Source organism: Phyllostomus hastatus, unplaced genomic scaffold, assembly GCF_019186645.2.
Source record: "Phyllostomus hastatus isolate PE091 unplaced genomic scaffold, TTU_PhHast_1.1 phas_contig_329, whole genome shotgun sequence".
NCBI classification, from domain to species: domain Eukaryota; kingdom Metazoa; phylum Chordata; class Mammalia; order Chiroptera; family Phyllostomidae; genus Phyllostomus; species Phyllostomus hastatus.
This window is the reverse complement of record NW_025333854.1, coordinates 4,136,597-4,417,817: the sequence shown is the minus strand read 5'-3', so window position 1 is coordinate 4,417,817 and position 281,221 is coordinate 4,136,597. Positions and strand designations below refer to the sequence as shown.

At 47.0% G+C, this 281,221-nt stretch overlaps 1 protein-coding gene and 1 pseudogene across 3 annotated transcripts; one reads left to right on the top strand and one right to left on the bottom strand.

Annotated features, from left to right (window-relative positions):
• Window positions 1-118,220: 118,220 nt before the first annotated feature.
• Window positions 118,221-118,738, bottom strand: LOC123819511 (annotated as a pseudogene).
• A 4,876-nt stretch (window positions 118,739-123,614) lies between these two features.
• Window positions 123,615-271,314, top strand: PARP8 (poly(ADP-ribose) polymerase family member 8). 3 transcript variants are annotated; one of them, XM_045839879.1, is made up of 27 exons: window positions 123,615-124,362; window positions 125,238-125,339; window positions 126,256-126,310; window positions 198,137-198,174; window positions 205,374-205,463; window positions 206,007-206,077; window positions 207,566-207,643; window positions 208,519-208,613; window positions 218,291-218,351; window positions 218,820-218,910; window positions 224,679-224,745; window positions 226,972-227,097; window positions 227,512-228,103; window positions 229,679-229,729; window positions 229,991-230,086; window positions 238,414-238,506; window positions 243,300-243,425; window positions 244,707-244,772; window positions 247,645-247,712; window positions 249,418-249,466; window positions 251,153-251,265; window positions 251,510-251,582; window positions 252,660-252,729; window positions 255,046-255,119; window positions 256,711-256,780; window positions 257,740-257,824; window positions 266,780-271,314. In XM_045839879.1, the coding sequence occupies exons 2-27, from the start codon at window positions 125,249-125,251 to the stop codon at window positions 266,880-266,882; spliced, it is 2,592 nt and encodes an 863-aa protein (XP_045695835.1). In that variant the 5' UTR covers window positions 123,615-124,362; window positions 125,238-125,248; the 3' UTR covers window positions 266,883-271,314. The 3 variants fall into 3 exon arrangements, with proteins under 3 accessions (XP_045695835.1, XP_045695836.1, XP_045695837.1); XM_045839880.1 differs by lacking the exon at window positions 123,615-124,362 and adding an exon at window positions 124,586-125,152; XM_045839881.1 differs by lacking the exons at window positions 123,615-124,362; window positions 125,238-125,339; window positions 208,519-208,613 and having other exon boundaries at window positions 125,349-126,310.
• Window positions 271,315-281,221: the final 9,907 nt, after the last annotated feature.

Genomic DNA, 281,221 nt, shown 5'->3' with positions numbered 1-281,221 from the left:
TCAGATAGCCAACGAAGCTATACGGGCACAAACTTTCAGGTGCCAATTAGTAACTAGGCGTCTATTAAGATTCTAGGGATTGGTCTAAGTTAAAAGGGTGCAAGGGGTGATTTATAGGTTATATAGAAATTAGCTAACCTCCGTTGAGGTTATGTTTGTCTTGGTTAGGTGACTGGTTTTTTGCCTAGGTTTTTTGACTTATACATCTTGGTGGGGGGGCATGTTTTGTATTCGTTTCCATGTATTGAGATTATTATTTCCAACTAGAACTCCTTGCTTCTTTACACTCCTGTCCAGGGTGTGGGAGGGGTAGTGGCTCTAATAAATCTTAAGCTTTTGAGTGGTGACTCCCTAAGAAACATTCCTAGCAACAGCTTCCTCCAGCGTTCTGGCAGTTGGTCTGCCCATAGTTTAATTTTGTCCTCAACTTCCCAGGTGGGGAAGCAGGCAGCATTAGGGTTGCTAGGGGTCTCTATTCTGTGGTCAGCAAGTCATTTCACGCAGAGTCAGAGGCATCGTGCAGATTTTTTGCTATAACACACAGGTGTCTAAAGATCCCACCACCTGTTGCTAGTAGGGGCAGGCACGCAGGAGGAGACAGACAGGAGACCCGGCCACAGTCGCCTCTGCTGTGCAGATGCGTCTCATCCATCCCGACTGTGCCAAGGATCAGCTGTTGGTCGGCTCCCAACAGTTACCAATGAAAATATACGCTATTTTAAAAATATCAGAGAAAAACATCAGTCTGTAGTATATAAAGTGCTACAAATAAAGGGGAGAATTTCCCACGGGTCATTCGTAGAAAAGGAGCAATGAACAGCCCAAAGCTGCCCATACAAGTCACAGGGACATGGTGGGCACATCTCTGCAGCGGCCCCAGGGTTCCCACCACCACAGGTCACACGCCCTGGCTGCCCTTGAATGCGGGCAGGCCTGTGAATGGCGGGGCGGTCACTACGTTCATTAGAGCCCATGTGATAAGACTCCACTGCGCAGGCGGCGGGGAACCATTCCCAGGCGCCCTCATGCCTGTCTGGGAGAAACGAGCAGCCCCACTGTGAACTGACGACCTGTGGGGAGGACCGACCTTTGGGAGCGACCCTGTGGAACGGAACTCGGCCAACAACCTGTGAGCTTGGGAGGAGCCCCACAGCCTCAGGTGCAGCTGTGCTCACACCCTGGCCACACGCAGCCCGGGACCCCGGAGGGTTCCCGACCCAGGCCTGACCCGGAGCTTCGGGCCCGGGGAAGCTGCGCAGTCACACATGGGTGTTGAGCAACTAAGCTTGTTGGAACTTATTGTGCGTCAGTAGAAAACTAATAATGCAGGGGACCCATCCGATGGGCCTCCAGCCCCATTATAAGAAAATAATTCTGTTCTTGAACAAGGTCAGGAATGAACAGGAAAGAAAAATACTTAGTCATCTCTGAATATTAGAAAGAATGGATGAAAAGTTCCAGGGCTACTCAGAAGGCTGTATCATTTCTAAATTGGGACCGAAGACCAACTCATAGTCATTTGCTCTCTTTCTGGGGAAGGAAGAAGGATACACACACACACACACACACACACACACGTGAATGTATCTACAGATGCAGTCACATGTATGTACATGTATATAGGTACATGTATGTACATGCATATAGTACATATACAGTGTGTATTTATGCACTCATATTTTTAAAATATATTTTATTGATTATGCTATTACAGTGGTCCCATTCCCCCATTCACTCCCCTTCATATTTTTAATTAAGTAAAAAATTTAAGCAATGCATGCCGGTCCCTCGACCTCAGAATTGGAAGTCCTCTGCCACACCCCAGGTAATACTAATTGGTCTAAGCCAATGAGTATAGTATCATGGTCCTTAGCCATGCTGTGCAGAAGGGGCCACAGAGCTAATGAGGTAAAAGAGCAAATGGGCTATGAGGGGCCGCTCTCGCCAACGAGGTGCAAAGCCTTCAGGGGAGAAAGGCTGGCCACCCCTTGGACCCTGAGCGCAGCCTGGATGCGGGATTGGCGGCGGGCGTGAGCGATTGGGTGGCGAGCAGCTCACTTTCCCAACCGCAGCAGAGGAGAACAAAAAAGCAACCTGGGTTCGAGGCTTGGGCTCTGAGAGGCTCCTTGCAGACCCGTGTCAGACGGCGATGGCTTTAGGGACAGCAGCCTCCTGGGGACGTCTAGTTCATGGCAGCTCCGGGACACCCCGTGCCCTGCCTCGGTTTAATAAAAGCCTTCCGCTGTGCCCGGGAACTCCCATCCGTCTCCCCACGGGACTCTCCTTCTGTGTCCTAGTTTAATGACTCATCTTTGCTCGGAGGATTAAAAGCACTATCTGTGGCCTTTCGTAATCTGGGGCTTAAACTACTCTAACTTACCTTTCCACAGCTTCCCCCGCCCAAACTCTGTCATCATGAATTCTCGGGGTTCCCCCCAAATCAGTTGTCTTAGGAGCCTCGTTACCTATACCTGTGATTATTTTTTCTTTTTCTTTTTTCTTCCCCTTCCCTTTCCTATTTTCTTATTTTTTTCTTTTAACACTTAGAATAGCATTGCCTGTATCCTCCGCTGCCTGGTCCTCGCCTGAGTTTCTGTGTGCCCTTTTCTCCAGAAAATTCTCTTCGACTGTCCCCTTCCAAGAGCTTCTTCGCCAGCTCCCCTTCTAAGAGCTCCTTCACCAGCTCCCAAGGCATCCTGTGTGCGCCCGTATACCCACTCCCCAGGGACTGTGCTGTGATTGTCTGTTTTATCTCCACCCTCGGCTCCCTAAGTGCTGGGCGACGCCTGGTTCGCATTCGCATCCCATGGGCCTCAGCGCCCAGCTCACACTTGTTGCAGAAACCAATGAGAGAATGACACTCAGAAGTGACAAAGGCTGTTCTTTGAAAGGGAACCATCTCCTGGAGTGTCCCCACCAACTCCCCCCACCCCCCCAGAGATGACGTGATGTTGTTATTGGTTGCAGTTCTTTTTCAGGGATATTTCCCAACCTATGCAAATTGTTCCTAGACCCCGATGGTGGCGTTCTGTGCCCACTGTCCTGCACCAAGCTGTTCTACTTCGACCACGCACCTACTTACTCCCCGGAGAGCTTTCGCCTTCAAACAGCTAAATGTCGTTCCATTCTGTGGCTGTTCAACCATGCGCTGACCAGGTCTCCATTGACCGCATTGATATTGTTTTGATCCTTTCCATTTACAAACAGTTCAAAAATTCATATTATTGTACAAGTGTACAATAGCCATAATATCCAACAATTCATATTATTGTACAAGTGTTGATAATGACCATTATCAACAAGACAAGTAACAGCAAGGGTTGGAGAGGTTGTGGAGAAAAGGGAACCTCATTCACAGCGGGTGGGAATGGAGACTGGTGCGGCCACTACGGAAAACAGTGTGGATGTTTCTCAAAAAAGATTCAGAATAAAGTTACCATATGACCCAGCAACCCCTCTTCTGGGTAGGTACCTGGATAAACGGAAAACATTTATTTGTAAAGATACATGCACCCCTACGTGCACTGCAGCATTGTCCACGCTGGCCAAGACATGGAGACACCCTCAGTGCCCTGCGACAGGTTACATAACGACGATGCGGTGCGTCTACAGCAGGCAACACTACTGAACCATAAGAAAAGATGAAACACCGCCATTTGCGATGACATGGATGGACCGTGAGAATGTCATTCTAAGGGAAATAAGTCAAAGTCAAGAACCGTATGAGTTCACTCACATGCGGGATATAAAACTGAAACTCATAGACACAGACAGCAGTGTGGTGGTGACCGGAGGGAAGGGGGGTGGAGTAGTAAAGGGTAAAGCAACCAAATATGTGATGATGGGCAGAGATTTGACTTTGGGTGGTGAACACACAATACAATGTACAGATGGTGTATTACAGAATTGTACACCTGGAACTTGTATAATTTTGTTAATATCACCTCAATAAATTCATTTTTTTTCTTTTTTTTAAAGATTTTATTTATTTATTTTTAGAGAGGGAAGGGAGGGAGAAAGAGAGAGAGAGAGAAACATCCATGTGCGGTTGCTGGGTGCCGTGGCCTGCAACCCAGGCATGTGCCCTGACTGGGAATCGAACCTGCGATGCTTTGGTTCGCAGCCCGTGCTCAATCCACTGAGCTACGCCGGCCAGGGCTTCAATAAATTCATTTTTAAGAAGATAGTTGTGTTGTAAACTTTGATAGGCATTGCCCCGTTGTACTTCCTTAAGGCTGTCTTTGTTTACATTCTCCCCAATGACGACGAGACGACCTGTATCCCCTATGTGGACACCAGCTAGTCAGTGTCAAAGTCAGGGTCTTTGTTGGTCAGTTGCAGAACAGCAGACATTCACAGTCTCGTTGTATTTCTTTTATTATAAGTCAGGACAAGCAATGTTTCCATGTTAAAGGTGATGCACAAATGTCACAAACAACACCATCTGAGTTGGCTAGTTCAACCAGAAAAAACCAATCTCTTGAAGGTTATCAGGATTGTTGAAGAAGCAGACCCGAGGATGAACTTGGGACGCCAAAACCCAGGCAGTCCCCTGGCCTGACACGGGCCCCGCCGATGCCTCCTCTCTCCAGCCTGCAGTGCCAGGGGCACGACACCCCACGCGCACCACGCCTCCCTCCCCGACGCTGCCTCTGCCTCAAGGACTTGCTCTTGTCAGCCGTACCAGCCAAACAGGTGCCTGCTCTGCTCAGCCCTGAATCATTCACCGCCCAGCGTGTCCAAGGCTGGGGCGTGGGCCTGGGTCCTGGCTGGGTGTTGAGCTCTGACCTCGATGGGGGGAGGAGGGTTCATAAAGTGAAAATTTCCCCAATATAGAAATGTCTTCTAAACATGGTAAGAAGTCCTGAATGTCACATACACTCTTCCATCCTCCCCACCTTCGACAGGCAACCTTTCTTCACATCTATTCTTTGAAACAAGAGCAGATACCTGCCCCCCACTTCACTTAATGCACCATCTACTCATTTTGACTGCAGACACCCCGCTCCAACCCCAGAAAGACTGTTGTCTCATCAGAAGGGAAAGTTGGGTTCCCAACCTGTTTGCATGCATTCTAAGGCCCTGGGACAGGAGCTGGTCATTTGCTTATTTTTTCATGGTTTTCGGTAAAACTTGCTAAATTAAGTTATTGTCACTGGAGCTACTTAATCTGACCATTCCTTTCCACTCCAGCTTCTCTTGCATCCCACTCTCCCGCGTGTCAGGCAGCATGCTGTGAATGGGTTGCGGACCCTCCTCTGCAGAGGCTAAGCATACATTGAGTTGAGATTTGTGACGACAGAGTTGTGTGTCTTGCAGTCCCTTTGGTGCAGAGACAGGTTGTTGCGAGCTGCCCAGCTTAGACGTGGCTTACAGGTATTCAGTCCTTCTGCTGTGGGACCTGGCACTGTGAGGGAGTCCCCTCCTGGGCATCTCGACAAAAAGGTGAAGAGCAAAAACCAAATCTTAATGCCCTATTGGGACTTGGCACCTGAGGAAGTGGATAGGGAGGGAAAAAGATGCTTTTGCCAGCCCAGAGGTGTTGTGGAGTGACTTGTGTTCCCCTAAACCCGTGTGTGGGGAAGCTCTAACTCCCAGCACTTTCAAACGTGACTGTATTTGGAGGCAGCATCTTTAAAGCGATGACTGAAGTTACACGAGGTTACATGAGGTCACGTGGGTGGGCCCAGGATCTAAGGTGAGACTAGTCTCGGACCCAGTCCAGTAGAAGAGGAGGAGACGCCCAAGAGGTGAGCGCACCGAGTCCTCCTCGTCCGCACTCGGGGACTCCGAGAAGGCAGCACCCGAAGACAGAGAGGCCTAGAGAGAAACCGACCTGCTGACACCACGTGCCACTGCCGATGTCCCTTTAGGTCACGACTGATCCCAGGGCGCCTCTGCCTTGTGACATCACCACCCAGGATTACTTGTTACGGAGTCAGATTAACCGTGCACTTAAAACAACGGCTCCTGTAGCGGAGCACGAAATCTTTCTGTGAACTCGAGAATAACCACGGACCGCTCCACCCTTCCATTTCCTTTCCCATGAAACAGGGAAATAATACATACCTGCCAGCGTCGTAAAGACGAAAATGAAAGTTCTGGCAGCATGGCAAACTATAAAACAGAACATGGGAATGTTTGGTATAGTGATTTTTGTTGTTACTCCTTTCATTTTCGTTAGAGAGTTCATAAAAGTAACGTTTTTTGAGGTAGCTCTGTGCGTCGTGTTCCCAGGAGGAGCTGTGCCTTGTGCACTGCAGCTTGGAGAGGACACCGCGGCGTCACTGTCATGGGCTAGGGGACAGGTTTCACTGGGGACACTCATAAGGCATGCGGTCACCAGAAGGAAAGGCACAGGCCCCCCGGCACATCCCTTAGGACACAGAGACCCTGGGGACAGGGCGCTCCAACGAAGCCATCCTTAAAGTGGCGCTTACAGTCCTGGGTGCACAGCGCAGGCTGGCCCTCCAGGGGGAGGTCCTACCCCCTCGCTGATACAGAACAGCCTCTTCGGCTGAGCAGTGGAAGATTGCTTATCAGCAGGAAGCCGGGATTTGGGGGGCCGGCCCGCCATCTGCAGGAGCGGTAGGGGAGAGGCAGGGCCCGGCGCGCAAGGACCTTGGCGCCCAGGGAAGGCTAGATTTGGGCACAGCCCCTCTCTGAGGGAGAGGGGAGGGGAGCGAGAGGCGGTGTAGAGAGCTGGGCGAAGCGTAGTCTGGAAAGGGTTGGATCCCTGTGCTGTAAGTCGATGGCAGGGCCCCTGGCCCCCTCTCAGAGAAGGCGGGAGAGGCGGGGTGGAGGGGCGTGGTCTTGGGTCGGCAGACCTGAGGGTGTGGACACCCAGGGTAGATACATGACTTACGGGGGGCGGGGGGGCCCACCCCAAGCAAAATTAAAACTGACATGCAGGGCCACCGTTCAAGAATTACTAATGTCAAGGTGACTATAGTAGACAATGAAGCCAATTGTGAGACCTTTCTCCGGGCTCGGTGTGGCTGTCCTAGCTGGTCCTGCCCCCGCACGGAGCCCGCGCGCGGGTCTGCACCAAAAACAGGACGACCAGCGTCCACGCACGCACAGAACGCCGATACCGAGAACCTCTTGCTAATGGCCCATTACCTTTGCTCTCCAGGTCGGAGATTGAAGAAATGTTTTCAGGTGTATATGACCCGACCAAGGGGCCCCAAACACACACCATTTAAAGTTCATGTTCAAGCGAAGCGCAAAATCAAAAAAGTCCCATGCATGTGCTCAGAATGATCAAACTTTTTGTTTTGTTATATTATTTTCTTTTGCCCTCACTTGGGGACATTTTTTCATAGCTTTTAGAGAGAGACGATGAGGGTGGGGAGAGAGAGAGAAACATCAAGCGAGAGAGAAGCATCCATTGGCTGCCCTCTTGTACCCGCCCCCACCGGGGATGGAACCTGCAACCTGGGCGTGTGCCCTGACCTGGAATCGAACCTGCAGCCCTTAGGTCTGTAGGATCACCCTCCAACCAACTGAGCCCCACTGGCCAGGGCTAAAACAAACTTTCAGTCCCCACCATCTTAAACAGGAATAAACAACTAAAGATGTCCAAACACCTGGGGAAAAGACTTAATATGGAAAGAGAAACCCAAACAGAAGAAATGTAATTTATACGTAAAAAATTATACAGAGAGAAGACATTTCAATAGAAATGTATCATAAAAATCCTCAAGAGATGATAGTGCATCCATGAAAAAAAAAGATGTGCTATTATGAAAAGAAACATTTAGGAAAGAAAAAGGAGACCAGATTTTAAAATGTGATAGGAGAAATTAAAGAAGTTTTGGCAAATAAAGCTGAGAAAGATGTCAGAGAGGGCAGAGCAGCGGGCCGGAGGGGTGGCTGCAAGAGAGAAAAGACAGCATAAGTGATTGTTCCAGGAGACCCAACATCCAAGCCACAGGAAGACAGGACAGAGGATGCAGAGGAGGGAAATCAGCAATGGAATCATTCAAAGATTGACTGAAATGGAAGGAGATGCAGGTCGAAGAATAAGACAAAGAGTGTCCTAAAGAAAATAGAGAAACAAAAAGAAGATACATATGTCCCTGAGAGTTTGGCCTACCCCAAATCCGGTATTTTAAAATAGTGGGGAAGAGAAAGGTAATCCCATGTATTCGAGGCCAAAGTGGGATTCATTTTTATAGATAAACTTAGATCCCTATCCTACCCACCATATTAAACTATAAATTCCAAACTGATTAGAGTTCTAAAGATTACACAATTTAAAATTTTTTTAAAGCTTTATGAAAAAAAAATTATTGTGGCCCTGGCTGGCATAGCTCAGTGGATTGAGCGCGGGCTGTGAACCAATGTCGCAGGTTCGATTCCCAGTCAGGGTACATGCCTGGGTTGCAGGCCATGACCCCCAGCAACCTCACATTGATGTTTCTCTCTCTTTCTCTCTCTTTCTCCCTCCCTTCCCTCTCTAAAAATAAATAAATAAAATATTTTTAAAAAATTATTGTGGTTCTAGAAAAGGCCTTGGTGGGCATAAAATTTAATAATACAGAAAAAGACTGAAATTTTGACTACATAAAATGTATAAGAAAATGTATACATAGTGAAAGTCACTGCAAAACAAAAACGAAAGACAGACTGGGAGAAACTATGTGCAGGGCATCTCCTACAAAAGTTTGACACCCTTCCTGTGAAAAGGGCACCCATAAATCAGCATAAAGACGGACCCTCCACTTGAAAAAAATGCGGGGCGAGATGCATTTGGAACAACATGGAGATGGATGGGGCTCAGCCTTAAAGATTTGGGTGACAGAGTGGAGTCTGTTGCAGCTTCTGAGTTTCCTCTGCTAAGCTGTAAACACCATAGATCTCGGCGGGCGGCTCCCGTAATAAGCTGCCACGCGCACCTGAAATAAAAAGGACGGATGGAGCCATCGGCCAAGTTCCTGGCACAGGGGCAGCCTGAGAAGCGAGCGGCGAGGCCCCGCGGATCAGGATCCCGGAGGAGCTTGGCTGCAGGGCCCCAGGAGCCTCCAGAGCTTGGAGCGGGTGAAGTACCTTGTCCGTCTCTGCGGCTGGGCACGGCTCCACAGCCAAGGAGAAAGAGCTCTTGTTTTCTTGGCAACGCTTTGAAACAGACATTTTAGAAATGCTTGCCCTTCTGTTGGCAGAGCGAGTCGACCGGGCAGGCCAGGGCCGTGGTGTGAGGCTGAGCCTGTCGCCCACAACGAGCTGGCACGGGGAGTACGCAGGGCTGTCGCCACTGCGGCGGCGGCGGCGGAGTCAGGAGGGGCCGTCCAAGAACCTGCTGCGGCGCCTGGAAGACGGTCGCCGCACCTCGCCGCCGCCGCCAGGGCGGCCTCTCCAGGCCCGCAGTGAACTTGGCAGACAGGGCCCCCAAATGGGCAGGACCTGGTGCAGAATGCATTCGCGGGACCCCTGGTTCCAAGAGGAGGAAGGCATTCCGTTCCAAGTGCTGACCTTTCTTCTCTGCTCGCTCTCGACCAGTCGCATCTTTTCTATTTGCTACGTGGTGGTCTAAGTGCAGAAAAAGGAGTTTAATTATTAGAAAGTATGCTACCATTCACCTCCGCAATGTGCAATACCAGATGAAACGCAAATAAGTACGAGACCATTGACCTCCTATGCAGGACGTGACTTAGACACACGCAGGCCTCCGGTCTTACAGAGTAAGTGGAGCGCTCTCCTCCCGCCTTCCCCTCTAAAAGCAATTGAAAAAATTCGTGGAAATGCTGCACAGAAGTCACTCAGCTGTTTGTGTTTTGCCTCCTGACATGTGTCCATTCTCCCAGCATTCTCTGCCTTCAGCCTGCCCACGAGCAGGAGGGGCTGAAAGCCAAGGAAAGAAAAGGTCGCCCCCTCTTTCCTGTCATCCTCAGGGTCGGGGACGCATGAGGATTCACAGTTTACATGTACTGATTTCACAAGGGAGGCATTTTCTCACACAGCGTTTATGAACGAAGGGTACTTGGTAGATTAATCTTTAAGGGTTTATAATGTATGCACAATAAATTAACGTTGTATTTCAATATCTTTTCCTGAATAGATATGAGTCATAAAATCTTAAATAAAAACATGTGAATGTACCCTCGAAAGTTACTCGTGGGTAGAGTTAAATATACCGATGCATGTTTTATGTAATGTGTACGAGCGTGAGTAGAGTTCTAAAAGTAACACAGACATCTAGGTACACACACGTGTGGACACACACACATTCATGCACTTTTCTCCCAAGCTGAAAAGGAATGCATCTTGAAAGATTAAATTCCTCATAGGTTGGTGGGGCTAAAATGTATCTTCTGCTTATGATCATTGCATGTATTATCTATACAGTACTGTCATTTCTTTACAGAATATTTTATTTTGGGTAAAATCTATGTAATATAACAAAACTAGAAACTATAAAGAACATGCTTTAAAATTAAGTAAGTGTTTTTAGCCCTGGCTGGCGTAGCTCAGTGGATTGAGCACGGGCTGCCAACCAAAGTGTCGCAGGTTCGATTCCCAGTCAGGGTACATGCCTGGGTTGCAGGCCATGACCCCCAGCAACTGCACATTGATGTTTCTCTCTCTTTCTCTTTCTCCCTCCCTTCCCTCTCTAAAAATAAATAAATAAATCTTTTTAAATAAAGTAAGTGTTTTTACCTTAAAATATTATCAGAAATAGCTCTTTAAATATATAGCAAAGATTTTTTAAAATTAGCCCCTATCTCATTATAAAAGCTCCAGGATTTTGCCATTTCAGGAGTATTTTCGAATAACTGATGTGTCCCTCGGTAGCCTTAGACTACGTGGGTTTCCTGTTTCAGCAAGGCCTTTCGGGGCGGAGGGGTGTGAGCTCAGGTATCAGCTCGGGGGAACTGAAACCCCAGGCGACCGTCTGCCAGTCAGTTTCACTTCCCTAAGCAGCTCGCGCCTGCAGAGGGGGGAAGGGCAGCCCCCTCTGTGCACGAAGAAAGAGAAAGGCCAGAGAGGACACAGGTTCTCGCTGATCTGTCCTTGTCTGAATTGCCTTCTTCCACCGTTTCAGCTGTTCCACTAACTTGACACACCTTTCCATTGGACTCCCTGCTTGGCTGGGTGAGCTCCTGTGCACTGGGAGTTCCTGTTTATTTGACAGAAATAGACACCATTTTTTTCTCTAAAATCTGACTCTCCCGCAGTCCCAAATAGAGTCTGGTCCTGAATATGTACAGTTGTGTGTGTGTGTGATGCATGTATGTGCATTTACTAAAAATGTGTATACACATTTGTAATATGAGCAGTTACTGATTACTATCCATAAAGTAGAAGCTGTGCCTTTATCTACTATCAGTTTTAAGGAAAGTAAATGCAAAATTATGTTATCAAAATTATAATATTCAACTTCCAATATCACATATAGTCCCCACATAGCTATATGGCTATATTCTGCATTTGTATATGCATGTGCTTGAAATATAAACTGGTATTTTCCTCTATATTCCCATCTAGTGGGGAATTTCATCAACTTTATAGTATATTATAATAATTTCACACCACTAGACATCAGCTTTTAGTATTATTTCCAGTTATCTGTTTAACACCCTTTATTGATCTGAATTCTAATTAACCATCTAAAACACTTCAGAAATATTTCGACGAGAGTATATTCCTCAATTCTAACTTGTATGCAGAAAAGAACATTAACAAACTTTCCCCGGGAACAAAACCGCAGTGCCCTGGGCGGTGGAGGCGCATGACGCAGTGTTGAAATGAGTAGATGCAATTTAATCCTCCCCCCTCCACACACACGCGCGGGCATCTGCCGCCCTGTCTCTCTCTATACACGGTATATATCATTTCACATCCATATGTGCAACCAAAATTGTCAGTTTAATAAATCTGTACCTCTAAAAAATGTGATTAGAAAAGTCAGAAATATGTGTCTCCAGACCAAATTCTTCATGAAAAAGCAAAATTCAACGTGCATTACTCTTTACAATAAGAAATTATGTGGATGGCTTATAAATCACCAGAACGTTTTTGTGTACAAACTGGTTCGTGCCCCTAAACTAGCAGCATCGTCCTGTCAAAACGGCACTGGCTCTTCCATCTGAACTCGAACTCTCTCAGTCTGGGATCCAATCTGAGCTTATTTCAGGCCCTGTCTTTCTAAAACATAAATAAATAAATAAAGACAAAACAAAAATGCTCTTTAGTTTGAAAACTCCCTCTGAATAAAGCGCTGATGCTAGTTAATTTTTTAAAAAATATTTTACTGGGAAATAATGGTAAACCCACGAGAACAAAGGTGTCTCAAAATATAACCATGGCAGCCGCGTACAAGTCTAACATTGTGATCAATTGTAGTTCATTGGACTGGAGGACAGGACTCTGAGCATGTGATGCTCTGCTTTAATGACTCTGTGCCGTGTTCAAGTCGGCACGGACTTGGACATGTTTCATGGCTTCTGACTCTGTAGAGTTCTTTTCCCTGGGCTTCTCCTACCTCCGCTACTTAAGGACTAATTTGGAATAGTGTTCCAAGTGCCTCTCAATATGAAAATGACTTCAAAGGAGATGATCTCTTAATTGTGAGTTATCTCCGGTCCCTTTGGAGAGACCCTTCCTGCCCCATGGCCACCCCATCTCCACAGTTTGCTTTTTCTTACAGACAACCCTGTTGCCATATTCCTCTCATGCGTGCTATTGAAGTTATAAGCCTGTAATCGAATTAATACAGAAGAGAAATGGATCGATAGAAATATAATGGAAAAACTCGATGCCTCAAAATTGTTCTAATTGCAGATGAAACTGCATTGAGAAATGCTGAAGGTAAGATAGCCACATCTTTTCAAGGACACGGTCAGTTTGTTCCACGTGGACCGAATCAGACAATGTGTGAGTGTGATTTACTGGGGATGCGGGAAGACTGCAGTGAAAGGGATTAGAACCAGGACAGGTGTTTGTGGACGCAATTCTGCCTGTAGGTGTCGCTAATCTTCTAACAGTGGATCAGTCGCTTTCAGTAGACTCAAGGTATACCTGCTCTTCAGCCTTGTGTGTTCATTTGTCTAGCAGCTCATTATCATATCCCTTAGACCGTGGCTCTGAAACCCAGATGCACATTACCACCGATTCAGGAAATGTTGAAAAATACAGCTTTTCGGTACAGTCCAGTTCAGACCTACTGAATCAGAATCTTTGGAAAGAAAACCGATAAACCTTTTCCCTCCTCCTCCCCCCCAGCCACCTGCCTATTCCTGCCTCTCTCTCCCCACCTTCCACTCTAATACAGCAAAGACAAAAACCAGTGGTGTAAGGTGAAATAAAGAAGCAAAGAAATATGAAGAAAAATAAATCAATATCAAAAATTCTGGCTTAATAGAACAAAGTAGCCCTGGCTGGTGTGGTTCAGCGGTTGAGTGCTGGCCTGCGAATCAAAGGGTCGCCAGTTCAATTCCCATTTGAGGGCACATGGCTGGGTTGTGGGCCAGGTCCCCAGTGGGAGCCATGTGACAGGCAGCCACACATTGATCTTCCTCTCCCTCTCTTTCTCTCTCCCTTCCCCTCTCAAAAAAATATAAATAAATATTTTTAAAAATGCAGAACATTACAAATAAAAGGGTAGAAAATACACTACAGAAGAAAAAAGCAAATATTCGAACATCTTAGGTCTGATTTGTTTTTCAAATGAAAAATCTGCTGGTCTGTGCAGCTCATTTGAAGTTGCACAAAACCGTTCAAACCAGACGTCAGAGCAGTAAAGACGGCCCCCATTTGATGTATTTTGGAAGTGTTTTTTTCAAGAGTCCGTGGTCCTCCCTATAAATTTCCTGGAGTATGTTCCTGAAACTTCTAGACATGCTTCTGGGAGAGCTGGTTCCTGTGACATGAACTCCTTAAAGGAGATTAAGCAGTACGCAGCTCGTCCCTAATTTTGCCCAGTTCACCCTGACCCTTCGCTGGGCAGCTTTCTCTGGATGGAAACAGTTGATGATTCATTTTTGCCCAATTTTTTTTTACTGAACTTTTTGTCTTTTTCATATTGACTTTCAGAAATTCCTTGCATATTCTAGATGACAGACCCTTTTTTATTTTGCACATTAAAAATACATCTTCCCAGTTCATCAACTATTTATTAAAACATCTTTTGAGCGTAACCCATCTTCCCCCTCTCCTCCCTCTCCTCGTCTCCCTCATGGTTTGTACTCTGATTCTCGACCGCCCTCAGTGGAACACACGCAGGGTGGAGCAAACGTAGGCCTGCAGTTGTGGGCATGCAAAACAGAGTTTATTCTGGCACTCGTATCTATTAAGTATTGCATCATTTTCCATATGTGCCATGGTAAACCCACTCGTGCCTTACCCTGTGTATTCTCCTAATATTTCTTCTCTTCTTATCATTCTACTTTTTATCACCATGTTGAATACATCTGGGGTACCTTTTTATGGTATGAGGCATGTCTCCAACTTAATTTTTTTATTTATATCAGTTTCCCGACACCACCTTACAAGCTATGTTTTTCACGCTAATGTAGAGTTCAGCTTCACCATATAACTAATTCATACATGTGCTTGTAATTGTGGATGGATATATATATTCCTGAGTTCTCCATTACATAATCTGTCTTTCTACCTGTGATGAATACCACACTACTTTCATCCTTATTATTATGCAGGCTTCGTAGCATGCCTTATATCCAGCAGAAAGTGTTCCTGTTCTTTGCCTTCCTTTCAATAAAAATAACCAAAGTATTCATGGACCTTTATTCTTCCATATATATATATTTTTTAATACAACTCCTAAATTTCTCCAAAAATGTCTAATTAAATTTAGACCGGAAATAACATAGCATCTCCCTGCAAGTGTGGGCCACCCATATTTTAAACCCTGACTCAGTCAGGCAGGCCCATCCACCCTGCTGACTCCGGGTTTCAGTTTGTTGCCTTTCTCCTCCAGCGCCAACTTGACCGTCTGCTATTGTCCCCCGGCGCGCCAGGGCAGGGGTTCCAATGCAGCCCCGGCCTGTGCTCAGCTGGTGAGTTTAGAAACGGGGTGGCGTGCAGAGAGTGGGTGTGAGAAGCAAGGCCCAGACAATCTCCGCGCCCTTGGGCCACCCCGCCCCCCACCCCCCACAGCAGCAGTGCGGCGGAGGGACGTGCTGGAGCCTGGGGTCCCCCTACGCCTGGCGTCGTAAATGTTAACTATGATTCTTATGACAGTTGTGTTCAAAGGTTTCGAAAGCTTGGCAAGCGTGGTTCCAGAAAGCCACTGTTACTGTTTATCCTTTCCCCCTCTCTGGTTTCCTGCCCTCTAGTGGTGGTTTTGATTATGACTTCATGTTTGATTTTCTGTAAAATCCTTGTTAGTGCATAGTATAGATGCACTTTGTCTCCCCGACCTTATTAAGTCTAAATTACTTTAAATTCAATCTCATTGTGTATGAATGCATGTAGTTTACAACCATTTTTATGGATTTGGTGAGAAATCGTTTGGGGGTTGTTTTTGTACAATAGAAGGAATTGTCTCTTCAATGCCCGTCCGGATTCATTTCTCTAGGAGAGCTCCGCCCCCCAGAAGCAATCCCTTGTCTAGAAGTGAGAACTCTTCCTTTACCTAACCCTACCTATGAGGTTCCATCTTACGCCTTCTAAAAGTAACAAAACAAGTTTGCATTGAAGTCATTACATCCCTGCTTCCTGAAAAGGATTTACCTTCAAAGACAACAACATCCCAAAGATAGAACGGTACCATCTGAAAGTCATTAAAAGCTGTAGTCAGAGAACAACGGAAAAGAGTTACGTGAAGCCATCCGTTGCTTTGAAAAATCTGTCCCTCTGTTCACTTTCTTATAATGCAACTGCCTTGCCAGGATACTTACTGTCACTCTGAATTTTGAGATGACACAGACTATGTTTTCTAGCTTTACTGAGATATAACCGAGATACAGCTTCAAGAAAGTGCAAGGTGACACATGATTTGATATGTACATTGAAGTGATTGCCACATGACTGAGGGAGTGGATCAAATAATCAAAAACTGATTTTGAACAACTCGGTACGTCTTTACATTGTTTTGTCCCTCATCAGCAGAGGCCTGTACATACGAGAGAAGGAAGGGACCGCCTGGCTTTAACGAGTCTGTTCTGTCGGAGTGATAACACGCATTTTAGGCTTCCTGAAACTTTGAGCTTGGGATGGAGAGTTCTATCGCCTTCCCTTCCCGAGTTAGCGCAATAACGAGGACAGGGCCTTCCGACGTGAGCCCTGTACGACGTACAACGGTGGTCACTGCCGTGGAGGGTGAAGGGTGAAGGGTAAGAGCAGAGCAAAGGGGGAGCCTTGGCTGGCTGCAGAAAGGAGAGAGTTGCTCGCAGACTGGCCAAGGGCGGCTTTTCGAGAATACCCGTAACCCTGGCGCCTCAGCAGCCGTCACAGGAACCAGTGTGAGAAATCGATATCTTGGTACCAGTTCATACCGACCTCCTCTCATTTCCAAATTCTACAAGCAGAACAGCTAATCGAGCTGCATTAAATTTATATTTATATTAAGCATTTGTAACACTCGGTGTACATTGATTTATTGGATGAAAGAGGTAGCAAAGGCAAAATAAAAATAAAAAGAGAAGATTAGGAGTATTCAAACAAGGGACCAGCGTCCTCTCCTTGACCACAAACTCTGGCCGCTGGGCCGTCTTCTCCAGCCAGGCCTCAAGTGGCTGTTTACATCAGCCAAGTGCTGGGGACAGCCCGAGTGCCCCTCAGCAGATGAGTGGGTTAAAAACTGTGGCGCCTTTACACAACAGAATACTACACAGCACAAAGAAAGAAGGAACTTCTGCCCTTCGCCACAGCGTGGATGGACCTGGAGACTACTGTGCTAAGTGAAATAAGCCAGGCAGTGAAAGACAAATACCACGTGATCTCACCTATAAGAGGTGAAAATAAACTAATGAACAAAAACGAACCACAAAATAGTAAAAAAAAAAAAAAATGCATACTGCGAAACCAGCGCATTTATACCAAAGATGGGGAACGAAGAGCTACTGAAGTTTGCTGTTTCTTCCTCCCCCGCAATCACACAATTTCACAGCCATTGTGTTTTTTGCTTGTTTTGCTTTGTTTTACCACAAAAGTTCATACGTTCTCTAAAAATCAGTGGGCACTGTCATTGCTGAAAAGCCTCCTAAATTATTGGTGTTAACTATAACATGTCTTATATTTAAAAGTTAACAGAAGTTGAACTGTTGTTAATGAGATTCTTTATTACCAAAAAAAAAATAATGTTAAGTAAGTACCTGGTACCATTAATTGCTTCTGATAAAGAATATATGTATAATAGATATTACATATGGATTGCTTTAGGTATATTTAGAAACCTTTTAACCCTTGTCTTATTCTTAATATCACCTGTAAAGTTTAGGCTGTGTAGCAAAGTTTCACAAAGTAACATTTCACTCAAATTCTCTCTTCTAATGCAAACCTGCCTGGAGAGGCCCTGATGAATGTCCCCTTTTGCGTGCTGTTTTGCCAATATGTTCATCAGTGTTTTCCTGACCTTTGACTGTGGGCTGGACACCGTGTTCAGTGCTGAAGACAGAAGACCAAATGGGCCGTGAACCGATGGAATCTGCTTTCAGGGCGACGCCCCCAGGCGACAGAGGAAGGACAGTGCAAAGGACAGCAGAGTCATGTAAATGCAGGGCTCCGCGCCGCAGAAAAATGCGACCAAACTATAGTCACAACAGCAGCAACAATAGTGTTGCGATCTATTTTCCTCACAAAATGCACCCCTGCTGCAAAGGTGATGAAAAATCAAAGCACAAAAATGCACTAGAAAGACAACCCTTGAGCTCAAGTTGGGAATGCATATTGAAGTGTACAAGGTAGCAGGATGGAAAGGACCCTATTTTAAAATTTCCAGTGAGTGATATTTCATTTGGAAAAACCCCTTAGTTTAAATGTATGCATCATGCACATACCCCCAAGGCATCTCCCGAGGGAGCTGAATTCAGTGCAGTACACACTCGCACCGCAATCCACTCACCGTAACTAAATGCTCATTCCTGGGGCTTTGGGGATGCGTGTCCTAAATAGCTCCTTCTCTCAAGTTCAAATGGATAGAATATTGTGATTTATGCTGACATCTAATCTTCCAGAAAGTTTTTTATAAGTTCTCCTATATATCCTCCTTAGATTAAAGCTTCAATGTAGGGTTTTTAACCATTACATTTTTCTTTCAGACTTTTCTCTGTTGAGCTGGTTGTTTGGTTGCTTGTTTTCTTACGCGGAGATTTACGAGTAGGCTGTCTTTGGAAAAGACCCTGACCAGGAGCACCCTAAGGGGACTCGCTGTAGCAAGCGTGACTGCATCAGTGAGGGTCCTCCAGAGAAACAGAGGCAGCGGCATGTGTACACGAGGATAAACTCCTTGGGAATATATAGACAGATAGATATAGATATACAGATATGTATATGGATTTACAGGAGGAACTGGCTTATGCAAGAGGGGAGATGGGAAGTCCTGTGATCTGCAGGGTGAGTGAGCAAGCCGGAGACCCAGGAGAGATGACGGCATAGCTCCCCCACTGCGCGCACCCCCCCCCCCACCCTTAGGCCAGTAGACCCAGCAGGTGTCAATGTTTCAGATTCAGTCTGAGGCGGGACCAAGCTGGTGTCTCAGTTCAAAGGCAGGCAGGGCCACTGGGTGACTCAGCATTTTGTTTTGTTCTTTCTACTTAGACTTTCTCCTGAGTGGATTTGCCCTATCCTCGCGTAGGGAGGGCCACCCGCTACCATGGTTATCTCTAATACGACATTCCCAGAGCTCTTTTTTTTCTTTCTAGTCTCTCTTTGCTCATCAGAAAGGCCCTTCCTGTAACACTGCTCCATGTATCTCACAAGTACCTTTGGACAATGTTTAGATACAAAGTGTTTTTTTTTTCTTTTACTGGATACAGAGAAAATTTGAAATTACGTACTTAGCTAGAAAGGACTGAAAGAAGGCTAGTCTGAGAATTTAAAAATTAAAACCAAGTAAATCTTCAAAGCTAGATTTAAGGCTCACATTGAAGGCCACCTTTGCATGGTGCTCATCCGACCCCCTCTGTTTGTTCCTGGTTTGATACGCAAGCTGTCCGTGTTCTCTCGGGAGAAGAAACTGCCTCGTGAATAACATGCACTTTGTCCTTGCAGCCTCCGAACCCCTCCAGCTACTTAAAACTCTCAGGCTTCACGTCCGGAATGAGAGTCACAGAAAGATCGGCCTGTTTGGGGAAGCATTTATACCAGCTCTCTGTTTGGTTTGGTGTTTGGAACTTACTCTCTTCACCAGAATCTAGAGGAGAAATAAAAGACTCATTCTTTATCTTAAATAAGGATTCGTGGAGTCAAAAAGAAAAGCAACGAAATAGGATGGGGTTTCTACTCCTTGAGAGTGTAAAGTGTACTTACAAGGCAAACGTAAGAAGACTTTAGCTCGTGTTGTTCTGGCCAAACAAACTACAGCGTATGAGGGGCACGTCATTACGAGCGAATGGTTTATCTGACTGAAGGCTGCAAGTTCTGGGGTGACTCAGTCGCAGCCGGCACAGGTCGGGGCTGAGGAGGGAATGGAGCCAGGAAAGCTTAATCCAGAGCTGCGCTGGGGCAGGGCACGCCCGAAACCGCCCTGGGAAGGCACAGCCACCGGCGGGGGCCCGCTGGGGTGTTGGGGAGTGTGGGTTCTAGGACCCCGTACGATGAGCGAAGATTCTCAAACTCAGTGGAGGCCCCCCAGAAAAGAAGATTGTGGAAATATATTATGAGGCTTCTAGAACATCAAGAGACTTCAAAGTGAAACTGATCAATCAAAACAGCAAACCTTACATATTTTCCACCAGAGCAGAGAAAGGTAGATCCTAAAAGTATGATGTTAGATTTCTTCTAGAAAGAGGAAGGGAGGAAGGGAGGAAGGGAGGAAGAGAGGAAGGGAGGAAGGAAGGAAGGAACGTTTTGTCAGGTTAAGTCAAATATTTTGTTACAAAAGTTTAGTGCAGCCTCAGAATATCTTTCTTGTGTTCTATTCACAGAAAAAATAAACCGTGCAGCCACAAACACACCGAGGGGTCATTTATTTACCTGCAGAGCTGTGGGGAATTTTTCTTGACCTTTTTTCAATACATTTTAGAAATAATACCCTATTTAGACTTTGTGCTTGATCCGCTGTATTTAAGTTCATTTTCTTTACAATAACATACTGAAATGGGAAAAGCTCCCCTCTTTCCACTGAGGTCAGAGCGGCCCAGGCGGTGCTTTCCGAAGCATTTTACCCGTTCTTCACGTGTATCTGAAAAATCATCATTTTAATTGTTCCTAAAATACTGTTTTCCTCCTGAGATGCTTTACATGTACCTACACCATATCTTTCCCCCTTTTTAGAAAGGATCTAACTCAGACCTAAGTCATTAGGAGCGATGCCTGTACATAGTAGGAGCAATGCCTGTACATAGTAGGAGCTCCATCACTGAAGAAGGAAGGAAGGAGGCACTGAGAGAGTGATGGACACATGAGTGTTAAATGCAGCAGGCAAGGACGGGGAAAGGACTGATGAGAACTGTGACAGATCTGGAAAAAAGCTCAAAAGATAAGTATCTATGGTAGATAAAACTTGTATCTCAGCCAGCACTGAGCTGAAACTGCCAAGGAGAGAGTTGGGATGATTTTTTTTTTATTATTATTGTTGGCACCATTACAGATGTCCCCATTTCTACCCCTTGTCCCCCCTCCCCCCAGCCAGCACCCCCCCCTTCCCTCAGGCACTGCTGTTTATGGGTTATGTATCTGTTCTCCGGCTAATCCCCTTACCTTTTTCATCCAATTGGGACAATTTTAAATTTGTAACACCTGTAACAAACACATAAATGTATTCTCCATATAAAACATGTTAACTACTGTCAATAACACTGAGGTCCCTTTAAACACAGTGTTACAGACGATACATATACATTTCATGGATAGGTGGATTTTTGTTTCCCAAATGAACTCTGAACAGATGTTTTGTAGCAGGAACGCGAGACAAAACCAGGGCAGGCTATCCCCAGAGCAGTAATAGAAAAAGCTACTATCTACTAAATTCCGTGGACACTTGTAAGTGCTGCACACACGGACGCACCCTCAGCCTTACGGGGACCTGAGGTAGTCGCTCTTCTTATTCCCGTCGTGCAGATGTGTAAACGAAGGCATCTCGAGGTGTTAGTAATTGCTCCAAAGTCACGGTCCGTGCAGGCGGAGGACCTGCGCTTTGAACCTGCGTGGTGTGGCTCCCGCTCCTGCGCCAAAGCACCAGCCACCTCCGACAGGAGTGGAGGGACAGAGCGACGATTGCGTGCGGACCGTCCGGCCGTCCTCGGCTCGTGCTCGCACCCGCAAGGGGACTGAGCCGGCGCCCGCCTAGGCTCACCACGTCTGTTACCGGACTGCGGCGCGCCCGGCGACCCCTGGCGTCTGCAGTCGGCTCTCCAGTCTGCTGACCTCCGACCTGGGACACCTGCTGCCGTTCTCAAACGGGTTTCCCCTGACCAGTAACTCAATCACCCGGGCGACCCAGGGCTCAGCTCTTCCAAGAGCCTCTGGCTCGCACTCTGTGCACCAATAGATCCATATGAATAACTCTCCTTCCGGAGAGGTGACCCCAGCCAGGGCCAGGGCCTCCTACTAAGCGTCACATCCATCGGTGCGCTCGGTGCCAGCACGGGCCTGAACCGCCTCCCTTCCCGGACGGTTTATACAGCCCAGTCCTCTGTGTCTTCCAAGCTGTTCCCACGGCTCAGTCCCGCGGTGAAGTCTCCTTCCCTGGGTCACTTCTGTCCCTTGTGCATGCTGCTGGCGCTCGGCCATCGCGCTGAGATTCAACCTTTTCACATGCTGTTCTCACGCGAGACGCACGAGTAGGGCGTCCGGGTAACCCACGTCTGGGCACCACACCTGGCACAAAATCGCTGCCCCGCGAATGTTTGTGGGACAAAACGGGAATGTGACCGTCACATCGGCATGGGAGCAGTCCGGCGGCGCTTCGCCCACCTCTCCGTGCGGCTGGGTTTTCAGCTGGGGCAGGGGTTCGCCCCCGGCTGCTGACAAAAACGGGTGCCATATCCCCCCCACCCCAATATTCCACAAAGCTATCCTCTTCCAATACATGTGATTTCCCTCTTTTCTTGAGATGACATTCTTCTTGCTGTTCTGCATGTGGAGGAGACTTCTTACGTATTTCTTGATTAAGTTTAGGAAGAATCTACCAATTAGAAGCCCTCACATATACATGTGTAGTGTTACATTGTATGTAGGGCCCATTTTTAAAATACTGTACTTTAGCAGTATTGAAAAAGCATTTAATTCTACCAAAATGATCTTAACGACAATTGCTATTCTCATTAAAAGGATAAATTCTCTTTTTGAATGAGTTTTGATTTTTTGTAACTGTAAAGTTATGTGAAATGCCACCTCTGTTTTCAGCAGGAAAGCTGACTAAGACAACCAGAAACCCCACCACCATACATACCTAGATATGACAGGTGCAATGGAACAAAACTTCTTCTAATGACGTAGCTCTGTTTCCAACAAAGAGGGGGAAATTTGTAGGCACCAGAACGAAAACGGAAACTGGAAACCAAGGGGAAGCATGTGAGAGGAACCTGGGACTGCCCTGTGATGTCAGAGCCTGAGGGACTCACACGGTACTTTTCCACGTCAGACAGGTGACGCACCTCGGGGCCCACGCGGGACAGAGGGTTGGAAAGAGATCCGAGCGGAGCTGGGGCCCTCCAATGTCCGCCCATTGGGTGGATAATTTAATTTTTAAAGTTGGCCAATGTCATGGGGAGATAGCGAGGAACTTTGTCCCTCCCTCTGCCTAAGAAGTATGTGGGGGGGAAACTATGTCCCCAAGCAAAGTGAAATTCCAGTCCTATGGCCACTGTGGGCTCAAGGGTTACATGGACACACTGTTGTTGTGTTTATGCCACCCCTGACTCAAGACTTACCACGAGGCCGCCAGCGAGCACAGAGCTGTCCTCTCCGGCCATGCCACCGACATGATCTCGGAAAGAAGGGAAGAGAAAAGCCTCAGTAAAATGAATCGACAATGAGCTGATGATGCACATGGACGTGACAGAAGCCAACCACCGTGAATGAGACTGAGCAGACATGATAGGAAGGGTAGAGGAACTCAAGACCTTGAACTACAGAAAAGCGATCTAGAAGAGAGCACAAAATAATGCATATTATTATAGCCTAGCTCAGTGGATTGAGTGTGGGCTGTGAACCAAAGCATCGCAGGTTCGATTCCCAGCCAGGGCACATGCCTGGGTTGCAGGCCACGGCCCCCAGCAACCGCACATTGATGTTTCTCTCTCTCTCTCTATCTCTCTCCCTTCCCTCTCTAAAAATAAATAAATAAAATCTTTAGCAAGCACATAATTTCTTCTCCCCAACTCCCCAAAAAGTATTTCCTAATTTGGTTTTTAAACACTCATATTCCATGTCTTTTCTTTCTATAAATTAAATACAAGGTAGTACCTATACACAATAATCTAATTTTGAAAATATAAATACTGGAAGAAAATAAATCTGCTTAAACACAAAATAGATGACAAATCATGGTAAAAACATCTTTTAAAACATTAAAAAAATTATAAAACTACAAGCCAGCTAAATTTTGGCAAGTCATAGGATCAATAATCTGCCTATTATAGTAGGTAACTGATAACAGAACCTTTTATAATATAAAATATTTAAAATGTCCATCAACTGGAAAATAGACAGTTTGTGATAGGTCCATACACTAAAATGCTACACAGAGGAGAAGATAAATAAATACAAGCCACACATACTCATATGTGTGAATCGCACAAATTTGCTGTTGAAAATGTATATAATATGATGCCTTTAAACTAAAAATTATAAAACCTTTACACATGCATATGTGTTTGATATGTATATGATGGTTTACAATATAGTATATATTACATAGAATGTATGTGTTATATACATGAGTTTTTAAATACAATCTGATATTCATGGTAGTAATAAACACCAATTTCAGAGGAGCAGTGACCTCAGAAGTTGAAGAAGTGTGATGCTATTAAACAGAGATTCATAGTCAACTTTCACTGTATTCAGAATGTTTGTATTTCCAGGCGGGGTGATTAGTATATGGATTTTTGTTAATTTTTTTTTGTTCTTTTGGAATGTATGACACGTTCTATATTTTAATAATTAACAATTTAAAATCTATTGACCAAATGTTTGCAGCCTCACAAACATCTGTGTGATTTGAGCATTAGTAAACAAAGCATTACCTTGAGCATAAAAAAATCCTCATTTGTTTTTCCTACTTTCAATTTTGTTTTTCCTACCTCAACTTTCGGCTATAAATACTAATGTTATTTAGAATATTCTACCCAGTTTCAAATCATAATTTTCAGAGTCATACACGAGCAAAAAAGTCAGAGGGGGGTGTTAGGGGAAGAAATGGTCATGGAAAGGAAAATACAATAAAAAAACGGGACTGGGAGGCAGGCGCCAGGTCACCTGGAGTAGATGGGGTGGTGGCACCCCCGGTCGAGCCCCTCCGTGTTCATCATCATCCACGTATCGTCCCATGGAAACCGACCAGGCTGCTCACTGTCAGGGAGATTCGTGGTATCATGTGTGTGTCAAGCCTCGTGTGTGTGTGCATAAGCATGTGTGTGCACATGTATGTGTCACCCGTGAGAAGTGTCTGCGATATCATTCTGATTATGGAAGTTGGTCCAAAGCGTGCACCAGGATTGTCATCAAGCAGAAATATTTAGTTTGTCTGAAACTAGTTTAATTTGATTAAAGAGAATCAACGGGTTGAGTCTCTGACCTAGAGATCCCCACTTTGCCAACTTCAGGATGGAGATGATGTATTGGATCTAAACACCCCCGAGATAGCTCTGAAGGAGGCTATGGAGAATATCCCTTCTTTTTCCGTTACATTTTAAGGTCAGATCCAGCAAAAGTTGCCTTGCAGTACGATGGGCATTGAGAGAACAAAAACGTAGTTGGTCACAGATTTTCAAAGTCTGAAATGTCCACTGGTCCCTGACCAGTTTTATGACCTTATTTCTCTGAAGTAAGAACTTATTCTTGTTCCTGTTCTGTGTCTCATTGCATAAAACATCTGGTATCATATGTATCATGCTGTAATCCATACTCATTGTATTTATTTGCTTCAAAACAGGCTCTCGATATTTAGTAGGACTTCGTTATGTTTTCCCAAGGCAACCCGTGACTCACATGGGCCCCAGAATTTCCCCCTGAGATAACAGAAGTTTCCTAGCCCTACAAGAAATGAAACAAGACATTTCCCCTGGTTTATTCTTGGTGGAAAAAAAAAACCCCAAGCTTAGATGACTTGGGACCAGAAAGAATATGCAGGTGTACTTTCTCCAGCATGCAACACATTTTGAGAAATGGGATGGAGGAGAAGCACGTTCGGGCTTGACGCATCCCTGAGCCTTTCTCTGCTCAGCGGGGCCGGCGGAGTTATAGCAGCTGAATGGGCTCGATCAAGCTCTAGCACAACTGTATCGTAAGGATGCAAAACATTCACGAGACTCCACATGGAAAGTATCTGATATGCCAAAAATCACGAACTAAGTAGGAGTTGCTTACTTTCCTAAAATGGATTCAGTCTACTATTGAACATGCTATTTAGTTTCTAAAAATATAATCCCCTCTTCAACTTTAAGGTGAATGTGTATTGTTTGAGGTGGCCTTCAGCTTTATTTGAATAAACATTTATATGAACTCACATTTTGCATACACAAAAATGATGTCTTCTTGTTTTGCTTTGTTTTTAATTAAAGGTTGAGTTGCAAATGAACTCAGCTGGACTCAACTGAACAAAGCCGGAACCTCAATATGGTATACCTGGCAGATGAATGTTCTGAATGCACGCACAACTCTCTTGTTTAATAAAGCAGTGCAGATGGGCTTATGGTGGGAATAAAATGTAGTAATACCATCAAAAAAAATTTAATGTGTCTTTATAAGAAATGCTTGTGGAGTTGTTTAGGATAAATGCACCAAATAACATTTACAGTTTGAAGCAGTAATCTTGCTTCCCAAATTAGTGAAGGAGGGGAAATGTCACCGCCACCAAATTTCCCAAAAATTTGGAAGGACAAGGTACCCTACAATGACAAAGGCTCACTTGTCTTCTAGAGTCTTCTAATGCAGCGTATAGAACCCACTTCATGCACCTCACACTTCGCATTTGTTCCAACGCGCCGACAGGCTGCTCATGAGAATGCCCCTGCCGTCACCTGGTCCCTCATCTGCTGCACAGCTGCTGTCTCGGCCTCCCAGGTGTCAGCTGGCCAGCCGCAGCCTTCTGTCCTGGCTGCGAGAAGCCGCAGCTGCCCACGCCCCGGGCCCACGGTGGCTCCGGGTTATCCCATCGGGTCCAGACTCAGATACACTGTCGTCCCCTGGGATCTGGGCCAGGGCCTCCCCAGCCCCAAATAACACAGCTCAGGAGGTGTGGGCGTTTAATGCCCCATGGAGAAACTCAGACTAGCAGCCTAACTTAGAAGCAGGTGGGCGAATGGAAAGAGGCCAGCACAGACGAATTCTCTCCTTTTCTTCTCTCTCAAACTTTTCTGGAGATCGGAGCTTCCTCGGGACCTTTTTCAGAGCCCCTCTTGCTGATGGGGAGGAACGTGTTGTGCTTCCGTCCGAATCTGTGGCCTGCTGGGTCCTCTTCTCCTCCTCCCCAGACTCGCTTCTCCTCCCCGGACTCGCTTCTCCTGCCCAGACTCACTCTTCCCTCACTCTTGCTCCCCCGGCATGGACCCCCTGCCCCAACTGAGTCTTAGGATGTATGCTTTGACTCGGGCTCTGTTTCTTAGGGAGGGTTAAGACATCCACTTTGGGACACGTTTCATCTTAAGTCTATGAGAAATCTAAAATAATAATTAAACATCTTCCTGTAAAATTTCCTTTGAATATCTACAGTTATTACTCTTTAATAACAATGCCCCAAATTTTAAACAAAAAAACCCCATAATACAAAGGTCTCCTTAGTACCTGATAAACTAATCTCATTCAGAGGATTCTATTTTTCTATGGAAAATAGCACTTATGAGCAATAATGCGGAACATGAACAAAAACAAGTTCATTTACTGTCTTTTTTTTCTTTCCGATGAACTTGATGGTGGTACAATTTTCATACAGTAAAATATACCCATTTTAAGTGTGGAGTTCAATGAGTTCTGACGAACCCACATACCCCTGTTACCATCATCACAATCAAGATTTAGAACATTTGCATCGCCCCAAATAGTTCCCTCCTGGCCTTCAGCAGCCGTCCCTCCCCAGCCTTGGCCCCCGACAACCACTGGGCTCATCAGCTTCCGCTTTCTTTCTCCCGACGTGCAGATATTTGTGCATTCTAGCTGGTCGTGTGCACGTGTGTGTAAGCGTCTCCCTTCTTCTCAGCCTCACGTTTCTGAGTCCCATCCGCACAGGTGAACAGATTGGCAGCGTGGTCCTTCCTCTTGCTGAGAGCTGTGGCGTTGCGTTGACACCCCACATGCAGGCGGGCCCTTCCTCGCCCTGCTCTCACTTCTGGCAGGTACCCACGCAGCTGCTGGGAACATTCGTGGGCAAGCTCTTCTGTAGATCCTTTTTTTTCCCCATTTATCTGGGATAAACTCTAGTAGTTGGTTTGCTGCATCATCGCATAGTAAGGGTAAGTTGAACTTTATAAGGAGCTTCCAAAATTATCTTCTGAACTAGTTGTACCCACATCCTTCCCAGCACTTGACATTATCATTCCTTAGCACTGGAGCCATTCCCATCCCCCTTGCTACTTTCCATTTTCCTGCTCAGTTGCAACATTGAGCGTCTTTCCCTGTGCTTGTTAACCATGTTCTGGGTGTTATTTTTGGCAAAGTGTGTGTTCAAATATTTTCTTTACTTTCATTGGTATTCGTCTCCTTCACTTATAACAATAAAAAGCCTTTAGAATCTACTAAGGGGTCTTGTGGCGTGCAGCTAAGCCAGAACGCTTTAACTGAATTCAATTCACAATATATTACTTTGCTTTCTGCTTGGACCCCTTTCCCTGGCGGCTCCAGCGGCTGGGCCTCCTGTCTGCTGCGGAACCATCACCCTCGGCCCTCATTGCTCTGCGAGTTCGTTTTGCTTGGAACTCCACTTCCCTCCCCTCGTCCGGTTGGCTCCTCCTCCCCTTTCTGGTCTCAGCTTGAAGGCCTCACCCTCCGAGACACCTTCCCTGGCCGCCCAGTAGAGTACAAGGTCTCTGATGCCGTCCCTCCACTTCTCCTGCACTGACGCTGTACACTCTTACTTATTCGCTCACTTGTTCATTGTTTTCTCTGGGAGAGCAGAGACCACACCCACCCTTTTCCCAGGGACCCCCCAGCTCATGGCACGATGCCAAGCGCGCTTACACTGGGGGTGAATGAATATTCGCTGCCACGTGGATGAATACCTCAGCTCTCTGCAAGTTACTAAGTTGAGGGTCAGTGCATTTAGAGACGTCCTCCCCTCCAGGTCCTTCTGAAGTTTTATGCAGCTGTCAGTAACTCTCAAATGGAACATCCTTGGAATTTCTTCCTCCTCACCTTTCCGTCAGGAAATCCCGAGGGTAGAAGAGGCTTCGAGGGTCTTCCCAGATGACCGTGCAGCTCTGGGAGCACCGAGGGGCCACAGCACAGTCCGTGGGTTTGGGGGATGGAGAGTCATTCAACATCAGTGTCGACATTTTTCAGTTCACAGCCCTGGGAACTCACCTTGAGGGATTCTCCAAAGGAACAGGATTGGCCATGGTCTGTCTGCCGGGCCACCCTCGGGGCACACGGAGAAACTGGCCAGAAAAGCGTGCCCGGGAGAGGTGTGGTGGGAAGACAGGTGAGCGCCGGCGCGCACTGGCACGCGGCCGCTCAGGACCAGGTCTCCGGTCTCCGGCCTTAGGAACGAGTGCGTGACGGAAGACCCGGTTCGCCGCGGGTTCTGTTACTCAGTGATCCTATCAACACTGGCCGGTTACTTGGTCTCTACGTATCTTAGTTTTGTCATCTTTAAAGTGGGGATGGCGGTACCACGATCGTGAACTGTTTTCTGAATTAAGCAGAGTGCTAACAGAGAGTTTGGCCCATGAAATGTACACCACCAAGAGTGGACCTGAAGGTAGGCTGTGGACTCTGGCAGGTGTCAATCTGTGTACATTCATTCTCGGTTAAAAAAAAATATACCGCTCTGGGGAGCGCTGTTGGTAATGGAGATGTCATGCATGTGTGGGGACCGGGAGTTCATTGGAAACCTTTGTACCTCCCTCTTAATTTTACTATAAACCTAACACTGCTCTAAAAAATAAAGTCTATCTTAAAAGAGAGAGAAGAGAAAAAAGGAAGGAAGGGAGAGATAAAGGAAGGAAGGAAGGAAGGAAAGAAAAATCCTTTCATAATAAATGCAGTAGAGATTCAGACGGACCTGAAAAATAATTTCAAGATATCCTTATTAAACATTTTCCAAAGACTAATTTGCGCTTGACTAAAACAAGATTGTATATTATGTACCTAGCAAAATCATGGAATTAGATATTATATCTACATATGTTTTCCAGACATTCAAATCTTACTCCGTGAAGTTTCCTTTAAAAGTAACTTTGTCTAATTGTAAAATCATAAATGGGGTTACAGGCATCATCATGTAGCAAGCAACTGGGTTTCGGAGAGTAGTCAAACTGTCCAAAGTTAAATAGACAGGAAGCTCCTGTGCGATCCTAGGTCTTGCAGGACAGGGACGCGGAGAAATGTGATGAAACGAATAACTGCAGAAAGCATCTACGCGATCAAAGGGTGTGTGACTGAAGTCAGCGCCTCTATCAGGGACCCTCGGGCCCTCCTGGTCATGTATGTGCCCACCTTCGTGGTGACCACCTGTGCTTAGGTAGCCTGCTGTCATCTCTGCTGCAGCAATTTCATCTTCTCGGTCCAAATATGTTTTCTTGCCCTGGCTGGCGTAGCTCAGTGGATTGAGCGCAGGCTGCGAACCAAAGCATCGCAGGTTCAATCCCCAGTCAGGGCACATGCCTGGGTTGCAGGCCACGGCCCCCAGCAACCGCACACTAATGTCTCTCTCTCTCTCTCTCTATCTCCCTCCCTTCCCTCTCTAAAAATAAATAAATAAAATCTTTTAAAAAATATGTTTTCTTTTCTCAGCTGTTAGCTGTGGATGTAAACATGTGTCTTCCAGCCCTCATTTGATTTCAAACCTCAGGTCTAACCAGCTATCAAGTTCTAAAACGCTTCCTGATTACATAAGAAGATTGACAGTCCTTTCTTACTTCCTTTCTTAAGCCTCAAACCAGAAAGGGGAAAGGAAATTCTAAATGTAACCACCAGAGTTCAATCATTTGCTTATCATGGGAAGAAGGAGCCTCTGAATTTAAAAATAGCCCTGGTCTAGCGGCCAGGGAGCGAAATCTATTCCCGGCCCGGCGGCTACCTGGCCCCGTGACGTCAGATGAGACACTTCCCCTCTCAGCTTCAGTCACCTCATGGTCACGCTGGTGGGGGAGTGGGCGGCGTGCTTTCAGTTCTGAAATGCTGTGCGGGGCTCTTCTCAGCTGGGTTCCTTTCTCTCCGGCCCGACTGTGACCCCTCGGGCAACGTGCACGCAGAATCACGGCCGCTCTGGGCCCTGACAGCCGCCTCGGACCTTACTGATAAACGGATCTTCCTGCAGCACTATTTGCTTTGTTATTTTCCTATCTAAAGTGGCTAGCGGTGTCAATCAGATCAAGTCGTATCCCAGATCTCTCCGAATCGCCTGCCGCTAACAGGCCTTGCTGTCCAGGCCAGCTTCGGCATCCACCCCTCTGCCCCGGGCAGCCTGGGTCCCTCATTAGCATACACACAAGCTCTGCGCTTTCTCTTTTCTCTTCGTTTGCCTGCTTTATGAATGCTGGTCTTCCCTAACCGGAATGTCCTCTTCGTTCCTGGATGCCCACACACGTCTCACATCCTCCGAAGAGTCTATTCTTAAGATCCCAAACCGACGCGATCTGGCTGGCATCTGAGCTGCCCCGCCCGATCAGAAGGCCCGAGGGCGCAGAGGTGGGGCACTCAGGCCCTCGGCCAGAGAGGGGCCATCACGCCGGTGCCCTGGGACAGGGCTCCCCCACCCCTGTCCTCCCTCCGTCACCTGGCTGAAATTTCTTCTCCGAGACCGTAGGTGGGTGCTCCAGCCCAGGCGTTGGGCCTGCCCGCAACTCACGGGCATCGTGCGCGCCAGCAGCGCCAGCTGCCTGCACCCGCAGTTCTCTGAGGTGCATGCAGGCTCTCTCCGGCTCCTGAGCAGAGCAGGCCAAGGCTCCAGGGAGCTGACCCCCGCGGGAGAAACCCTCAGCAAGGGAAAGACGCGAGTTTGCAGTGAACACCCCGGTTCCCTTGCCCCGCGAGCAGCACAGTTCTGAGGGGCGGTCCCCACAGCCCCCGGCCGCCCCTCCCCGGGAATGCCCCCTGCTCGCCTTCTCTGTCCTCCCCGCCTGGCTTGTCTGGTTCCCCATCGGAGACTGGGGAGGTCGCGTCCTCTCTGCTACACCACTTGTGCCGGAAGACTGGGACTGGGGCCCACGTCTGAGGAAAATTGATAGGTTTTCCATGCATTCTGTTTGTTTTTGTCTTGGTTTAACTTATATACTTTAATCTTTTGAGAAAATTGAGATTTCACTTATCCTTTCAAATGTGTTGATATATATTTATGCATTATGTTTTCTTATAAGCTAAAAAGGTTTTCGTGTAGGCGCTTTATTTCCTTCCGAAATACTGTACCATTTTTCTCTGTGTTCTCCAGGTTTTATTTATGATGCTTTCAGAATATCCATTCAGGGAATTATCTTTTAGTCTTTTAGGTGAATTATCTTTTAGATCTGTGGATCTTCATTTCTGATTTTTGGGTAGTGTTGCTCCAATTACTCTTGTGGCTTTCTCCTTTATTAATTTCTGCTTTTATCTTTGATATTTCTTCCACTACATTCTCTCAGTTTACTATAGCTCTAACTTTTTGAGACAATCACCAAAGTTATTTAGTCTTAACTCATCTTTTCTTTTAGTTAATGGATATGAAATGATACATTTCCATCCAAATGTGGATTTAGGACCACCAGTTGGGACATAATGTGCCTTTTTGGTTTACTAGTTTTAAGTGTTATTAAATCTCCATTGTTACTTAGCAATCAATGTGTGTTATTTAGCAGAGTGATATTTCATTTCCAAAATTACTGTGTTTTCGTAGATATCTTTGGTTGCTGATTTCTAATTTTATTTATTTTTCATTGAAGAGTTGAAACTGTTTTAATGCTATTGTTTTAAATTTTTAAAACTTATATCCAAGGTAATGGTTCATTTTTACAAAGTTGCAAAATGTGTATTTAAAATATATATCCTATGTTGGATGAATAGTCCTCTAAAATATCTTTCAGCTAGAAAATATTAATCAAGTTCAGGTATTTCAAGGCCTACATTTTGTCTGCATAATCTATCACTTTCTTAATTAGTTGGTTAAAGTATTCCAACCAGAATTGTAGATTTGGGATTTTTCCTCTGTAACTCTGTCGGCCTTGCTTTGTCTATTGCACGGTTCTGGTTCGGTGCACAGCTTTAATTACAGTTTGGCTGATGTGTTACCCCGGAGAGATCTGAGTCAGGAGGCCCCCGCCCCCACCTCAAGCTTCTTTCTCAGTTCCTGTCCTGCTCGCAAGAGAAGGATTCAAGTGAGAGATAAACATGTACAGTGGAAATGAGATAGCAAGTTTGTTTATGAAACACACACAGGCGCGGAACCACAGGCAGGCAGCGGCCCGTCTGAATGCTCCTCGTGTGGAGGAAATGAAGTTGTTAGGGACTTCGTTAGCAAGTTCAAGTTCGTCCTCTACACTCGCACTGAGGCCACAGGTGGGCACTCAGCTCATCTAAGTATGCCGATTATTGGGGTTCGGGGGTCATATATCTTAGTTAGCTTCTAAGCTCCCCCTTACCTTCCCCCTTCCAAAACTTGGGAATAGTGTCCAGCTACGAAGACTTTCTTTCTCAGTTAGTAAAGACTCTTCGTCTTAGTGCAATTGCTACAGGGGCTCCTTTCCCCAGCACAGTCTCAAGGATCCCCCTTTCTCCTGTGCTATTTTTGCTTGTGATGTTCCGGACACCTGGCAGTCTTAGCAAGCCAGGCGCAGGAGCGCTGAGTGAGTGGGTGAGACAGGTCTGCCTTTTGCTGCTAGCCTCCGCCATCAAGTTCTTTGTCAGACTGTGATGGCAGGGGCTGGGAGGCTGCTTTATTTCCCCTCCAGCCGCGCATTCCTCGCTGCCACCTAACAGATTGCTCATTTTCTCAACATGAAATATTTTCTTTGTCGTTTTTAACATCCCATCTTCCAGCGTCACAGATGGTTCCAAGTTCAGATTCCCCACTGTGTGTAGGGCTTGGGGACTTGGCTTCTCTGTCTAGGCAGGGGCTGAGGCCTCAGCCACCATGACTTCCTGGGTGACAGTCACTGCAGGGTCTAATGGCCTCAAGTCAGGCTCATTGCTTGATGTTCCTTCTCTGTTTCTGGCAGCCGGACACCTGGACGCTGCTCTCTTGTTCTGACACTGGAGAGTCTATATCTAGGCCTCTATCCATATATCACTCTTGCTGTTTTATAGATATGTAAATACACATAGGAGGAAGAGGTGCATGAGTGTATGTGATAATATATACAGAAAGAGAAAGAGAATGCACACAGGAAGGGGTGTTTTAATGGGTGTTCCTTTCCACTGCTGGGAATACACCCTAAGAATCCCGAATCACCAATTCAAAAGAACTTATGCACCCCAATGTTCACAGCAGCATTACTTATAATAGCCAAGGGTTGGAAACAGTTCAAGTGCCCATCAGTAGATGAGTGGATTAAAACACGGTGGTACATTTACACAGTGCAATCCTATTCAGTAGAAAGAAAGAAGGAACTCCTATTTTTTTTGCAACAGCATAGATGGAACTGGAGTATTATGCTAAGTGAAATAGGCTAGTCAGTGAAAGACCAATACCATAAGATCTCACCTATAAGAGGAAACTAATGAAGAAAATGAACTGATGAAGAAAATAGAACCACAAACATGGAAACATGGAACAGACAGACAGTGTCCAGAAGGGTGGTGGGAGGGGGATAATAGTGGAAAGGAGGAGAAGGGACCAGGCAAAGACTGTGTATGAATGGCCCATGGGCATGGACAACAGGGTGGGAACTAACTGTGGGAGCGGGGGCTGGGATGGGCAGAGGATGGCAAAGGGGGGAAATTGGGACAACAGTGATCGAAGTTTAGATCTGTGGATCTAAGGTGTCCAGGCATGGATCAAGGTGTCCAGGTCACTAACGATAAAAATAATAAAAAAAGAAAGAAATTAAGGGTCAGCTCAAAATAAAAAAAAATAGGTGTTCCTTCTGCCATCTTGATTTTTGAAGTCTATCTAATCATTTCTTAAATAGAAAACTTGATTAATTGGCATTTCCATTAAATTTCTTGAATTGCAAATGTAATTCTTTCATTTGGAATTAATTTCTTAAGAAGTTTAGTGAATAACCTCATTGGTCCCATGTGAAAGTTGCCCAAAAGGTTTCTATAAAAGTTGCTAATGAATACTTAGTCAGTTATGCATACTTAGCAATGCATAACTCCCCTAGAGCAATTCTGCTGATGTATTTCTAAAGGATGCCTTGCTAAATGCTTAGTGTTTTTAGAAATGGTACCTGGGCTGACATCCAAGCTTACATTAAGAAGGGATTGGTATTAATGTGCTCTAAAAAAAGCATCTTTTATAGCCAAGCAAGAAGAAAAATCACTTTACTCTCATAATTTGCTTTGTGTATTACTGTTATCATTGCTAATTATAGTATCCAAATTAAAGCACTATTGATGAGGTTTGCACAGTATAAATCTTCTCAGTTAACTTATATGAAACAAAATAGACTCCAAAACAAAGGCCATAACAAGAGACAAAAAAGGTCTCTACATAGTATTAAAGGGAGTGGTCAACAAGAGAATATAACCCTTATAAACATATATGCACCCAATATAGGAGCACCTAAATATATAAAGAAAATCTTGGAGGACTTTAAGAAAGAGATTGACAGCAATGCAGTCATCATAGAGAATTTTAACACTCCACCATCAACAATGCATAGATCTCCCAAACAAAAATCAACAACAATATTGCAGCATTGAACAACACTCTAGAGCAAATGAACTTGATATTTATAAAATATTTTACTCCGAAGCAACAAAATATACATTCTTCTCAAAATGCACGTGGGTTATTCTCAAAGATAGACAACATGGTAGGACACAAAACAAGCCTCAACAAATTCAAGAAAATTGGAATCAGATCAAGTATCTTCTTGGATCATAATGGCTTGAAACTAAAAACCAGCCTCAAGAAAAAAACTTGAAAACATTCAAATACATGGAGGCTGAATAACATGCTATTAAATAATGAATGGGTTAAGGAAGATCAATGAGATCAAGGAAGAAATCAAAAAGTACCTGGAAACAAACAAAAATGAACACACAACAGCCCCAAAGGTATGGGACACAGTGAAGGCAGTCCTGAGAGGGAAGCTCATAGCAATACAGGCCTACCTAAGGAAGATAAAAAAGTCTCAGATAAGAAACCTACCCCTTCATCTGTAAGAACCAGAGAAACAACAACAAACAAAGTCCAGAGCAAGTAGAAGGAAGGAAATGATCAAGATCCAAGCAGAATTAAATGGCATAGAGACTTAAAAAACAACTCAATGATCAATAAATATAGGAGCTGGTTCTTTGAAAAGATTAATAATATTAACAAGCCTTTAACTGGTCTCATCAAGAAAAACACAACACCCAAACAAATAAAGTCAGAAACTAAAGAGAAGTTACAACTGATACCACAGAAATACAAAGGATTGTAAAAAATTACTACAACCAATTATATGCCTGGACGTTGGACCACCTGGGTGAAATGGACAAATTTCTAGAAATATACAATCTTCCAAAATTGAATCAGAAAAAAAGCAGAAAACCTAAATAGACCAATAACTAGTGAAGTTGAAGCAATAATCATAAAACTACAGTCACACAAAAGCCCTGGACCAGATGGCTTCACAGGTGAATTTTACCAAACATTCAAAGAGGAATTAATACCTCTTCTCAAAATATTCCCCAAAATTCAAGAAGGGGGAAGACTCCCAAACTCCTTTTATGAGGACAGTATTATCCTAATCCCAAAACCAGATAAAGGCACAAGAAAGAAAGAAAATTAGAGGCCAATATCTCTATCTCTGATTAACATAGATGCTAAAATCCTCAACAAAGTACTGGCAGGCTGGATTCTGCAACATATTAAAAAGATCATATACCATGATCAAGTGGGTTCATCCCAGGGATGCAAGGATTGTACAACATTCTCAAATCAATAAACATGTTACATCATATAAACAAAATGAAAGATAAAAATCACATGATCATATAAAAAATGCAGAAAAAGCATTTGATAAAATCCAGCAACCACTCATGATAAGAACACTCTGCAAACTGGGAATAAAGGTAGCATACCTCAACATAATAAAAGCCATATGCAAGAAACCTACAGCCAACATCATACTCCGTGGGCAAAAACTAAAAGCTTTTCCACTAAGATCAGGAGCAAGACAAGGCTGTCCACTCTCACCACTCTTCTTCAACATAGTACTGGAGGTCCTAGCCACAGTGATCAGACGAGAAGAAGAAAAAAAAGCCTCCAAATTGGAAAGGAGGAAGTAAAATTGTCATTATTTGCAGATGACATGAGAGTGTACACAGAAAACCTTGTAGGCTCTGCCAAAAAATACTCAACCTGATAAGTGAATTCAGCAAAATACCAGGATACAAAGTCAATGTTTAGAAATTGATGGCGTTTTTGCACACCAATAGTGAACTATCAGAAAGAGAAACTGTTGGGAACTGCCCTGCCTGGTTTCAGAAGCTCTAATCCCCCGTGGCTAAGGCTGAGTATAGGATCTTGGGACCATAAGCCACTTAGGAGACAAAGCTTATCTTCCTTGTAGGGGCACCACCTCTGCCCCCTTTCTCTTCACCCTGCTTGGCCCAAGACGGATGACTGGTGAGCCAATGATGGGTAAGATTCCTCAAAAAAGGGATGACCTAAGACAGGCATGGTCTCAAAGGGGCTCTCAGGGAAGGACTTTGGGGGGCTATAGAAAAAGGAGGTGATGGACCCTCACCCCTCAGCTTTGACATAGCCTGAGTCCTCATTCTGGCTGCAAGAAGTCTCCTAATCTCTTGGCTGCCTTACTTCCCCTGCATGACTTAAGCCTGAAGCAATGCTGGAGGTGGGTGCCGCCCTGTGCTGGAAAGGACGGGTTCCTTAGGCAATCAGGCCTAAGAAAATGCATAAAATCCTATGAAACCTACTTTGCTAATACCCTCAATTTAAATGATAAGGGTCCAAGCAGGAAGTGAGTTTTTTCCCCAAAGTTTTATGGCCCTTTAACTATCTGACCCTGATTCAGAGTAAGCCCTCAGAGTTCTTCGAATGTTATCTATTGTTTAATCATTTCTGCTGGACAATGATTGATTAGCTTTACATATACACTCTGTATCCCTGTGCAAATTGAACCCAATAAAAGCTTGTCAAGGCAAGGGTCAAGACACTCTCCCCCTGTATCCCTGTGCAAATTGAACCCAATAAAAGCTTGTCAAGGCAAGGGTCAAGACACTCTGCCCCTGAGAGAGTGGCCACGCCATCCCTTTTCCTCCACAGGATTCATTAGTCCATATGAATTTGTCTCATATCTCATCCACAACACTGTGGACCCCAGGAGCCGGGGTCTGCATCAAGAAACTAAAGAAAAAAAATCCCAGTTATTATAGCATCAAGAAAAATAAAGTACCTAGGAATAAATTTAACCAGAGAGGTAAAAGACCTGTACTCAAAAAACTACACAACACTGAAGAAAGAAATTGGAACTAAAGAAATAAAATGGAAACATATCCCCTGTTCATGTATCAGAAGAATTAAAATCATTAAGATGTCCACACTACCCAAAGTAATCTATAAATTCAACGTAATTCCTATTAAAATACCAATGGCATAATTCACAGATCTAGAACAAATACTTCAAAAATTTATATAGAAACAAACAAAAAAAGACCCTGAATAGCCACAGCATTCTTGAGAAAGAACAAAGTTGGAAGGATCAGAATACCTCATATCAAACTATACTTCAAGGCCACTGTAATCAAAACCATCTGGTACCGGCATAAGAACAGACACACAGATCAATGGAATAGAATAGAGAGCTCAGAAATAAAGCCATATCTATATAGTCAATTAATATTTGACAAAGAGGACAGAAGCATAAAATGGAGTAAAAATAGCCTCTTCAGCAAATGGTTTTGGGAGGTCTGGACAGCTTACATGCAAAAAAAAAAAAAAAAAAAGAAACTTGACCACCAACCCACACCATACACCAGAATAAAGTCAAAATGGATGAAAGTCAAATGTAAGTCATGACACCATAAATGTCCTACCAGAAAACGTAGACAGTAAAATTTCAGATAGCCTACATAGCAATATCTTTGCCAATATATCTCCTAGGACAAGAGAAATAAAGGCAAAAAAAAAAAAAACAGGACTACATAAAGTCAAAAAGCTTCTGCATGGCTAAAGAAACCATCATCAAAATGAAAGAGGAATAGACTATGGGAGAATATACTTGCCAATGATACACTGGACCAAGGTTTGATGTACAAAATACATAAAGAACTCATAAAACTCAACACCAAGAGGATAAAAAATCCAGTTAGAAAATGGGCAAAGGACCTGAATAGACACTTCTCCAAGAAGACATGCAGATGGCTCATAGACATGAAAAAATGTTCAGCCATTACTAGCCATCAGAGACATGCAAATTAAAACCACAATGTGATGTTACCTCACACCTGTCAGAATGGCTATTGTTAATCAACAAACAAGTTCTGGTGAGCATATGGAGAAAAAGTAGCCCTAGTGCACTGTTGGTAGGAATGCAGACTGGTACTGTAACAGGGTGCAGCCAAGAGCGGGGGGCAGGGGGGGGGCAAAATAGGGATTTGGAATGGGGTCCAGAACTCAAGGTGTCCAGGAGATATTAGGATATCCTCACCCCTTCCCCCACAGGTGTGAGCTGCGGAAGGGACAAATGGAGCAGGGTCATTGAGAGCTGTTTTGCATAGCAACAGCTTTGCAGCTAACCTCTGGCATGGTCATTTAACATATCTATAACCTTTAACTGGTTGCATAGATATGTTAAATAGCTGTGGCCATGCTCTGAGCCAGGGGAATGGAAGTAACTCCCCCCCCCCCGCAAGATATAACTGGGAGGCAACTTCACCTAGTTATAGGACCTATGAGAGAGCTTGGAGATGATTGGCTCTCTGCCATGGGGCCATGCCTGCTCAGACCCATTATGGCAGCCCGGTAAAGCTGGAAAGATATGGGAGTGCTGGCAAGTGTAGCCGATTGTGGGAGGAGTTGGAAATGGGGCTGCAGAGGAAGATTGGCGTGGGGATTTAAAACCGAGATGCAGCAGCCATTGAGAGGAGAGACTCAGCAGCCATTGGAGAGAGGACCACAGCCAGTACAGAGGGAGAGAACCATGTGGCTTTGCCAGAGTGGGGACTCTCCAGGCCATTATGCAGAGAGGACCACTCAGCAGTGGCAATAGAAAGGAGAGCCATGTGGCTGTGGACGTGTAAGAGAGCCACTCAGCTTTGCCAGAGTGGGGACCCCCACAGCATTAGTAGGGGTAACCACTTTGTGACTTTAGCAGAGATCCCGGTGACACAGCTGATGGTGCCGGGAACCGAGGGAGGCTACCAGCCGAGACAGGTTACTGGGAAGAACTGGGGGCTGCCTGAGCCACGGACTCCTATTTATTTTCTTGAGATATGGTACCCCAGACTGGGCAAAGGGGGGAAGGAAGGACTGTGTGTGTTTGTGGGTGTTTTAAGGGACTTTGGAATTTTGATGAAGACATTAGGTCACTACTTTAAGTCTATATAGCATTAAATAAACATTTCCTTTCCTTTTCACGAATCTCTGGCATTGAGAGACGTCTTTCTTATAAGGCGGCAGACATAACAGACCTGGGGGGTTCCTTTCGGTAATAGTATATTGCCCTTGGCCCCTCCCCGCCATGTTCTGTAACAGTAAAGCCACTGTGGAAAACAGTATGGAATTTCCTCAAAAAATTAAAAATGGAACTACCTTTTGACCGAGCAATCCCATTGCCGGGAACATATCCCAAGAATCCCAAATTGCCAATTCGAAAAAACTTATGCACCCTAATGTTCATAGCAGCGCTATTTACAATAGCCAAGTGTTGGAAACAGCCTAAGTGCCCATCCATAGATGAATGGATTAAAAGACTGTGGTACATTTACACGATGGAATACGACACAGCAGACACAAAGAAGGAGCTCCTACCCTTTGTGACAGCGAGGATGGAACTGGAGACCATTATGCCAAGTGAAATAAGCCAGGCAGCGAAAGACAAATACCTTAGGATCTCACTTCTAAGAGAAATCTAATGAACAAAATAAACTAATGAGCAAAACAGAACAAGAGACATGGAAACAGGGAACAGACTGACGGCTGCCAGAGGGAAGCAGGGCGGGAGGGAGTGCCGGACAGCAGGAGGAAGGACTAGTCAAAGGGCATGTATGAGTGACCCACGGACGTGGACGGTGGTGTGGGGACTGACTGTGGGAGCGGGGGTTGGGCTGGGCGGAGGGGACGAAGGAGGAAAAATTGGGACAAGTGTCACAGAATAAACAAGAATAAAAAAGAATTGAAAAGGAAAAAAGTCTTCTCAATTCCTAAAATTTATTTTCCTCTCTCAGTAAAACTCATTTCTTCCTATTAAAATTTTATGTAACTTGATGGATAAAGGGTATGGATGGATGATCCGGATAATGGCAGCGAGGCTGGGGAAGTTAATGCCTTGTTTTCTTTTGTCCTTCCATTGAGACTTTAAAATTCAAGCTCTTTTTTCTTTCTAAAATTAAAAGGCTTAAGGAGTTCTAAATCTCATTCAGCCAGACACATCTACTTATTTCTTTAACAATTTTGAATGTGTTTTGACAGATTTTCTGTCTTTGCCATCTAGGTTATAATTTATGGTTTCGTTTCACAGCAGTTAAAGATTATAGTCATTTTCAGGAAGAAAAAAAAGTTACCATAATCTGGCTACCTTTATACCACCATACATGAATCATTTAGGAAATTTTAGGAATCTCTCCAACTGCACTTCTCATTAAAAGAAACTCCCATGTCTGTATACTGCACCAAGAATTAATCTGTGTGGTTTAAAAAATTGAGATAACTAAGTCAAACAAAAGAAAAGAAATTAAATAAAGCATGCTTTACTGTACCATTGTACTGGTGCTACTTTAACAAAGTCTCCTAAAGAAAACTTGATTCAAATGCATTTTCTTACATGACATTTTCCCACATTTTACATAATATAGTATGAATTAGATAAATTAGATCTTCACATGTAAGCCAAAAAAAATTTATATTGTTCTATTAATTGTCAATGGCTAGAAATTATATGTTTCAATTTTGTACCAAGATTAAAATAGTTATCCAAAATATAACTGAAGTTAAGACTTTAAAGAGGTAAAAAAATAGTTTATTTGTACTTACATTATACAGTTATTGAACTAGCATAGCTTGTATTTACCATATTTTCAAGTCAGATCTATACATAGTTTAAAAACACATTTTGTGATTCAATGCACTAGATAATTTAGTTGATAGATCAGAAAAATCTTTTCTTTAGCATTTGTTCTGACACTTGAAGTCAATTTAATCTTTTCTACAGCTAAACAATGTTCTTAATTGATATTACCATTAAGTTACCTGATGAAGTAGCTATTAGTCTATGTATGTTTTCTAATATTTTTTGTTTTTATTTTCAATATTTTGCCTTAGCTTGATTATATTAATTTAGTCTCTTGAGAAAATCGTTACTTCTTTTAGGCTTTCAAATTTACTGGCATGTATTTATTCATTATGTTTTCTTATTTTTTTAATTTATAATACAGTGTTAGTTTATGTCTCTGTTTTAATTTGCATTGAAAATAGTTATCATTTGCAATGTGCAATAAAAATAATTATTTTGATTATATATTAGAATATAGTCTCTTCCAATTGTATCATTATCTCTTCGATCTTAACATTTTAACAGTTTCCATCTTTTTAAATTATAAAATTTATTTATGGAAATTACCGTCCTCTTCATTAAACATTTTAAGAACATCAGACTGAGAAGATTTGATGGCAGAGCAGTTTCACTGTTGGTACATCAAGTGTGGATTTCCTCCCAGATGACTAAAATTTCTGAAAGTGTTACTTGTTTTTGTCAATAATCATTTTTACAACAGTGTATTCATAACTGCCTGAAAATTATGATGGCCCTATTTTCTTTATTCGATTTCCCAATTTCCAAATGGTTTTCTCTTGACATCCGCGAGGACAATGACACACGAGGGACCCTCCGTCACAGGGCACAATTGTCCGCTGGGTAACGAGACCAAACATGAGACAGTGGGTCAGGGCTGAAGAGGAAATCCGACCGCGTAGGCGGGTGTGTGGGGACAGAGCTGCACCGTAAAGTCCTCAAAATCGAACGGTAGCCACATTTTTTGGCTCAGTGGAAAAATTACACAAGGCACAGGCTCAGAGGATGAAAAAGGAGGGAAAGAGAAGAGGAAGAAGGGAGAACAGAAAGGTAATTGGTAATTCCCCACATCCATTTGTAAAAGTGTATGACAGAGTTTCTTTCAGTTTTGCAGACTCTGTCTTAGAATGAAGGTGGTCATAGTTTCAACAAAATGACAGCTTTGTAACCCACAAGTAAAGGGAAAGAATCATACTTCACCTATTCCAAATTGTTTTCAATGCTAAGAACAAAGACCGTGGCAAATGTGGCAGCCCTTATGTACTCAACACAGCTCTGCCTTTGACCTGTCCTTTGCTCTACTCTTTGCTAATAGAGAAGCTGCTAGCTAGCATTTTAAATGCATGCGTACACATATATGCTTGAATGCAAATGAGGATGCCTTCGAATTTGAAACGAGGAATAATCCTGACACTGTGACAGACTCCTCATTTTCTGCTTTTATAACTGCTCTCAGATAAGCATGTGAACCCCCTTGCAATCTCGGCGTCTTATTAAATATTCACAATATTTTAAAATAGTGTGACATTTCCAACAAGTCAAACCTGAGCTGCAGGCTTTAGCACAGATCACGGGGACTCTGAAGTCAGCTACGCCATCTTCCAAAACAGTGCCTAGAGTGACTGTTTACAAATACAAATGTTCTAGCCCCACCAGCGTGACTCAGTGAGTTGGGCATCAGCCTGTGAACTGAGGGTCACCGGTTCAATTCCCAGTCAGGGTGCAAGCCTGGTTGGGGGCGTGCAAGAGGCAACTGATCAGTGTTTCTTTCATATACCAGTGTTTCTGTCCCTCTCTTCCCCTCTCTCTAAAAAGTAACTAAATAAAAATCTTTGAAAAAATTTATAAATAAATGTTCTTTTCTTTCCGAACTTAAGTCCGCTGATGGTTTCCCAAGGCTAAATTCCTTTACAAAACCTTACTGGAGCTTGGAGGAAAGGTCCAGGCACATGGCTCTCCTGGTCCCCGTGTGCCAGCCACAGTGACCACCTTCCAGTTCCCCGGAAGCTCCCCAGTGCCGCGTCCTCAGCCTCTCTGCATGGCCCGCTTTTTGCTGAACTGTGTCCCCCCACCCTCCCAGCTCAGTCCCGCTTTCTGTGTGAGCTGGAACTTGACTCCCTGGACCCCCAGAGTAGCTCAGTGCTCATCCAGGTCCCGGCAGTTTCTTTCCTGCCACTGGTCACCACTTGACGTTGAGAGGGGATAAATGAATAATCACTGTTATATATTGTGGGGGAGCTTTGTCTGCAGAGCCCCCCGGCTGCCACAGATGAGAATAAGTTTACCAAGACATGATCTGCTTGGGGAGAAAAGGTGGCCAATCTCTCACAGGAGAAAGACCAAGAGCCTTTTCCTCAACGGCTTTTATTGGGTTCGTTTACACAGGAATTCAGGTGAAGCTCATTACTCATTGCCGGGAAGTAAGGATCAAATAACAAGGAACTCTGAGGGCCTATTTTGAGGCAGGGTCAGATAGCTAAAAACTTTAAGGAACAAACTTACTTCTTGTTTGGACCTTTATCATTCAATTGAGAGCATTCTAAACAAAGCAGGTTTCACAGGATTTTACAAAGTCTTCCTTAGGCCTGATCACCCGGGGAACCCGCCCTTTCCAGCACAGGGCTGCACCACCCTCTGTCATTGTTTCAGGCTTAGGTGGAGCAAGGGAACTAAGGCAGCCAAGAGATTAGATTTTCTTGCAGACAATGAGGACTCAGGCTATGTCAAAGCTGAGGGGCGAGGGTCCATCACCCCCTTTTGCTATAGCCCCCAAAGTCCTTCCTTGGGGGCCTCCCACATGATCATGCCTGTCTTAGATTGTTCCCCCCTTGGGGAATCTTACCCATCATTGGCTAATCGACCAAGCTTTGGGAGCCAGGCAGGGTGAAGTAAAAGAAGCAGAAGCGGTGCTCCTGCCAGGGAGATAAGCTTTTGTCTCCCTGCTGGTTTACGGTTCCACGGTCGCTCCCTCAGCCTTAGCTTTGGCAGGGGCTACAGCTTCTGATACCAGGCAGGGTGGTTCCCAACAATATATTACAGATAAGGACCATGAGAGAAAATGGACTGTATTGATGGTACTCACCATTTTATTCTCACAAGCAAGCACTGTACTTAGGATCAAGTAAGTGCTCAAGAAATATTTTTTGACTGACTGAATGATACATGGTATGGCAGCTATAGCTTTTTCCGTGTATGAAAAATATATTGCAATCACAAATAAATAGAACTTTCATGGTTTTGTAATTTACACAAGTGAATCCAAGAGTTCTATCACATTCACAATGGAGGTAAGATTCATTTTCCTGAAAACGGTGGCAATATGTGCTCTTTTCTCTTCACCATACCTGGCACTTTTAAGTTATATTCGAAAACATATATGAGAAACTGTGATAACGTCTTAATTTGAGTTCCCCAAAGTAAACCCGGGCAAAGGGATTCAAGCGTAAATAGATCGAATGGGAGATGACCTCAGGAAATGCTGGGAGCCTCCGGGGCGAGGAAGTGAAACAGGGAAAGGAGAGAAATTTAATAGCACATAACATCAAAGCTGAACACGGTAACAAGGTGGGCTTTGGGAGTCACCGCAGAGCACGCAGCTTCACCTTGTTCCCGCTCAGGGACCAGGGAGCTGGCCTACGGGACCACCATCTCCCACAGCGGGGGCTGAAAGCTGCTCCCGACAGGTGTAAACGTTCTAGAACTTCCAGCGGCCGCCAGACACCAGTAGAGCAGCCTCAGGCCGCCGGAGAAAACCCACAGACAAAGACATGTCCCCGCTGATCCTGGAAGTCTACTGGCGTGCACCTCAGCGCCGAGAACCCAGGGCGTGGGGCGGCTCACGGAGTCTGCTCGCAGTCGACTCCACAGATACGTCTTGGTACTCTACACTGTACTTTGATGATCCCAAAGGCCAAGGTGGTCTGTTATCTTGTTTGAATCATGATATCCCTGAATAAAGTGTTAAAATTCTTGGCTGTGCATTTTTACATATAACAGTAAAGAATGGGCAGCTACAGATTACAGCAATCGGCAGCATTGCTAACACTATACAGAAGCAGGCAGACCTTAAAAATGTTTTGGGGGGAAAGAATTAGCACAGGATTTTAAGGGTTCATCTAAACCATGAGTTATAAAAATGTTTCCAGACATGTATAAATACAATTTGAAAAAGAGTTTGGCAAACGCTGCACCATTTTCCTTTTTACCTCTCCCGCTGGAACGGACCAACGGGCCCTCCAAGTGCAGGCAAACGCATCCACTCACCTGCCTCTCCCTCATCCTCCGCACCAATCCCTTCCCCGGCCCTGTCAGCCACGCCTCCTGAATGTACTTCGGACCCGCCTCCTTCTCTCCCTTTCCAAAGCCATCCCCCCAGTCAAAGCTTCTCTCTGTCTTCTCTGTGACCACTCACCTCACGTGACCTTGTCCCCACTGTGCTGCACACAGAAACCAAAACGCATCTGGTTGACATACCATCATGCCCCACCCTGCTTAGCACCCTGTACTGTTCCCCCGCTCGTCTAAGGAGAAAGTCAACACCCCCACGCTCTTCTCCTTGCCTTGTTCATCAGCCCCCTGCTGTCGCACCGTCTCCTTTGCCCTGAACTGCAGCCGCCCTAGCCTTCAGGTCCTTGAATACTCAGTGTTCTGCTGCCCCAGGCCCTCTGCACTCGCACCCATCTCCTCTTAGAGCGCCTCTCCTTGCCTAGGTCGTCCTCCTCACCTCCAGGCCTCGGCTCCAGTGATTAGTTCCCAGAAAGCCATGGCCTGACCATTTACGCCTCTCCTGCATGCTTAGAATAATATTCAGCTTTCTTTCAAGGCCCTTAGCAAGATTATTAACCAGGTCTTGTTTTTATAATTATTTCATTAATGTGTTTCTTTCCCCCATAGACTAAAATAAAAGCAGAAAAACATACTAATTTTGCTCACCATGGCCCACGGGGTGTAGTTAAATTCCAAGAGCTATTATTTATGGAGTACATGAACAGTCTTACCTGGGTCTTGGCTTTAGTGTGAAACTCCGTCCACTACTTCGTATAGAAGAACTTTGTCACTGCAGGTAAACTCATCGTGTTTAAACGATTCTTCTGCTTTCCATAAACTACATGCTGCGTATTAATAGTCACACATAGCAAATAAAAATAAGGACCCCGCCCACATTGAAAACTTAATTTTAACACTTCAGTTCTTTAGGAAGTTCTGCCATACCAAGAAAGAAAATTCTCTATACTTGACTGCATCCACTTTATTTTCAACCAGTTTGTTTTTCTTTTACTTTCCAAGTAAATAGATGCACAGAAAACATCTATTTTGTTGAAGCCACAGGCAATCGTGCCCAGGAAACGCGTGGCTAAGGGTCAGTGTCACAGTAGTTCGGGCAACAGTGCTTCCTCAGCTGCCAAGACACTAATCACGGGCCACTGAGAGCACTTGCCAGGGGCCTGAGTTCTGTGGACAGCACATTAGAAGCAATAGGAAAACTGGCCACCATCTGGTTTTCTAAACTGTGAACTATTCAGATACATCAATGTCTACATGTAGAAAGCAACCCTAGACTTAAGAAAGCTCTAGTTTGTGGGAGGAAATATTGCCTTTCTCTCTCTCCCTGGAAGTGGCCCTATGCGGTCTGACCTCTTACATCTGACCACCCTTCACTTTGAATGCGGCAGTGCCCCGACCCAGCTGCACCCTTCCCCACCCATGAAGGGAGGATCGTGAGCCTCATTCGACTTGATTGTTGGCTACTCTGAAAATCTCCCCCAGTAGCTTAAATCCTGGTTATTTTTTATCCCCTGCCCTTGAGGCCAAAATGTAAATCACATTCTTGTCTATTCCTGTGTCACCTCAGGCTGCTTTGTGAGCACCGCGAGGCGTCCTTGTCCAGCACAGGTTACAGGTACAAATGTAACTGAAATCAGCATCAATTCTGTTTCCGAAGATACTAATGACACTGGACAGGCGAGTTGCCTCTGAGTGTTTTCCCACGCTAAAAGTGCGCAGATACTACTGGTGTCTTTCTAATTGTTTTATTTTACACCAAACAGGCCTAGAATGCGGGTTAGTATATTTAATTTATATTTTTATATGAAGAACAGGTTTTATAACAATATGGTAATAATTTCTAGGAAACCTAACCTGACGTGTATTTTCTAAATCTAAAAATGTTTTGTTTTGGAATTTCTAACCTAGAAATAGTCTGTAACTGAGACGTGAATTTATTGCAAGTTGTAGGACGTTGGTTCATGCTTAGTAAAGTTTTATTATAATCTTAGATATTTATAGAACATGGGGAGTGATGATATATGGACATTTTTTCACAAATATTGGCTGGTGCACCCCGGCTAGTGTGGCTCAGTGGATTGGGTGTCATCCCACAAACCGAAAGGTTGCTGGTTCGATTCCTTGGTCAGGGCACATGCCTGGGTTGCAGGTTTGGTCCCCAGTGGGGGTGCATATGGTAGGCAATCGATTGATGCTTTTCTCTATCTCTGTGTTCTCGCCCTCTCCTTTCTCCTCCCTTCCTCTCTCTTGAAAATCATAATTTAAAAAAAAAAATACAAATATTGGCTGGTGCTACACTTGAAAATGAACTGATATATTGATAAAATCCATCATATTATTTATACAAAAAATAATGCACAGAGATACGAACTTTATGCTACTTGCTTTACTTAGTAATATAATAGAGTAGGAAATTATTTAGCAAACATTAATATTTACAATAAGCTTAGAAATGATAAAAATTTACATAGCATGCCAAATTTCCACAAAAGCTTTTATTACTCTCACTGAGAGGAAATGATGATAAACTCCCACACATGTAACCACACTGGCTAGATACACTTGATCTACTTCACTCCCTGAGTTTTGCTGGCAGAATAATTTTTATTATTATGGTTATTGTGTTTGCACATTATCAGTAACGTGTACTCAGCTAAAAACAACTATGACTTTTTTCAAGATTATAAATCTTCGGTTTATGAGGCCCATCCATCTCAATGACAGCAATCCATAAAATTCCAGTTTTTTCATCTAAGATGCCTAGTTACATTTTTCTGTTTATATCCTAAACATGTGTCATGCTGCTACACGGTCTTAATCATCTGCAATTTTAACCGCCCCGCGTGACTCCACTCTTCGGTGGCGCCGAGGCGCCGGAGTCGCGCCGCACCGCTGCCCGAGTGCGGGCCGTTCAGTCGGTTTCAATTTCTTTGTTTGTTGCATTAGGGAACATTCAAATGGATGTTTTCCAGCAAATAACTCTCTAGAAAGTTTACGTAAGCCTGTAAGTACATTTTTCTTTTTTGAAATCAACTTTACTGAGACATAATTCATATATAAAAATGCACGAACCTTAAGTACACGGATCAATGAGCGCTCCTTGTCCATCAATCCCGCCGTGTCCCCCTCCCCCTTCTGCCCGTCCCCAGGCCGCCGGCCAGCTTCTTGTCACCAGACATTAGTCGGGTTTGTTCCAGCACGAGAGAGAATTAATCATACAGTATTCGTTCTTGTGTCCGGCTTTTTGGGCTCAGCATAATAGTTGTGATGTTTAACCAATACTCCATATCTGTAGTTCGCTCCTCTCTATCACCGAGTAGTGAGTGTATTTCATGGTGTGAATTCGTTTATCTGTTCCAGTGTTGAGAGGCATGTCAGGTATTTCCAGCTCGGTGAGGTCATGAATTCAGTTGCTGTCTACATTCTTAGGTAAGTCTGTGTGTGGACACAGGTTTTCATTTCACTTAGACGTGGAATCGCTGGGCCATAGGTAGACACATGATTAATCTTATAGGGAGCTTCTCAACCTTTTCCTTTCTTTTCTTTTTTCTTGTTTACGCTATTACGGTGGTCCTGATTTTTCTGGCTTTGGCCTCCTCTGTCCAGCCCTTCCCCCGTCTCTCGGTCCATCCCCATTTGCAGCCCATGTCCATGGGTTGTGCGTAAACGTTCTGTGGCTAATCTCTCACCTTCTTTCCCTCCGTCCCCCCACCCTGACGTCCTACCATTGTCCGTCTGTTCCAACCACCTTCTAGAGTGCCTGCATCATTTTGTATCTCAACCTGCAGGGATGCTCTGCATCCCTGTCCACACAATCACTCTTTCCAGTCACGGCAGGACCGTAAGACCGTGAGACCACGCAACTTCATGCCTAGGAGACGGCGGGACTTCTGAGATCAGGAGACAATGAAAATAAGGGGCCTCTAAACTGTGAGGTTGCAAGGTCATGCAAGCTCTTTGCATTTCCAGGCACAACCCAGACTTGATGACAGTCAAGTACGTGACTGGAGAAAAGCACTTTTTGCAAGGAGGCCTCCTCAGACTCAGAGCCCTCAGCTCAGCCTACAGGCTGAAAAAAGTGCGGCCGACTTCTCATGGTGAAAGCCAGGCTGTCCTTTTTCCAGGGGCCTGCTGCTCCGCTGACCTTGCCTCCAGCCCCAGCCACCGCACCAGGTGAAAGCGCTCCTCACCTCCATGAAGGACTCACCTCTCCGGGCAGTTCGTTCTTTTGGATTTATTTCTACCTGTGAAACAGGCTGGTCACAAAATGGTGGTTTTAAACAAAAGTGTGAATTTCTGGTTTATTGGGTAACTGATTGTTCGGGGAAGAGGGGGAAGATCTGCCATGTTCTTTCTCATCCTAACCTTCAGCAGGACTCTTCCAAAAAATGTTTATTTTGCTAGTTTGAATGATTTCCTAGGGATATAGTCTTAGAAGAATAGTATTAAATCAAGAATAATGAATGTTTTGTGATGACTGCCAAAAAGAACAACATGAAAATGGTGTTATTTGGCAAGAGGAATAGCACGTCACCTTTTCACAGAGATTATCTTACTCTACAGATTTGAAACAGGGTTCCCCAAGTTTTATCGCATTATGGCATTAACATTTTGTGTGTCATTTTCTAATGTATTGCTGTTACGTACTCTCCTCTTATCCACTGCTCATTTATTCAACACTGACCTATTCCGAGAGCAGTTTTCATAAGACAACGGCCTTCCACTCACTTTCACAGACAAAATGAAATAAAGGAGAGTCGCGGCTCATGGGCACCGATTTCTCTGTGGAGTGATTAAAATGGTGTAAAATTCACCGTGGTGTTGGTGGTCCGGTCTGAATACAAGTCAAGTCACTGAAATGTAGACTATCACAATACAGCTGTTATTTTAAACATGAAATAAGGGGAGGGGATGAGCACATCAGGGAAGCATCTCTCTGTCTCCGCAATCGAGTTCTCACCCAGCTGAAAACCAAAAACGGTTTCATAGGGCAACTCCCATGGGGCAACACTGAAAGAAGAAAGAGAACAACCTGATATACCAGCACATGAACATAACAAATATGACAAGAGAGCATGGAATTTTAGTTTCTCAGGCCCTAAGCTAAGCATTTTAAGTGAATTATCTCATTTAATCTTTATGTCAACTCTAGAGAGTTGCTATTATTCACTATATTCTTGTAGGTGAGAAAACTGGTATTCAGGTCAAAGCAAGAGTCAGGGCTCCAGTCCCAAGTTTTTCCAATGTAAGTTTTTAAAAGTCGATTGCTTTGCAAGCTTAGAGTATACCATCCAAGTAGAATCCTTTGCTGTTGATTGTAGCCAAAAAAATCCACACATACAGATACACACTCAGTGTCACATGAAGTATAACAAACGTTTTTCTAGGCCAAAAAGTAGCATGTGCACTTCAAGTCTGCCTGCTCTAGTAAAAAACTAGATCCAGAAATCCTAAAAGAAAAAAAAACCTAAATTAAAAAATCCTAACTTTGGAGGTGAACTGGAAAAGGGGAATGTACTAAAATAATATTATAGGTTCTTCAATACTTTCAAATCAACAAAGAGATTTTGTAATGGTTAAGACAACCTATAGCCAGCCTTGTGAGAATTACCAAATGTTAGTTTTGCAAAGATGTTTAGAATTTTGTTTTATGCGTAGGGCCCCTTACCCTGAGACACTAAGGCAAGTTCCCAAGGTGAGGCAACTATTTAGAGTGAAAGTCCAGGAAGTATCTCTAGCATCCCGAGGGTGCACAGCTCCTTTGACCACATTGTATTGGTCCTTACCGATCAATAAGGATCTCGTCTCTCCTCTTGAGTTCCTGGCCAACACCCAACACCCACCTCGTGATGACTCACGGTGCTCCCTTCATGGTTTCTAGCACGGTCTGCCCTCCGATCGAAAACTCTGGAAATAAACTTGGCACTAGCCCAGACTCGGCCCCTGCCAAGTCCAGCTTCATCGGGAAGGGATAAAGAAAAGCAACATACATTTTTGCGTTAATGTTCAAAGAACACTTCTGGATCATTGCACTTTAGACAGCATTTCATCGGTGGGATGCAAATCGTTGTAATTGCAAGTTTACTTTACGATAAAGAGCACCTGCTTTCTTTAGGGCAACATCCCTAAAGCCACTGAAATGAATAAAATGAAATTTCCCTCACATTTAACAGTAGTCAGGAAAGGATGAGAAAGGAGCCAGGGATTGTGTCTGCGGCTAGGGAAGGCACTGCCTGTGCAGGTAACCTTGGGAAAGGAATGCTACCCAGCAGCACGTGGGGCCCGCTGCCCGCCACCGCCCTCCAGGCAAAAATTCCAGAGGCAAAGGTTTGGTGATAAAGGAAAAGAGTCTTTATTCAAAAGCAATTACTTAAGCCTATCAAGTCACAGCTTTAATCACTTAAGCCTAGCAATTAAGGCCAAATTCTACCACCTGAGTTCTATCTTTTCCCTGTTAGTTATCGTGTTTCTATACAGTTAGTTAGTTTACAAACTAAAACAACATAAGATACAAAACTACACAATTTTGGAAGAATGGCAGGCTCCTGCCTCACAGCCTGTCCCCTCCAGAACACCCAAAGAGCGACCTTGCCACCCTCTGCCAGGCCGGCCTGACCCTGGGCTGTGCCCGGAGTTCCTTCCCACCCGAAGTGCCCTCCGTCGGGAGAGGCAGGCGGCTGCAGCAGCATCACCGAGGCATCCCGGAGGGGGAAGGGCCCAAGAGCCAGAGCCTGAGAGGGAGCCAGCTCCGGAGCCAGGCAACCAGCCCTTTTTGAATTTCCATGGGCTCCGGAGGCGCCCGCTTCTCAGCCAACCCCGTCCCAGACAGCCCTCCTTTGCCTGGCCGACACCTACACCCGCCCCTCCCGACTTCTCCCCAGGGATCTGAGTTATCTTAATCGGATCTCTCCGTGTCAGGAACACTTGCGAATTGCATACTGTGTGCATTTGTTCTAGGTGCACTCCATAAAGAAAATACAAGAAATGATAGCGGGTAAACCGTGGTAACCTAGTGCCCAGTGTTGGCCTTCCACAAATGCACAGCTCCTTTCAGAAATACAACTAAACAGTCAACAACTGAGTTATCTGCATGTCGTACACGTAAATTTTCTGGGTAACTAAGGCCTGCAGCTCCGAGGGGCATCCCGGTGGTCATTTCATTATCCGTTCTGGCAGCGTAAATTCTCTAGAAGCCCACCGCCTGGGCCGAGCCCTGGGCGAACCCTGCGCCCCGGAGGATGTGGTCCCCACCCCCCTGCAGCGTGGTGAGGTTAGAGGGGGTCGTTGCCGAGGACACCTCATCGTTGCCTCTTTGAGCCGGGGGGACGTGGGTCCCTTCCCACTGACCCGCAGACTTTCGAGGCACGCCCGCTGTTAAAGGGAAGCACAGGGACTGTGTTTAGACTTTCTGGCTCGTCCTCCTGAACAGAAGCCTGCGGACATCCGCGGCACCGCGTGTGTCCAGACTTACGGGACTTCCAGCATTTTTCATTCTTTCCGTTTTTAATCTTCTGCGAGAAGTGAAATCGATAAGCAAACTCGTTAAAAATTGTCTGCTCTGTGAGTGAGACTCCTGCAAGGTGCCCAGCCAGTGGCAGGGAGGGACTCTGGAGCCCCCGGCGACTCGGAGAGAACTTTGGGTTCACATAGGTGCCGTGTCCTCGTGTGACCAAGAGGCTGGCTAAGCTCTCCGGTGGCTTCTGTCCTAAGGACACCAGCCCGATTAGATCAGGGCCCCACTGCCGCGAGTTAGAGCTCACAGTCTCCCTCGTCATACAGCCACCCTGGGCGGGAGGGCTTCCATGTATGAGTTTGCCGGATGGGGAGGGGCACAGCTATTCAGCCCATAACAGGTCGATAAACTAAATAATAGTAAGTATTATTATTAGCATATGAGATTAGTGGTGCATGTGGAAACGTTTCTGAGACACTCGTGTTAGTGGTGTTTCGCCGAGTGCCTCTTTGTAGTCAAACTGCTCCATGGCCCCTATTCTTCAGATATCTTTTTTTTAAAGATTTTATTTATTTATTTTTAGAGAGGGAAGGGAGGGAGAGAGAGAGACATCAATGTGCGGTTGCTGGGGGCCATGGCCTGCAACCCAGGCATGTGCCCTGACTGGGAATCGAACCTGCGACACTTTGGTTCGCAGCCCGCGCTCAATCCACTGAGCTACGCCAGCCAGGGCTTCTTCGGATATCTTAAAAGAAGACATCAAAGCACTACAGCCTGGAGTCAAGTTTTAGAATCAAGGATCTGGGTTTTCATGATCTATTTCTAAATGCTATAGGCATCTGTACATGCAGAAAGAATCTTACTGTTATCAAGCACGTGTTTCTCAAGGTCAAATTAAAAGCTGTGTGAAGCATGCTGGTTGTGACACTGACATTTCTGCTTGAGGGGATGAAGGCGAGAGCAAAATTCCCTGGTGACATCTGTCCTTCAGTGCCGCCTCCAAGCAATGAGAGCAAGGCTTGGGTGTTTTGGAGCTCTCCCTGTGGGCTTCCTTTCAAAGGTTATCATGTGAGTCTTCAACGACTGTCCTTAGTACGCTAGTTGCGAACCTAATCACGTGTGGTGATCTTTCATCTGGAAATTCTTCAGACTGCATCTAACGGGTCCTTCAGCTGCTCGCACCGGCCACGGATCAGGGAATTCAGCCAGTGGTGGGATTGTTGTTGTTGATGGGGTGACAGGAAAACAGAAAACACTGTGTCTTTTCTTCATAGGAAAAGTAAACACACAGTATAAAGATTTCTCATTTATATACCACAGTGGTACCACTAGTCCCTTCCACTTGTCTTCGGTTAACAGGCAACTTGAGTGGATGGTGTTTGCTAATCTGGCTAAGCACTTGAACTTGCAGTACTTCTCCAACCATGCAAATACTACCCTGGGATATTGTTAAACTGCCTTTTGTGAGTTTCAGATCCGGGATGTGTGGGGTGGAGCCTGAGCTCCTGCAATTCTAGCGGGGTGTGGTGGGGGGGGGGTCCTGCAATTCTAGCGGGGGCGGGGGGGGAGGGGTGCTGATGTAGCTGGTCAGGACCACACACGGAGGTGACCCAAGGCACAGGCATTTGCTTTAGAAACTTACGAAACATAAATCGATAAGAATAACATTCTGTCTATTCCCTGTGCTGGCTTAGAGGATCGAAGAGGTGATGTGCAACTCGGCTGGCGCGAGACAGTTCAAAAACGTTAAAACCTGTGAATGGAGTCCAAGAGAGATTGTCGGTTATGCTCAATGTATGCAGCTGGATTTGGGCAAGGCGGAGAATGTAAGGACTCGTCACGGTAGCACCCAAGTGTCCCTGTGAGCTGGTTGGACTCGTCACGGTAGCACCCAAGTGTCCCTGTGAGCTGGTTGGACTCGTCACGGTAGCACCCAAGTGTCCCTGTGAGCTGGTTGGACTCGTCATGGTAGCACCCAAGTGTCCCTGTGAGCTGGTTGGAAACACTACACTCTAGAGAGGTGAGTCGTTGTTTCAAAAGTGGCAGTAAATTCATCAGCGGCTTTCCGTCAGAGTCACGACAGAGGAAAACTAATCATTTCACCCGGCAAAGTTAAAGCTTTGGACACGGGGGCCCAGGGGCCTGCAATTCTATAGATTTGCCTCGGAGAGTCATTTCTGGATGGCTGCAGAACCTCCCAGGGAAGGTCCGAGCAAATCTTTTCAGGAACTCTTCAAAGCCTCCCTCTGCCTTGTCGCAGGTGCAGCTCTGTGCCCTCCTGAGATTTCCTCCCCGCCCCCCCCAAACTCCTCCAGCACGCCCCCCTGCCCCTCCCCACTTCTCATCCAGCCCAGTCCCCTTCACATGATGGTCCCCCAGGAAGGGACAGAGGGGTGTGGCCGATCTCCTGCTGTCTGCTCCCCCCAGAGCCTGCTCTTTTTATTCTAAACATTCTAGAAAGTTAAAACGTATCTTTCAATGAGTCGCTTTTCTCTCCACCTCTCTGCTCTGCCTGATGCTTCCAAGTCAGCACAGCTGCCTCCCCTCGTGGAGGGACTGCTCAGCAGGGGCAGAGAGGGGACAGGTGCGCACAGGGCCCGCTATGCCACGGTCCTTTCTCACCGCAACAAATGGCCTGAGTCAGGGAGTGACCCCCGGTCCGACCGACTCCCAGATACCGTGCATGTGTTTCCCACGAGACCCTGCTGCCAAGTGTCGCAAGCTATCCAGGGGGAAAAAAACAACTAAATTAATAGTGAGTGGCTTTTCAGGTGTATGACCCGATGATTAGACAGAACATAATTTAAGAAGTGATGGATCAAAAAACTGTGGTACATTTACACAATGGAATTCTATGCAGCAGAAAGAAAGGAGGAGCTCTTACCCTCTGCAACAGTGTGGATGGAGCTGGAGAGCATTATGCTAAGTGAAATAAGCCAGGCGGTGAATGACAAATACCATATGATCTCACCTTTAACAAGAACCTAAACAACAAAACAAATAAGCAAAATATAACCAAAGACACTGAAATAGAGGACAGACTGACAGAGTTCAGAGGGGAGAGGGGAGGGAATTTCAGGGGAAAAGGGGAAGGGTTTACAGGAACAAGGATAAAGGACACATGGACAAAAACTAGGGGCGGGTGGAAATGGGAGGGAGGAGGGAAGGGCTGGGTGGGTGGGTTGGGATGGGAGTAAAAGACAAAAAAGTGTACTGGAACAACAGTTTAAATAAAATTGAAAAAAAAAAGAAGTGATCCCTTTAATGAGTCCAGTCCTCACCTGGCACCACACACAGTTATCACAATATTATTGACTATACTCCCTGTGCTGTGCCTGACATCCCCATGACTATTCTGTCACTGCCCATTTGTACTTAATCCCTTCACCTTTTCCACCCAGCAAACCCTCAAACTTCTTCCCATCTGGCAGCTGTCAACACGTTCTTTCTTTGTATCTATGGGTCTGTTTCTGTTTTGTTTGCTTGTTTATTTATTAGATTTCACATATAAGTCAAATCACATGGTATTTATCTTTCTCTGTCTGACTGATTTCCCTCGGCACAACACCCTCCAGGTCCTTCCACGTTGTTGCAGATGGCAAGGTGTCTTCCTCTTTTATGGCTGAGTCGTATTTGCTTGTGTAGACGCACCACTTCTCTGTCAGTCCCCTACTGATGGGCCCCCAGGTTGCTTCCATACACTGGCTACCGGCAGCACCGCCGCAGTGGAGAGAGGCGTCCATGTTTCTTTTCAATTTAGTGTTCAGTGTTTCTTCAGATAAATATCCAGGAGCGGAATTGCTGGGTCCTTCTTGTTTCTTGCTATATAGCCTTTGTGTTCAAGTCCACTTCTGTCTATTTTGTCTGGTGTAAGCATCGCTACCCCAGGTTCTTTTGCTTGTTTCCATTGTCATTAAATATAACTTTTCCATCTCTTTCCGTCTGTGTCTTTCGATCTGAGGCAAGTCTTTTGTGGACAGCATATGTGAAAATCTTATTTGGTATCCACTCAGCCACTGTATGTCTTTCGTTTGGACCATTAAATCCATTGGCACTTAAAGTAATTGTGGATGAATATATATGTATTGCCATTTTACTATTCACATTTTAATCTATTTTCTTCTCCTTAAAGAAGACTGCTTGTATTACTGGTCTGGTGGGGATGAACTCCTGTAGCTTTTTCTTGTCTAAGAAGCTCTTTATGTCCTTCAATTCTAAACGATAGCTTTGCTGAGTAATCTTGGTTGTAGGTCCTTGCTTTTCATCACTTAGAATATTGTGTGCCAATCTCTTCTGGCCTGGAATGTTTCTGTTGCACTGGAAGCATCTTGTGTGTGTGGTGGGGGGAGTCTGGGAGTCCCCAGAGCAGGGGCACAGCGTGAGCCAGGGTGATGGAGACCCGGCTGTGGCTCTCACACCGGTGCCTGCAGGCGCAGGTGTGTTGCAGCCCGTCAAGGCCAAGCAGGTCTGCTCTGGATTTAGGCAGATGGGAGAAAATGCACAGAGCTGTGGGGATGCTCAGCACGCCTTTATTCAAGGGTGTGCAACCCACACGTGCTGCAGGCTGCACGTCCCCAGTGGAAAACCTCTACCCACTGATATACTACATCTAGGCAAAGCCAGCAGGGAGCCAGAATACATTATGTAACACAGCAAGATTCTGTGCATGCGAACCCACTTAATGTTATCGGTACCTTCCACCCAGTCTCTAGGCTATGAGAATACTACGTATCTGGCCCATTCTCAAGGTTATGGGAAACTGCTTCCCTTAGTTGTCCAGACATCTGGGTGAGGGTGCCAGATTGCCTCCATGGACCCTGCAGGAGGGCTCAGAAAAGCAACAGTGGCCTTTGCCAGCACTTCTGTCTGGGAGAAAGCTGCCCTCCCAGACAATGCAGTTCCTTTCTGTATGTCCCTGGCTCCTGTCAAGCTGCTTCCCCCACACTGGAGCTCAGAGGGAGTGAGTCCAAGCAAGTACCTGTGCAGGCCCGTTAAGAGGGCCGCCTGGGACTGCAGCAGCCTCCGCCTCCCTCAGCCACAGCCCCTGATAGTTTTTGCAGCCAGAAGTTATGGGGACTTCTCTTCTGGGCACTGGAGCCCCGGACTGGGGGGACTGCTGTAGGGCTGAGACCCCTTGCTCCTCGGCGGGGGTGGGGGGGAACCTCTGCAACCAAGATATCCCTCCCGATTTTTACCCACTACATGTGGGTGTGGCCCCGGCCTATCCAGGTCTCCCCTTCCTCCCAGTCTCAATGTGGCTTCTTCCATAAATCCTTAGCTGTAGATCTTTGTTCAGCTGGATTGCAGGTGTTTCTAAATGATGGTGGCTGTTCTGCAGTTTGATTGTAACTTTGATGGGGTCGTGGGAGGTTCCAAGAACCGAGGACCGCATTTACCATGCCACCATCTTGGCCATAAGCATCAAAGGTTCTCTTGGGCCTCCTACCCACGTTGACTGGGTTGAATCTTCTCCCTCTGTCACAGCGCAATTTCAAGCATGTGCCTCTTTTTAGCTTCCCCGAGCAGAAGAGTGGAATCCACCCAGTTACAAACTTGTATGCATTAATAATCCCATCACAACTCTGAATCCCTTTTCAAAATTGGCATGTCCTCGGTATGCATGTCTTCTTAATTGGTGTTTTAATGTTTTGAGTATGTATAGTGTTGCAGTGAGCTTTGATGTTCTCTTTGGAGCTTCTCTACAAATACATCTATTATATTTCCTGGGAATAAAGACTCGCAGCACTAGCTGCACGTTAGACTCTCCGAGGGCTTTAAACCATGCTGTTGCTTGGGTCCAATTAAACCAGAATCTCTGGGGCAGGGCCCAGTTGTGAGTTTATTTTTAAATGTCAGGACTGAGAATTGCTACTCTAGGTCATACGTTATTTCAAAAATGTGCCTTCTCTTTTCCCTAAAACAAAACAAAAAGCCAACTAGACAAAAAAGCAACCTACAGCAAAGGGTTAGCCCAAGCGGGCCCTAGAGAGGTCTGGAGGCCGGAAAGCTGGAGTTCTCCCAAGAGACAAATTTAGAAGTCACCGACGTGGAGGATGAAACTCAACCAACAGTATTTACTTGGCCCGTAGACACTGTGTTCGCGGTCCTCATTTCAGCTAAATCTCCTAAGTCTGTGAGGAGTACCTCTTGCTCAAAATTGATCTTTTTAGTTGGTTGAAGATCAGTGACTTGTGTTTCTCTGGGCTTCCCAGAAAGCTTTGCGGAGAAGAGCAGACATAGGCAAGCCTTAGTTTTAGCTGTTTCTCACTCCGTCACCCACATGGCTCCCCAATTTTCCAGGCTGAGGATGTTCTTTCAGATTTATTAACCAGGGGTCCAGAGTTGCTGGCTCATCCCCGGTCTCAGGAGCATCCTGGGGTAGTGTGACTCAGAACTGCACAGCAGGCCCCGGAAGACTACTCGTTAGAACATCACTCTCCGTTGTGAGTGCATCACTCACCGACCTGTGCCTCAGTTCGCTCACAAGTCAAAAACACGTAGGATCCACTGCCGTATATACCTCAAAGGATTCTGTAAGATGAGGCCATCATACAGCTAAGTCCTTGAAAAACTACAATGCGATTCAAACAAAAAAGAATTGTTTTGCCACTGTGGCTATTTTTGAGCCATGAACTTGGGCCAGCTTTTTCTGCATGTTCACCGCCTTTCGGGCAGCATGGAGCTGGAAAAGTTAAAGTGAAAAGAAAAAACAACTAATGAAAAAAAGGAAAAGATTTTAAAAAATAGCCTGGATATTTTTTTAAAGATTTTATTTATTTATTTTTAGAGAGGGAAGGGAGGGAGATAGAGATAGAGAGAGAAACATCAATGTGCGGTTGCTGGGGGTCATGGCCTGCAAGCCAGGCATGTACCCTGGCTGGGGATGGAACCTGGGACACTTTGGTTCTCAGCCCGAGCTCAATCCACTGAGCTACGCCAGCCAGGGTGATAAAATGGCCTGGATATTTGTGGGGATGATGGAAATTGGGGGAGAAGAGGGAGAAACTGGCTTCTCTTGTGCTTTATCTCCACGTCCTCTTGCCGAAGAAACACGCTTGCTCTCTCTGTGGCAGCCCCGACATCGTCCAGGACAGAAGCAGCTGACTTTCAAGTTGACTCCTCAGAACTCCAGCAGGACCTCTGTCACTTCTTAAGCCAAATAGAAATTCAGCCTTGATCCCTATGACATTCTCTGGAGAAATTTCAGCTCCTTGTTCCGTGTGGCCCCTGGGACACGCTGCAGAGAGGTTGTTCGCCTGTCCCCTTAGAAGAAGATCTGAAAGCTCCTCAGAGACGTCACTACAGCTTCTGTCTTTAGAGATGTGTCTACACAGAACGTCTTCATTCTCAAATTAATTTTTCAGAGACATGCTTTCCGATGAGATTTGGTATTAAAATTCTGTATCAGAAATTACTTACTGGTAAAGAGGTTAACCTCATAAAAAAAAACAGGAAGGTTGTTAAACATTTGATGAATACTGAAGGTTTTGGTCGCAAACCAGAAAATGAAAACACACAAGGGAAATCGTCTTCCAAAGCTATCGGGAAGAATTGTGTCCCATTTAATTCCTGCCACAGTTACTCCTAGATGCTGTCTTTTTTTTTCTTCAACATTTATGACATTTTTTCAATGTTATATTACTTTACTTTCATGATTAATTTTGGATGAGTGAGGATAAAGCATTTCTTCTTGAAGACAAAATTGCACACTATTCTGTATGCAGTTAGCACTCAATAAATACTTATAAAGTACCGACTAATTGGAATCCCATGAAATTGCTGTTTTCCGGAATCAAATGCATTCACTATTCGCATTCTCATGCATCTAATCTCATACACCCTAACACTTGTCATTTTCTCTTCCACATGTCAGGTTGTCTGCACGCAATTTGTGCACATCTTTAAAAAAAGGTTTTTCCATATATTTCAAAAAAGTTCAGCCAATTTCCCCACTTTTTAATAGTGTAGACATTTGCACTTTATGGCAATTAAATAATATTATGTTTGAATGTCGTTTTAAAATTGTGTTTATCCAGCCCTGGCTGGCATAGCTCAGTGGATTGAGCGCGGGCTGTGAACCAAAGTGTCGCAGGTTCCATTCCCAGCCAGGGCACATGCCTGGGTTGCAGGCCATGACCCCCAGCAACCGCACATTGATGTTTCTCTCTCTCTCTCTCTATCTCCTTCCCTTCCCTCTCTAAAAATAAATAATAAATAAAATATTTTATAAAATTGTGTTTATCCAGACTTAAAAAGGTATTTCCCCATGCCCCCACTGCACCAGGTACTGAGGCAACCCTTTTCACCATTTTAGTTCATTGGTTTTACTCTTTTCCTTGCTCTCACCCCAGTGGAAAATCAATGTTTCAACATGTTTCTTTCACAATAAGAAATGTGGATTTCCCTTTCAGTTACTACTAGAAATCTCAAATATTCATAATGTCTAACAACATGATTATACACCTTCCACCACTGATTTAATTCAACCTTCATTCTTTTATTCTGATCACCAAACCAATATAACCTCCACAAATATTAAATAATAAAACATTATAAGGACTATCCAATATTCCTGTATTATCTATAGGGTATACATTCCAAGACCTCCCCAGGGGACACCTGAAACCATAGATAGTACTGAACTCTCTATATACAGTATTTTGTCCTATACAGACATACCCATGATCATCAATTTAACTTATAAATTAGGTACAGTAAGAAATCAACAGCAAACCTAACAACGAAACAGAACACGTATAACAATGTCCTGAAATAAAAGTTGTGTGAATGTGGTCGCTCTCTCAGATATCTCACTGTCCTTCACTCAGCCCTCTTCTTGTGACACTGTGAGTTGACAGTGATGTCCACGTGATGAGAGGAGGGGACATAGCCTTAGGCTCCTGGGCCACAGTCCATCCGGTAACCCGTGGCTACTAAGGGACAGACCGGCAGGTAGCATGTGCAGTGTGGATGCACCCAACGAGGAAATCATTTCATCACGGTACACAGAATGCTGTGCAGTTTAAAACCTGTGGATTGTTCATGTCTGACATTTGCCATTTAATATTTTGGGGGCCACAGGTTGACCACAGGTCACCGAAACTCTGGAGAGTGCAACAGATGAGGGGGACTACTGTAAACTCAAATTGTTATTTTTTTCCCTCTGCTGCCTTTTCCATTTTATTATCAGTGTCATTTGTAGGTACCAAACCTACATGCAGCTGTACTTTCAAAGTGGCGGCAGCCCCGAGGGCCCAGATTTCCCAGAGGAACATGTTTTTTTCCCCCTTACATGTAATTAGATTATTTGTCAATATAATGAGCCCACTCTTCCTCGCCCCACTTTTCTGCCCGTTGGATGGAGTTTATTCACTCTTAGAGGTCCTTTTGGGGACTCTCTGTGGCCTTCTCTTTGGGCGCACGCTTTCCCCCTACCGAGGAGTTTTAAATCAACTCCCTGGCCCAACAGTTCTGCGAACACCGGCCCTGCCAAACCGCATTGCCCTGGTCCTCACCGGTGCTCCTCAACAACTCCGAGCGCCCTTCCTCCCCAGCAGAATCCCCCTTGCTACTTCTTGATGCGTATTTATTCCTCCATCCGTCTTTCCCCCGTAGGCGGGGTTGAGGGAGAACGTTAAGCAGGAATGTAGCTCAGCCAGGGAAGGCGGGGTGGAGGGTTGGGGGAGCAGGGAGAGCAGGACAAAGGAAGGCCTCATTGCCTCCTCGGAGCCTGGTACCCACCAGGAGCGCCCCCTTTCCAAAGGGCTGTCAGACTGAGGGAAGGAGACACCCTGCAGGTGGCATCTGGAAAACGGTGACTGAAGCGCCCGTGCTGGTCTAGGTAATGAGGGAAGGGGCCCGTCATCCTCCGCAGCCCCCACCCCGCCCCCACCCCACCCCTCCCCACCCCTCCGCGGCTCCGACCCTCGGCCCAGCTCCCGCTCAGGCCCACAGCCTGGCTGCGTGGCTCAACTGTCAGAATTGGTTGTCAATTTCTCTCTCCTTTACAGCAAAACTCAAACCCAAACTCTTTTTTTTTTTAAAGATTTTATTCATTTATTTCTAGAGAGGAAGGGAGGGAGATAGAGAGAGAGAGAAACATCAATGTGTGGTTGCTGGGAATCGAACCTGCAACACTTTGGTTCGCAGCCCGCGCTCAATCCACTGAGCTACGCCAGCCAGGCCAAACTCTTCTTACAAGAGCCTTACACCGACTTTTCGTGGTTGTTAATCCTTGTCCCTGTGGCGCAGTTTGGAACCACCACCACGGACATTCGCCATGCTTCTCTGTTGGATTGTTACAATTAAATCGGTTATCAACAGACACAGCCGTTTTCCGAAGCTATGACACAACGGGAAACTCAGCCGGAGTTGGTTCTGTCGATGTGAACTCCAGTCCTGAAAACCCGCGTGGGCCGCGCACGGAGCAGCTGTTCCCGGGCCGGGAGGGCGGACGCAGAGAAGACCCACCGCAGACCTGACGGGAAACGTCATTTCTTCCAAGGTCCTACGGGGCAACTACACACGGTCGCCATGACCCCTTCTTTCTTTGTGTGACCGCTGCTCTGTTATCAAGGACACTTTTAGACGTCTCTGCTGTCCCCACTCACCTATTCCTGGGGACACCCAGTGGCTAGACGGCCCCCGCGCCCCACAGCACCCACCCTAGTTAGTCCCCGCCTCTCGTACTCCGGGGGCAGGGAGGGCGCCCCGCCCAGAACCGGTCTCCCTTCCCCACAGCTGCCGCAGCACCCTTCCGCAGCACCCTTCTGCGGGAGCCCAGACCTGCCCCCACCCCCACCCCCGACTCCAGCTCCTCTGTGGTGGCCCCTGGCTTATAGGTCAGTCAGGGTGACTTTGTCCAGCTGCAGGGTTGAGTCTGGTTGGCTTCTGCTGGTTGAGCTTTAACAGGGGTCACGTCGAAGCTGGAGAGTCTGAACGATTTTCTTGGATATTGGGAGTTTTTAAATAAGATTTCCCAAATGCTAGAAGTTTGTCTGTTTTGGTGGTAAATCAATTATAAGAAAAATTATAAGAAAGGTTGAGTTAACGCTGGGGCCTCTGTCCTCCCCCAAGCCCGGGCCTCCTTGGCAAGCACCTAATGGGAACACCTGTCTGTCTCCACCCTTCAAACGCCCCGTGTTCCATGTGCGTGCCAGTGTCCCCTTACTCAGAGGGACGCCCCAGGCGCCGTCCAGTTCTGGCACGTCTGTGCGGTTTCATAGTTCGTTTGTATACACTTCTACTCCAGCTGCATGCGTTGTAGCTTCAAAATACACTTTACGTCTGGTGGGAAGCTGCCTCCCCATCATCCTCTTCTTGTTTTCAAAATGGTCTGACTGCTCACACTGTTTATTTTGCCAAATACATTTTATGAAAACTTGGTTCAATTACCAAGTAAATAAAATTACATTAAAGTGTTCCCCAGTGTAACTTTATCAAAAATGACATTAAACTTCTGTATTAATTCTGAAATAATTGAATTTACTATCTCAGAACTTAGTATGCTTCTTTTCTTTTTCAAATATTATTTTGTTTTTCAGTAAATTTCCTTTTAAAAATATGTACCTAATACTTGTATTATTTTAAAATCAAGTTGAATTATTCTTCTTTAATAAAAATAATACTCATGAAAGAAAACTTTGAAAAGTGCCAAAACACATACACACCATCATACTCCTAATAGGTCATAATATCAATAATTTCCTGTTTTATAAATTCACATATAGTTTCACATTTTTATTGTTAGTTTTGGCTACTTTATTCAGTTATGCATTCATTAGTATTTATATATTTCCTTAGGTTTCTGAGTGATCATCTTATTATTTAAAAATATTAACAAGTATATTCCTGCTTCTTAAAAAGACCTTCCTGCCCTGGCTGGCGTAGCTCAGTGGATTGAGCGCGGGCTGCGAACCAAAGCATCGCAGGTTCAATTCCCAGTCAGGGCACATGCCTGGGTTGCAGGCCACAGCCCCCAGCAACCGCACATTGATGTTTCTTTCTCTCTCTCTCTCTCTCTCTCTCTCTCCCACTCTCTAAAAATAAATAAATAAAATCTTTAAAAAAAAAAAAGACCTTCCTTCTACTGCATGTTGTGATGGGCAGAGTGATGACCCCAAAGGTGCACACGTCCCACCCGCTGGAAACCATCACGTGTTGTATCACATGAAAGGGATTAAGGTTGCAGACGGACTTCAGGCTGCTCCTCCGCAGACTGAAATAAAGTTACCCCGACTGCCCCAACCTAATCACGAGTCCTTACAAGCAGAGAAGCTTCCTGAGCTTCATTCTGAGAAAGACGTGATGACGACGGAAGGTCAGATCAGAGGCGCGTCTAGGCGCTACAGGACTGTAACCTAGATCTGTGTTTCATGCTGTTGAGTTTGCGATAATGGGTCGCTGCAGCCATGGAAAACTAACACGTGTCTCCCTACATTTCCTGGAACAATGTCAAATAACAATGCCAAATTTGGGGCCGGAGAAATATTTAGGTTGAAAAACCAAAGGAGGCTGCCGTCATCGCTCAGCAACGAACGATAGGAATCCTCCTTCGCTTCATTACATGTAATTAAATGTCTAGTTTTATTGATTGGATGTCTAACGTTACCATTTTAATGTTGCTGGTTTGCTCCATTTATTTTTAGGTACTAACTCCTTGAAGTACCGTTTTTAAACGACTATACGAGATTTCCCTTCCTTCAGTTTCCAGGAACTTTCCGTTGGTGTCTTTCCCCCTTGGCCCTTCCGCCACTTCCGCTCTCACGTCTCTGGGTCTGCTCTGAAAAGACCCAGGTTTTATGCACACCTTCCCGGTCTTATCTTTTCTCTCTTCTCCCAGTTAAGCTCTCTGTGTAAAGATGGAATCCACAAGCAGAATGGCCTTGACCCTTCCTCTCCCGTCCCTTCTCTGCAAATGCACCAGTTGTGAGTGGGGTGCCCGACTGCCTTCCCAGGGGCCCTTGCCTGTCCTTTTCCTCACTACACGCTGCTCTGAGCCTGTCACAGTGGCCTGTCCCCTCCAGACCGACGGGTCGTCAACAAAGAGGCTTCCTCTCCTGGGAATCTGAGTCTCGAACAAAATGCTGTGCTGCTCTTGAGGTTGAGCTAAGCAATATCTTTATTCACTTCATTTTGCCAATTTTGAGTGTTTTCAGCCAATGGCCTTGGATGCAGGGGATAATGGTCAAGATGATATATAATATCCTTGCCTATTTCTGGGGGTTGCTGCAAAAAAAAAATGTTTCCTAGTATACTATCTCAGTGAATAATCTTTTGGTTCTAGCGTAAGACTGGAGAGAGCAAGAGAGAAAATACGTGAGCTGCAAATAGGAAGAGGCATTAATCAGGACAAGAGCAAATGCTGGGAGGGCCACACGGTCACTCCAGGGCTGCCCAGGGTCCCTTCCAATTATTTCCCTAGTTTCTCCCAGAGGAGGAGGCTGCTCGCTGGGGAGGAGATTAGGGAAGCGGTACAGCTTTCAGTTCCAAGTTCCAGGAAGGGAGTCAGCAAACCTCTCTCGCCAGTGGATCCCGTGTGGCTCTCAGATGAAGCACAAGGTCCTAGCGCCCGCATGTCTGGGTTGATTCGCTCTACTTCTCGGCCGCTAGGGTGACTTAGAAATGAGGATGACTTCCGTGCAACGTGGCCTCATTGTCTATAATAATGGCGAGCAAGGGCAAGATGTCCGAGGGCAAGGAAGTGAGTGACCGTGAGGGCGGACCTGGGGGGGAGAGCTGGGATGACGTATTGGCATCAGACGTGGTACGTGTTAGACATTAGGAAACACATAAGGTTTCATAGTGGATCTGTCCTTTGAACTCTTTTCTTCACCGTTCTCTTAACCATGAGCACACGCACTGTCCTGCCCCCGCTCCAGAATGAACACGGATGCATAGGAGTTTCCATGATCCCTTTTACTGAAGTTAGTCTGTAGGGATCAAGTCTCAGAGCCAAGACACCAGTGCACATACAAGTCCGTTTCCCCTGAGGGAAGAATGTAAGGACTCTTTGGAAAGTTCCTGAGGCTCCTAGGAGCAGCTGAAGGGGAATCAGGGTTCCTAGCCACAGCCCCGTCTGAACCCGGGACGGCTCAGAGGAGCTGCGCACCGGAAGGTCAGGGACCTTGTTTCCGGAGTTCCACCAGGAATGGAACTTAACTCACAAAACTAGAGAGGTGCATAGGCGTCTTTTTTTCCCCAATGTAACATTTCTTAGAGAATCAGGGACATTATATCAAGGAATGATTATTAGTTTTTATGTGTGATCATGGTATCGTGGTTATATTTTTTGAAAGTCTATCTGTGAGTGATGCAGAGTGAAGTATTTCGTGGAAAAAATGTAGTGGTGAGTGGAGCTGGATTTAGAATATTGCAGTTTCCACTAATCACAACTGTGTGTGCTGGGGTGGGCGGGACAATAGATGACAAGATTGACAGAATGTTGACAATTGCTGAACACAGGTGTTGGGTCCCAGGGGACTGGTTCTGCTCTCACTCTGTGTTCGTAAATGTTTAAAACTTTCCCTAGTAAGGGTGGTGATTTCATGAGTGATTCATCTTTGCTTTTCAATAGTTCCTCAAGTTTTACTATAGTGAATAAGCACAAGAAATTTTTTTTGAAGATTTTATTTTATTTATTTTTAGAGAGGGAAGGGAGGGAGAAAGAGAGAGAGAGAGAAGCATCAATGTGCGGTTGTTGGGGGTCATGGCCTGCAACCCAGGCATGTACCCTGATTGGGAATGGAACCTGCGACACTTTGGTTCGCAGCCCGCGCCCAATCCACTGAGCTATGCCAGCCAGGGTAAGCACAAGAAATTAAAACAAATATTTTTAAGGTATGTCCTGTATTTTAAATGCATTCCCATTTCTCACAGGATTTGTTCATCCTTTTATGTGCCACGGCTGGTTTCCCGAGTTTTGAGAAATGGATTTTGACGTTACCAGGAGAGGGGCCATCGTCCATCCCAAGGCCATCTGGAAGTTCAACTGAGACCATGCTTCTGAAAATACAGACAGCCGTCACAAGTGTATCCAAATGCACTGCTATTTGCTATTGACTTGCCCCTTCCTCTCCTTTTTTTCCCTCTCTTTTTCACCTTGTTGTTAATAGCAATCCAGATGTTAGCACGTACAGACCAATGTGTGGACTTTGACCTTATGTCCTTTCATACTGATCATTATTGTTGGGCTTCAGGAGTCTTTTATCTTAGTTTTAGTGCTGTTCCCTTTTCCCTGGGAAGCAGCTGAAATCTCCTCTGTGTAACTGCTGTAGGTAGAGACGTTATCCTCAAATAACTCTATTTCTCTTAAGAGTAAGCCCGTTAGAAAATTTCCTATTCTCCTCTCAAAAGAAAAGCACCACGTTCTCAAGGGGTAAATGTAAAATGTCTCAGTGCGTGGAAAATACTGAGGTAATTATAATAATAGTGATGGTTTCCTTTTCCCCTCTACTCCCGCTTCTTCCGTTCGTCTCGGGGCCTGTTGTTACCGCCGTGCTTCTATAACGCAAGGCCGGTGTTCAGGGCCATGCACGGTCTACTCCACCGGGCCTGCTGGCCTGAGTCCTGATCCTTCTCTTCTATCGACGTGTCCATGCACTCTTTCCCTCCTCTGCCTTCCCGCTGCTGGAGTCGGATGAGACTTCTTGGCTGACCAGGAGCGGTCTCCCAGTTCTTCCTGCATATTAATTAGTTCACCCGCAGCCATCTCTGTCTCCCTTCACACCACTCCCCCCCGCCCCCAGCCACCAGAAATCCATGTGTTCAGTTTCATTTGCTCTCTGATTTCTGGAGCCTCTTCTCATTGCACCATACAGTTTCATGTGGCTTCCTTCCTTCCTTCCTTCCTTCCTTCCTTTCTCTCTCTTTCTTTTTTTTCTAAAGATTTTATTTATTTATTTTTAGAGAGGGAAGGAGAAAGAGAGAGAGAGAGAGAGAAACATCAATGTGCAGTTGCTGGGGGCCATGGCCTGCAACCTAGGCATGTGCCCTGACTGGGAATCGAAACTGCGATGCCTGGTTCACAGCCCGTGCTCAATCCACTGAGCTACGCCAGCCAGGGCTCTTTCTTCTTTTTTTCTTCCTCTTTCTTTTTTCCTTCAAACAGTCATTTGGGCAGAAGTAGTCCATTTATTTCATTAATTTCCCACTTTATTTATTGGTTCCAAACGGGCCTGGTCCTGTCCCTCTCAATTCTGTGGTGGCCAGTTACTGAGCACCTATAGATCCCGCAAGGGGCCCCTGGGAGACCGTAAACACAATTCCTTCATCTTCTCGATGAGGAACCAGAAGCCCGTGTTCCCTGATTTCTGGGTCAGTACTGGAACTCTTCCCCTGACACCCCAGTTCATCATATATTTAATAGTCACATTTTATTTTTGGACAATACTATGTATTGCCTTGCGGTGGGCTCTCACCCCTGTCTTCCCATTTGCATGGAGTTTCAAAGCCATTCCTGACCAGTAACTGCTAATCATGTCAACAGCAACCCCGGGGGAGTCCGGCCCAGCACTGCCCTTCCTTGGTCGGAGCTGCTGGGGTGGCAGCACAGAGCCCTACACGGCGTCTTGTCCAGTGCTTCTCACTTGCTGGAGAACACATTCCGTTATACGTTCCATTATCACGGTAGTGTTTTCCTTCAGTCCTACAGAGAAGCATTAAAAATGTGCCTAATACACATCCTTTTAAAATACGATCTTAATACACATCACTTGGCTTGAGGGGACATAGGTGAACAAAGGCAACGGATACTTCTTCCCAAACAAACACACAAAAACCATCCTGGAAAGAACAACAACAATAATCTGGATGAAGGAGGTTCACTTCAAAAACAAATACAAAATAATGAAGATAGATACTCTTAGGTAAAAACCTCACATTACCATTTTGTAGCTCTTTAGTGTTTTTTTGAACCTTTGCATACACTGGTATCTCTTTTTCTCTGGGGTGCTGTGTTCCAGACTGTGTCATTTTTCCCTACACATTAGGCCCTTTTCTTCCAAACATGCAGCACTTTTTCCTTTTGCTGTTGGTTGGTTGGTTGGTGGGTGGGCTGTTTTTTTCTGACCGCATGCGTCAAAAGGGACAGGAGGCAAGCAAACCTCTTCCGTCTGCTTCTCCAGCGTGCAGGGCCGGCCCGGGCAGACACCGCGTCTTTCAGCTGAGGTCCCCCGCCCCTCGCACACTTCCTGCCACAGCCGCTCAGGGCGTGCCGAGCGGTGCAGAAGTGAGTAGTCCGGTGGGAGTCCGTGGCGTGGCCCCGCATGCAGTGCAGCTTAACCTATGCTGCCCTGCCTGGTGGGGTAATCACCCATTGCTTCAGACTGGCTCCCCACTCAGACCACGCTGCCTTCCTCTCACCCAGCTGCGCCCTCCACAGAGCCCCTGAAGGCTGCCAGTGGTCAATAAAAGGAGAAAGTCAGCCCATTTGTGCAAAACACAGAACGGGTCAGCGCCCAGTCCTGAACGAGACAGCTCAAGTCTCTGGCTGAGGGACCAGTGTTCCCTCCATTGCTCTTAATCCACACCACCTCGTGCAAGCAGATCAGCAGGAACAAATGTCATTTCCATGGTGCATTGTGACCGATAAGGTGCATTCGCTGTGTCGTTCTGGTCCCCCTCGAGTGTTTTGTTTACAGACCAGTTTGCTTGGGCAGCAAGCTGGTGTCACAACATCACCAAGAACGGAGGCCACAGGTTTCAGTCGCTGAATGAATTAAGTCGTTCCTCCCAGTTCGCACTTCTCCTCTTATCTCCTGAGTTATTATCGTGGCTTAATCTCTCCTTTATTTTGACAGTGGGGATTTTTATCAGCCATTACCCAAATGAAGTATTGATTCTCGCTTACGAGCCTCTAATCCTCCCCCAGTGGAATCGCCTGTTCACTTGATACAAAAGCTAAACCAGCAGGGTTAAAAATGATTTTCAAAACACATTAAAATGTTGTTTACGAAACGGCAGCTAATGTGCAGAAAAACAGAAGTGAAACTTCTGTTGGCCATCGGCTTTCTCTAAAATGCGCTCCTCTCTTTCCCCTGGCATGGAAATTGGAAACCTTTTCATTCAAGAGCATGGCAGCTCAGGTGAGAAATGCAGCCCAGCTGTTGAATCCATTGCTAGGCTTATGAGTCCTGGCCTCTGACTATTTTTATATCCTTTCCTCATACAGTGGTATTTCTTCAGGCCTCTATAATATCGTACTTAACTAATCCCCAGGTAAGGACACTGTGTCATTGCTCTGTTATCATCATTCCCTGAGTTTAGCCTTTTGTTTGATAGAAACTTGCCTTCGTTTATATGTTAGTATTGCTAGTGGTGTCAAAATGTCGTCTCTCAATGACACATCAGGTACTCCGCAGCAGGGACTCAGCAGATAGAAGAGGCCCCCCTCGGCCCAAAGAAGGGCAGGTGGGGCTGCAGCCAGGCCTTGCTCAAGAAGCTTGTTGGAGCCCTGGCTGGCGTAGCTCAGTGGATTGAGTGTGGGCTGCGAACCAAAGTGTCACAGGTTCGATTCCCAGCCAGGGTACATTCCTGGGTTGCAGGCCATAACCCCCAGCAACCGCACATTGATGTTTCTCTCTCTCTCTCTCTAATCCCTCTCTAAAATAAATAAATAAATAAAATCTTTTAAAAAAGATTTAAAAAAAAAGAAGCTTGTTGGAAGGCAAGGCCAAACACCATTTGTCTGTACACTTGTGAAATATTTTGCTTCTGGTCTCTGCTTGAACGCCCTCTGTCATCTACTGTGACTGGATTTACTGTCCCCCTCGGGTCGTGCCTCGGCGAAAGACATAGGGATTCACGCACAGATGTCCTGCATCGCCCCCTCTCGTGTCCCCTGCTGTCCACCCATCTAGCCGGCGCTCTCTGAAGGTCATCGGAGGTCAACAGAGTACCAGGGCAGTTTAATGATGAAGGACGGCCTTACAGGTTCAGTGGCCTGTGGGCACGCCTGTGGCTGAGAAGCCACTCCCCTGCTGCCCTGAGTCGCCCGGTCTGCCACGTCCCCCAGTGGTGCTCAGGTTCGGATACATCAACCACTGATCCTCACAGGCCAGCTGCCCCCACGCCGGCGACCCAGACGATCTGGATTACCCACCTGCCTTCGTCGCCGCCGGCCCACCCCCTGTCTTTCTGAGCTTGCAGACCCTGTTTCTCCCTGGACGGCCCCCAGGCACCCGCTTCCCTTCCTGCTGCATCAGGTCACCCCCCGCGTGCCCCCCGCACTCTCTGTCCCCAGAGCTGCTCTCGGCGGACGCCCCATCGAGAAGCGTTCCCGAGCTCCCGTTGAGGTGACACTCTCCTCTGCTGCATCACCGTCATTACCGTTTGCCAGGGGTTAGCGCGCGGCCCTTCCGACTGTCATGAGATGGGATAGACGGGGAGACGGAACTTTAAAACACCCTGCTTTGTAAAGGCAGGCCCCGGGGGGACTGGCCGGCTGGAGATGACGTACAATCTGGATAATGTTCTCAGAATTTGAACATCGTAAGAACCCAAAACCAGCCCAGGCAAGCTGTCAGGGCAGGGGCTAAAATTAGGTCTTTCAATGCATGGGTGACTCCACTTGGGGAACGGTGTTAGGAAATAAGAGGGAAGACGGTCTGGGTGCAGGGCACGGATATGTAAGGAGGAGCAACGGTCAAGGGTAGCAAGACTAGCCCACGCCGGATACCCAGACACTGGACCGAGTGTCGGCATGTAAGAGCAGCAGGAACATAGATGAGGTCAGGATGAGAAGCCAGGGCGAAATAGCATTCAGTCCTGAAATAATGAGCTAGAAATATAAATCCCTCTTGCCAGAAGTGAATATAAAGGACATGTATTGGTTCAGGGTGAGTTTCGGGTCCTTTGTTAAGAAGGCTATGACAAAAATATTCCTTTCCACTGAAAGTGAACAGTGAAGCATAAAACCCCTGGTACAGCTGCAGGTTCTATTACCTGCTGGTGTGTGTGGGGGCACGAAAGGAAAGCTCAGGCGCACCAGCAGACAGAAAAAGCAAAAGGGCATTTCCTGGCAAAGAAACGTAAGGAAGTCGGACTTCAGAGGTGGCCTGAGGAATTAAAAAAAACAAACAGGACGAGGTGTTTTTAAAACAACAACAAAACAGTATATGGAGACTACCGACTTCCCATGTGTCTGTTCCTGATGGAAACGGCAGTTTGACCGTGGTTACCATAGTCACCAAGTTCAAGATGTGTCTCCAGACAAGGGCCTTGTGAACGTCGAGGATCACGTCGTTTCTGAGAAGGAGTCAGCAGCTCGGAGGGGCATGCCCCCATCCCCCGGGGGTCTCCTTCGGAGGACTAGAATGGCACGAGGAGTCTTCCATTTCTGCCTTTTCTCGGAAGGGACTGCGAAGCTGTTGTTCTTCTCTGCCCTTCTGCGGTGGGATGTGGTGTGTGTGCTCACAGCGGCGGCCGTGCCAGGTGCCACTTCTGTTTTTACAGTTCCTGCGGTCGTGTTTCCTCCCCCGTCGACTGACACTTGCTTTTTCTCAGTGTTATTGATTTTATATTTTACGTTGACTCCTTTTGTTTGCATGCATGTAACCAGAAACATTGATTAATGTATAATTACTTCCTTGTGTGTTTTTTAATGCTTTTACATTTTATTTGTTGATGTATCCTCATCCAAGGTCATACTTACTGATTTTAGAAAGTGGGGGAGGGAGGGAGAACACGAAGGGGAGAAACATCGATGTGAGAGAGAAACATCCAAGGGCTGCCTTTCGTACGTGGCCAGCTGAGGACATACCTGCGACCCAGGCACATGCCCTGCCTGGGAATCTAACCCGCAACCTTCCGTGTTACAGGACGACGCCCAACCAACTCAGCCACACTGGCCAGTGTTTGTTTTGTTTTTTTTTTTAATGGAACAATATGGTACTAAGACTCAGTAATTTTCTGCTGTCTATAGGTGTGTAAAGCCCATACGGTTTTAATTAGTCCTATGTGCTTCCTAGTTAGTAGAGAGCAGATTGAACCATCCACTTCACCTGTGCCTGATTTTGTCTGCAGCACTTACAATTTTTTATTTATTTATTATTTTTTTATTTCCCTCTCTATTTATTTTTAGAGAGGGAAAGGAGGGAGATAGAGAGAGAGAGAGAAACATCTATGTGAGGTTGCTGGGGGCCATGGCCTGCAACCCAGGCACGTGCCCTGACTGGGAATCGAACCTGCGACGCTTTGGTTCACAGCCCACGATCAATCCACTGAGCTACCCCAGCCGGGGCAGCACTTACAATTTTAAGGTTGTCCTTTTTCCAGAAGGTACCCACATTTCTCAGTGTCTCTGCTCTGCCAAGAGGTGACATGGAGGTATTTTCCTGCCTTCAGGGCTGAGCTTCTGTAAGTCACAGCACGAGTACCAGGTTGGACTCTTGAAGGGCGCTCCGGGCACCATTTCTGCACGCCAAACACAGCACTTGTTTTTATCTCTGGATTTGTGTTATCTAGCTAAATGAAATTTGTAGCATGGTAATGCTGCTACTTGGATTCTTTCAATCATATTCAGGGAGGAAAGAGGACAGATTCTTACCGAACCAATACCAATAACTACTTCGTCATGAAAAGTTAATGGTCTTTATTAAGAGTCACTTTGTATAATGTTTAGCCATTATAATTAATTTTATGAGTCTTTTACTAGACAAACCCAAATAATACACATCTTAATTTTTTACAAAATCATTATCTGTATGTTTTTCTTGGCAACTGATTAGTTTTGATTCTCTACTAAGAAGTGTCACAAGGTGTTTTTTCTCAACACTGAGGACTTGTTCAGGCTTCTCCATTTAGTTCTTATACCTTCAGTCTCTTAAACGGAAGGCTAGAGATAGATTCAGGAGAAAGAAAAGGGTTCCTCTCATGTTCATTCAATAGAAAATTAAATCAATCCCAATTAAATTACTTAATTAAGTCCCTTTAGTCCTACGCAGTAATTCTTGTTTTGCTGGCCTGGAGCTGTGCGGTCTACCTTCCTGAATTCACCTGCTTCTACGAAACGCAAGTCCTGGAAGCCCTGACTCATGCCCTTGGTGTAGTCAGAAGGTTGCCCGTGGGCGCGGAGTTGGCCGCTCCGTGGGGGCCGCCTCCGGGGGCCGACTTCCTGTGCGACCCACGGCATCAGCAGCGCCTGCCGCGTTCCTTTCTGAAGCTCTTTGTGTTTTGGGTGGGTTTTTTGGTTTTTTTTTAGATTTTAAGTATTTTTTTATTGATGATGCTATTACAGTTTCTGAAGCTCTTTTGATATTTCTTCCAGATGACTCAACTTCTGGCTGGTCCTTTGCAGAAAGGATTTTCGATATATGTAAAGAGAAAAAGATGTGGATAAGCAGAGCGAAAAATTGGGTGTATTTTTTGTCATAGCAAACACAATCACAATGGAGGAGAATGCGGTTCTCTGAGGTATAACACATACTCATTCGGTAAAGCTCTTAAGGGTCAATAGCATTAAAAAAAAAGATCATATGAAGGGTAGTAGGGAGTTCCAGGGCCTTAAATTTACCCAACAATATTATTATTGTCATCAATTGACAAGCTTATTTTTCAAAATCAGTTGGTTGGCAGTTATTACACCAGTCTTCATACATAAACATAAACATGTCTCAGCCCCCCCTAAAATGTACATAACTGTTGCAATGTAACCATACACAATTACTACATTTAATTAACCTAAGGCTCTTTTAACTCGTTAGCTTTCCTTTCTACTTGCAGGCATAAAACATAGTGAACAAATTTTAATCCCCTTACATATTCTACGATTATCACATACCTTGCAATTTGTATTTTAAAGCTTCATTTTATATTCTGGCACACCCATAACCCTTCTACTGTTAGAAAGTCACTCCCTTTTTTCCCCGATAAACAAAAACACAGCGGTCATCTTACCTGCACTGTGCCCACGTGCACACTGACTTAAAAGTCTCGAAGCCGGCCCTGGCTGGCGTAGCTCAGTGGATTGAGCGCAGGCTGCAAACCAAACTGTCGCAGGTTCAATTCCCAGTCAGGGCACATGCCTGGGTTGCAGGCCACAGGCCCCAGCAACTGCACATTGATGTTTCTCTCTCTCTCTTTCTCCCTTCCTTCCCTCTCTAAAAATAAACAAATAAAATCTTTAAAAAAAGTCTTGAAGCCGTGAAAATGAGCCTGTGCTGACGGGCGCTGGAGGCAGGTGTGCGTTCTGCCCACTCTCTTACCTCACGGCCTCTATCGTGGGAAAAAATAAGGGGTGTGGATATGCTAAAACTTTTGCTTGAACATTCAGAGATTATTTATTAAAATTTCAATGTATTAGTGTCCCAGTTATCTTAAATTTCACTAGCATATTGAATGCAGGTTAAGAGGATGCATTATAGAGACATAAAAATTTATATTAAAATTCTGTCAGCTGTGAAGTTTTAAGAGCTTCCTCCAAATAGAGTGAGCATGATTTTACCCAGACAGGGTAATGATTTGTGGCCCTAGCTCAAGTTCCAGGAACAACCCTTTTTTAAAAAACAGTAGTTATTGTAAATCCATTTAGTTGAACCATAAAACCAGCGTGGCACATTTAGAGAGCCCTGATTAATTAAGGTATTTTATAAATTAGAAAAATGTACTAACTTGGTGATACAATCAGAAAGAAAACACATACTTTATTCAAACCAATCTAGCAAACCATACACATTTATCCACAGATTCCCCGTGATTATACATATTAGAGAACTTCATTTTCATTAAATACAAACCCCTGCAAGTTGTGTTTTAAAGTTGCAACGTCTTCACCGTTACCTGTTTGCTGGTACTCACCTGCCTTCCCGGATTCTTATCTGCCATAGATCCAAGTCTGTTCACTCAACTCAGCAGTAAACCCGTGTGTTGTTTTCTCTGAGCTGCAGTTCAGCGAGTCGCCTGTCTGTTTATACGGATAAGCCAATGAAAACAGGAGTGCCATCCAGTTTAAGAGATTGTTGAACCTAATTCATAAATTTTCCCCAGCGATAGTGAAATATGTAAGAACTCGTTCAAATGACAGGAGGTCATCCTCGGATTCCGGGCCCGCGAGGCCTGGCTCCGCGTTTAACTCTGCGCTCGGAGGTGCCGTGAGTTTGCAGCGCTCACCAGGTCAGGTCGCGGGCCACGCTAAGGGCGTCATTGTCGATGTTCAGTGCCACCTCATGGTGGGCATCCAGAACGTGCCTCACGCGTTATTTTTCATCATTTTTGTGTTTTGTACTAATCATTTTCTGTTTTCTTTGGAGAGAACGGGGGAATGTATACCTTTGAAACTCTTCCGAGCTTTCAGAAGGGCATGCAACTCCGGCCACCTGAGCACTAGCAACCGAACACACTACCGGACGCGTTCCGGCGCGCGGAGGCTGGGTTCAGGCACACGGAGCGAAACGCTCTCGTGGCAGGCTCTCCCTTCTGTCTCCGTCACCGCGGCAGCAGCGATGCCCCCGGCCTGTGCCCAAGCGTCACCTGGGAGGCTTCTGAAGGCCCAGACTCCTCCGCCCTCACTGGGCAGGCTGTGATTTAGTAGGTGAGGTCTGCGAGGTTGCATTTCTACCAAGTTCCCAGGTGATCCCGAGAACCACTATCCTAGAACGTTCCCCAAATGGCCAGTTTTTGTCCTCAATGAGTCTGCCAGTTTTCTGAGAGAGGAAAAGAACGAAAAGATAGTAACACTTAAAGACAGACCACCGCAAATGCTAACTGACCTTTATGGGTAAGACTGGGAAAAACTTGGGTTGCATTGCTCACCCACGTGATGCTTTACAATTTCATTTCTGACCCAGATCTCAGAGGGGTGTCTCTCCAGCCAACGAGCACAGAAATTGTGAGCTTACTTGCACTGTTGTGCAAAAAAGAAGAAGAAGAAGAAGAAGAAGCCAGAAGGTATCAAAATCTTCGATACAAATAGACCCCCCAAATGTATAAAAGACTGTCTGCTGGATTCTCCAACCCTTTCACCAGAGAGAGAATGGCTCCCTGAGGTTACATAAGGAAATTAAAGAGCTGTGGCGGACAAGGTTTCTCCAACAAGTCTTGGACTCTGGGGCTCATCGTCAGAACATCTGACTCCTCAGGTTAAGGGACGCCCCAGGGGTGGGGCCCAGGCCACGAGCTCCAGACCGGGCCAGTATGGTTGGTGTTTTATTCTGTTTTCTCTCTCTCTCTGCTATTCAAGAATGCTACAAATCTGGAATTTCTTTTATTTCTCCTAGGAAGACATAAATACATAAATGCGATAAAATGTTAATTCCTTCCTTAAAATGTTATGAAGAGTTTTAGAGTAAAAGAATTCATTGCTTTCCAACCTTCTTTTCCCCAGTGGAGCAAAATAATAAAAATAAAAATAAGACTAATAAGGGCCATGAGTTTTCATTGCCTCAGCGCAGGCTGACCCTGTTAGTGATAAAACGGAGGCAAAACGAGAACCGATGTGCCCAGGGTCATAAAAAATAGGCAGCGCGAAGCAGCTCACATGCTTTGTTAATAATTTTTAAGGAATTTATGTTTAAATGGTCACCCTTTATAAAATCTGTGTAAACTTTATAAACATAATTTGACTTTGCCACTTCGACTCAAATTGATTTTCTTGCTTACACAGTATAAACACTCCCTAAGGTCAATAGGCAACAATGAAAACTGTTACCCTACATAACAGTGTAGTTCTGTGTATAGACATAAATAATAAATGTGTGTGGGTGTATCTGTGTGTGTGCATATATATATATATGTATGTATGTATGTATATATATATACATATATATACGTAACTAAATTGTATAGGTCAGCAACTTTCAAAATGTTCACCTCATGACACACATAAACTAATGACTAAAATTCTGCAGCACACCAAATATAGACTTACTGCCGATCTGACAAAAAAAATAGGTATCATTTTGATTCATTCACAGTGGACAGCTACTGTTGTGTGGGCTGTTGTTGTCTTTTTGCTGGACAGTGTAAGGGAGGAGAGGTGTGTACCCTGACTCACCAGTCAGGCGCTGCCTGTTTGGAGCATTCTTGCAGCGCACCTGCTGAAAACGCTGCTGCCCGTCATTTCACCGTTGTCCTACCGACGGAGGTGTGCCCGGCCCCGTTCTGAGTGTCTGCAACCCGTGTCCTTCATACCTGTGCTTTCATCCCTAGAGGCTCCAGCCCCAAAAGTGGAACAGCAGGTCAAAAGGTTATTCGTTTTTTAAAAAGACTATTTACAGATTACTTTACAAAAGGTTCAAATCCACATTTCTACCAACAATGTATACCATTGATATCCCTGATTCCTCATTGTACTGATGATGCACATTTCCTATTACTCCTGGTCATCGCTGCTTTCTGCCTATGTATTCATCTCTTTGTATGTCATTGTATAGGATTTTTGTCTTTTTTTTTCATTTTGCTTCAGAGATTAGCAAAGATTAAAGCGATTGGCTGTAGCAAAACTGGAGAAAAAGAACTCAAATCCTCTACAGTTCCATGTTTTGAAGGACAACTAGACCCACTGTCCTGAGGTATAAATTGTTGTGTATCTTCAATCCAGAAAGTCTCGCTAGTAATTTTCCTGCACAAAGAATACAGACAATATCTTTATAAAATTATTTTTATAATGTTTGTAAGAGAAAAATCACAAGCAACCTAACTTCCCATGCAGAGGCCTCAGTAAAAGTTTTATGCAACAATGTCACATGTGTTATACTACAAAATGTATTGGGTTGGCCAAAAAGCTCTTTTTTTCCCCCTGTGATGACTCTAGTAGCACTTAGTTGTCTTTAACTTCATTTGAAACAATTTTGTTACATTATATTGTGACAGCCGTGGTATCAGCATGCATTTAAAAAAGGAACTCATCAAAACTGGTGAATTTTTGTGCAGCCATTTAAGTAGTGAAGATGGAAGAAAAACAGAAACTTTTGGGCATACCATGCTTTATTATCTCAAGAAAGGTAAAAACGTAACTGAAGTGCAGGAAAAGATTTGTAAAGTGTATGGAGGAGGTGCATGTTATTTTTGAATAACTTGTTTTTCTAATTGTGTCTATATAAAAAACATCTGCACTTACAGACTCATGCATAGACAGCAGGGTGGCGACTATGGGGGAAGTTGGGGGGCGGAGGGATCCAAAGAAGGGAAAAGGGCTCATGGGCATGGACAGCAGTGCGGTGATTGCGGGCAGGAGGCAGGCATAAGGGGATAAATGGTAATGGAAAAAACACAATAAAAATAAAAATATAGCACGCTTGGTATGTTCCTTTTTGGTGAAAACTAATTTTACCTATAGAAAAAATGTTTAGATAGTCTACGCCTACGTATTAACAGTGATTATTTCTGGGACGCGGGACTGCTGGTAATTCTTTTCCCTTTTGGTTTTACATATTTTGTACTTTAAAAAAAAGATTTTATTTATTTATTTTTAGAGAGGGAAGGGAGGGAGAAAGAGAGAGAGAGAAACATCAATGTGTGGTTGCTGGGGGTCATGGCCTGCAATCCAGGCATGTACCCTGACTGGGAATCGAACCTGCGACGCTTTGGTTTGCAGCCCGCCCTCAATCCACTGAGCTATGCCAGCCAGGGCTAGACATTTTTGTACTTTTTAAAATAAGCCCACGTTACTTTCATGATTGAGAATAAAGACGTTATTTCCATGTTGTCACATGAATTCCCGTGGGAACCGTATCACTGAGCCTGACACAAGGGCGCGCTCTCACTCTCGGGGCTGGTGCTGGGCAGGCGCCCTGCAAAGCACAGCCGGCCGGGCGTGTGGGTTCTGCCCCACGCGTGACCAGGGGCGGGGCTCAGAGGTCCCTGCGCCCAGCTCGCGGGCTTTGTGTCTGCACCTGGCGCCCGAGAAGCACCACGTCAGCTTTAAGGAGGATACTCCGGCCTCCTTGGACTGTGTGTTCTGCTTTTTATCATATTTTTTTTTTCTTAGCACCAGGACACATGGACTTTTCCCCAAAGACAAAGAAAGAGAAAGATCAAGGAACGGGGAAAGCCATGAAACCAGATTCCGTTAATACTCTGGCGTGTCGGCAGCTTTCATGAAAGATTTGTTTGTTGAAGAAGTTGAACCCATTGGCTTAAACCAGGATTAGCTTGGCAAGCGCTAACAGAGCACGGACAATTAGGAGTTGATTGGGAACTAATTGAAAATAATGCAGTGTTGTGGATGGGGCGAAGTCGGTTTAAAGGAAATGATACCACGTGCTCTGAAACGGCCGAGGATAGACAACTGTGAACTGCCGCTTCCTAAGGGAAGGTGATTGTAAACTGATAAAATGGTTCAAACTGTAAGAGCAGAACATTGGGCGGGGGGGAGGAATTAGTGAATTTGAGGGACAAATGGCAACGATATTAAACTGCGGAAAAGAGGAGCAGTGAGCGAGGGGGTGAGCTGACGGCAGGGAGTCACAGGGGATACCTGCTCGTGGGTGATGAAACGTCAACCCTCGCCCACCACGGACGCTCCTGCGAGAGCTTCCTGCGCCCACTGTTGAGGCTTCTGTGTGGTGTGCGCCTGTGCGTTCTGCTTTCTTTGTTTTGTTGTGATTCGGTTTCCGCGCGGATGTCCTCGCTTTACAACACTGTTTGCCCATGGAGGCTACAGAAAGGGTCTCTCCCGATGAACAGAGTAGGCGTCTTGTTTCGCTGGCAACCTGTTTTAAGATGTTTCGAACGTGAACAACCGAGCTCATCCGGCTGACACGTTCTGCTCTTGTTCTGCACACGCACGTGATGACAAGCATCCTCATACCGCTCATGGTTACTAGTGCTCTCCGTGTGCCCGGGAGCGTGCTGACCACTTGCACAGATGTCACTCCTTACATTATTATGACATCCGAAGAAGTGGGTGTAACGATTGAGTCCAGGTTGGATATTACAGAAACTGAAATTTAGGGAAAGGGAAGCCGATGGCTCACATCTGCAAAGCGAGGAGCTGCAAAGGCTAGGATTTCTGTGGGAACTTCCCAGCTCCGCAGCCGGTCGGTACTGTGCTCTCTCGGGAATCCTGATCCTCAGTTTACCAGGACTCGTGGCTTATACACTCTTGACACTTATTATAGTTACACGTCTGTTCAGTATTTGCATTTTAAAAAATAATGTTGATGCTTAATTTCATTAATGATCAGGGAATTTCAAACTGAAGAAGCAGAAACTGGTTTTTTTTTCTTTCATCAGATTATATTTTAAGATTCAGTGTTTAGTGAAACTTTAAGAAATGCAATAATATTTCACATTGACAAGGGTGTGGGTACTGGACATTCCTGTATGATGCTGGTGAGACTGTGAACTGGGGCTGTGTTTTAGAGCACATCCGGTCACAGCATCAGAAATGGTTAAATTCGTGTATCCTGCAGCGACTTCACTGATAGGAATGTATCACGCGGATAATCTTGCAGAAGTATATAAATCAAAGCATGTTATTAATGTCATTGGACAGCAGATCATTTTTTAAAAAGCATGACATAGGCATACACTGCAGTCACAGTGTATGCCTTGGAGATAAATTATTGAACAAAAACACAAAGCCTAAGCAATCACTTCATGATATATATATGTCAATCAAATAATCACTCTGCACACCCTAGACTCACATGATGTTGTTTATCTGTTATATCTCAGTAAAACCGGGGAAAAGCACAACTCTTAGGTCCTGAGCATCCTTTTGTTAATTCTAAAAGATAAGTTCTATTTTCTAGAACTTGTTCAAGATGGGGAGAAGGAAATAACGTGGGGAAGAAGGGGAGAGGTCATAAATGAACACGTGGAAAGGACACTTGGACCAAGGCAAAGGGGGGTAGGATTGAGGGTGGGAGGTGGGGGTGGGTAGTATGGGGGAGAGGGTGGTGGGAACATGGAGACAACTGTGTTCGAACATCAGTAAAAATATACACATATAAAGAAAAAGATATATATTCTATGCAGGGGGATATACAGTAAATCATTTTTAGAAAGACACTCAGGAAACCATGAACAATGATGACCTTCAGCAGAAGTTCTAGATGTCTGGTGGTGCCAGACTAGAGGAGAATTTCACATTTTACTTTTGCCTTTATTTAATCATGTTTTTGTCAGCATGAATAATCAGGTAAATGATTAGGAGCCATTTCTGTTTCCTCCCATGCAGTTTGGTCTGTAAATTAAGAAAAATAAGCCTTGTCACTGTACAGTTTGATAATTCCAAGTCCATGGTTTTCAGGAAAGTCCCCTGTCTTCCCATTTCCTCCCGCGGAGACTGTGTTGTGCAGTCATGGTTTCCTGAAGACGAATGTCTTTCCGCGGCAGACACAAAACATGCCATGCATCTCTCGGGTCAAACTGATTTCACGTGGTGAACGACATTGTGTAATGTCGTTTTGGGACCGTACCCTGGTCTATCAATCTACCCGGTTACACAGCTAAAACCCCTTCCAAAACAAATCCTTCTGCAGTCAGCAAAATGAAGTAATTACATGAATAATTTTTTCCACTCGGCCTATTTTTTTTTTGCCCGTGGTTATTAATCAGTCTTCACTGACTACATTTTCCATTTTACATCCACTTTCAGGCACTCCTCCAGGTGGCTAAACATACCCCATTACGTAAATAAAATGGAACAAAGCCTGTGTCTGTGGAGCAAATGGACGGACTTCGTATCCAACCCTCTTAGCGTCTCTGCAGACACTCGAAGAGCACCCTGTGGCTCCTTGAAGGACACTCCGTGTGCTCATTCTCTTTGCCTTGGTGACATCTCTGGAAGTAAAATTATATTCCGGCTCATCTTCACACAATAACTGAATTAATTTATTTTGACACCCCGTTGTCTACCGGCTCTTTGAGACCTTCAGCTCGAAGGTCTGTTTTATTTTGTTCTCTGCCTAGCCTCTTCTGAGTTCAAAGTCTGGCGAGCCTGCCTCCTGAAACATCTGTTTTCACACAATAGCCTTTCGCCTGCCGGCTCTGAGCCCTGGCTTCATGTGGGAATCACTGTTTCTTTTCACTCATATTCCTGACACAGTCAAATGGAGATTTGGGTTTAACCGGGATAAAGTGGGATCAGCGCGTTTCTGCACGTCTTTCAAAGCCTGATTCTGTCATGCCCATAGAGCTGGCCCTCGAGCAGGACCGAGCAGCACTCTATGGCAATGATGCATCTCTTCAATTTGATCCAAGTGCTGACTGTAGGAGACGGTTCTGCGTGGCGTGGGCCCAGCTCCCACTCGGAGATGCACAGGACCCAGGCCCACGGATAAGTTCCCCCGTGGGGAATCAGGTCTGCAATGCGCCTAGACTGCTTTGGGACTTGCTTTTTGCTAAAACTCCCTCACCCTGAACTGAGGACATTTACTGCAAAATAACTTCCTAAAATCCATGCTAAACCTTCCAAGGCTGAGTGTAACCGGTTCAACCACTTTTGCCTTTTCATTTGCAAATATCCCTCTGCTGTGATGTGATTAGCAGCATTGGCTCCTTTGTTTTCTGTACAAGGTAACCACCTAAAGCAAACCTGTGCACAGTAAATGAGGACCATCATGCAATGGGGGAGAAACCCAATAAAGGCCAGTCACAGTGGAGCTATTGGCTTTTGCTCCCCTTGAGAGAAGAGCCATGCTGTCCCTTTTCCTCCACCAGACTCGGTGGTCCCTGTGAATGTCTCATTTCATCCATAATGACGCGGACACTGCAGGCCAGTGTCTGCATCAGCTGACAACATAGGGGTTTCTGCAGGCTGAGCTGTGCTGGGGGACAGCGTGGCAGTAACAACTCTTCTCACAACATCTATGTTCCTCTAGAAACTCCAGTGTAATAAGGTGAATGACTCCTAGGTCTGAGAGCTTTAAAGAAACGGTGATGCTTGCCCTACTCCCCAAGTTAGTAGTGTGACCCGGGCATTGGGACAGTCTATTCCATTTTATTTTAAAAATGTTTTGAGGTTTTTTCATTTACAGTTGACATACAATATTATATTAGTTTCACATGTACAACATAGTGATTAGACATTTAAATAACATATGAAGTGGTCACCCCAATAAATCCGGTCCTCATCTGATACCATGCCTAGTTACTACACTATTGTTGACTGTATTCCCTACACTGCACTTCACATCAGCACTGGAATATTTAAAAACTTCCCCAAGTGATACTAATGAGCGGCCAAGGTTGAGAACGACCTCAGAGGGCCAAGATGCTCAGGAAAATCCAAGTCCTGTCTTGTTCAATACAATGCCCCTCTTTCCCAAGGAGATCCCAAGGGACACCCACACACAAGATAATGACAAAGAGAAATAAAGCACAACCGTTACATGCACACGCGTTCTTCTGCACTTTTTCTTTTCACTCTGGTTTGAGAAGACCCGCGTTGGGGTTCGTCCCGAGAGCTCCGTCTGTGGAACAGACGTTTTCACTCTGCTGCGCAGGCCCGCCCTCGGGGAACGACGAGATTGCAGAATTTTTCCCAGGGCCTGCTCTCAGCTGCTTTTATCGGCTCCCCTTTCTTCTCCACCCAGGAGCCCGTCTTCTGTCCCAGGCCCCAGAGGCCCTGCTCTCAGCTAATTAGCCAAGACACTGGTTTCAAAAGTGGAAGGTGTTTTCTCACAAGGAAGCGGAGGACCTGTGTATTTAATTGGGCAGGCTATAGAGATTCAGTTCTCTTTGTAGGCGTACTCTGTCTTCTCGCCCTGTGCGTCGGAACAGGCGGGTCTGTAGACCAAGGTAGAAATTCGCAGTGAAATACTGAACTCCTGCCTGACTTTTCTGCAGTCATGGTGTGCCCAGCGCTGTCTCGAGTTTAGCCACAAAAGCCCCACACCCAGGCAAGCCCTCCTCCTGGGCAGACTGAGAGGTGGACCAGCCGCTTTCTATCTGTGTCTCACCCTGTCGGAATGCCTGCATCCCCCCCAAAGTCACGTGTTGCAATCCAGATGCCCACGATGATGCGGCATCAGGAGGTGATCCAGTTGTGAGGGCAGATCCCTCAGAAATGGGGTGAGTGCCAATAGGAAAGAGACCCCACGGAACTTTGGGGCCCTTTCTGCCATGTGAGCACCCAGCGAAAAGACGGCAATGACGGAACCAGGGAGACGTTTCCCAGCGCCCCCACCCCCCCAGCCGTGAGAAATGAACGCCTGCTGTTCACGAGCCCCCCCTGTCCCCCGTCTTTGGCAACCTGTTCACAGCAGCCCAAACAGACTAAGGCAATGGAGAAGGTCACGGTTTAGTGCATTACTCATTGCTGTTTTCACATTTTCAAAATACTACCTACTAAAGACACATTGAAAAGACATAGAAAATAGTAAAGAATGAAGCAAAAATCATTGTTAGAAACAGTCACCATTAAAATCAACCTACTCTCAATATTTTTTCTCTGGCTTATATCGATACCTATTCACGTCAAAAGAAAAAAAAAAAATCGGAGTTTCAGTCCAGCGAACCGGCTGTCCTCTGGCTCCAGGCGAACTCACGGCTCAAGTGCGTCTAAGCTTCCTCTCCCAGACTCCGTGCAGATTAACCTTCCTCTGGCCAGACACCCTTTCTCCCAGCAGAAGGAATGCGGCCACTGACGTTTAAGCTTCCGAGCCAAACTGCAGTCCGATGACGCGCCCCTAAGGGTGCCGCAGGGGGACTTCCAACCATCACGGAACATTTCACGGACCATTTCCGAAGATGAGCGGTCTTTTCTTTTGCCATTTGCTTCAGCCTTCATAAATTCAGTTCTTGTAACGTAACTGTAATTTGAGGGGTCTCCGTTCATATTCTCTTTCCCCCAGAGTTCACGTGCATTTCCACACGTGTGTACTTGAATGTTGTATGCAAATGTGTATGAAACAATAATGGGATTGTAGTGCACATGCATGTTTGCATGACGCTCTTTTGGAAAGTACTTAAATACTGAGATATGTATGAAATATACACTGAAGTGTCTGTGAAGCCCACGTGCTCCAGCCGGCCCTTCTCTTCCCTGCTCCGCTCTGTCCTCCACCGGGGCCCAGACTGGTTGGTTCTCAGACCCCTTCCTGTTCACCCTCTTGTCCCGTTGGGTGTTTCAGGAAAACGCCTTTCCAGGCGTCTTCGGCCTGCAGTTTCTCCCGGGGCCAGCTGCCGGGGGGCACTGGGAGAGGCTGTGGCATCGTCTCCCTCCCTCCTGCGGTGTCTGCAGCAGAACTGGCTCTTTTCCGAGGGTCCAGCTCCTGACAGATGGCCCCTCCTTCCGTGAAGCCAGCTGCACTAGATGATGCTGATCGCAGCTCTAGCACCTGCCTGCAGTCTTGGCCTCTGGATCCTGAGGACAACACCTCCTACCACTAACCTCTATCCCAGGGGGGCATTACTGGTCTCCTGCTCTCGAGTAGCGGGCCCTCCATTCCTGGTCTGGTTTCCAACACTGTAATCAATCAATCACCTGCATTGAACCTCCTCTCCTTGAAAGATCAAGAGTAGTGTCTGATTTATAAGTGGACACTAAAATCTCTCCTACTTCTAGTTTGCTAAAAAGATTTACCAAGCTTAGTTATTTAATTTTATTGAACTCACTTTCTGTATCTCCTGAGATGATTTGCTTTTCCTCCTTTAAATCGTTACTGTCATGAATTACTCCTATAGATTTTTTTTTCTATTGTTAAAATCTTTGCATTCACAGGCTAAACCCAGTTTTTATATGATGTTTTTTCCTAGATTGCTAGACTTGATTTGCTAATTTTTAGTTTAGAATTTTTGCCATTAGGTTCATGAGGGAGATGGTTATAATTTTTCTTTACACTTCTTTTTTACGGTAGATGAAGAATTTATTTTTCAATTACAGTTTACATTCAATATTATTTTGTATTATTGAGTAGTTTTGGGTGTGTAGCATAGTGGTTAGACAATAATATACTTTACAAAGTGTTTCACATGATATTTTCGGTACCCACCTGGCACCACACAGTTATGAAAATGTTATGGACTCTATCTGTTATGCTGTGCTTTACATCCTCATGACTATTCTGTAACTACCTTCTCAATCTGTCCTTCCCAACCCCTTCACCTTTTATACCCAGCCCCACAACCCCCTCCCACCTGGCAACCGCCGGTTTGTTCTGTGCATCTATGAGTCTCCTTCTGTTTTGTCTGTCCGTCCACTTTGTTCTTCAGATTCTGTGTGTAAGTAAAAAGCATATGCTACTTGTCTTTATCTGACTTACTAGCATAATACCCTAAGGTAAAATGTCATTATTTTTGTGGCCAAGTAATATTCCATTTTATAAAAGCACCACAGCTTTTTTATCCACTCATCTATTGATTGGCACCTGGGTTGCTTTCTTAGATGTTCATATCTTGGCAACTGTAAATAATGCTTCAATGAACGTGGAATTATATATATATATATCTTTTCAAATTAGTGTTGTGATTTTCCTCGGCTACGTACCCAGAAGTGGAATCAATGAATCATAAAGCAGGTCCATGTTGAATGTTTTGAGGAAACTCCACACTGTTTTTTACAGTGGCTGCACCAGCCTGCAGTCCCACCAATAGAGCACGAGGGTCTTCTTTTCTCCACATCCTCGCCGACACTTGGTGTTTGTTGATTTATTGATGACAGCCATTCTGACAGGTGTGAGGTGACATCTCATTGCGGTTTTAATTTGCATTTCTCTGATGACGAGTGATGTTGAGCATCTTTTCATAGGTCTGTTGGCCCTCTGTATGTCCTCTTTGGGGATGTGCCCATTTAGGTCCTCTGACCATTTGTAATTGGATTGTTTGTTTCTTAGATGTTCAGTTGTACGAGTACTTTATACATTTTGCATATTAACTCCTTATCATATGTATCATTGGTGAATGTAGTCTCACATTCAATAGCTCATCTTTTTGTTTTGACGATGGTTTCCTTTTCTGTGCAAAAATGTTTTAGTTTGATGAAGTCCCTTTTTTCCCTCTTCGCCTGAGGAGATGTATCAGCAAAAATATGGCTGAGTTTACTGCCATATTTTTTTTTCCTAGGAGTTTTATGGTTCAAGTCTTACATGATAAGTCTTTAATCCATTTGGAGTTCATTTACATGCATGGTGTAAATTGTTGGTCTGGTTTTGTTCGTATGCATGTATCTGTCCATTGTCCCAGAATCATTTATTGAATAGACTGTCTTTACCACATTGCATGTTCTTGCTTCCTTTATCGAATATCAATTGGCCATATAGGCATGGCTTTCCAGGCTTTTTGTTCCATTGATCTATGTGTCTGTTTTTATGCCAATACCATGCTGTTTTGTTTTCTATGACCTTGCCTACAGTTGGATATCAGGTACCGTGATACCTCCAACTTTGTTCTTCTCAAGATTGCTATTGCTATTCAAGGTTTTCTATGGTTCCATGTAAGTTTTTGGACTAGTTATTCTAATTCTGTGAACAATCACATTAGTATTTTGATAGCGATGGCATCAAATCTATAGTTCACTTTGGGGAGTGTGGACATTTTAATGATATTAATCCTTTCTATTTACAAGTACTGTATATGCTTTCATTTATTTGTGTTTTCTTCAGTTTCTTCAGTGTCACAATATTCCAAGCACAGGTCTTTTACCTCCTTGGTTAAATTTATCCGTAGGTATTTTAGAGGATAATTTTGGTTTTGATTCAGTTTTAAATTAGATTGTTTTCTTAGTTTCTCTTTCTGATAGTTCATTGTTGGCATATAAAATGCAACCGATTTCTAAATATTTATTTTGTATCCTACTCCTTGATTGAATTCATTTATCAGTTCTAGCAGTTTTGGAGAAAATCTTTAGAGCTCTCTCTGTATAGAATCATGTCATCCACAAATAATGATGATTTTACTTCTTTCTTATTTGGATGCCTTTTATATATTTTTTCTTCACTCATTGTCATGGCTAGGACTTCCAAAACTACATCAAATAAAAGTAGTAAAGGTCGACGTCCCTGTCTTGTTCCTGATCTTAAGGAAAACACTTTGAGCTTTTCCCCGCTGAGTGTGACGTGGGCTGTGGGTTCGTTGTACACGGCCTTTATTACGTTGAGTCATGTTCTCTGTAGTCCCACTTTCCTGAGAGCTGTCATCATAAATGAGTGCTAGATTTTGGCAAATGTTTTTTCGGTATTTATTAATAACATCACATGATTTTTATCCTTCCCTTTGTTTACATGTTATATCATGTTTTGATTTGCATGTATTGAACCAATCTTGCATCCCCAGAATAAATCCCACTTAATCATGGTGTCTGATCATTTTAATGTATTGCTGGATCCAGTTTGCTAATATTTTGCTGAGGGTGTTAGCATCTATGTTCATCAGGGATGTTGGCCTGTAATTTTCTTTCTTTGTAGAGCCTTTATTTGGTTTTGGAATTAGGATAATGCTGGCCTCGTAAAATTAGCTTGGGAGTCTTTTCTTCTCTTGAATTTTTGGGATAGTTTGAGAAAGGTTTTATTTCTCCTATGACTGTTGTAAAATTCACCTGTGAAATCATCGGTGCAGAAATTTTATTCACTGGGAGTTTTTTGATTACTGCTTCAATTTCATTAGTTGTAATCAGTCTGTTCCACTTTTCTGATTCTTTCTGATTCAGTTTCGGAAGACTGTATGTTTCTAGAAATTTATTAATTTCAGGTTGTCCAATTTGTTGGTGTACAGTTGTTTGTAATATTTTCTTACAATCCTTTGTATTTCTGTTGTATCAATAGTTACTTCTCCTCTTTCTTTTCTGGCTTTATTTATTTGGGTGTTTCTCTTTTCTTCATGACAAGTCCAGTTAAAGGTTTATCAATCTTGTTTACCTTTTTCAAAGAACCAGCTGTTGTTAATTTTTAGACTCTATTTTGCGTACTGCTCCTCTGATCTTTATTATTTTCTTCCTTTTACTCGTTTTGTGCTTTATTTGTTGTTCTTTTTCTAATTTCTTTAAGTGTGAGGTCAGATTGTTTATTTGAGATTTTTTTTGCTTCTTGAAGTAAGCCTGTAACACTATGAATTTGCTTCTCAGGACTGCTTTCACTGTGTCCCACGCATTTTGTTTTTGGGCTTTCATTTCCATTTGTCTGAAGGAATCTTTTGATTCCCTCCTTGACCTCACTGTTAACCCATTCACTGTCTAGTAACATGTTAATAGCCTCCCTGTGTTTGTGGTTTTCCTTTTTCTTATCATCGATTTCCAGTTTCATGCCATTGTGGTCAGACAAGATGCTTCATGTGATTTTAATCTTCTTAAATTTACTGAGACTTGTTTTGTGTCCTAACATGTGGTCGAACCTAGAAAATGTTCCAGGTGCACTTGAAAAAAGCTATATATTCTGTGGCTTTTGGTGACATGCTCTGAAAGTCCTAATTAAATCCTTCTGGTCTAGTGTGTCATGTAAGGTCACTCTTTTCTTATTAATTGTATGTCTCTCAGATCTATTGATTTCTATGGTGTGTTAAAATCCCTTCACTATTACTGTATTACTGTCATTCCCTCCTTTAATGTGCTGCAAGATTAGCTTTATACATTTAAGTACTCCTATGTCGGGTGCATAAAAGTTTACAAGGCTTATGTCTTCTTGTTGAAATGATCCCTTTATCATTACATAGTGTCCTTCTTTGTCTCTCATTATAGCCTTTGTTCTGAAGTCTATTTTGTCTGATTAGAAGTATTGTTATCCCAATTTTTTGTTGTTGATTTTATTTGCATAAAATAACTTTTTTCCCTCCCTTTACTTTCAGTTTGTGTGAATCTTTTGTTCTGAGATGGGTTTCTTAGAGATAGCATAGATATGGGTGTTTTTTTGTTTGTTTTTATGGGGTTTTTTTAATCCATTCAGCTACCCTGTGTATTTTGACTAGAGCATTTAATAAGTTTACATTTAGAGTAATTATTAATGAGCACATATTTATTGCCATTTTTATTCTTTATAATTATTTTCCTTTTTTTTTCTTTCTTCTTAAAGAAGTTCCTCTAACATTTCTTATACTATTGGTTTGGTGGTAATAAGTCCTTTAGCTTTTTATTGTCTGGGGAACTCTTTATATATCTTTTGATTGTCAATGATAGTTTTGCTGAGTAGAGTAATCTTGGTTGTAGGTCCTTGCTTTTCATCACTTTGGATATCTCTTGCCAATCCCGTCTGGCCTGTTAAGTTTCTGTTGAGAAATCAGCCGATAGCCTTATGGGAGCTCCCTTGCAGGTAACTAACTGTCTTTCTCTTGCTGCTTTTAAGATTCCCTCTTGGTCTTTAAACTGTGCCATTTTAATTATGATGTGTCTTATTATGGGCCTCTTTGAGTTCGTCTTGTTTGGAACTCTGCACTTCTTGCCCTTGTGTGTCTTTTTTCTTCCCCAGGTTAGGGGAATGTCCAGTCACTTTCTTCGGCAAATAGGTTCATGTATTCTCATGGCAGCCTATGGTGTTTACCTTCATTCCTTTGCAGGTTAGCAATACATTTTGAAAAGTGACATGTACATCTTATCTAGTATTTGTAGATGTTCTATACTAGGGTGGAGGTTCAGCAGGTCTAGTCTACCATAAAGCTGGTAAGAAAGAAAAAATCCCCTGCTGTTGAAAACATTATGCCAAATGATTTCTAAAGATTTTATTTATTGATTTTCAGAGAGGGGGAAGGGAGGGTGAAAGAAAGGGAGACAAACTGATTGGTTGTCTCTTGCACACCCCTCATCAGGGACTTGGCTTGCAACCCAGGCCTGTGCCCTGACTGGGAATGGAACTGGTGATTTTTTGGGTTGTGAGATGGTGCCCAACCCACTGAGCCACATCAGTCAGGGCTAAATGTGCTTTTAAATAATCACACAGCATCTCATTATATTTCTTCGTTATCACACATTGAACTGATCTGCCCCTCTCTGTGTTTCGGAAGTGCAGTTTATATCAACACCATTTTAAGTCATGTCACAATAAACATCAATCTACATACATGATGTAATGACTTTCCCACAGGAACTGTTAGTGAATCATGGTTGGTGAGTGTTTCTGAAGCCTGAGACACACATCTCCAAACTGCTTTCCGGAAGTCCCGGCACAAGCGGAGGCTGGGATGGGCTGGCCCCGAAAGTGCCTGTGTCAGCACACTCCCCACCCCCCCACAGCCAGCTCTCCCTGCTGCCCCCTCTACACATCCGGCCGAGAGCTGGGAGGCATCTCATTGTCTCAATGGATATTCACTCGATTACTGGAGCGCTAAGTCACACAGTGCTTTATCCTCTAGTTTCCAACACAACAGAATCCCTTTTTGTGTTTTTTTATTAACGTAACCCTAAAATCACTACTTTCTTCATCCAAAATTGCTCACGGAGACAAATTACATGTTGTTCTATTTTTATATTTTATATTAGATTATTCTCCCTTATATTTATATCCTATAAAATCTCTCTGCTTTATGTATTAATTATGAACCGTTAATCATACATAATGTCTTTCTTAAGATATATTTTCTGTAAGTCTAAATTTCATAAAACATCCTTTAAACAGATCTATTTACAGGGTTTTTTTTGTTTTAATCATTGCGGATACACCTCTTTCTTCCATTTCCTGTTGATTCTAGTCTACTGCTCTCTCTCATTTTCTGTAAGGTGAATAAAAATTTTAGTGCCAGATTCTATGATATTTTATTTCTTGCTCCCAGGCTCCCACCACATCTTAAATATTCCAGCTGACCTTTCCTGCCACTCTGATTTCATGTTACCTGGGAAATCTCAGCAAGGGTCTAACAGTTCCTACCTGACTACACAGTCTTCATTCCGCGTTGATCTTCCTTATTCTCATTCAATTCTATTTCTTTCTTAGTAATAGAACTTCTTCAGGCTTTTTCTTCTCAAATACATTTCTCCAGATAGCGGCTGTAACCCTTACTTGCCTTCATTCAGCAAAATAAATAAGGAAATAAAATGCACCGAGCCTCTTGAAAGCCAATGATGATACCAGTCTGAGGATGAGCAAATTGCTGTACTGACGAGCACAGGAGGGACTGAAGGCCGTGTTTCTCACGCGCAGAGCACGGTTGTGAGTTCCTGGAACCCTCCTGAGTTTCATTCCGAAGAGGCTAAACACATCGCTTTTTTAAAAATGAAGTTTTTCTCAGGTCTAGAATGTTTGTTTACATTTGTCCACGCCTATACTTGTCCAGCATTTAACTCTCTAGAGCACAGGCGGCAAACCCAAGGCCCGCGGGCCGAACCCGACCCTCCACCTTGTTTTATCCAGCCCAGCACCTTGTTTCTACCCAAGGGTAGTGATGAGCTCTCGCTTAACTGTTAAGGAGTAGTTACATGTACACAGTCCTAAAGTGACATTCGGCCCTTTGAAGGCAACCGCAGGCTGATGTGGCCCCCGGTGACAATGAGTTTGGCAGCCCTGCTCTAGACCTTGCTGCCCAGAGAGAGGTCCTGGGACCAGTAACCAGGTGAGCTTCACCTGGGGGGTCTGTTAAGGGGACGAAATCGCAGGCCCTTCCCAGAGCTGGGGAAGAAGAATCTGCAGTTTCTCCGACTCCCCGGGTAATCTCTACAAGCAGTGCAGCGTGCGAGCCCAGCCCGGGCAGGCGGACAGACTCTCCTCTCCGCCTCATATAAGTTGCAGCTGACATAATTAGTTAATCAAGCAAAAATGATCACATTTCTTAATGAGAAGGAGCAAATGCTGGCTCTATTTTCAGTGGCAAAACAGGTTATTCCGTTCCAGTTGAAACCAGAGAGGGCAGAGCTCGAGAGCAAGATTTTTAATTTAAGACAGGCATGTGATACGATTATGTTCGCTGAATGAACGAGGCTGCTTAAACAATTGGATGCAGGTTTCTTCTTCCTTCTCATTAAGGTGAAGGGGAGAAACAATAAGCTTACAGAGCTCAAGGGTCTAGAAACCAGCTAGTAAAAACAGGCTCTTCAGTATCATCCCGTCCACCATTTTGCTTTCTTGAAAACATTGTACCCAGCCAGGTAGCATTTGAAACTCAACTCTCCTTGTCCTAAAAAATGAATTTACAGTGTCTACACTGTAATTCCGCATCAGAAGCTTTATAGTACACTATTTACAATTCTTTTCTTCCTCATTAAAACCTGATTACCAATATCTAAAAAAATTCACTTTATGACCAATCAGTAATCTCTCTTCTGATCAGCATTATTTTTTTCTATTAACGTTAGAAAATATTATGCAAGATATACTTAAACTTTGTGATCCTAAGATTTTGAATTTTCAAATGGATGATACTGTCCTCTTGCACCAAAAAAGCACTTGAGATGGTTGAGGTTATATTTAAGTGTTCTTGGCTGCAGCGTGCTTAGTGAATGGAGCCAATTATTATTCCAACCGTGGGTTTTCCACATACCAAGTTAAATGAACGGGGAAAGGATGATAGTTCTATCTTACATTCCTGTTTCAATATTGCACAAATTTGGAACAGACACATTTTATTCTATTTACAAGTTCCAGGGCTTCCCTTTCCACTTAGAAATAACATAATTGACAAGTAAATAAATTGTGTACATGCAATAACCAAAGAATAGATAGATCTAGAAATGCAAATTGCCTGAACAGCTAGTTGAGTACTTCAGGCAATGAGAATATGTATGTCACCCATTGTCTGTTAAACTTCAGTGATAAATAAGCAGAGCAGACAGAGCATAATGAATACTTAATGAGTCGGCTTGTCACTACACAGTAACAATATGCTATATTTTAGAATTAGAAAGTGACTCTTCTTGGGGCCTTGGGGGTGTTTGGGGATGTAAGGAGCATACGAAGAGAACAACACACCAGTAGAATTTAGTCTGCTACCTGCATGGACATGACCTAAATGGAAAGGATTCCCTGTGCTTTTGAAGCACTCCCACCTGTATGGAGATGGACCCGTCATCACGGGCTGGGCAGGTGCCCCCCTTCTGTTCCGGTCCACAGTGCTCAGTAAAAGTCTGTACGTGGGTCTGATGTTTCCTAAACTGGCCCATTCTAATTTCTTCAACTCGAATCTTATTTATTACTTGTTATGTGTTTTTTTTTAATTTTACAGTTAACATACAAGACACATATCTCAATAAGTAGACTAGAGGATGGAAAAATGTCAAAGAACTGTGTTTAACTTTGTTCTTTTCACAAACTGGACACCATGACACAGAAAATAAAAAAAGGAATGTAGGCATGTTCTGTAACCTTCAATGCAACTGCAATGGTTATTCCAGAGTTTGCAAGAATCAATATGTTTTGAAGAGTGACCAGGTCTATGATGGTTAATTTTATGTGTCAACTTGACTGAACCACAGAGTGCCCAAATATTTGTCAAACACTGCTCTAGGTATTCCCATCAGGGTGTCTGGGGTGAGACTGATATTTAAATCAGTGGAGTACATGAAGCAGGTTGCTCTCCCTCATGTGCGTGGGCCTCGCCCAATCAGTTGAAGGCCCGTAAGGACCAAAAAGCTGACCCCCCCCCCCCCCGAGTAAGAGAGGAGGCTCGCTGCCTGACTGCTTGTGAACTGGGCCATCAGCATCCCTCTGACTGCAGTCTTGAATGAAACATCAGTTCTTCCCAGTTCTCGAGCCTGCAAGGCCTTCACACTAAAACGATACCTGGTGCCCCTGGGTCTCCAGCTTGTGGGTGCACCCTGCAGACCTCGGGACTGGCCGGCCTCGGTCCATAATCCCCTGTTGGCTTTGTTTCTCTGAAAAACCTTGGCCCAGACACGGCCCTCACATAATTTCAGAATTTTGGCTGGGAAATATATTTCTTCCATGTTCCTTCCTCTCCCAGTAGTCTCTCTGCACGTGGTGTTCTCATGGGAGGGAGAAAGAGAAAGAGAAAGAGAAACATCAATGTGCGGTTGCTGAGGGCCATGGCCCGCAACCCAGCATGTACCCTGACTGGGAATCGAACCTGAGATGCTTTGGTTCACAGCCTGCGCTCAATCCACTGAGCTACGCCAGCCAGGGCTCATTGTGGCTATTTTATACATGAATTTACCTTCCATCAGTCCAATGTGTAGAAAATACACTAGTGAAATCATTGCACATTATACCGTCAAAATCATCCAATGTATCACAGAGCTAGAGAACAGGGTACATTTCAAACTGCAGATGGTTGTAAAGGATACTACATCCACAAAAATAACATTGACGCAGAAAGTCTGGCTGTTTATCCCACAGCTCCTTCCCCTTCTTCCTGGAAAACAGACGTCTGGTCATTTAAGGCCTTGGGCTCCACGGATGAATCATGAAAAGTCTGAGTCAGGGACGCACCGCCATTTCCCCTCTCCCCTCTGCCAGGGATCCTGTGAGAGGCAGGTCTCCGGCCCGTTTCTGGCTCTGAGATAAGAGGAAGTCTGTCGAACGCTTCTAGGAAAGACTTCACCCCTCACAAGGAAAGGAGAAGGCCTTTTTGCTCTTTATCTACCTTCTTGCTTTGGGAGCTTTCAAATAAGGGTGAGTTATCTAGAGCTGAAGCAGCTATTTATTTACAACTGGGAAGTGAAACTGATGAGCCTGATGATGAAATTCAATGCCCTAAGGAAGGCCAAGTTAAAGGGTGGGGAAAAAAAAACTAGATTTTTAAGAAATCTCTGAGCCACCAAACCAACCCTGGAAGCAACTACCTTAAGACTCCTTATTAGGTAGAAATCCAGTGTTGCTGTGTTAATAAGGTGTTGCATTGCTTTTCACCAAGCACAAACACCTGGGACAATCGGACGTAAATATTTATGTGTTAGAATGTATAAATGTGTCTTTATTTTTAATCATGCATTCCTGTCATGTTAAATTCACACTGAATAACCTATGTTTTCTTGCCTTATGATTGCACTATGTTCATTGCCATTATAAATTTTATTGGCATTCCCATTGATTTAATACCCTATGGTTGCCTTTGCTTGCATCATGTAATCTTCTAACCTACTTTACTATAAATGTAAATACAGCATTTTCTTTACACTAGTGATCTGGGGTGCCTCTCCGAAGTTCCCAGAATTTGGAGCAAGTGTTTCTTTTTTGGTAAAATAACTCTTTTTTTTTAAAGAAACGCCTCGTGATTTGATCCTGGGCCATCGTAGAGAGTGAAGTCCCCTCAACAGAACCAACATGACACCATGCAATGCTTATGATGAAGTAAGTGCCGCTCCGTTCACTGGTCTGCTCCATCAGCAGGTGGAAATAATGTATACGTGGACTTGAGACGGAGCAGAACCTGAAGGCACAGTGAGCTGCTGCGTGAGCTGTCTCTGCACTGCGGCTCCTCCTCGGTCCTCACCGACGTCTTCACGGCCAGCTCCCCAGGCGGCTGCCCAACGGCGGAGGGACAGAACCCGCCGCGCAGACGCGCGCAGAGATCAGCATCCGCCAGAAGCAGACGGCGCAGGCATTGCGGCCCGCGGGAGTGCAACCTTAAAGAACTTCAAGCTGTACATGTGGCTGTGCACGATTCCTGCGCAGAGAGCTATTGTCGACGTGCGGGTTGTGACTCATGATCCGGCTAGAGGATCAGGGGCTTGGAAAGAACAAGACTGGAGGATCGGTGACCATGAGCCTGGGGGAAGAACCGCACGGATGAGGCCCTGAGGATGGGCCTGAGTATGTGGACATTTGTGCTTCACGCGAATGCTCACCAAGCCAGGGGCAGGAAGACTATCAACCACACACGTCGGTGTGAGACAACCGAATGAACAGGCAACCTTGGTGGCGGCCGGGCGGGGCTCCGCCACGTGCCCCATCCCTCCCCAAGGCCAGTTTGTCCGCCAGGACTATTAGCTGCCCAACACGCAAGCTACAGGGACCAAGGCTGCGCACCCAATCATGTATTTTGAGTGACAAAGCCACTCAGCTTTTGGCAGCCTTGTTAATAATACTGGGACTTCTCCCTCCCGGTGGCAGCAGGGAGTTTTATAAGCGGAGAGATATTCGTTCCGGAGCTGCTCTGTCTTTATCTGCACACCGAGCTGCCCTGAGCGCGCCTCTCCCTGGGATTCTCGAACGCCGCGTCTGCCACCGCGATATCTGATTCCATATTGTGTGTATGCAAGGAATTCACTGTATAAGAAAAGGGTAAATATTACTGGACTTGCCTGCCTTATCATTTACTCTATTACCCCCAAAACAACGGTGATTACAGAATGGTGACTCTCCTATGAACGTCTCCACTCAGTGCCAGCTTTAGAGACACTGGTTTGCAACTTTGGGCTGATGCCGGGGGTGTGGTACGCAGGCTGAACCGGTGACCAAGGCTGAGCTTGCATGGCGTCCCCACAGAGCGAAAATACACGAATCTTTGACCTGGGTCATGGGCATCACCTTGACAACTACTGATCTTTCCAAATTTCTGTCTCCCATCTCTGAGATCCCAGATTTTGCTGAATTAGTAGCCAAGGGGAGAGACACTGTAATATTCCACTGACGGGGCCTTTCAGGGCTTCTCATGGCTCTGGAGAAACCGTCATTTAGGAAGTGGCTACATTGTTGGCTGGGGCGATAAGCCCTGACTCTGGAGGGGAATTTAAGTTGCAATTTCTGAGAAACAAGGAGAAGAACTTAGGGGATTCCCTTGGATGGCTACTAATTCTGGCAAGTCCTATGGTAAAAACTAATGAAGACTACTTGGAAAAAAATGTGGAAGCAACCAAGCTCTCTTTCAACAAGGGGATGGGTAAATAAACAGTGGTACGTCCACATGATGGGACGCTATTCAGTGTTTTGTTTTGTTTTTTAAAGGAGCTATGAGGCCACAGGAGATGTGGAGGACACGAGAGCGATCACTGAGTGGAAGGTCCAGCGTGAAAAAGCTACATCTCGCCATGTCCCAGCTCTGCCATGTCCTGGGGACTGTAGAGACAGGGCAGCCTCAGGGGCTGCCAGGGCTTGAAGGGAGGGGAATGAGTAGGCGGGGTCCAGGGCATTTTGGGGGCGCCGGAACCGCCTGGACGACTCTGCACTGGCAGATGCAGGATGTCGGGCTGTCGGCGAAACCCATAGAGCTGCACAGCACAAAGAGGGAGCCCTGGTGTCACCTGCAGGGTGTCACTTGTTAATCACACTGTGCCGGGACCGGGTCATCCGTTTTAACACGTGCGCCGCACCAACGCGAGAGGCTTAAAATAGGGCAACCTCGGGTGGGGGTGGCGGACAAAAAGGGAAAGTGTGGGAACTCTGTACTTTCTACAGCATTCTCCTGTAAACTAAAACTGCTCTAAAAATACAGTCTATTGGTTTCTTAAAAACAATGTGAGAATGGCCCCAGAAAGCATATGCCGGGAGGTGCTGCAGGACAGGTCCATCAGAAATGAAGAGCTGCCCACCTTACCCTGTGGATGGAATGCTGATGAGCAGAGATGCAGGCTGAGGGCCCCGGGCCCAGGACCGGCCTGGGCACCGTTCAGAGAAACCAGGACCTTTGCTTCCACCCACGTTTCCTTTCCTGCGCTGTCTTATACAGGTGCGGCAGAAATAACGCCCCCGTTTATTACATAAGAATGTTCTATTACGAAATCATAAGCGTGTAGTTCTGTAGCGTAACAATACCACACTCAAGCCCACCCTGTGACATTTTAGGTGAAATGTTCCAATTGCTGTCCATCTTGTGCGAGTCGCTCCCGTGCCCTACTGACCACACACTATGATGTTACTTCTGCCGACCTTGGATACTTATTGAATATGTAACATCTTAAGGGTTTTTCCTGCTTCTCTCCTCTCCCATGCTCCCTCTTTTTTTGTACAGGATATGTTTGGGGTAGTTAACTTAATTTTGAAGCCACAGGTGATGTAATAATGTCAAGATAATACAGCGAGGGACTCAGAAGAGAAACGGGCATTACCCCGCATTCTCAGACTCGGAGTGGGCGCCGTTGGCCCATGAGGCTGTTAGAAGTTCACGGGACTGGAGAGAGTGTAGGCAGGAGTTCCCTTGGCGGAGAAATACTGACAGTCGCACTCTGTTAGGAGGAAGCCTAGGGCCTTAGGGTTTCATTGAAAAAATCAGCCCTGGCTGGCGTAGCTCAGTGGATTGAGCCAGGGCTGCGAACCAAAGTGTCGCAGGTTCATTTCCCAGTCAGGGTACATGCCTGGGTTGCAGGCCACGGCCCCCAGCAACTACACATTGATGTTTCTCTCTCTTTCTCCCTCCCTTCCTTCTCTAAAAATAAATAAAATCTTAGAAAAAAAAGAAGAAAAAATCAAAGTCTATGCTGACACTAAGCCCATCAGAACATGGCTACTTGTTACTGTGTGAACTGTATTCCTGTGTGTGAGGGCGTCCCCAGGCCTGTCAGTGACTCTGGGGCAAGACACCACCTCTTGCTTGAGACGCTGCAATGCCCGATGCTCGCTTGCTCGCTCCGCCCCCTCTGAAGCCGGGGTCCAAGCCTGTGAGCGCGATGCGGCCGAGCTGTTTGCCCGTGCTGAACTCTGACTTCTCGGACTTCTTGGAAAAGCTCGCAGACTCAGCGAAGTGTTCTCTGCTTCTCGAGGAGGCGGTGCAGCAGCTGCTGGGGTGGCTGCTGGGAGGTGCGCAGCGCTGCGGCGGGCGCCGGTGGTTAGCAGTCGGCCTGGGACTGAGCTACAGGTGCCGGGCTGCCGGCTGCCCGCCGGGGGGGCAGCTCCAGCGGCGGTGACGGTGGTTTCCTCTCTGATCGGTTCGTTCTACAGCCTTGTTCGGGGCATGCTTCTTGGCAGGGAGACTTGACTCTGCATTCCCAGCCTTTTCAACAATTCCACGAGCTCCCCAGCATTTCTGTGATACATACATGTCTTTACTGTTAAAGCCAGGCATGTTAGGTTTCCGGGTGTATAGGCTTTAGAATCAAAGATACATGAGTGTCACTTGCTCAGCAAACATTTGTCTTTTCAAGATATAATCTGTGTTACATCCGCTAGAACGAATAAAACTCAACAAGTACACTCGAGGTAAAGATCAAAGATATCTTAAGTCTGGCTGTTGTTAAAAATGGAACTACATAGACCTCATGTTTCTGGCTCGGAGGGAAACACGTTATGTAAAACAACGCAACAAAACAAGTGATAAACTGACAGTCTAAATGGTCTCGGGTGTTTGGGTCCAAATGTCCTGACGAAATTTGTTGATTCTAATCTTGGGGGAAAAGTGGAACATAAAACCCGACCCCCAATCCAGAACAGTGTTTTCAATACCAGAAAACAGTTTCGTTACAGGCCTTCAGTAGATATTACCTGAAAAAAGGAATAGCTACTTAATAAATATAAAAACTTGTGGGCATGATCATAATTTGATTTTTTTTTTACTTCTTGAAGTGTTTAATTTTTTTTGTGCTTCACAAATCTCTAAAAGTATAAAATATAATGCTTGGTATTTTGTAAATGGATTTAAGCATGGACTGTTTTACTAACTGAGATGTTAGCATACAAGTATTCTCCTAAACTTGTTGGCAAATACTAGTATAACACGAATACATTCAGATCATTTTAGGTGCCAGTAGCAAAAGGTGTAACTCAAACTGGCTCACATGGTAAAGAGGATTTAGACGGCAGTGAAGACTCGGGGGTAATCCAAGGCGGAGGTTTTTTAGCAATGACACAATGCAGAGGCTTCTTACCCTCCGTGCGTCTCTGCTGCCACCTCATTAGGCCTCAGTTCCGTTCCGGGGCCCGAAGTGCCGTGTCATCACGAGACTCTTCCTGCTCCTCACGCCTCCGCTGCTTCTGGCCCTGGCAGAGAGGAGATTCAGCTCTCACTCACCGAGTGTAACAGCCGTGCCCCTGCCGTGTTTAATCAGCTGAAGGCACCGCCGACCAGAACCAGCAGCCAGGCGCGTGGCCCTGCCACTCCAACACTGTCGTGGCAGAGGAGGTCACTGTCCAGGCAGCAGTGTGTGTGGCCACAGCACGCATTCCCGCTGTGGCAAACGTGGCCACTGAGATGGTGTTAGAACAGAAATCCGAGGGGCGAGCTGGGAGCCCCACTTTTGTTGACCTGACGAAATGAGCCTGCTTTCCACTGGATGGTTTGGAAGCTCACATGAGCCCATATGTCCCAGGGAGCAACTCTGTGACCCATATGTCTAGGACATTCCATTAGTTTGCATATTTATGTATGCACTGTTTATTATACATGACATATACGAGTATATTACAGATGCGAATACTTTAACATATGCCCCCCACACACATACACAAACGCACACACCACCATCTGTAGTTTGGAGGCCTTCACGCTAAACTCTTTCCCTTAGAGAGGAAAGAAGAAAGATGGGCACAGCAAATGAAAAGAGAATCTTCCGACTTTATTCACATTGGCAGTGTGCACATCTAACTATTTTACACGATGGAGGTGTCATGTTTTCATCATTTAAACACTACTTTAAAACAAGGAGACGGTCTCCCTTTCACAAATTCGGCTCTCGGCCCAAAGATAGGAAAGTGTATTCCAGGTAGGGTTTGTCCCCCAGGCTCCTGTGTGGCTGCTTGGAAAGCCTCTCCATTTCGGAGGGGCCTAGCGCGTGGACTCACACACGGGCACAGTGGCCCGCGCTGTCACCTGGACACTGACGGAGAGATGCAGGCCGCTCCGGACCGATGGCACCTCCGGCGTCCGCGTCAGCTTCCCCTTCTTTCCTCGGTGTCTGACATCGTTCCTGTTACCGCTATTCAGCTCCTGAGCAAATGTGCGAGTCCCTGTGCGGGGTCTCGTGTGAACCTGTAAATAATTAAAGAGGCACTAGCTCCCCGAGGGCCAGCACAGTTCCGGGAGACAGGTCCCCAAGATATCTAGGGCCCTGATCGTGCAATTCCCCTAAACAGCCGAGCTGAGGAAGAAGGCGCATCTCTCAGCAATGACTATTATCATTGCTCACAGCAGTGTGTCTGCTGCTAGGTAACATTCAATTCACAGAGTTAAAGGTGGTTAAAGCAATTCAAAGGAAAACTTGCTGGTTGGGAGGAATGAAGGGCCACATCGACTGTTGGAAGTGTCTTTGGGTTAAAGCCTCTATGTTAGGGGTTTTTGCAAGGTTTACATTTTTAATGAATATGCTATTCAGCTTTCCATGAGTTTCTCTCTAGGACAAATCAGAAATTGATTTTTGATTATAAGCCAAAAAGCCAACAGCTAAGCTGAGGAGAGGTGAGAAGTATTTTGAAGAAAGAGGTCTATCAGGACCTACCAGTCTAAGAGGATAAGGACTAATCAGACAAAAGGAACCAGATACAGGTAGTACAAAAAGCCTATGAAATGCACCAAGAAAAAGGAATTTATTATTTTTTTAAGAGGAAGTGTTTAACTTGCCAGAAAGAAGATTGAGCAATTTGAGGTCTGGGACTGCTAAGTTTGGGCAGGAAAAGAACCAAATAAAATACCAGAGAATTACTTGAAGTCTAGAATAGAAAGCTTTAAATGTTCTCGGAAAGACCTGGGATTCTAAAAGGTATAGTTCAGTTAAAAGTTGTGACCTACAAGGTTCCTATGGTCTAGTCTCTACCCAATGATTCCTAACCTTTTAGACTTCTAGTCTACTGATATTTAATTCACATCCCAAGTGCTTAAAATGTGTTTCCATTGTTTATTTCTTTATTTCATTCTAAACATAATAAACTCCATGGCATTAGATCTAAGTAACCCGTTGGCTGGAAAATGGAAAATAGAAAATAAATCTCTTCCTTTTCCCTACCTATGGTTTTATTCCCCAGAGGGAGGTGCCGTAGATAATTTCGGTGTACCACACCCGTGTGTGTCCTATTCATTCACGAACTTTGATTTTATCATTTAATAATGTGCCGCAGAACTCTTTCGTCACAGCCTGTATCTCCACCTCATGCTTTTAGTCACCGCTCGGAGCATCGTGCAGAAGGTACGCCATTGTTTATTGACCTGCTCTGCCGGGACGGTCATCTGGATCGTTTCCAACGCGTCCTCGCCAACAGCACTGCGGCGAGCGCCCCTGCCCCCGTGTTATTACAAAGACATCACCGGGTGTGCTCCGTCAAAGGGAATATACACTGCTGAGTTCTACAGATGCCCCTGCATTGTACACAGAAAAGGTTTAGTCACTACACACGTTCTATGAGAGTGTCCGCAGAGCCCCTGTTCTCAAGCTAGCAACCAGGCTAGATGGTACCAAATGTAAGTTTTGCCACCCTATTAGTTGAAAAGTGGTAGTCCATTGCTATTTGGATTCAAATGCCTTGAACTATCAGTGAGATTGAGTCACTTTTCACATATGCATTGTTAGTTTGCTTCTGTTTCTCTGTTGTTTCTCTTTTTCTATGTACTATGTGTCCATATCATCGATCCTCTTGTGCATTGGGTTCCTCCCTGTTTTCAGGATAATTTGTAAATTTAAAAAAATGATCTCTTGCCTTGGCTGGTGTGGCTCAGTGGATTGAATGCCAGCCTGCAAAGTAAAGCATTGCTGGTTCGCTTCCCAGTCAGGGCACATGCCTGGGTTGCAGGCCAGGTCCCCAGGAGGGGGGCATTCAAGAAGCAACCACACACTGATGTTTCTCTCCCTCTCTTTCTCTCTCCCTTCCCCTCTCTCTAAAAATAAATAAAATCTTTTAAAAAACAATCTCTTTATCTGCTGTGTATGATTCTAATAATTTTTCTCAATGTGTTTATCTTTTAACAATGATTGTGAAATTTCTCAGCCCTGGCTGGTGTGGCTCAGTAGACTGAGCACTGGCCAGTGAATCAAAGGGTCACCAGTTCAATTCCCAGTCAGGGCACATGCCTGGGTTGTGGGTCAGGTTCCCAGTAGGGGGCACACTAGAGGCAAGCACATATTGATGCTTCTCTCCCTCTCTTTCTCCTTCCCTTCCCCTCTGTCTAAAAATAAAATCTTTAACATATATATTTCATGTAAACAAATGTTTATTCTTCACCTTCAATATGTCTAGGCTTGGGATTTTCCAGACCTCCCTGTAGACCACCTATGGGAAATTTGCTTCAGAGACAAACTGCTTTTTTCCCATTTGATTGTTGAGCAAAGACTAACATTGGCAACGTAAAGCACTGGGGAAGTTTAATCGATGCATAATTCCTGTTGACTCTCAGACCAATCCCACGAGATAAGAACTATTTACCATGTCTATTTAAGGGCGAGGAAACTGTGATCTAAAGAGCGGAAGTCATTTTCCCAAAGTCCCGAAAGAAGTAAGTGGTGTTGCCGGAATTTAACTCCAGGCCCCTGGACTCGGAGCCTGAGAATGCCGCCTCTGCAAACCAGCCGTTCTCCCTGCAGTCTATGTTACGGCGTCTGCAACATTTTACAGAGCATGTTTTCATGTCTCCGGGACAGCTGCTGAAGGCTAGGGGGTGTCATCATCTCTGCCTTCCCTGCCGCATAGCAGGGGCCTGGGAGGTGGAAAATGATGGAAAGTATTTACGAAAAGATGGGTTTTTCTGTGATAGTTGTTATAAGCATTCATTTCATTGCGCGTGCTTACCAATACTATAAGGGAGTCAAATGAAATAAGAATTATGGGCCTTTCCTCTGAGAACTTAGAGTTATCTGGGGAAGGTAAACCATATGTGTGTGTGCATGTGTATGTATATACACACGTGTGTCTATATGTATATATGCATACATATACACATATATACACATACAAACATATACATGTATAACATATATACATATATACACTGATGAAAGCCTGAGAGATGTTTCCAGAAGAATGTGTACTTAACCCCTAAGAGCCTATATTAGTAATGAGGCAAATCAGGTTTGTTCATAAACAACTCACTGAATGAGTGAAAGAATGAATGAATGAATGGATGGTTTTCCTTGCCTAGCCTGTTCATTTTTTTCAGCCTTTATACTCAGCCTTACGATTTCTTTTGAACATCCCCGTTTGACATCGTAACGAGCCACGATTAAAGACATTGCAGGTGAACCTGGGGAGACTTAACTCACACAGGTCCCCGAATACGCGACTGCGCAGGTGTGGTAAAGGGACGTCTTAGGTGTTCCTCGGGAATTAGTTCCAAGCCCTTCCAAGCCGGGGTCACGCATCCTCGTCGAACACACGCGTCTCTGCGCTGGACGTGGAAGGGCGTTGGCGGAGGAGAAGTTGCTGCGGCCTCGCCCCCACCCCGGTCCCCCGCCCCCCCCACCCCCCACCCCCCCACCCCCCCACCCCCCACTGGGGCCTGTCTCTCAGTCTGGTCTCCGCCTCCAGGCCCCGCCTCTGGAGCAGCACACGTGCAGCCTACAAGCGCTTCTCTTTTAGTCATTTGATTCCAAAGGCCCTCTCTTTCCCAATTCGTGATATCCACACCAAGCACGCGGGCGGAGTCGGCAGGGAGGCGGGGTGAACCGGCTCGACTGCAGGGCTGGTGTTGGGTTGGCACGGTTCTTTAGGAAAGGTGTGCTTGCATGGAGAACTCTGGGTACGCTCAGGGAAGGCTAAGCTCAGGGAAGGCTTTCCTCGGCCGTCCTGACGCATAGTGACATCTCTGTGAGCGTCTCCTTCAGCAAATGCACAAGCCAAAAAAAATATATTTATCAGTAGCATTATTTTGATCACACTTTCAGAAGGTATGTGAAGTAGCCCAGGACAGGCAAATAATACCCAGGTTTTAAAAAATGATTATTGGCCCTGGCTGGCGTAGCTCAGTGGATTGAGCGTGGGCTGAGAACCAAAGTGTCGCAGGTTCGATTCCCAGTCAGGGTACATGCCTGGGTTGCAGGCCACGGCCCCCAGCAACTGCACATTGATGTTTCTCTCTTTCTCCCTCGCTTCCCTCTCTAAAAATAAATAAAATCTTATAAAAAACTATAAAAGCTTTAAAAAGTGATTATTAGAAACCGGTGCTGAGATAGAAAGGTGTGCAGCGTGCAGCGGTCCGCGAGGACAGCGGGAGCGCAGACACATCCGACTGAAAACGGGGCCAAGCACTCGCGGCTGGACGATGGGGCCACATCAGAGGATGCTCTTTTCCTCAAAGCGTCTGAAGCGATGGCAATCCTTTGCTAACCGAAAGTGAAAGTGATCTTTTCTAAGAAGAGAGAACAGGTGAAAACAACGGGACTTTGGAGACCAGCCGTGGAGCAACGCGCGTCCGAAAGCAGCGGGGCACGGGGAGGACCGGAGCTCGGAGGCGCAGAAGTTTGGGTGCTGCGCGCAGCCTCGTGCCCAGGCAGTTGCTTTGTGGTTAAGACGAGGAAGAAGGGACTTTCAGACAGAAACTGAAACACAGCGGGTTTCTTCACCATGACACGGGGGGACAAAGAGGCCACTGTGCCAGCGTTTCCGAGCGAGGAGGCCTGGGCCGGAAGCGGTGAGTCAGGGAGGAGCGGTGGGCCACGCGGGGCGCGGGCAGTGCTTTGATCCGTGGAGGCCGCGCTAAAAAGCACGGGTGAGGCTGAACGGAATCTGCTGGCTGCACATTTTCCTCTGAAACAGTCAATTCCAGCAGCTCGTCGGCCCTTTCCAGCAGAGGAAATAGCAGACCGGTGGGTGGAAAGTTAGACCTTTCTGGCAGAAGGCGGCTACATGTTGTCCTTCAAAACCTAGTGCAGAGAAAACTAACTCTGAGGGCATACATACCATTCATTAAATGTGTACCTCGAGCTACCTTCCCATCTATGGCATCATTAATTTACTTTACGTCTCTCTGTCTCCCTCTCGCCCCATCGTTTCAAGAATTTTTCAGTTTACTTTTTAAATTTATATTTTATTGATTATGCGATTACAGTGTTTCCCTCTTTGCTCCCCTCCATCCTGCACCCCCACTCCCTCAGGCAATCCCCACACCAGTCACGTCAATGGGTCATACTACAAGTTCTCGGGCTGCTCCATTGCCTATACTGTACTTTATTTACATCCGCATGGCTGTTCTGTAACGACCTGTTTGTACTTCTTAATCCCCTGAGCTCTTCGCCGATTCCCCGACACCCCCATCCCCTCTGACAACCATCAAAACATTCTCCCTATCCATGATTCTGTCTCTGTTCTTCTTGTTTCCTTAGTTTGTATTTTAGATGCTATTTGTGATAGATATGTCTTTATCGCCATTTTATTGTTCACAGTTTTGATCTTTTTCTTAAACAAGTCCCTTGAATAGTTCACATAGTAATGGTTTGGTGATGATGAATTCCTTTAGTTTTTTCTTGTCTGGGAAGCTCTTTATCTGCCCTTTGATTCTAAAGGATAGCTTTGCCGGGTAGAACAATTTTGGCTGTAAGTCCCTGCTTTTCATGACTTTGGATGTTTCTTGCCAATCCCTTCTAGCCTGCAGTTTCTTTTGAGAAATCGCCAAACAATCTTATGAGAACTCCCCTGTAGGTAACTAACTGCTTTTCTCTTGCTGCTTTTAAGACTCTCTCTTTATCTTTAACCTTTGGCATTTTAACTATGATGTGTATGGAGTTTTTATCTTTAACCTTTGGCATTTTAACTATGATGTGTATTGGAGTCTTTATCTTTAACCTTTGGCATTTTAACTATGATGTGTCTTAGAGTGGGCCTCTCTGTGTCCATCTTGTTTGGGACTCTGTGCTTCCTGGACTTGCATGTCTATTTCCTTCACCAAATTAGGGAAGTTTTCTTACACCATTTTTTCAAATGGATTTCTAATTTCTTGCTCTTTCTCTTCTCTCTCTACCACCCCTATGATACTTGAAGCTGTCCCGGAAGCTGCTTACACTATACTTGTTTATTGGATTCTCTTTTCTTCTTGTTGTTCTGATTGGTTGTTTTTTGCTTCCTTATGTTCCAAATCATTGATCTGATTCTCAGCTTCATCCACTCCGCTGTTGTTTCCCTGTAAATTGTCCTTTATTTCAATTAGTGTTATCCTTCATTCCTTCATCTCTGACTGGATCTTTTTTATGCTGTTGAGGTCCTCACTAAGTTCCTTGAGCATCCTTATAATCAGTGTTTGAACTCTGCATCTGATAGATTGCTTATCTCTATTTAATTTAGTGTTCTTTGAGGGGTGGGGAGCTGATCTGTTCTTTCATTTGGGCCGTGTTTCTTCATTTCTTTGTCTGCTCATTTGGGCAGCCTAGATGTGTTGGTTTCTATATATATTAGGTAGAGCTACTATGACTCTCCATCTTAGTAACATGGCCTAATATATTAGGTGTCCTGTAAGGCCCAGTGGTACAACTTCCCCTATCCCCCAAGCTAAATACTGGAGGTGTGCCTTTTGTGTGGGCTCAGTACACTCTCCACTTGTAGTTGAGCCTTGATTGCTGTTGGCAGGTCAGTGGGAGGGATTCACCCAGACCAGTCAGCCACAAGGACTGGCTGTGACCACTGACCACCAACCTCCACCTTCCATGGGGACTCAGCTGTGTGGGTGGCATTGTGGTGGTAGTTGGACATGGTCTATAGCTGTCCACTGTGTGTGCAGGCTCTGGCCTTTCCAGGGTGGTACAGGCCAAGGTCAGCTCTGACCTGTGTTCTTGGTGCCACCCTGCCTGAGCTATAAAGTGGTCTAGAAGGCTGCTACTTATGCTGGGCTTGGAGATTCCCAGGCAAGGTCAAGCTGTGTATCTAGGCTAGCTGCTGCTAGTGCCAGGAGTTGGGCTACTTAGGAAGAGGTACAGGGTGGGGGTGGGGGGAGGACTGGGGCCTAGGGGCTTACTGAGAGCAGCTGCTGCTTGTTCAATAGGATTTAGGAAGTTGTGAAGCGTGAGCCAAGACCAGCAATTCATATCTTGGGTGGGCCTGTAAGTTGGGTGGGACAGAGTCTCAGGGGATCTACAGAGTAGGGCAAACAGTGTTAGCCAGGTTGATGGAGTCTCAGACATGGCATCTGCCTACCAGCTCTGTGGCTCTGTGGTGGGAGGGTTTAGAAAAGTAACAACAACCTCTGACCGCCTTTCTGCCTGGGGGAAAGCTGGTCCCTAGCTCCTGCCTTGATGCCAGACACTTCAGTTCCTCCCTTCCTGCCACTGTTATCTTTCAAGCTGCTTCTCCAGTGCTGGAGCTCAGAGGGAGTGAGTCCGAGTAGATACATGTACGTGTGGGTTCTTGAAGAGGATCTGCGTGGGGCTGCAGAAATGTCTTCTACCAACCCAATCCACACTGGTTTTTGCAGCCAGAAGTTGTGGGGACTTATCTTCCTGGCACTGGGGTCCCAGGCAGGGAGGCTGGTGTGCAGCTGGAACGCCTCACTCCTGAGATATACCGCGCCCCCCCAATTTGTATTCACCACAGGTGGCTATGGGACCAGCCCTCTCCCTATCTCTGCCCCTCCTATCAGTCTAGATGGATATGGTTTCTTTAATTCTGCAGCCATCAGACTTCCATTCACCTGGATTTCGGATGGTCCTGAGTGATGGTTGTTCTGTATTTTAGTTGTAATTTTGATCTGGTTGTGTGAGGAGGTGAGCTGTGTTTGCTTCTTCTGCTGCCATCTTAAAGCTCTCAAGAACTTTTAAGGATGGGAAAATATAAAGTAGATAAAAATATCCTTCTGACCTTGGTTCTGAAGTTCTAAGCCTGCAGGATACATAGAGGGTTCTAGACTTCGGAAGGTATTTTGAAGCTGAGCAGAACCTACCCCCACTGTCTTATTTAAACAAAAACAACCCGAAATCCAAAATACTTGCGTGGACACGGACAGGAGGGAAGGGAAGACACCGAAAGAGGAAAGAAGGGTAAGCCCTGGAGGGAGAGCTCCAACCCCAGAGTCACACTGGCAGGAGCAAAGAAGGCTGCAGTGAGGACGTGCAGCCAGGCGCGTGGCTGGGGGACGTGATGCGGAGCCCGGAGGAGCTAACCCAGCCACCACTTGCACAAGCAGGCTGTTGCCCAACCACGTGGGTGAAGCTGGCCGAACTTCCCCTCTGTGACCCACGCAGAGCCCCCTCCATGGCGCTGAGGTCGTTAGTGACCGTCAGTGCCCGTCGGGGTGGTTACTGACGCCCCTAAAGTGCCCCCAGGTGAAAGGGCACGAGGAGGTTTCTAGGGAAGAGCAGTGCCCTGCTCCTGAGCGAGCCCGGGAGAGACACAGCCCTGGTACAGAGCCTTCCACTAGCACCATGTAAACACCACTGAAATGCAGCCCTAGAAACACGGTTTTGCCGGCGTTCATGCAGAGAATCTTTTGGAGCTGTGAAAGACAGAGTAAAAGCAAAATGAATGCCTTACTTACTGAAATGTAGCAATGTCAGCTTTATTTATTGTTGTTCTGAAATTCCCACAGGGAGACACGTGAAAGAAAATCTATAATTTGAAAATCAGGCTAAAGTTGCTCTTCTTAAAATAAACTAATATATTTCATAACTATCCCAATAATCCATATTATTATTGGAAATTTAAAGTAAGGAAAAATGAATTAAAATATCCATAAGACTGCCATTCAGAGATGAATACCCTTACCATGTTATTATAGTACGGTTTCCAGGCATATGATGAGACATAACCACTCAGAGGTAAAGAATTTGACTTTGCAACAAGTTTGGTTTCAGAACGTCCATTCCGCGTAGAAGGCACGCACCTGACAAACGGGGAGCCGCCGTGAAGGTGCGAACCCCTCTTTGTAGGTATAAAGTTGCTAGACTAGGTTTTCTTTTCAAAAAAAGAAAAAGTTTTCTAGTTTGAACCCACGATGGTCTGGTGGAGTGTGCACATCATTTTTATTGATCTCTTCTGTCTTTACTGTTCGCACCAGTCAACACCGACCACGATGGCGCTGAGGAACGAATTCGCCGCAGACTCTGTGACTTAACACAGTGCTCACTTGTTCTTGCTCCTGTGTCTGTGCCTGGTCCAGGCTGCGCTGGACCGGGCGTGGCGCCCAGGTGCAAGTTGGATCCACGTCTGCCCTACGTGCCTCTCACCCCCCTGGAACCCCCGGATCACCTCGGTTACGTCCTTCTCGTAGTGATGCTAGAAGGGCACAGACCAAGTGTAGCCACACTGGCCCATGGCAAGCTCCTGCTTGTTCATACCTGAGAACAACCAATTGGCCAAAATAAGTCCGTGGACAAGTCTAAAGGCAGGGGCAGCGATGTACACTCCACTCAGCAGGAGGCCAAACGACGTGGACCCCGGCTCGTGGGGTCCGCCACACTGTGGATGGGATGTGAGAAGTGTGCACGGACCACCGAGTCCTGTGGAGGAAAAGGGATGGCATGGCTTCTCTCTCTAGAGGAGAAAAAGCATCAAAGCACCTCGGTCACTCTCTCAAGGGGAGAGTGCCCTGACCCTTGCCTTGACAAGCTTTTACTGGGTTCAATTTGCACAGGAATAAAGCTCATCAGTCACTGTCAGGCAGAAATGACTAAACCATAGATAACATTCAAAGAACTCTGAGGGCTTATTCTGAGTCAGGGTCAGATAGCTAAAGGGCCATAAAACTTTGGGGAACAAACTCACTTCCTGCTTGGTCCCTTATTTAAATTGAGGGTATTAGCAAAGTAGGTTTCATAGGATTTTATGCATTCTTTCTTAGGCCTGATTTTCCTAGGGAACCCGCCCTTTCCAGCACAGGGCGGCACCCACCTCCAGCATTGCTTCAGGGTTAAGTCAGGCAGGGGAAGTAAGGCAGCCAAGAGATTAGGAGACTAGAGATTAGAGTCCTCATTCTTGCAGCCAGAATGAAGATTCAGGCTATGTCAAAGCTGAGGGGTAAGGGCCTATCACCCCCTTTTGCTGCAGCCCCCCAAGTCCTTCCCTGAGACCCCCGTGATTATGTCTGTCTTAGATCGTCCCTCCCTTGAGGAATCTTACCCATCATTGGCTAACCAATCAAGCACTGGGGGCCAGGCAGGGTGAAGTAAAAGGAGCAGAGGCGGTGCCTCTGCCAGGGAGATAAACTTTGTCTCCTTAGTGTCTTACGGTCCCAAGGTCCCTCACTCGGCCTTGGCCACGAGAAGGTTACAGCTCCTGAAACCAGGCAGGGCAGTTCCCGACAGCCAGAGTCACCCCAAGCAGGGTGGAGGGCAGAAGGATTTTTCAGTACAAACACTGAATATCAGCAGTTTGCTTTGTTAATTCTTTTTTTTTTAACTTTAAAAAAAAAATAAATCATTTTAAAACTTTTTTCAATTACAGTTGACATACAATATTAGTTTCAGGTGTGATTAGACACTATGTAACTTACTAAGTAATCATCCCAATAAATCTTGTACCCATGTGATACCATACGTAGTTATTAGAATATTAATGACTATATTCCCTATGCTGTATTTTATATCCCTGTCACTTTTCTGTAATTACCAATTTGTACTTCTTAATCCCTTCAACTTTCTCATCCTGCCCCCAACCCCCTTCCCATCTAGCAAACACCAAAATGTTCCCTATATCTATGAGCCTATTTCTGTTCTGCTTGTTTATTTTGTGTTTTAGATTCTATCATTGTTAGATGTGTATTTATTGCCACCAAACCAGTATTACATGAAATGTTAAAGGGTCTTCTTTAAGAAGAAGGGGAAAAAAAGAGATAAAAACATAAACAAAATGGTAATAAATGCTTTGTTAATTATCGAAGTAAATGCATATTGTCAATGTCAATGGCACTTACATTTTGATTTACTAAAATTTGCCCTATGACACCTTTTTATTGTGGATGGCTCACTTTTATAGGATGGGTGAAGAATAATACATTTGTATTGAATTTATGCTCACCAAGTTGTTCTGCAACCATGTTTCCGTGGCAGTAACAAGTGATAATATTAATTCTCATTTCTGTTTCAATGATAAATTTTGCTTGTAAACTATACCAAGTTTACACGGGTAGGGCAATTATTTTCTGCACAAGGGGTTCCTGCACAGGGCAGTAGGAAGGCCGAAGACCCCAAGAGAAGGGAGAATCAGATGCAGGGGACAAAGTCTTCAGACTCCTTCTGGGGGTCAGGAACCAGGGGGAAGGAACATGGGTGTTTGCCTGCTGCGACAGCGTGCCAGAAGTTTTCCAGAGCCAGCCCACTGATAACAGATCATGCTTCCTAAGAGCAAAATCCTCAATGACAAAAGTGGCTCTGAAACAGCACTCTGACGCAGTTCCTCATTTCACCCAGCATGCGTGTGGTGCTGCTGCTGCCACTGCTCTGTTCCCGTCTGAGCCACTCTGGAAGGGATGCTCTCTCCTCCCTTCCTTCTTCCCTTTCTTTTCCCCTTCTTTTCCCCTTCCCTTCCCTTCCCTTCCCTTCCCTTCCCTTCCCTTCCCTTCCCTTCCCTTCCTTTCCCTTCCCTTCTCCCTTTCCTTTCTTCCTTCCTCCCTCCCTCTTTATTCCCCTCTCCTCCTTCTTCTTCTTCTTCCTCCTCCTGCATCTCTCTCTCTCTCTTTCTCTTAAATAAACTTTTCCATATATACATATATGTGTGTGTGTGTATATATATATATATTCACAGATTCCAAAGGAAGGTGAAAAAACCCACTTAGTTCACACCTCTGCTATTAAGGCCACACCTTAAACAACCTAGATAGAAAAGAAAAAACATGGTTAGAGTTGGCAACCTTTTTGTTGGAAGCCTGCTAGTGTCAACGCCTCAGTGGACGGGCGTGCCCGGTGGCAGGGGAAGAGGACCGCAATGCTGGGGTATGTGGGCCATGGCACTGGTTCAAAGCGGCGCTGCCCCTGTGGCCGCGGGGGAATCAGCTCCCGTGGAACGGGCATAGCTCTAGGCTAGGCTGCTGGCTAAGACGGATCTGCCCAGACAGGCAGTAACTTCCCTAGAGCTGCGAGCATTTCGTATAGGTGACTGTTTTCCTCACCTCCTGCCAAGTCCGTCGTGCAGACTTGTTGAAGACCTCCCCGGCAGGTAAAGAGCAAGCCACGCCCTGTGCTTTCCCTTCGGACTGTTTCCATGGGTATGCAATTCAGAGGCCTGTGCTCAGCCCATCGCTGCCTGCACGATTTGAATTTTTGCACCTCCCTGGCTTCAAGTATAGCAACATTCCTGTCTCCTGCCCCGGCGCCCACGCCCTGGCTGGCATGGTGAATGTGGGCCAGTGGTCAGCCCTCTGGTGGAAAACCAAACAGCTGAAGGCCTGCTTCGTGCTGATTCCGATGCCCGTGGTAAACAGAGCTCTCCCACTGCCGCGGATCTCACACCACCGCAGGAAGTCCCGGGTATGGAGGGGGAGGACGTTGGTCTGGCAAGCCTGTGCCACTCGCTCCCCACGGCCCGGCCTCCAGGCCTCCTGCTGCCCCGACGTCCGCCTGCACATCCTTGACTTTGCGGTTCTGCTCCTTTGACGCCCATCATGGGCACCCCCAAACCATCGGCCCCCAGCTCGGCCTCCGCTATCTGCCCCGGGTCTGGGCCGCTACTTGGCACTCCAGGAGGGCATTGTCTCTCTTTCGAGTATTTATTGAGTGTTTTCAGTGTTTCACACAGTAGCTTAAGTATAAGAGAAATACTGTTGGACAGAGCAAATTGCTCAGGCCCTGAACACTGTTGCTCAGCCTCCTAAGAAAGAAAAAAAAGCCCTGGCCAGTGTGGCTCAGTTGGTTGGAGCACCCTCCCATAACCAAAAGGTTGTGTGTTCGGTTCCCGGTCAGGCACATACCTAGGGTGCAGGTTCAGGCCCTGGTCTGGATGCGTACTGGATGCAATCGATCGATGTTTCTCTCATTCCCTTCCTCCGTCTCTAAATGTCCTTGGCTGAGGATAAGAGGAAGAAAGAAAGGGAGAAGGAAGGAGTGTTAAGGGATGTAACAGCGGTAAGCCTAGAGGAGGGGCACTGCCAGGCAACCTGGCCTGTGACTGCAGCTGTTACCCTGTGAAAGTGAGAAGGAATCCGAGAGTGAGGAATAAAATAATCCATCTCTTGATAGAATTCACCCCCTCAAAGATGAGTGAACATCCAAGATCCAGCATACAGAAACATGGGAACTGGTGTTGTAAATGATTTTTTCTTTAAATCAGACTAGTAGGGAACCAGCAAGAGATGTTTCTTCATTCTTTCCCACACATTGCCCTGGACGTGGGACAGGGACGTGAGCAGGGCCTCGCAAGTCACAGCACCACCTCCTCTTGGCAATGGTGCTTGTCCAGAGGGCAGGCCCTTGTCCCAGGGTGGGCTGCTGCTTCTGTTAGGTTTATCCTGGGATTACTGTACAGGCGTCGGGAAAAGGCAGTTACCCTCCTGCCAGCGGGTTTACTAAGCTGGAAAGTTATAACTTTGTGGTTACCAGGGGGACAATTTTCCCTGCTATTTGAAAGAAAAATGCCAAGCGGAAATGGAAATGGGAGGAGAGAAAATTCGGGTTGAGTCCCCAGTTCAAGTCCCCCAAGCCCCAGGTTCCTCCAGCTCTTCCTCCGTCTGCTAAGCCACCGAGCATCCTCCCCAGGTGTGAACCGACCCATCGCATCTCGCCTTCGCTGGTTTGCGTCACGGTCTGTGATACAGCCCAGTGTTGCCTGACGTACACAGCAGCCCTGGGTGTGACCTCAGGAGCAAGACTGGATGGATGGTGAGACTCGCACCTGCAGGGAGGCACCTGTTGTGAGGTCCCTCCCACGCCCTCCTCCAGCTCGAACACGTCCGGCTTCCCACGGAGCGCCACACACGGGGAGCTGCCGAACCCAAGACCACGTCCCTGCACAGAGACTTAAAAACTTGTGACAAGTGCACCCAGACAGCCTGATAGAGAACTCGTGGCTAATTGGGGAAATAAAGGCAGAATCAGTCCAATGTACATAGCGTTGAGGGAGAGAATTTTTTTCAACGGCCCTTTAATAATAATAAATCCTTACTAAGCAATTTTTTGTTTACTGCTGCAGCCAATGAAAGGAAAACCTTATTGCTGCCCCAGGGTCCCAGGGAGTAGGCGGAAGACCACCCTATAGGCCAGAGGAGGTGATGGAAGGGCATTATTTAACTTTCTTGGGGTGCAGGCTGTTGGCGTGGCCACACTTCTTCTTGCGGCAGTTGACGGGGGTGGGGGGGTGGGGGAGGTGCAGGTGGCCATAACACTTGTGGCAGATCATCTTGTCACGCTTGTACTGCTTGTCACGCTTGTACTCCGGGGCGAACTGGCGGAGGGAGGGCCCAATGATGCCACCACGCAGGCGGAGCCCGAGCCCAGGGGGTGGGGCGCTGTCTGACTGTTGTAGTCTGGGAGGGCGTGGCCAACCTCCGGCTGTTTGCCTGCAAACATCAGTTGCCGCAGCTCAGGCGGGATGCCCTCCTTGTCTTGGGTTTTAGCCTTGACGTTCTCCGTGGTGTCACTGGGCTCACGGTCAAGGGTGATGGTGTTGCTCAGCAGGGTCTTCCCCGAGATCTGCGTCTCTGCGTCGGCTGGGGAGGCCGCAAGACGCCCCAACCCACGCACTCCGCCCGCCCCGTGGAGAAGAGAGTAAGCAATTTCTGTAGTTCTCTTCTCGGGTGTTTATCTCATTTAATCCCCTTTTTCAGCCATTAGGGGGGAAGAGCCATTATGCTCTCCATTTTTCAGGTAAGGAAACAGACTGGATGTCGTAACAATGTGGTTTTGCACCTCGTGCAGGTAGATCTCCGCTGAGTTGGAGAGTCGGAATCTGATCCCGTGTCACGTGAGAGCGCGTCATCACAAGCCTCCTGGAGATGAGTGTTGAAGGAAGGTGTTTCACAACTGATGTGACAAAGGAGAAATATATATTGTGAGTTTTTACATGAATTAAGTGTATGTACACACACACACACACATAAAATAGAAATTACATGGAACACAACTTACAGACAAAAACCCAAAACTCCAAGTGTTCAGTCATCTAGAAATTTTTTGGAAAGACCACACGTCCCTCACAGTTAGGCATATTACAGACTCAAATTAATGGGAGAGAAAACTATTTAACTTCAGTTAATCCACTTTTCCTCAAACGGACTTAAATCTGGAACCCTTTTGGGGGGAAGTCTCCTAAGATAATTGTATCCCATGGAACTCTCTTAAGGACGCGCTTCCCTTTTGAGAACAAAGCCTGAAATGTACAAGGTCATAGCAAAAGAACAGACTCCAGTCGATGGATCAGTGCGTGGTTACTGAGCACCTCCAACAGGCTTGTGGCTGTGCAGAGGGCCATTCAGGGCTGGTGGGAACAGAGAGTAAGTCACGGGCGATCTAGATGTCAAGGGATTTAAACCAGCAGCAAAAGACGATAATTAGGCCCTGGCTGGCGTAGCTCAGCGGATTGAGCGTGGGCTGCGAACCAAAGCATCGCAGGTTCGATTCCCAGTCAGGGCACATGCCTCGGTTGCAGGCCATGACCTCCAGCAACCGCACATTGATGTTTCTCTCTCTCTTTCTCCCTCCCTTTCCTCTCTAAAAAATAAAATAAAATAAAATCTTTAAAAAAAAGACTTTAAGTCAATCTGATAATTAGCCATTTTACTACTGTGCAGTACATTAAAATAGTCTCTACTGCCAGCTCCGTGGTGGGTGCTACAAGGAGTAAAACCAGCTCCTGCCTTCAAGGAACTTACCGTCTAGAAACGAGGAGTTCAGGGAAGAGGGAATGACAGTGAGTTGAAAGTAAGGAAAGATTTTTCGAAGAGGGCAGGCAGTATTTGGTCCGAAGAAGTTACCTTAAATTTTTTTTTCATTGTTGTTAATAGATAAAAATGTTAAATTTCCATGTGACTAAAAAGCATAATAGAAAAGGGATCGCTGTCCAGAATATGTAAAGATCTCCTATGAATAAATAATAAAAAGCCAGAAAAAAACCCCAGCAGGAAAATATAGGGCGGGTAGGGCATGCAGGCAGTCATACTCAAGTATACTTGAATACTCAAAAGACTATACAAATGTCCAATAAACATTTAAAAATGTGCCCAACCCCGCCAATTATCAGGGAAAGAAATAAAAACAAGATGAATGTTCTGTATCCAACTGATTAGAAAAGATTTAAAAACTCATGGTTGTTGTTAGGAAAGGCTCCAAGAATTGGGTCCTCTCAGAAACAGCTGGTGTAGTGTAACGTGATGAGGTAATTTTGAGAGCGATTTGCTGGTACCTATCAAATTTTTCCATCGCCAGTCCCTGGTGATCCAGTTTTTCCACTTCCAACAATCTATCCCAAAGAAACTGCTAAAACTGTGCATAAAGATGTGCATTTGCAGGAAATTGTTTGCATCACAAAACGCTTCAAAAGCCCATCATGACTGTAGAGGCACAGTTAAAACGTATTGCGGTGCATTCCTTCAATGAAATTCTCCGCAGTGGCTGCACGGTAGGAGCTGGCTGTTGCTGCTCAGAAAGTTCTCCGAGACGGTGGGAAGCTCAAGTTGCACAACAACATGTTTTATGTGTTTCCTGTTGCACTAATATGTGTGTGTGTGTGTGTATGTCCCTCTCTGGACACACGAGCATTTGCGTGGATATAAGAATGCAAGAATGAAAGGGGTTTCTTGTAACTATACTCGCCAGTTACCTTTGGGGTGCGGAGGGGAATTGAAGATTAGGATGGGTGGGGATTTTACTCTCTGCACTCAAACGTCTGTTTTAATCAGTTTTCCCAGAGAGTATCTATTCTTGCAGTATTTATGCACTTTTAAAAATAAAGGAAATGACCTGGCTGGCGTAGCTCAGTGGATTGAGCGTGGGCTGTGAACCAAAGTGTCACAGGTTCGATTCCCAGTCAGGGTACATGCCTGGGTTGCAGGCCACGGCCCCCAGCAACCGCACATTGATGTTTCTCTCCCTTTCTCCCTCCCATTCCCTCTCTAAAAATAAATAAATAAAATCTTTAAAAATAAATGAAAATAAAGGAAATGAGAGGTATTCAGAACAGAGTAGAGAGAACAGGAGTCCAAACCGAGACGGAGGAGCTCGTTTGCCTGGGAAGGCGAGGCATCCCACCGGGGCTGGTGAGAGGCGGGGATTGAAGTTCAGAGAGAAACAAGGGGGACCAAATGGAAGCGACCCTTGGAACGAGAGAGCCAATGGCCAGGTTTCTCTCTCCGGCTTCCTCGCGGGTGAAGCTCAGTAAGGCCATGGACCTCTTAAGGCCAGAAAAGGCCGTAAGACCACAAAACGGCCACGGGTTAGGGCCAAACTGGGACACATTTCCCAGCGAACCGCCTAAAATTCTCCCTCAATGTGTCGAGTTCATTGGAGGTTGAGTCTGTGTTGCTCGTGCTGTGATTGCGGGACCTCTCCGAGGAGGTCAGGATTCCAGGATTCCAGGATTCCAGGATCCGTCTCTCTCGCCCGCAGCAGAGGTCTAGCAGCTGAGCACAGAAAGGGCTGCCCGAGTGCCCTGGGCTCGCGCGAAGCCAGGTGGGCCTCGCAGGTGTTCTGAGTTTCACGGATTTCTCTCCATTGCAGAACCGTTTGCAGGAGGAGCTTACATAGATCTAATAATCGACAAGAACTTTGGGAGCTCCGCCCTCGGAGTGGCGGCCCATTACTCTCCATAAAATCCCACTTCCTCCCCCAGGCCAAACGGCCCCTGGCGATCTCCTCCCAGCGAAACCCCTGGGGCCCACCCTGTCCCTGTTTGGCCCCGTCACCAAGGCAAGCTGTCAGGGGATGTTCCCGCAGTCCACAGAGGCTGCTGTGGGCAGTCCTGTGGGCCTTTGCTCCTGACAGCACCTCTTGCATTTGGGAAAGGGGGCGGTTTATTTGCTAACCCCTACTTCCCACCCGCTTCTCTCAGTCCCCAGGGCATCGCAGAGGGCAGACTTTTTTTTAGCGTCACCAAGGGCTGGGATTCCTTTGGGAAGGGAATTTCGGGGCAGGGGAGGGAAACTGTGGCCAGTTCACATTGCTAGGGTGTGTGCTCCAGGACACTGGGGGCACAAGGGTCACAGGGACTCTGACTGGCCTCCTCCGGCTCCTACTCCGGTTGGCCCTGCCACTTGCTCCCCAGCGAGACCTCTGAACGTTTATTGTTCCTAAAGCTCAGTTCGACTGCTGAAAGGTTTGGTGAGAAAAACCGGAGACGAGTCAATGAACTCCTTTGTGCCTCAGTTTCCTCTTCTGTACACTGTGAAGCGTGAGAGAACAGCTACCACCGTGAGGGCTACTGTACATGTGAAGTGAGTGACCACATGTAAAGTGTGTAGGTCCACCTCACACCGCTCTGGGTGCGTGAGAGTTAGTGCATCTCCGTTACCCTGACACCGCAGTGGGGGCCTCTCGGCACGGTGAGGAATTGACATTTTTTCTCTAATAACTTCTATCTGTTGGCTTGGGATCCTTTTTTCTAAACTGGTGAGCCTTTGTACTAGACTCAGTCATCCCCCATACAGATTGTCTCCAGCTTACCACGGCATAGGGCCGGAGTTCTCCCATTGTGAGTGGTGGGGTCCAACACTCTTATTCAGGGCCTCCTGCATGCTCTGTTCCTGAATGCGTGTGTGCAGGCACACAGGAGTATTTAGAGCGAGGATAGAAACCCCTTCTCTCAAAGGTGCATACAGTTTTTAATAAGAGCACACACAATGGACATGTTTGATGAAGAGTCTGAGACGAGAGCCCCGGCTCATAACCCCCAGCAACTGCACATGGATGTTTCTCTCTCTCTCTCTCTCTCTATCTCTCTCCCTTCCCTCTCTAAAAATAAAATCTTAAAAAAAAAGAGTCTGAGACGAGACAGGGTCAGCGGAATGCGGGCTGTGGGCAGAGTTGGGAAGAATCCGGCCACGAAGATCCAGCGTGGCTCAACGATGCCGTGGGTGGCATGCGCAGTATTGACTGAGAAACTTATCTTGCAGAAATGCATACGGGCGAGAAAGGCGAGGTTCCATTTTTTTTAATCGTATCCCTTCATATTTAAAAATACTGAAACGTACCACACCTTGCAGGCACAGAGTGAGGCTAGCTGTGTTGAGCAAAGACAGGGCAGCCTGTGAAGCTTTGGGGGGAAGAAAAATAAAATATCACACACCTCGCGAGGAGGCCAGTTTTACGGGGCGGTCTAGCCGAAGCGTGATCCAGGCAACAGCACACTCGGTAGCTTTAAAGTGACTTCAACTTTACTCGTAGTCAAAGTTCTGCTTTGGGAGCGCAAGCTCTGTGGGTAGACAGCTGTAACACACACTTGCGACGTGATGGAGTTAAAGCTTTTTGGAGAAGTTAGAGCACCCCGTGGAAGAAGGAAGTGCACACGACCCTCCGGAGACGTGGGAGAGGAGGAGGTGCTGTCGTCAGCCACGCAGAAAACCAGGAAGGACCCGAACCTGCCCTGCCCTGGGCCGGAAGCCTTTCATTCACCATCAGTGTGATGTATTCCCGGGGCCGTAGAAGTGTCCTGTTTGCTTTTCTGCACAAGGAAAGAATCGGAGCACATAATCTCCCATGGCCTTTGTGTCCCAGGATCTTAAGAATCTGCCTGCGATGACAGTCATTCTTAATTCTCCTAAACATCTCATTGTCACCGTCCGAGTCTGAACAGGGCTGATAAAGGGGTCTGAGCTGGTTTGACCACTCTGGGGTCCTTAGGCTGATGAGGAAGCTGATTGAAACTGGGGTACCTACCAAGAGGCTGCAAGGCACGGCTGTTCACGCACGCAACCAACATAGCCACTTCCCTCCCATATTCCAGGCACTGCACCAGGCCGGGGGAATGCAGATGAGCCGCAGTCCGCCCGGAGAAGCCTTCTCAGCGGAGAAGGGAGCAGTCAGAAATCTACCACTGGAAGCCCGTCCCACAGCACAGGGCAGTACCTAGGCCGGGCAGCTACACCAGCCCCGGGCGCCTTGAGGCGGAGCAGTAGGTGGGGCTCAGAGTAGTATCTCATTTCTAAGCGAGGCAAGAGGATTGTAAGCGCTTCCCTTGACTGACGGGCACAGGGGTGGCCTTTTCAAACAAGCCAGACAGATGTTTCTATTTTAGGGAGTCCCTGACCCGTGCCGGTTGAGTCTGACCCTTTTTTTTTTTTATGGACAGAAATGCCCATGAGGGAAGAACTTGTGAGATTTCGGATGTGGGAGAAGCCCCTCAAAAGGGGCTGCGTCCCCTAAAGGGCACCCCAAAGGGGCTGAACCGCTTTCCGTTTTGGGGAGGAAGACTCTGGCTGTAAGGGTACCGGAGGGTGCGCGTCTGGGGTAATTCCAGAGCTTTTTCGCCTTGCCTGATGTGGCAACAAGGAGAGATTTGTTCGCTTTATTTATTTATTTTTCAATTTAAAAGATTTTTCTTTATTCCTCCCCCGCCCTCCTTGGCCACTCCGGTTAGGGTTTTCCATCTGACTCATAATTCCTTCCGAAAGTGGAGTGGCATTCATAAAAGTGGTGGTTGGGGGGCGGGGGCGGGGAGCCCCGGGGCGCCTTCACTACCTGCATTCCCACCGAGGCCGGCGCGCGCGGCGGCCCGGGTGGGGAACCCGGCCTGCGCCCGGGACCGCGGCGACGAGCGCAGCACCAGCGGCCGGGGCCGGGTGACCGCGCGCGGCGGGGCAGCGGGTGCGGAGGGTCTGCGGCGGGCAGCGCTGCAGCAGCAGCCTCGGCACCGCCCGCGGGCGCGAGTGTGCGCGGGAGTGGAGGCCGGCGTGGGGGCCACGGGGGGCGTGCGCGCGGGAGGCGGAGCGGGGCTCGCCCCTCGCCGGCGCCTGCCGCCCCGCCGCTGCTCGCTCTCCGGCCGCCGCCAGCACCCCGGGCCCCCACGGCCCTCGCTCCGGGCAGGGAAGGGAGAAAGTGAGACTCGGTGTCATCAGCATCCTTTGTCAGGAGGCAGGAAACTGGAATCCAGCGGCGGCGAGCGGCAGCTGGGCGGTCACATCTGGGAATGCAAAGCTGACCCCCTCCCCCTCCCCCCGCCGCCTCCTCCCTCCCCCAGGAGCACTTCCGAAGCAGCTTCGCCTTCAGCCCCTGCCTCGGCCAGAGGTTTCATTTTTAACTGAGTATTTAAGAAAGCTGGAAGCGTGCGAGGGGGTGGGGTGGGTGGAAATAGCGGCTGCCTCTCTTCCAGGGGTGGATTTCATGGGGATGTGTTCAAGGCAAGAGCGAATTCAGAAGGATATCGACGTCGTGATCCAGAAGTCCAGAGCCGAGAAGGACTGCCTGTTTGCAGGTGAGTTCTCGCCTCTCCGAGCCTCGGACCCTGCGCCTGCCGCCCAGTCGCCCGCCGCCCCCTTCCCAGGTTGCAGACCGCGACGTGTGTGGCCGGGGGTGGGGGTGGGTCGCACGTCCCCATTCCGGGGCTCGTTTGGCAACAGCTGCGGCGGCGAGAGCCGGAGCCCACAGGGGGAGGGGGCGCCAGCCGGTCCCGTTTCCCCCCTCCCCCCAGTCTGGGGCAGCCGGCAGCCTCGCGGGCAGAACCGGGATGGCCCGGCCGGCCGGGGGCCTCGGTTGTATTTTGAGCCCCCCCTCCCCCCGCAGCCCCTGCACTCCCGGAGCGCCCGAGTCCGCCGCCGGGCTTTCAGCGGCAGCGACCGAGCGGGGCGGCGGGACCCGGCGGCTTTGCGCAACGGGCTGAGCGGCGGCGGTGGCCGGGGACCGAGCCCGCTGCGCTGCGCCGCGCTGGCCGGCTGCGCCGAGGCCCCGCGGGCAGCGTCGGGCCGACCTCCGGCTCCCGCGGGTCCGCCCGGCCCCCTCCGCCCGGCAGCGCGTGGTCCCGGGCGCGCGCGACGCCCGGCCTGCCCGCGTCCCCTCCCCGCGGCCGGCCGCCGCGCGTCCATCTTGCTCCCCCGGGAGAGGGACCGCGCGCGCGGCTTTCGCCGCCTCCAGCGCGGCGGGGGCCGCTTCCGGCCGCCCCGGCCGGGCTGTTCCCGCCGTTGCCATGGCGCCCGGCACTTGTTGCGGGGGGCGGCCTCCCGCGGCGTCCGCGCGGGGCATCCCTTCCCACGCGCGAGGGGTCCCCGCGGCTCCCCAGCCCTCGCCTCCCGCCGGAGGCGCGGGCGCCCGGCTCCGCCAGCCCGGGGCCCCAGCCCTGACCCGGGGAGAAGACCCACCCGGGGGCCGCTCGTAACGCGACTTCTCTGTCTCAGATTTCAGGTTCTCCGACTCCACCTTTACCTTCACCTACGTCGGCGGCCCCAAAAGGTATTTGTTGAGAGTTGCTTCATTTCCTGTTCACACGCTGGCGTTTCCTTTGTTCTTAGTCTGCTCCGTGTTTGGGTTGTTTTTTTTTTTTTCTTTTCTTTTCCTCTTGTTTCTGCCCTTCAACCACATCGCAAGCCTGAGGTCCTCGGTTTTAAAAAGCAGAGGAGACATGCATATATTCGATCCAAGCATTTCTAAGATCAGGCCCCAGGCAGGGAGCAGAGCTGCACTCTTCACGTTGACGCTGTAGTTGGCTCTTCGGGCCTTCGGGGGTGGACACAGCCGAGCGGGTGCAGAACCTGAGCACGGGGGGTGTGCAGGGTGAGATGCATCAGATGCCCCACAGTCCACAGTTGGGTCACAGGGAACGCTTTTTCCGGTGAGCTGCTGCTCCATCTTTTCTAAGGTTAACATAAACACACAGCCTGCCAGTTCTCCATACTTTTTTTTTTCTTTTTTTTTGAAGGAGTGGTGTTTTTCGTTTTCCCTTTTAGTTGCAGGAGAGCGTTGGGAAGTTACTTCCAGCTGGAGCGGAGGGCTCCTTTCTTGAGAGGGGAAGAAGGACGTGCACACATTAATACTACATTGTTGGCAGTGTGAAAGGAGTCCCAATGCAGCTTTGTATTGAGGAGGTAGCCTTAAAGGGAAAGGGGGCCGCTGGAACATGCCTTGCTGTCTTCCTTGTTAAGTTAGGATGCTCTCCCCGTTGGCCCCCCTTTCCGGACACCGGGGCTTAAAACTGAATGAGCGGTGGCCCCACGCGTGAGAGCACTGTCTCTGAGGCCTCTCCTTGCTGCGAGGACTTCGTGTTCAGTATCGTTGACTGCATTCCAAAATACCTCTTAGCTGATGGAAACGAGTACAAACCTACAGATTGCAGAAGACGCTTTCTTCTGTGAATACATTTTTTAAAAACCTTGGAATTAATGTGAATCTTTAAAGCGCTTAGGGTCTGTGTTGCAATCTGAAAACCAGAAGGAGCTTTAATTAAAATAGCCCTTGGGTTTCCCATATGTACAGCATGTCTAAGCTTCAGGATTCGGGGTGTGTGTGTGTGTGTTTTGGCTTTTTATCGTGTAGTTTTTTAGTTTTTACTTTTTATTGGATTTATTGGGGGTGACATTGGTTAATGAAATTATATAGGCTTCAGGTGTACAATTCTATAGTCTATCATCAGTATATTGTATTGTGTGTTCACTACCCCAAGCAGGGTTCGGATATTGATTTGATTTACTCGTTGAAAATATAACCTATTGTATGTACTTATTGGGAGAGAATAAAATGACAGTACTTCTTAATTTACCATCAGCTTTGTAATTATGGATAAAAAGAGTAATTAAATTAGAGAAGATTCAACTAAATTAACACCGCTCCTCCACTTATTATCCAGAGGATGTTGGTGTATGACTAATGTCTTCTTAGGTTATGTTACCAGTTAAAATACAAGCATGCCTCCGATACGCTGTGGGTTTGGTTCCCAGTCACCGAAATAAAGCGAATATCGCAATAAAACTAATCACAGGGATATTTTGGTTTCCTGGTGCAAATAAAAGTTACGTTCACACTATACCATAGCCTAGTAAGTGTGCAACAGCATTATGTCTAAAAAACAGAATGTATCTGCCTTATTTTAAAAATTACCTGGCTGCTACAAAGATGTTAACCGTTATCTGAACCTTCAGCAAAGTCCTTATCTCTTTGTTGGCGGAGGGTCTTACTTTCAATCTGCAAAAATTGCAAGATCTGGGAGTGCAGGGAGCCAAGGTACGCCTGCACACTTTGGGTGAGTGAGCCGGTCTGTAGTCTTCCAGCCGTTCATCGGGGAGAGGTGTGGGCTGGGACGACTCGGGGTGCGCTTTTGCTTTTCAACTCCCTAGCTTTATCGTTTTCGGGAAGATGCCTGAGCTCTTGTGGCCTCGGTTTACTGGTCTGTACAGCGAGAGAAGCGCTGCTTGTAAAGAGGGAGATGTTCGCCTTTCTGTGCGGTCCCGGCAAGGGCCGGGTGTCCTTCTGCCCCGACCGAAACCCCTGGGGCGTGGGCTCCGCGGGTGGAAGGGCCTGCGAAAGAGGAGAAATAATCGGTGGCGCCGCCGTGGACCCGACGGCTTTGTCTTCTCAGGAGCTGGTTGCGCAGGGCCGTTGGGGGTTCAAAGGTGGTTCAGGTGCAGCAGCATCAGTCCTTCTAACGGTGACCCATTTCGGGCTTCGTAGCAGAGAAGGCGCTTTTCCCCCTGAAAATAAAAATATAAAAAAATATACTGTTTAACTCCATGTGAGTCCACACTGACAATGCAGTCCTCATTGCGCTGTGCCAGTAGAGCCCTTAAAACACTCTTGCTCTCTTTTTATTTCATGTGCTCGTCGACTTAAAATATTCAGTTCCCAGTGCCGTGTCAGGTAACTTAGACTTCACCATGGAAGGAATTTTAGGGTGAGCTTGTCCATGTTTGTCTTGCATTATCTTTAACTTTCATGTCATCTAAACCATTGAGAACGCACGTCAAGAATAATTTTCAACTCCGGTTGTATGTTGATAAAACTGAATATACTATTATTGCCTTTCGGACCCTCTCCAAGAATGAGTTGCACTTTGTTCTAAAGGCAGGGATTGATCTTAACATATTCCTACAAAAAAAAAAAAAAAGAAGAAATCTTGAGTTGCTTTTTTTTTACGTGTCGCCTTTTGTGTTTCCCGTGGGTTCAGAGGGAATGCCAGGAGGGGACAGCGCCGGGCCTGGCCGGTGGCCTGGTTCACCACGGGCCTTTGGAGTGGCGGTTGTCGGTCTGTTCCGACGTCAGGGGGATTGCGAGGGAGCAGAGAGTCAGCTGGAGGACCGAGTTCGTCGAGTTCCCCCTCGGGGGAAGGCTCATGGAATTATTTTATTCTCACCTCGGGACGTGCAAAGCCAGGCTCCGCGTTTAAGGAGCGTGCCCAGGCTGGCTCAGTGGGAGGGGGGAGCTGCCTGGCGGGGCCTGCCCCGGCCGGCTGGAGACCCGAGCTCATTTCTCTGCCCGCGCGTCCCCCGCCTCTGAGCACGGACGCCCCTTCCCATCAGAAAGCGAGGCAGGTGCTTTCTTGAGAGTGGCGTTGCAGTGTCGTCTGACTGAGAAACAGTGGGATGACAAAGGGAGTGTTAAGTGTTATGGGTCTGATGGTTAACACCATCCACATGTGCTTGAGAACGTGTATGCGTGTCTGGTGAGACTGGTTCATCTCAGCAGTGGTCTTTGTAACACCTCTGATTCCTGGGCTCCTTGGAGCTGCCAGGGGCTGGGGCCTGCCGTGGGCTCCCCCTGGGGCTGCCTCCCGGTTTCAGGGGTGTGCCAGGGCCCTCAGCTGTCCGCGGTCTGTGAGTTTAGGCAAACGTTGTTCCTTCCCTGTGCTGTCCTGCTGGTGGTCTCCGGCCTCGTCCTCTGTCCCTTGTTGTTGGCCTTCAGGTCCTTGAGGCCGCAAAGGTTAGGGCTTCTGGTCCTTCGTCTCCCCTCCAGGGAGACCTGCAGTTACTGAGGGAAGACACTAAAGGGGTCGAGTGGGTGGGGACAGCTACTGGGAGATGGGAAACCGGCTGAGTCTCTGGGGACCTCCTGCCCCCGCACCCCCACTTTCCTGGCCCAGCCCCTGTGGAGTTCATACACAAACAGTGATTGATTGTTTATTGTAAAAAGAAATAGAGAAAGAGGTGAACCAAATAGACGATTTCTCTATCTTTCATTAATGTTTAGAATTTGTTCTTTCAGAATTTTTATCTGTCTCCCTCCATATAAGATGTATGTGTCCAGATACTATGTGATGCCGCTCATACGTGGACTCTCATGGACAAACTGAACTAACAAGGAAATTGGGGACAGACTCATAGGTGGAGGCAGGCTGACAGCTAGTGGGGGCGGGGAGGTTGGGGGGTGGGGGTTTGAGCAAAAAGGGAAAAGGACTCATGGACACGGACACAACAGTGTGGTGCTTGCTGCGGGGAGGGAGGTATAAGGGGGCTAAATGCTACTGGGAAAAATACAATAAAGATTAAATTTTAAAAAAGATATGTGTGTCTGAAGACCATATTATAGTCTTCTGAGCTCTCACAACTCGTCACCCAAGAATATAACAACGTCTTTCTTTTGGACCGGCTAGGAGAATAAAGAAATGTTTATTAAATTGGGAGTTTTTCCAGGCCAGGGATGTGACTCCGTGTAAGGAATCTGATAGTTGTATTAGACATGGTTCATACGTTAGGAATCTAATACTGGGCAGGTGCCCTGAGTTGCCAGCACAGGTGCCCCGTTGACCGCACGAAAAGACCTCTCCCGTGGTCGGGGGAGAAGGGCATGGTTTGGAGTTCACCCAGCTGTTCGGGAGCATTGACTGGGTCACTACAGTGCTGTGACTCTATGGTCCCTCGCATTTCAGACGCACACACTGAGGTCTGCCACCTCCTTCCGCCCCTGGGCCTTTGCACGTGCTGCCGGGAGCACCACCTGCACCCTGCATGCCCCCTCCCCCTCTCACTCCTAGTCTGCCTGCCCCGCCCAGACCTCCCTGAGCCCAGTTCCCCTCTGAGAAGCCTTGCCCAGCTCCGCCAGGTGTTTGTAAAGCCGTGTTGTCACACTGTACCGTTAGCACCCGTTCACTTAGTATCTGCCCGAAGGTGGAGGCAGGGCCCTCCTGCGCAGTGCAGCGTGCCCAGCGGTGGCTCTGGGCCTCCCGCACTGTGTTTGCTCAGTGAGTAGATGTTGAGCGAATTGCTAGATCAGCGGATTACAGAAGTTGCCTCTGTTGGAGCTGTGAGCCCTGTTCTCTGGGTCACACGCGCACATGATTTCTGGGGGCAGACAGACAGAGCCGTTGTGTAGGATCGTAGTTATGGGAACTGCGGCAGACTGGAGAGTGGGGACTCGAAAAATTTTTAGTTCAGTTTTAAAAAGTGAACAGCGCTCTGGTGATCGAGTAGATTTTTTTTGGGGGGGTGAGGGATAATCCCTGGCGTGTAATTTCTTTCTCCTGGGAGGGAGGCCATGAGAACCCGTCTGCCTGATTGCCAAGTGCACTTGTTTTCCTCGACTCTCGGAAAGGAGAAGTGGCCTCGCCTGCAGGAGCGGGGGTGGGGGTGAGAGGTCGTCCCCCCAATCCCTCAGAGTCATCGGCTGACATTAGGAAAGAAGTACCTGCTCGTTCTAGAAGTCTGGATCTAGACAGTTACTTTGAAACCATGAAGTGTTTCCTCTTCAAGGTTTCAGAATGAAAAGAAGGCTCAGTTTTATAAATGAAAATTTAGGCCCTGGCTGGCGTAGCTCAGTGGATTGAGCGTGGGCTGCGAACCAAAGTGTCACAGGTTCGATTCCCAGTCAGGGCGCATGCCTGGGTTGCAGGCCATGATCCCCAACAACTGCACATTGATGTTTCTCTCTCTCTCTCTCTCTCTTTCTCCCTCCCTTCCCTCTCTAAAAATAAATAAAATCTTAAAAAAAAAGAAAATTTAGTTGGTTTCTCTTGCCATTGTACTTTTGTCATATCAATTATTATCCAAAATGATGACTTAAAAAAATATGCCCGCTAGAGCCCTGGGGACCTCCCCGGAAAGCTGGGTGCCTGGGCGGGCGGGGCGGGGGGTGCATGTCGAGGAAGCCGAGTGAGTGAGATCGGCGCTTGCATGGCCCTTTCTCTGTGGCAGCTGCTCTGGCTCTGTTCTGGGTTAAAAATTTTCTTCGAAAAAGGTTTGTGCTGTTCAATGATGTTTAAAACCACTGAGCTAACATAACCACCATGTTTAACACAAGTATACCTTTATGGCAGGGTCTCTATTAAGGAAATGTGCAAACTCCATTTATTTCATGGGTTAAGATAGTACTTGCAGTCGTGTTTATTGGGCGTACCGTACTCTCTGGTGTCCTTTTTGCCTGCCCGACAACCAGCGTCTGCAACCAAGACGGGTAGGTGTTTTGTTTTACGTTTCACGTTTCACGGTGACGGATACTGAGGCCTGGGTGATTTAAATGACTCCCTGTGACTGGGAAGCAGCAGACTGCAGTGTGAGTGCCTGTTCCTGGGCCGGGTTGGGAGCACCGGTCGACTGGAGAACTTGGGAGTGTTTCAGGACCGGGCGTGTCTGCCGGGCCGGCATCGAAAGCCTGCTGGTCGGCGGGGTGGGGGTGGGGGGGCGGCCTGAGCCCAGGGCTGAGCAGGAATAGTCAGAAAATTATGTGCCTTGGCTGTGCAATCCTTATGCAATATTGGGCCAGTCCGTTGAAATTTCCTGCCATTGCTCTCTGCAGCATTAACACAAGGAAAACACGATGAAATTTCATCAGGCCTAAACGTATTTTGTAATTCCCTGCACAGATTTGCTTTGGGATAGACTGAGCCGTAGTAGATAAATCTTGGCTTTTTAAGGGAGCTGCCACCGACTTACTATGACATTTTAGTCCAGTTATTGACATCTAAGCTTTCTCTTTTTTAGTCTCTAAATGTCTGAAGTTCCATCTGCCCTATGGCCCAGGAAAGACTAATAAGAAGTTAACGCTCGTATTGGCAGTGCGTGGCATCCCATCTCATTGTAACACATTGTCAGCGTTTGGTTCCGACATCCCACAGCTCAGCCCAACACATTAAACCAGCCCGTCCTCGGCTCGAGGAGCGTCTCTCCCTGGCCTTCCCCAGGTCAGCGCCCCATCACCCGAGCCAGGCCCGGGGCTCAGGTCTCAGGTTTCCTGTCCCACCTTCTCCACCTCTTACGAGGCCCCGCGGACTCCCACTGAAGTCGTCGTCATCCCTCCACCTGCCCACGCGGGATTCCAGTCAAGGACGTTAACCCAGGATCTTCCCATTTTTGATTGACAGCTCCTCACTCAGCCGTTTATTCGCATCTGAACTCTCTAAGTCAGAGCATTTACCTGCTCAGAAGGTTGCGAATGCGACCCTGGTTTCCTCCCTGTCACATTCACACCCTTATTCTGGCCTCTCAGGAGCCAGCCGCCTCCCCCAGCCTTCCGTTCACACCTCCCGGGCTTCCCACCACCACTCACTCCTTCCTCTCTGCGTGTTGGCCGCCTCCGCTCTCCACGCAGCAGCGGCACTTTGTGTAATTCAGCGCGTTAGGCATGCACGGCCATTCAGGGTTCGTTGATTGATACCATCTGTGGCGCATAATGCACTTGGTTTTGGATATTAAGATCATGGCTTCATGATGACAAAGACCAGTTCATTGACACTTGCCTTTGACCGCAAGTGACATGTCTGTGGAATTCTGTGACGGATTGGTGCTCACGAAGAGGGTAGAGTGAGACGGTGCGTGGAACAAGGTGAGGACGAGAGAAATCTGAGGGGGACAGGATGAGCCTGTCACCGGATGACAGGCGATCCATTGTAGAATCACAGCAGCGACTCCCGAGTGGAGTTTATTTACACATCAGTGGCATCCTCGTTTGTGGCTGACACCTTCTCGGTGTATTAAATGGAGGGTGGCGAATCAATCAGTGTTACATTTGAAAGGGAGACTCAGTCAAACCGCTGTGCGGTCCGATCGCTTTTCCCTGGAAGAAATTAGTAGACAGAAAGACGTGAGCTAGCTGCCCACTGACTTCCCCCAAGATGATTTCTTTCTGAACATTTCGGAATGTAAATTGCATTTGCTAATGGCCTGACAGTGTTCTGAGGGTTTGCCAGCCGTCTCTGCAGGGCTGTAGTTAGTTGGATTTTCATCATTGTTTTGCTTGAAAAACAAGTAGAGGTTATTATCCAAGAATCACTTAGAGAATATTTTTGAATTCAAAGTATAGACTTGAACCAGAGACTGATAGCGACTGTACATTGGTTAGGCTTTCACATTTATGGAGGAAAAAAAAATTAAGACAAAAGCAGGAAAAAAATATTATTTTACTAGCACCGGCTGGGTAGCTCAGTTTGGTTAGAGCATTGTCCTGACAACGCCAAGGTTGTGGGTTCGATCCCTGGTCATGGCACACACAAGAATCAACCAATGAATGCGTGGATAAGTGGAGCAACAAATTGATTTTTCTCTCTCTCCCTGTCTCTTCCCCCCTCCCCCCTCCTTTCCACTGTCTCAAATCAATCAATAAAAAAAAGTGCTGTTGCTGACAGAGCTGTGTAAAAGAATAAGGCAAGTACAAAATAAATTTTCTGTTTAAAGACCAGAGCTCTCATTGCTAGCAGAGTGCCTAGAATAGAATGAATATTTCTTAGTATTTCTTAAATGCTGTTTAATTAGATGTTAGGTACGTGGCCAAACATGTCTGGGAAATGCTTAGTTAAACCATCTTAAACAATGTGAAGGTTCAGCTTTTAGAGCCTTTTATATATCAGTGTGCATCGTGCATATCCAAGAGGCGGGTGAAGTATGCGGGGTTTTTGCAGACTTATTTGATTACAGAGCTGGAACATCTTGAGAGAGTTGCTTTGTGGAACACGCTTTGGCACACTCCGCGTCTTATTCATTAAAAATAGTTTCTGGATAAACAGTACACTGTAACAGAAGTGGAAATTGCCGATTCACATTGAGCCCTGAGAAATGTATTTTCGGTGATTTTTATAGAACTTGCTTTATGACAGGGAAAGCTTCCGTGAAAGGCATGCGGCATTGCAATCCCCTCACTTCTCTGTACGTGAGGGCGCATGTGCCTGGGTCTCTCTTCTGTTGTGTTGAGCCCGTTTCTGATGAGGGCTCTCAACGATGCTCACTTACTTATTCCTCAGCGCTGTGAGGTCAGCAGGTGCTCTGGGTGCAGGATTCGAAACCGGCCCCCGAGGAAGCGTTAGAGACGGATGATGATTCGGAGTCGTGGGAGCGTGCACTGCGTCCTCTGCGGATCTGTCGCTTGGCCGGGCGGCGGGGGCGGGGGGAGCTTGCCGGGGGAGTGTCTTGGATGGAGTGTCCTTTTTGAGATGTTCGTGGTGAGGGAGATCTGGACTTTATCTAAATGTTTCACTTCTTGGATAAAATAGTTTTAGAACATCGATGACGGTGTCTCTTTTGCAAAACTGTCCTCCCAGTGACTGAATGAGAAATGCACTCATTTGGAGTTTTAGAACATTCCCAGAACTTACCCTGGCTGGCGTAGCTCAGTGGATTGAGCACGGGCTGCGAACCACAGTGTCGCAGGTTCGATTCCCAGTCAGGGCACATGCCTGGGTTGCAGGCCACGGCCCCCAGCAACTGCACACTGATGTTTCTCTCTCTCTATCTCCCTCCCTTCCCTCTCTAAAAATAAATAAATACAATCTTAAAAAAAAACCTAAAACATTCCCAGAGCTTTTTCAGCATTAGCCAGTAAGCACACGCCCCCCCCAGGCACCGTGAGCCTCTACGCCCGAGGAAGCCACACGTGTTCACCTCGGGCGCACACGGCTGGAGAAGGAAGCTGCCGCCCGCGAGTGCAGCCCTGTGCACGCAGGGCCGGGTGCGCACTTAGAATCATTCACGGCCACGGCAGGCGCATTCCGGGTGCGAGTGTGCTCCGTGGCTTTGGGGGCCCGGTGGAGGCAGGAGAACCTCACGCTTGCCGAGGATCTGGTCGGTTCTAGGGATCTCGTTCGGACGGAGGTCCGTGTGCAAAATCTCCGCGGAGCGAATTTGCGATTGCGATAATGCCCGTGTCGGTCAGTGCGTGTGCATGTCACTGATCTTCAGAACAAAGGCCTAGACGCCGGCGTGCGTGTGGGAGACCCGAGCCGACGCCAGACTCCGCGTCCTATGGATGAAAGCGGAGGCGGCCCTCAGGTCTCATCAAAACGCACCCCAGCCAGAAGGGCAGCGAAAGCGAGAGGTAGGCCTCCAGCTAAGAAGTGGCCGTTGCTTTGGGATTCCTGCAGGGTTTGATAGGATTTCTCAGTGAATGGTCAGGTTCATTTTTAGTGAACTGAGACGGGCAGATAATTCACTGTGAATCAAATGCTTTCTTGACTCTCTTTGCAGCAGCCCCTCTTTGTGGGAAAACCAGCCTGGAAGGGTGATTTCCGTGAGTTTCAATTAGGTGATTCCAAGAAGGGGTGCGTGTTCTTGGCTGAATTTGGCCCCGGAATGATGAGACTTGTGCCAAGAAAGACTTCAACCTTGATTTTTTTTATTTGAAGTCATACCAGTTTGATTTAATAGGAGCTTTCTGTGCTGACTCCCTAATGTGGACCCCGGCTCCTGGGGTCCACGGCGTTATGGATGAGACGAGACAAATTGGCACAGACCCCCGAGTCCCGTGGAGGAAAAGGGACGGCGCGGCTTCTCTCTCAAGGGGAGGAAAAGCCTCATAGCACCTTAGCCACTCTCTCAAGGGGACAGCACCCGGACCCTTGCCTTGAAAAACTTTTATTGGGTTCGATTTGCACAGGATACAGGGTGTATGCATAAAGCTCATCAGTCACTGTCAGGCAGAAATGACTAAACCATAGATAACATTCAGAGAACCCTGAGGGCTTACTCTGAGTCAGGTTCAGATAGTTAAAGGGCCAGAAAACTTTGGGGAACAAACTCACTTCCTGCTTGGACCCTTATCATTTAAATTGAGGGTATTCGCAAAGCAGGTTTCACAGGATTTTATGCATTCTTTCTTAGACCTGATCACCCTAGGGAACCCGCCCTTTCCAGCACAGGGCGGCACCCACCTCCAGCATTGTTTCAGGCTTAAGTCAGGCAGGGGAAGTAAGGCAGCCAAGAGATCAGGAGACTTCTTGCAGACAGAATGAGGACTCAGGCTATGTCAAAGCAGAGGGGCGAGGGTCCATCACCCCCTTTTTCTATAGCCCCCCCCCAAAGTCCTTCCCTGAGGGCCCCTTTGAGACCATGCCTATCTTAGGTCATCCCTCCCTTGAGGAATCTTACCCGTCATTGGCTAACCAGTCATCTGCCTTGGGCCAAGCAGGGTGAGGTGAAAGGGGGCAGAGGTGGTGCCCCTGCCAGGGAGATAAGCTTTGTCTCCTTAGTGGCTCATGGTCCCAAGATCCTTTACTCAGCCTTAGCCACGGGGGCTTACAGCTCCTGAAACCAGGCAGGGCGGTTCCCAGCAACTTCCTGTGTCACTTACTTGAAATTTGCAGTATCCTTAATTCTAGAGGTCTAGTACACACAAAATTCTTTCCTGCGGTGGGTGATTAGCAGGGAAAAATCTACTGAGGGAGGTATTTTCACAAAACATTTTTTTAAAACAGAAATGCTGACATTTCTAGCTTTGAGGGTACATTCTGGGAAAGGTTGCATTTCACATGTACTTTGATATCAGAATGCAGGTGCTTAACACCACATACCTGCTGGTTAGAAAGGTCCAAACCCAGAACACCAACAATACCAGATGCTGGTGAGGAGGAGGAGCCAGAGGAACTGTCCTTCGTTGCTGATAGGAATGCAAAGTGTGGACAGTTTGGGCAGTTTCTTACGAAACCACCCATGCTCTTACCACGCGATCCAGCATTCATGCTTCTTGGTACTTACCCAGAGGAACTGAAAACTTACGCCCATACAAACCCCGCACAAGATGTTTGTAGCCATTTCATTCGAAATTGCGAAAACCTGGAAGCAGCCAAGATATCCTTCAGGAGGCGAATAGGTGAATGAACTGTGGTCCATCCAGACAGTGGAATGTTACTCAGCACTAAAAAGGAGTGAACTGTCAAGCCATAAAAAGACATGGAGGAACCTTACGTGCTTATTTACTCAGTGAGAAGGCCACCCACCGTATGAGTGCAGCTACGTGGCATTCTGGAAAACACAAAACTAGAGAAAGCAAAGTCATCAGTAGTTGCCTGGGGTTAGGAGGGGGGAGGGACGAACAGGCAGAGCACAGGGAATCTTGGGGGCATTGGAACTATTCCGTAGGGTACCGTGGTGGGTGGGTGCGTGTCATTATGCATTTGTCCAAATCCGCACAGTGCCCAGCACTAGGGAAGGTACAGTGTCCAGCACTAGGGAAGGTACACTGTGGAGTCACCGTGGTGATGCTGGCGTGTCACTGTAGGTCCGTCATTAGTAACAGAGGCACGGCTCTGGTGGGCGGCGGGGGGGAAGGCAGTGCATGTTGGGGGCGGGGCAGAGGGTGTATGGGAAGCTCTGTATATTCTGTTCAGTTTTGCCGTGAACCTAAAACTGCTGGAAAGCGTAAGTCCTGTTCAAAAAAATAGCCAGGAAAAGAGGCAGGTGTTTACCAAGACTTTTTCTGCTTCTCGATGAAGATTCCTCTGTACAGGAAGTTGAAGGACTTCTTAGACACAAGCAAGCGCCTTGGAAGAAACCGACGGCTGCCAGATGGGAAGCAGGTTGAGGGCGGGGTGGCAAAGGAGGAGCGACTGGAAAGTGCAGATTGCCAGGGGCTGAAACAGTCTCGGGGATGGGAAATACAGCACGAGGCGGGGGGGGGGGGGGCGCGGGGGGTAGTCAGTACACAGGGCTGGCGGCCGTGATGCGCACACGAGCGTGGTTGGTCGGGAACGCGACTGCCTCACACGCGAGGGACGGCAGTTTTAACGTTTCACCTAAAACGTCACGTGGTGTGCTTGAGTAGGACACTGTTAGGTTACAGAGTGGCATGCTTATGGTTTTGTAATAAAAGATTTCATGATTTAAAAAAAGGGGTGTTATTTGTGCCAGACCCTGTAATGACTGGTGTCAGGTGGGTACCAGACTTTCTGGGGCAGTCACTTCGTAAGGGACATAAATCTCTAATGACTGTGTCATGTGCCCGAGACTAACATAATGTCGTGTGTCAACTGGAAATGAGAAATTTTGAAAAGGTGCCTTAAACGGCATAACCTAGATGACGGGTTTAGCATGTAGCTACTTACAGAGAAGAGAAATCGCAATTCTAAATGAGAAATCTAATTTTATTGAAGTATAGATTGTAAAACTATACTAAAAGTAATTGTTTAGCATTTCAAGAAATACTAATAAGTCTCACATGAATTCCATGCCTGTTAATTTCCTAGTCGCTGCAGAAACACAACGTTTAACACCAGTGCGCCTGTCCAGGAAACCAATGGGAGCTGGCGCCACCAGATATTTCTGAGGCTGAATACTGAGCTTAAACATAAAATATATTGGAGACATTTTTCTCTTGCACGCATATGTACACAAACCTGCAAAACATGGACATTACTATGAATTTTAGATTTTCCTCCCAAACATACAAAGAGTGCATGATACCCTACACATGAAGACATTAAGGAACTCATTCCTCTTTCTCTCTAACGCACACACACACACATGCTTGTACCCACTGTTCTCGGACATGGGAAGCCCTGAGAATTGTTACTCTGGAAATGGGTTTCTGTAGGATGGGCAGGAGTCAGTAGGCAGGGAACAATGTATAATCTTAGGAACTTCTGGCTGCAGTACTGCATTCAGAACCACACAGAGGTATTCTGAATTCTGATACATCACATTCTGAATGCGTCGAAGTTGGACTGTATTTGCAGGTTAATTACAGTCTGAACATTTTTCAAGGTTTATGAAATGGCGTTTTAATATCTTCCAAAGGACATAGGGCGAATGTTGGTTAGGTTCTAAAATTATTTGAAAAATTCTTCACAGCCCCATAACATTACCGCATGGTATAGCAGAGTGGACGGATTGACGCGATTCCTTTTGAAACCCAGCCCCTCAGACGGTTTATGCTGCTCCATTCCTGCTGGTCCCGTCCGGGAAGCGGCAGTCGTGACACGGCAGGGTGTGCGGGACGGGATTAGGTGACCGGCGTGGAAGGGCTGCAGAGACCGGCTGCTCTGGAAGGCAGCACAGCCCTCGGAAAACTGTTACGTTCACCGTTATAGTTTATTCCCTCAACATCTGCAAAGGGCAGAGACCCACCGGGCACAGTCCAGGACAAGCCAGGCACAGGTGTCCTGGTGGCTGGTCCGGAGAACCACGGGGATGCTCTTCATTGCCCGGCAGTGACACGTGATGACGACATGTGAGAGGCCCACTGGAGATGCTCCCACGAACCGTGGTCTGCAGGATTTTTATTGGGGGCCAGTCAGTCTCACACCCACGCTGCACCGCGGGGACTGAAGTCAGCCGCTCCGGCTCCGGCCTCGCGGAGCCAAAACAGATGTTCAGCGTGAATCACGCTTGTTAGCGTTACCTGTCTTAGCGGCCCGGTGCCGTGTGGCCCGGGACGCGGGGCATGGGCGTCAGGCGGGATGTTCCGAGGGTCGGCGATCTTTTCCTGGGAACTGGCCACGGGCCAGGCGGGACGACGGGCCCTTCTCGGGAACGTGCGGGGTGGGGGCCGCCGGGGCCGGGGTACCCCCTCCCGCGCCTGCTGACAGTGTCCAGCGCAGCCTGGCCCAGCAGGCTGAACGTGACGTCAGTGTTCACAGCGGCTTCTGGTTCCCGGGGTCCGGACCCCAGGAGCAGGCGGAATACGGATGCAAAAACGATGTCCTTTGCCCGGTAGGAAGATGGCCCTACTTGGTTTGGGAATGCAGATTTTTCTGACATTGAAAAGATATTTGCCCTGGCTGGCGTAGCTCAGTGGATTGAGCATGGGCTGCGAACCAAAGTGTCGCAGGTTCGATTCTCAGTCAGGGCACAAGCCTGGGTTGTAGGCCACGGCCCCCAGCAACTGCACATTGATGTTTCTATCTCTCTCTCTCTTTCTCTCTCCCTCCCTTTCCCTCTCTAAAAATAAATAAATAAAATCTTAAAAAAAAAGAAGGTATTTGTGTACAGGGTGCACTTTCATCAAATAACAGCTTCTGAAAAACACATACTAAATGGACGCAGAAGTGAAGAAAAGCGAGAGCACGTGTTTGCTAATAGCGTCTGCTCTTTCGAGCCTCGCCCCCCCCCCCTCGCACCCCCCAGCCTCCCTCTGGGCCGCTGTCGGGTCCCCACAGCATCCGGGGACCACGTTGCCTTCCCTCCGCCACGTGCTGGGTGCCTGCACGTCACCCAGCCCTTTAGCACAGTGGGGACTTTTTTTTTTTTATTTTGAAAAATGATAGGTTTAGGTCTGTATTCATTTGCTTATTACCCTTGTGTTTTTCCCCTTCCGTAAGTTGAACTGTGGCCTAGCGAGAGCTCAGCTGCTCTGGACTCAGTGACACGTGTCTCCGGGCCACCAGAGCCCGGGGCGGGTCCCTCGGCGGGTCCCTCACGTCCCGCCAGCCTCCCCCACCCTTAGAAGGTCTTCGGGATTCGGATGCATCTGGCAGTTCCTGCTGACTTCTCTCGCACCGTCTGACATACAATAACCTTCTCCATAGGAAAACAAATCTCTCTGGTTCATGGCTGTGTCCTCACTTGACCCAGCAGGCAAGGGGCAGTTCCAGTGCAAGTGACGCAGGGGTGACACTCCAATGAAGTAAATGTTCTTTTGAGAGCAGAATATTCCCTTTCGCTGACGCTGGCAGATGCATTTATAGCCCCCCCGCCCCCTCCCCATGTGGTGGCTGATGTGATGGGCAGGAGTCACTCCCCCTTGGCGGTGGGGCGGTGGGGGGTGTTCTGAGACCGTGGGTGGACGTCAGAACCGTGGGTGGGACCACGCCCTTTTGCCCTGTGATTTTCCCACACGTGCATTTTGAGGCGCAACAACCGGACCAGCACGGATTTCTTCTCCCTTCACCAGTCCGCAGGCAGAGGGTTTGTTCTTCCCGTAGATCTTACCACCCTCAGCACTCGGTTTTCCTTCTGTGTTAGGTCGAGCACTTGAACCTGCCACTTCCAGGGGGCACTTGATGGACCCTCTTCAGTGTCTTTGAATTGCCCGAGTCAGTACGCTTGCTCTGTGGGGCCGATACTCAGTAACGTAAGGGTGCCTTGAATACACACGAGATGCCGTGACGGTTGATCTGATGGCTGGTTTGGCTGCTAAGGGACAGGTGGGTGGGGAGTGTGTGTGCCCTGGAGACTCTGGAGAAAGGGATGAGTCGGGTCCCTGGCGGGACGGAGCAGGGCCACGCCAGATTTCATCCCTCTTCTCAGAACAGCGCGCAATTTGAATCTTGTGAATTGTTTATTTCTAGAATTTTCCATGTAATATTCTTGGACCACGGTGGACCACTGGTAACTAAAACTGTGGCTCAGGAGGGACCAGGGTGTATTTTGGAGACGTAAATAAAACACACGGGTTTTGATATTAAGGAGATTCCGTAGCGGAACAAAGGCTTACTGAACAGCGAACAAGGGACACCAGGTAAATGGAGCGACTCACAAGGGACAGACAGAGAGTTCCTCTGCCCTCCCTCTGCGCTGCCCCTCCGTCAGCCTCGGCCTCGGTTCCTGCTGAGCCGGTGCCTCATTTCCCCCACGTCAGGGGTGTCCAGAGAAGCTGCTGGAAGGAAAAGGCTCCTGGAACAACTTGGTGCATACTGATGGCCTGGGCGCCTCAACATTGACATTTTTAATTAAAGTGTCTGTTTGATCATGTAAATTAGCTTTAGATTCTGCGGGAAAGGGTACGTATGTTGGGACTGGATGTTCATCGTTAGGCCTGCCACTCAGCTGCCCTCATCACCCCGGGCCAGGGCCCCGAATTAGGAGTTTCCCCAGCTCCCTGCCATGCCCCCGTGTTCTCAGGAGGATTCTCCTGGCGTTGGAGCTGCTGCAACAGATGAGGAAAGCGGGATGGACAGCGCGTCTGGAGGTCACTCGAAAACCGTCTTGTGTTCCCACTGTCCGTCCATGGTCCCCGTGTCTGCCTGTCTGTTCACAACATGCATTTCGTACACACGCATCTGCAGCTTTTACGGGGCGGCCGTGATCACTGTTACCTTGGGCATTGATTACGTTGGAGGAAATACTGACAAGTAAATCAACTGACTTTTTTCCTGTAGGTTTTCCCTTATAAGTTTTCACTGTCTCAGAAACCGTGTTTCGCTGTTACCTGCCTTCCTGCTGCATACGCCGGTAACTCGGGCTCCTGCTTTGTGAGGGGCAGGCTCCGCACTACGCTGGAAGCTGTGGGGCGAGAGGACAGGGTTACAAAGTCAGATTTAAATAAAAAAGTAAAATGTGGATGCATTTGGCACAGTTCCGTTAGCCTTGTCCCCTTTGTTGGGGCCTGGGGACATGGCTGATTCTCAGAAAAGCCATACGTTGCTATTCAAACAAAGAACCAAGAATTACTTTTGGTTTTCTCCTTGAAAGAAGCACATGCATACATTAAGTGCATTAGAAAGTTTGCAAATGGTTAAAATTTTATAAAATGCTGAATGTTATCTTTTTTTCCTGAATTCAAAAGATGGACCTTGGTTTCCTTAATTAACTTACATAGATAACTTCCCGAATGATAGAGCAGAAGTGAGTTTCAGTTCCAGCTAAAAAGTATACGTATTACCTCAGACATAAGAATAGGAGAATCATAAGTATATGTGATCCCATTAGAAAACAATTACTTTTGCTTAAAATTTTAAGTAAGACTTGAACTATCGTGTGGCACTTAAAAAAATTGTTTCCGTAAAATACTGTTGAGCAGTGGAGGTTTGTTTCATTTTTTGGTCTTAAAATTAAGTGAGTTTGGCTTTTAATGCAGTTCACTCATTCTGGAAGGTCGTGGGGGTCACTGTCTATGGAGGCGGAAGTCATTTCGTCATCCCGGAGGCGGATGGTCACTTCTGAGCACCTTTTAGATCCTGTTTTCTTTTTTTTTTTTTTTTAAGATTTTATTTATTTATTTTTTTTTAGAGAGGGAAGAATGGGAGGTAGAGAGAGAGAGAGAAACATCAATGTGCGGTTGCTGGGGGTCATAGCCTGCAACCCAGGCATGTGCCCTGACTGGGAATCGAACCTGCGACGCTTTGGTTCGCAGCCCGTGCTCAATCCACTGAGCTACGCCAGCCAGGGCTTAGATCCTGTTTTCTTAAAGTGAGAGGTGATTTGCTTGGGAAGCTGGAAAGATGGGGAACGCTCCTCTTTCATATCTATAGCAGCAAATTCACGGGTTTCTTTATTCTGACAGCCCTAAACTGTGTTTAAGAGCTTCATGTAAAATTTAGGTTCCGTTTCTATTAGTTGTGAGGCAGTTCATCCGAAATAGAGTCCTTGCTTGGAAGTCGTAGAGGAGACGCAAGAGCCAGAACTGAGCTGCCTTCCGTGGCGAGTTCTCCAAACACTTAGTGGAGGGTCGGAGCGCAGAAGCCAGCTCTTCAGGGTGATCGTCGTCAAGGGGGACCGTTCCCGTGTTTCCTGTGGCCCGGAGGAGGGGCGCCCCAACCCTAGCCTCTGCCTCCCGCACCCGGTTCTTCTTTCCCAAGCGGATGTCATTGGAAACCAGGTCACCGGGCTTGTTTGAATCCTGTTTAACAGGGCACAGGCTTTGTTCTGGAACCACACGTGGCCTTGTGACATTTCTTGATGGCCTAAAAGTTATTTTGTATGTTTTGTTTTCTTCTGTGCTTAATGTTATGGTTGTTACTCCGTGTCCTCTGACTTAGAGCTTTGGCATACACTGTATCAGTGTTGCGGGCGGTACCTGTTTGTCATGCGGGCAGACGGGAGTGTCCAGGGGGCTGGAGTTTTGCTGTTTGATCGAGGCGGTGCCGTGGGAAACTTGTTTGCCCAAGGGTCAGCACGTGGTCTGCGTCGCCAACGTGGGAGCTGAGCATGACTGAATAATGTATTGAGGGGGTCTTGGGGGTGGGTGTAGCTAACATTTGAGACCACTTCCTCTGCTTGTGACTTGTTTGTTGGATTGGAATATGAATAAAAAGATTTTCTACCAAGAATATGAAAGTTAACATTTTGCTAAACTAAATTTTAATGAAATCACTTGGGTTTGTTTATAGTCACTTAACACGTTCGTTTCACGTGCTAATATTAATGCGACTCACTGGAGGGAGATCGCAGAATGGTGCTCAGTGTGATTGCTGCCATGTTCCCGCAGGGACGTGGAAGTGTGGCCTTTTAAATGCCAGATGTTTCCCGTTAAAAACAGCAATCTCCAGTGTCCCCCAGCACAGAGATCACCGGTGCTTGCCTGCGTCCCTTTAATCGTCCCCGTATGAAATCAAACCTGGAGGCCTTGTACTATTTTCAACTTTTAAAATTAGGTCCCACCAATGTTGTGTCAGACCTCCAGTTCATAAAGAGTGTCCTCATGAATAGTGAAGATAGGATATCGTTACATAATTGCTGAGTTGTGCATCAGCCGAGGTGACGTAGGGTGATAATGCTATTTCCACACGTTACTAACCTGTTTTTCCGTGATTTCTTTTCTTTTAAAAAATTTAAAAGATTTTATTTATTTATTTTTAGAGAGAGGGGAAGGCAGGTAGAAAGGGAGAGAAACATCAGTGTGTGAGAGATACATCCACCAGTTGCCTCTTACACACACACCCCCAACCAGGGACCTGGCCCGCAACCCAGGCATGTGCCTTGACTGGGAATCGAACTGGTGACCTCTGGGTTCTCAGGCCGGGACTCAACCCACGGAGCCACACCAGCCAGGGCTTTCTGTGATCTCTTCTATGTGTATGCAAGTGTGATAACTTTTTTTTCCTCCTTCCTGAACTAATATTGGAGCCTGTGGTCAGAGAAGTGTGAGGATTTTGGGGGAAGGCACGTGGAATGCCTCAGATCAGGGCTGGTCTAGGAAAAAGACTCGGTCCCAGCATTTGTGGACTAGGAAGGGGGAAGGGACCGACAAGGAACTTTAAAAGCCGTGGGATGGTGGAGAGCACCGGTTAGCAGCCAGACACCATCCCTGGAACGGGTTCCGACAGGATCCAGGAGAGTTCCTGCAGGGAATGCCTGTCAGTCTCCCCCGGAAAGCCATCCACCTAGGAAATGCGTGGCATCCTTGGTTCTCGCTGGAGCGCCAGTGCCGCCTTTACTTGAGGAAAATGTTTGGTCCTGCTCACCGACTCTGTCAATTTCAGATGCAATGTAAATACATTTTCCCTTTGGCTATTTTACAAGGACGTTGAGGATTAATTACATTTAAAAGAAAGTAGTGCATTGAATTCCCAGGAGACAGAGGAGCTGTTTATCATTTTTTTTTTCCATCGTTCATTCCTTAATTTATTTTAGAAATATTTGTGGAGCACCAAGTAGGATGAAGAAACTGTACCAGGTGTTCTGATTGGGAATACGAAGATGATTAGGGTGACTTCTGTTCTCATTACATTATTCAAATCGTATTTTTAAAATTTCCATCGTAGTGTGAGTTACTGGACAGTCACATCATATTGCCAGTCTCAGCAACAGTTGATTTTTTTTGTGGGTGGAAATCAGGCTCTTCCGTGGGATTGCAAGGAAAGCATGCCGAGGACCCACGCGCAGGAGCTTGTGACGTGGCAAAAGGGGTTATTCGGGTAGAAACCTGCCCCTGGGTTTCCACATGGAAGAAGTCCAGCTGTGTCCTCGGCAAGGCCCAGAGGGAAGCCAGTGCCCTAGTGCCTGCCGCACATTAAAGCTCAGTCCTTCAGAGCCCGCACAGTCTGCCGTGGGCCCCCGAGCTGCTCGGCCCACATGGCTGTGTGCTCACAGGCAAGAGAGAACATGCAAATGTGGGGCACCAGCACATCACTGGGTTGGGGGTGGTGAGAGCGCGAGAGAGCAAGAGAGCAAGAGAGAGCCAGAGAGAGTGCGCGCACCTGCCTCTTTGTTCCCCTGGGGTTATGTTTGTTAGCTTGGGCTGGGGACAGACCGGCTGCTCTTTCAAAGTAACCCACGACGTTCCCGAGCGTCCACTGGCTCTGATGAGTCCACACCCCCTAGTGAGACTCCCAGGCCACAATGACCCGGCATAGCGCTCTGTGCCCCCCAATAACCCAGTACCGGCAGGGGAAGGGAGGCTTGTGCATCCCCTCCGCGGAGCGATGCTGTGGTCCCCGGGGGTGTGAAGCTGCAGCCTCCTGGCGAAGCTGACAGGCCCCGCCCCCAGTTTGTGAAGCTCAGTGTCCAGTTCCCTTTGCCCCCTTTGCTCTGGTCATGTCTAGCTCACTGCCTACAGCACCGCTCTGGCTCACGTCGCCGACGTGTGTTTTTACTCAGTGGATTCGTTTTTCCTTTCTAAATTTAGAAGTACTCTTTACCTTCTACTGTGAGACAGACACAACGTTATTTTTTTATATTGTAATCAGTGCTGTATGAACTTTTTTCTTATTAACAAATCCCTCCAGCTTTAATAGCAACCACCATAAACTCATGACGCATGACTTTTTTTCATGAAAATACCTCAGCCTTACCTTAGATGGCACATGGAGAGTCACTTTAACCTTATAGTTGTTGTTTGTGAAATATAACGAAGTAGACATTCTAACAAAGTCTCTCATAGCCACATCCTTTCATTGGCATTAAAAAAGCATTTATCACTCCACCGTTGAAGTCAAATACAGGGGCTGGCACAAATAACGCCCCGTTTTTATGACAACATCTTTTATTACAAAATCATAAACACATCATTCTGTAGCATCATCGTATACTCGAGGACACCGTATGACATTTTAGGTGAAATGTTCGAATTGAAACTATGCATTATTTCACACCCGTGTTATCACCGTACCAGCCACGCTCAAGTAGGCCCGACCTCTGCTGGACCCTGCGTGTTCATTGTCAAGGATGTACATTCGGACATTTCCAGGGGGCGTTTACAGGGTGTCCTCGCAGGAGAACGCACCCTGTTTCCCGGAGAGGCTGGGGACCGTGTTCTGGTCCAGGGGGCTGCTTAGCTGGTCGGTTCTTGAACTTCAGTGCGCGAGGGAACAGCTTGGACTAAAAATGCTAACCTTCTCTTTAAAGGTTAATCTTGTATTACTCTTTCATTTTAGTCTGAGCAGGTGAACGTAAGTAAATTCATAACGTGTGCCTGAGTCTGTCTTTGGGGTATGAAAAGAAATAAAGTCTCTACTTCCTAAAGGAGCATAGAAAGGAGAATTTCTCTCCGTGATTATTTCTCAGCTTGGGTTTGGGTTTTTGGGGAAAGGAATATGATGGTGCTGGAATCCGCAGCCTTGGTCACCGCCGGGTAACGTAGAGGTGGCGGTGGCGTACAGGTGGCGATGACTCGGGCTGGCTGGGTAAAGCGAGGTTTTAGGCATGTCGTCTCGGTTAAAAATCTGTGGAGACGAAAAGATGCTGAGTCGTCACGGAAGTTATGGGCTGAAAAAAATGCTGGGTTGAGAATAACAATAAGTGACCACCAAAGTTTTATGTGTATTTGTAGATTCTGGTTTTTTTTTCAACTTAGGTAATGCTGTAAAATTACTAAGATGCCTAAATGTAGTTTTGAGAGAGTGACAGCATCCAACTTGTGCTTAAATCCCACAAGCCTACGAGAAACCTTATGATTGTTTTTTAGGGCTAAGCTGGTATTATTTGAACCAGTGTCAGGAGTGAGTTCCCGGATTCCCTTAAGTTTCCTATTTATAGCGTGGACTTTTATAAGTGATTTCATCATCAGGGAACTTTGCAAGTCCAGAGCTCAGTAAGTGTCTCCTGTGGCGGGTGTTTCTAGTCCTTCCTCCTGTTCCCAGACTGGAGGGGGGTGGGGTCAGGTCTCTCCGTAGGTGGTGTGCTCAGCAGCACACGGTGGGCATTGGGGGTGGGGGGAACCTGTGTTCCAGCTGCATGTCCATCCACCGCAGATGAAATTGTTTGCTCCTCCGGTCCTGCTTACGACAGTTGCTGTAGACTACTGATACCTTCCTTTTTCAGAAATTCAGACCTCCTGACATTCCTAATCATGGCCCTCGCGTTGGAAGTTGGAGATGTCCTTTGTAGTTGATTAGAGCATGGGGTAGGCAAGCCAGGATTTCTGGAATGCTCAGATCTCTGTCCCCGGGCGTGGAGCGCGGACCCCACGCGAGCAAGGGCCTTGACGTCCCTGTGTCTGGGTGCCTTCCTCTGCTAGTGACAGAACCCTCAACTCCGCTGGCTTCAATCCAGGGACGTTCCAGTTTCCCCGACTCTGGATGCGGCGGTACATTGGGTTTCTGGCTCGACTGGCTCAGGGCTTGACAGTGTCTTAAAGGACTTGGTTCCCTTCCAAAAGCTGTCTCTTGCCTTCCACATCAGCTCGCAGGGCTTTCTCATGGATTGTGAGACAGCTGCAGACAAAAACCCAGTGGCCTTTCCCCTTCCATATCCGGGCAGGGAGAGAGGTTTCCAGAAGTGGATTATTTTAGGCCTAATTCCATATCCCATCCCGCTAGGGTCAGGAGTAAAATTAGCTGTCCCCAGATTAACTGCCCTAAAGAAGATGGAATGACCGCTACTAAGAAATAGCGAGTACGTGTTGGCGTGGCCGCCACCAGGTCCCCAGAGAGAGATTTTCCATCTTCGTTGCATCGTTTACTGTAACGTTGGGCCTTGGAAAGCTAAGGGCACCGCTGGACTTCCCTTAGGCAAAGAAAGGGCCTGTGCTCCGTGGGGACACTCCACTCTGGCACGCAGCCTCTGTAGCACACACAGAACACACTCCTTGCTCTGAGTGTGCCCGGCAGCCTCGGTAGCTGCTCTCCGGGGTTTTGCCTTGAACCTCGAAGACCCCTGGTGGGCAGGCATGTGCGTAAGAGGCCTCACAGCAGACAGAGACTCATCGGGAGTAGATGGGGACATGTCATGAAGAAGCGCCCGAGCCAGTGCAGGTGGTGGGGAGGATGACATATAAATATGTTACTTTCTTGGACAATATGCTACAGTTCATCTTAACTTTATCGATGCGGGTTCCAGACCCACATGTGACGAAGTATGTATTAATGCTGTAAACTGATAATGACAGGAATCAAGAATCACGTACTTTTCATGTCTGTGTCAAATCTAATTAGGAGACTTTTCCCTATTTCTATATTGCCGAGAAGCTAGGTCTAGCTTGATTTCTTCAGGTATTCTTCAAGTAGTATTTAAACTCTTTTTTTTTAAAGGGTTTATTTATTTATTTTTAGAGAGGGGAAGGGAGGGAGAAAGAGAAGGAGAGAAACATCAGTGTGGGGTTGCCTCTTAGGTGGCCCACACTGGGACCGGGCCTGCAACCCAGGCGTGTGCCCTGACTGGGAATCGAACCAGTGACCCTTTGGTTCACAGCCCACGCTGAATCCACTGAGCTACACCAGCCAGGGGTATTTAAACTCTTTACTGAAGGAAAGCCATTTACATACGATACGTCGTTACCTGTACTGTGTTCTTTTTATTGCATCGCCTTGTGGGTTGAGACGGTGAAGACCATCATGACATATTATTGGTTGCGCGGTGGCCCAGGGCACCCAGACAGGAAAAGGAATGCTTGGGTGCACCTGATCTTGCACAGATAACATCATTCAGAACTGCTTCCTCGTTAGTGCCAGAGGCACGGGGTGGGGTGTGGGAAGATGTTTAAATATGAATGATTTTTCTCGTGGAGGTCTTCCGGGGGTACTGCCTTGTTGCTGGGCGGCTCTCCAGCCGCTGTTCGGCCCTCTGGCCTGTTGGGGAAGCTGTTCTTCAGTCCGCGGTTACCTGAGGTGTGATTTTGCCAGGAGGCTGGCCTGCCTGAAACTTGAACCTGGCTTCTGTGTCCCTTTTATACCCCATCCTTCCTTGTCAGTGAGGACAGCTTGGATTGTCTTTAGCGAGCATTGCCTAGTTCCACCGCGGTGACCAAGTGACTCTGAAGACCCAGCCGCCTCATATTGCCAAAGCTGATTTCTCTCTTTATATTTATCATCAGTTGGGGGTCAGATGTAAGAGTCCTTGCCATGGACATGCATTGCCGCCAGATCGGTCTCTCTCTGTCTCCTTGGGGAAGGAGAGGACCTGGGGTGTTCTGTGTGGGCCTCTCATGACCTCACCGAGGGGCAGTGCCATGCCCACTTCCCCAGACCTTCCGTGGGCACCCCCCCGCCCCCCCCACCCACACAGCCGCGCTGCGGTGAGGGTCACAGTGAAGGGCGGCGGAGGCGGTGCTGCTCGGCATTGCTACAGCCGCTCTGTGCTCGTGCGACCCAGTAAACGCCACGGTTCCGAACACCTGGTGAGGTTCTGGGGCCGGGCGCACCCCTCACCCACCACCTCCTGCGGTCGAGGGGCCTCCTGGGATCCGCAGATCGAGAGCTCTTTTGTGATGCAGGCCCCTTGCACTGGCCTTCTTCTCATTAGTGCCTTTCCGTTTAAAACAAAAAAGGAAGAGGGGGGGAAAAAGCAAGCTATCCTGCAAAAGCTAACTCCCTCGTGTCCTCCTCCTCCTGTCCCTGCTTCCCCCCCCTCCAGAGCCAGGTGCTCTGACGGAAGCGTTGTTCTTGTCTCCACAGCCCCGGCTTCTCTCCTCCTCCGACCACCACCCTCGGCTGGCCGTACTCCGGCGCTCCAGCCGCCCTGCCTCCCCGGCACGTGGCCGAGTTTGGCCTCGGATGGGTCCACAGGGCCTCCCCGGGCCTGCGGGGTGGACGGGCTCCTGGTTGGGCCCGGATGGTCCAAACTCTGCAGCCCCTGTGCTTTTCAGCCCGCACCTGTGTTCTCTGTGTCCGCCTGTGTGCTACACACCGCAACTTGGACCCTTTCGGAATCTTCGAGCTAAACATAGCAGACGTGAAACTTGCCTCCTACCCGCTCCCAAGGTCCCGGGCCAGTGCACGGCTCCACCATCCACCCGCAGCTACTCCTGGGACACGCGTGGGTGGCACCCAAGATGCCTCGTCTCCCACACGCCCTGCTTAGAAGTAACCACCGTGTTCTCCGGGGCATGTGCCTCCTTCTGCCAGTCAGACGGCTGCTTTCCGTCCCAGCTCCCTCCGAGGTCCGATCGCCACCGTCCGTCTCTTCCGTGGTGGTTCTAAAGCCTTTCCCGATGCTTCTCTGTTCTCCCAGCCTTGCGCCATGCCATGCCATGCCATTCCATGCCATGCCATTCCACCCCATTCCACCCACGGCAGCGTGATCTTTCTGAAGTGTAAATCTAGTCGGGTGACCTCCCCCTCCTCAAGCCCTCCCTCCTGTCTCCCTGACCGCAGAGTGAATCTGCTCTCTTCTGGTCCACGGCGGCCGTGTGGTGGGTGCGGTCTGTCTCCATGGTCCTGGCCGTAACTCACCGCCCACCGCTGGAGTTACGTTTGACGTGTGTTTTTATTTTGCCTGGCTCACTCCTGTTTGTTTTGATTTCAGTTCAGACGTCGTTTCCTGAGAGGTTTTCCCCGCGACCCTCAAGATCGGGTTGCACGTCTCTCCCAGGTGCTACCGTAGCCCCTGACACTTAGCCGGGTGTGCAGTGGTCACGTGCCTCGGATCCCCCATTTGCAACTCTGTCTTTTGTGCTTCTTCAGAGCAAGAAGAGTTTCTTTCTTTTCACTTTAACACTGTCCGAGTTAAAGGGGAGAATCAAGACTTTTGAAAGGAGGAGAATGCTAGTAGAACCAAATTAGGGTTAGTAACAGGAAAGCCCCTTTGTCTCCAATATTGTTTTTTTTCCTCCATAAGTTGGTGCAATAAAAACTAATGCCCTTTACCTCTCTGATCCCTTCGACTAAACCTTACCGTCTGGTAAGCGGCAGCCTCCGTGGTCACACCTGGTCAGTCATCACCTTGTTTTAGAGATGCTTGCCCCGCTCCCTGGCCCCTGCGCTTGTGTGGCTGGCGGCACACCGAAAACCGTGGCTTGTAAGGATTGGTTTTCCCGCCTGTAGTCACCCCTCGCCTTTAAGTCCTTCGAAGCGGGACTCTAATATTGTTCTTATCTGCGTCTCCAAATCACGGGCCCAGGAAGAGGGGAGCTTTCAGCGTTGCCGCTGTGCGCCTGCGGGCACCGCCCCTAGCGGTTCTTCCCGAGAGGGGAACGTGGGCGTGTTCGCGACGGTCACCAAACGGAAACGCCCTCGGGAGAGGTGAAGCCAAATTCTCAGGTGATGATAAATGAAAGGAGTATCTTAAGTGGCTCCTTTTCCCTTGCTCTTAATTATTTGTTACAATCGATCCTGAATCCCCCTGCTGATTTTTAAATGGCCCCTCACAAATAGAACTTGGGGAAGCATGGGAAGTAGCTATTATTCTCACCCTTCATTTATTCTGTTAACACTGCAGGGGGAAGCATCTCCAGGCAGAGCAGGGATTCCATTTGGCGTTGAAGCCGCGTTCGGAAGCCGTTAGGAAACTAAGTCTGTCCAGGTGTTGCTGGTCGGGTTGATTTTCTTCTTAGGAGGTCAGGACCTATCTCAGGGTAGACGTTAACTACGTTTATAGAAGAACATGTTCGGAGTCCAGGGTAATATTACAGAATTCTAAACTTTCGTTTGCAGGATACTTCCTTAGTTTCTGTAATCAGGCCCATGTAGAGAGTAGATGAGACCTTGCGGATTTAACACAGGGCATCGCCCCGTACAGATGGAGAAGATCGTGTTCAACGATTTAGACCAGTGTGGGTTAGGATTCTAAACGCCTGTGCTTCGTGACATCCTCATCTGCACTGCCCTACCCTACTTCAGAGATGTGCAGACATATTCCAGAAGTCTTGGCGAGGCAGAGGGTGTGGAGAAGGAAGAAGCTGGTGCGGCTCAGTGGATTGAGCACGGGCCTGCAAACCAAAGGGTCACCGGTTCGGTTCTCAGTCAGGGCACAGGCCTGGGTTGTGGGCCTGGGTCCCCAGTGGAGGCCGTGCCAGAGGCAACCGATTAATGTTTCCCTCCCTCTCTTTCTCCTTCCCTTCTCCTCTGTCTGTAAATAAATAAGAAAAAAATCTTTAAAAGAAAAAAGAGAAATACTGCTTCTAATTCCAGCACCGGAAGCTAATGTGTTAACAGTTGACAATTGGTCTCTCCCTCTCCTGTCTTTATTATGTATCAAGAGGGACGGTCATAAATGTTTTGCAAGTGGCCTTTTCCACATAACAGCAGTAATAAATGTCTACGACCCCTTTATGTGCCACACATTAGGTTTGGAGCAGCTATTTGCGAACCTTTCTTTTGCCTTCAGCACGCTGCAGTGAGCAAGGACCCTCGCGTTTTCTTGCACTTGCCCCTGTGCTCGTAATGTATCCCTAGAGTGGAAATTCTGAGTCTGTTGACACACGTTGTGAAATCACCCCGATGAAAGTGACACCCGTCTCCACCGGTGCAAGCACTCTTGTGGCGTAGCTCCTGCAGGAGGTTAGCATTTAGTTTTCGCCAATTCCACACACACAAAGTTGAATCTTACTACAGTTTACATTTGCATTTATTTAACTTAGAATGGGTTTGAGTATGTTTTTCATGTTTAGTTTATTCGCCTGGGTTTGGTTGGAATCCCCTTAGAGGGCCTGGGAACCCCATACCCTGGAGGGGCTTCAGTTCTGCTTGTGTGAATTTTTCGTCCTGCAGGCGTTTTCTGAGTGTCTTCAAGAACCTCGGGTTTAATGACGAGTCCGACAGTGTAGCTTGGGAGACGGTCCCCTCCTAGAAACAGGGACCGTGTGTACTCGGCTCTGTGTGACCCGTGGAACGGTTTGTTCCCAAGTGTAGAAATGGAGTGAGAATAGCCCATTGTGCAAGTGCCTGGACGCCGGTGCTGAACTGTCAGGTCGGCCCGGGGTTCCCGTGTGACCGTGACCGCCTGCAGGGCCCCCAGTGCTCAGAGATCGAAAAACAGTAATAGCCCGGCTCACGCTTGGCCGCTCACACCTGCGAAATCAGTGCCCGGGTCGGCAACGGTTGCTCGAGTCTGACCAGGTCGGCGAAGTGGGTGTGAGTGAAGGCACACTCCGTGACCGCAGATTGGTAGGTTCTGGAATCTGCCCGCACAGTGTGTACTCACTAATTGATGGTTACTACTGTCAATAAAACAGCAGAGTATTTTTATCAGGTTTTTTTATGGTGCTTTAAAAAATAAATGTCACTGTTTTTTATTCGGTCACGGTTCAGTTTTTTTTTTTTTTTCCTTTCTGGGTTCTGTATTCTTGCGTCACTGCATAGTCGAGTAATGGATTATTTCTAAACGTCTTTCCTAGTGATACATTATTTTGATGTAAGACTCACTCAGCAGATACGGAATTGTTATTCCCAGGAGCGCTGCTTATTGATTTACGTGTGACCGCGCGGACCTCCGGCTTCGGGGCACTCGAGCCGCGATCGCGTGATTTACAGTGGCCGTGGGGATTACAGATCCCAGCCGTGTCCACTGCGGTGGATGCGGACTCATTCTCTCCCGTGGCACTATTTTGATATTCCGTGTTTTCATTTGAATTTACCATTTACTTTTTGAACAAAAACATGATTTAGATGAAAAGAAATGCATGCCCTTCAGTGTGAGGAATTACGTACGTCTTATAACTTAAATCTGTGCGTCAGTACTTAGAGGACACAATCTAATGCTTGCTTATCCAGGAGAGGCGAAGATTTTGTTTCAAATGAGGAAAAGAAAAAACAGCTATGCTGAGTTCATTTCGAATAGATAATATAGCAAAGGGTTGCGGACAAAGATTGATCTCTGTTTTATTAGTTTGCAGTCACTTTTTAGAATCTCTGGGCTGCCATACAAAAAAAAATTTTTTTTAAAGAAATTTAATCAAAATTCTTTCAGGCTTTACCTGGGTGAAAGCCAGAAGTTTCATTCTAAGATTAGTTGAAACGTGGGTAGCTGAAAAATTGTCCCAAATTTTTAAGTACATCAGGGCATCCAAGGTGCCATACTTTAATGTCTGTGGAAAACATCCACTACGTTTCCTGAATAATCAGCCCGTCGTCTGTATCTGGAGAAGACGAAACCTTCAAGGCAGCTGGGACCCTACCGGCTGAACCCCCTTCCCTCTGCCCTGCGGTCACGCTGTACTCTTTGTCTCTCATTCACTCGCTGACCCTCCCGTACCCGCCCCCCGCCCTCACGCACTCTGATTCGTCACCTTCTGTTTTGTGTCTTTCAGGGAAGCCCTTTCCCTCTTGACTGTACTCACACCACTCTTAGTTTCGTTTTTGTTTTCCCCTAATTGCGTTTCAGGGTCCCGCATTTCTACATGTACACCTCTGTGCCTGCTTGCCCCTTTCCTTAGTGGTCTCCGTAGCTTCCGAATTGCTTATGCTCCTGTACGTTTAGCTCCGGCTCTCAGCTCCGGGGGACTCAGACTTCTCTCCCTTGGGCTGCGTTCCCTTGCCTTGGGTGTCCTCATTCTCAGTTGTGGTGGTGACCCAGACATCCCGCCAGGACGGACACTCGGGAATTTAAAGGGAATGAGTCTGTAAACATGTTCGTCTCCTTCTACAGGAAAGATTCTAGAGTTTTTGGAAAGGTATCGAAGAGTGCCAGGATTTGATCTGGAAATCTTATCTCTTTTATTTGAGATCCTGGCCGATAGTATATGAAAGAAGAAAACCAGTACTGAAATCGAGATGTTAATAAATCAAAAAGCTTTTTATTGATTCCAGAAAAAGAAAATAAAAAGCCAAAATTACTTGTATCATTTTCTTGATTAAAACAAATTTTGTGTATCATTTTGGGGGATGATAGATAGACGTTGGTGGATACGCAAAGCTGTATTTCTTTCAGTGAGTGTGGATGGAGAAGGGGTGCTGACATCCTACACCCCTAACCGGGCAGGTCACGGTGGGCAGCCACGCCCCAGGCCTGTGACGGCTTTGGTGGAAGGTCCTTAAGCCAGTTCTGTCCATCGTCCTTGTGTATCCCGGTTGGCAGCCCTTGGAAATGCCGCAGGTACCACCCCTCGAAGACGTAACCACCCTCAGGAGAGCACACGGTCTTTTTTAACTGTTCTGCAGTCCAGTCCCAGCCTTGCTGTCCCCCTCTGCGGGTCATCTTCCCTATGTTAATTTCCAACGCACAGAAGAACTGCAGACCGCGACTCCCCAGAGCGCTTGAGATCTTGCTCCGGGGCAGCTGTCACTTTGGGCTCAGATCAAGTCTTGCCAATACTCTCGGCGTGTGTGGACGCGACTTGCGTTGACTTATGTCATCTTTTCGTTTGTCATCCGTAATGCACTTCAGCACGTGGCATATGAATTCTTGTTTACCGTAACCAGTTTTACTAATCATGGAAAGAATCGCCGGGCGGGACCCGGGGCACTGCCCGCGATTTGTTCTCCTTGGTGCCCTTCAGGTCACCTTCGTGTCACATGGCAAAGCCTTGCTCCTCCCTCTCTCATTTGGTAACACCCTCCTAGTGGAGATTCCTCACAGTCTCATAACTGCAAGTTTACATACTTTGATGTGGTGATTGGGTGAAAGTTTCATCTCTTTCTGTGGACTGCGGCCGCCACCAAGGCCTTGGACGTCCTGTCTGTCTGTGGCTCGCCACTGTCCAGGGTCTGGCCCAGTGCTGGGCACACAGTGGTGCCCAGTGACTCTTTTTTTTTTTCCAGAGTCTGGCCCAGTGCTGGGCACACAGTAGGTGCCCAGTGACTGTTTCTTTTTTTTTCCAGGGTCTGGCCCAGTGCTGGGCACACAGTAGGTGCCCAGTGACTCTTTCTTTTTTTTACAATTTTATTTTTATTTTATTTTTTTAGAGAGGGAAGGGAGGGAGAAAGAGAGAGAGAGAGAGAGAGAAACATCAATGTGCGGTTGCTGGGGGCCGTGGCCTGCAACCCAGGCATGTGCCCTGACTGGGAATCGAACCTGCGATTCTTTGGTTCACAGCCCGTGCTCAATCCACTGAGCTACTCCAGCCAGGGCAGTGATTGTTTCTTAGTGGAGTCCATGAGTACGTGAATGGAGAGTTGGTGCTTCATGCTTACACTGGAGGTTTAGATAAACCCTCTGAGTACAACACGCGTGAAGTATTGACCTACTCACCTGCCACTGCATCAGACCTGGGCGCCAGGAGACAGGTGAGGCCACGTGACCCTTGCACTTCAGGTGTTCACGTGAATCAAAAGCTTCCCCTGTTGTTTCCAGGGTAGCAGAATCCCAGAACATCAGTGGGTGGTGGGTCTTGTCACTGACGTACTCTCCCCTCCTAGCAGGCTCTTTACGAATCACGGTGATGAAATGACCCCTTGTCTCACAGGAAGCCAGAAATGACACCTGAGAGGTGTACACGCGGCAGGATCTCCATGGAGAGCAGGGAAGGGACCAGAGACCGGCAGCCAGTCGAAGCGGGCTGGTGTCACATCCCGATGAGACGTTTGCTTTACCCGCTCTCGGAATGGGCGACACGTCCCGAGGCAGTAAACGGGAACCCGGCAAACCTCAGAAGCAGCCCTGGGTCAGGAGCGCCTGGAAAGCTTTCAGGGAGAGAAAGGCTCTGTGAGAGCAGCCAGCCCAGATCTTCCACAGCTTCTGACGAGCGAGTTCAGAGGGGACCAAGTGAGCCTACTCAAGGCATGTCACCCCCTGCTGGGAAGACAGAACAGGATGTCACTTAGTTTCCCAGGGGGAAAAAAGTTCTTAAAAAAATTTTTAGCCGTGCCTCCTTGGAACTGTGGGGGGAAGTTGTCACCCCCCCCACATCCTTCTCTCTGGGAAATGAGGACACCGCGGTATCACTGGACCGGGTGGGTCTTTTTAGAAGGGGGTGGTAACTGTCCTGGAACATGACCGCGGGAGTCCCCTGCGGGTGGAGCGTGTCTGTTTGCTCTCCGCCGGCCGTGTTCTCATCCGTCACCCGGCAGGACAGGGGTGGTGTTAGGTAATGGTGTGCTAAGTGACGGGCCCGGTGGGTGCCGGACTGAGAAGGGAGGAAGAGTCGGAATCTTCAGAGAAAACCGCAGTCCCCGCAGTGACCTAAGACTTCGCCATTTGCGAAGTGTGTTGACCCGTCTGATCTCATTTCCAGTCTCGTTTCCGGTCTTCCCTGCGGCATCCGCACCGGCCCAGCGTTCCTCCCGGATGGGGTCCTGGGGAGACCCCTGTGCCACCCCCACTGTCGGGGTGCTGTAAAAACTGTGCTGTGCGTTCACTCTCAAATGCGTGGGTCTCGAGGCCACGGTGGCATCTGTGGCAATGGACATTCAGGTTGGCTCGGTCTGAACAGGGCCCAGGTGACCCTATTTTTAATTAGGGGAGCTGGCCCGTGGGCCAGACTGTGCACAGCACCAAGGTGCTGGGACATTGCAGGTGCATTGCAGGGCATTTCTCTGCCTGATACATTTTTGAGGGGATAACATCACCCATTTCATTAAGTAAAAGTTTCATTAACACACAGAAGAAGGTCTACGGCATGGCTCGTGGAACCTGTCTCCCTGAAAAATTACTGAATTAAACCAGACTAAGTCCACATCCATTCCTGAGGGCCCAACTGTGGGCATTCTGGTGAGAAAAGCGAGGCTTTCGGCTGTTGTTGCTGGTTTCAAGTCAAGGAGATAGCGCGGACTTGAGATCCTTTGTCCTTTTTCTGCTGTGCCAGGGGCAGCTGTGCCAGGAGCAGCTTCCAGACAAAAGCATCGTGCCGGTTCAGGACGGAAGAAAGCTGGCATTTTTCATCTGTTGCCACTCTGCTGGGGACAGAACTTGGCTTTATGCGGCTCTCCTCTTTAACATTCCCTGGGAGCATGAGGCTTCTCTGCAGACAAAGCCGAGTTCTGTCTAACTATCGATTATTCTGTGGATAACTTCATCCACAGTTGGGGGACAAGGTAATAAGCTTGCACATAAAACCGTTTTTTTTTTCCCTTGAAGCTTGTAGTTTCCAAACATGCATTTATTTTTATTTTACCTTCTCTGTAATACAGTGCAATCGGAGACTTCATTTGATCAATTACAAGGAGGTAAACATAATGTGACCTAAATTGACTAAACCGTGGTTTAAGGCAAGTATTTAAATTCGTAAGAACTGGAATATATGTTTAGTTTTCTCTCATTTTAAGATGTCTGTGGTCACTTGGTTTGCTTATGCTTAATAACAGTATTTGTGTCAGGGCATCATTTCTGAACGTTATGTTTTTCCCTACAAATTCAGTATTAAATTAATGTAGTAATGGTGATTCAGCTACTGTTCCATAAACTTCCATATCTTTTTTTTTTTTAATTTGGCAAAGCCTTGTCCCTAGATAATCATTATACTTAGTGATCCTCACTCTCATACTTAAAGCAGTTACTAGATAACCCTCCAGGTAGTACTCCAGCTCCATCTGATGCTCGTTAAAATGGTTTTTAAATGACCTGGACTTTCTGTATCTATTGGAAAATGGACATCTCCCAGATTAGGCCATGGAGGATTTTTTTTATTGTAGAATCTGTGTTTTAAGTCTTACCTTGTTTGAATATCCTCCTCTGCCTTTAGATGTGATGTACTGGTAATGACGGACAGAAACTCAAGCTGTAGCTCCAACCTTTGGAGTCCCGTTAACCTAACACAGATGGAGGGTTTGACAGCCTGTCATCGTCCCCTTCTTTCTCTCCCACATTTTTGTCAGCAGAACAGTGAAATGGCAAGTGTTTTATATGATTATTTTTAATAAAGGAGGCTGTTAAAGAAGGGGCATACACACATGGGTTGAAGAGATGTTAGAAGGCAGAAGTAGCAGGTTTGGGTGTTGACCGGGTGTGTGGGGTAGGGCTCGAGGAAGTCGTTCAAGTTCAAAGCCAAGTGGTCTGGTTACCTGCGGACAAAGGCTTTACTTCTTCTTTGAAGAAGAAAATACTTTCTTTCCATCTGCACTCTTTTTTATAAATATTAATTTGCTTTCCCTAGCATAGTTTTTGTAAGTGGCACTTAACACGTAAGACATGCTACTTATGTAATTACATTTACAGATTGAATAATCATTTTTTAAAAAGATTTTATTTATTTATTTCTAGAGAGAGGGGAAGGGAGGAAAAGAAGGAGAGAAACATTTATCAGTTGCCTCTGGCTCGCCCCACCTGGGGACCTGGCCTGCAACATGGGCATGTGCCCTGACTGGGAATCGAACTGGTGACCTTTCGGTGTGCAGGCTGATGCTCAATCCACTGAGCCACACCAGCAGGGCTGAATCATCATTTTTGAAGTGATTTTGGTTAGTAAGATTGGCTCTTTTGAAGTCTGGAAAAATCATGAGGTTGCCAAAGAGACAAAGTTGGCTAAAAAAAGGATTGGGAAGAAGGTGGTAGGAGTTTAGGTGAGACAAATATTTTTGGAATGTTTAAGTTTTTAAAATTTGTTGAGTTTTAAATTGTTAAGATACACTTGTTTGTCATTTGGACCAGAAAAATATTTTAAACTTTTAACATACTGATTTTTAGTTTATATTTAGAATACTTATGAATTCAAGATCCCTGTTATTTAATAAAACATAAATTTCAGATTGTTAGTCACAGTGTAATGCCTTTATTGCATATATATTGTTTATATATGCAATTATTTTATATATGTATATATAAAAATAATTCTTTAATAATACTGGATGTGTTCAAAGTAGTGAAGGAATGTGCTATTTGAAAAAATCATTAATGAGTAATTTTATATTGAAAATGAAGACCCTGCATTATTCAGCTGAAACACAAATTTTGAATGTGTAGCATACTAGAACTCTATCTTTTTCATAAAGCATGGTATATGTCTATACTTTTAGATTATTGTGTTGGGTTACATTGGTTTTGTTGTGAAATGATCATATGTCACTATTACGGTATAATACTAATTCTAATTTTTTATTATTCTTACCCAAGGATGTGCTTATTGACTTCAGAGAGGGGAAGGGAGGGAGAGAGAGAGGGAGAGAGACATCAATGTGAGAGAGAAACATCAGTCAGCGCCCACCCGGGACCAGACCTGCCACACCGGCATGTGCTGTGCCCGGGAATCAAACCCATGCCCTTTCATTTTATGGGATGATGCCCCAGCCAGCTGGGCCACACCGGCCCAGGCGAGGTACTGATTTTATTGAGCGTCTTTGTGTCTGAAAACTTGAACTAGATTCTCTCTTGGTTATATTTTAAAAATGGAGTTGTTGGACTAAAATAAGCTCCCACTCAACAGTGCTTCCCTAAACCGGTTGTGTTGGCATATTCTGGGCAGAAATGGTAAAAGTTATCATTCTCTCCACTCTTGCCAGTAATTGTGGTGTAAAAATCACATCCGATTGACATCTTATTCTTTCACATGTATATTATTGGGGCTCAAATATTTTTAAAAATTATTTAAAAAAAATCATGGGGTGCAAAACTTCTCATGTCTGGTATCAGTTTTCTTTCATCTGAAAAGTCATTGAATCTTCTTTCTGTCGCATTTGACTAAATTTGGAGCCTTTGGATTGTGAACTTATGGTGGTTAACGTCACAAACAAGCCTACCTACCAGTAATTTGGGTGGTTAAGATCAGGGTTTCAAGTCCAAAAGTTTTAGTTTGAATTCAGGCTCTTCATGATCTTGGGTAGTTACTCAGTCTCTCCCGTTTCTACATAGGAATCATAACTTGCTATAACACACACATACACACACACATTTAACTCACATTAGAACTGTGCCCACAGTAAATTGAAGCGATAGCAGTATTATTACCAGTTATGAGAACTAAAAAGAACCAACAATTTTCATTTTGTCAAGTACCTTGTGCTTTCAGAATGCTCTTACTTAAATAAAACTTGGTTAATCTAGTTCATATTTTAATAGTCCACTGTGATGCGTGCCACCTAGGGTGATTGATTGCTGCAGTTTCCATATAGTGGTCCACATACATCTTGCTTATGAAGTCACTTCTCAGGGGTTTCACAATTTATGCAAAAATCTATATAGCTACTTTTTATTGGGTAGTCTTGTGTAAGTGTTAGATCTGCATATATTTATGTGGTTCACTCCATCAGTTATGTTCTTTGTAAACTGATATAAAATCCTTTTATACACATTTGCAAGAGCATCTATTGATTTACTAAATCAGACACTTGTCAGCCATGCATCAGTGTAAATTGTTGTGTATATATAGTGTAAGCATAGTTCTTGAGAAGAGTATATATATATAATTCATCATTCAGTTACCGTAAGTTCATGACCAGTCAATATTCACCTTCCAAGTCCTGCAGGAAAGAAACTTTCTTTGATCCTTACAAGTTCCAGTTGTTGCTCGTTTGATGATTCTCTGAAGGTGTTTTTCTATTTTACAGATGTTTTGAATTTATATTTTTTTTAGTTCCCATTTCACAGTAACAAATGGACTCGACAGTTACTTAGAATGCATCGTTTCTTCTCAGAAACAATAGGCAAATTCTGAAGGTTTGACTGAAATTGTTCAGTCATTAAAACTAACCTCTTAGTGTCTGACTATAATGTTGGAATGATTTTAAGGCTTAATCTTTGGGAGGTCTTCCAAAGACATACGTGGACATGTTCTGCTACTTTTTAGGCGACAGTAGCCAAGTGTAGAGACTGTACTGCCTGCCGAGACGATCTTTTGAAAGTTGACTGTATTGACCGCTTTTTTGGATTTCAATGGATGCCAGTGTTACCCTGCTATTTTCTCTGATCTGTTGTTATCAATGGGGAGTTTTTTTAATTCTATATTCATGGAAGTAAACACATGTGTAATTAGGAAATCAGACAGTATGGTCTTCTATCAACCAGATGTACCATATTTTAACATAGTATGTTTAAACTAGCCTTGACTGACTTAATCCACTTTGGGCAGATTCTGTTGAAGATTCTGTTGAATCTGCCTAAACTAGTGTTGCTAGTGTTTCTCTCTCACACCCCGTTACTCCGCAGTCTCTCATTATCGTCATTTCACAAGTTCTGGTTGCATCAGCAGTCAACGTGCCACGTGCCGCTGCTGTGACATTATAATCTTGTACTTTTTTCCTCCCATAACCTACTATTGTGAGGGTCAAAAATTACCTGTGGATTTCTCCATTAGCCTTTATTTGATTATGTATTTTTTTTCCAATTATTTTAGAACTTTTGTCTTGGCTTTCAGTACTTTTCCCAAGTGGTCAGACACACCAAATGGCCATCTCTACCCCCTCCCTCCCTCCCCAGCCTAGAGCCCTCGCTGAGCCTCCCGTTTGCTTGAGTCCGAACCCCATTCTCTGCAAGTCTGATGCGTGTGTTCTTCTTCAGCATCACCCTGCGCCACGTCCTGTTTTCTGGGCGCCATACTCTCCTCGTTGCTTTGAAACGTGTACTCCTTTAGCCGCCAAAGGACAGTTGTGGTAGAGGCCATCTTTTTGAGCCTGGCATGTCTACCAAATCTTTATTTCATCTCCATTTTAATTGATTGATTGAGAAGCTATGGAATTCTGGGTTAGAACTACTTGCCCCTCATAATTTTGGAGATAATTGCCCAATAATCTTAGTGGTATCCAGTGCTCTTGTACCTGTCCGATGCTAATTCCTTTATATATAAATTGTCTTGTATCTCTGGATGCTTTTTGGAGATCTTTTTATCCTTAAAGTTCTGAAATTTCACCCTGTTGTTGCTTTGTGTGGACATTTTTTTTTTCAACAGTTTATTAGATTTAAGGCTCACAGCAAGGCCCTTTGCTACAAAAACTGCTCTTCTAGCAAATTATTTTACACTCTGCCTTTGACAATATTTGGTCACTGTTTTAAATTCCTTTTTCTGAGTCTATTTTTGAACTTCTGTAATGATCTTCTGTTTCTTATTTCTGTACTTGCCATGTCTTTATCTCTTTATTTTGCTTTTTAAAGATGTCTTGAATTTTATCCTTCAACCCTTTTGTTAAATTTTGAATTGTTAGTATGTCTTTTTCATTTTCAAGGGTTTGCTCAATTTTTTATTTTTTGTTCTTTTGAAGAGTATTTTTTCAAAACCTTTTTTTCCTGTTGTGTGTGTACTTGATATCGTCTGGCTGTTTCTGCGTATTCATCCTCCTCTGATGAAGAGGGAAGCCGAGCTGTGGAACACAGATCGGTGAGACTTCCGTAACCAAGTGCATTTTCAATTTACAATATTAGCAAGAAGCATTAGTTTTATCTGTTTATCTTATGCTCCCCAAAGCTGACATTGTGATAATTCTGAAAAAATGCTCGGTCATACTTATTAAAATTAGGACGCCTTATCTCTTTGAAGTAAGTAGCTGAAGATTGCTCATCCTCCTTAAGGACACATTCTATCTAACCCTCAGCTACGGTAGAGGGTTTTAAAATTAAGAGGGAAATAATTTTGTTGTTATGTTGTTTGTCCATGGTGTTAGGTTAATTTGAACATGATTAGGACTTGGGAACAAACAGTATTAGCAGCAGCTGTGAAGGGAATATTGTTTGAGGGATCTGGACCTCACATGAATACGTATCTCCTTTCTGAGTTCTCAAAATCGGTTAAAAAAGGAATTAAGTGAAAAGAACGTGGGTAAATTTCTGTAATCTGATTGGCTCATCATGATGACCCAACACTGATACAGATCATGAGGTAATCTGCAGTTGACTGGAAGAAACATTACTTGGCTGTGAGTTTTATTTTTTACGGCGGTTTTATTCTGTTTGGAATTCTCTAAATGTTCAGGTACATTGTATGAAACAAGCCCGGCTGTAGTTTAGTACTGGGTATACATATTTAGTGCAGTTTTTATCACAACTTTCATCAAATGACTTTTCGGTTCATTTTATTGACGCTACAGTAAGGTTGGAAACCCACAGAATCCCACGTTCGAATATTCTGTATGTGAGTAACTGTTTGATGTCTGCTGTCCTCGCCTGCTTCGCTCTGTGGAGTCTTACTCGGATACTAGTAAGTTAGCCACACCGTGAACGGCATAGAATTGTTAGGTTATTCCCATCTGCAATACTGCTTATGACAAATAGGAGTTCGAAACAATGAGCTTTTAAATTTGAGTATATAGCACCCCTCTGTAGGTTAGCGCTGCCGGAATTCTTAAGCAGTCAGTGATACCCAGAGAGAATGGTTTTATTCGTGATTTATGCTCAGAGTGGTACAAAAAGAGATTTATTTTCCTCCTCGTGCCTTTGGGAGAACAGAAACTTAGATTTCTCTACTCGGACGCTTTTAAAAAATGGAATACATGCCGTATATGATCAATTACCTTATTAGGCCAAGAACAGTGCTTCTTCACGTGTCTGGGAATAGTCCTTGTAGCAGGCGCAGAACCAGAGCCTCTGGTGCCCTTGCCCCTGAAGAGCTGCCCCTCCCCCTGCTGGCAACCTCGCGATGAGAAGCAGACTTGCAGGGCAGCTGCTAGTAGAACAGCGCAGACACAGACTGCTGCATCTTTTCTCTGACACTGTGATTAAGAATTCCACCTCCTATGATTCCTCATCTGACAATGAACTTGCTAACACCTTCTATGGATGGTTCGTTCCCCTGATTTTAAACCGGTCATTCAGTGACTTCTTACTCTGTGACAGTGACCTCATTTGGAAAAGAAAGAATTTAGGAATGTTGAGGATAATTTTATTTTGATGGACACAAAGTGAAAAGAGATTTGTTAAGGAGCATGTTACCTCTATTAACCAAAAAATGGTAAAATTTGTGAGCAAAGGATTAATTAAATTCTTTACTACTTCTAAAGGTGTATTAATTTGCTTCATTTTTTTGATGTCAGTATTCAGTTTCAAAATTAAAATTATGCTGAAATTGAGTAAGCTATTTATCAATTAACAGTGTTTTATCTTGGTTTTTAATTAAACTTGAAAGATACTACAATATTAACCAAGGCCTTGTGTTTTGCTCTGATCTGCATTTGGATCATTAATGATACACTCTTTCATGTCAATGTCAAGACAGAGGGAACGTAAGTGGTTGGAATAGCGTTGAAATAAATTACAAATTCAAATGCAATTTCATGTTATGTTTATCCTTCTTAAGCATTATTATGTCTAAAAATTGATGACAACTGAGTACCTATAATTGTATGCCTCCTCAAATGAAATTTTAAAAGAAATTGATTCAGCATGTAATGGTTTTTCATCTAAAGTGTAATAATGCGCAGTGTTGCTCAAATTGCTTTATACTCAGAAACAGCCATGTTAAATGAGAAATGAATACTGTACTGAGTATATATGATAAAATTAAATTAAAAATAAAACTTTTCCACCAGTCATTGTAAAGAAAAAAAAGAAAGAAAAGAATTGAGAGTATAAGTGTTAAGGAATTACACAGTTGTGACCAATTGAAATTCATATTAAAATTGAGGAATTTTGACATATTTCGATATCTTTGAGTACTGAATTTTGAAAGTGATACACAGGTAAATGGGCCTTGATAACCTCTTTCTCTCAAAGAAGCAGTCTTGTGTAATATATTCTTACAAAAATTACAAACTTATTATGGAATAAATAGGGGATGCTCTTAGAACCATGGAGAAAGCATATGTATATTTTCGTATATGTAGTTTGGGATGTGCACCAATTCCAGTAGGAACTTGGACAGAGAATATTGCCAGTATTTTAGTCCTTTGTAGGCTTTAAGAAGAATCATATTAAAATGTTTCCTTCGTCCCTCTCAGAAGTTAAGTAGTTTAAAAGATAAAAAGGGAAATTATAAAAATACTGTACTAGCTCCCTCCGAGGAAGTCTGGTCCTTGGAAGTAAAATATGCAGGATGTCGTTGGAAATTATTTTCTTCACGGAACGCCAGAGTCTCCCCTTGATCGCTTTTATGCAAAGGTGGTGGAGATTCAAAGAGACTTAGCCTGTAGTGTCTTGTCAGGTATAACTGTTATTAAATCCTCCAGCAAAATTGTGTGAATATTTGACCTAGTTCTATTCTTGTGAATTCCATCAGCAGGAACACATTCATTAAGTGGCGATCCTCTCAGAAGAAGGAGGTTTAGGCAGTCTCCTCTCGCTGCTGCAAAAGTAGACACTGGTTTGCTCGCCCTGGAGGGGTCAGGGTCTAACCCTGCAGAAGTTCCCGCCCTCCGTGGGGACGTAGATCGGCGCTGTGGGTTTCACACCCCCGCCCCCGCCCCTCTAGTGCGCTGTCAGGGCTTCGGCTTTGGGGTCTTCACCAGCCCCCAAAACGCCTATAGTAACCTCGGCTTACAGTTTGTTTTTCTTCTTGTCGCTAAGTCTTCCAGGGCAGGTCTGGTTGCGCTGCTCAGGGACACAGGCCCTTGTGGCTCCCTCCTTCCTAGCGGGCCCAGGTGCTGCCCCGTCCCCAGCATCGGGACGGAGGGCTGGAGGAGGAGGCGGTGCGCCGGGCTGGACGCAGTCCGGCCGCTGCACGCGGATGATGCCAGAAGCTGCTGCAGCGAGGTGCTGTGTGTACGTACCGTATTGCCCAGGACAGTCCGATCATTATTCCCGGGTGCAGGGGAGGCTGCGAAGTAGTCTTGATTTAGGGCACCTGTGTCCCCAGCTAACCATCGGGTTTCTGTAGAAAAGGGGGTGAATCAATATTTGGGTCCGGGAGCAGCATTTGCCAGCCCCGTCCGTCCCCCGATACCACGGATGCCTGCTTTTCCCTGAAATGGATCGTGCGCGTGAGACAGCTTTCCTCTTTTCCCTTTCCCTCCTCGTGGGTCTTTGGGAATGAGAGGGTGCCGTCCCTGCCCGGCCCACGGGGCCCAGCGCAGCCTGGGACCCCAGCACCCTGGGGCCTTCAGCCGGGAGCGCTCAGCAGGGCGCTGTGCTCAGAGCCCGGATTCTTTCTCCAACATCCAGTCTCCAGCGCCTCCTGCTGCTTGTGGCCAGAAGAGCAATCTGGTGATGCCATTAAAGGGATTCACAGGGGGTGGAAAAACTGGTTTCCTACCGTCCGCAAGGGTCCTGTCCTTGAGTATTTCGGAGGGTTTTATCGCACCTTCCACGGCACGGGCAAGGAACCTGCAGTAGCCTTCTCCCCGCTCTGAAGGGAGGTCCGCCTCAGTTTGGGTTTTGTCCGGAGGGGGCGGCAGTGGGGGCCCCTGTCCCAGCAAACAGCCATCTGAACACCGGCCAGTGCCGCAGACCCAATGTATTTATTTTTTAGTGGAGTGTTAGCTTTCGTAACGTGGTCACGCCCTGGCTGTGATTCCCTGCAACGTGGACACCGGCCAGCCATCGAGCGGATGGCGGCTTGTGTCCATGCACTCAGTTCTTCATCTCAGAGGACAGAACCCACGTTCCTGAGAGAACCTTCAGTTTGCTGAGGTCCCCTCCCGTTTTCTCCGAATTCCAGAAGTCACGCTGCTGTGACGCCCCAAGGCCCTGTGTCCTGCCCTCCCCGCCTCCCGTCTGTGCTTGACGAGTTCAGGTGGGTGGGAGTGGTCCAAGCCGCACATGGGAGCTGGGACTGAGCTGGTAGCTTTCTGCATCTGTTAAAATTTTTAAAAAACTCTGCAGTGTCTTCTTTAGCAATAAGCAGTGAGTGAATCCATAGAAAAGTTGTTTCGTAGTAAAACTCTCTTGTATGAGTTGGTAAGAAATCCTGTCTTTGTATGCAACATGTAATCATTTTTAAAAACTGCTAAAGCTGTGCTCTGGTTTTTCTCTTTTTTTTCCCCCAGGTAGTTCTTATACCTTTCCTGTTTTATGTCCGTTGTGTTTTCTGGGTATCTCTATCATGCTCTGAACATGTTGTGATAGTACTGAGGAACGTGACTGAGTCGGTGAATCAGGTTTTATTTTCCAGGCCCGAGCTGTGTCTGTTTTATTGTGTCCAGTTAACGTAGGTTACAGTTTTCACAGTGAGTGTTTCCGTGCGGTCATCGAAGGGTGAGGGACAGCTGGACTAAACAGGGAACGTGGGATGGCTGAGATCTGTTTTAAAATGATCTGTACTTGTTTACCTCTGCCATTCATTGCTAATTGAAGGCACTGCCCCGGAAAACTGAAGTTCTGTAGTTAACAAGACAGTTGTCAAAATCATTAAATGTTGCCATTAGCCAAACATGTTACTAATGTCAAAAGATGCTGTGGTACACGCTTCTGTGTGTTCACCAAACCCTTCCCTCCTGGGCGCGTGGCTGGGCTTCGCTTCCCAGCCTTTCTGCCCGTGAGGTGCGATCGCGCTCGCGAGCCACCCCAGGGAGTGGACGGCGTAGCGTGTCTGTCGCTTCCAGGCCGTGTCCGTGAGGCTCTTGCCTGCGCGTGTGATGGGGCGCAGAGGAGGATGAGCGGAGCCTTCGCTGGGCCCCCTGTGCCGCGGAGAATCCCCCTCTGTCCTCCGTGTCCCGTGACAGGGCTGAAAAGTCGGCCCGTCTGGTGCTAAGCTCCTGAAATCTCACGTAAGGATTCAGAGCAGAAGGTACCTGCTTCTCAGACTCCCCCAGGCCGGGGAGTCCAGCTGTGCGCTCTGGAGGGACCGGGACGTCGTGCACCCGGGACGCTGTCTTTGGCAGAGGTGCTGTGCCGGCGTGCTCAGCCGTGGATGTCCTGTGTGCTGGGAAGGAAGAGTCTGCTACTGTCTCCGACTGGGCCAGGCCTGCCCTGGCCCTGCGCAGGGAGGGGGGTTGTGTCCTCCCTGGGAGCGTGTGGGCCAGTCCAGCATCAGGAAGGCATCGCAGTCCCCTCTGAGCCGTGCGCGTTTCTGCGGCGGACCGCGGGCGACGGCCTTGTCCCGTTGCCAGCTTCCTGGAGTGGTCGTGCAGCGGCGCGGACACAGTCAGCAGCTATCAGAAGCCATTTGAAATCATTGATTAGAGATACGTTGTTAATTCTTGCTCAGCATTGTCACTTGATGATTGCTAGAGTGGATTTTTAAAGAGGGTAATAGCTTTTGCTTTAGATGCAGACATCGATAATAAGCTAAGCGTTTCTTGGCCCTTGCGAATCAACTTTCCTGTGCCTGTAATGGATGATACTTTTTTAAAAGAATATGTTGTTTCTCGGGTGGTTATTTTGGTAAGTTGGGTTATTTGGAAAGCTTACTCGGGGGGCCTGGGGTAAGTGCTGCCTTCCCTGCCTCGGGGAGCAGTCGTGGAGAGCCGTCCCGCGTCTCCTCGCGCTCTTGTCCGAGTCTTCCATTCAGTGATTGTCCGCGAGGAGTGGAGTGTTCTCCCTTTCTGGGTCAAAGAATTGCCTTCTCGAGATTTTGGCGATGATGGTGGTGATTATCCTATTGATGTGACTAAGTGGGTATCACAGGCTGGGGCCTTCTCTTTCTTGAAAGAAGCGGTTGTTTGTTCTTGGCGGATTAATATTTAATTTCATGTAGGTCGTTGGGGTTTGCATGAACTCGAGATTCTTGTGCTAATTCTGCCACTTTCTTACTATATGATAGCAAAGAAGCCTCCTAACCTCGCTTGGCTTTCTTGTTCATCACACCTGGGATGTGAGAAGTGGGGGAGCCCTTGCGTGCCCCTTGACAGTGAGATCCATCGAGTTCATGGTTTACCCGTTGACCCTGGGTGGTAGTCATCCTAGAACTAAAGGTAAGAATAAGGTTTTGAAGAAGGAAAATAACAACAGAGAAAAGTGAATTAGAAAACTAAAGGAAAGATAAGAAAACATATACATTAGTGAGGAATATTTTTAGCTTTTTCCCAAACAAGTTTATTTCTATTCCTTATTAGATTTTTTTTTTAACGTTAGAGAAGTGAGGGAGATTCTTAAATAGTTTCTTTGCAAAGCTTTAAGTCCTAGAAAAATTGAAATATTTTCTACAATTTATGAGAAATGTATTTTCCCTTCTAAATTTTAAGTCGAGGAGTTGGAATCCTCCAGAAGAAATGATGATCCTCCTCGGTCAGGACCCATCTGTGCTGAGACAGGCCTATAAATACTCTCCACGAGCAACTATAGAAATCCTTGCTGCGATTGCCGCCCATTCACATTGCATGCCTTTCCTCTCGGCTTTCGGAGGGAAAAAGCAAACTCGTCGTTCGGTGACATTATATTGTACGTGTGAAAATTGATTGTTTCCTTTCACTTACCTTAGTAAGCATGCAAATCGCTAACTTTTCAGTAGAGTCATTCAAAACGAATGACAGCTGATCAGACATGTAGCCGTGTTTGTTCCCCTTGAAGCGCCGCAGAGCACGTGCCAGCACAGCGCAGGGAACGGTCCTCTCGGCCACCCGTTGCCGAAAGCGGAAGGGGATTGGCTCAGAAATGAGTTTGCAGCCCCGTGAGTCGGTGTTGACCAGTGGGCGTGCGGACGAGTGAGAATCACACTTCGTGGCCATCAGAAATAGCCACTCATTGTATGGGGCGAAATGTCCTCTGATTTGTTCCTCTTCTTCTCATCTCCCTATAGTGTATTGTTTTATTAATGGATAATATAGTAATTATGTTGTCGGTTTTAACATTTCTGATAAAAGCAGTACAAATAAAAATTTTGGCGGTATATTATACTCTTGTTTAATATTGTTATTATTATAATGGCAGTTAAAATCTCTGAAGTTTTTTTGGTTGGAGACGTCGTTTAGTACCTGTTAAAGGAATTTAGTTGTCTTTCGTAAACCACTCACATCATATATGTGTACGCGTGTATTAGCTAGAGGCGAAGGCTGACTAATATCTGAGTAAGTAAGAAGCGAGAGTGCGCTGTTGACCCATTTACACTTCAGCAAGGTGCTCGCACAGAGGGCTAAATAAGAGTCTTACGTTTGACTCATCACCGTGAAGTGGGAAAGTGTGGGCTAACTATAGCTCCCCAACCTGAACCACATGCTCAGTCGGGGCAGATCTGTGAAATCCAGACATAATGTCACATGTCTCCTGGAAATAATGGCTGGGAATTAGAGCACCGTGAGTGGGCTAAATAAGATGAATTAGAGGGTGATTTATCAATTCACTGATTTGTTTCTTCCACGGCAGACGCTTCCGGGGGTTTGCACGGCACCGGGGCTGAAACAGGTGTCGGTAGTCCGCCGGGGCGGCGGCGGCGGCGGCGACAGGAGATCTGTTTGGTCTGACACCAGTGTCTCTGAAATACAATCAGCATGTTCTTTTCTGTTGGTGTGTTTGCGTTTCAGAATGGCGCTGCTGGTGTCGGGCCTCACCGGTTTGTAAGCCATGCTGCTTGGATGGCTTTTGTAATTCTGGGCATGCACGCGAGATTCCCTCCAAGTCCCAGTGACAGAAGCCTCCCTGAAGGGCTGGGCTGTTGGCGGCGGAGCCACCTCCGTGGAGAGATCCCCGCGCTGCCCTTCCAGAAGCCGGCGCGGTCTTGCTCTGCACGTGGCTTTCCCTCGGCCCTGCGGTGCTGCTCCCAGCCGCCTCTCTCCCAACTTCTTTTTATTTTTATTTTCTTAACTCTCTTCCTTAGCTGTATGTCAGACAGATCTGGGTTTGAAGCTTCCCCTTTTTTCCTGTATCTGAACTTGGGAGGGTGCCTGCACTTGGGAGTCTCCGCTTCCTCCACTGCACAGTAGTAATTTAGGGTGTTTTATTACAGGACACAGTTAAGTCCTTGGTGAATAAATGGTGCTCGGTAGAAGTCTATTGAATGAGTGAAGGACATGTAATCTGTTTCATTGGTTACCGTCTAAGCTTTATTTCCTTTCCCGTTGTATAAATGATGGTTTTTACTGACGTGGTTGCCTTGGACTGGATTGCACAGTCTGAAGGCGGCGAGGCTGTGTGTGTCTCTCCCTTGTCCACACAGATTAGCACACTCACCGCTGTGAAGTGAACGGCGCGTTGCCCGTGATGTCTCCATTTACAGCCCCCCGGGAACAAAGCTCTGTTTCATCACGTAAGTGGGCTTGGGCACGGCGTCGCTGCAGCCAGTTGGCTGTCCACAGCTGGGGAAAACCCACGCAGGAGCCGCTGTGCATGCTGGCCTCGTGTAGACTCCCCGGCTCCTGAACGCCCTCGCGAGGGGCAGGACCACTCGGCAGGGCTGTAGGGTGGGGACACCCACCTCTCCCCCCGTGTCGTGAACATTTGAGCTGCTTCCTTGCCCAAGAGCGGTGGGCACCTGTGGACACGTGGTGAGTCAGCCCTGGCTCTCTCTCTGGGGAGCCAGACTCCGCCTCCCGTAGCAGCGTGCCCAGTCTCGGCGCCGGCCCCTCTTCCCACCGACCCTGGCTTGCTTCCTCCGGAGAGGACACACTCTGACCCACTCTCGCCGGTCCGCCTGATTCTTCTTCGCGTGGGTCCTACGTCAACTGCTTTGATCAGACTTTGGCAGCGGGAAGTTCAAACTGTGTTTTTAAAAAATAAAATATTTCAGATAGTCTCTGTGACCTGTAGGGTGGCTCTCAGTTCAACAAAACGCGTGCAGGTTGATGTCGATTTGCACCTTCCACAGTGCCAGGGGCTGCAGGGAGCGCAGGTGCACAGAAGAACAGCGCACGGCCTCTGCCCTTGAGCTTGCCTGGATTCCACATTTAGGTTGGGAGCTAGCGGGCTGAAACGGTAACAGTCCGTAGAATCAGGGTGGTGTGCTTCAAGTCCCCCAACTCTGTTCTCCGACTCATGCAGAAATGTTGGCCCAATCCCCACCGTGTCTGGGAAACTCCCTCCCTGTGCCCTTACCTCGTTTCCTGCTCCGGTTTATGGCGCAATCTCATCTCTCTCCAGAGCACCTGGCGTGACGGTAGCTCTCATTTCTTTCGGCGACATTCTCCCCGCGCTCTCCTTCGGTGGACTGGAGACATCCCGAGTCACCCGCCCTGCCTGTCCCCATCCCGTCATCGGTTTTGTGCTCCACGCGCGGGGTGAACGTTGAGTCCTGACCGTCAGTAACTGATGAGAACGCATGATTCAATTCATTTGCTTATTCTTTTCACTCTGGGTGTCAGTGTCGTTTCTCCGAAGGGCTGCTAAGTATTTGTCAGATCTATAAAGTCTCTCCAGCGCTTTCATCTTGTAGTGTTTTTGGTCGTAAGGGATCCCCCCCCCCCCCCGTCGGATCGCTTCCTGGGAGTCGTGCCGTAGGGGCGGCTGAGGACGGTGCCGGTTTGAGAGGGAAGGTCTCATCGGCGGGATAGGCGCTGGGCAGGCGTGAACCTTGCCAGCGTTCCCTGGGTCTTCGTGTCATTTTTCTGGGTGGAAGTAAATTAAGGCTTAACTTTCCTTTTAATCCTCATGAACTTTTCTAAGCCGGTCTCGTGCTTCCTCCATGGAGTGGCAGCATCCAATGAAGAGGCCTCATTGACGTTTGTACCTTTAGATACCAGAGTGGGTCTGGGTGACGCGTGGGTGCTGTGTGACTGACTTAAAGGAATGATCAGCTTTTCGTGATCTATGAATCAACCCATCAAAAACGGTAAGAATGCAGCCCTGGCTGGCGTAGCTCAGTGGATTGAGCGTGGGCTGCGAACCAAAGTATCGCAAGTTCGATTCCTAGTCAGGGCACATGCCTGGGTTGCAGGCCACGGCCCCCAGCAACCGCACATCGATGTTTCTCTCTCTCTCTCTCTCTCCCCCTCCCTTCCCTCTCTAAAAATAAATAAATAAAATCTTTTTAAAAAGATAAAAAACAGTAAGAATGCTCCTGTGGATCGTAACCTTTTGAGCCCTGAGAAAGTTGTCACTTTGATATTTGCATGCAGCCTCAGAGTGGACATCATTCTCATTCGGTTTCCCTCTCTGAATATTCCAAGTGCAGTTGAACTGACGGTTCCCGCACTTCCCCTTGGCTGTCAGTCACACTGTGTTTCTGTTGGGCCTTTGCTTTCATGGGACTCCCACTTTCAATGTTAGGGTCCCCCAACTTGCTCAGTTCTTAACCTCAGACTGTTTTGTTTCTTTCTTTGGGGGGCGTGGGGGCGGGCACCCGGTTGAGACTTGGAGATGCGCCCATCCCAGAATGTACTGTCTTCCCTGTTCCGAGGCTGTCTGATGTAGAAATACTTCCAAAAGAGAGAGGAAAACTCATATTTTAACATTTAAAATACTTTACTATTAAGAAACTTAAGTATTTTTGAGTTGGTCGCTTCTCCAGCAAAGCTCAGCATGTTATGTAATCTATAAAGTATGATTTTGATACACTCAGAATGAACGTTTATGTGAAATATTTTAGAGTTTTCCCATGTCCTTTTGTGTAGGAGATACCTATATGTTAATTTTGAAAAATATTTAATAATGTGTTGAGAGAAATCAAAGATTTTCATTGTAGAAAAAGGTAATAGCTCATTTTCATTCAGACTAAATATTAAATTTTTTTTCCTCAGCATGCAGTGAGATACGTGGCCGCATCGTGGCCCGGTCTTCCGGTGCGCGTGAATGTGCAGTGGTTGCCAGTTGCTCCTCCCATTCATTTAACGACTAACACTAGACAAATTTTTGCTCTCATTGCTTTGGCAACTGGACTAAATACAAACCGTTTCCAGCAGTCGCCTTGTCACGAGGGGAACCTTCCTTGTTCACCGATACCGACTCGCAGAACTGGTGCCAGTGGGAATTAGAAGTGACTCCATTTGCATAAATCGCTTTGCTAAGGAAACAATGTAGAGAGGAAACATAATTTTTTCTTCACGTTTGGCTGTTAAATACATTTCACGGTTGGTTTATTGATTGATGTCTGAGCTGGAGCAAGAGCTGGTGTTTGCTGCCCATACCGTTAATAAATGTGCTGTACAAATTCAGCGAAACCATTGTGAAAATGATCAAATTGGTCGAAAGCCATCTGCAACCAGACAATACCTAAGCTCTGGGTCAAGGGCTGTGTGACAGGGGCACAGGGGTAGACCTCTCTGCGCCTTCGTCGCCTCACCTGTAAAGGGAGAGGCCCAGGTAGGTGGCCCTGTTTTATGTCTGAGTGTTACGGGAGTCATTTTATTTCTCTTTGCAGTTCGGAGAGTATTAACTCTTTTTGAATGATTTCTTTTCATTTGGGTATGAACATCTCATCTTGCATCAGTCTCTCCCAGATTAGTTGCCTCAACTGTTTTTCCATCCTCTTGTTACCGAGAAAGTAGGACTCCTCCGCTGTGGGGGCGGCTTCAGTACCCCTGTTACCCACCACCTTGCGCCTTTAAACAGGAAGATGCTCGTTGGGCTGAAGAGGGAAAAAGCAGTGCGCATTAGGACTGTAAGCCTGGCCTTGAACCATTTCCTGTCCTTCATTAAGGGTCCCCTGCCTGGGCAGAATTTATTTTGGAGCGTGAGAAGAGAAAAGAACTAGATACATTTGAGAACGGAAGTATAGTCAAAGAAATATTTTGCACGTTTTCTTGAAGCGAACTCATATGAAAATGTATTAACCTAAGGTATTAGAAAGTGTTTTTTGCTTGTCTGTTACCGATTAGGGCAAACACCTGGGTATATTTCCTCTTTTAAAATCAAAACGGATTTTTAAAAAACTTAAAACATGGGGTCATCGATACAGATTGCAGAAGAATTTTAACTTGATTTCATTTGGTCTTAGTTATATCATTTTTTTTCTTTCTTCGTCTATGTAATTTTATAAGTGTCAAACTTCTATTTTTATCCTTGAAAGAAGTTGATATGATGGGATTGGATCTTCTTGCTGATTATTAACCAGTACTTTAGCTGAGGAACTATTTACTCAGTGCCAGAAACCAGGGGAGGTATTTTGTTACAGGTTAAGTGATTTCCTTTGAAAACAACTTTGTGCTTTGGGAATATGAAGTTCTTTTGTTAATCGTGATCAAAGGTGAGCCCTAGCAGATGAGGTAAGCCCGCGGACATGGGCGTTTCGTCAGGAGACGAGGATGTTACCTAGAAGGCAACGGCATCTGGTGGGGCTTGGCTTTCTCTTCTGACTCTCTGTTTAGAAATATTTTGAGGAAGAAAGATTAGATCTTGTCACAGAGTACTCAGAGTTTCTTGCCATAGCCAACTCTGAGCAAAATCACACAAAGTCAGAGACTTGGAGGAAAATGTCGGAGAAACATAGCGCTGCTGCTGGTTCCACAGGGAGTGGAGCAAATCCCTATGCATTTGCTTTTTCACCAGCAGCGTGAGGCTGTGCTTTAGGGGATTTCTTTTTCACTCTCACCCTGAAATCTGGATCATATTTAGTATACCCATTATTTTTTTTTTCCCCATTTCTAAAGCCTTTTATTCTTTGGTCAGCCTTGACAGAGTGAAATCAAAATAGAAGTCTCTCCATGTTGAAGTCTTTTTTTAAATTGATTTCTCTTTTTGCTGTCCTGGCCAAGAGAATGAGCATGTTCCTCTGCTGGACTTGAGTGAAATGAAAATGCCAAGTAGGAAAGTCACGGCAGTGTGCATTTCCTTGTGCGGGTCTGGCGCGTGCAAACCTGGGAACTCCGGTGCAGGGAGGTCTCGAGTCCTTTCTGTGCCGAGGGAGAGAAGTGTGTCTCGGAGCCCTGAGTGTAGGGTCCCTAGACAACCTTCTGTTCTGTCCACTACGAAGACGTATTCATCCTGCCCTCGCCATGATGGGAAGTGTTCATTATCCCCTTGAGATATTGTAATTCATTATTATTATTATTTCTGGATACAGTCATTGGGAAAGCATGAGCTATAGGACTCGAGGCTTTCATTATGTGTAGATTCCTGACGATGATTAGTTATGTATTTGCTTACTGACAGAGCACGGCCTCATGAGCCATACTTTCAGATATTAAAGGTTGAAATATGTAGATTGTACCTGTGTGCTCGATTATTCAGAATTTCTGGATCTAAAAAGCTCTGCAAATTGAAGCAAAATTATTTTTATAAATTTGGCCCGTATTTAGTGACGAACTGATCTGAACTGGCATCGGATGATTTATAATGGGAACATTCATGCATCTCTCTGCAGATATATTACTGTTTTTATGGTAGGGTGCACTCGGGTGCATTCCTGAAATATGGAAAACTCTGTACCTCCAAGCGCATCTAGCCACTGGGGGTTCAGACAAGCGATTATGATCTTTATCACCATTAATTTTCCCAAAGGATTAGCCTATAAGCATAAGAATATTGGTTGTTTTTCTTTAGTTATTATTGTTTTCAGTGGAAATACAGTGCAATAAAAAGACAGTAATTTAGCGTTTGCTCATAAGAAAACTGGGAATTAGAATCTGAAAAAATAAACTACGTACAGTATTGGGAGAGAACATTAACAAGCATGAATCATAGGTTAGCTCTCACCCAGAGAAATCAGTGCCGACTACCTCTAAATTTCAAACCCAGTTTTCTGTTTGCTACAAATCCAAACAGTGCTTTGTACAGATTTGCTAAACATGGTTGAAAGAAATTCTGAATAGATGTAGTTCATCTGCAGAATGATATTTGCATAAAAGCTAATGAATGGGCTGGGTTGGACACATTTTGTTCAGTAATTTGGCTTTAAAAGCAATGTAGTAAAAATTGCTCTTTTTAATGACAAATGTAAATGACATGCAATAATTTTGACTCAGCAGAATTGCGTCTTTTTTTTTTTGTAACTACTATGGGAATGAAACAGTACTTTTCATTATAACCGTGCTTTTTTGTTATTGATCTATGGTCATAGATGGCTGATTCAAAATGGATTAAACACTCGTTTCTGGCATAACAGATGGTTTCCTTTGGACTTTTGGGTCCAGTTGACTTTTTAAAAAGAACCGAAGCCCTGGCCAGGTGGCTTGGTTGGTTGGCGCATCGTCCATGTACTAAGAGATTGCAGGTTTGATCTTCGTTTGGGGACCAGAGGGGAGGCACGCATCAGTGTTTCTCTCTCTCTCTCCCTCTCTCTAAGTATACCCTGAGGCACGGATTAAAAAGAAGAGAGAGAGAACTGAAAATTCAAATCACTAATACTCATAATGGCTGAAAAAGACTTTCTTTTGCTTAAAAGAACTTTATATTTAAAAAAATGTTTAAGTTGTTTTTAAAAGCTTTTCAATGATTTCCTGACCGGTTGACCTTTGCTTAATATTTTATAATAAGTCTGTTTTTGAAAGATTATTTCAAGCTGCACTAACATAACAGTATTTATGTTTATATTTCAATTACACTATACCCAGAGACAGAAATAGTGGTTGTTAAATCATTTAGAAAATGGCTGCTAATTATTAGCTCCCAGCCTTGCCATTTGTTAGACCTGGAAAAAAGGGGCATCCTGTCAGCATCGAGGGTAGAAGCTAACGTCTTTATTACCATTTTCAGCCTTGTCTCCTGGTGTGTGGTTTCATTTGACTCTTCAGTGTGATTACTTGTTCTACCGCCACGTCACCCCCTGGCGTCCCCTGCACCTCTGGTTCGCACACGTGTGCGTCTTTTCCTATAATCCGCAGGAGTCACCCGTTTCTGGGGTGTCCTCACGCGCTGCACACAAATGCCCCAAAGCCTCCCTTCAGCCACCTGGTCCCATGTGGAGCATTTCTGAGGTGTCCCCGCTCTCTGCTCGGTGCCCGACGGTGTTACTGGGAGGAAGGCGGGTTTCGGTGGCACACTTTGTGATGAACAGTAACTTTGGAAGCCTCCAAAAGCTCTTGAGGGAGCTGATGGTACAGTGATATTAACTGTAAAAATATGGGTGAGAGTGACGCAAAGGGTTTAACATGGACCCTCACCTTCCTGATTCATGGAGACTCTATTTCAAAGACCATGTGGATATTTATCGTTTTTTCCGTTGGTCTGGGTCGCATTCATGATAATTTCTGGAGGTCCTCTTGAGGGTGGAGATGTGGAGATGAGATGGGGGTTGGGAAATCTCACAAAAGGAAGTTTCACCATTTTCCTTCTCTCTGGCTCTTGTCAGAAAAGGGAAGGGGAAGCGAGAAGGGACCTCCGTGCTGTGTGGGGCACCCCGTCCGGTGCGTCGTGAGCTCTGGGCTGTCACCGCAGGATGAAGGTGGCGGTGGCCACTCAGCGGTCAGCCCTGCGGGGGAGAACAGGGCAGCGTGTAGGCGACCTGCTTGCTGAGAGTTACATAATCATTTTGGACAAGTCCGTTTGCCACTAATGTATTCACCGTTATGTAAAATTGATTTTCCTTCCTAGTTCACGTCCTTACAAGTGTATAATCCCCCTGCCAGGGTGCTCCAGGCCCCCGGATGGCGAGTGTGCGTTTGCTCACGCAGGTGGACCGAACAAAGGCAGCTGACTTGCTTTCCCACCGCCCTAACCCCCGCTTTTCTCTGTATTCTGCACCCTGAGAAGTTTCTTCATTGACTTCTTTGGAGCCAAGAGCTTTACCTATTTTCAAAAACAGAAGTGGCTTTCCATGGATGCCGGAGTTTCCCATTTTCCTCAGTGCATTCACAGCGCGAGCATCAAGGATGCTGAGACACAGCTTGACTCTGTAAGCGTGCATTGCCTGGCAAGGGGGAGCCGAGACGGGGGGGGGGTGTGGACCCGCCCTCTATCCAGACCCTAACAAGTTTATTATGTCTGCAGAACCCAGTGGTAGACCTGCAAGCTAGGGCCTCAGTATCATCAGTATCCCTCTAATATATTGCCCTGATGGAAATTCATCAGGAGCAAAAGGGTTTGCAGGGACTGGAAGAGTGTCGTCAGAGGCCGGATGGATGGTGGCGCCCGTCCCGTGGCAGTGTCGCTGCCGGGTTCCAGCTCACGTTTGTTTGGCTCCGCGGGGGCTGTCCGGACAGAATATTCTGTAGTTTACTTAAACGTACTTGCATGGCCTGCGTAGATTGAAATTTTAAGAGGCTCAAGTGTCCTTTGCTGTTTGCTCAGATGCTTTCATCCACGTTGCACGCCTCAAGTGTGACATTGCTGTGATTTTGAGCATTTGAATTGCAGACGTGTGTACCCAAACTCTCTGCGTGTGATGTGTAAACACAGGCCGCGCGGCTCCTTGGTTCTCATGTCACGACATTACACACCATGATAAAATTCCATCACAACAGTGTGATGCGTGCAGACACGTGCTGGGCCAAAGTGTGCCCCTTACAATATCGCACATGTAAAACATGTATTCCCTGAGGGACAGGCACGGGCTCTCTCTTCTAAAACCCGACGTAGAGGCAGAGGCAGGCTGCCTGGTTGAGGTTGCTTATCTCTGATGGGGCATGAGATACTTCTTCTCCTACCAGACTTGAAGAGCCATTCAGTGCGCCTGACAAGGGAGCTGAATGCTTGTATTTCGAGCCCCTGTTAGGAGCCAGTACGCACCTGTCTCGGGTGACTAGGACACCGCAGTGACCAAGGTACATGGAGGAGTTAGATCTAGTGGGAGGAAGGAGCAGTGACCTGCCGCTCTTCACCCAGACTGTAACCGACACGTTTTCCGAGGGCTAGGGTAGGACCCCATGAGAGGGTCTAGTAAAGGAACTTGATCTCGTCTGGGTCAGGTCGCACAGAGTGCGGGAAGCGGCGAGGGAGGTTGTGGGAACGTGAACGTGGGAACAAGCTCCCGAAGGACGCGTAGGATACGGCCAGGAGGTACCGGGGAGTTTCCCCGTTTCATTCATGAAGCACTCGTACTTGAATCGTGGGATATAATGTTAAAATTAATTCTGGTCGTTTTCCCCATGTGCTTCATTACGATTAGTGGTTCGATCTAGAAAAAAATAGAAGAGCAAGTAACGATAATCAGTGATCCAAGAAACCTCCCCCCAAAAACTTACCCTTGCTACCTTCTCCCCCCAAACAGAGCCCTATACAATTATTAATCCATATTTTAGTAAACACATGTAAATTCAAATGTTTAACACAAACAGGGTCTTAGCATCTACCAGTGACTGTAGGATCTTTGTAATAGACACACTATTATTTATTAAACCACCCCAATTTGTAAACCTTTCAGTTAACTAACTTTTCAGGAAACCAAAAGTATTTTGAGCAAAGTCTACTGCATTTATAAAGTTGACTTAAATCAGTTTAGGGCCTAAATTAATCTGAAATAAGGAGGCATTTATTTATCGGTCCCAGAGCTGCTTTGCTTATGTTTGCATACAAAAAACGGTTCACATGAGAATTGGAGGTATGGGCATTTAGCTGGTGGAGGTATAGATTCTTGGCCAGAAAAAATACAATAATTTGTAAGGTCATGGACAGGAATGACTTAAAGGACAATCAGTTCTTTACAGCTTCAGCTTTTAACCTACCTGAGGCAGTCGGACACCCCTTTAGAATCAATCATCGGTGCAGCGTCCACTACACAGTGCCCAGCGTCCGAGTGGGAAGTCCTGCCAGTCTCTCGCCCATTGTCAAGTTCTTGACAGTTCTTCCTGAGTCCTCCGCCTGTGATCATGAGTAATTTAAGCAGGTACTTTCCATCAGAAAAAGCTACTAGGAGAGTGTTCAATGGCCAGAGAAGCCTCCTTGAGTTGGCAAATCTAGAAGCTGGAGCTGTTAAGGTGATGGACTTAACTTCTCTGCAGAAATTTTCATGAGACATCCTGGTTGGACTTTTAAACGCCTCTGTTACTTGCTTCTGTGGGGCTAGAAGAAACCAAGGAACTGTTTTCCACAGATTTCACCTTGAGTATCTATGTCACTGGGTGAAATTCTGGCTGGTTGAGGCTCCCAAAGTTTGCTACCGTTTCTGTTCTTCCAGAAAGTGGCCTTGATCCCCCCTCAGTGACTCTGGGAACCTGCTGGCCAGGTATGAGGCCCATTTTTTGGAGACAGTTTGGTGGGCATTCATATCCCGTGTAAAGTCAGTCTCTGCCCCTCAGGAGTTTCTTGTCATTTCTGATGAAATGAAAATCATTTTCAAATGTGGTATTTTAGTTATGACTTTGGTTACACAATTGTTTTGTCTGGTAAAAGGGGGGCCAATTCTTACTGACCGTATGGAAGTAACAATATGTCTGTGACAAGTAAGGCCATACATTAGAAGTTTCTGGATTCTGGAGGGATCAGGGAAGAGTTAGGTGCTCTTTTAAAACAGTTCTGTTGCATTTATAAAAGCAGTGTCTACAGAACTGAAAATGTAGCTTAAAAAGAAAAAAAAAGGATGAGAGTCTTCCTTATATCCATTACAAATGGAATATTAAAACAGCAACAGCACCTGTACAAAAATGGTCATGCTTACATGTGTCACCAGCTAACTCGGTCTTTTGTCACTCTTGTTTCATTGGCTCTGAAGTAGCTGAGTCCCCTCGGTGCCCACTGTTAGGGTTGGGTATAGACATATGCTCAGAACTGGCACTGTGCTTATAACTGTCTGTGTCCAACCGCCCCCTTCCCCTGGGGAAAGCCATTCATGCACGTGGTTCTCTTTGTGCTACATATGTGTCCCTCTGAGGCTGCCTTTTAGTTACGTATTCTCTGGTTCACAATGAACTGCATTTCCTTAGTCAAGTATCTCGGCATCGATTAACTCTGTGGTCAAAACATGTCAGATGTAAGAACAGTACCATTGTTTTCAAATCATTATGCTTCTCACATTAATCTTGTGAGAATGAGTCATTTCTCAAAAGCTTAATGAAGAGTGAAAGGCTATACTGGATTTCAGGAAGCACTTAGAAATGCTCTCCTGTGGTCTGGAGGTCTGGCCGTTCTCCCGTTTGGTGCTGGCCTCGCTGCGGGCTGCGGTCCAGAGCAAACAGGAAAGGCCGTGGACCGGACGCCCCTTTCCAAGCCCACGCCTGTGTCCGTGTGGCGCTGAAACACAGCCGTGAGTCACATGCCTGCGAGGGACCGAACCCACGTGACCACAAGGGAAAAAAGTATTACATCTTAAAGCAAATGACCTTGTCTTTGGCAAACAGAAAGATAATCAAGCTCGCGAACTTGTGACTTTTGTCATGCCATGTCTAGTTTATTTTCATTGTTTTTGGTCATTAAGTCCCATAAAATGTATGAGTACTAGTTACAAATCTAAATAAATCACTAGTGTATCTTCTACCAGGGCTAAATATCTATTAGTTTTTGTTTGTTTGTTTTGTTTTTTTTCAAAAATTTAAGTAGCACCCTGGCTGGCCTAGCTCAGTGGATTGAGCGCGGGCTGCGAACCAAAGCGTCGCAGGTTCGATTCCCAGTCAGGGCACATGCCTGGGTTGCAGGCCATGACCCCCAGCAACCGCACATTGATGTTTCTCTCTCTCTCTCTCTCCCTCCCTTCCCTCTCTAAAAATAAATAAATAAACCTTAAAAAATTATGTAGCTTGTAGATGTTTACATTAAAATATCTCAAGCAGTTCAATAGTTCTGTGTGCACATTAGGTTGGTTCGGGTTGTAAGAAAGACATATACTACGTGCTGGCTCACACGGCGAAAGGAAAACCCTTGTTCAGGCAACAGTCAGTCAGTTCACTGATCACAGACTGGGGTTTGGCTCGATCGTGGCTCAGCCTGTGTCTCTGGAACCCTCTAAGCTCCGCCTTGCTGTGTGTGCTGGGGTGTCAGGGCTCCCAGAGGAGCTGGGGTCTGTGCTTCCTCCTTCCGTCTTCCCGGGACCACTCAGCAACAGTTCGGGCTTTCCTCTGGACAGACCGCCCTCCCTCTGCCAGCCATGGAGGCCACAGGCCGGCTTCTGGGCAGGGGACTTCTCTTTCCTACTGTAGGAAGTGACAGGTCGCAGTTCTGCTGGGCCTACCTGCTCGCTCCGCCCCCTCCGCCTGGGAGGGGCATTCTCCTGCAAACCCAAGGGCTCCCGCCTGCAGCAGGGAGGGGAAGGTGGGGGCCCCACAGGGGCTGGGGGATCCAGGACAGAATGCATTTGCTTCTTCCCATTCTTGATTTTTGCAGGGCGAGGAGGGAGTTGAGAAGTGGTGTTCATTGATCCTCTCTCATTTCATAACCCAGATGCTTTCTCCGGCGCATCACCTCCCATGTCATCCTCTTGGCAGCGCTCAGAAGTTGCTGTCAGCTCCCTGAGCAAATGAGGGGAGGGAGTCGGGCGGTTTGGTTTGCCCAGGCCCCACGGCGAGGAAAGGGTCGGCACTCTGGAGCCCGCGTGCTCAGTGCCTCGGGCTGCGGACCACATCATGTTCACTGGGAGACGGTGGGACGAAGGTCATTCCGAGTTGGAATGTAAAAGGGCTTAGCCCATTTTTGATAACTAGTCATTCCACAAATGATTCCGGTGCCCCTACCATGTGCTAGTTACATGGTCGTGGTGGGGATACTCTGGTGAAGAGAGCAGAAGTGCCTTCTAATCTCATGATAGACTCCGGGGGTGGGGGGTGGGGGGAAGCACGGTGTGCCATGGCCCTGGAGTGAGATGTACCCTTGTCCAGGAGGGGCGAGCAGGAGGTTTTTTCCCAGCGGGCGGTGTGTGAGTTGAGTTAACAAGGCACAGAGTGTGGGCGGAAGGGGGAGAGAGAGAACCCCAGGCAGAGGGAGCGTACATGCTCCGGGGCCGAGGGGGGCCCTCTGTGTGCTTGCTGCCCCCTTCGAGAGAAGCGGGGCCGTGTTCGAAGGAAGACAGGGCCCAGTGCGCAGGTGCGCTGGACCTTGCAGTGTCTTCTGCCGCGGCGTTAAGAATACGCCTGATGCACACTACAAATGCACGTCATGCTATTAGCCAGAGCTCCTGCAATACATTTAACTTTAAAAAGAAGCATTGTGCTTGATAGTTCACAAAAATTATTTGGGAAAGAACTGCTTTTATGTCCAGTAAATATCCGAGAAAATTGCCGAGGTAATATCGTAGTACCTATCGCAGTTATCTCTGAATATTTATGGTGTTTACTTAAAATGCGTTTTCTTGCCCCAACAAAACCTCGCTCGCTCTAGTTGTAAATTATTCCATCATATTTAGCTTTCAGCCTTGATACGTTGTGTAAATCATTCGCAGTCGCTGTAAACATTTTTATCACCATTTATAACTTGGGCTCCGATGTAAAACAGCGGAGGCAAATCTACGTTTTGGTGACTATTTATCAAAGCGGCGGTGGATTGAGGTGGCAAACGGTGCAGAGAAGAAGCATCGCAACATGGAACGTCTGAGGAGGAGGTGGGGGGGGTCACGTTCAGGTGTGATGAAATGAGACGCTGGCAGCTCGGCCCGCTCTGTGCTGCTGGTCGCATCTGGTTGGAACGGCACTCGTGCCCTCATTTTACTCTCGTGTACGACTAAAGATGGATAAAGAAGCAGAACATCATTATTTAAATATACTGCTGGCTCTTGCACTCGACTGAGGGAGGATAAGAAAAAACTGTGCTCAGACCACATGGTGTATCAATGCCATACACGAGGCATTCATCTAGGTTTCTAATCAGAGTTGGAAGTAGATCTTTCTTTTCTTTTCTAAGATTTATTTATTTTTAGGGAGAGGAGGGAGTGAGAAAAAGAGGGAGAGAAACATGGACTGGTTGCCTCTCTCGTGTGCCCCAGCTAGGGACCGGGCCTGCAACCCAGGCACGCGCCCTGACCTGGAAGTGAACCAACCGCGAGCCCTCGCTCTGCGGTAGGACACCCAACGGACTGAGCTGCACCGTTCAGGGCCAGCTTCGGTCTCTCACGTTCATCCCTTTTGGGAAGAGAGTTTGCTTAAAAGTCCAAGCATGTGACCTCTAGTAGGATATTTAGGCAGAGAAGTTCCTGACTTGGCCACTTATTGAAAAGTCAAACAGATGAACACCATTCCTTTCCTTCCTTCACTTGCTGAAAGAATAACTAAAGATGATCCGATTAAGCCTTGAGAATAGGAACATGTTTATTACTGAGAACCTAAATGTTTCTCAGGCAAGCGTCTGTATCCTTTTCGTCTTTGTAAAGGGTGATGTAAGTTGTCCTCTACCAATGATTTATTTCATTGGTGGCACGGATGTGTCGTCTCCTGTGGGTGGGGACTCAGTGGCCCTGTCTTCACTCGGAGTGGGAAGGGAGATCAGACGTGTGTGCCGTTGACAGGAGAGGCCTTGAGTAAAGCAGGTGCACTCCTCGCCCGGGACACACGGTGCTTCCACACCACCGCCCTCTTCTGTCTTGGAGATCTGACCTGTTCCTTCTACACTGTCACAGTAGGGGCGGGTTACACGAAGGCTTACACGGTAGGGCTTTCATGACGACTCAAGTAGCAAACTGCTGATCAGTTCGAAATGCTAACGTTTCTGTTCTTTTTTTTTTGAGATTTTATTTATTTATTTTTAGAGAGGGAAGGGAGGGAGAAAGGGAGAGAGAGAGAAACATCCATGTGCGGTTGCTGGGGGGCCGTGGCCTGCAACCCAGGCATGTGGCCTGACTGGGAATCGAACCTGTGATGCTTTGGTTCACAGCCCGAGCTCAATCCACTGAGCTACGCCAGCCAGGGCTGTTTCTGTTCTTTTGTATTGAAAATAGCTGGGGCTTTTTGTTTCGTTTTGTTTTTGTTTTGGAGCACCTCAGAGATTGTCCCCTATACTGTGTCAGTGAACTTCATCTCATTCTGCTGGGATTGGTTACAGTGCAAGTAGCGCCCTCATCGTGTAGATTTGAAGGGAGAAAGAGAGAGAGCCCAGAGGCCGTGGCGGTCAGAGCCTGTTCTTCGGGCTCATCCCGAAAAGCCCGAGACGAGAAGGCGAGTGGGTGCTGTGCACCTCCGGGGCGAGCTCTTGGGTACCAGCATTTGCTGATTTTCATCAACTATTTAAACACTTGCCCGAGTAGTAGGTGCTCGGTCAGGGGCTGCCGTGGTGTGTCCTCGGTGGTTTTAGAAAAGGAGGTGATTCGTGCGTGCGTTTGGAACTCACATACTGCGTCAGATCCCTGGGAACCTGAGGGTGGAACGTGCTGGGTCTGCACCTTCAGGCGAGAGGACCGACAGGTCACGGCAAGGGGGACGGGGACACAGCGGGGAGGGACACCCCAGTCTGCCCAGGGTGTAGGGGACGTTTCATGGGCCGTCGTCCCTGCGGTGGAGCCCTGAGGGGGGGAGGGAATGTCTTCCAGGCCCGCAAGCCTGGGTGTAGGGGTGGTGATAATGATAGTGATGCTACTGACGACGTAGCTAATGCTTCTTGGCTAGTTTGGTGTTTTCTTTTTCTGCTGAGCACCTTCCGTGTGTTAACTTGTTGGTTCCCCCAGCAGCTCCGAGGGACAGGAGCCACAGAAGAGGAACCAGGGGTGGACCGCGGGTAGTCGTCTGGCCCGTCCTCCCGCAGCAAACAGTGGCAGAGCCAGACTCCAAACCCAGACAGTCTGGCTCCACTTCCTCTGTGCGGGGGGCGGGGGCGGGGGCCTGTTTCAGGAACGATTGCCCTTGAAATGGTCGGAAGCGAGGTCTGCGGGTCTCTGTCAGGGTCTGGGCTGGCCAGCTAGTTAGGGGGCGGGTCACAGAGAGCCCTGGAGGTCGTGCTGAGGAGTCAGACCTTGATTCTGCAGCATAGGTGTCTGTGTGTTTGGAAACGAGGTCCGGAGCTTACCTTCCTCAGAAACATGCTCAGCGCTTTTTAGAGATGCTCACGCCCAGCTCCACCAGCGCAGAATTTCCCTGCCCCAGAAGGGGGCCGGGGGCTCCAGCCCCGGGGGTCAAGGGGGAGGTAGAGCCACCCCTCCTCACCTTGGCTGCTGCTGTCGTTGGCCCACATTTCTTGGTGTTTAATTTGCCGAGTCGAACAAGGTGGAAGGAAGGCTATGAGTTCTGTGTTTGTGTGTTGGGTTTAGTTTGCTTGTAGAATATCCTATTGAAAATGTGAATGAAAAAAAAAAAACAAAGCAGCAGCAGCCCCCTGCTTGGATTGGAGGGGTGGGATTTTTGAGGCTTTTGCTTCTGGCTGGTAGGAGATTCCTGGTCGTGGGTGCAGGGACTTGTGTGGAGAAATGGCGAGGTCAGCGTGGCTGAAGTGCCTTGGAATACGGAGACAGCGCGACCCGTGGAATATGAAAATCGAGAGGTTAAGAAAAGCATCTTCAAACGCAGGAGAGGTTCCAGGGAGAGGTTGGGTTCAGAAGGGACTCCTCCTGAGAATGCATGTAGGGAAAGGACTAGAAAAGATAGGCCGACAGTGACCCAAAGAAACAGAGCTCTGTAGTCGCATACTCGGGGTGGAAGCCGGATTGTCAAGGGCGCGTTCGGGGGCGGAGGTAGTAGGAACGGGTTAGCGTACTCTGTGTACAGCTTGACTTAAGACGAAGGAAAAGGAAGGTGATCGTTACAAAAGGCTGCAAGGTAAAGGTTGAAATCTATTACTAGCTTTTTATCCTTTTCACACACTTACTATACAGATTGGAGTGATACCGAGACACAGAAAGAATGAAGATACCTTTCATCCAATAACCCAGAGACAACAACTGTTAAAAAATTGTCATTATTTTTTCAGGCCATGCCTCTGTCAGTATTTCCTTGTAGCAGATAGGTGTTTACACATGTGCGATGAAAATACGTGTCACAGTTGTCCAAATGTTTGTACATATCTTAATGTCTCCGAAACGCTTACCTCTTTCATTACACGTGATTTCACGCCGTGACTTTTCCACGGTTGCCTTGCGTTACGTTGTGTGGCTGTGAGTTCATATCATCGTGTTACTGGCCCCCCTGCCTTTTTGGATACCTTTTCATTTTCCATTGTGCCCCTTTTAACAGCTGTGTGGGCAAATCTTTCCGCGCTTCCACATTTACAAATGTTCGGTGAATTTCAGACCGTGGAATTGTCAGATGAAATTAGTAGAACTAGGTGTCCCCAGTGCAGCGTGGGGTCTGTATGTCCAGGAGACGGATTCGTCTCCCATGAAAGGGCAGACGCTTCCCCCTCTCCGGGCACAAGGAGGGAGCTGCCAGCCTGGAGGCGGCTGAGTGGGAGTCAGACTTGGGAGGGAGCCTGGGGCAGCAACCACGTGATGGTCTGTTTTATCTCGACGTGCAGAGGGGGAGGGCAGGCTGTGCAGGGCGTTGGGACGCTGGGGCAGCCTGAAGAAACGCCGGAGGAGGAAAAGCACAGGAGTTATCTCCTCGCGGGGTGGGTTCCGGGGCCACGGAGCCCAGCTGTGAATGGCCGGTGTGAGGGCACGGGTGGGGGTGGCTCCAGACCCTCACGGGCAGTGTCCTTCCAGCGGCATTCGGAGCCCGGGCCTAGAGGGGGAGGAGGAGGATGCCTGGCCGAGCTGGGCGTGTATGATGGTGGGGGGGTGGGGGGCACAGGTACCCAGGATCACAGAAAGAAGGGAAGGCAGCCGAGAGGGTCTGACCAGCAGGGGCAAAAGTGTGGGTGTAGGTGGGTGTCCGAGAGTAGGAATGAGGAGCCAGGGCTGAAAACTGATGACATTGTGGCTACAAAGTGGGACGTGGCAGCTGCGATTTTGGGAGAGCAGCGCAAGGTCCAAGGGGCAGCCGTGGGTTCAGGGGGTGGAAGGTCGGGGGGGACGAGGTGGGGAACTACACACAGCTTCAGTCGTCCACAGGGATGTGGGTGATGGATTTGTAGCAAGAGAGAGAGTGCTCTGGGAACCCCCAACTTGGGATCAGTGGCAAAATCATTGGTAGCGAACACAGTAAAGACAGAGGGCGCTACAGCTGGTTGACCTGGGTACTTAGTATTTTTGGGAGGTAAGAGCGATCACGAAGGGACGATGGCAGTTTCGGGAGGTGCGTGGCATTGAGATAGCAGACGTGAGCATCAGGCGTGCCAAACCCTCTTCCGGCTGCAGAGGCAGGGGCTGCTTTTGGAGGTGGGAGTCTGGGCTGTCTCTGACACCCCGTCGTACTGAGGAGTCCCGAGTGCTGGCGTGAGTTTTGTGCATGGAGGCCCACATGGGCCTGGGAGTGGGGTGGGGCCCATGCATCCTCCGGTCTCAGCTGTCCTCTCGCGGGCGAGCACGGAGTTGAGACACGTGCTCCTAACTAAGCTTTGTGCCTGGGGTGAGGGACTGCTTGCCAGTAGCTGCAACATTTTTATTAGTTTCTGCATTTTGCTTTTTTCTCAAGTAAACTCCAGAAGCGATCTGAGTGGGAGAGATAAAATAGGTAAGGATTGGGTTTATCAGAGACATCGTTTTAGACTTTGGAGAGTAAGGCGAAAGGGGGCGCCCAGGAAAAACTCGGGTTTGCCTGCTCTTTCCAAACCCCTGGGTTTTGCTTGAAAAAGCGTGAGCTCAGGGTCCAGACGTCGTGAGTCTGGGGTGGCAAAAAGGCACACACTTGAGGCCCCACTTAAAAAATACAGATACTGAATTCAGTACTTCTGCAGGGTCCTCTAAACCCAACCCCCTTTCATCTCGAGTCTGAGTTCCCACCTCTGTTGTGTTAAAACTGCCATCTTAGCCCTGGCTGGCGTAGCTCAGTGGATTGAGCGCGGGCTGCGAACCAAAGTGTCGCAGGTTCGATTCCCAGTCAGGCCACATGCCTGGGTTGCAGGCCACGACCCCCAGCAACCGCACATTGATGTCTCTCTCTCTCTCTCTTTCTCCCTCCCTTCCCTCTCTAAAAATAAATACATAAAATCTTTAAAAAAAAAAACCCTGCCATCTTCCATGGGCTCCCTACTGTTTGTGCAGAATGTTTTCAGGTCTGTGCACTTGGGAACTAGATCTAAACTCGACCTTTTCTGAGTTCTTTGTAGACGATTCAGAAGGAATAGGATGGCGATGGAGTGAGTGGTGAGTTTAGACACAAGCACGACCCTAGGAATGATTTTAATCGTAGGAGTAAGCAAGTGTATATAAAGAAAATGCAAGACTGGGTAGACAGTGACCGTCCTCGGAGACTCAGGGCTGTCGAGAAGGGACTCTGGTTGGGCAGACGCTTTCCGAGGGGTGAGCAGCGGAAGTAACCGTTTTACTTAAAACCATGATCCAGGGGCGTAGAAATACTTTCCAGATTCTCGTTTTAAACCTGCGTTGCTAAGAACCTGGTGCTGTGTTGTGCGTTAGCGTACACCAAACACGTTTACCAACCCGACTTTCCCTGGCCACGCACCTCCGTATAGTTGCCGCTGAGCGCATCCCCACCTGCCCAGCCGGTGTTCTCCTGGATCAGGAGCCCGAGCTGGCCCCAGGACCTCCTTCCTTCTCTTGCTCACCTTTTGCGTTCACTCCTTCAGTGTATTTTTCTTTTTCCCCCTGCTCCGGTGTTTATTAGGCTCAGCACCGGCTCCCCTTGCTCGCCCCATCAGGCTGGCCCCTCTGCCCTGCTTCCGGCCCTACCTGTGAGGTCGGTCCCGCTCTCAGTCCCCCCCGCCCCGTCCGCTGCTGCCGGCTGCTGCCCGGCGTGCTGTGGGCTGCAGACCGAAACGGACTCCCTTCTGACAGCTCCGGGGGCTTTCCCTTCCGGTGCCCCCCTCTCCCCCCGCAACCCCCTCAAAAACGCTGTGGCCCAGGTGCTGCTGGATCGTTTCGCGGGGCTTTGGCTTTCTGTGTTACACTTGAACAACTGCGTCTGATCCTGGACATGGCAGTGTCTCCTAGTATCCTGAGGATCGCGCAGCCATAAAATAAAATCGCCAGCGCTGGCCTTTGTCTCTGACGAATGCCATGTGTGCATTATGGTTCCGGGCAAAGTCGGTTCCCCCCGGAGAACGCTCCTTCATGTGAAATTTCACTTCGGTGAGTTGTCACCGAGCGCGCGCTGGAAGCGGCCCCGAGCGCGTGCTGCTGTCTGGGGTTGCCCTGCGGGCCCGACGCCTGTTAAGCCATTATTACGTCGTCGCCACAGCAGGCTTGCAAGGTCGGTCTGGAGGCTCCCATTTCACTGCAGAGGGACTGCATTGAGCGTGCAGAAATCGCCTTTCTCACGCCACCCAGCCAGTGAGGCCCCGCGCTGGAGCTGGAGTTGTTCGCTTGGCTCCAACGACCCCCGGCTCCCTAACTGGAGATCGGCGTGGGGAACGTATCGAGGCTTCGCCGCGGGTGCAGACATTGGTTTGGGTGACAGGTGAAGCCAACTGCTGTTGGTGGGAAGTGATTCACGTCGGTGCTGAGTGTCACTGGCAGCGCCCCAGGCTCCTGTCACCGTGTGCTGCCGCGGAGGGCCGCCGTGATCGTCAGTAACTCCGTTTCTGCTGCGTGCGGCCCCGCTGTGCGCGGGAGCGGATCCTGGGAAAATAACTTCACGTGGGGCGAGAGCGTGTGTTTCCCCCGGCGCCTTGGAGGAGCCGTTGACGGGGTTATTTTCTCCTGATTCTTGGCCTGGGGGTCCCGGCTATGGTTCCCAAGCTGGGCTCTGGGCGGCGGCAGGGGGTGGGGGTGTCCTTTGTTCCTGCCTTCTCCTTCCCATCGGAGACCTCCCCACCGACGCGGCTCACGTTTTACTATGGCAGTAGCTCCTTACATTGATCTCCCTCTTCTTCCTTGTATCCGAAAGATTGCCATTCTCGGTGTATTCTTCAAAAAACTGAATCCGCCTTGAAAGACTATTATGTCTCATATTTCGCGATTCCCTTTATATAATGTTCTTGAAACCACAGAAGTACAGAGATGGAGAACTGGTGGGTGGCTGCCTGGCGTTGGGGTGTCCTGGGGAAGGGAGACTACAGTGGGAGGCAGGAGGGAAATCTGAGCCAGTCTCTGTGTCCTGGTTGGCGGCAGGGGGTGCCGGATGCAAATGTGATAGAATGACTTAGAACTGCAACCGCACTTGACGCCCATGGAGATTCCCTGCACTGTGGGTACACGCGTGTGATCGGTGCGGGGGCTGGGTGAAAGGTACGTGAGACCTCCCTGTACTATCCGCAACTTCACGCGAACCTATTTTAAAATAAAAGGTAAAAAAAAAAAAGAGAGAGATACTGGTGTTGCTTTGTCATACTCACGTTTCCGTCTCTGTTTCCCGCTCAATGATTCAGAGGCATTTCTCAATTTTTTTTCTATCTAAATCTTCTTTGGCATTAACACAATGTTTGACTTGTGCCAAGTTACCAAGAAATGCTTCCTGAAATCACCGGACAATTAAACACGCTTCATGGAAGCTCAGTATATCTGTGCTCGGTCTCCCTGGTCCCTCCTCCCCTTTCTGTCCTCGGTACGTCCTTGTTCAGTCCCTCTGCCTCCACCTACCCACCCCCTTTCCAAGGACTGAGCGGCATGTCAGTGTTGAGTGGCGGCAGGGTCCCGGAGACCTGGGCTTGCCCAGGCCCACGGCCACAGAGCCAAAGTCAGGCACAAATTGTCCAAGGCAATGACATTGGGAGGACTTCAGGCTTAGTGTCCTGCAGGCAGGCTGAGCCTGGAACCTGTGCAGGATACCGGCCAGCAGTATCCATCTCGGCTGCGGACGTTTGTCGAAACACGAGAAAAAACATGCACAGAGACAACCAGGTCCTGTGGGGGAATAGGAACAGAAGAGCCACTCTCTCTAGTGGGGAGAGCGCCATGGCCACTCTCTCTAGTGGAGAACGCCTTTGGCCACCCTCTCTCCTGGAGGGCGCCCCGTATCCATTCCCAAGCAGATTTTTATTGAGAATACAGACTTAGTTTGTGGATTCACAATCTGGCAGAAAAGACCAAAAGAAGTAGGTGACTTACAAAGGTGCAGACGGAACTCCTGCTGTGATTCTGGGCGGAGATTGGGGTTTTATCGAACAGGGCTCAAAGGGCAGTTTTGGTTTCCTGTCTGTGCCTACAAATTCTAATCTAATAACATCCTCCAGCAAACAGATCTCACAGGATCTTGTATATTCTGTGTCCCAGGCCTGATGACCCAGGGGGTCCGCCGTTTCTGGTCTGGGCTGCACCGCCCCCTGCAGGCCTGAGAAGGGCAGGAGACAGAGGCAGCCAGGAGACTTGGATTTCTCACATCTAAGAACAAGGACTCAGGCTTTGACAAAGCCGAGGGGGCAGGGGTTGATGTCCATCACCCCTTCACATCCACAGCCCCGAGTCTCTTCCCTTAGGGCATTCCCACGTGATCGTGCCTGTCTTACATTCATTCTCTTTCTTAGAGAATTGTTACCTGTCATTGACTGCCGATCATGCCAGGGAAATAAGTTTTGTCTCCTTAGTGGCTTCTGGTCCGGAGGTCTTTCACTCAGCCTACGTCACGGGGGGTTACAGCTTCCTGAGACCAGGCAGGGCGGTCCCCAGCAGGAACCTGGGGTGCATACTACTCCGGGGATCATCCTCCGTCTGTTCAGATTGACGGAGCCTAGTTTTGCAGCCCGGGATGTGCTCTGTGTTGGCGAACATTCCCCCCTGAGAAGGCGAGTATTCTCTGGTTGTAGTTTTCTATGCAAATCCATTTCAGATCTTCTGTGTCTTTAATGATTTTTTTTTATCTGGCTCTACCCATTGCTCAAACTAGGTGGAACTGTCTTTTTTCTCCCTTTAGTAATTCTGTCCGGTTTTGCCTCGTGCTCTCGTTGTTCGGGGCGGACACGCTTGTGATTTTGCTCGTCATTTTGATGAGGTGCCCCTTTTATCATAGCGTGCTCTGTGTGTTGGAGGCTTTGATGTTGGTTTACGCACTTCAGTCTTGCGCTCACCATTGGCAGGGCACACTTTTTCCATCCTTTGCCGGCAATCTGTTTAATGTGGCTCTCTCTCAAAAAAAAAACAGCTTGGGTTGGGATCTTGCTTTTTTACTCAGTTTGTTCAGTGCGCTCAGTCCATTAGCGTTTAATGCGTTTTCTGCAGCGGTTGGGTTCAGGCACCATTTGTTTCCTATTGGCTTTCTGTTCGTCCCTTCTGTTTTCTGTTCCTCAGTTCCTGTCTTCTTTCGGGAGAAAACCGTACCGTTTCACCTAAGAAGTGAGCACCTTGAAACTGTGTGGTACCACGAACCCCTCCCTGGCACGGTGCTGGAATCGTCACGTGTATTATTATATTTAGATAGTTGCAAGTCCCACAGTAAAGTGTTAGAATTTGTAAACAGTCACATATGTTTTTAAAACATTAAGAGAAAAATAGTCTTTTATATCTATAACTTCTGGTGTTTTCTGTTCCTTGGATGTTTGATACTCAGCCCAGAGACCTTCGTTTGGGGTCTCTTACACTCGATCTTAGCCGGAAGGCCGGGAAGCGATGCTCTGGGGTTTCTTGCGTGTCGGCTCTGCCGGCCGAGACTTCCAGTTTCCTCCCATCTGGAAGCCTCTTCCTTTGCCTTCGGATGTGTGGTCTGGATGTAGAGTTCTGGTCACAGTTGTCCCCCACTGCCGCCCCAGCCCCGGGCTGTCTGCCGTCCTCTGTCCAGCGCGCTTTCTCGTGGAACTCAACACTGTCGTCGTTTCCCTGTATCTCATGCAGCAGTTTTTTTTCTTTTACAGTTTTTTCCCTTATGTTTGGTTTTCGGCAGTTTGACTGTATGCCTGGGCGTTGTTCTCCCTGCTCTTCGCCTGTTCGGGGTTTTCTGGGCTTCTCCAGTCTCTACGTCTGTATTTTTCACCCAGTTTGGGAGATTTTTAGTTCTTTCCTCTGCATTATTATCTTTCTCTCTCCCCGCCTCCCTCTCTCCCCCTCCCTCTCCCCCCCTTCTAAACTCAATAATTATACAAAATGTTTGCTTCTTTGCCAGTGTCCCACAAGACCCTGGAAATGTGTTTCTGTTTGTTTCTTCTTCAGATTGCGTTTTCCTCGACATCCCTAGGCGTGGGTGTAGTAAGTGCTTCGCCACCACTGCGGGCTTCTTCCAGTGCTGGGCCCAGGCTCCCCTCGCCCTAGGTTGGGTCTTCCTACTCACTCACGTGTCGGATCACGTGCGTTGTGTTGGACTCACCGTGTCAGTGATGCTGTGCCTAGACCGCACTCTGCGTGGTCCTTCAGGGGGAATTGATTTTTTTTAGGTCTTAACAGGCAGTTAATTAGGCTGAACTTGAACTACATGCTGACTTCTCGGTGGCAGGTGGCAGCTGCGCTCATGCACTCGGACAGCTGACAGGGAGTGTGGTCCGTGCATCGTGCATTCCAATGGGCAACTGCCCAAAACACAAGCAGACGGGGCCCTAGCCTGACCAAACCTACAGTCTGGTGGACAGAGATAGGCCAGTGCGCAGATGAGCCTGAGGGCCCCCGGGTCCCGTGGGTCGCGTCCCGTGAGTCGCGTGGAGGCAGCGGGCTCACTGAGACACGGGCTGGGGCGCCGTTCCAGCACAACGTAAGGATGATTTTCGGAGCACGTTGGCCCCTCTGTGCCAAAGTGGTGACACAGGGCTGGCTGACGAAAAACGATTAGTTCCCTTGCCATCATCGTGTTAAATTTTGGAAGAAAAGCATCTCTTTCAAAAATGCAGTATAGGGTGGGGAAGAATATTAAAAGCAAGTGTTTCGATTCTTGACTGTCATGCTAAACAGGAGGGATACTTTATTTTGGGGAGAAAAGATGATTGGATAAAAAAAAAAACCTCTGCAGATAACACCGGTGGTTGTAAATCAGGGAATATTAGACATTGCTGAGGTAAAAAAAAAAAGACCTACCTATGTATATTAAAGAAAATGTCAGTGTTGGGAGAAAGACTGTTTATGCTCATGGCAAATACATCTTAAAAATCTACGTTTCCAGCGTCAGCTGTCAAAGGGGTTTTCTAATCTGCTTGTGTGTTTTCTTGCATAAGTTACATCCGTATGAATGGACTTTGGTGTTTATTTTATAAAAGCATGTCTTCCCTCGCAGTAACCTGAGCCTTTTTTTCTCTCTTTTTTCCTTTTGAACAGTGTATCCTATTCAGTACATGTGTCTGAAGATTACCCAGGTATGTTTTTCTTCTTTTTACTTTCATTGCAAATATTTGCACTCCGACGCAGGGGAGGATGTTTTGCTCCTGGAGCTGTAAAGCGCATGCAGATGTGTTTGGGGGGAGGCGCCCGCAGGGGAGCCGTAAAGACACGGCAGCAGAACTCTGCTGACTTCCTGCCGGGCGCGAGCGTGCCCTGGGCTGCGGGTCAGAGTCAAAGTCGTTTCCCCGTGAAAAGGGGTTTCCTCGGGCCCCTGGGAGAGCTTCAGCCCCGATCCCGACTTCATTACGATGAGATAAAGATTCTTTAGCCTGGTGTAGTTGTTGGTTTTGGGTCATCGTTTGGCTTTTCATCATGTAAAAATAATTGGTAAGAACGTAGCAGCTAAAATAATGGTAATAGCCAAAGATAATAAACCTTTCTTCATTTCCCTAAGTATGTATGTAAGCAGTTCTCACCGCAGGCGTGTGGGAGTGTGTCCTTCATTTCCCATTTCATGATGGGGAAATCATACATAATCATCCCCGTAATGAGTGGGGATGGCCCAGCTGGTAGGAGGAAGGGCTGGGATTTGAACCCAGTGCCCCAGAGCCTGCGCACGGCCTGCACTGGGCATCTCCCGCAGACATAGCTGTCTGCTCTCTGTGCCCTGAGGTGCGTCAGTAGGCCCACACGCCCCTGTCCGTAGAGTCCAGCTGGAAGGTCCTTGCTGACCCACTTCTGCAAAGCAAACAGCATGCTCCTTCCCTGTCCCCCTCGTGTTCAGACTCACTGGAACCTCCCTGGAGCCCAGGCCGTGGGAGCTGACGCTGGAGTCTTGATAACCCAGGGATGTCGACCAGATGTTTCCCTTCAGTGTCTCCCTCAGAAATGTGTCCATAGTTTCGCCCTGAACCCAGCAGGAACACTGCCGACTTAGTGTGGATCACACACGATACGATTCGTGTACCCCCATGAAAAGGGTGCAAGAATCCGTCACGCAGAGCATAGCCCATGTTAACTGCCTGTGTTTCGCATGTACAGGGCGGGGCAAGGTTATGTATGACTGCCACGATTAATGAATAGTAGTACAAGAATAAACTGTTTTTGCATACTCGCAACTGTGAATCTTGTCCTGCCCCCTACTCTGTGTGTGTATGTTTATTTTACTCCAGTGTTTTTGACCGAATAAATTCAGATGGTTTTCAAAGTGGCCGCTGTGACCAGTCAGGGCCGTAAGTTGGAACCATAATGCCAATTCCTGTCGACATCTAGCGAGTTTACTCGCTCACGTACTTTGCATGATCGGTATCCCAGTTTTCTGTATGACACGACTAGATCGATATAAGTGACTTTGATTATGTATATTTTGAGTATTTTCTAAAAATAATTAGTTTATAATACAGTATGAGGACATTGTAAAACTTAGCATTTATGCAAAGTTTTTCCTGTGGCAGTTTGTATTATGCATTTTGGATTTTAATCTTCTTATAGGCTCCAATGTCACGGAGATAGTTTACTTATTACCATTTTTTGATATTATCTCCATATGTTTTAAGCATAGCTTTACAAGGGTAGTTACTTATTAAAGATACGCCTGTGTTTTAATAGTAGTATGAAAAGTATTCTGGGAAGATTCTATTAGAAGAGTCAAGGAAATATATATTTATAATGAAATATATTTTTGGTAGATGGTTTTGCAGTCTGTTTTCGTTTGTTATGATATAGTATGTTTTTTAATGTTGAATGTTTGCTACGTATGTTAGGAAAACAAAAGCCCCACTGTTTGTTGTAAATGTTATCATTATTGTGCTTCTCGTCAGGGGCAGCTGCTAGAGGTATCAGCCGTGAGCAGTGCGGGGCTTTAGTTTGGAGTGCTGGGAATGATACCACCAATCCAGGCCCACCTTGCAGAGAGGGAATTATTCTGTAGCAAAGGAAATGTGGTAAAAGACGCCTCCTTCAATAAATCAGGTGGACCAAATGTTTAGCTCCCTCTTGTGGCCAAGAGGTGCTATTCTTTACCCCACCATTCCCGAGCCCCACTTGGAAGTAACAGTATAGAAAAATTGAAACTTAAAGATAGAGCATTGGTTTTCATTTGTGTTGCTTAAAAATTGAATTTCTTTCTTGGAGCGGTTGGTAGTGAATTTCCGGTATCATTTCGTTTCTAAAGAGAAAAGGAGTATAACTAGAGGCCAAGAGTGGGAGAGATTGGTGAATCCTAGGGTAGGATTTTGGATTGGTTGACGTGGCGAGTGCACTGCATGTTGAGTACCGTCCTGTACGTGATTGACTAGATTCTAAATGTCAGTCTCTGTAGGGACAGACCAGGGGCTATTTGGCTGTCTTAAAGGGACGTGCTGAGCGAAGGTCAGCAGCGTCTCCCAGAGACACGGTGTTTGGTGATGGAACCAGGTCTGTGATTCAGTTGTGACTCCTGTCACTCCCGGAGAAGTGGTCGTCATATTTCTGTGGCGCTCTCTGTAAAGCGAATGTGACCATGACAGTATATCCCCGCTTACTAAATGCTGGCCCACGTTTATTCGTACGAACGCGCAGTGAACACGTTGATGTCTCAGCGAGACAAGGTTACATAAACGTTCTGCGGCTGCCTTCCTTTCCAGTGCCCACACCTGTGTTTCTTCGCCTGCTGCAGAGGCTAGAACTCTCCGAATAATTCTCAAGAATGGATGTGACCATTGGCAGCTTTGTCCTTTCTTGCAAAATCAGTGGATGGGCTTGCTCTCTTTCAGAAAAGGAAGCTGTGTTCCTTTTCTCATCTGCCAAGTTTTTTTTAAGAATAAGTATTAAGTTTTTTATCAAGTTCTGCTTGGCATCTGTCAAGATACCATACCTGCTTTCTCCAACAAAAAGATGGCGGGTTATATTAGCGGATAACTTAGGGTGGATCTATAAGAATTATGTGCATCTTTATATACTTCGTTATTTAAGACTTCAAATTGCTAAAAGAAGTCAACTTTTTTGACATTTACTAGAACTTGCAAGCAAAGCTTTCGGAGCCTGGTATCTTTTTAAGGATCGTTATATGGCAATGGTCTTATTTTTCTGCCATGATTTGATCTGTTCTGTTTTTCTGTTTCTTAGTCATTTTTTAAAACGTGGGTTCTTCTTAAAGCCCACTGTGTTGGTGAGATGTCCAGATTTGTTAGCAAGTTTTCTTCAGTATTCGGTGTATAAAGCTGAAAGTCTTTTATAGCTCTGCGTTTATTTCTCCTTTCTGTTGTTTTGTACTTGTTCTTGTCTTTTTTCCCCTTTGGTTTAATTTCTATTGGTAATTTTCCTTAGCACCCCCCTCCGAACTGGGTTATGTGGTTCAATGATCAGCTCATCACTAAGTCTGAAAATACGAACTTTTCATTGCCCTGTGGAAATTGTCACAGAAACCCCCCAAATTCAGGGTTATGCTGCCCTGGATATTATTTAGGAAACAGATTTGTCACCTTATCATTTTAATCTATTAAGTAACTTATGCCATGTATTGAAACTCCTTTTATAGATTTTTTTCACGAAAATGAAAATTTAGAGGTCTTGATTGAGTTTTACGCGTACATGATAGAACATGTAGGTGCATGAAATACCAAATGACATGCCGGTTCTTCAAAGTAAAGTGAAGAACTGGAACAGCCTTCTGGGTTACTCGTACTTCTGTGTGGCGTTCACACTGTAGACAGCGTTTTATCTTTTAAAGGTGAGCTTGTTGTGGGTCATAGGTGACTGGCTTCGCGATAGCAGAACAGCAGAATCTTTCTCTTCACGCCACCTTTAATTAGGAGGCTTGCCCACCAGTGGGTATGAATTCTCTCATCCGTTTTATGTGTTCTACAAGTTATTACAGTTGTTGAGTGACAGCTTTTTGTTATTAAAAATATCAAAGCATTGATTTTTGGGTTCAGTCTGTTTCACCACTGTAGTATTAGTACTTTAATTACTTACATAAGTACTCAAGTTAAATTCTCTCAGCCCTGGTTTCTTCATCGTCAAAAGAGGGATAATAACTGATTGGCTTGGGGGGTGAACATGAATATCATGTATAACGTTCAAGGAAAATACCTAGGTTATAACAGCAGTGTAATTGTCATGTGTCATTACTTCCCTCAAGTTGCATAGGGATGAATAATGGAATGACTCGGCCTAAATTGTGTTGCCGTGGAAATAGAACAAAAGTTGTAGTTTAGCAGGTGCTTCTCCATAGCTCCCGTGGTCCGTGTAGACCTCTCTGATCGGGCCTGTTAGTTCTACCGTAAAGGCGACGTGATAGATATTGTCATGAAACCTGAAAACATTGTGTGACATGGACCCTGGCTCCTGGGGTCCACGGCGTTATGGATGAGATGACACAAATTCACACGGACCCCCGAGTCCCGTGGAGGAAAAGGGTTAGCAGCGTGGTTTCTCTCTCAAGGGGAGGAAAAGCCTCGTAGCACCTCGGCCACTCTCTCAAGGGGAGAGCACCTTGGCCCTTGCCATGACAGGTTTTTATTGGGTTCAATTTGCACAGGAATGAAGCTCATCAATCATTGTCAGGCAGAAATGATTAAACCATAGATAACATTCAGAGAACTCTGAGGGCTTACTCTGAGTCAGGGTCAGATAGTTAAAGGGCCAGAAAACTTTGGGGAACAAACTCACTTCCTGCTTGGACCCTTATCATTTAAATTGAGGGTATTAGCAAAGCACGTTTCATAAGATTTTATGCTTTCTTTCTTAGGCCTGATTGCCCTAGGGAACCCACCCTTTCCAGTACAGGGTGACACCCACCTCCAGCATTGTTTCAGGCTTAAGTACGACAGCCAGGAGGTTAGGAGACTTCTTGCAGACAGAATGAAGACTCAGACTATGTCAAAGCTGAGGGGTGAGGGTCCATCACCCCCCTTTTCTGTAGTCCCCCAAGTCCTTCCCTGAGGGCCCCTTCATGACCATGCCTGTCTTAGGTCATCCCTCCCTTGAGGAATCTTACCCGTCATTGGCTAACCAGTCATCAGCCCGGGGCCAAGCAGGGTGAGGTGAAAGGGGGCAGAGGTGGTGCCCCTACAAGGAAGAGAAGCTTTGTCTCGTAAGTGGCTCATGGTCCCAAGGTCCTTTACTCAGCCTTAGCCATGGGGTATTACATACAGCTCCAGAAACCAGGCAGGGCTGTTCCCAACAATTGTGGTTTGAATAAATTAAGCCCAAAACAGAAATTAAAAGTGTTCTAATGCCTAAATACGAATCAAAATTCAAACTGGTAGACAATCTCTTAGAAAATGGTAAGTTTGGTACATGATCCCGCCCTTCAGCCTTAAACAGCATGTGTTCACCAGACTATATTCTCGTGAGCCAGATCTCGCTGTCTTTCTGCGACTCCCCTGCCCGTAAGCCATTTCACCCTTGAAACCCACGTGCTTACAGAGAAAGTCCTGATTCACTTGCCTCCCGATGCTCCAGTCAAGTCCCCTCGTCCCGTGACACTGACAGACTGCATGAGACTGTGTCCTCTTGACAGATTTTTCTGTGTCTCCCCTTCTGGTTAGTGGTCAGCTATTCCTCTGTTGCTCTGATGCTGCCTTTTAATTTCCCTTTTCTCCATAAGTTTGCTTCAAGGGGTCCATTGTGCACAAAGCAAGGCTAATGAAGTGATTTAGAAGCAAATAACTTTGAATCAGTAGGACTCTGCAAGAGAGTTTAAGAAACTTAAAGACTGACTTTAATACAGGGTTATTTGAATCCTCGCCTGGAAGTGTAATAGGTTCCTGAAAGAAGAGACTCCAGATAAGAAGGTTCAGCTAAGGATGAGACAATGAAAGCAAAGTTGTATCAAGTCCCCTTCGTAATCTGCAGCCCCACTTGATAAACACAGAAATCTCACACCCTCCTTAACGCTGCTTGGACACGAAACAAGGCGACATTTGTAATGAGAACGGGTCAGAGTCAGGAGGCAACCTGCTTGATTTCGGTCTCACCCCCACGCGTGTCCTGTGACCTCCCTGGGTAGCCCCGGGAGCCTTCGGTCTGTGGGTGTTGCTGCTCTGTGGACTCACACCCCAGGCTTCACCCACGCGGGGTCTGAAGATGGCACAGGAGCTCCTTTGGGAGCACAGTAGTGACTTCGTATCTGTCAGCGCCCTCCCGGCACTGCACAGGGTTATGAAAACCCCCCTCGGTCTTCGAGGGGGCGTTTAGCTGGTCATCGGAACACCCTTTTCCCCTGGCGGGGTCAGCGCGGGCTCCCACGCAGAGTTGGGCACATTTGACACTTTTGTTTTTATATTTACATGTGCTTTACACATCACAGCGTGTGTTGCGGGACTGTTATTCATGAATTGGTGACGTGTCTGTTAAATCGCTCCCTCCCAGATGCCCTGTAATTGCCCGTGGACAAAGTGGAGTAAACAGCGGTGTGTTCTGTTATGAGGCCATGTACTTGAGGATCAGTATTTGTCAGGGGACAATCCTAAATTGATAAAAGTATCTTTTCCAGAGGAAACAAAAAAATGCCTAAGAAACGTAAGGAATCTATGGAATGATCCAGTGTTCTGTGGAATAACTCAAAGTTCTATGCATTTAACGAGTGTACTATTATTCAGATAAATCTAATTTGTGGAAGAAGAATTTTGAGACTCTGTATCAGTTTAAGAACATAGACTGTGTAAAGTCTGTGATTGTCTAACCACTGTGTTGTACACGTGAAACTAATACAAAATAATATTATTGATAGTGAACTGTGATGGAAAAATACAAATTAAAGAACAGAAAACAACACATATATTAGAGTTGTATGGGAAAGAGGATTTACAACAAAAGCTTCAGCTCACATTCCGTAGCGACTTGGCGTGGAGTCTTTTTGGCACTGGGTGTGGCGCTGGGCCCCCCCCCCCCCACCCCCAACACTGCTTCCCGCCGCGGAGATCGGCAGTGGGAAGGGCCTGCTCAGTGGGCGGAGACACCCAGTTGCATCCACACGGGTCGCTGCCACATGTGAAATATTTTAGACGTACTCAGGTAGTGTCTGTGCCCAAGTCTCTCTTTCTCTAGTGGATGCAGCCCTCTTTAAGGAGGCCCTTTACAATTAGTTCATGCATAAATTTGCAATTTGCTTCATTTTTTCCTGACATTTATTAGAACAGTAGTGTGTGCTTCATGAGTGTTTGAAGTGATGTGGACATAACTTTATGTTTTTGTAAAGGATGTACTCTTTCAAGTTACTCTGCCTTTAATTGTCTGTATTTCTACGCAGATAATACGTATGTGTCAAGTTCAGAAAATGATGAAGATGTCTTAGTTACTACAGAACCCATTCCAGTAATTTTTCATCGAATAGCAACAGGTAATAGGAATACTCTGCTTGTCCTAGGTGGATATTGGTTTCATTGTAGGTAGCTTGGTGTTTTGGTTTCCTTTAGCTCAGGTAACATCTTTAGCTTCTAGAAATCCAGTTTTTCATACACATTTTCTATCTAAAGTACCTTAGTTTGTTTTTCAACAGTTTTTAAGTGCATAAATTAACAGTACTTTTAAAAAGTCTTGTATCTTATGTGAATGTTTACTCTTATGAAAGTATTTCATGTGTAACGATACCATTAGACAAAATGCACACTGAAATGCACACTCGGGGAGTAGAGACCCCGTGAAGCACACGGGGTGCGGGAGCGTCTCCACGGTGGCGTCTCAGTTCGCCTGTGTGTTTATGAGCCGTGAGAAAGCAGGACGGCTCGTATGTTACGTAACCCCCCAGTGTGCATCATTTCAGAATGCCCCCTCATCTTCTTGCAGAGGAGGGAATCATCTACAGGGTATTTTTAGACTGAATCTTGTGAATGTTAACAGTATACGAAATCTAAAATGATTTTTTTAAATTTATAACTTTCAGAATTAAGAAAAACGAATGACATTAACTGTTGCTTATCCATAAGATCCAAATTGCAGAAGGAAAATGGGGAGGTATGTAGATTATATTTTATATTTCCTTAAAACAGTACAGATATATTTTAAATTTACTGTGTGTTGGTAGTTGATATCGTCATTGATATTTAGATTAAGATTGAATACAGTGAGTGAAGCTCAAACCTTGTGCCGTAGGGACTTCCTGTGTGGGAAGGGTCATGGCCTAAAATTAACTCGGAAAAGGAGGCTCCCTTTAAAATAATGGAATGTCTTATTTGTCTAAACAAAGGGCATACAAACCTACCCTATTCTCTATATTTTCATCCAATAATGTAGACTGAGGAGCACGTATGTAAGTTAGAGTTCTGATAACTGTATGTGGCTATGCATGGTTTTGATGGAACCCTTAACGTTCCACTTGTAAAAGGTGACCTCTAGCTAAAGTGGCGCAGGCCGGGGAGTTGTCTTATTGATATTGGCGAGTGTCACATCAACAGAGCAGGCGGCACGGCCCTCTTGGTGCTGTGCGGGTCACCCCGTTCATCCCCAGCCATGCCGAGAACCACTGATTTAGCAGTACTGTCGCTAACGCCAAAAACTGTAAGCATTTCATCAAACCCAGATTTCTTTCTCTAAGTTTTTGTTTTAAGCATTGGAAATTTGGTCTAGAAATTTAGGGGTGATTATAAAGCATCGTATTACCAGATTCTTGTACGTATCTGAAGGAGGCTACCTTTTTCCTGATTATTTGAACAGGGTTGGGAACAGGGACAGTCACTAATAGGAACCGTTAGTTAATTCAGATGCACTTTCATTGTTTGTACTGTGGACACCCAGCAGATGTGCTTCGGTTAATTAGAAATTCAAACTTCATGTTAAGCATATTAAATATTACGCTTAACTTTTTTGAATCTGAAATTGAAAGCATTTTCTATATTCTGAAAGTTTTTTTATAATGCGATTCCTATTTACTTCCATCATGCCATTTTTGTATCATCGGACTCCGTGTCCTCTTCCATGCCGCGTGTGGGGCTGGCCGTGGGCGTGAGGACCGTCTGCGGTGAGAGGCAGAGGGGCTTACTCAGAGCGGAGCCCGCTCACCTGAACGCAGGGCGAGCTGGTGTTGAGTGCAGACTGACTAGAAATTTAAATGTAAAGAAATTGAATTAGCATGAGCTTGTTAGATGTTGTATCAGAACAAATGGAAAGTTATCACTGGTTATATATGAAATACTATAAATTGATCAATTATTTATTATATATAACGTAATATTATATAATATATATTGATTAAATATGAAATGTAAGGTATTAAATTTTACAACTCGGATGTGCAGAATATGTGCCTGGAGCTTAATGAACTCTCCAGAAAGTCTCCTGCTGCCTGGGTCATGTTTTGGCTCACACCACACGCGAGCGTCTGCACACGGAATCCAGGCGGTACGCAGAGCCCCACCTGGTGTGGCCACCTGCTGCTTTCTTTGCAGAAGGAGGGAGGCCAACCAGCCTGCCGTGGACATTGCCTTCTTACTCTGTCCTTTGCAGGAGTCCAGGCAGAGCAGCACAGTGGAGGAGGACTCCGAAGGCGATAATGACTCTGAAGAATTCTATTACGGAGGACAGGTAAGCAGGCAAGGCCCTCCAAGCGCCTGTCTCCGGGTTCGCGGACCTGCGTGTCCCGGTGGGTGGGCGTGTGCGCTCACGACCTGAGTCAGGGACCTGCGTGGTTCCGGGTTCTGGAACGACGACGTCCCCGGGACTCATCCGCGTGTCATACTCTGCGCGTCTTCAGAGACCAAGGCTACTTCTGCCTTTTTTGGCCGCAGCACTCAGGGACGGTGCGTGTGGCCTACCTCTTCGTCTGCACACTGCGTCTCGTTGTGCTTTTGGCTTGACGTGTCTTCAGCGCACTGCGCTCGGCCAGGGTTTAGAAATGACAACGGTTCCAACGAACGCATGGGTTGTTCGTTTTAAATAGAAGAGGGTTAACCTTTATAAACTTCTGTTGAGCATTCCCTTTCTCCGCGTTCATTGTCTTCCTTTTTCTCGTGTGCTAGTGTTAACTGTTTGTTGGAGGTTGTTAGGGAGACAATCACAATTTAAAGATGCAGAAGTGGCATAGCCACTAGGCGCATGCGTGTGTGTGTGTGTGTGTGTGTGTGTGTGTGTATATATATTTATGTATGTATGTATTTATTTATTTATTTATTACATATATATAAAAGAGTTTATTTTACACACACATATGTAAAAGAATGCATTATATTGTTCCAGGATAATATTAAAACTTTAAACTGGGCAGCTCATTTTAGGACACGGGCACATAAGGTGTCTTGTCCTGTTTCTGTGAACTTCTTGATCCGCGAGGCTTTGTAAGTTGGGTAGAGTTGTGAGGAGGTGATGACGACATGGTTTGCGTGTTGCTCCTCCGGAACCCCCCCTCCCCCGCCATGCCCCTGCCCCTGCTGACCCGTGGCTGACCCGAGGCTGCCCCGCAGGTGAACTACGACGGGGAGCTGCACAAGCACCCGCAGCTCGAGGCCGACCTGTCGGCGGTCAGAGAGATCTACGGGCCCCACGCGGTTTCTCTCAGGTAAGGACACTCCCTCGGCGAGGAAGAGCTCAGGTCATTCGGGGTGAGTCACGGGGATTTCCTTTCGGGCATGTTTAAGTGGAAGTTTACCTGGGCTTCGTTATGTTTGAAAATGTTTGAGAGATTTTAAGTGTGTTTCTACTTATATAGAATGGCCCTAGTTATATAGGGCCTAGTTATATAATGTTTCTACTTATATATATAGCCCTAGTCCCTGGGGCTATATGGGGTTTTTTTGTTTTGTTTTGTTTTGTTCATGGTTTAAGATGGCATTGGCTGCATTTAAAAACGACATATTTAGAGAGCTAGTGTGACGAAACCTCAGCCTTCAGTCGTGTCGTCATCAGCTGTGATAATAGGTTCGGCCCGCGGGCCCCTGCTGTCCCCATAGCGCGGTCACGTGAACAAGACGGTGCAGAACACGCAGCCCCTGGTGACCACATCACGGAGGGCTGTGTTGCCGGGCCCTCAAAAACGGGAAGGAAGGAAAGACATACCTTTGTGGTTCCTTAATATACTATTCAGTGGCGATACATTTGTAGACCATTTTTTCTTAGTTTTCATCATTCAGAAGAGCCCGCCCATCCCCCTCACTCACAAACCCCTTCTGTACCCCCTGGCACCTTCCTCCCGTGGCCTGAGCCGATGACCTCAGACTCCCGTTCTTTGCCTAAATGCTCGTCCGTGTCCAGCAGGAGCTCGGTTCTGGCCTTTTCCACCCAAACTGGAAATGCTCCCATCGTCCGCCCATGCCAGGTTCCCACTTGACTCTGGGCGTTTGTGTAAGCAGTTTTCTGACCAAGGGGTGCCTCCCGCTCCGCCCCCGCCGTGGGCCCCGCCAGCCCTGTGCGAAGGCCAGCTACGTGAGCCTCCGTCCAGTCTCCCGCACGGAGGAGCGAGGGATTCTGTCCCCAGGGACCTCCACCCCGTTTGGGTTTTGTCCACCTCGCATCCTGTAAGGCGTCCGTTTACTGGGCGGTGCCCTGTTTTGTCGCTGGCTTCGTGTCGCTTCGGTTGGGCTTCGGATCCCGCTTGTGTTCTGCTGTTCAGCATCGCACGGGGTGTAGCTGAACGTCTCACTGCTGCCTCCTCGGCTGTTGGCGGTGGCAGCATCCCCGATCTGGTTGCGTCCTTTCCCACAGACATACCCAGATTCCGAGAGACCGTACAAGTACTCTTACTTGGGAAGTACAGCGCAGCTCTAGTTTCTTTATACTTGCCAGATGTTTCGTTTCTGCTGTAGAAGCAGCAGCTCGCAGGCACCGGCAGCCTAAATAAGCTGGGGCTGTGCACCCAAACCCACCATCTCGTGCAGGGGCACTGAGCTGCCTTTGAGGGAGAGTGATGGGGATTATATTGGAAAAGTGGATCTTGGCAGTCATCAAAGTTTTTGCAAATTAGCTGTGGTCATTTTCCTGTTTGACCCCTGCTACGGCACCAGGGTTGGGCATGTGGGTGGATATTCAGTGTGTTTTAGAGTAAAAAAACGAAGGAGGCAATCAGGATCATCAGCAAAGTGTCCAGAACAATGACTACTTTTTTAACTTCAGTTGAACTTTGCTTGAAAGCTTAAATCTTTAATCACAGTAATTTTACCCCCTCCCACACTAAAACAAAGTCTGTGGGTTATAATTAATCATACAAGAAAACAGAGACTTCAAGTTCTTTTCATTTGAAATTTGTATTCTTGTTTAGAGGACTACCGTAGCATATATTGACTGCTTTGACAGTTTGAAACTTTTTAAAAAAGATTTTATTAATTTATTTGTACAGAGAGGGGAAGGGAGGGAGAAAGAGGGACAGAAATACCAACGTAAGAGCAAAACATCGATCAGTTGCCTTTCGCATGCCCCCCAGCCAGGGATGAAACCAGGGCCTGTGCCCTGACCGGCAGTCCGGCTGGTGACCTTCCGGTTTTCAGGACGACACCCAACCCCCTGAGCCACACCGCTCACGGCTAGTTTAAATCTTTTTAAAACACATTTCCATGTTATCTAGACCCCAATTATACTGTCATGTGTGTATGATTTTTTTCAGCAAGCATTTACTAAATACCTAATGATTATCTCTAGTAATATTTTCCATTACTAATAAAATTATGGATAATTTTTCAACGGTTGAAATTAGAGGACTATGGAATGTTATTTAAATGAAGTTCCTGGAGTCACACGTGGTTGTGATTATATTTCCCCCTTATTTCACTTGAAAGCTTTGATCCAGTTCAAATCTTAACACATGCACACCGTGTTCTGGCCCGCTCTGGATTTGCTCTCGCTACAGAGGGCGTTTCCCGAATGCACGCCCCCCAGAGGCCTGATGGTATGGAGGGGAGTCTCAGCAGGCCGGGTTTGATTTACTTAAAATAAGCAAGAACGAGTGCACTGTCTAGTCCCAAATACTGAGGGCCGGGCACCTGGGACAGGGAGTAGTTAGACATAAGGTCTTGGCCTCATCTTCCTTGCAGAGTTCTACTGCTATTGAAAACAGACTGTTCTAATTAGCTGTTCTTTTCCTTAATTGAGGTTTATAAGGACTTAATGGAGTTTGACGAGCAGGAGCACCTCAATATGCATAATAGGCTATTCGGTGTCATTCCTTTTCTTGTGACATCTAATGAGGAAGGCAGCTAACCACATCTGAGTTCTCTGTAAGGGATGGAAATCTCTGAGGTCGCCTCGGTGCAGGCGCAGCCGTCTTGAAAGGGTGCAGGAGGGCACAGAAAGAGGGACTTTCATAAAATAAACGACGTCAGTCCTACCTGGCCGTGTCCGGGGGCAGAATACTGGTCGTGTTGACTGTTCCGACTGACAGGCTCCTGAGTGGGAAGCTAGGTAGGTCTTGGAGGGGATCACGATTAACCCCGGATCCGTTTGAAGACGCCCCACCTGGGGTCGTGCAACAAAATGAAGGTAGTTTGTGTTCTCCACTACAAATTTAGTCTTCTCGTTCTGTATTTATTTTTAAAAACTGTGGATTGCTGTCATCTGAAAGCAATTTGAGATTCATGTTTTTCAACAGGAAGGGACTTGAAAGTCACAACATTCTCATTTGTTCAGGAACGAAGTGATTCTGATAATCCACTTGTGAGGTTCCCAACTGGCACCCCGTAGGAAGTACGCTTTGCTTTATGGCACACCCACCGCCTCGCATGTGAAAAGCTGAAGCCATGTGAGTGGCGTTGCGGCTCACGTGGAACGTGGGTTGGAAGAGTGTGCCCGTTGTGTGCTTCGTGGGCGGGCGTTCGTAAAAGGCGCGTTGGAGTTGGTACCTCCGTTCAGATTTGAGGAGCCTACGCGACTGTACTGAAGCCCCACCCAAACACAGTTCTCCGGGGCGGGGGAGACAAAAGGAAGGTGGGATCCTCCACAAAGATCCGGGAGGAGCACTTGCATTTCTCTGGGTTTCTAGGTTTCCATTTTTGCACAGCGGCCCCCGGGGTGGCCGGCCGGCTTTCTGGCCCTCTTCCGGCCTGTGCTGGGATCGGGGTCCCCTGGGGTCCCCTTCCCTTCTTACATGAGCGTGCACACACAGGTCGTTCTGGTCAGTGTGGTGTGAGCACAGTGCTGGGGTGCGAGCCCCGTGGCCTCTGGACCCCTTGTCTGTGCCTGTCGGTGACTGCAGTGAGCAGCACCCCTCCCCCCTTCCCGGTCCCCTTGCAACCATGTGGTGTGAGTGAGACTCAAATCCTGCTTTGTCCTAAAACACGGAGATTTTGAGGATGTTCCGTACCCCCAGCATAACCTGCACTGAAGCGTGTCAGTTGTCGAAAGTGGATCTTGCTTGGGTTGGATGTTTGCAGCGTCCTTCCCACACACCGTGTCTCCCACTCCTGCATCTGGAGCCGAGGGAGAAGGCGGTCCGAGTCTGAGGAGTGGGGGGCCCACGGGGCAAAGGCACGAAGGGGATTGCATCTTTGAAAAGCACTGCGTGTGACCTAGATGTAAGCCTCAGGAGGTCAGCCCCCACATGGTCGGTCACCTTGGCCCCCAGGGCCCACGCCTTCTTCAAGCCAAAGCAGGATCTTTAAGCTGCGGGGGGAGGTGCAGCCTCTGTTCGTGCTGTATCTCACTCACTACTGTTGTCTGTGGGCGTCCTTTCCTAGCTGGACCTAATTTTTAAGTTCTCCTCTGCCCTGTTGTCCTCTAGAGAAATTTATAGCTCCTTTGGCTACAGTCTGGCAGATGCTTTAGTGTGCCCAGATTCTTCCTGATGACTGAGTTTGCGTAGTTCTTGGCCCATTCACAAACATCTCTCCCACGCTGGGCGAAGTCGCACGTTGAGTAGTAGGCCTGCGGAGACAGACAGGCAAGCTGTGGGGTTCCAGATGTCAGAGGAAGGTGTCTGTTTCTTCACAAGGCGTGCTTCTCCGCGAAAGACAACCAGTCGTTGAAGGCAGAAATAACTAAATAGCGGTAGAGGTTTATTTCCCAAGGAGCTCCGGTAGAGTTTCATGTATGTAAGTATACATGTAATTTCCTCGACAGTTAATAAAGGAAAGTTAGATATCTAAAGGATCTATTTTATAGCCAGCAAAATCACTGCTAGTGTTGACGAGGTAGTATTTTAAAACATGACTGTTCTATAATGAATAAGCTGTAGTTTTGCAGAGAAAGGAGAACCAACCTAGACAGTCTAATATTCTATTACGACTATCTATGTGATGTCTCATTAGTGAGGATGTTGTGCTGATTAGTTCTAGTAAAAGAAGGAGTCGCCAAGAATTCTAACACAAAGTGCCCTCAAAGGTACGTGTTCATGGAAAAATATATTTCATACACAGGGTGGGGCAAAAGTAGGTTCCTAAGTTGCACATATGTGAGACAGTTTATTTTTGTATTATTATTTATTAATTGGTGTAGTATTTGACATGAGAACAACTGTACACCTCCTTTTGCCCCACCCTGCTCTAGGAAAAACTAGGTCACATGTAAATATGCAGAATCAAAGAGCCAGATGCAGAGCTGGGAATCGTCCCTTCGAAGAGCAGCTGAGGGGGCTGGGAAGGAATCTGCGGGGCAGTTCCTTTCCACACCCCGAGTTTCAGGCTGACGCAGTTGCATCAGTGACGCAGCCGCATCAGAGCATTTCTGGGCTCTGTGTCTCACCTTCACACGGAATTCAAGCCCGCTCCGAAGTGACCATTTCACAGAGAATAGATACGGGGAGTGGGCGAGTTTATTCTGAGTTATTGTTAAACCCAGTTCTGCATCCAGGGCAGGGTCAGGCCCCTCGCCTCACGGTTCAAGTTGCATTCAAGGCACAGGCGTGCGCCTCGGTCCTGCTTGCTGCTGGTCATCCAGCTCTGGGGCTGCCACTGAACGTCGTTCAGATGGGGGGCGAGCCTGTGGTCCCAGACGCGCGTCTGGACACGTAGTCTCGCTTCGGGATTCCCCCAGCGGGAAACGCAGTGACTGGCCTTATATGCAAAGGGAAGCACAGCAGAAATCGGTTTGCATATCGCAGCCCTGCTCGTGCTTTGAAGGGTGGCATGAGAAAAGAGTCACCCACCGTTCACTGATCTACTCCGGCAGCATGCAGGTACCTGCACACCGTACTGCCTCGGGCGCCTTCTCATTCGGGGTCTGTGGGGGTCTCTGGGGGTCTGGGCCCTGCTCTGGTGACCACCACCACCCGTAGCCCTTGATTTCCCCTTTATTTTCTTCGAAAGGAATGGATAGTGTTAGAAATTGGGCCGACACTAACTTTTAACTGGGAAAGTGTTGGAGAGATCATGAAAGGAATACTTAGATAGTCACATAGGAAAAGGTTGAAAAGAGCCCATGTCACGTTCTGACTCACAACTTCCTGGCCAAATTCTGGAGAAGCATGTGGTCTGGAAGTCCCTTCACGAAGAAAACGGCTGTGAGTCAGCTGCTTTCTGGGTTTCATCTCTGACGTCTTTCTGTCTGCCTCTGCACGTGCTGTGTCCTGCTGTCATAAACAAATCCAAACAAACGTTACTCTTCCTCCGAAACGGGCAGAGACGCGTGGGGGCGGGGGGATGGGTGCTGCTGGCCAGCCCGAGGGGAGAGGCTCCCCGGGATGGCCCGGCTGCAGTGATGGGGACTGACTTAGTCTTTTCACTCAGTAACTAAATGGGGTACATGCATCAGGACTCCCAAATAGAGCCCTGGCTGGCGTAGCTCAGTGGACTGAGTGCGGGCTGTGAACCAAAGCGTCGCAGGTTTGATTCCCAGTCAGGGCACAATCCTGGGTTGCAGGCCAGGTCCCCAGTGGGGGCCACATGAGAAGCAACCACATATTGATGTTACTCTCTCTCTCTTTCTCCCTCCCTTCTCCTCTCTAATAAATCAATAAATAAAACCTTTAAAAAAAAAGACTCCCAAATAGAGTCATGCCATTTATTTTGCTCAGTTATTCTAGAAATTTTCTGTGAGAAGATGGATGCTCCTAGATATTTTATCCAGAGAGCTCTTTATCACTATCTAGAGTGTGAAAAAAAAAAGAATTGAAAGGAACCTAATGTTGTCTTAGGGAATTTTATTTATACAAATACAGCCATTTAACTTTATAGTTTAGAAAAATGTTCCTCAATGTGGAAACAACACCCACAGGAAAATTGAGAGAGCAGGACAAAAATCTCTACCCATTATTTTATCCTTAATATATTCTATGTATTATATGACGTGTTAGTGTATGAAAGAGTCCGATCCGCAGTGGGACGGGAGTGAATGAATTATCTCTGAGTGGCGATTCCGAGTTACTTCTTTTTAAAAAATTCCTTATTTAACATAATGAGTCTATATTACCTTGGTAATCAGAAAAAGTACACATTTTTGTAAAATACATAACACATTTTATAAAGTAAGTTCTGCCCACATTTATAGTTATTCTGTAAATACTCTATTTACTTTATTGGTTTTCCTAAACCTGTTTTGTATAAAAAAGGTATTTTAGTTTCCATACTTTTTTTGTAATCTACTTGCTCCGTAAGTACAGTATATTTGAGCATTTCCCTTGGAATATTAAAAATATATATATATTTTTAAAATTTTATTTATTTATTTTCAGAGAGGGAAGGGAGGGAGAGAGAGAGAGAGAGAGAAACATCAATGTGCGGTTGCTGGGGGTCATGGCCTGCAACCCAGGCATGTACCCTGGCTGGGAATTGAACCTGCAACACTTTGGTTTGCAGCCCGAGCTCAATCCACTGAGCTACGCCAACCAGGGCAGAATAGTAAATATTTTTATATCCACTTCGTTAGTAATGAGTAATTTTAAAGTACTGTGTCAGCGTGCTGTAGCTGACGTATTTTCTGTTCAGTATTCCTTTCCCCCCCGTTTCTGCTGTTCCATGCATTCTTCCAAGTGTGACCGTTCGCTCACGTGACTGTTTCCTGGGAACGGCTGCAGCCCAGGCGCCCTCTCCCCACTGACGTGTCCCTGCGGCGGTCAGCGATCCGCCCTCCCCCACAGCACAGGCTTTCTTCAGCTGGCCTTGCTGCAGAGATTTGACTTCTTGTATCATGAATAATTTGCCAGCGTTCTCAGCCAGCAAATTATGACCACTGGGCTGCGGGCCCTGTTTTTGAACAACCCGTGTGCTACAGATGGTGTTTGCTTTTTTTTTTAAAAGATTTTATTTATTTTTAGAGAGGGAAGGGAGGGAGAAAGAGAGAGAAAGAGAAACATCAATGTATGGTTGCTGGGGGTCATGGCCTGCAACCCAGGCATGTACCTTGAGTGGGAATTGAACCTGGGATACTGGTTCGCAGCCCGCGCTCAATCCACTGAGCTACGCCAGCCAGGGGTGTTTGTTTTTTTTAAAGGGCTGTGAGAAAAATAGAAAGAGGAGTACGTGACAGAGACTGTGTGTGTGGCGTGAAAAGGCTGAGTGTTTACTGAGGTCAACTGAGTGTTGACCTTTACGGGAACGTTAACTGAACCCTGAACTAGAGGCGCAAAAGGAGTGCTTCGTGTGCCTGGTTTCCATTCTTGTCTTGGTTTCTGTATAATTTCAAAACTAATTTGATACGCGTTTGTATCTACATTTACATATCATGTCTGAATTTGCATAAGGTTATAAAGGATCTTACTTTGAATGACACAGATGTTTTGACACATGCGATTTTTTTAAAAAATTAATTGCTATGTGAATAATTTTTATCCCTTTTCTTTTCTTAACTTTTAAAAGCATTACCAAGAAAACACGGAGTACGGTTTTGTAAATAGTGAAAATGTGCTCATTGTTTTAATGTATTTTTAAGGGGAGAATGGGGAAAACAGAGAGACTAATTTATTATATTCTAATATGCTGAAGTTTTTGGTCCTAGATATCAAAAGTGAAAAAACTGCCAATATTCTTTAATTTGTGAAATTATATAAACCATTTATCATTAAATATGCCTTCTCTGAACCCTGTAAAAGTGCCACAATTTGGTATCATATTAGCATTATTTCAATATAAATATAATACACAGAAATTTTCACTGGGTGCTTACTATATAACAGATACTACACTTGACAGTGTTGAAGTCGGACATCAACTCAAAACCTCACTTTTTTTCCATCTGCTTCTTACCCACCGTTTGACAAATTGTACTTTGCTACACCGTAGTTTTCTCATTTGCAAATGAGGACAGTAATAGTCGTTTTGTCTGAAGGCTATGAGGAGGCCGTAATGAGATCATCCATTAATGGATGACCTGGTTTCCAACCCTGAGTTACAGTTTATTGACTATTGAACTAATTAAGCACTCCACTAATAAATAGGACACACATGTTCAAACCCCTGCTCTGCTGCAGAGGGACGGCGGCTGGCTGACCTGACCGCTTGGGGCCTCGGCCCACGCGTCTGTAAATGAGTGAGTGCGCAGTGGTCGCATGTGTGTGAAATTCTGAGCGCGAGTTCGGGCCCCGAGTGCCCGATAAATATTGACCATTTAGCTTCTGTCATTTCTGTTCCCTTTACCCTCATCTCCCTCACTTTGTATAGTGTTTGTAACCAGAATTTTATAAAAACACCAAAAACAGAGATGTATGTATATGGGGAATATAAAATCCATTGTTCTACACTCCTGTGTTAATTTTCTGAACAATGTGCTGGTGTGTGGCACTCCCCAGGCTGGAGAAGAGTTGGTCCCCATAACGTCTTTGTGTGGAACGTACCTGTTGCTATTAGTTTTAGTTTCGATGAGTCAGACTGTCAGAGCTGCCCGTGGAGACACAGGGACACTGAAGCGGCAGAGCACCTGGGCCCGTTTCAGAGCCACGGACGTCGGACGTGGACGGGAAACCCGTGGACCTGTTTCTGCGGCAGTGAATCCTTTCCCCGCCCCTTCCTCATGCCCCCAACCCCCTGCCGGCCCCCAGGAGCAGCTCCGCATCCTGTGGGAGCGCAGAGAGAACAGAGGTCGCGTGAGAACATTGTTGGATCAGCCGCGGGGCACCGGGGACATTTGGAACTACGAACCGAACAGCTCTCGCACTGATGCGTGCGGGCACAGATGGGAAGGGGTCCGGGTGGCATGCTGCACGCTGGTCACAGGCAGCGAAGGTCCGGCGGGCGGAGTTAGTTCATTCAGGTCCACAGTCAGTTCGGAGCCATCTGGAAATCGGGGATGAGAACTCACGGTTAAATTTTTAGTTTAAAATAACCTAGGACACACCGTCTTTTAAGGAAATTGAAAAAAAATCATGTTAATTTTTGCTTTCAGGGAATATGGAGCCATTGACGATGTAGATATTGATCTCCATATTGATGTTAGCTTTCTTGATGTGAGTATCAATGGATGCACTATGACAGCTACATTTTTTTAAAAGTTGATTTTTATTGGAGTGGATTTAATTTTTGTTTCTCTTCTAATACTTTTAATAACATATTGACTTTTTCAGAGTGATTTAGGAAGAAATGCCAGTATGACTTGTTGAAGAAACAGATTTTATGTATATATATATGTACTTGTGTTGGCTCCTTTAATATTACACGTCCTCAAATTTACAGTTTAGTGCTCTTAGAATAGTACTTCAGCATTTCTTTTCATTTTTACTTTTACATGAGAAAGCAAAAATTAAAAGTAGTTTGGTTTTCTTTTTACAAACCAGTAGATTTTGAGAAAATCTGTAGGCCTTAATGATTTATGCATGTGTTCAAAGTAAGTTGAAATGTGTTCTAATTGGGAAGCTGCATCAAGGACTCTAAAAAATGATGACTAATTCATCTTCAAAATACATGTATTTGCACAGGAGGAGATTGCGGTGGCTTGGGAAGTGGTTCGAACAGAGCCTATCATTGTCCGACTGCACTGTTCACTTACGCAGTATTTGAACGGCCCAGGTGAGGTTTCTTTCCCTGTTACTTAGAGTTCTAACTAGTTGTACATTGTGCGTTAAGCAACGTGACTGTTCATTTGGTAATTCTGAGCATAATTGCAGCTGTCTTGATCAAGAAATTTAAATGCACCTGCATCCCAACGAAGATGGTCTATTGGCAATCTAACTAACGGAAAGAGAAGCTGTAACATGTAGTTGTTTAGATTTCAGAAGTTGACAAGTTGTTGTGGAACCAGCCCATTAAATCCTCAAAGAGAATGGTGCATAGAGCAATAGCTCAGTGAATATATTTTGGGTTGCCCTTAGATTTAATTATGTCTCTGATTCTGAGATTCAGTTTTAATGTATGTTTTTCTCACCTTTGATTACTGACGAATTGAACCTAAGTGTAGGTTCAAAGACATCTTTCTGTTTTTGAAGACGGAAGTCATAGTAATATTTTCATTTTCCAGTAGCTTTAGGGATGATTTTGCTTTACTTCAAATGATAGCTACTTATGACGAGGGATCCTATTGCAATGGTTTCCAAGACTTACTGGATTAAACTCCTGTTTTCCCAGCTAACATAGGCGTGTGCACACACACACTCACACACTCAACTGGATCAAGTCGCATTGTTCCAGTTGCCTCCTGCTGCGTTACAGACCACCCCAAGCATGCTGGCTCGAAACCGCCCGCCCATCCCTCACCATTCTCGGGTCCAGCTGGGCTGCTCTCGCTGGGAGTCCCCCATGTTTTTGCAGTCAGATGGGTGGTGGATGAGGCTTTTGTCTTTAAAGGCTCCACTGGGTTGGATGCCCAGCAGTCGACACGGTGTCATCTCAGAGCCCAGCTGGGACCGTTAACCAGAGCGCCTACCTCATGCAGGACCCCTTCATGTGGTTTGGGCTTCTTGTAGCAGGGCAGCTGGGTCCCACAGCAAGTGTCCCGAGAGAGAGGGCGTGGCCACTGCCTGGGAGAAGGCTCAGTGAGCCTTCCACTGTATACTCTCGATCACGGTAGAGGAAGCGCCCACCCGGAATCAGGGGACGGGACGTGGGTGGCACCTGCCGAGGTTGAGGTTGCGGCCGTCTTTAGTCCGCTGTGCACACGTCAGCATGGTCTCTGCGTGTTGTATTTTTTCAGGCACGTCAGGGAACTTACATCTACTGTTAGCGTTCACATAAGAAAAGTGGCTGTCCTTTCCAGTTTATGAAGCATAGAGGAAGCGTTCACACTTTGAAAATGATTCTGTCGTCACCTCTTTCCCACTTTGGTATAACGTATTCTACCTAAATAACCCACCCTCAGTACAAATAACAGAGTGAGTGATGTGATTTCATGTGAGGCAAGGGCAAGCAGATATTGTGTACTTTGATCGTTTCAAATGTATACAAACGTGATAAAGAAGAAAAAGAATTATTCATCATCCCTCCATACCCAGGCAGCTGTGTACAGTTTGTTTTCCATGCATACGCGTTTTATTTTCATAAAGCTGACACTGAATCGGTAAGTAGTTACACATCTTAGAGTTGTGTCACGAGACCATCCTCAGTGAGTATTCTAAAATAGAGTGATGCGTGATAGATGCACAGTATTCCAGCCGATAGGTATATATATATTTTTCTTTCTTTTAAATGTGCCTATTTAATTTTATTCTGATAGTGAGTAAAAGAAAAGAAGCCTTGATGTCAGAGCTTTTGTGTTTTTGAATTACCGGGGTCCAGGATGAAACTGGGTCAGTTCACCCCTGCTCTCTCCCCAGCTGCACGTGTGGGAGAGAAGAATATGGCTGCTTGTATGTGACCGCACCACCGTCCCTCGTTTTTAATGTAACCTCCAGTTTCAGGCAGAGATTTCTCTTCACGCTGTCTCTTTGAAGAGTTGGTTTTATAACTAGTTTAACAATTTTATAAATGTGAAGATTTCAACGATTACTGTAATTCATGCTTAGATGATTTTATTGTTCAATATCACTTATTTATAACTCATCCGTAATTTAATTCTTTTCATCTCGTATGTAATAGTTTGTAAAGCAAAGACACAGAGGTCCTGCTTTTTTGTCTTTTCTGCCTGAGAACGGCCGGCCCTTTGTTTGGTGAGCAAGACAAGTTTGATGGAGTATAAATGTATGGGGTCCTCATATTTCCCCCCCAGAAGACAAAAATGCTTTAGAAAAAAATTACGCTAGTTTGTATCTGAAGTGTTTTAACTTTGTTCCCTTGTAAGAAAGCTGTTCGATTTTGTTCAGTTCGTTATGTGTACTTACTGTGCTATTTTTTCTGTTTCTCCTCGATGTTCTTTTGTATGTTTTTTATTGATATGCTTAAGTCTTAATTCACCTCAAACAACTTTTACGTAATCATTTTGCTCCTCCTTCATCTACCCACCGTGGTATATGTGGGTTAGATCGAACACCTCCGTCTCCCGTTCGCTGTGTTTTGCTGTGTGATAATGCACACATTGTTGCCCAAATTTCTGAGGGAGAAATAAGGATGCACGTGATACACGGGTATAATGATCACATGCCGTGGATACAGTAATGGATGTGACGACCCCACGTGCAATGCGCACAAACCTGAGTGTGCGTTGCACATGGGAGCACATTAATTGCTCCCAGGAGAAACCACTGCTGCCTGTCATTTATCTTAGTTTTTCATCCTTCATCTCCGAGTGGGTTGTACATTTTTTCCCCCATTTGTCTTCTACTCTATTAAGTAGACATTAAGACTCCATTAAGAATTTCTTCTTCATTCAGTCTTCGATTAATGTCTCCCTTCTATTTTTGATTTAACTACCATCGTCACTGACCTCACTTACTCTTTCCTCTTTCTCATTAATTGCATTCATTTTGTTTGTGTACTATTGGTCTGAATTGTGCAAATGTCAGTCAGTCATCGTCCACCTGATGATTTCATTCCTATAGATGGAGTTTTGTTTTGCTCGGCATGGAAGCAGGAGCTGAAATGTGCTGCTTTCAGGAGTTAGTGTGGTTTGTGTGTAATTTTTTCGGTTAAGAAGGAAGAAAGAATTGCGCCCTTTCTCTTCTCCAGGTGCATTAGTCTGAGACCTGACAGCTGAGGGGGTCTGTGACTCTGCTGGTGCCGCCCACTGACCCCCTCCCCAGGGTCTTCATGCTCTGCTGCCAACAGGGACCTGGGCTTCCCCATTAGACACGGTGGAGCTCGCTCTCTCCCGGGCAGTCCTCACCTGCGCCCTCACCCTCCGGTGTGGCTGGTGTGCGTGTCCTGTGGCCCAGCTACCCTGCCCTGAGTCCGGATGCGCTTTGTCCTGTGACTTATGCCCCAGTGTTCCCCACTGGGCCAGGCCGAAGCGGGGACTGGACCCTTTTCCTGTCTTCCTCCTCCTCCTCTGGCCCCCTGTTGGTTTCTCCTGGGAGCAATGTCATAGTCAGCTCTCGGGCCCAGATCTTCACTCGGGGTCTAACTTGACCTTAGATGGTGGGTCCCAGGAGCAAGGGGCCAGAAAGAGGTCCTAGTCTGCCTCAGGAGGGAGCCCGCTAGTCCGCCCCTCGGGGAAACTGCTCTGAGGCACGTATTTAGGGGTGCATTAGTGGGGTCTTCCTTAGCTTCCTTCCCCGTGGTTCCGGGCACGGGGGCTTCATGGGGCCAGCCCTGCAGGGCCCCTTCCCTCTGTCCTGTCTGTGGCAGAATCCTCCGCGTGTTTCTCGCGTGGAGATGACCTCAGTGCGAGTCCCCGTCCCTTTCGCTGGTGCCTCCTGTTTCCATCGCGCACTGGCCACGAGGAAGCTCCCTCCAGCCCACGCACCCTCACTGCTGTCTCAGGAGGGCGTGTCCCCAGAGGTTATCTTCTTCTTAGGGAGATTTCAAGGGAAACATACCATTTAAAATGGGCATTTCTGGGACACACATGACAATAACAAGAGACAGTGAAACTAAAAAGGAACGTATTTATTATTCTGGAAAAGAACAGTTAGAGATCATTTTTCACTTTATGATATGTATTACTGCAAGCAAATACAATGGTGAGGAAGTATCTCTTGACTGTTTGCAACATGTCTTGGAGGGTATCAGTATTTATGGTAAAATTAACTTGAAAAGCTGTATGACTAATACAGGGTTTGGATTGACCTCGTTGAGAGTTCTTTTTGAAACACTTTTATTGCTAGGCTCTGGGAAGGTTTGAATCATACTGTGCGAACTAAATTTGGCTAGGGCTAATCTGACCACATATCTGTGAGTGAACAGGAGTGATAAGATTGGAAGAAATAGGCTTCCTTATCCACCTTGAAATTAAAGATAAGGTTTATCTTTATTGTAAGTGGGGAAATACACTCTAAGTAAAAAGAAATGAGGGTTACGATTCTTAGGATGTTATATATATTTTTCCAGAGCTGTTGGTATGTGGGTCTGGTTTCTGATCTCAAGAATAGGGACGCTTTGACTTTGAAGTGGTGCACCACTGACATTGAAAGGTTCTTCTGTGCAGATCATGTTATGTTGGAGACCTCGCTGTCCGCGCGCTGAGAGTGTTGGAATGATTTCCACGTGTCTTAAGCGGCCGTTCCCAACCTGAACTGTATGACAGGGAAAATTTGAGTGACTTTCACCTTCTTAAAAACATGAACCTATTTATTCGTATATTCTGTCAAATGCTCTTTTTTTTAAAGATTTTATTTATTTATTTTTAGAGAGGGAAGGGAGGGAGAAAGAGAGAGAGAGAAACATCAATGTGCGGTTGCTGGGGGTCATGGCCTGCAACCCAGGCATGCGCCCTAACTGGGAATTGAACCTGCGACACTTTGGTTCCCAGCCCGAGCTCAATCCACTGAGCTACTCCAGTCAGGGCTTCAAATACTCTTTTAAACCGTTGACTGGTGAGTGGTGAGCGCCTTTTCTGAGAGGCTATTAATTTCATAGCCATCGTTGTTAACTCACAGAAACAGCCCAAACAGGGAGCCCGTGGCGGGGCGTGCTCCGGTGCCTCACTCTCGTCCCCTGTGGTCTTGTTACAAAAACAGTGTGGGCTTGCACACACCCCTCTCTGCCACCGGGAGAGAAGTGCACCAGGGGGTCCAACCTGCAGCCCAGGATGGCTGTGAAGACGGCCCAACACAAAATCGTACAGTTACTTAAAACAGTAGGAGATTTTTTTTGTGCTTACGTGTCACAGTGTATTTAATGTGTGACCCAAGGCAACTTCTGCTCTTCCAGTGTGACCCAGAGATGCCAAAAGGCTGGACATCCCGGTACACTGTCCTACACGTTCCTGTTTACACTTACTATGTGTACTTTAAAGATTATTGTATATATACTATACAGGGTCTGGCAGAAGGAGCGTGGTTGGTAGCATAATAATAGGGGTGTCATTTATAGTTTTGATTTTAACATTTCACCTAAAACATCAAATGGTGTGTTTAAGTATGATATTGTCATGTTGCAGAATTACATGCTTATGATTTTGTAATGAAAGATTTTGCAATAAAAGAGGGGTATTATTAGTGCTGGACCCTGTATTTATACACACACATACTATACCTTAGTGTATAACAATCAGTAAGCAACAATGATCGTCAGAATCTCTGTAATGAAGCATAAAAGTGACGCATAGCACTGTGCCGCACCATTTTTAAATGCGTGTATATCACATACCATACAACGTATAAGTAGGCGCCTGTGTGACTCTTCTTCTAGGTACGACGTTCCTTCTGTGTGCGCGCACGCAGGGTTACATGTGTCGCTCCCCTTTCTTGCCCGGCTGACGGTGGAATGCCAGCTCCCCATTTCGACTGATCTTTTTTCCCTCTTTGCAGTGCCCACTGTTGATGTCTTTCAGATTTCCACCAAAGAGCGGTTTGGATTGGGACATCAGCTGAAGAAGTAAGTTTTCCAAAGAATAAGAAATCACTTTCTGTGCAGGAGACCCAGGCTGTCCCTTGCTCTCATCATTCCCCCCCGTTTTGAAGTGAGCGCCTCCTTAGCTGGCAAAGCCGGAGGTCAGAGCTGGGCTGTGTCCCCTCGGCCTCCCAAGGTCACCCTCCCCTCCCCTCCAGCCGGCGCGGCACCTGTGAAGGCTGCCAGGGAGGACCCGGGTCCCTGTGTCCCTCAGGGCACCCGCGGGAGGAGCCAGGCCCGTGGGAGTATTTCCTGCCTCTGGGTCTCTCCTGTGAGTTGCCCTCCGGTGACTGGTCACCACTGAGGTCTGTGTGCTCCGGGCTTTGCCTGACTCTCTCCCCCGTGGGTTCTAGTGACGGCCCCTCTGCGTGTCCCCTGGTGCTCAGAGATGGGAGCAGTTCTGCAGAGACTGCCAAGGCTCTCGCTGCGCCCCTTTGAAACGGTCCTTTTGTAAAGAAACCCAGTACTCTCTGTTTGGTCCTTGACTCGTGCCATGAGCCGATTTATCTCTTGTGGACATAGATCTGCCCCACTCGGCCTGACTTGTGCAGCATGGGCGTGCACCTCAATTAGCCACAGTCAGAATCTAAACTTAATAAATTCCATAGTTATTAGAATATTAGCCTTAAGAATTTGTACTTACGGAGACATCCAAGGATTACTTATTTTCCCAAATTCAGCTCCACACTGTAATATGACATTTAAATCTTGCTGCGATCTTGGATGAGGAAAATCTTCAAAACTTAAGTGTACATTAAAAATCTTCTCTTGTCCTGAGCTCTGAGGTGACTTTCTAATGAACTGGTATTGCGCACCATTATCAGTTTCACGCCTTCCTTCCTCCCTCGCTACCTCCACCGCTGAAAAGACCCAAAATAATTCCGCATGTGACAGCCGACCTCATGTAAGCCAGCAGACAGCGGCTGGGGTGGAAAGTCGGAGAGCTGTACCTCCGTTGGTGCCCGTTAGTCTGGGGACACCTGAAGGGTCCTGAGAAGTTAATACTGGCTCAGTGCCTAGAGCCACACCTGTCCCTTTCAATGACATACGTGTCTACACGTGTCAGTCCGTATTTGGTAATGCAGGTGTGATCGCTGTCGTTTTACTCTACAGGCTGACGTAGGCAGATTCTGTTTCCTTCCCTCATTTGTGGACACCTGCAACAGTAACTTCTTTCTGCGGGTGTCGTGAGACTTAAAGAGGAAAAAGTCTGTATTTGAGGTTCATGTTTTACTCACTGGTGTACTGTAAGTTACAAACAAATGATAGTACCATTTTTCTGTTGCAAAAACAATCCATGTTCCCAGTAGCCGAGAAGAGCGTGGAAAACAAGCAGTGCGGGGTTGACTCGAAAGGCAGTCAAGATACTGAATGTATTGTACACATCATGCCTAATTGCAAAAGTTCCCGTCTACTTAAATGATCAGACCTAAAGGGGCCACGGCCACCTGAAAGAGGGGCCACAAAGAAGATGCTGCCCCTTGAGACGCTTCTCAGAAAACAGGGCAGGGCCTGAGTCCACAGTGGGCATGCCAGGATTCTTGGCCACGCACTGCGGGAAGTGAGCTTGACTTAGCACACGTTGATGCAGGGGTTCCCGGTCCCTGCCTTCTGATAGTCACTGAAAATTAAAAAAAAACATCATATTTATAGGTGAAATGGGCTGTACCGAAGGCAGAATGTACTGATTTCCTATTTTTCTAGGAAGTTGGTTTCCCCCGGCTTAGTTTTCCTTAAAATTATAGTTTTATTCTGCTGTACTTCTCACGAAGAACAACAGGCAAATCGAGTAAAAAGAAACTGATGTTGCTTGTATCCTCATAAATAACATTGTAATTATTAAGAATTTTTCAAACCGCGTGCCTGGCACCAACAAAATAGTTCAGATTTTATTTTGCCACTTCCGCCACATTCACGCACCCAGGGCTGTCACTTTATAATCTCTAGAAATCCATTTATATCCTCCTTTGATCAATTCTTCTGTCATTGGTATTTTAACTATGTCGTGATGATATATTAATAATTCATAAAGTCAAAAAGTTCCTGCGTGGTGCTTTTTGCATGCAGAAGCATCGTGCGTTGCTCTGCAGCAGCCTCTCGCTAATAGCTGCTTGTTTCCCTTCGAGGGAAGCGCTCTCTGCATAATAAACAGCGCGATCCGATACTAAGTGTCCCCGGGGCTGTGCTAACTGACTCCCTTTGGGTTGGCAGGATCATGCAGACGTTCGTCACGCAGCAGTGGAAACAGAGCAAAGAGAAATCCAGTTGCCTGCACAGCAAGAAGCTGTCGGAGAAGAAAGCCAAGTCCCCCCTGCATTTGTTTTCTACCTTGCGCAGGTGGGTGGCAGGTCCTTCGCCCTGCGATGCTAGGTGCTGCGCACGCGATCCCACCGTCGCTCGGTTCAGAGCAGCCTGCCCCGTACTCCCGCATCAGAAGAGGCAGCGAGATACATGCACTTCATCAAAAACTGCTCTCTTCGGCTTACTCTGATACATTTTCGCTCTCCAGTCACAGAGTTTTCTCCACCTAAACTAGTTCCATAAAGCACTCTGGAGTAAGTAGGAGGGGAAAAACCTGATGATCTTTTCTTGCTTTTCAGGAAAAATGCATTTCAGCTCCTGTGACCACTCCGCACACACTTTAGATTTCCGTTGTAGCTGGGTAGGCTGACCGTGCGGTGGCGATTGTTGCGCAGCTGAGTTCTGCTCCTGCTGGGGCCCTCTGCTAATAATCCCTGTTCCATTTTGAAGGTCGCCAAGTTACCCTCCCCCCGGCTGCGGTAAAAGCAAATCCAAGCTGAAACCCGAGCAAGACGGCATCTCCAAAACGCACAAGCTGCTGAGGAGGACTTGTTCCAGCACCGTCAAGACGGAGGACGCGTGCGCCTCCAAGGCGCAGCACCGGGGCTTCGGCCGCTCCCTGTCCAGCGACCCCCGGGCGGAGCAGGCGCCGCCCCCCCTCAAGCCGCACAAGCTGCTGGCCCGGCCCTGCCCCGCGGCCGCCAAGCAGGAGGACGGCCTGGCCCTCAAGCCGCACAAACTGCTGACTCGCTCCTGCTCCGGGGACCCGCGCTGTGAGCACGGCGCCACCCTGAAGCCCCACAAACTGCTGAGCAGGTCGTACTCCAGCCACCTGCGCGTGGACGAACTGTACGGGCTGAAAACCCACAAGCTGCTCGGCAAGCCGTCCGCCAGCGCCCCCAAGTCCTCCAAGGCGGAGCTCTGCCCGGAGCCCCCCGCAGCCGCCGCCGCCGCCGCCGCCGCCGAGGGCCGGAGGCTCTCTCTCACCTCAGGGCTTATTGGTATCTTGACCCCGTCTTCATGCTCCTCTTCCCAGCCCGCTGTGCGTACCCGTTTTTCCTCTCGGGTTCTTCCGCCGTAGGCCGCGGTGCAGCCGGAGAGGCTTTGTAGAGATGGGGAGAGATCTGGTGGAAGGAGAGAAGCACGATTTTGTTTGCTTTTGATAATGTGCTGGTTTTTGTAAACGTTATGTTGCATACCAGACATTTGCAACAGGTACTGGAATGTGAGTTTCGGTTCTGGAGAAAAAAAATATATATATAAATGTGGTTATTAATTTGAGGTCCAGTGCAAATGGTAATGAGTGCTCCTGCAAATGGAGAGATGCCAGTTGCAGTCACAGAGCCCGTCTTTGTAAGCAAGCTAAAATTTTAATGTTTGATTAAGTAGGTTTACCTGATCTCTAGTTTTCTCACATAAGGAGTGGAAGGTAAGGTTTGTCTCTAATAACTCACTTAAGAGTATTGCCCTTTCTGTTATGTCTAAGAGGAAACTTCCTTGGCCCGTGAACACCATGACTTGTACAGAGAAGCCACATTTATAGCTGAATCCTCTTTGCCTCACTTGAAGCTGCTCTTGGTGGCTATGAACCCAGTGACCTGATCTTAAAGCTGGTTTTGGGGGTGGAGAGAGAGGAGAGGTGACGGTATTAAAACTTAAGGACTTGGGTGGTGTTGGAAGTCAGTTTTACACAAAATTTGCCTCCAAAGTGATCTGCGTTATAGTGCGTTATAGTCAGTTTCAGGTAAAGAAATAGACCTATCATATGTATATAGTTCACATGACATAGCTGATACAATATTTGCTTTTGCTAAGTGTGTGGGAGGGTATCTGTGATGGGAAGGCCATATTTATTTCTTCAATGTTAATATGGATACACCTAGCCATGACGAAATTGCAAAAAGAAAAGATTGTTTTTAAAATGTTGTATTTCTCATATACATTTATTTCTACAGTTCAATTGTTCATTTTACCACAAAAAAACGTATTTGTGTTAAGAAAATGTATTTGGATGGATTGATAATTTTAGACAGGCATCCTTAGAGCCCATTTCTTACTAAAACTGGTGTTAAGGACGTACAGAAAATAATGTCAAAGTTCCATTGTAGAAAGTTTCCTGTGTTAGTTAGACCTAAGATAGATAATCTCAGATTCTATAAAAGAAAATGTCTTGCTGTTCTCTCGTGTGGTTAAGCGTAAGCATCATAGTTTGGAGTTGAAGCTTTTCAGGCCCTGACTAATGACTTTAAAGGGTTAATTCTACCTGACTGTAAAGTGAGTTTGAAATACTCGAAGGGAGGAGGCGGGAGCCTTTGCCCATGAGTAACAGAGGAAATATGTTTATTCGTGATCATGTAAAGATGCCAGTCATGTTTACTAGAAGATCAGAAATGAGGACTATTCATTTATCTAGGAAAAGATTGCAATAGTAATGGCAGAACATCAATTACCATACAGAAACTCCACAATCCCAGTGCCCTATCAGTGACTCAACTCCTATTACAGGTGACCCTAGAAAGATCACGTCTATGTTCACAGTTGTACAAAGTAACAGGCTATCATCCCCATTTTTAAATTTATGTTTGTTTGTTTGTTTGTTTTACTTTGCTTTTTATAGGCAAATGGTGCCAAATGCATTCCAGTACGAGATCGTGGTTTCCTGGTGCAGGTAGGAGCGAAGACCCCAACCGCTGTAGAAATATTTTAGTTTTGAGTGGGTGTTTTTTTTAAAGATTTTATTTATTTATTTTTAGAGAGGGAAGGGAGGGAGAAAGAGAGAGAGAGAGAAATATCAATGTGCGGTTGCTGGGGGCCGTGGCCTGCAACCCAGGCATGTGCCCTGACTGGGAATCGAACCTGCGATGCTTTGAGTGGGGTTTCAGACCACGTGTGACCTTGCCCTCCTGTCTCTCCGCGTCGTGCGGCCCAGACCATCGAGTTTGCGGAGCAGCGGATCCCCGTGCTGAACGAGTACTGCGTGGTCTGCGACGAGCGCCACGTGTTTCAGAACGGCCCCATGCTGAGGGTGAGTCCCCGCCGGCGGGGCGTCCGTGTCGATGCCGCACGTCCTGGGGAGAGGGTTGAGCTGCGACAATGAGCAAGGAACTGCCTGGGCAGTAAATGCTTTCTGGGGAGCAGATTATTTAACACCCAAAGGGGGAGAGTTTTGACCAGCGAGGCACTGTCTCTGAAGGAACCCGTGCACCAGCAAGTAGTGTTGCCACAGGGAACTGTTTCCCGTCGTGTTTCCTGCCTGTGCCTGTCCGTGCTCTCCCTTCCTGTCCCTTTATCTCCGTGCGTCTGTGTGTCCGCCTACTTGTATGTCCTAGATCATCTGTGCCGTGTGGATGGAGATAGACATCAATGTCCAGGCCTATGTATGGAAACCTGTGCACGGTTTTCTTCAGAGCCAAACAGTTTAAGGTGCTTGCTGCAAGGAGAGGGTCGTCTTCATTCCAGTTAGAACAGGCATATAGTAGCATGCAGAAAAGCAGAATAACGATTTCAGAAAACGCCAGCTCACTGACACAGACATTCAGGGTGTGATTGAGGGAGTACAGAAATAAAGTCAATGTGCATTGTGGGGAGAATTATCCAGTTTCAAGCTTTGCCATTTTTTATTGAGATACAATGTATAGAACAGTCTTTACTATTTTTTATTATTTTATTTTCTATTGTTCAGTTACAGATGTCCTCGTTTTCCCCCCATGACTCTCCCCTGCCCTGCCCAGCCCCCACCTTCCATGTTTAGTCCCTCCCCCCATGCTGTCCTTGTCCGAGAGTCCTTTATTCACGTCCCTTGCCTTGACGCCCCACTTCTTCCCCCCGGAGTCCCCTGCCCCGTCTGGTATTGTTTACTATTTTCATGTGGACTATTTATTGGATCTCAGTGTGTTCGCAGTGTTCTGCAACCATTGCCACTCGCTAATTCCAGACCGTGTCCGTCACCCGTGAACGAACCCCTGTGCCTGTTGACCGTGACTCCCAGCTTTTCCTTCCCTGCACCCCCGGCAACCACTGACCTGCTTCCTGCGTGAATGCGCCTGTTCTGCACGTTTCATGCAGATACAATCACACACTGTGTGGCCTTTTAGTTTGGGCTTCTCTCCCGCTGATGTTTTCAGGGTCCGTCCACGGAGCGTGGATCTGTGCTTGACTCTCTCCGTGGTAGAATAATGTCACATGCCACGGGCACGCAACATTTGTGTGTCCACTCACGGATCAGTGGGATTACTGGGACACACCCACTGTGTTTAAGGTTTTGAGGAACTACCAAGCTATTTTGACCTTTTAGTATTCCTGCCAAAGGTGTATGATGGTTCGTTTCTCCATGTCTTCTCACCCACACACACACACACACACACACACATTTATGTATAGCCATCATAGTGTGAAATTGTGGTTCATGGTGATTTTGGTCTGCACTTTCCTAACGACTAATGATTGTGAGTGTCTTGTCATGTGCCTGTCGGCCATCTGTGTGTCTTCTTCAGAGAAAGGCCTGTTCCGATGCTGTCCCCATTTTCAGGCTCTTTGCTGTTGTTGTTGAGTTGGTAAGAGTCTATATAGATATATAGATATATAGACTCTTTAGATATATATGAGTCTATATATCTATTTAGCTTATAGATATATAGATATATGCTAAATATTCTTATTAAATATATGATTTGCAAAAATTTTCTTTTTTCTGTGGGCTTTTTTCAATTACTGTTGATGTTCAGTATTCCAGATTGGTTTCTAGTGTACTGGGTTTTCTTTTTAAATTTTCGTTTATTAATCTTATTGTAGTGACATCGGTTAATGACACATAAATTTCAGGTGTGTCGCTCCAGGACTCGACCTCTGTATGCTCCGCCATGTGCTCCTGCGGCACACGAAGTTCTTAATTTTGATGGAGCCCAAGTTGATCAGTGGGACTGTTGGATAATTCAAGATCTCAGAGATTTTTAGCTATGTATTTTTTCCTAAGAGCTTCATAGTTTATATCTTAATGTTTAAGCCATTGTACTTCAAGGTTTATACTTTAGAAAACGTATGTAATAGGCATCTACAAGCATAATTGTCAGATTTTATGATATATTTGTTTCATTTTACTTTTTATTAGAAACATATACAAAATTTTTTCTTTGCTACTCCTATGCATTTTTTTTTGCCAGTTAGCTTTTTTCTCACAGACCTGTATTGCCATTCTGAAACCCAGATTTAACTAAGTCAGCATTTGTTTATTATATATCTGCATAAATTATTTTTATTTGGGCATGGTAATGTGTAGTTGTGCAAATAGGGAATGCCCTTTGATCATCTCGGTTTATCCCCGGAGGAGGTGTGTTTTTACTTGTGGGTGTCCGTCCACCTGTTGACCTTGGTCTGTTTAGCTCGGTCCCCAACAGTGTCGTGTCTGCTGCAGGAAATAATAGTGTTGGTAATAATGGCGCGTGCTGCTTTGAGAGCTATTTATGTGACCCTCTGTTCAAAGTGCTTTCTGTGGGTTATCTCATTTACCCATCCTCGTAGTAACCCTGAGGGATGGGTAGTATCGTTACTATCTCTGCCTTACAGATGAGGGAAACGGTTACTCACTCAATGTCACACTGCTATGAGGTGACAGAGGCAGGATTTGAACTCGGGCAGAATGGCACCGAGGCCGTGGTTCTGTGTCATGGAGGGACCCTTGACTTGTGTACTTCAGTTGGCTTCTCCTGCATCCTGGAAATTTACTCTACACGTCACTGGGGTTCACTCTTTGTGGTTTAATTAGTGGCAGTTCTTCCCTAGAATAAGTGACAGAAATCTCACAGTTGCTGTTGGTGTTCTCTATCCCTTAGTTCAAGTTTTGTTTCACTTTATATCATTTTGAACCAATGAAATTGACCGTTTTGGAAGTAGAAGCATGCTTGTAAACAAGAGAGAAAACAAGATTTTCTAAATAAATATGACTAGTTACCTATTGGTTGTTATGTTGCTATAATTCAGACTGATACCTAAGGAACTCAGAAAAATTACTTTGGTTTCTTAAATAGTAAGGTGAGTGACAGAGGAAATCAGATCGGGAAATGACAGTCAAAGAGACATTTCTAAGTCAAAGGAAGACCGGTAAACAAAGTTACGCCTTTGGTCCCGTTAGAAATTTCACCTAAATCAGGCTCACTCAGTTTTTCTTTCTCTTTCTTAGATCTGTTGCAATATGTTTTAGTAAGATTTTAATAGTAATTTAATTTCTTATGGGATATTAATAATGTGAGTCACTGACCATTTATTCAGTCCATGTGACATGTCACAAACCCATAAATCCCAGAGATACAAGGAGAATAATTTATAACCCAATTGGTGATTAAACAAGTCAGATAAAGCTCTCTGGTTTCCATAGAATCCTGTGTCCAAAATGCTACTGCCTTTGGGAGATCTTCCTGTTTCACAGTTCACTGTCTTTCCTAATTTTGTTCTCTTTTCTCCAAGTCTGTCTTTTCAATATGACCAAAGCCCTCTCCCCCCGCACCTCCAAATCCCTAAAGTTTTAGTTTGCGTCTACTCTTCGGTCGTTAGGCTCAGCTCTACGGGAGCCTGCCACGGGTGTCTGCCACGTGGGGGACTGAATTGCTTCTTTAGACACAGCAGAATGCTCCAGTTTTCTCTTTTGTTTACAAAGTTGATACATAAACATCACTCCCAGGTGTGAGTTCTCATGTATAACACCCCAATCTGCATAAAACTCCCATCAGCATCGGGAGGATTACTCAGAGATGCCCAGCCTTCCCGTGGGGCGGCGAAGTTTCGATCTTCATCAGAAAAGCCACACCCACACCAAGTCACGGGTTCCCTGTATTTTGTTTGGATCAGCTAGAGTGTTAGTGCAGCGACTGCTCAGAGATGCTAATTACATGTCGACGTCTTCATCACGGGCTTTGCCCAGCAGGAAAGGTTGCATGGACAGAGCTCACTCAGTCTCACCAGCCTCCGAGTCCCTCGCGCCCTTGCCTTTTCCTCACACCCACCCGGGCACCCCGGTCCTGCATCAGTGCGGCTGTCTTCTCCCATCCCCGTCCGTGAGCTGCCGAGCTGCGAAGGAGAAAACCACACGGTTGTGTAGATAGTGTTTCTACAAAGTGAGCAGTTTGCCCTTGATACTGGCGGTCATTCTGTGTGTCCTTGGTTAATAGACTTTCCCGTTACCCACGTCAGCTTATGATGTAGGAACTGTGACCTCGTTTACTCCTCTGGCCGTGCGAAGGTGACCCGGGTGACTTGCTCTGAGTGGATCCATCAGTCTGGCAGTCCGTTCTCACCACCGGAGAACATTGCCCAGTCCGGCTATAGCAAACTCAGCCGGGAAACCTGAGAATCTGTATGTTTGAGTATCCAGCCTTACTGTCAACCTTACACAAATATTCATCACTAAGGTTCTTCTTTTCAGAGTGAAACGAATAATACTCAGTTATAATTTGGTCATAGTTTAAAGCATTTCCACGAGAATTCTTTAGAAACTGAGCGTGTCTATAAACCTGGGTATGTCCTGTTTTACCTCCCAAGAGGAGAAGAGCCAGGTGTTCCTGTGTTCCGGTCTGACCTTTGAGAATGGATGAAAAAGTATGTCCTATTCAGTCCTGTTTGTCCATGCCTGAAAGCTGGGATTTTAAGGTCTGAGCTACAGGCTAAGCTCAATAACAATTACACCAAGAAGCTTTTAGTTCAAAAGTGTGATTTTCTTTTACATCCAAATTGAGTGGAAACTGGTTTTGATGATCAGACAATAACTCTACTTGTAGGAGACAGTCGGGGTCACCATGTGTTGGGGTGTAGTCCGGCCTTATCCTGTCTTCTGTGGACCTGTGTCGGTCTCTTTGGGATTCCTGTCTTTCTTGATGTGCAGTAAATCTTTTTCCTCCCCCAATGTGCGTTTCCCCCAAAACGTGAGAAGAACCCAAACCATTGATTATAAAACCAGATATACAGAGAATTAAAGGCTTGCAGGTTTTGTATTTCTGTTTTAGCGAGAAAGATTTTAGCAATGAGTTAAGAATTCCGATGCACGAAATTGAAAATAAAAATACTACCTAATGTGCTTCAGTACAAGTTTTTACTAAACACTTATTTTTGTGCATACCTTGGGGAAAAACAAGAAGAGGCAGCTAATCTAGGTTATCTAATATTGTTGATATTTGCACAGCTCTCTACCTCCAGGAAGTTTTACAAACGTCACCTCACTTGATTCTCTTCCTTGGTTGGCCCTCTTACCAGCCTGGAGAGCCGGATGCGATTTTTATCCCTGTTCTGCACGTAGGAAAACCGAACCATGCGTGCATGCTCCTGCTGGAGTAGTGTCCACTTTTATCTTTTTTCCATGTTGGGTTTGCATATAATGCTCTGTGTGAACAAAGAGGTTGGCAAAGGTCTGAAAACTACTCACCTATACCATGCCAAGCTGATTTCATTGAAATATAAAATTCAAAATGTGTTCCGCTTAGCTTAAAAACCTCTAAAATAAGTTTTATCTTAGGGACAAAAAATCCCCCATGCTTTTAAATGGTGCATAATGAATATTAACTTGCAAATGTGGTGTGGAATGGTGAGAGGCACTCACCTTGGTTTTACAGTCTAAATGATAGGGGCTTGCTGCTCGAAAGCAATATAATACTGTAACATGGAGAACAGGTAATGTTTCCAAGTTAAAACGAATTATTGTGAGAGCAAAAATGAAGGCGCAGCCCCGGCTGGGGAGTTCTGCTGGTGATGGTGCTGCCCCGATTCACCAGGGTTGCGAGCTCGGTCTCCAGCCAGGGCACAGACCAGAGTCAACCCGTGAATGCATCGATTGTTCCTCTCTCCCTCCCTCGCCCTCTCTCGCCCTCTCTCTCCCTCCCTCTCTCTCTCCCTCCCTCTCTCTCCCTCTCCCTCTCTCTCTCTCCCTCTCCCTCTCTCTCCCTCTCTTTCTGTCTCTCCCTCTCCCTCTCTCCCTCTCCCTCTCTCTCCCCTCTCTCTCTCTCTCCCTCTCCCTCTCCCTCCCTCTCTCTCCCCCTCTCTCTCTCTCTCCCTCTGTCTCCCTCCCTCCCTCTCTCTCTTTCTCTCTCTCTGTCTTCCTGCCTCTATGTCTCTAAAATCAATCAATGAAAAAAGTTAAAAAAATGAGCTAGTAAGTACTGTACGCATTTGGTTATATTTAAGCACACATAAAGTATGTATAATAAAACACATCATTTCACTTATCCAGTAATAGCTGTTAAATTACTACGTTCTCTTTTGAGTCAATGCCCAACTTTTCTGTGTAAGTAACATAGTAGCAGTGGAGTTTGTGTGTGGGGTAAGGGGTTAGCTGGGAGTTGGTTCAAGGTGTGAGAATGCTAATCCAAAATGTAACTCCTCATTTCATTAAGGAAGAGTGATTCAGGGTCTCCTGTTGGAGTAACAGGTACTTCCTGTGAACGATAGCTGTGTCTTGGTTACGTAATATGATTGGAGAGCTTTCTTTTAGGGTTTCATCTTGAGTTGACATTTGAACTTCTCACAGAATGTGGATAAACCTGGGAGGAAGGGAGGGAGGGGCCTCAGTAGTCTACAAAAACTAGTTTGTGAATGTTCATCTCAAAATTGACTGCTTTATATTTCTAAAAGTGACCTTCCAGTCTAGGGTAGCAGGTTATATTTTATTTCATTTTCCTTGTCATTGTTTAAGGCAACAACTTGAGACCAAAATGCCTGGAGTGTGTACGTGCACACTCACACACACACACACCTATTTGAACAATCACAAACTAAGTGTGGTTGATTGTCCAAGGTTCAAATGAAAATACAAAAACCAATCCTTACTCCTGTACACTTAACAAGGCTTTGGGATTGATGAGTTTAGTCATAGGAAGTGGTTACGTGGCACGGGCATTAAAAATAAAGCGCTTTCTGTGTCTCTTCACTGCCTCAGTGAACTTCAGGTAAGTGGGGCGTGAATTTGTTTCCCGAGCCCCGAATGGGGTCCAGAGGTCATCCTCCTCCCCCCGGACTCCCGTTTGGATACAGTTTCACTGTACTCAGACACCAGCACTGGCGTTGGGCACTGTGGCAAACGCACCACAAACGATGGCTTTTATCGTTTCAGACTGCACCGTGCTCCCAGAAAGTAAACCAAAACAAAAGAAACAGGCCAGTGTTAGTGGGGGAAATTGAGGGTTAAACATGTAAGCACTTAGACACACACACACACACACAGTAGAAGATTCAGAACGAGTTAACCATTCAGATAAAAGAAACAGAAACCGCACAGCCTGCTCTGAGTATATCCGGCTATAGAGGGTCGTCTGTGTTGCTTGAGTCTAGAAAGATGAAGAACTTTTTTCCAGTGGATTCCCTCCCATAGGCAGCTTTTCCTGACATTTCTGAAATGGACTCAAACTGTGCATTTCAGGCTGACACGGGAAATCTATCAGCCCTTTTATTTTTTTCCCCTAAAATTCTTTCTCTCAGGGGCCCGTCAGCCGGAAACCTTTGAGATCGGTCATGCTTTATATCCACAAAGCCACCGTGGGAGCCCACTCTCAGCACAAAGATGACCCGAGCGGGCCCGCTTCCCCGAGGCTACGCCGCACACCAGCCGTCCTGAAATGGGCAGGCGCGGGGCAGGGGCCCCAACAGACGCCTCCTCTCTGCGGCGTGGGGCTCCGCCGACTGCCTTGGGTTCGGCCCCATCGGCTACCTAATGCAATGTAACTCGGCAGACGGGATCAGTCACACCGATGACACCGGGTTAGATTTGAGAGATGAGAGGGAGCTCTTGCAGGGCAATTGCGCCTGTCTCTTTCCATGCTGTTGACGCCAGGGGGTTAGTGAAGTCAAAAGTCTTTGCGGCAAAACCAGTCTTGCAGGAGCTGGGGAGCAGGGAGGCAGAGGCATGCCCCTTTCTTCCAAAGAAAGTCTCTTAGGAAAAGGTGGCATTCTCCTGTGTTGGCTTGTTTTACACAGATGTGAGGTTGAACCTCAGTTTTTGTTGCGTCGCCAGCTTAAGTATCTGCTTTAAAAAAAGAAAATATATCTCGTGCAAATGTATTTGATCAGGAGAGATGGATTTTTCAGCTTAGGCATATTTTTATATTTATATACTGCTGAATCGTTCTTACAGCAGGTGCCTGCAACTTACCGTGATGGATTTCTCCGCCCCATTTGTGACTGCATCTCAGGAAATGTGTAGTTACCCGTTGTGACCTAGAGACAGAAATTTTCACCGAAGTGATAGGACTCCCTCTCTCTCTACCATCATCCTAAAACCTCGTCTGTCCCCGTTGTCAGGGTCATGCCATGACTTTGACTGAGGGGAGCTGGGGGATGGAACGAGTAAAAGGTGGTAACTGACCCCTCCTTCTTCTGCAGCCCACCGTGTGTGAGCGCGAGCTGTGCGTGTTCGCCTTCCAGACGCTGGGCGTGATGAACGAAGCCGCCGACGAGATCGCCACGGGGGCTCAGGTACTGACCCGGACGCCCGTCGGTCCTGGATTGCACTGGCCCGTTGCATTCCGACCCAGTAGTCGCCGCCACTCTGCTGCTCGGGCAGATGTCTGACAGGGCATTTCCACAGCGAACTGGCGATGGGTGTATATCTTAGGTCCAAGCTGAATTTTGCTATCTGTATCGTATGTGTGTTTTGTCGCTTCGCAGTTGCTGGGGGAGAAACTAGACCAGCTCTCTACTGAGGGGGAGGTAGTTGTGGTTCTTCCTTACGTGGTGAAGTTGGGATATTGAAGCCCTGTACATTGTATTATTTAACATTTATACCCCTGGCTAGTGTGGCTCAGTGGATTGAGTGCCGAGCTGTGAACCAAAGGGTCGCTGGTTCGATTCTCAGTCAGGGCGCATGCCTGGGTTGTGGGCCAGGTCCCCAGTAGGGGGCGCACAAGAGACAACCACATGCTGTTTCTCTCCTCTTTCTCCTTCCCTTCCCCTTTCTCTAAAAATAAATGAAATCTTAAAAAAAAATAATAAAATGTATTTGTAAGGTTATAGTGCCATAAAATGGAAGCCAATTCATTTTTAAAACTTAGGTGAGAAGATGCTGGGCAGAGCAGCTCATGGAAAGCGAGCGCTCGGTTTGACAGTAGCGGTATTTACGGCAGAAGGAGAGAAACAAAACGAAAGCATTTGGGAGGTGGAGAAGCACTCCACGACTCTGGAAAGGAAGAACTGCATGACAAAGATGCCAGAATGTACTACTTCATGCAATTCTGTCAACATTCCAGTTGGTTTCTTTTTTTTGTATGGAGCCTAGCTAAACTGCTCATAAATCAGAAGGAACAAGAGAGAACTTAAAAAAAGGTTAATTAAGGGAGGTTAGGTCCCCCACATACAAAAACATGCCACGCAGGCCTGTAGTGCATTAACAAAAAACATTAGTGTCAAGAAATAAAGTGGCAGATTACCCACAAAGTATATCATTGTAAATATACTTACTACATGCTAAAGGAGGTAGCACAGCAAGTGGTAAAACACAGAGGATTCAGTGAGTGGGGTGGAAGAAATGACCTGCGGCCTTGGGGAAACAGTTTGGCTCTCGATTTTGGACTGTGTGTCAATTCCACGTGGCTTGAAAATTAGCTTTGTTTAAAAATATTGTATACAAATTAGGCAGCACATCAGTTTATGCATTTAGTAAGTGATAAACCATAAAGGAAGAGAGCCACAGGTAGAAGCCCATACATTGTAATTTTTAAAGATTTTATTTGTTTGTTTGTTTGTTTGTTTATTGTTTAGAGACAAGGGAAGGGAGAGGAGAGAAACCTCAATCGGTTGCACGTGTGCCCTGACCAGGCACTGAGCCTGCACCCCAGGCACGTGCCCGGACCGGGAATCGAACAGACATTCTGCTTTGCAAGATGATGCGTAACCAACTGAGCCATATTGGTCAGGGCCATACTTCACAGCCTTTACTTAAAGAGATAATGAACGTTTATGAGCTAAATATGAGGAAGTTTTGCCCGGGCCGGCGTGGCCCTGTTGGCTGGAGTGTCGCCCTGTAAACCGAAAGGTCACAGGTTTGGTCCCCATAAGGGCACATGCCTAGGTTACGGGTTCGGCCCCAGGTCGGGGCGCACACGAGAAGAAACCGATGGACGTTTCTCTCCCTCTTTCTCTTCCTCCCTTCCCCTCGCTCTAAAACCAATAAGCATGTTCTTTCGGTGAAAATAAAAAAAAAGAAAAAAGGAAAAAAGTTTCTTGACCACAAACCTAATTCTATGAAAGCTCATAAAAATTGAGCAAACCAGGAAGACATGGTAACCCATGAACGGATAAAATGAATGCACGATTCACAAATAGGGGCCTGTAGGTAGCAAAGAGACAGGAGAAAACAGCTTCACTAAAAATTGTGTCAGCCTCTCCTTTATAAATTCACCCAGATGGGTGGGGAAAATGGTCACGCACCAGCTGTATTGTCACGCTTCCCACGGTCAAGGCCTCCTGTGTGACAAGCAGGCGTCCCACTAGGGGAGGGCACACAGTCGACACGGGTAGCCCGGGCCATGGTTTGCGCCCAGTCCCTTAACCTGGTTCTCTGCTGGTTGAACTAATACAGTGAAATATTAAGGACAGTATCTGTGAAGTAATGAGTTACAAGTGAAAAATAATACCAGTAGTAGGACACTGATCCCATGCGATGTGGAATAAAATGACTCCACGATGAAAATAATTTTCCAATATAAAACTTGCTATTGCCGTACATCCGAGGTGCACGTATGTGCGAATTAGAGGCCATGAGAGTCCCTAAAAGAAAGAAAATGACCAGCATCCACTCAGGGGGCTTCTCAGATGTGTCTGACCATGGTGGCTCTTTTTCTTCTCTCTCTCTTTTTTTTAAATGTTTAAGTTTTTTCATCCCTGGTACCAATATTGCTCAGAAACCCCCACTACTTGAATGTGCACTGTTTATAGCTGTGTGAAAATAATTAAACTATCCACAGCTGTGTGAGCAAATATACATACATGTATATTTACATTGCCATATACGTGTGTATGTATATATGTGTGTATATATACATATATATAAAACACATTCTTCCAGTAATACAGTTCACAGTTGTGCATTTTACTGGAGGTAAACTGACCCTCAAACAATTTGAAGAGGGAAGGAAGGAATTACAGTCTAGAAATAGGAAGTAGTTGGTTGGACGGAAAACCATTGTGATGCCAGCAGTAGGCTAGGCTGATAGAGTAATAGGTGCATTTTCTTGTATTATTAAAGGTACACCTCTAAAAATAACAGTTCTTAAGGAGAAATTCATTGTGGATCATATACAGGTTGTTAGAAAACACAGGTACTTCATCAGATCAAGTTAGGGATTCAACTCCGAGCATCGGTCTCCAGAAATCGGAGAAGTTAGTGTTTCTGCTCTAAAGTGAAATATTCCCACTACTGGAAAGCAGGTGCCCCCGCAGCCTGGTGATAACCCTGCAGTTTACATGGACACGGATTGTTTTCCCAGACGGAAGGGAGTTCTCTCCCAGGAGCTGACCCCTGCATGTTACGCCGTGCCCTGCAGGACAGCTCCGTTTATTCTTCCTATACTGGGCTCTCAAACAAGCTTTTCTTTGAACAGAAGAAAGGGAGTCGCAATCGAAATGTTTGAAGGCCACTGGCCTGCAAACCGTATTCCCCTCTTTGCAGAATACATCGTGTAGCTGTGGGGGCTCTGGTGTGTGCCTTGCTCATCCTCCCGCACTTGAGCCTTCCTCAAGGGCCAGGAGCCCACGTGTGCTGGGTTGGGGGAGGGTGCCTGCCCCACCAGGTGCATCACCTGTGCTGGCCTCTGGAGACACGTGGTCTGTAAAGTCGGAGACCTTTTATTCTTCCTCATCAAATGGCCCGATGTAGTTCCCGTTGCTTGAATTTAATACTCCTGGAGGGCATTTCTATTCTAAGTGGCTTAGCCATCCTCCAAATTGCTCTTCAGTTCTCTTACTCAGCCTGAGAAGAAAGGTATCTGACGGGCTGGCTGTAGCACTCACCTTATGCCCTAAGATCCTAGCAGAGTCTTTAGTTTTAAATGCTCAGAGCTGGGGAAACTCATGATTTTGGGTAAAAGAAATCCCAGTCAGCTGTTATCTGTAGTTTCTCAAAGCGGACGGTTTACCCCATGGGAAAGTTACCGTGCGCAAGCACCAACCATCCCTGCCCTCGTCTCCAATGGCCGCTTGATTGTTCATGACCTTTCACATGACCAGTGACTGTGTTTAAGCATCTGTTCGTTTAACTGATTTTTTTATTATGCATCATCTTCATTGGAACGTCAGTTCTGTGAGAGCAAGGACCTGTTTCTTTTGTTCCTCGTCTTGTCACAGACACTAGATCAGTGTTAGTACGTACTGCGCGAGGTCTGTCCGGAAAAAGTCCGGCCATTGTTAATATAACGGGAACGGTTTGTGCGACATCGATGTGAGCTGGCAGCCACGGAGCGTGGGCTGGAATGCACACGTGTGAACGGTGACAACTTCCCTGTACTCGCCGGTGGGGGCAGTAGATGCCCTCGAGTGAGCGTGTGCACTGTGTGGCCGTCACGTCCAAAATGACTGAGCAAATGAAGCAATGCATCTGCATCAGATTTTGCATTAAGCTTAAACATTCATCTACAGAAACTATTCAGATGATTCAGAAGGCCGCAGCTATGGGCCACTGGTGACTGGCAGCTTCATCACAACAGTGTGCCAGCTCATGCAGCCCGTCTCATGCAGAGTTTCTTGGTGAAACATGGAATCACTCGGGTGACTCAGCCACCTCACAGCCCACATTTGGCACCCTGAAACTTCCGGCTCTTCCCAAAACTACAGTCGCCTTTGAAACAGAACAGATTTTAGACTGTCAGTGAGATTCAGGGAAATACAACGTGGCAGCTGATGATGGCGATGGGGAGAACTGTGCGAGGTCCCACGGTACCTACCTTGAAGGGGACTGAGGCGTCATTGTCCTATGTACAGTGTTTCTTGTACCTTGTATCTTCTTCAGTAAACGCCTCTGTTTTTCATAGTACGTGGCTGGATGCCTTCTGGACAGACCTCGTGTGTCCATGACTAAGAGATGTTAGGATGGGAGTGATTGGAAGCAACAGGTGTTCCTTAGTGAACAGTCAGGCTGGGTCTGGAGTCACAGAGGGCAGATCTGAGAGGTTTGTCGCAATCCCGAGTCTTTCCTAATTAACGTTACCACAGAGGGGAGCGGCAGGGGCCAGGCCCTGGGGGGAAGCATAGTAACTCTCTTCTGTGTGCATTTCAAGGTGGTGGACCTGCTGGTGTCCATGTGCAGGTCTGCGTTGGAATCGCCGAGAAAAGTTGTCATTTTCGAGCCGTATCCCTCTGTGGTCGACCCTAATGACCCTCAGATGCTGGCCTTCAACCCCAGGGTAAGGAGTTGCCTGGCAACCGCCTGCCTACCCCCCGTCACCGCTTCCTCCAACCACAGCTGAGAATTCAGTCCTGGCGGCTCTGGCTTTCTGTCGGCATCGCTGTCCCCCCCACCAGCCCACCCACCACTGTCTGGACCCTGCACCCATTTTGGGAACAGGATTCTTGTTGTACAAACTGCATTTGCTTCCACCTTCTGCCCTGCCCATCCCCTGCGCCTTCCCCCGAACTTCCGTGCTGCAGAACCGTTTCCAGAAGGCCAGGAGACGAGACCTGTCCAATCCTCTCTCACTGTGGTCTCGCACGCCCTGCCCGCGTGGAAGGCGGGTGAGTGAATAGCTGCAGCAATTGGTCGACAGGGAGAGTGGTCACTATGGTTATTGCAACTTCATACCTATTTTTCTGAGCTTCCAGCTTATGCAACTACTTACAAGAATCATATCTAAAAAGGACACATTTCCCTTTGTCTGTTGTATTTTCTCTCACTGTCCCTTGTCCCCCCCCCAACCCCTCCAGTTATCTGAAAGTTAGTGATTGTTCAATTCATATTGTCCATCAGCTGGCATTTCTTGAGAACACAGTTTCACAAATATTAACGGCTACTGGGCAGAATCCCTCTGAAATAACAATTTCAAATGGCAGGACAGCTAGAATTGCCTTCATTTCTATTGATGTTCCTCTTGTAAGCATTTTCTGGAAACAGTGACCGTGGAAGATTCCCTTGGGAAAGCTTCCTGCCTCCCTGGCACGGTGCTCGCGGGACCCGTTTGCATTACACTTAAGAGTGGACGGTCCGCCGTGCGCGTGGCGTTACGTACGCACCTGCCAGTCATCCTCCCGGGCTTACAGCGTTCCGGTTAAATGGAAATAAAAGCGAAATGAAATCGTAAGACCTAATGGTGGATTTCTGGACTTCAGCAGGATTTCATGCTTGCCTTATTCTTCGTGCCATACGTGTTAAGTTTAAAAGGGCAGCGTCAGGAACCCGGCCCCCTTTTTGGGTGTGTGTTGGCTCCCCTCTAAAAAGGCTGGGTGTGATTTCCTGTGCTTCGTGGGGCCCGGCTCTGTTTTCTTTTGTTCCCCGCTCCGGCTCCCTTATACACCCCGTGTCCGTGAACCGCTGTATGGAAGTCTGCCCCCCGGGGGCCTGCCGCGGGCACGGCTTTCCAGCGGACTCTGATGGAAGGTTCCTGTGCAGAAATAATACGTTTCTTCAGTAATGCACAGATTTGCAAAAATGCTATGTATCTATTTTATTTTATTTTCTTTCATTCAAACAGAAGAAGAATTACGACCGCGTGATGAAAGCACTGGACAGCATAACTTCTATCAGAGAAATGACACAAGTAAGTGCGCCGTCTGTGGTCGGGACATTTCCGTTTTGCTTGAGTACGATCATATTCGGAAAAAATGCCTGAGCATGCTGGCCGTGGAGCGAAACGCAGGCTTTTCTGCTATAGGGGGGTATGATTAAAATCACCAAAACGTTGACGTGGGGCTGTACTAAGATGTTTGATTGCCTTGCATCAGCGTATTGGCCCGCTACCGCTGTGACTCTGGGGGGGATGGTAATAGCGTAATCACAGTCGTCATGGTCTGCTCCCAAGTTCAAGGGAGAGGTGGAGTACATGGAGGTGTGTCAGGCTCTCTTAAGGCAAAGGTTAAGTCTGGCACTGTCCTCCTGAACTGTGCATTTTAACTAGTGGTAATCATTTTAAAGTACCATCTTAGTGTTAAAGCAAATATTCTGTCAAGCTTAAGCTGTACATAAATATTTTAGCGACAATACAGAATCTCAAAAACGTGGGAAGACCAGCAGACTTCCTAAGAGGATGAGTGCGTGTTTCTGGCCTTTAGGGGAGAGGCTTTGACGGAAGGGTTGGATGAGCGCGGGTCGGGGTTCATCACGAACATCTGACCTGCCTGCCACTCTGCCACAGATGGTCCGGCACTTGGCAAACCACATGCTCTTGAGTTATCGGGCCCTTTCCGCTGCCAAAGATTTGGAGAGAGGTTTAAAATTCATCATTTTCTTTTATTTCATTTCATTGGTTTATTTTCTTTTTAGAGCGAGAAGAAAGGAGAGAGAAAGATCGATGTGTTGTTCCGCTTAATTGATGCAGTCACTGGGTGATGCTTGTATGTGCCCTCGCCAGGGGTCGAACCTGCAACCTTGGCCGAATCGGACAATGCTCTAACCAACTGAGCTACCCAGCCAGGGCCTAAAGCTCATCATTTTATGTAGAAGTGAATCGTTTCCAATTCACAGCAGCATGCAGTCTAGAAGGTGGCGTCAAATCTTGCTCTGCCCAGAGACCTTTGCTGGCTGATGAGCAGTGCTGTTACCCTGGGTCGCCTCCTCTCTCTGGGGAGGGAATCAAAGATTCTGTTCCTTTTCCGGGGAGGAAACGGAGCATTCGCTCCCCTGCCCCCACCCATCTCCCCTCCCGTGGTCTGTCATCTGCCTGAAAATGTGTTTCAAACATGCAGTTTTGCATTCCCAACTTTGATTCTTGCTTCTTTTGATACTTAGCTATTCGCGTAGTCAAATATTCATTCATTCTCAAATAGTCTGCGTCGACACTGGTAACCAAGAGCCTTTAACTCACAAGTTACTCCATTTGCTTATCTGACAGCCCTTCCCGGTGGTTTTCCATGCCTGCGCCTTTTTGTATTGTGAATCTTTTCAAACAAATACGTATTATATTTGTACAAGGAAAAGAAAACAATAAACCACATTCCCACTGAGGGGGAAGAGAGAACCTATGCAGTGTTTGACACAAAGCGAAGTAAACATTTTTAGTCCCCAGAGCCTGTGGTGTGGGATATTTATACCCTGCCCTACCCCCGGGCCGTTCTTGGATTAAAAATAGCTTCACCCCTGGCTCCCGGCTGCACTGTGGGAAATGCCTGCCTTTGTTCTGGGTCACGGGCGAGCTCCTCCGGCGGAGGAGGTGGGGACGACAGTGTCAGCCGAGGAGGAGGTTAAGGCTCCCAGTGTGGACCTTGCTTGTCCGTGGCCGTCCTGTGCCCTTGGGCAAGTCCCTGCATCCCTGATGCCTCCGCTTTCTTCGCCGCCGAGGTGGTGACCAGTCACTGCACCCTCTCCGCGTGCACGTCATCGGGGTGCTCTCCGGTGTCCCTGCATCCAGTTCTCTAAACCTCTCCAAATAAATACCACGCTATACTGTCCTGGTTTCTAGAATGTTCTGCCCTATAGATAGACCTGAACTGTCACAGACAGACCGCCCTTTGTTCTATGAAAAGGTAAATAAATGCCAGTAAATAGTTTTAAGAGAAGGGCCCTTGTGTAAATTTCGTCCAGTTTTTTTTTTCCAAGTAAAGAGCGGCACTGCAGGCCATACCTCACGTACGAGCGTGCGTAAGGGGCAGTGGCAGGTTTTTCTTTAGTGTTGGTTAAAGGTTAAGGACAGTCTTTCATTGTCAAAGAGATACAGTGCGGAACACTTACTGAGAGCGGCAACACAGGGTTTACTGGGAGGACCGCCGGTGAGATGAACGCACCCCCAGCTGAGACACAGTGACGGACGTTTTTAAGGAGGACAGGGGACAAAAGGCGCTGTGGCGGAGTGGAAATGGGGCTGCGGGGCTGTGGAAAACCCCTCAAGTGCTAAATGGAGATTTCTGGAAAGTTAGGTGCGGTGGGTCGGTACAACACACCTGTCACGGTTGGCAGCACTGGGCTTCCCTGAGTGGGGACGCAGCAGGGGGCCTGCGGGACACGCCCAGTGGGTGGAAGCCAGACCCAAGTCTCTTGGCACAAGGTTGGTCCGTCCTTTGTGCCCCGGGAAAGTTCCCAGCTCTCACCCTCCGGGGAGGGGAGCCACGAGGCGATGGTTGCTGGTACCTGGTCAGGGCCACAGTGTCTCCAGTTTCACTAGATGTAGGCACACCTGCCTGTTCAGTCTGCTTTTCCTTTTGCAACAAGACCAAAAAAAAAAGGGGAGATGTTCCCTGGCTAGCATAGCTCAGTGGATTGAGCTTGGGCTGCGAACCAAAGCATCGCAGGTTCGATTCCCAGTCAGGCCACATGCCTGGGTTGCAGGCCACGGCCCCCAGCAACCGCACATTGATGTTTCTTTCTCTCTCTCTCTCTCTCTCTCTCTCTCTCCCTCCCTCTCTAAAAATAAATAAATAAAATTTTTTAAAAAGGGAGATGTTTAAGAAAAGTCAAGAAGTGTCATGACTTTCTTTCAGGCGCCATACCTGGAAATCAAGAAGCAGATGGATAAACAGGACCCCCTTGCTCATCCCCTGCTGCAGTGGTATGCAACTTTAGCTTTCCTCTCAGTGAAAACAGCATCGTCTTCTGCTGCCTGCTCTAAGAAAGTGGGGCGGGGGGTGGCGGATGCGAGCCTCTTTTGCAGACCCTGCAGTGCTACAACTCCACAGCCCTTGGGGCCTGGTGACTGTGCAGTCCACGCGGCTGTGACTCCCACAGTGATTAGACCTCGCAGGTCACACAGGGAGGATGATGCTGCCGTGTGCGCTGTGTGGAGAGGCCAGGGGTTGGGGGAGGGGGGCTTGGCAGCCGCTTGTCTCCAGTTTTAAAAAATGTCATCAACTGGGTTTACCATGAGAAGCAGTTTCTGGTGTATTTCATTTTCTAGCTAACTGAGGACTGAGTGATAGAACTCACTTATGATTGAACATCTGTCTGAAATGTATGTTTTGGATAATTTGCTCCCTTATACCAGGGACAACATAAACTTGATAAACCCCTTGTCGGATGCTGCAGGCGAGGGACACAGACCCGTCCCCCGTGGGTCCCTGAGGGAGGCCCCGCTAAGACTGGGGCCGGCGGGTCGTAGACTCACCTTGCATAACGCCGTTCAGGTGATGGGCCCTCTGGTGTCCCATGTCTGGGATGGAAGCAGCAGTATCTACTTGTCATCCCTCTTGGGGTTTTATGTACATGTCTCTGAGATCACTGAAATCTCTGACTATGGAAATCATCACAGTTCTCATGCAGTAGTACAAATGTAAAGATTGTAAAGATTGTAAGAGGTTGGTGTGAGTAGTGTTTATTCTAAGTTAGGGCCTGGATGTTTTTAAAAATCAGGTGAAGTTGGGCAAAGGAGAAAGACTCTGGATCCTTCATGATTCTAGTAACTTCCACTTAGTCAACATTTTATATACACATTTAATTTAGTCTGATACGACCGACAAAAATGAGGTGTAGAAATGTTCCTTCTTGGAATGTTTTAAGGTCTGTTACTAAAATTCTGAGTTCAGTAAAAGAGCACACGGTTTTCACTGTACTTGTGAAAATTCTCGTGCTCGGTCACGTTCCGAATGAAGGCCGGCTCTCGGGTCACACGTCCTTGACCCTGAAGTCGGCCTCCTGATGGGAAGCCTTGTACTCGGGACCCTTTCTTCTTCCTGCAGCTTGTCCGTCCGTCCGCTTGCAAGGGGAAAAAACAACTAACTACCAAAACGTTTTATCATTTCCCTGCTTGTTATTTTGTGTACATGAAACAGTTCTTTCCGATATCTGAATTTAATTTTTGCAGCTTCAGTGTCTAGTATGTTGAATAACAGTTTGTGTATAAATCATTGTATGAATCAGCCCAAAGAGATTCTCAGATAGTTAAAGGAAAACATCTTCATTAAAAACTCATTTTTAATTAGGTAATGTAGGGAGGGACGAAGAAGCAGTTGTATGTGTCAACTTCTAATCTTTCTAATATTTAGATGATTACTATTTGAAAGTATACTCAGAGATGCTTATTTTGCCGACTTTTGAGATTGTGATGATTAAAAACTATATCTTAAGTTTTAAAGAAGATAAGATTAAAATATCCGTTCTCAGATTAAAGTATGATTTTTGTTACCTAAGCCCTTTAAATTGTTTCAGGAAGCAAAGCAAATTAATGTAATTAAATAAAATTATTACACTTACCAACTAAGGAATAAAACTTTACCTTTGGCAAATGTTTTTGACGGATGGATTGTTTTCATCAATTTCAGGGTTATTTCGAGTAACAGGTCACATATCGTGAAACTGCCAGTGAACAGGGTAAGTGGTTTTTTCACGTGTACACAGGGCGGTCGGCGGGGGGCACTTGTCAGTTGTGAGAATGGACCCCTGTGACCCTGTGGCAGCCTTTCCCGCACATTAAAGGGGACTCCAGTTAAGGCCCGTTCTTCAGTGTGAAATTGCCGTATCTGCAACATCTTCAAGCTTTTCCAAGATTTCAAATTCAGGCTGTTGCCCCGAACTTTTAAATAAACCAGAGTCGATATGAGATAGTTATTCCAAAGCGGGTAGAAAGAATATCATCTAGGAATTGGCCAGAAAAGAGTAATGTGCCTTTCATCATTGTCAGGTTCGTGCTGGCCCAGTTCTGCTTTTCTGTATTGGGGGAGACAATGCCTCCAGATAGCTTACTGATCGGCCCAATAGGCCTGCAAAACAACGAGAAAGCTAGTGGGCTCTGATTTCAGTTCTCGTCTTCACCTGAGAGCTGCATCTGAACTCTCAGGTCCCCCGTCTCGGAGTCCCTCACCTGTGAGAGTCCTTCATGGTGTTCCTATCTCAGTGTGTTCCTAGGTGGGAAGGCAAAACTTACAAACCTTGGTCAGACAACTTCTTCAAAAGGTTCTGTTTCAGTTTCTTTCCTGGAACAAAGTGGGAAACAGTATTTGAATGTAGGCAATTGCCAGTTTTATAAATACTGGGTTGGCCAAAAAGTCCATGTGGGTTTTTTTTTTTTCTGTGAACTAAAGACACGTTTTTCATTTTTACCATTAACTTCATTGATTTGGATATTTTGAGTATGTCGGCCATCTCCCGCATGGTACAGAACACTGACTGTTCTCGGTTAGTGCTGTTATGTGATTGCCATCGGCGTCACCTGGCCTGCGCGACCATGGAGCCTCACCACCTAGTGGGAAATCTCCAGCAGGAAACTTCGCGAACCACTTCTGACGTGCTGAATCCGTCACAGTACCTTTTCTATACGCTGCACACATCTTTTTTTGCATTTCAGTGACATTTTTACCTTTCTTGAAGAAAAAAAGCACAATATGCCAAACATGCCGTGTATTTTCTTCCATCTTCAATTGTAAAATGGCTGCCCAGAATTCACCAATTGTGATAATTTTTTTTAAGCACGCACCGATATGACAGCTGACACAATACAGCCTAACAAAATTGTTTTCAATGAAGTTAGAGACAACTAAGTGCCACTAGAGCCACCTTATGGGGAAACCCAAATGAACTTTGGCCAACCCAGTATATGGAAATACAGCATGATGATGATGATAATTTTTGCAATTTAAACCTCTTGAACTATCTTTTTTGCTTAGCAAACTCTCAGACTATTTATTTAGTTGAATAGCGAGCATCTTCATATGAAATTCAACAATAAAACTCTTCAGAAGAAATGTGATTAGGAAGGCAGATCTTGAACGTCTTACAGTTTATTCCAAAACTAAACGTAAATGACTGTGGATCGTCAGTCTCCTATTTATTTTCTGTTAGCCGGAAGAATTACCCTTCATACCAGCAACCATGATTTATCACTTACACAAGGCTGGGTTTTTGTTGTTTTTAAATGAATGGTGTCGTTAATGTGATTAGCCTAAAGTTACCATGGTTTGAAGCGAGGCAGTTCCTAAACTAGTAAAACTTGAACTTGTCAGCAGCCTGACTCTATGTTCCCTCGAACACGGTCCCATTTGCCACTGTTTTCCATGGCAGCAACTGAAGTTCATGCACACGCCGCATCAGTTCCTGCTCCTCAGCAGCCCGCCCGCCAAAGAATCCAATTTCAGAGCTGCTAAGAAACTCTTCGGGAGCACCTTCGCCTTCCAGTGAGTGTGGCTCTGGGTGGGCGGGGGCGCCTTCAGACCTGCGTGGGGAGCACAACCTTCCCTGTTAGTGACGGGCTGCGACCAGCTGACACTGAACAGTCAGCCACGTAATGCTTGACCTGGACACTCAGAGCTTCCAGAAGGCGCCATGACCTATGACGTTTTTTATTGCGATGCGTCGTTGCTGTTTCAAAGATCGCTGATCTCTGGCTCCGCTTTTTCCCCCACCCCGTTCCGGCTCCAGCGGCTCGCACATCGAGAACTGGCACTCCATCCTGAGGAACGGCCTGGTGGTTGCTTCCAACACAAGGTTGCAGGTAAACTTTCTGAACGCTTTCCCGGGCCCTCCTTACTCTTCAGTCCTGGAGCTCTGGACGCCCTCCTGGTGGTGTGTGTGTTTTTAAATCACATGCAGTTATTAGTAGGATAAGTAGCTTTCACTAAGTCACTGGAGCAGAATCGGCCTATCCACCGTCCAGGGATGAAAAGGAAAGGCGGACCTGCCTTATGCCCAAACAGGGACATCCCTGCGATCTTCAGAAAAAAGGCTCCTGCAGAAAGTAAAACCTGCAAGCGTTCTATCTGTCCATTGAACACACCTTCTGGAGCACCGCGTCAGGGTGGCGACTCTAGCAGGACAGGAAGCGGGGCTAGTGGGAACGTTGACACCCAAGGGCCTTCTGGTGGCTGCTGTCCAGCCTCCAGGGCAGCACCTGGAGTCCCAGTGCATCGCGGTCCAGTGCTCGTCCTCATGCATGCCCTTCACGCCCACCGTCCCCACCCCCCACTGTCATGCGGCCCTGTTCCGTCCGATGATGTAAGGACGTCCCTGGGATGGGTCTCACTCACTGGTGACGACTCGAGTGACTGTCCGTGTTCGTAACTCCAGTTCATTCGGAAGAAGGGACCAGGTCCCTAGAGCACAGACTAAGAGAACTCCAGTTGTTCTGAGTGTCTTCTCAGACCGGGGGAGAGTTCCAGTTACTGAAACTCGGTGACTTGAAAAATTTAGAGGTTGAGAGTGGAATGACCGTGTTGGATAATGCAAATCTGAGTAGGACAGTTAACTGATTTGCTAGTGGGTGACATTTGTTTCAGCCTGTTTTGTTGTTGGAATGGTAGACTCATTAACGCAAAGCCCACTACGGTACTTTACGATGAGTGACTCTCGCTGTCATTGCTGGGGGAAGGGAATTTTGTCTCTGTCATGTTCCATATATCAACTTACTCTGCATGTGAAGGGCAAGGATGTCAGCGCTGCTGTTTTCACATCAGACCTTGCGATAAAATCTTTATCACTTTCTAACAGTCACCGCTTCCCTATGAGATTGATTGCCTTCTGCTGTAAAGTATTAACATTCGAAACCTTTGACTGAGGCCTCTTCCCGTTGTAGCTCCACGGCGCCATGTACGGAAGCGGAATCTACCTTAGTCCGATGTCAAGCATATCATTTGGCTACTCAGGTGAGCGTGTGCTTCGTTTCTAACCCGCGTTTATTGGGTTTTTTATCTCTTTGTCAGGCGTAATGGCCTGCCAAGTGACTAAAGCTTATTTGACACATTGGTGTTAACTTTTCTGATACATGTCAGAACAACATAAAACTCACATTTCAAAATGTATTTCTGATAATTCCCCTAGTGTCCAAGACGGTATATTATGTTTGGTCCATTTCAAAATCAGTCTTCATTTCGTTTCAATCATTTCTGTGTGTGTGCTGGAAAGTATTCATGCATATTACTTCACTGTCACTGAGTGTAATTCTATATCATGCCAGTTCTTATCTTTGGATTATTATGTATCCCACATAGAAGTTTTAAACATTATGGAAATTTTAGGCTCAGCAAAACACCCTTAACATCGTCCTACTTATTGGCAACTTCTTGTTAATATTTTGATGAAGTTGCGTGAAAAAAAACACCATTGTAGCATCAATGGCAAGCGTGCGCTGAGGAGCATGGGAAATTCAGACCGTGGGCGGGACGATCGCCGAGTTGTTAGTGGTTGCCACCCTCAGAGAGCGCAGGTGCAGGTGATTTCTTCTCTGTATTTTTAAATTCTTTGGACTCTTTTACAACGATCAGTGTGACCTTTCAGTATAGCAATTTGTTCTGTTGACGTAGAAAGTACTTAGTAACAGATGAAATTCCTCCACCTTTTCTACAACTCGGTGTTCAGTGGGTTTCCCGTCGCACCTGTAAGTGCTCCTGTGCTCGGGTGCTTGCACATGTAGTTGGCTTGGCGTGTGTGCTCGTGCACGTGTGTGCATCTAATCACACGAAACCCTCGGGAGCGGCGTTCACGTGAAAGGACACTTCGAGGTCTCATGACCACGGGATCGTTGGCCGGGCCTACCTGCCCAATTCCCACCTGTCTGCTTCGTGCTCTTCCGGTCACAGCACTTGCCTCTCAGTGGCTCTCCCGTCCCCTCTGCAGAGCACATGCCCTGAGAGCCCTCGGCACACCCCGCGTGCCTGTGCTGACCCGCCGCCGCCTGCCCACACCCTCGGTCATACCGGTCACAAGCCCTTCTGTACTCAAGGTCGGGGGTCAGACCCCATCTCCTGGCCGCAGGGGGGCCAGGTCGCAGCGTAGAAGTGACAAGAATTGAGAAATACCGCTGCCGCGATCTTCGACCGCGTACACTGTGCCAGAATAACACTGGGGAAGTGAATAGCATTAGAAAGAAGGAGGCAGCATAGGAAATGGAATGTCCTGGTTCAGTGGAGAAAACAATTAAAATCAGCATAAATCAGACTCTAAATCTTATTAAAAGAGAACACAGGAAAAAAACTCCTGTTAAACCACTTTGAATAAAAACATCCTCAGTGCAGAAAAGGAGAACTCAACAAATCATCGAGTACTTTGATTTCTGCTCCTGAGGCTGGTGTGTGGGGTCCTCAGATGGGTCCACGGGAAGGTTTGGGGGGGCACACAGATGGGAATAAAATCTGTGAAAAGGCGCATCTGCCCGGACGGAGGCCCCCAGCCGCCATCCAGTTGCTGGAGTGTCTTTGATTGGAAAACCACGCAAGAGCCCCCGCAGGGAGATGCAGCCCGTCACTGGTTTCGGATAGGCTCTGTCTGTTCTGCCCAAGACGCCCGCTGAAACAGCAACAAAACACGTGAACACGCCCCTCCACTTCAGAGCAGTAGAGGAACATTTTCACGTAAACTAGCACTACACGTCTACCAGCCCTAAAACACATGGAAATTTTAGTTCTGTTTTGTCTGAGATCTTTCACAGTAAAAAATCATGGCATTAGTAGAGTAGGCTAAGACTGAGAGTGTCACAGGCAAAAGGATGCATGCACTTTTTCTTTATTAGGAGAAGCAGTGAATTCCATATGGAATTGAGCATATGTCAACGACTCGTGCAGTTAAGTTACAGCATAAGCTTTTTTATATTGTTCGTGTTTCCCATCCCTTATCTTCTAATTGGATGATAAGAATAAAAGAATATGTCGGAGAGCCTTCTACAACCAGATTTGGAGAATTTTCGTATTGTGTTTTATGGGAGAGAGTATCCTATTCCCGTTTCATTGCAAAGAAGCACCGGGGGATCGTCTGCTTCCGGCCGCCCCCGGGACTCCTGAGCCCGCTGACGCTCTACCCCAGGTGCCGAGGACACAGCCGCCGCCCCTCTGAGAGGCCGCGGTCTCCATCAGGGCCCGATGCAATCAGCCCTCCGCCGAAGGTGGAGCTCGGCAGTGCAGAGGGGTGGTATTTGAGCCGCCTCGTGCAGTCCTGGTCCTAAGTCCTTGTCCTGCTGATGTTTGCAGGGATGAACAAGAAGCAGAAGGTGTCGGCCAAGGACGAACCGGCCTCCAGCAGTAAAAGCAGCAGCGCATCCCAGGTGGGTGTGAGGCGGGAGCTCGGGCTCCGCCCACCAGCAGGGCTCCAATAGACACCTGGGCCCTGTAAGTCTGAAGAATTATTTTAAGTGGGCCTTACTCATAAGGACATAAAACGCACCCTGAAATGGAATAACCAAAATGCCTTTATTCAGTAAATATTTAGCAAGTATTTCATTGGCCTCTCACCATAATGACGGAGACTCCCCAACACATTAGGTGACAGCGATAAGTGAAGATTAGTCCTCTTGGAGCCTTCATTCTACTGAGGGAATAAATGCACTAAATACGTATTTAGTATCAATAAATATTTCTCTTTTTTAAAAGAATTTATTTATTTTTAAAGAGGGAAGGGAGGGGGAAGAGAGAAAGAGGGAGAGAGAGAGAGAGAGACATCAATGTGCGGTTGCTGGGGGCCGTGGCCTGCAACCCAGGCATGTACCCTGACTGGGAATCGAACCTGTGATAGCTTGGTTCGCAGCCCACGCTCAATCCACTGAGCTACGCTAGCCAGGTAGATATTTCTGTAGGTAGGTGGAATGCTAGATGGTGACGAACATTATGCAGGAGAGTCAGGGAAAGGGGATGGTGGCTGCTCTGGGACAGAGGACAGGGCCAGCGGGGTGCCGAGGGGGCGGCCAAGGAAGGGCACCTGAGAACCCTCTGTCGGAACAGAGATCCGTAGGTGGTGAGGGCACCTGCCGTGTGGTTCTCCGGTAGGCGGGGCGTTGCAGGCGGAGAGCAGCGCAAGCACCAATCCCTTGTTTCAAAGAAGACTGGCATTCTGGACAAATTAAAATCCATCTGATGAAAAACGTGACTTTAAATTAAAAAAAAAGAGTGTAGTGAATGTACCATACTTTTAGGACTCTAAGACACACCGGACCATAAGACGCGCCTAGGTTTTAGAGGAGGAAAATAGGGAAAAAATTTTTTTGAAGCAAAAAATGTGGTAAAATATTTAATGACATAAATAACATAATATTTCACCAACGTAAATGTAAACGACATTTACTAGCCAGGTAAGCTACATTCGGACTGTAAGATGCACCCCCATTTCCTTCCCAAATTTTGGGGTGGGGGGAGAAGTGCATCTTATCATCTGAAAAATACGGTAATATCTCAACAAAACCCCAGAGTTTCCACTTGAGGCTTATCTGAACCTCTGTGGCTTAATGATGCTTAAAAAATGGGTTGGTTTTGCACGGTGAGGTGATCTGGAATAATTGAGTTTAATGTTTGAAAAGATTATGCTACTTTAATTTCGTTTCCTGTGTAGTAAAGATTCCAGGCTTCCAGTAAAAATAAATTTGAGTTCTCATTATGTGTTGTGAGGCCATAGCACTGTGATTTAGCGTTTTTAGTTCACTTACTTCGAGAGTGACTTAATAATGATTATGTACAGAATTAAATGATACAGCAAATACAGTTTGCCCCTAGGAGACAGTTCAAGGATCTTGCTGCTAGTGTCTGTAGGCCTTTTATTTACCAAAAAAAAATTGGAGCTATCTTAGTGACAGTTGTTCTTTATTGGTGATCCATGTAGTGAATGCCCATTTTCACTCTAATTTTTTTTTTCCTTTGGGAATTTAGTCACAGAAAAAAGGACAGCAATCCCAATTCCTGCAAAGCCGTAACTTGAAATGCATAGCCTTATGTGAAGGTAAGATGTCATTTTTGCAAACCTTGTGTCGTTAACTCTCAGTCTGACCTGTGTTTGAGAGTTTGCATGTATTTGCAGAATGCTCATGGTAGCCTAGTGAAGGCATCATTCCTTACGACCACCTCTAAGGGCGCAAATGGCCATCGGGGACGTAAAGAGAGGTCGTAAAGGGCGAAACCGAAGAGCAGAGGTGGCCAGAGCGCAGACAGAGCTACACTGCGTTCTTGGCAGATGTTTCAGCGTGGCGAGGGGGTCTTTCTGGTCGAGCACCGCTTACCTCCCTTGCTGATATGCCACCTCCCCCTTCTAGTTGGTTTCTGAGTGGGGAATATGATGAAAATGTTTAAAGATGACCAGGCCCTGCCAAGATAACCGCTGAGCCTTTCTGTTCCTGTACTGAAATGATTTTTCTGTTCTGAATTGGGACAGAAAAATTAATATAGGTAATTTGCAAGATCATATATTTTTCTTTGTTCTTGCTTTAAAATCTGTTTTGGGCAAAAAAAAAAAAAATTTGAACCCTGGCTGAACTTTTCATTCTCGTGTTGGGAGTTTTGGTAGTCACTGTTAACTGTCTTGGATGTTTTTGCCATAGTGTTGAGTGGCATCTCATCGTTTTTACTTACGTTTCTTTTTTGTTGTTGTTGTAGTTTTTTTTTTTAATTTTATTTATTTAGTTTTAGAGAGGGAAGGGAGGGAGAAAGAGAGAGAGAGAAACATCAATGTGTGGTTGCTGGGGGCCATGGCCTGCAACCCAGGCGTGTACCCTGACTGGGAATCGAACCTGCGATGCTTTGGTTTGCAGCCCACGCTCAATCCACTGAGCTACACCAGCCAGGGCTACTTACGTTTCTTGATAGCTAATGAGGGTAAACATCTTTTCGTATGTTAATTTTGCACGTACTTTCACTTCTCGGTTTCTGAGAATAAAGTCCTTGCGTTCTGTCTTGGGCTTCCAGTGATCACCTCCCCGGACCTGCACAAACACGGAGAGATCTGGGTCGTCCCCAACACCGACCACGTCTGCACCCGGTTCTTCTTCGTGTAAGTGCCCAGGCGCCCGCCTGCGTGCCCCCGGCTTCCCCAGGAGTGGGGCCGTGGGGACCACATGTTTACTGGGTGGTCGCTCTGGCCTCCAGTGTCTAACAGACGTCATGTCTCGTCAACTTCATGTTTTCATTTCATTTTAATAAGCTGTAAAAACCAGTGATGCTTAAATGTGAATGTAGCACTAAAGACAAATATTGTCTCTTTAACCATCTGTCTGTACATGTGTGTATGTAGACATGTATATATGTGTGTGTATATGTATACCCGTAGGTACACATATATACTCAGCTATTATATTTACAGATATTAGAACACGGAATGAAAACAGTCACAAGAAGGTTTTGTCCCTATAAAAAGCCGATTTACATTCCAGATGTTAATGAGTTGGCAACACAGGACTTGCTATAGATTGTTTTTGGTCACAGCTGTATCGTAAGTGTATTCAAATATAAAAGCACTATTTTTCATCCCTAAGTAAGTAACGAGGGTGGCAGACTGGTCTGACTTTCACCCGCCCCCACTTGACCCCCAACCCTTTTCTCTCCCCTATTTCTTCCTCATCCACCGTCCTCCCCCAGAAGGGGCCGCAGGAGGGGCGTTGAGCATCTCTTTTGCACGTCATTGTGGGTCTCTAAAAAGAAGCTGGAGAAATGGCACCCGCTTGTTTTTCATCCACCGTGCCAAAATGACTCCGTCGAGATGGCTCCGATGTCTCGTGTAGCCAGAGCTCCGGGTATCTGTAGCGTTTCCTCTGTTAGCTTGCTGACGGTCTGTTCCCCGTGGGAATGCTATCAGCCGCCTGGCTCTCTTCTGGGTGGTATGAAAACTGTGAATTTCTTACGATGCAGTTTCATATATTATGTATCTGTGCATCCAGTGTGCACAGAATACATATTGATACATGGTGAGGCGGGAGAGAAAGTAATGAAAAGAGCCCGGCTTTTGATCAGACGGCGTGTGTCCGGGCTCACCAGTTTTTCGTAAGGACCCACGAGCCAAGTTGCATAACTCTTCAAGCTCCATCAGTAGACACAGTGAGGCACCAGCAGCAGACACAGTAGAACAGGCCATTATCAGCCAGGCTGCCCTTGTGGGGCTGGAACCAGGGTCAGACCCTGGAGACCAGGGGCCAAGGGGGCGCATGGACAGAGTCCAAAGTCCCCTGCTTAGCTTGACACTGATCTCTGAATTTGTTCCTTTTAGCATCTCCGTAACACTCAAATTTGTTGAGCTAAAAAAAAAAAGCTTTCAGGTATTTAACTAGGCAATAAGCATTCAAGTGTTAATTCATTGAAATTTCACTTAAATTATATGTAAAATAATTCCGTAGGGACCCATGTGTGGGATGCATATATATATGTGTGTGTGTTTAGTCGAGAGAAAGATTATTTCATGAGAAGAAAAACTTAAGGAAAAAGCATCTGAAGAAAAGAGAAGAAAATACTTCCAATGTACTCCAATACTTTCTAAATAATACAAAGGAAAGAATTCTCTTAAGATAATGATTTTCACTTTTTCATAAATACAAAGGAGATTTCATCCTTTTTTTCTGCACCCTTTGGAGAGAAGGGCCTAATTAACTAAAATTGATAAGATTCAAAACACGTCAAAAGGGGACTCTATCCACTAATTAATGTACATTCTAATTACAGCCATCCATTTTTATCTTTATATAATGATATCGCAGAATTCCAGTGAAGTGCCCCCCGGTGAGTGGGAACATCTTTGTGGAAAATAAATTGATGAGAAAGAAGCAACTTACCACAAACTTCCCATTTCAGAGAGAAAGTCTATTTCTGTTCCTACTTTTACTCCTTTTTTATTTTTTTAACAATATATGATCTCTTATGTTAGATGCTTGCCCTGATGACTAGTATATAAATTAATCTGCCTTTTTCTCTGTTAGTAAGTAAAAATATTAAAAATTAAAATAACTTCCATGCTAATCAGATTTGTAGTGTAAAGAAGATAATAAAATGGTCATTGGATAGGCTAATCTTATTCTTTCCAGCAAATAAATAATAACACAGAAGGAGAGAAAAATTGGGGGGGGCGGAATTTAGGGAACAGACTACTGTATCAGAGAAAAATGAAAGTAAAATTTAAAGGAAGATTTCCCTTAGGGGGAAAAGTGGAAATTGAGAAGGTTTTAAAACATCCTGTTGGAAGATTCCAAAATGAATAAACTTAATCAAATGCAAATGCTTCAGGCAAAAAAAAATGTACTAATTCAGATGTTATGAACAGATTCCAGCCAATTTCGAGAGTTTTCAGCAATTCTAGGAGTTGCTGCTAAAGCTTCGTTTCAGGACTGACCTGAGGCCCGTGTGTGCAAGGACAGGAAGGTCAACATACAAAACCAAGGCGGCTTTTTAAAAGGGGCCAAGAGCAGAACTTACACAGAGGGTATGGAAACCCAATCGGCGTGCCGTGCTCTGCTCACATACGACAAAAATACGTATTTCACAGTGAGTGGAACTTGGAGGGCTAGAGAAGAAAACCTACTATTGTTTTTTTTTCGTGAGTGAGCCTCAATAACAAAATTCAAGGGAAGGTGACTGATGCTTTGGCAGGTAAACAGAAAGAATGTGTGTCTGGTGCCACCAGTCCCCACCACTGCCACAGCACAACCCCCTCATCCCCGCGGGTCCAAGGAGAGGCTCCGAGACACCGGATCTGGGGGTCTTGCTTATTTGGTGTTGCAGCCCATGTGTTTTTTTTTGTTTTTTTAAGAGAGAAGCTTTTTTTTTTTTAAGATTTTATTTATTTTTAGAGAGGGAAGGGAGGGCGAAGGACAGAGAGAGAGACAGAGAGAAACATCAATGTGTGGTTGCTGGGGGTCATGGCCCACAACCCAGGCATGTACCCTGACTGGGAATCGAACCTGCGACACTTTGGTTCACAGCCCGCGCTCAATCCACTGAGCCACGCCAGCCAGGGCGCAGCCCACGTGTTTCGTGCTCCCGTTTTTCTTTGATTTAGAGCAGACAGGTCTGCCCATGAATCGTTTCCACATTCTGTCTATTAAAGAAATTTAAGATTTATACCCCCTCCTAGTACTCGAAAGATAGCAGGAAGCTCAGAAATGTAAGGAGAGGGAAGTTCAAATAAAACAGACCGTCTGCAGGAAAGAGCTGGAGTCTCAGGACTTCCTATTTTACCTAGAAGGGCCAGCACAAATACCCCCCTCCCCCAAGTGCTTCGTCTTACTCACTGCCCCTGGAGGCCAGCTCCTCCCCCTGCTGCCCCCACCCTCCCGTGCACCCCGCCACCCCGCACACCAAGCCTGGAGCCCGGCAGGCGCTTGCTCGTCAGCCTGTGTTAAGGAATAAGCAGAGGCAAAGGCAAAAAAAGGAAAATACCTCGGATTACACGTGGTTTTCATTTCAGGTCAAAGTTTGAAATGCACCTCAGGAGGCAGACACAAGAACATTTTACAAAATAAGACCCGTATGAAGGCCGTCCGGTGAAACGAGAGCTGTCTTGACGAAAGATGAACGGTGCCCGGCGGGGAACCCAGGGAGGGGACGGCTTAGGCTCACTCGCGGAGTCGGATGACAGAGCATCCGTCAGGGCTCAGTGGAGCCGCGAGACCGCACTCTGATGGGTCGGGGAGCTGGCTTGGTCCCCGGTCGGTCAGTAATAAATCCAACGTCTCCGTCATCTCCAGCCCAGATCCCCTTCCCAGGTTTGAACTGCCGCATCACCCCCCGCCTCAGAGCCCTGAACAGCTGCTCGCTGCTTGTAAGGTGGAGCCCAGCCTCCTTGGCCAAGGGGACCCAGCCGCCCCTCCGCCCTTGCTCCTCCCCCAGAACCTCTCTTCTGCCTTGGAAGGTCCGGGGGGTGCAGCCCCCGGCCTCGTGGCCGTGGTTTCCCACCCCAGGGCGTCGGGCTTTGCAGCCTGCCGTGGGCGCTCGGGCTCTTGGCCCTGTGAGCCCGGTCGGGTGCTCTCACCCACTCGCTCCCCCCACTCTTACTGTCTGTCGGACCCCCACCCCTCTTCGCTGTGGCTCCTCCCAGAAGCGGCCCCCGCCTTCCTGGTGCCGCCGCTTTGTGCTCCTGGGTGCCCCGGGCGTGGTTGCATCAGCGGGTCGTTCTTCTGTAGGTGGAGGGTCTCCTGCACGACTCGGTGACCTCCTTCAGGTCGTGCTGGGGCGTGGGCACCTCGCACAGTGCCAGTGCGTGGCGGGGAGGAGGAGTGATGAACTGCCCGCCCCGTAACTGCCCGCTGAGGACCTGCCCCCGGAGGTCTGCCGACGCCTCGAATCCAGTGGGTGCAACGGGGACCTGCTGCTGCTGAGTGCCCTCCCCGCATCTATACCTCCCCGGCCCGTGCGTTTAGTGTTCACGTCGGAGACTTGCCACCGGCGCCGCGGTCGCCCTTTTCCTTTTCCTTTTCCTTGCTCACGGAGGCGTTATCGGCGCCCCAGCTTGTCCCTGCAGCGTCCTCCCATCAGCACCTGCGTGTCTGTGGTTCGGCCGTCCCCTCCCCGGAGCGCACCAGAGAGCGGGGGTTACTCTCTGTGGCTCCGACCTCTCCGACCCCTGATTAGTTGGTACGATGCCCGGTTTGTCAACGTTGTGGTCAGCGCCCTAGTGCCGCCTGCTCAGTCGCCGGAAACCGAAATCAGGGGAAGCCAGAAAAGAAGAAAATCGCCCGTAATATCTCCGTTTACAGTTAAACTACGGTTCATCTTTTGGAGCGTAGCTTACCTTACTGCGCACATAAAATTTTTAAGATCTCGCTGTTTATACCACGTTAACTTTCCACAAGCAGACTTTTGTTGACTCCTGGCTCACCCAGCCTGCTCATTTTTAACCAGTACAAACAAACACGTCCTCCTGCTGCGTGGGGCCCACTTACCTTCCTCCAGTTACCCGCACCAACCGCTGAGTGATGTCGCCCACAGCCTGGGGTGGTCCCCCTGCCCCCCCCCCCGCCCCCGACCACGTCTTCACTGTCAGCTGGTCCAAGGGACCGGCCTTCCCCCCAGCTCACCTGCAGCCCGCCTTCCACGTCCGGACCCCGGGGTCGTCTCCGGGGGCCTTTCCCGACACCCCCATCAGTCATACGTGACATCTGTCTTTACTCCAAATGTCGCTCGCCCTGCTTCGTACCGCCCAGGCTGCCTCCTCCTACAATTGTTTTCGTAACTGGTATCTGTCTGCCCGGGTAAAGTGAAATGGTGCTCGTGTTTCAGAGTCGCACCTCCTGTGCAGAAACACTGAACACACATCGGACGGAGGCAATGGCAAGGGACCCAGTGTTCTAACCCGGTGACGGGATGGGACACGGCTGTGGGGGCGCGTCAGGTTCCCTGCGGGCCCTCTGGGCAGGCGCTGGGTGTCACTCGGTTCACAGCGGCCTCTTTCTGTCGCTCGTGGAAAGCAGTGCCGTGGTTTCTGGGTCCCAGGTTTGGGGGACAGACAGCAGACTTACCTGTGCCAGCCTGGGAACGGAGCTGTCTCCAAGCTGCAGCCACAGTTGGAGAGTAGAGGTTGTCAGAGCATCCCCACCTTTTCTCCAAGTTTTCCCATCCCCGGGAGAGGCCCCGGCAGCCAAATTCCATCGATCGTCTTAATTTCTCTCCTACCGCTTTGTAAGCAAAACAGTTTGTTTTTAATGAAAGTTTTAGTAATCTATTCATACTCCTGGGGACATAAGTTGTTTTTCTTTCTTCATAAAACCCCAGTCAGGCGTGTCGTTTCTTTATTGACAATTTCTTCTATTTCTTTCTTTTTTTTTTTTTAAACTGTGTTGCTTCCCCGACTGGGAGGGACTTCTCGTTGACAGCACAGGGTTTGTCCTTGGTGCCAATAAAGCAGCTCCCAAGGGCTGTGTCTGCCGGGTTGGCCAGCACCCTTGGGCCACCGCCGCCGACAGCCTCTCGAGCTCAGCCAGTTGCCCAAGTCACAGGCTACTTTGTGTTCCTCCGCGATCGTATCTGCTTCGTGGGGGAGGGAACCCGAATGCCTTTGGCCGGTCTTACCCTCAGCCTGCAGCTGCGGTGCTTCCCGGCAGGCCTCGTAGACAACAGAAGAAGATGCCTCTGTCTCGGTACTTTCCGTCTCCATCTCGCTCTCACGCTCGGCCCCCGCCTCCCCCCGGGTGTGTATGGGGACGTGAAGGATCACCGTCAATAATGCCGTGGTCCCTGTGGGTGGTGCCGGCTGGGGACCGGGCCTGCCAGGGGGATCACTTTGTAAACTCTATGGCTGTCTAACCGCTCTGCTGCCCACCTTTAATAGAAAATAAGTCTGAGTGTCAACCATCAAAGGGGACCCCTCGTGCACTGTTGGTGGGACGGCAGACTGGTGCAGCCACTGTGGAAAGCAGTATGGCGATTTCCTCAAAAGATTAAACATGGACCTGCCAGCGATGACCCAGCGATGCCACTGCTGGGAATTTGTCTGGAGAAACCCAAAGCATTAACTGGAAAGAGTATGTGCACCCCTGTGTTCATCGCAGCGTTATTGACAGTCGCCGAGATTTGAGAAATGAAAGTACGAGGAAGGAGAGTGGTCAGCTGTGCCCCACGCAGCAGACCAGAGACTTTGTGGCGGGCAAAGCTCCCGAGTTCCTCGGCGAGGAGCCCGTGGGCAGCCGTGGGCAGTACCTGCCGGGAGAGCGGTGGGGTGAGGCGGACGATCGCAGTGGGTTGCAGAAGAAACGAGAAGTTCTGTAGTACAGATAAATCCCTTTTTCTGTTGTGTTTTTCTCCATTACTATTTATCCCCCCTGTGCCCACCCCCACAGTCGTCACACTGTTGTCCGTGTCCATGAGTCCTCCCCCTCCCCTCCCCTCTCCTCCCCTCCCCTCCCCCAGAGCTGTCAGCCAGCTCTCCATCTACGAGTCTGTCTCTGTTTTGCTGGTTAGTTCATTTCATTCATTAGATTCCACATATGAGTGAAATCATATGGTACTTGTCTTCCTCTGACTGGCTGATTTCGCTTAGCATAATGTTCTCCAAGTCCATCCACGCTGTCACAAGGGGTAAAATTTTCTTCTTTTTTACAGCTGAGTAGTATTCCATTGTGTGAATGTCCCATAGATGTTTTGTCCACTCATCTGCTTATGGACACGTGGGCTGCTTCTATGTCTGGGCCATTGTAAATACCGCCACCGTGGACAAAGGGGCACTGAACCAAAGGCCAACTCTAAATTGAAAGGAGTGGGAATGGTAGTATGTAGGCTGGGTGTCAGTAAGGCCAAGCACATCTTTGTCAACTTTGTGTCCAAAACGTGAAGGACACAGCAGGTGTGTTGACTACCAAAAGTGCCGTAGGGCCAGAACCATCATACATGCGTATTGGGAAACTGGGAAACCGTCAAAAACCAAGACGGTTCTGAGACCTTCCATCCTGCCCACTTCTCTCTAAGGACGGTGGCCTTTGTGTCTGTTTTGTCCTCTTTCTGTCATTCGCTTCCGTTTCCCACAATCTAAGTCCCAGAGGCACCGGATGGGCTGGCCGGGTCAAACAGCACTGTCTGCCTCGGGCAGGCTGCCCACCCCCCGCCCCAGCCTGGGCTGGGCTTTAGGGGTGGCTTACTTTACCCTCAGTCCAGCGGGTAGCCAGGGTTTCTGCAAACGCCAGGATGAAGAACTTTCTTGCCCAATAAAATGCATCTTTACATATTTCGCCCCAAAGCACTCGCTTTGATCTGGACACTTCTCACGCATTTCACTTTGCAGATTCTCTCTAGTTCTTAGCGGGGAGTTTCCTGCTTGATCTTCTGAGAAAGTGTTTATAATGGGGCCGTGCACCACAAACGCCATGCTCTTCCTCCCAGCCGTGTTTCCCCTTCCAGGGTCTTCTATGTACAAGGGTGGGGGGGGGGCAGTGCACGCTTGTGGGGCGAGAATTAGCCATGTCGACAGGCCAATCTGGGTCGGTTGTTGGGAGTTTAACCTTGGTGCGAACGGTCGTCCCTTGGGGTCCCAGCAGCGGCTTACATCAGGGGTAGGTCCTCACCACTTGTGCCATCTGGCCCGGGTCCCTGTGCTGTGCTGTGCTATCTCGGGAGCGTTTATGCGCGACTAGGAAAAGCCGAGACGCATGTGCATCTCGGAGGCTGTGCTTATGCCCCGGGGGTCTGGGGTGACGTGCCCACCACTTCTCCGAAGCTCCTGTCTGGACGTCATCTTTGTGAAGTAACACGGATGCGTCGCCGACTCTACTCTGAATATTGTCGCGGAAGTTCAACCATTCATTCTTGGGAAACGTTTACTGTCCCAGTAGGTTTGCTTCTTCGAGAAATGAATTACCATCTAAAATACAATTATTTCTTTCTGAAGGACTTAGTAATTGCTGTCCTTCCACGTTTCATCTTCCCTTCTATTCCTGAGCTGAACTTAGCACACTTGCACTCTGGTGTGAAGGACCAGCGCAAACAGGAATACGTTCTCATCAGACCCCCTGGGACAAGCAGTGACAAGGGAAACAATGCATCGCTGATGACCACGGGATGATGATTAGCAGGCCAGCGTGGCGGCAGAGGGTGTGGTGGTTGCGTGGGGTGTGACGGGTCCGAGAGATGAGTAAAGGTCGCAGCGGCCAGGGGCGAGGGCAGGCGAAAGGAGGGCGTTGAGGCGGGCGTGTTTTTTCACGGCCACTTCCCGCCGCCGCCTCGGGAACCGTCCGCTGGGGCGCAGCCTGCCGCTCCGGTGGCGCTCTGCGGGGAGACACGGGTAAAGAGGGAGGAAGAGGGGGGCAGGTCAGGGCGCGGCAGAGAATAACCAGGGGTTCAGTGATGCAGGCGGCTCTGGGTTCCGCGATGCACGCGCGTTACCAGACTCTACCGAGACCGGCCTGTCTTCCGATGTTCGTTCTTTCAGGCTGTGCTCCAGGCGCCAGGTAGCATTTTGAAGCTGCTGGAAATGCTTTGTGATTCGCTTTTTAAGTGTTTCAATGTTTCTAATGTCGCATGTTTCTCCTTCTTGCTGCAGCTACGAGGACGGCCAGGTGGGGGATGCGAACATTAACACGCAAGAAGGGGGCATACACAGGGAGATCCTCCGGGTGATCGGCAACCAGACCGCCACCGGCTAGAGGGCCGCCCCGCGCGCGGCCGGCGCGGCCTGAAGGCCTTCTCGGGTTCAAAGCTGGGTTTTGAACTGAAGAAGATGACGAAATAATTTATTGTTATGATGAACAAAATTAACCCTTTGAATACTGATTCTTTTCTTAGTATTTCTAAGTATCTCCTTAAATACCTAAGATGGTATACACACTTTATCAATTGTAGGGTGACGGGATCTAGTAGTAAAAATTACAGCAGCACTTAAACTGAAGTTTGGGTTGCTCCCACAATAAACAGATTGAAAAAACAGTTTCGCGCTGATATTTTTATATTAAACTCTTTAATTGGAAATCTGGAGTTACAATATCGACACTTTAGGTCGCCAAAATAGAACCGAGAGCGTTTTATAACAAAGTCTAAATCTATATGATACTTTGCAATAAGTAAAATGTCTGCACATTCTGATGTGCTGTATACTGAGTGGTAGGAGCATTCAGATATTTTGAGGAGGGATGCCTCCTATTCTCCTGTTACTTTTTCTTCTACAAAAACAATTAGGCTTCGATGCAATGCTTTGCCCAAAAGTTTGTATTCTTCACAACTGTAGGTTCATGCATCAGAACGCGTGCTCGTGCACATGTGTGTCTACATGCACATGTGTGTCCACATGCACATGTGTGTTTTGACAACAGATGGCATAGCTCCGCTGCTCTGTCTTCATTCGGTGAAGAGAAATCATGTTCAGTGAGCAGAAGTCTGGACCTAAACCAAGATATAAGCCAAATTTGCCATTACTGTTCATTCCCTGAAAATATTTGCAGGCAATTTTTCTATTTGTTTAAAGAATGTTTTCTTCAGGAAAACTCAGCTCTTTAATAATGTTATCTAAAAGTCATAATTTGGGAAAATAGATGCCCCTGGCGGACTAAATCCATATTCAAATGAGCCCATGCTTAATAAGAAGGCTTCAGAACTTAATTAGTACGCATTTTTATTTCCTACAGTGGAACATTTTTTTTAAATTTATTTAGAGCACACCAGCATTTTTATATTTTTTTCATCTAATACCTCTGCTTATTTTTTTCATATTGAGAAAGAAGACAAACTTTGACATTTCTTTTATATTAAAAGGCTGCAAAATAAGTTTCTGGAGAACAAGGACACCAGCGCCATCCTCCTCCTTTCAAGGGTCGTGTGCTCACCAGCGTCTCGTTTCTGTTGCTTTGTCTCGGTCGTTACAAGTTTTAATTGACAGTTTCCCTTTTCCACGAGACCTCTCTGGAGCAGGGCCATTCGCGAGAGCAGTTCAATGATCCCGGCTGCCACTCGAGTCGAACTTTGAATCAAGGCTCCTCCTGTCTGAGTTTCATTTCCATAGAAAGAAAAAAAAAATAAAAATGTGGCGTCATCCGTGAGAAAAATGCTGGAACTTCTGCGTTTATGTCCTTTGGTGTATAAACGATGAGAGAAAAGGTCATACACGGTATGAAGGGTTGCTATTTAGGAAGCCTTTACTAATCGGTTTGTTTTCTGAGATTGTAAATAATTGATTTCTGCAGAAAGAGACTGGAAATGGTTGGGATACTAACTGTGGTGGTACAGTCCACTGAACATGTTGATGTGTGTCATCTTGTACCTTTGAACCCAAATGAGACAGAGGACTGATGTTGGCATTCGAGGGCCAAGCGACAGCACCTCCTAGTGTCCTGGGAGCGGACATCCGAAGACTTCTGGTAGGGCAAGAGGGCTGCTTGCTTAACCCAAGTCCCTCTGACTGTGTCTTAAAAACATTTTTAAGCAACAAAATTATTTTTTCAAGTTAATTGTATGGGGCATTGTGTACATGCCATAAATATGAAGATGTAAGGGCAGGATTTGGAAAGTGAGGTCCTAGAACCCCCCGACCTGTGTGGCCATGAGGGCCACTGAGGCTCCTCCAGCGCCTTCAGGGGCCATGTTCAAACCACCGGCCTGACCCGTGGAGGGCTCACCAGACAGCGACCTGTCAGGAGTGTGGTGTTCGGATCCGAGCAGCAAGGGGGCCCCCTATGACCAGGGCCACTACAGAGAGGGGTGAGGAAAAGCTGGCCCAATAGCAACTTCTGCCGATTGAAGAGTGAAAGTAGAATCACCTCTCAGAGCAAGGGATGCAGTCCATAGTTTCAATGCCTAATAATACTATATAGACAACAGGCACCTGTTATGATAAGGCATCTTCTCATGATAATTAATGGGATGCTGTTGCGATGCAGAAGGACAAATTTTAAATTTGTTTCGAAAAACTGTCAGCTCCTTTGTAAGCAAATACTCCAAGTGGAGCCAAACTTTTCATTGAAACTTGGATGCGGGGAATACTGTAGTATACTGACGCTTACCTTTGTTTCTAAAGGATCTAATTTCAATAGACACCATTAGTAAATGAATAGCTTGCTTCCAGAGTCCAAGCAGGTCCTTAAAAGGTAGAAGTTTCAACATGACTATGACCATGCCTTGATTCAGTCACCACATTAAGATAATACTTATGGATGTATTTGCTGATTCCAAATGTGTGATATTCTTTTGTATTTATATAATTATTTGAAGTCTGTTCACTGCTGCTTTGTAATAGTTATATTAATTGTGTAGCCATTACTAGTGATACTAACCCTTTGAGCAAAGGGAATCATTTTCATCCCTGAAGGAGGGGAAGAAGTACCTTACGTTATTAGTTGTACTTTTTCTGGCATTACTGACTTTGTGACTATTTCAGTATGAATAATTTGTCACCGTTATTGTCCACTGTATTAAAAAAGGAAATGATCAAACAGTCAAAAAGAGGAAAAAAGCAATACTATACTTATGAAGTATTAAGGTACTTTAGCAGTGCCTTAGACTGTGTTACATTGAAATGACTTTTATTTTTGTTGCTCAGCAAATACTAGTCAAATGTTGGACTTGAGGGTGGTTTTTAAATTTAAAGTTTGAATATAAAAGTATAAGATTTAAATATAAGCCCTTAAACTTACCATCAAATACGATGACGTATAAGAAACCAGCCCAAACTATGGTTAATGCCCTGAATATTTCTCATTGAGAAATCTAGGCATGTAGAAAAGAAATCCTCAGTTATCCTCCCCTTCGCTAAAAGAAAGAAAACCCTTAATCGGCAAGTCTATAAATCTTCATCGTCATTGAAAGAATCTTAGCACTACTTTATCATAATTCTACAACTCGCTTAGGGTGTGGGGTCTCAGAACGTTGTAAGGATACGTTCATCACCCTTGTCAAAGTCCGGACGACTTGATCAGGTAGTAAGTTCCTACGTCTGGCAGGCCACTCACCCTGGACCATCTGCTGCCTCAACGGATGGATTTCACGGTGGCCCTTGAAGCACATTTTAATAATATTAGGATGTTATTCTATTGTCTTGATGAATTCTTCATTATAACACTACCTCAAGACAAGTGATAAACGGTTAAGGTAAATTGGGTTTCCAGTATGAGGAAGAAATGGAGTTTTACCAGTAGACGTCATCAAGTGATTCAGCCATCTAGACCGTCAGGACACAGATACTTGTCTGTTATCTCTCGTCAATGCCGTGATTGGATATTTCAGTCGCTGGCACGGGATGATGTGCTTAACGCCCAATGAGCTATGAGAGGGTATTGCAAGTGGCAAAGTTTGAAAATAACTAGTTCCCTTTAGGATAAGTTTTCTACATGGGCCAGTTGTCTCCCCTTCACCTAAAGCCACCAACAGTGCCCCCCCCCCCCCGAACAGCTAAAAGATTAAAATACCCAACTCCCGGGCCAGAACGGCAGACTGAATAATCAAGCATTTTGGCATCGAATGCCTGCTAAATTTTTGTCAGATTATATATAAATTTGATGTGTATATTATTATCCAGTTAATTTTTCTTGGGGGTTTTGTGTACACTATGATATATTAGGATAAGTTTTTGTAGGTCAAAAGAATTTCAAGTAGTTTTTAGACAAAACATACCCATGAGTGTGAAAAAGCCGTGTTGAAGAATAGATTACATTACACATTTACCAGCAAGTCCGTGAAAAATAGTGCTTATTTACAGAGTCAACATAATTTAATGTTCTAAAAATAATTTCTTCAATCTGCCCAATACTTAATGTATCATTTGAGGTTTTAAAATGCGCAGCCATCCTTTATGTAAACATTAAGATATGCCTATGTTTCTTTAACGATAGAGTCTCCTTGACAATACAGTTTTTGACTTTTGTGCACAAAAATAGTATTGCAACCTGCTATTTAGCCTTTGGTGCCTTAGAGTTATTATAAATATTTAACAATATGTACATAATGTAAATACTGCCAAGAGATCACTAAGGCCAAATATTTTCTCTATTCACTTTTTATTGCACTTGCTTTCTATTGCTACTTAAGCCTCTTTTATCCAGCTTTGTAATAGTTCTGACACTGTAGCCAATGTAAATGTTTACTTTCAATAAATCTGACTTTGTTCAACAAGTGCGGTATATGTGGGCGCTACTTTGAAAACTCGCTTAGGCTTAGATACTCCTCGTGAGGGATCTTGCTTCTGGGGACTAGGTGTGTGACGTCCTCAACACACTCTGAGAGTGATGTTGCCCTTTTCAGTCATAAGATACTTTTAAAATACAAAGGACTAAAAGGAAAAAAAAAACACCTCTTTATGCCAGTATTCCCCGAATAGTTGCGATAGATTTAACTGATTGTGTGAGCACCACTGTAACTTCAAATGATGTCAAGGAACACAGGATTGAAGACACTTTTGTACATTTTGTGTGTATGCTCTGTTTACAGACACCTTGGCATAACTTCAAACGGAGTGTTTCAAATGAACCGTCCGGAACTTTCTAAGCGCTTTGGACTTGACTAGAAATTAGAAAATGATTTTAAAGTGCCACTTTTTGTAAAACACATCTCATTTCACTGAATAAGACATGAGTCCGTACATGAATATGATTCTCTAAACACAACAGTAAATGTTTCTGAGGCGCTAAGTTTACATTCTCGCGATAGATAAAATAATTCTGTACTTACGTTACATTTGCAGCCGAGACCTCAGATACAAAGCCTCTGTCGTGGCCGGAAGGCGCTTTCGATCTGTTTGGGGGAAGGAAACAACCCCCGTTGGAAATAATCCGTGAATAACACAAGGCCAGCGATGCCGAGTGGAAAAGACCGAAAATGCAGGCCAGGCTGAGGGAAGGGACTGACTGGGTCCCTCACAGCCCGGGGGGACATAGCACCTAGGAAAGCCGGTTTAGGGATGCGAGGATGAGGGTGGGCCTCCCCAAACTCACGCGTGCTTTGGCACTCGGCAACTTCAGTGACGTTTTCAATCTTCACGTTTGTGCCAGCGAGTCGTGTACTCCTGATTTCTACTGACGCCGCGTTTCAGAATCTTTTTGCAACGAGGTCACAATCATTTGCTTGTACATCTGCTTTTGCTTTGTACGTAATACATATTTACAAGCACTTAAATATGTTTTGAATTTTTAGTGGTTCCTCCACCAAATGTTTTAATGCTTTTTGACTTGGTCCAGCGGCTTCGGGAGCTGCTGTTCCCTGCGACGTGTGTGCACAGTCCTCGCAGGGAGGCGCTGGCAGGGTGCGCTCTCACCCCCTCCGGTGACCTGAGGCTCCAGAGGCTTCCTTCTTGCTGTGTTTGGGAAAGCCGATGTTGAGATCCCTGAGAACGTGCCGAGGATTCATTTGGCTTCTCTATCCCTGTGTCCCAATTCCAGGCCCCTCTTGTAAATTATTTCAAATAGTAGTGACCTACAGCTTCTTCTAAGAGAATGAAAATTTCAAAGATGCCCACCGAACCCATAGTTAAAAACATCATGCTTTCTTGAATTTCAGAGGAGAGAAATTTTTGATGAGAGACAGGATTTGCTTTTCGCAGCCACTTTCTAATTTAGAAAGTCCTTTCACGTAGCTTGTCTCGTTTTTCACACAAAATAACTCTGTGGAGCTAGCAGGCCCCTCCGTCTCTTACAGGTGAGAGGTTGAGCACCTTGTCAAAGGGATCACCAGGCTCCAGACCCAGAGTGGGAGTCTCTGAGTCTTGTCTCTCCTTTGTAATAAGCCACACTTCTTACTGCTGAAGTCCCCGCTTGGGAACTGACACAGCAAACACAGGAACTGCAGGGGGCTGCGGGGAAGAGAGGTCCCCCAGCTCTGCGGTGCTCCACCAGGGGATGACCCCCGCACAGGCTGGGCGTGAGCTCACTTTAGAGAGTCTGGGGGGAGCGTCTGCACGTGGTAACTGGCCCGGGGAAAGTGTCGTCGGCCTGTGGGTGAGAGAGAGCAGGACAGCAGCGTGGGGGAGGCGTGCCGGCAGCAGTATACGGAAGGGCTTCTGAGCAAGGCAGGATGCCAGGCGTGTTAGCAGTCCGTTGTCATTCTGATGAAGGCACAAAGGATGGGACCAGGAACGGGGGGAATAACAGAAGGAAGGGACAGAGGATTTAGAAAGAAGCAGTAAGTGGGGAAGCCGGAGACCCAGTCTGTGAGACAGGGATAACGGAAGACACTGGGCATAATTTCCTTCTGGCCTTTGTGTTAGAGATCAATCAAATTCTTCTGTGCAGGAAAGGGAGGATCACCGAAGGCAGTGGCCAGGCGACTTGCTCTCTGGGCGCATGCTCAGTCCTGTGAAGGGGAAGTGTGGAGGGCAGATGCTGTGGGCCACGAGGGGGCGCTTGCAGACACCTGGCACCCTCACCCTGTAAAACCAGACCCCTCCACACAGCTGTGCGAAGACGGTCACAGCAGTTCAGCAGGTCTGTGTCCATATAACATCGTTTCTTTCCCAGACCTGTCGGATTGTGTGTGTGTGTGTGTGTGTGTGTGTGTGTGTGTGTGTGTACAGTGCAGTGTAGTCGGGGACACAGGCCCACTGCCCAGGACGGTGGCCTCTTCCGCTAGGCACTGCTTGGAAGACACTGCCCACCGCCGATGACTCCAACTCCCACCGCAGTCCGACGACCCCTGAGCCTACAGCTCTTGTTCCTCTGAAATCGGAGCGTCCAGTGTGTATGATCAAACGTGCCACGCACACGCCTCTTCCTCAGTGTCCCCAGGACACCTCACGTAAACGCAGCAGTGCCCCCGGCCCGCCCTTCCGCTCTCCTCGCTGGCCTCTCGGGGGTCCAGTGGAAGGTGCCACACCAGCACCCGTACCCGACCCCGGGCCCTCCCCCGCCATCCCCACCAATCAGCGGCCGAGCCGTTTCCATTCCTCCTTGTGCCCGGGGTACGTTGCGTTTTCCTGGCCTCTCCTGTGACTCGCTTTGGTAACAGGTACGCGGGTTATATCGGTATCACCTCCAGCGGCCCTCCCTGACGGAATCCGGTGCCCTCTGCTCAGAACAGATCCTTGGCCCATGCGAGCAGCGCAGCCTCGGGATGGCTAGGACGCTGGACGCGCTGTGTGCCCGCAGACTCTGCCTGGAGTGCCGCGTGCCCAGACGCAGCAAGGAAAGGGTTGACCCCGCACCCGAGGAGACCCTCCTGCTGCACCTCGGCCTGGGCTAAGTAGGCTCCTGGGCGTGTTTAACGTCACCCCTGGCTCGGCCCCCTCTCAGCGTGCGGAAGCTACGCTGATCTTTCTAACACGCAAGTCTGATTTTGTAAACCCCTGACTTAAAATCCTTCTGTGTCTCCCAATCTCTCACTCAGTAAATACAGACTCCTGGCTGCTGCCTCCCTCTTTGACCCCTGCAGCCCCGCCCCCCCCGTGGCCCCTCCCCTCGGCCAGAGGCTCCTCACCTCCTCCCATGGCTCCTTCTCTCTGCCTGAGCCCCACTCCCACCTGCAACTTTTACTCCTCGTGGGCCACCATCAGTTTTCAGCCCGCGAGCTCCCAGCCTGCACCAGATGGTTCTGCATCCCCGAGCGTCTGACCGCAGCCCACCCCTGTCACTTAGCAGACGACGAAGAGGCTGACGGGTTCGCCTGCTTTCCCCCACCCCCCTCTTCCACGCCACCAGCACAGGTGGTCTCCGGGACCTGATCAATGTTTGGCACTTGGCACAGAAACAAGTACATTATACATGTCTGATGAAGATGATCTTGAGATGAAGTGACAGGAAAGCTAAAAATCTTGAGAATGTTTTATAATTGGCATATAACTTTCATAAATGTAAACTGTCCAGCAGGTGGAATATAACAAGCCAAAGTCGTCATCATCATCATCATCATCATCATCATCACAGGCTCCAGCTCTATCACCTGCAGGAAAGGTAGGAATCCTTGGATGTTGGCATCATCCACCTTGTCACCCCTGAAGTATACATTTTCGCCTTCTCATTTTTCATCTTGACTTTGGGTCAAGCAATACCTGGATTATTGGAAGGTCATTCTGAGGGCCCAGAATGAAACATAAAACTGGATACTTAACCAATTTATAATTTAATGTCAGTAATTTGCATAACCAAAGGATCATTGCTTTGCTAAATAATTACCTTAAATAATGAACTTCCTCAGCACATCTAAGAGTTCGTTTACAGGTCATTAACTCCTTGACATACATAGCAGATGACACTTGAAGCTAGAGGACTGACATTCATTCCCAATAAAAATAAATCAGAGGTGGAACTAAGCACATCTACAGTGGTAAGCCAACGGGGAAGTAAATTTCCTCCCAAAGGGACTGCATTCCTCGAACACGGTATAAATTGTAACGGACGTGAATTTTATTACACTAACGGCTCTGTGACATCAACTTAAATCTTTCAGCTGTGTAGTTAGGAACATTTCTATTCTTTACGTGTTTCTCGGTTAACTTCTGGGATTACATATTTCTTAATAGTAGTAGGCTCACGGCACAGTCAGTTCTCTAGTTCCCACGTACAGCGGCCGTGGAGCAGTGTAGCTTTCTGCAGCTTGTTATTTGGAATCCTTTTTCCCTGAATTTCTGCCTACAGCCAACCTGCCCATAACTGCAGGCCAAACTCGTGCACCCTCAAGGACGGACATGGCTCTGTTCTGGAGCGCCCGGCCATAAACGATGCCCTTCTGCTCCGGATCCCGGCCGTGTTCTGGAGTTCTCCTGCAGCGCGGACTCAGGGGTGCCGCTGTTCCCGGGGCTCTTCTGTGGGAAACACTGCATCCCCGAACACCATGCGCCACGGCCCCCTCCCTCGCCACGGCCCCCTCCCTCGTCTCTCTCTCGGCTACTGGGATGGGCCGAGTCACATGACCTTACTCTGTCCCTGGTTTAATTTCGTAGAACCTTGCAATTCCACAGCGTTTCCAACTTCTCTGTTAGCCTGATTGAAGACAGGGACAAAGAGTGGGTCCGACCGTGTTGCACTGACGGTGACCACCGTCTCCATGTCTCTCATGCCTCCTCCGCCCCTGCCACCAAACCGGGGGGACCTGGAGGACAGAGAAAGGCAGAGGCACCATTTAGCTGCACGGCAATTTCATGAATGACAGATTCGCCGCTCACGCCCCCTCCTCCTGGTGACGGGAGTTTCCTTACTCGTTGAGGGTGGATGGGGCGGGTGGTACCCTGGACGTGAGGCAGGGGAGACAGAAGCTGCGTGCAGACAGTGAGAAAGCGTCTGAAAAATACACGATTCGCCTTTTAACATAAAGCAGTGTTTAAAAAATAGGTAAGCCAACGTCTAATTTCATAAATACAGGGTGGGCCAGCGTAGGTTTACTGGTGTCAGTGCTCAAAGACAGTTTGTTCTTGTATTATTATTTATCAATTATTGCATTGTTTCCCGTACAAACTACTGTAAACCTGTTGTCCAATCGGCAGCTCTGTCCCCGCTCAGAAGACGATTTCTGCTTGCGTAAGTCTGAGGAGGAGGGTCTGGAAGCGGGCACAGCACGTTTCCCGTCAAAATAGCGGCACCCGTGGCTTCCTGACAGCCTCAGCCCTGCCCGAGCCGCCCCCAGGCCCCGTCCCCAGGGTGAAAACCACTCCGATTGCCCACCTGGTCCACCGCGCCTTCAAGGGCCATAAAGTCTCCTTCCCAAATGTCTCTCTGCAGCTCCAGACTGCTGCTATATTTGCCCACTCTAATATTGTCATGTATCTATTCAAACACACTTTTTTTAGCCCCTGGCATGTCCCAGTTTCGGTGACAGGAGGTCTCCAGAGGCCGAGGCTCAGCTGCAGGAAGCGGTGCGGGCCCTGGCAGAGCGTGCGGCCGCCAGGGGAGCTCGCACGGAGGTGCATCCGGCCCAGCATGCTGACGAGGCCCCGGCGCTGGTGGCAGGTGCCTTTCACGGAGCCTCGTTGGCCTTGGCAGGAGTGCCTTGGAGAGACCCTGTGGGTTCCCATCACTCCCCACATGCTAGCAGAGCATTCAGCCCCCTGTGAAGAAACGAAACACTTTTCTATCCTTATTTCTGTATCACAGGATCACTTCACGCATCTTTTATTTTCTTTTTTTTTTAAAGATTTTATTTATTTATTTTTAGAGAGGAAAGGGAAGGAGAAAGAGAGAGAGAGAAACATCAATGTGTAGTTGTTGGGGGCCATGGCCTGCAACCCAGGCATGTGCCCTGACTGGGAATCGACGCTTTGGTTCACAGCCCGCACTCAATCCACTGAGCTATGCCAGCCAGGGCACGTATCTTTTATTTGCAATCAAACCAGGGTCCCCCATTCATCCCTGCATCCACCAGACTGTGGGCTCTGATAAACCGGTCTGTCTTTACCCCATCTGCTAGATTGGATCGTTCCACCACTCCCCTTGCCAGGCCTGTGGGCTTCCACCTTAGAAATCTCAAAAGAACCCTTCCCTTCTCTCAGAAGCTGATCTCCAGACGCAGTCTCTGTCTCCCCTGCCGCCGCCCTGGAGCCCTTAACGTGGACGTTTCTTCTGGACTCCCCCGCAGTCGGCTGCGGAGCCTTGCACAAGACTGGACGCTCCTCCCCATGTAAAAACAAACAAAAAACAAACAAACAAACAAACAAAGTGTTTTATCACTTTCGTGATACCCTCCACCTCCCTGAATAAGTGAGCAGCAAGTATGTTTGGATGAATAAGTGAAGAAGTATAGTTTGAAACATCTGTAGGGAAAGCATTATCATATGCTAGGGTAACACTTCCTTGAGCGATTCCTGTCCTTGGCCTCAGTGGTAGCGAACTATAAACTGCGGGGAGATGTATCTAAACCACGGTCTGCACATTCACTACAACAAAAGGACGACTTTTGTGCAAGCAGCAACAAGAAACCCCTCTAGGAAAAAACAGAAAATAGTTGAGCTTCAACCTCTGTTTCCTGTTTTGTCTTGAAAATACAGCTGCCTTGGTACCTTCCTCACAGCCTGTCTCCCAGGCCACAGCGTGGCCGGGCCGGGTCAGTGGCCCCGTGGCTGTGGGCTGCAGCAGTGAGGGGAAAAGGAGGGAGGGTCCAGAAGACCCCCTTCCCCCTTAGTGCGGGGCAGCCTCCCATCCCCGCGGGCTCCTCCCTTCCTCTGTCAGCGTTAGCACCCCCTCCTGTTTCAGCTTCAGTTTGGAAACACCCAGGTTCTGGGGACGGAAATATCCTTGGACACAGTCGACGAAGCTATTGTATTTTGCCATGTATAATGCCCACTTTTTTGCCTACATTTTTTTAGAGAAAAATAAAGATGGGCATTATACATGGGTATAATGATTACATACCATCGGGCATAATAACGGGTATACTAATCCCGTGTATAATGTGCACAGAATATGGGCACGCCTCGTACATGGCGAAATACGGCACACTGTTCCTCTGGGTGTCCACGTGATTACCCTTTTCCTGTGAAGAGAAGGAAAGGCTGGGGGAGGTGCCAGTAAGCCCAAGTCCTCTTGCTCGGTGGGAGGAGCCTTCAGAATGTCTTCCCTGGTGGGCTGCGGGCAGGCGGACCCTGGGAGAGAAGTCAGGGGGCTGCCTGTCGTTCTGCACCCAACCCGCGGGGCAGGAGCCCAGGCCCAAAACCGCAGGGAAAGGCCAGGCCTCCTGAGTAATCCGGGAGCCCACCGAACCCGAGAAGAATACCAAGACAGACTTATTTCTCAGCCACTTATTTCTCATACTGCTTTTTATAAATAATGTTCATCGTTTGTTTAAATGCTTTCTTGGTTTCACTCGATCGCTCTGCTGCTGTTGTTTCCGGTCATCAAGCTCTTCGGGGTAAAGAACACACATTTATTAGTCTGCTGTTTTTCAGTGTGTTTGTCTACAGAGATACGCATTCTCCTCAGCATGATGGCGCCCCCACCTTACCTCCCCCGCCCCTGAGAACTGTCGGCCCAGCTGTGTGTGTGGACATTTTCTCTTTTTTAAAAGATTTTATTTATTTATTTTTAGAGAGGGAAGGGAGATAGAGAGAGAGAGAGAGAGAGAGAGAGAGAGAGAAACATCAATGTACGGTTGCTGGGGGTCATGGCCTGCAACCCAGGCATGTACCCTGGCTGGGAATCGAACCTGCGACACTTTGGTTCACAGCCCGCGCTCAGTCCACTGAGCTACACCAGCTAGGGCACATGTGTAGACATTTTCAAAGGCGTCTGTCTGGAAGGTGAGCAGTGAAACTTTGGCCAGTACCGGGTCGTGACGTTGTGGACAAGCTGTCATCATCCTAGAACTCGCGGACAAAAGGTGAGCGACGTGAGCACAATTCAGGAATCAGGGTAACCACGGCTTCCCACGTACCCACCAGCAGAGAGATCTAAGGAACGGACTGAAAGGCGGGGGCTGAGACTGGCATCTAAAAAGGTGGCCAAGGCGGGGAGTTAAAGATTAAGTCCAGGCTGCAAGAGAGCAGCTTCTCTTCACCACAGAACTATCTAGTGTATTCAAACAGGCAAAGAAAACCTGGAGCCCATCCATTAGCCCTTCGTTCTCCCAGGAAGTGCAGAGTGGGGTCCTGGGCACGGGCTGTGTGTGCACCGGATGCCCTGGTTAATTAGACTGGTGTTTTGCTGGGATTCATCGACCCAACCTCCCCGCCCACGGTCTCCCCCACCAACGCCCTGGACTCAGCCCTTCGTTCTTTTCCCACGCCCCTCCCACTCACCGGGGGGCCTGCTCGCTCCCATGGGGCCCCCAGCCTCCTCCCCTCATTCGGAAGCTTCTTTCCGCCTGCCTTCCCCGTGCCCATCTCCAGGCCGGGTCTGCAGGCTCGGGCTAGGTTCCGTGCCCTCTTTCCGGATGGCTGTCTGTTCGAAGGTGCTTCGTGAGAATGTGTTTTGTCTCTAACATTTCGTAAAGACTCGGGGGGGCGGGGGAAGGACGTGGTTGCACTTTGGATGTCTGCCAAGTTCAGCATAGAGCAAGTCCTCAATAAACAACTACCGGAGACAGAAACCGAATTCACCAGTCGATTGAGTGCTAAGAGAATGAGCAAGTTGGGTTTGGAGAAAGACTGGATACGCAGCCACGACACATCCCGTAGAATGTCATCGAGTCGCTCCTGTTTCTCTGCTCTCACAGCACCAGGATATTCTCGTTATCTCACTAACATAACTGTTTATTGGCATTTATAGGTCTGTGTCTTCCGAGGCCAGGGCCCTGGAGCTACAAATCTGTCTCCGGGGCCTCCGTCCAGCGCCTGCCTCGGAGTGGATACTCCGTCCGCCACACCGAACGAGCTGGTCGCCCAACGCAGACACGGATAAATGAGTGAGGACAGCCCGATCGCCCTTGGGCCTCTGAGTGTTCCGTGCTCGGGACTCTCAGGGACTCCTGAAGGCCCAGTGAAAACTCACTCGCGGACCAACGAAGATGGTGGGGGTCATGGGGTCAGGGGAAGGAGGCGGCACGTCTTCTGAGCAAGGGGAACCTCCCGCGGTGCCGTGTGAGAGTGGAAATGCCAATGTGCGAGCAGGCAAAGTGTGTAGTTTTCTGATCGTTTCACTCCCTTTCCGTGCCTGGATCTGTGTCCTACTTTGGCTCCCGCTCCACACACTCTGAATTCCCCTTTCTCGGGCGTGCTTGCTTCCTTTTTCTTCCCCACTCTCCCCCTTGATCTCCAGTTATCCCGAAAAGCAAGCCGAGCGTGGACAGAAGGCAGGAAAGGCAGGAGACACCCTGGGGGCCGAGGCGCTGTGTAGAGTACAGCCTTTCCCCATTGGGTAACTCAGGCCTTTCCCCATTGGGTAACTCAGGCCTTTCCCCTATTGGGTAACTCAGGCCTTTCCCCTATTGGACAACTCAGGCCTTTCCCCATTGGGTAACTCAGGCCTTTCCCCTATTGGGTAACTCAGGCCTTTCCCCTATTGGACAACTCAGGCCTTTCCCCATTGGGTAACTCAGGCCTTTCCCCTATTGGGTAACTCAGGCCTTTCCCCTATTGGGTAACTCAGGCCTGGAATCAGGGCACTTGCTCCGGCATAGAGTAGCTATTTGAGGCATTTCACGACATCTGAAT

Bases quoted from the DNA above. Each gene is read 5' to 3' on its own strand.
- PARP8 (XM_045839879.1), top strand. From the start codon at position 125,249: ATGGGGATGTGTTCAAGGCAAGAGCGAATTCAGAAGGATATCGACGTC. The intron at 238,507-243,299 runs GTACTGACCCGG...GTGCATTTCAAG, and splicing joins AGATCGCCACGGGGGCTCAG to GTGGTGGACCTGCTGGTGTC. The intron at 255,120-256,710 runs GTGGGTGTGAGG...TTGGGAATTTAG, and splicing joins AAAGCAGCAGCGCATCCCAG to TCACAGAAAAAAGGACAGCA.